The 223,789-nt window shown below is 40.8% G+C and overlaps 24 protein-coding genes across 36 annotated transcripts; 10 read left to right on the top strand and 14 right to left on the bottom strand.

Annotated features, from left to right (window-relative positions):
• Positions 1-15,426: 15,426 nt before the first annotated feature.
• On the bottom strand, positions 15,427-16,892 carry LOC9271209 (transcription factor HEC2). The gene has a single exon (XM_015794125.3). The coding sequence runs from the start codon at positions 16,608-16,610 to the stop codon at positions 15,690-15,692; it is 921 nt and encodes a 306-aa protein (XP_015649611.1). The 5' UTR covers positions 16,611-16,892; the 3' UTR covers positions 15,427-15,689.
• A 14,463-nt stretch (positions 16,893-31,355) lies between these two features.
• Positions 31,356-33,530, bottom strand: LOC4344466 (glycolipid transfer protein 2). Its single transcript, XM_015793330.3, has 6 exons — positions 33,202-33,530; positions 32,573-32,628; positions 32,301-32,431; positions 32,065-32,203; positions 31,710-31,853; positions 31,356-31,609 (listed from the first exon to the last, which is right to left on the bottom strand). The coding sequence occupies exons 1-6, from the start codon at positions 33,374-33,376 to the stop codon at positions 31,574-31,576; spliced, it is 681 nt and encodes a 226-aa protein (XP_015648816.1). The 5' UTR covers positions 33,377-33,530; the 3' UTR covers positions 31,356-31,573.
• An 8,334-nt stretch (positions 33,531-41,864) lies between these two features.
• LOC4344467 (TOM1-like protein 5) lies at positions 41,865-46,215 on the top strand. Its single transcript, XM_015795585.3, has 10 exons — positions 41,865-42,057; positions 42,261-42,429; positions 42,756-42,834; positions 43,275-43,373; positions 43,456-43,569; positions 43,907-44,070; positions 44,926-45,001; positions 45,191-45,276; positions 45,395-45,550; positions 45,623-46,215. The coding sequence occupies exons 2-10, from the start codon at positions 42,329-42,331 to the stop codon at positions 45,951-45,953; spliced, it is 1,206 nt and encodes a 401-aa protein (XP_015651071.1). The 5' UTR covers positions 41,865-42,057; positions 42,261-42,328; the 3' UTR covers positions 45,954-46,215.
• Positions 46,216-47,461: 1,246 nt separating this feature from the next.
• LOC4344468 (phosphatidylinositol-3-phosphatase SAC1) lies at positions 47,462-54,512 on the top strand. Of its 2 annotated transcripts, none has more exons than XM_015794402.2 (16): positions 47,462-47,648; positions 47,762-47,966; positions 48,425-48,590; positions 48,718-48,940; positions 49,671-49,747; positions 50,059-50,246; positions 50,534-50,631; positions 50,891-51,024; positions 51,110-51,244; positions 51,952-52,321; positions 52,586-52,707; positions 52,844-52,963; positions 53,085-53,315; positions 53,395-53,583; positions 53,667-53,778; positions 53,882-54,512. In XM_015794402.2, exons 1-16 carry the CDS (start codon positions 47,577-47,579, stop codon positions 54,125-54,127), a joined length of 2,688 nt encoding a protein of 895 aa, XP_015649888.1. In that variant the 5' UTR covers positions 47,462-47,576; the 3' UTR covers positions 54,128-54,512. The 2 variants fall into 2 exon arrangements, with proteins under 2 accessions (XP_015649888.1, XP_015649890.1); XM_015794404.2 differs by having other exon boundaries at positions 53,103-53,315.
• Positions 54,513-54,874: 362 nt separating this feature from the next.
• LOC4344469 (alcohol dehydrogenase) lies at positions 54,875-57,646 on the top strand. Its single transcript, NM_001422878.1, has 8 exons — positions 54,875-55,318; positions 55,422-55,557; positions 55,738-55,807; positions 55,926-56,019; positions 56,115-56,328; positions 56,445-56,586; positions 56,765-56,935; positions 57,275-57,646. Exons 1-8 carry the CDS (start codon positions 55,072-55,074, stop codon positions 57,467-57,469), a joined length of 1,269 nt encoding a protein of 422 aa, NP_001409807.1. The 5' UTR covers positions 54,875-55,071; the 3' UTR covers positions 57,470-57,646.
• Positions 57,647-57,780: 134 nt separating this feature from the next.
• LOC4344470 (probable adenylate kinase 2, chloroplastic) lies at positions 57,781-61,155 on the bottom strand. Its single transcript, NM_001422877.1, has 7 exons — positions 60,901-61,155; positions 60,408-60,503; positions 60,069-60,197; positions 59,847-59,981; positions 59,220-59,366; positions 58,591-58,665; positions 57,781-58,376 (listed from the first exon to the last, which is right to left on the bottom strand). Exons 1-7 carry the CDS (start codon positions 61,090-61,092, stop codon positions 58,278-58,280), a joined length of 873 nt encoding a protein of 290 aa, NP_001409806.1. The 5' UTR covers positions 61,093-61,155; the 3' UTR covers positions 57,781-58,277.
• A 3,236-nt stretch (positions 61,156-64,391) lies between these two features.
• LOC4344471 (auxin-responsive protein IAA25-like) lies at positions 64,392-69,856 on the top strand. 6 transcript variants are annotated; one of them, NM_001422884.1, is made up of 11 exons: positions 64,491-64,909; positions 65,020-65,221; positions 65,300-66,322; positions 66,432-66,523; positions 66,799-66,840; positions 67,004-67,113; positions 67,582-67,847; positions 68,585-68,886; positions 68,969-69,089; positions 69,211-69,288; positions 69,406-69,850. In NM_001422884.1, the coding sequence occupies exons 7-10, from the start codon at positions 67,600-67,602 to the stop codon at positions 69,278-69,280; spliced, it is 741 nt and encodes a 246-aa protein (NP_001409813.1). In that variant the 5' UTR covers positions 64,491-64,909; positions 65,020-65,221; positions 65,300-66,322; positions 66,432-66,523; positions 66,799-66,840; positions 67,004-67,113; positions 67,582-67,599; the 3' UTR covers positions 69,281-69,288; positions 69,406-69,850. The 6 variants fall into 6 exon arrangements, with proteins under 6 accessions (XP_066168930.1, NP_001409813.1, XP_015648257.1 ...); XM_066312833.1 differs by lacking the exon at positions 66,799-66,840 and having other exon boundaries at positions 64,392-64,909; positions 69,406-69,856; XM_015792771.3 differs by lacking the exon at positions 66,799-66,840 and having other exon boundaries at positions 64,558-64,909; positions 66,212-66,322; positions 69,406-69,856.
• A 1,885-nt stretch (positions 69,857-71,741) lies between these two features.
• Positions 71,742-79,237, top strand: LOC4344472 (bromodomain-containing factor 2). The gene is made up of 9 exons (NM_001422885.1): positions 71,742-72,015; positions 72,534-72,592; positions 74,362-75,147; positions 75,265-75,342; positions 75,957-76,194; positions 76,817-76,892; positions 77,507-77,648; positions 78,013-78,306; positions 78,724-79,237. Exons 3-9 carry the CDS (start codon positions 74,416-74,418, stop codon positions 78,934-78,936), a joined length of 1,773 nt encoding a protein of 590 aa, NP_001409814.1. The 5' UTR covers positions 71,742-72,015; positions 72,534-72,592; positions 74,362-74,415; the 3' UTR covers positions 78,937-79,237.
• Positions 79,238-86,259: 7,022 nt separating this feature from the next.
• On the bottom strand, positions 86,260-88,722 carry LOC107276093 (uncharacterized). The gene is made up of 7 exons (XM_015794137.3): positions 88,587-88,722; positions 88,342-88,451; positions 88,166-88,207; positions 87,502-87,672; positions 87,235-87,414; positions 86,800-87,012; positions 86,260-86,684 (listed from the first exon to the last, which is right to left on the bottom strand). Exons 2-7 carry the CDS (start codon positions 88,342-88,344, stop codon positions 86,388-86,390), a joined length of 906 nt encoding a protein of 301 aa, XP_015649623.1. The 5' UTR covers positions 88,345-88,451; positions 88,587-88,722; the 3' UTR covers positions 86,260-86,387.
• A 4,539-nt stretch (positions 88,723-93,261) lies between these two features.
• Positions 93,262-96,171, top strand: LOC4344473 (serine/threonine-protein kinase-like protein CCR4). Its single transcript, XM_015793063.3, has one exon. It carries the CDS (start codon positions 93,342-93,344, stop codon positions 95,850-95,852), a length of 2,511 nt encoding a protein of 836 aa, XP_015648549.1. The 5' UTR covers positions 93,262-93,341; the 3' UTR covers positions 95,853-96,171.
• Positions 96,172-110,275: 14,104 nt separating this feature from the next.
• On the bottom strand, positions 110,276-114,781 carry LOC4344474 (uncharacterized). Of its 3 annotated transcripts, XM_066303577.1 has the most exons (11): positions 114,615-114,781; positions 114,409-114,520; positions 113,273-113,350; positions 113,014-113,095; positions 112,874-112,887; positions 112,631-112,738; positions 112,330-112,412; positions 112,159-112,234; positions 111,420-111,605; positions 110,880-111,008; positions 110,276-110,615 (listed from the first exon to the last, which is right to left on the bottom strand). In XM_066303577.1, the coding sequence occupies exons 5-11, from the start codon at positions 112,874-112,876 to the stop codon at positions 110,448-110,450; spliced, it is 753 nt and encodes a 250-aa protein (XP_066159674.1). In that variant the 5' UTR covers positions 112,877-112,887; positions 113,014-113,095; positions 113,273-113,350; positions 114,409-114,520; positions 114,615-114,781; the 3' UTR covers positions 110,276-110,447. The 3 variants fall into 3 exon arrangements, with proteins under 3 accessions (XP_066159674.1, XP_066159673.1, XP_015650899.1); XM_066303576.1 differs by lacking the exons at positions 112,874-112,887; positions 113,014-113,095; XM_015795413.3 differs by lacking the exons at positions 112,874-112,887; positions 113,014-113,095; positions 114,409-114,520.
• Positions 114,782-116,166: 1,385 nt separating this feature from the next.
• Positions 116,167-120,058, bottom strand: LOC4344475 (putative methylesterase 14, chloroplastic). The gene is made up of 5 exons (XM_015795232.3): positions 119,178-120,058; positions 117,358-117,597; positions 117,127-117,270; positions 116,908-117,042; positions 116,167-116,779 (listed from the first exon to the last, which is right to left on the bottom strand). Exons 1-5 carry the CDS (start codon positions 119,487-119,489, stop codon positions 116,414-116,416), a joined length of 1,197 nt encoding a protein of 398 aa, XP_015650718.1. The 5' UTR covers positions 119,490-120,058; the 3' UTR covers positions 116,167-116,413.
• Positions 120,059-125,899: 5,841 nt separating this feature from the next.
• LOC4344476 (uncharacterized) lies at positions 125,900-128,217 on the top strand. The gene is made up of 2 exons (XM_015794903.3): positions 125,900-126,331; positions 128,013-128,217. Exon 1 carries the CDS (start codon positions 125,972-125,974, stop codon positions 126,320-126,322), a length of 351 nt encoding a protein of 116 aa, XP_015650389.1. The 5' UTR covers positions 125,900-125,971; the 3' UTR covers positions 126,323-126,331; positions 128,013-128,217.
• A 4,632-nt stretch (positions 128,218-132,849) lies between these two features.
• Positions 132,850-135,540, top strand: LOC4344477 (protein Rf1, mitochondrial). The gene has a single exon (XM_015794899.3). The coding sequence runs from the start codon at positions 133,060-133,062 to the stop codon at positions 135,454-135,456; it is 2,397 nt and encodes a 798-aa protein (XP_015650385.1). The 5' UTR covers positions 132,850-133,059; the 3' UTR covers positions 135,457-135,540.
• A 796-nt stretch (positions 135,541-136,336) lies between these two features.
• Positions 136,337-138,107, bottom strand: LOC4344478 (phytolongin Phyl1.1). 3 transcript variants are annotated; one of them, XM_015794902.3, is made up of 3 exons: positions 137,893-138,107; positions 137,595-137,715; positions 136,337-137,505 (listed from the first exon to the last, which is right to left on the bottom strand). In XM_015794902.3, the coding sequence occupies exon 3, from the start codon at positions 137,436-137,438 to the stop codon at positions 136,692-136,694; it is 747 nt and encodes a 248-aa protein (XP_015650388.1). In that variant the 5' UTR covers positions 137,439-137,505; positions 137,595-137,715; positions 137,893-138,107; the 3' UTR covers positions 136,337-136,691. The 3 variants fall into 3 exon arrangements, with proteins under 3 accessions (XP_015650388.1, XP_025883325.2, XP_015650386.1); XM_026027540.2 differs by lacking the exon at positions 137,595-137,715; XM_015794900.3 differs by having other exon boundaries at positions 136,337-137,715.
• A 5,236-nt stretch (positions 138,108-143,343) lies between these two features.
• On the bottom strand, positions 143,344-145,966 carry LOC4344479 (glycosyltransferase BC10-like). Its single transcript, XM_015795637.2, has 2 exons — positions 145,026-145,966; positions 143,344-144,380 (listed from the first exon to the last, which is right to left on the bottom strand). Exons 1-2 carry the CDS (start codon positions 145,605-145,607, stop codon positions 143,739-143,741), a joined length of 1,224 nt encoding a protein of 407 aa, XP_015651123.1. The 5' UTR covers positions 145,608-145,966; the 3' UTR covers positions 143,344-143,738.
• A 2,074-nt stretch (positions 145,967-148,040) lies between these two features.
• LOC4344480 (U-box domain-containing protein 4) lies at positions 148,041-153,418 on the top strand. The gene is made up of 5 exons (XM_015795011.3): positions 148,041-148,190; positions 149,592-149,866; positions 150,625-150,738; positions 150,855-152,885; positions 153,007-153,418. The coding sequence occupies exons 2-5, from the start codon at positions 149,597-149,599 to the stop codon at positions 153,064-153,066; spliced, it is 2,475 nt and encodes an 824-aa protein (XP_015650497.1). The 5' UTR covers positions 148,041-148,190; positions 149,592-149,596; the 3' UTR covers positions 153,067-153,418.
• Positions 153,419-153,863: 445 nt separating this feature from the next.
• On the bottom strand, positions 153,864-155,189 carry LOC4344481 (uncharacterized). The gene is made up of 2 exons (XM_015795012.3): positions 155,021-155,189; positions 153,864-154,750 (listed from the first exon to the last, which is right to left on the bottom strand). Exons 1-2 carry the CDS (start codon positions 155,090-155,092, stop codon positions 154,031-154,033), a joined length of 792 nt encoding a protein of 263 aa, XP_015650498.1. The 5' UTR covers positions 155,093-155,189; the 3' UTR covers positions 153,864-154,030.
• A 2,316-nt stretch (positions 155,190-157,505) lies between these two features.
• LOC4344482 (phospholipase SGR2) lies at positions 157,506-167,817 on the bottom strand. Of its 3 annotated transcripts, none has more exons than XM_015795342.3 (22): positions 167,430-167,817; positions 166,933-167,033; positions 166,534-166,692; positions 166,089-166,244; positions 165,676-165,747; positions 165,454-165,591; positions 164,612-164,662; positions 163,874-164,044; positions 163,009-163,158; positions 161,868-161,933; positions 161,239-161,766; positions 160,921-161,002; positions 160,725-160,837; positions 160,572-160,644; positions 159,675-159,777; positions 159,455-159,548; positions 159,285-159,347; positions 159,076-159,124; positions 158,892-158,992; positions 158,237-158,283; positions 157,905-158,150; positions 157,506-157,750 (listed from the first exon to the last, which is right to left on the bottom strand). In XM_015795342.3, the coding sequence occupies exons 1-21, from the start codon at positions 167,680-167,682 to the stop codon at positions 157,907-157,909; spliced, it is 2,814 nt and encodes a 937-aa protein (XP_015650828.1). In that variant the 5' UTR covers positions 167,683-167,817; the 3' UTR covers positions 157,506-157,750; positions 157,905-157,906. The 3 variants fall into 3 exon arrangements, with proteins under 3 accessions (XP_015650828.1, XP_015650829.1, XP_025883394.1); XM_015795343.3 differs by having other exon boundaries at positions 157,506-157,830; XM_026027609.2 differs by lacking the exon at positions 161,868-161,933.
• Positions 167,818-169,263: 1,446 nt separating this feature from the next.
• Positions 169,264-174,820, top strand: LOC9266838 (uncharacterized). The gene is made up of 7 exons (XM_015794473.3): positions 169,264-169,599; positions 169,757-170,004; positions 170,200-170,385; positions 170,492-170,587; positions 170,689-170,760; positions 170,843-170,959; positions 173,384-174,820. Exons 1-7 carry the CDS (start codon positions 169,362-169,364, stop codon positions 174,527-174,529), a joined length of 2,103 nt encoding a protein of 700 aa, XP_015649959.1. The 5' UTR covers positions 169,264-169,361; the 3' UTR covers positions 174,530-174,820.
• Positions 174,821-176,699: 1,879 nt separating this feature from the next.
• LOC4344485 (uncharacterized) lies at positions 176,700-182,962 on the bottom strand. The gene is made up of 19 exons (XM_015795311.3): positions 182,799-182,962; positions 182,506-182,571; positions 182,159-182,275; positions 181,765-181,821; positions 181,579-181,649; positions 181,318-181,417; positions 181,151-181,221; positions 180,970-181,070; positions 180,753-180,856; positions 180,598-180,651; positions 180,454-180,509; positions 180,318-180,356; positions 180,083-180,230; positions 179,814-180,001; positions 179,607-179,677; positions 179,434-179,506; positions 179,174-179,235; positions 178,647-179,044; positions 176,700-178,057 (listed from the first exon to the last, which is right to left on the bottom strand). Exons 2-19 carry the CDS (start codon positions 182,533-182,535, stop codon positions 176,972-176,974), a joined length of 2,826 nt encoding a protein of 941 aa, XP_015650797.1. The 5' UTR covers positions 182,536-182,571; positions 182,799-182,962; the 3' UTR covers positions 176,700-176,971.
• A 7,997-nt stretch (positions 182,963-190,959) lies between these two features.
• On the bottom strand, positions 190,960-194,655 carry LOC4344486 (uncharacterized acetyltransferase At3g50280). Its single transcript, XM_015793016.3, has 2 exons — positions 193,039-194,655; positions 190,960-191,287 (listed from the first exon to the last, which is right to left on the bottom strand). The coding sequence occupies exon 1, from the start codon at positions 194,504-194,506 to the stop codon at positions 193,067-193,069; it is 1,440 nt and encodes a 479-aa protein (XP_015648502.1). The 5' UTR covers positions 194,507-194,655; the 3' UTR covers positions 190,960-191,287; positions 193,039-193,066.
• Positions 194,656-206,564: 11,909 nt separating this feature from the next.
• On the bottom strand, positions 206,565-208,712 carry LOC107276488 (uncharacterized acetyltransferase At3g50280). Its single transcript, XM_015793015.3, has one exon. It carries the CDS (start codon positions 208,627-208,629, stop codon positions 207,028-207,030), a length of 1,602 nt encoding a protein of 533 aa, XP_015648501.1. The 5' UTR covers positions 208,630-208,712; the 3' UTR covers positions 206,565-207,027.
• A 564-nt stretch (positions 208,713-209,276) lies between these two features.
• LOC107281881 (uncharacterized acetyltransferase At3g50280-like) lies at positions 209,277-216,941 on the bottom strand. Its single transcript, XM_066303489.1, has 2 exons — positions 216,188-216,941; positions 209,277-209,426 (listed from the first exon to the last, which is right to left on the bottom strand). The coding sequence occupies exons 1-2, from the start codon at positions 216,836-216,838 to the stop codon at positions 209,277-209,279; spliced, it is 801 nt and encodes a 266-aa protein (XP_066159586.1). The 5' UTR covers positions 216,839-216,941.
• Positions 216,942-223,789: the final 6,848 nt, after the last annotated feature.

The following is a 223,789-nucleotide window of genomic DNA, read 5'->3' on the forward strand; positions in this document are numbered from 1 at the left end:
AACAAGAAGTAAACAGTGGTGGATCTACCATGGGGGCGGCGGGGTCTCGAGCCCCCACTACCAATTTTGTAACCATGGGAGTCTCCATTAAGCCTCTCCTGCTAATCCTTCCTAGATCCGCTTTTGGAAGTAAGGGAACCTAACTCTACTACGATCTGTTTGGCTTGAATTAAACTCCATCTCCACCTCTTCTGGAGCTAAAGGCTTGCCAAATGATCGATCATACAATTTCAGGTCCACCTAAAAAGGGAGCGAGGCAAGCTAAAGTGATATGAAAAAATAAATTAGAGGGTGGAACAGGTTCAAGTCGTTCCACAAATTATGTTATATTTATAAATTAGAGCCCTGTCAAACATGTCCTACTTCTCAAAATTATGTTCCATCTCCCCCAATCAGAGCCTAGTAAATGTAGCTAGCTAGGAGAGGTGTTGCGAGCACAACGAAATACATTGAAATGGAATGCTCGGCTGCTAGCGCTGCTGGCATGCAGTTTCAGGTGAGTGATGACTTCCGTTGAGACACAACATTTAGCTACTCCAGTTAGTCGTTTGCCGCCCTTTTTGCCCAAACCATGCATGCCACGCTAGCTAGCAACACCGGCCTTCTCTTTTGGGAGCACCCGGCCCTTTGCTTAATTTGCAGTTTGCACACCAGCAGCCAATGATCCTTTTTTCCTCCTAGCTATACTTAATATACTCTTCAAGTCTTCATTCTGATCGTTTGAGGACGATAAACCATGAAAAAGTGATAAAATAGTTTACAACTAAAACATACATATCTACTCCCTCCGTTTCACAATGTAAGTCATTCTAACATTTTCCATATTCATATTGATGTTAATTAATCTAGACATAAATATCTATATTAATTCATTAACACTAATATGAATGTGGAAAATGCTAAAATGACTTATATTGTGAAACGAAGAAAGTATGTTATAATTACCGGTTTAAAAGCTTATACTGAAAAATAAGCGATGATGAAATAACTCTAAAATTAAATTCTAAGATTTAAATTTTAGCTATATAGCTGATAAGCTAGCTAGCTAGTAGCTTCTTGCAGGATTTTTTTTTTCACTATGAATTTATACTAACAACAGCATTTAGATTATCATATATTTACCATATAGATCATGCAGAGACTGGATTAAATTCCATATTATCGATAATACTGAATAAGTGGCCAGTGCCAATGAATTAATATAACAACACGGTTTATGATCACCAATGCAAAGCTAGTGTACTTCAATTAATACTACTATTATATTACTACATATACTTTTTTAAAAAATATATATATTGATGAAAAAGTCAGAGCAGCATTTTGAGAATGTATGTATGTACATGAGTATATGCTTGGCGTGTAAACACACACTGCAGCCGAAAATGGAGGAGGCAGGCATGGCATGCCGAAATTTATGAGTTAGAGAGAGAGCTAGTAGCTAGAATCCAAGTGGTTGCTGAGACCTCCGGCAATCCATATGATCGATCAAGCTGAGCATGCAGCCGTATATATGTCTGCTTGATCGCCCCCATACATCTTACGTACATGACCGTTGCCGTATATATATATATATACATCGATAATATATATATATATTGTGTGGTACAATAATGCATGCATGCGTGACATGCCACCTCAACTCACTAACCGGGTAAAAACCTGGTAGCTTCACAAGGTGATGGACTAGAAGATCTGGGTTCGAAGCCTCACCCATTCTAATTATTTGATATTAGGTCTTTTCTAATATTTATAATTTTTTTTACTAACTGGATAAAAACGTAACATTATCTGGTTCTCGACATATCAGTGGAATTTTAGTCTTTTATATGAGATAGATCACTAGTAATGATTCAAGAATAGTACATTACGAGATGCACTTGATAGTACAATGGTAAGGAGTATGTGCAGTGGTAAGAGGTATGCAATTTCTATCCTAAGGTCTCGTGTTTAATTCTTAACATGCTCGTACGTTATTATCTATATGGTTATCCAGTTTTTGCTCGTATGATATTACATATATACGGTTATCCAAACATCGTCATCGCTGCCACGCTCATCGCAGCATAAGCATCATACAAAATCACATAAACCCTTCCAGTCACATTTTTCTCTAAATATCTCTGGGTACCATCTTAAAACCCATCATAAATTAAATAATCTTGTAGAATAAAGGGTGTACATACGTACACGCACCACAGTGGAGAAAATACGTAGTATATGTACGTGGTATTATATATGTATACATACGCTGCGCGTGACCCAGAGAGAGACAGGACCACATAATAACTACTTACGTTACGTACAAACAATCAACACATGTGGACGGTCGACGCCCATGCGCGTAACATTCAAAGTGAATTAATTTCTTTCCTTTTTTTACAACAAGTGAATTAATTTCTTACTTACTTGTTACGAAGTTATAGTAAAGGAAAAAGTCCAAATACTCCCTTAAACTTTGGATGGAAATCTATTTAGTACCCTGAATTAACTTTAAAACCTGACATCTAATCCCCTAAATTTTGTAAAACCGTTTATATTACCCCCTAAAGTGGTTTTGAATGGTGGTTTTGCATATTTTGGAAGCTTAAACGAACAACTTTGAATAACTATTATAACATATCTGTGTATCATCAGTTCTAAGTCATCAATTTATACTTATACAGTAATAGCATACAATATTTGTTTGAAGTGAGAGCTAACAAGTGATTAAAAAGAAAAAGATTTAAGTGGAGATTTATATATATATATATATATATATATATATATATATATATATATATATATATATATATATATATATATATATATATATATATATATATATATATATATATATATCTAATGTGTATGTCACGTGATCAAACTCATTCAAGTTATATACAAATTAGATAAAAACCACCTTAGGGGTAATATGAACAGTTGCAAAGTTTAGGGGGTTTGATGTCCCGTTTTAAAGTTTAGGGTGCTAGACAGACTTTTGTCCAAAGTTTATTTTTTTTGGGGGGGGGGGTGGTATTTGGACTTTTTCCTATAGTAAAGTACTCTATGATTTAAAATGTAAATGTTAATTACACCTTTTGTTATTAAAAAAAAGGTAGTAGTAACATTTATTTGATGGCACGAAATGGAAAGAAAATGCATGGAGTTCTGAAACAATTTACATTTATGAAAGACTTCGCCAAACTAAACAACTTCTACGCTTGCAAGGGATTCAAATTCTAGATTTGGTAATGGTAATTGCATTTACAATAAGTTTTCTTTAAGAGTAGGCGATATTTTATCGATATCGAGTGTGTGTGTGTGATGATTTTGTCAATCTTAATATGTAGCGACCAATCTTAAAAAGTGTTTATATAGGTAAGTGCACATGTGTATGTTTGCAGAGGTGGGTGTGCACTCATATATATTACCATCTACTCCTCCCTCTCATAAAAAATAAACCTAGTACGATATATAACACATCCTAGTATACTACGAATCTGGATAGAATGAATGTTTAGATTATTTGTAGTACTAGGATCGATATGTCACATTTCGTGCTAGGTTTTTGTTTGTTATGTACGGATGTCCATAATGTGTTTAATTAAAAAAACCTTCAGTGTAGAATCGTGCAGAATATACCTAATACACTCAAGACTACAAGAGTGAGCTAGTTTAGTGTTTTTGTTGTTCGATTTTTCTTGTGTGATTTGCGCTGGGTTGTATACTTGTAATTGTATACACTGGTAGAGAAATCGTTTTTACTCCCGGTTTGTAATCCTCTGTAGTCCCAGTTTTCCAATCGGGACTACGAATTTGGGACTAAATAAGATCGCTATCTTTAGTCCCGGTTCAAATACCCAGGACTAAAAATTGATATAATACCAACCGGGACTAAAGAGGGCAGCGGCAGTCCCGATTAGTTTCTTTTTTTTTCTTTCATTGTTTTTATTGCTACTTACTACTTAATCCCTAACTGATTTTCTCCCAAATCGAGTGGGATGCATATCCCCAAATCAAACGCCAAATCAAAGTAACATCCCAAACACCACAAATCAAATACATCACAGATTATACATCTCAGATCCATGCAATGAATCACGGATTCTCAAAAAAAGAAATTATACATCACAATCCATACAATGAATCACAAATTCTTCAAAAAAAAGGGACAAATATCCCCGCCGCCGCCCTCCCATCCGCCTGCCACCGCCATCCCATCTGCGCCGGCCGCCGCCGCACGGCCCTCCGCGCCGCCTCGCAGGCCGCTGCCCAGCCGGCCCACCCTCCTCATGCGCTCGCTTAGCCGTGAACTGTGAAGGAAGAAAGAGATAAGGCTGTGAACCGTGTGAAGGAAGGAAAGAGATAAGTTAGAGAGAAAATTAAGATAGAGGAGTTTGTGTGGACGGGAGAAGAGGATAAGTACTAGAGATTATATAGTGTGTTTTGATCTTTAGTCCCGGTTAGTAACACCAACTGAGACTAAAGTTATAATACAAACTGGAACTAACGATCCGAACTTTAATCCCGGTTAGAGTTACCAATCGGGACTAAAGATCCCGAAGGGCCCTGACAGCCCCTGACAGCATGTGAACCGGGACTAAAGATCACATAGTCCGTTCTGCTTATAAACCGGGACTAAAAATCATCTTTAGTCCCGGTTTTTATTGCAATCAGGAATATTGTAGTTTTTGTCGACCGGACAAAGATGATTTCTCCAGTACAGTGATATATATGGCTGGGTTGACACTCTCGGCTCGAAGTCGATCAATAATTTGTATATTCATGTATACATATATATACAAATATATAAAAAGAGAGATCGAGACAGAGACATGTATATATGACAGCGAACATGTAGGCTCGACAATATTAACAATAAACGAGGATCATATCAGATCTGACTAGCTAAGGGAAAGATACAAACATCCTAGTTCCATAGGGCCCCACCGTGCCAATGTGGGCCCATCTTGATCACACTGTAACACATACTCCATATACTAGTTTATGGCACTTTTTGCCAGATGCTGGGCTAGCTCCATCGTCTCGATCGTCCATGTTTGCAACTCCATATACTAATTTATATATGCAGGCATGCAGCTAAGTTCACCCTACCTAAAAATACCTTTTTCTCTTTTTTTTTTGACAAATTAGCCTTTTTTAAAAATTTATTTTGAAACTAGACCGTGCAAAAAAAAATTTTATCCAAAAATAAAATGAGCACAATACCATAGCAGTCAAGCGGTTGGTGCTGACCCCTACCATCGTGGCGGCCGAGCCGATCCCCACCGACGTTCGTGACAGGGGTCTCAGCACCATCTTGTTTGAACAAGCACAAACACAGTACCGTTAGGCTTCTCTTGCATGCACGACACATGTAGCTTGTCTCGATACCTTATCGTGCCTTCTTTTCTTATCCACCTCTTCTAAAATATTCCTCTATACTAATAAAATTAACTAGATAATTGACGTGCATTTAGACTATTACATTTATTACATTAATTGACCAGATGTACAGGGGTAATTAACCACAAGTGCTAATTTTCTTTACCAATTGAATATATATCATGATTAACTTTAAAGTATAGGTATATATGTTTCTAATTATTTTTTATTTAGTATATATAATACTTCGCAGAGACGATAAAACGGTGTACTTTCTTAGTCTTAAAATAAGTTCAAACACATAGTATAGGAGGTTAACTTATTTTGGAAAAGGGAGAGTATATATATGAATAATCCATGCGGATGCAGTTGAGCAAGATCTGTACCGTCAATTCGTACCTATGAAAATAATCTTAATTTATATATTTCTCGATCTATCGTTCCGGCCTGTGCGTTGTGTACAGATGCAAATAAACATGTCCGGCATTGGCACTGATGGTGACTGCTCAACGGTGCACGGCACCGCTCGTATATACACAGCTCGCTCCGTAAAAAAAAAGAAGACAATTTCTAAGGATTAATTAATCTGGATAAACATTCATTCAGGTTCGTTCTTAGAAGATGGTTTCTTTTTTTACCGAGGGTGTAGTTACTTGTGTGTATATGCATCACTACTGAAAAACCTTTATTGGTGCCAGTTAGAAACAGGCTATAGGTGTCGGTTTCCGAGCTGGAACTAATTTAGGAGAACCAATACCTAATATGATAGGTACCGGTTTAATAAAATTATACCGGTACATATAAGCGTGCTCCATAGTGATTGGATGAACTATATATAGGTGTCAGTTTTTTTAATAACGGAGACCTAAAATATTGGTGCTGGTTTTATCTCGTAACCGGTACTTGTAACTGATAATAGGTGCCGGTTTAATCTGAACCGATATCCTTATGCCAGTATCTATTTAATTTGGTTTCTGTAGTGGTGTATGTATATTATATAAGTATATTACATGAAAAGCGACATGCTTCGTCAATAATGGAATTAATGATGTGGACTATACTTGCATTGCATTGCTACTGCTTACTTGTATTCGGGGAACATATACATACAAAGCTTGGGCATTATTAGATAGCTATTGCATGCCGTACATTACACTGTTCTTAGATCGATCAATCGCCATCGGTATTGCTATTTGACAGTGCCGGATCAAACTCTAGCTAGCTGACAACGCCAATTAATTGACAGCTGATCACCAGCGTTAGCTTTAGAGATCCATGTTCCAAAACTATGAGTGAGGGTTAAATATAGGGGAATGGTAGTTGACCGAAAATCCAATCCCTAATTATATGAATTTTTAACTGTTGGATCTTCTTTGAGATTCGGCGCCACCACTTAACCCTAACTCCTCGTCCTTCTTCCTTACTCCTGCTTTCATGTGCCGCCACCTGTCAATTCAACACCGTCTCTGATCCACCGATTCCTCGTACTCCTTTGCTGCCACCATCCCATCACGTTGCTGTTCGACAGGGCTCAATGGCATCGGTAAGGCCCATCGTACCATCCCCCTGCCTCTCCCTCACCTCATCCTTAAGTCATTGGTAGCGAGGTGCCAACGCCCCCACCGTCTTTCCCATCACTGGTGGCTCCCCATCGTTGGATCCGCCACCACCATCCATCGCCTCCTAACCACTCCCTCCGCTTTGCCCCTGCCGATAACATTGGCCCACCGCCCCACTGGCGACCCTGCAGCTTTGCAGTGTTGTGGTTGTCTCGCTAATCACCAATTCCACTGACCAATGCCAGGACGCCGCCTACCATAGCCATCCCTCTAAGGTCAGTGAACTCCTCCCTCCTCCCCCTTCCCCTCACCCTCCCTCACCCCATCCACCTGGCCACCTCCTACTCCTATCTCAACCTAGGACCCTAACTGGTTGGGTCGTCGCTATCTCACCAGAGTGGCCGCCATCTTGCTGGAGCTAAAGGATTGAAGCATGAATCGTCACACTGATCCAACAGTGGAGGATTCAACAGAAATATATAACAAACATCTGTCAAATGAAGGTTAGCAACATAATCTACAAATATATATGCATCAGTGAAGCCACATTCTACAATATACCATCGACAAAAAAAACATCTATTATATTATTAAATGGATAGAAAAAGGAGTCTCCACGTTCGCTCTCATGGCATAGAAATTCTCATATTAATCGGAGAAAAAGAAAAAGCAGAGTCCATATAGAAATACAATTTAGAAATAGCTGAAATTCGGAATTAAAAAATAAGGAATATTAGAAGAGGAGACTAGAGTCCATATAGAAATATAATTTAGAAATAGTTGAAACTCGAATTAAAAAATAAGAAATATTAGAAGAGGAGACTAGAGTCCATATAGAAATACAATTTAGAAATAGTTGAAACTCAGAATTAAAAAAAAAGGAATATTAGAAGAGGAGACTAGAGTCCATATAGAGATACAATTAGGGAATAACTGAAATTCGGAATTAAAAATAAGGAATATTAGAAGTAGAGTATAGAGTCCATATACAAATACAATCATGAAATAACTGAAATTCGGAATTAAAAATAAGAAATATTAGAAGTAGAGTATAGAGTCCATATAGAAGTACAATTAAGAAAAAAAATAGAAATTCGGAATTAAAAAATAAGGAATATTAGAAGTAGAGTATAGAGTCCATATAGGAATTTAAAACTAACTAAAATTAAAATTAAAAGTAGAGTTTTGAGTTCGTATAAAAATACAATTTACAAATAACTAAAATTCGAAATTAAGAAAAATATGGGAAGAAGAGTTAAAGGTCAATATAGGAATACAATGAAGTAACTGTAATTCGAAATTAAAAATTAAAGAATATTGAGAGATGAGTTTAGAGTCCACATAGAAATACAATTAGAAATAATAAAAATTCAAAAATAAAAATAAATAATATTGGAAGAAGAGCCTAGAGTCTATATAGAAATACAATTTACAGAAAATTCGGAATTAAAAAAAGAAATATTAAAAGACGAGTCTAGAGTCCATATAGGAATATATATAATTTACAAATAACTAAAATTTGATATTAAAAATAATTAATAACTAACACGTATATAAAATGCAATATGAGTATTACACATTTGTAGTTTCGTAAAGTTATTGCAAAATTTAAAATTATGATGTCATTTTAATATATTTGAATAATATAATGAGAAAACATATCTTTACCTATTATAAAAGTTTAAGATGTTTTTGCCAATATTTTGGTACGTCATCTGTATTTGAGTAGGTTTTAATATTTTTTTCAGTTTTAATCTCTACTACTGAAAAAAGCTGAAAAAAACGGAAAAAACCGACTGTACAAAAATATAAAAGTCGTCGATCGTAAAAAAAATAAAGAAAGCCACGCGAAAAAAAAACTGTCGTCTAAAAAACGGTGTAGAAAAAAGACCGTAAAAATTACCAGAGAAAAAAAACATTATAAAACAGCAAAAAAAGTCCCTCTCTTTTATCCGCCTTTTTTTCTTTTTTTTTCCGCTTTTCTTTTTTTCCCATCCGCTTTTTTTGTCCTTATATTTTATTCGCAATTTTTGTCATGAGAAAGGGTCTGTGCACATTGTGAGGATTCTTTTTTTTATCTACCCGATTTTTTCGTCGTCAGGCCGAACTCTAGCACCACCGCCACATCGATTGGCTTTCTCATGCTTTCCCTCCTCCAATTGATTGAAAAATCAGTTCTCCACTACTCCATCATCATTTTCCCCATAATTTTTTCTTTTAGTTCTGCTTTAATTTACCAGATTCAATCTCTATATTTAGAAGTCACCATTTATATCCTAGAGTTTTATGGATTCGTTGTGGTTTTGATAAAAACGGAAAGAAAAGATCGAGTGAATAAGAGCACTCAACCAATTTTAGGAGATTGAGAAAGATTGGATCGTATTTGATGGGGAGTATTGGTTCTGGCATCATACTACACGGTACTGTCTTCGAGGTTGAAGACGGCAGTCGACTATACGAGCTAGGCCTATAGCTCTACTTGTGGTCTAGGTTTAAAAGAAGTAAGCCAAGTAGAGAGAAGTAGCGGGTTGGGCCAAGACTGAATAGGAAGGAAGAAAATAAGTTTTTATCCAAAACCAAAAGGTACAATGTATATCAATCCAAAAATGGTTTTACCCGTTGCAACGCACGGGCATTTTTTCTAGTATGCTATTATATGAAAGAAAATATAATGATGCTAGCTGCGCAATCTGTGCGGACCACCATGCTAGTTTCTATAATAATATGCCATTATGCACATATGCTTCAAATTGATTAATGAAGATTACAAAAGGATTACACGCTAATATATTAGTGAAGATTATTAAATAACTTGCATTTAACTACATGGCCTGCAGATTGTAAGGTGCAGTGGCGAAGATATAGCGGCGTCGTTGAGCCCAGTTGACGAAGAGATTGATAAATTTTACATGTGTTACTGAGAACAAGATAGTGGAAATGTCGACGACGATAGAGCTCGAGTGGCCACCTGACTGTTAAAGTGCATTTAGTCTGTTCCAACCACACGCATAAGGCCATATATATATGTATTCTCCCAAAAATAGAATTAAAGACTTGCAAACCGGGAGTAAAAGATGCAGGGATTGAAGTAGCATCATCGATGGATCGGATACGAAATGCAGTAGTGTCCAGCTGAAGGGCATGATTATATGATGGTGCATGCATGCATTCGTGTCAGTGCCCCCCAGCCCGGCCACCGGCCATAGAGATCCTGTCGATCGAGCTCATCGAGATAACCTTTTCTATTCGGATTCAGCTGCCTACAATAGAGATGCCTTTCCTTCCACCAGAATTCGAAATTTCCATGATCGCCAATCAATTATTCCTCATTTCTCTTAATTAATTTAATTTCTTCTCTTCGAAAATCCATATGATATATATATTTAGCTAGCTAGCTTAATTTGCATATATATGCAGGTACAATGGATCATAGTACATCTTAATTAATTTACTTTACGGTGTGTACATATATGGCCATCGCACATACTCTCTCCGTCCCTAAAAAACCAATCTAGAAATGGATGTGACACATCCTAGTACTATGAATATAGACATACCTCTATTCAGATTCGTTCTACTAGCTAGAATAGTTACATAGACTGGCCACCCTTTTCAAGTACCCAAAAATTAAAAGAGGCAAAAGCAAAAGCTAGATCGATCGATTTGCTCCTTTAATCTCTCTCTCTCTCTCTCATTTGAACACATGCATGCATGTACGGCACACCTGCGCGCATGGATCCAATATATTCACATTTTTTTCTTGGTCATCTACTGTAGATGCACAGTCTTCTTCTACTAAATAATTAATCACAATGTACAAGCATATATAGTACATATATCGATCGATCATGACACTGTCCTGGTGGCTAGCTAGTTTTGCTCAACAAATTAAATTTTAATGATTGAGCATGTACAAATATAGGGCAGAGCCTTTTGCTTTTGGCGTGCATCTGCTGCTAACCTAACAAATCTAATAGACAAGGACCTATACAAATCTTGTCCTGATCGATCACATGATCATGTGCACACTTTGCATGTGCCCAATATAATCATGTTAGCTATATATTACCAAGGTTTCGAATTAAACACATGTGCAATTAATCAGGCCAAATTAGCTAGCACATACATATTACCATTTCTTTATATTTAATAGCGATAATGGTTTACATCTCTTGCCTCTGTTGTGAGGCACACGACTAACCATGTATTTTACCACTTTGCTTTATGCAATTTTGCACCATAAAGTATCTAATATATGATCGATTAACTATTTTGCTGAAATCGCGCGCATATGCACATGTTTGGTTTATATGATTAAATGCTCTCTCTCTCTATATATACTTATGAAATGCATAAGTATATATGAAGTGAAATTATTGTTTGGATTCCTTTGGAAATACACTTATGAAATGCATGCGATAAGAAATTGAAGATCTGATGATATCGTCAAAGCATTAATTTTGTAGTATATATATTGCTTTGTGATGCGCACACATGTAACACAATATGCAGTACACACCTGCAGATCAATACGAAAACACATTATTCATATATTTTATTGTTGTGTGTATACTGCATGCAGTATGCATGCGTATATGTAGTATGTACATGATATGTGAGGAGACTGAAACACAGTGCGCGTAGTGCTCGAGGGATCAGAAAGAAAATTTCACCGAATCTTTGAGGATTATTGTATCAAAATGTCAGACGTGAGTTACTGTTCCTCACTCGATCGATTATATAGATGCATTTTGCGCTTTATGGCCAGCTGTTGTGCAACCAGGGGCACTGTACATGTACACAATGCAACATCATTTTTTTTCCTCTTGACTGCTGGAATGATACAATAATCCAAAGAAAAAGAACAATTCTAACTTCGAAAGAAAAATTAATAGGAAAGAGAAATTAAATAACATGAATTGCCGGCCTTAATATAAATGAAGGGTGATTTTAGGGGTAAGATAATAAGAAATTAATTCAAACTAGGGGTTGCAAGAAAAAGTTGTACTACTCTCTATATAATTATATTTTTCTAACAAAATTTAGATGCAAGTTTGCATTCTTTTTATGATGGAGAGAGTATATGACCAAAGTATTTACACATTTAATATTTTATCTCTCCGTCCTAAAAGGACTTCTAGTAATTTTAGAACAAATTAAATGAGTAGCAAGACAAAAGTTCACAATACTCATAATTAAATAGGTGGCTAGTCCCGATTCATTAATTGCCGGTTGGTTTTGGTCTAATCCATATTCGGGTGGTGATGGGCGAGTGGCTTGGGAGAGTACGCACTAGATAAGGTGAGATAAATTACTACTTTAGAAGTTCTTATATTTTGAGACAAATTTTAAAGTCACTTTAGGTGGGCGGAGTAGATATGTATGATGACGGTGAAAATTGCCGTGATATATATGGAGTTTTGCTAGATCTGATATGCTAATGTGATAGACTGGGTTCCAAATTTGGAAATGGAAAACATCATTTATATTATAGATTAATTAATAGCCAGTGATCCAAAATATAGAACTTTAATTTTTAGGTGATGTGCTTGTGTATATATACATATTTAACAAACCAGTTTAATTTGCAGCATGCGCAATTCACTACTGTACAAGTGTACATATGCCCTTAATTTATATAGCAAAGTGTGCCCTTAATTTATATTAAATTCATGTGAGTTAATTTATCATCGTAAAGCACATAATATAATTGATCAAACCTCTCTAGCTACAAAGTTGGCATGCATGTATATACTTAATTTCTTCTGACGACAAATATAGTTCTAATTTCGCTTGGTAAAAAAAGATTTAAATGAAAAGAGAGAACTAAATGCTGCGCGCCCCGTTTGGAACATGGAAATGACATAATTTTTAAAACAATTTCTGGAAGAATTAACATGGGAAAAATTCCTGCACTACTCCAAATGGCGCGCCTTATCGAATTTATTTCTCCTTGTTAGTGTAGTATTTGATGATTTCCTGAAGTTCAATCTAATGAATGGAAGTAATCAAATTAAACAAATTAAGATTCATTGGTTATAGTACTGTAGAGATATCTTTAATTTGAATTGAACTTTTCATATATATGGACAAGGGAAAGGAATATGCATGCTCTAACATATACTACTAGTTGATCTATTCGATCTGCATATATTACTAAATTTCTTTTACTTGATGAGGGCAGATGTAGCACGCACAACGATTTTGATTAATTCTAAATCACGGGAGTTTTAGGGAGAAAAAAAAATCTTTGGTAGAGATCGAGATTTTACATATATACTACCAATTTCGATCTCTAGCTAGTCGATTATCACTGCTGAGGATTGCCCATAACCTAGTGTGCTTTAAGGCATGACAAAGGACTGTATGGAATGAAAGCTGTTCATCACGAATGCAAAGGTACAGTAGATTAATGTGGCCAATTTCCACACATTCACGTATGTGTATGTTAACATTTCACAATGGTGGAATCAATATAATTAATCCTCTCTGGAGTTCTAACAATCCTACAACGAACAGTAATGTTCTTTGAACCATATGTCTGCAACATTAAAAAATGACCATGCAAACATATAATATTGTAACATTTTTTTCTTCAATTCCGAAGATAAAGGAGAAAGCTTGCTCCTTTAGCCATGATTAATACTGATACGATGACATGCATGTTGCATTAATTAAGTTTGAAGATCAAATTTATTATGTGATGTACTTAATTTTGGTGACCTCTTAGCTATTTTCATTCATAAAAATGGGATTGGCATACAACTACGGCATAAGGCAGCATTTTTTTATCTAGATGATCTTAAGTTAAAATTCAAGTAACATTATATATATGGCCCAAGATTCACTCAAAATATAATGTCTATAGCCCCAAATTAAGGCAGGGTTGCACATCACTTGGGATTTCGTCCTTGCTTTGCCAAAAGGTTTAAGTAAAAAAAAACTAAACATTTTGAGTCAGCAAGGTTCAAATACTACAATAAATCAATATAAATTAGCATACCTAAAAAGGCAAAATTGGCAGCCAAACATGCATTAATCTGAAACAAAGAATTACAAAATTCCCAATGAGCACTATAAAAAAAACCAAAGCTGAATTAGTTTGATTAAAATAATTTATTTACCAGCATGTTGAAGAAAACTAAAATGCTTCATTTATGCGTATACTTAAGCATTGGTTTAAACTATATAGCAGAAATTAATCAAAATTGGGGGAGAATATGGCAAGAATACTGAACTTCAGAATAGAGTAACAGCAACAAAAAGTGAACAAATCACTTACATTGCTTCTGTTTCGACAACAAAACATGCATCTAAATCTAATGAAAACTCTTTTAAAAAAGTACAAAGCAGTAATTCCATCAACAGTGATGCATCACCATTAATTTACATAAAATACCATTTGTTGCGGCTAATGGAATTTTTCGAGGAGGTCATGCACAACAAAAATTTAAGTTCTTAATTACCACCTCCAATTCACCCTAAAATATAAGAAATTGTAGCTATGTACTGGACAAATATTTTAGAACGGAGGTAGTATATCACATATGGCTTAATTAGCTTAGATAAACAAGAAATTTTGCCAGGAATGACAATTTGAGAAACCTCTGGCCCAATGTTCACAAAGAAGGAAACAAAACATAAGAAAATCCAGGAGCCGTACACCAGTGCTAAGCTAGAAATGCTACTACTAGCTAGGTAGAATACGTAAGCAATAGGTAAGGTAGAGAATACTACTACTCCTAGATCGATAGGAGTTGATGGTTACAGCTAAGCTTTTTCCAATGGTTGGGTTTGGCCGCATTGTCGTCCTCCCTGGGAACTCTCCAACTGAAATGAAATGAAAACCCTCACCTTTCTTAATTTACTGACGATGCATGGAATTCAGCACCTCACCACTCATCACTGATCATGGCACTGAATACCTTGCACCAATAATTCCCTCCTTTTCTAGCTACGTCTGCGCGCTGGAGTAGCTAGTATCTCATCAGGACAAAATTAAAGTGGTTTTTTTTTTCTTTCTGATCCGATATGATCCCCTTTGGGGGTCCAAACAAACAAACAAAAAGAAAGAGTAAAATTAATTAAGCGGTTTGTTAAGTGATCAAAGGTAGATAGCAAGAGCTCTGATCTTGTGTGTGACAAGCTGCAAACAATAAATAAATAAATGTATCCGGTCTGATCCTCTCTTGTGATCCCATGCTCTCAGCTCAACCAGTAGCTAGCCTAGCAGTCAACATATATGCATGCATGCTATGCTATGCTGCCACCACGACACAACACGCAACCTACCAGAACATCATTGACAATTATTCTATTGCATGCATCCAAGATTTAATTTGTTAAATTAAATTTCTACTACACTACATATGTGTTGTGTCCAGATTTTAATTTGTTGAATGATTTGGTCCCTTAATTGAAATTTCCCACAAAAGAAAATTCGACAAGAGAAAATTAACCAAACCCCTGAAGGGTAATTATCACATGCAGGGAAAAAAAATTGGCAAATAGAATGCAAACCCTAGCTAATCTTATTAATTAATTGTACTTTGAGAAACATCAAGGCAGCAGCTTAGCTACTCAGTGGGGAGTAGAGAGAGTAGCTAGTAGCCTGAGCCAACAACAAGAGCAAATTAATTAATAAAAACCAAGACCAAAACCAAATTACCAAAATTACCTCTCTAGTCCACCAATCCATGCATCCCTAGCTTAGTTAATCTCCTCTCTCTCAGCTATATTGCTCCATCCCAATTTCATCATCCATCAGTGCATCCCATGGCTGCTCTGCCCGCCGCCGCCGCAGCCGAACCCGAAACCCAAGGCGCCGCCCATCGACGACGAGGACGACGACGAGGTCGGCCCATGGATGTCCACCGGCCTGGTCAGGCCGACCCAGTCGATCATGGGCCCTCCTCCACCCAGCGGCAAGAATGGCCGGCCCGGTGGGCCCACGGCCGAGGTGCTGGGCCCGGCGGCCGGTGCAGCTCCGGCGGGATACGGCGGCGGCGGCGGTCCCGGCTGGTGCTGGAGCTCCTGGACCTGGCGCTTGAGGAACTTGATGTAGCGGATGGCCTCGTCGAGCATGGAGGCGGTGTCCATCTTGGTCCCCCCCGGGACGAGGCGCTGCAGGATGCGGATGCGCTCGCTGATCCGCTCCCGGCGGTGGCGGGCGGCGACGCTCTGCGGGTCGTCGCTGATGCGGACGTTGCGGCGGCGGGGCTTCTTGATGGTCGCCGGGTCGATGTCCACCGGCTGCATCGCGGCGATCCGGTACATCATCTCCTTCATGGCGCCGAGCTCCTCGTCGGCGTCCTGATCCCCACCGCCGCCGCCGTCCTGGCCACCACCACCACCACCTGCCGCCGCCTCCTGCTGAAGCCTCAGCTCCTCGTCGCCCCCCTGGTCACCGCCGCCATAGTCATGGTGACCACGCCGCTGGTCCAGGTCGAGAGGATGATGGAGGTGATGGGCATGGTGGTGATGATGGGGAGGAGGAGGAAACAAAGAAGAAGAAGGAGAGGGATCTAGAGGGTGGTGGTGGAGGTGGAAGGGTAATGGCGGCGGCGGCGGCGGGGGCGGCGGCGGCGGCGGCTGGTCGAAGAGGAGGGGATGGTGGTGGCTGCCGAGGCTCATGTCCAAATCCCATGAGCTGCTGCTGCTGGAGTTGTGGGTCATGTTGTCCATGGATCGATGAGCTGCAGCTCTGCTAGCTAATTGCTGTAGTAGCAGCAGATGAGATCACCACTCACAAGTGCATGCAGTAAGTGATGGCAGCAACCTAGCTAGCATGCAGCTTAGCATGGATCACAAGGTAAGGAGGTAGTACAGATTTGAGTACATATGCTTTAGCTCTGGTAGTATGTAGCTCAGTCACAGCAGGGAGATGGAGATGGAGGAAGGAGAGCCCATGAGTGGTCACATAAAAGATGGCTTTATAGGGGAATGGAGGGGGAGAAGAAGGGGGAGGATAGCTGCTTACCTTAGCTTGAGGTGTACTAATGTGTACTAGTGTGTGTCTAGATGCATTTTTATTCATTCATGTATTATGTTTGGTGTGTACAGTAAGTGTGAGGTAAGCAAATGGCTGGATGTCTTGCTTACTATGATTAAGCAAAAGGTTGGATGATGAATCTGTTAACTACTCCATTTTTTATGAGAATTTTTATGGTCCTTAAGATACCGATAGAGGTACCAAATTTTACGCTTAAGCTATTATTTGTTATTCTTCTGTATAGGAGTTTTTGTTCCGTTTGTCACCCCTCACCTACCTCTCTTATATCCGCCCCTCGTGCTCTCTGTTCCCTCGCAAACATGACATTTTTTTCTTGGACATTGACATGCATGTTCCCCAAAATTCAACTTTCACCCTTAGTTTCTATAAAGCTATATATTGTGCAAAAGTGACATTGAGACGTATTTTTTTAGAGAAAAACTTGCACGCATGATCGATGTTTCATTGAATCTAATACAGCTATCCATATAGGAGAGATGTTAGAAGAATTTTTAAAATATTGGACTTTCACAATCTTAAAACATCACATTTTTTTATGTAGCATAATAGTTTTATTTTTGAATTAATTAATGAAAAATTACTATCATGTGATATTGAAAGCTTTTATCCTTTGCTTAATTGTCTCTACTACTATAAAGGGAAGTCGTCTTTCTTCTCTTCTTCCACCATCATACACCCCATAAAAAGGAAAACCACCCTACCTAAAAAAAGACCTACTAAAAAAACTAGTGTTTTCATGATCCACTAGAAAAACCAGTCAAAGAAAATTGAACCTCATAAAACCATCCTTCTGTATTTCTTCATATCCCATTGTAACGCACAAGCATATATAGGACTAATTAATTACAAGGAAAATGCCAATTTTACTACTTAGGCTTTATCATAGTATCGATTAAGAATCGAATTATATACATATATTATATGTTTACATGATTGCATATTAAAAAGGCAAACTTAGATTGTAGTCAAATATCACTATTGCATATTTTTGAATTGACATTTTTTTTCATGTCTCACCCATCATAAATGCATCTCTTGCTATATATAGATAGTGGTACTGTAACAACTTACTCCCTCCGTCCCATAATATAAGGTATTTTCATCTGTAAATTGTTCTGAAAAGAGATTTTAGGTTTCCAAGATAGTATTTTATTCTCCACCTACCAACTTTTATACTATTTTATTATTTCATCTACCACTACTTTCTTAATTTTTACAAAAAAAATGGCATAATCCCTCATATTATGGATGGAGGGAGTAATTCATAATGATTACAGTAAAACAATATACTCCCTCCGTTTCGAAATGTTTGACGCCGTTGACTTTTTAGCACATGTTTGACCGTTCGTCTTATTCAAAAAATTTAAGTAATTATTAATTCTTTTCCTATCATTTGATTCATTGTTAAATATATTTTTATGTAGGCATATAATTTTACATATTTCACGAAAGTTTTTGAATAAGACGAACGGCCAAATATATGCTAAAAAAGTCAACGGTGTCAAACATTTCGAAACGGAGGGAGTATATATTAATCAATTGTGAAAAATATAATCCAATGTATATTCTTTATTGATGAAATGTACGATCACAAAAGAGTCTTTCTCACCCAAAAACTACGCAAGGTCACTTGCCCTTTCATAACCGCAATGAGACTATTCAACCTAGCTGCTTGTTGTTGTCCTGGTACTCGATGTGTTGTTGGGAGAAGGAAGAGAGAGAGAGAGATGTGGTGGAATTTATTGCAGAATCGGTAGATGATGCATGGGATCAGGTGGCAATAGGGAGTAAGTTGTAACTAGGGTGAGGTTGTGGGGTCATCTCATGATGGTCACCGGGGTTACTAAATCTGGCAACGGTGATCGATGGATGAGAGCAGCAGCAGCATGATGATGATGATGATCGAGCCTGCTCGGCCGGTAGAGATCGAAGAAGAAGCTATAGGCATGCATTATGCATATGATGCCTCTGATGCGTATGCAACAACAGATCAGAGGCCCCTCCATTGATGATCGATGTCCTATACTAGCTACTAGTGTATGTACATACTCTCTATCTCCTGCTTCTTCCTGCTCTGCTTCTCTCTGCTCTACTAGTGTCAAGGAGAAAGAAACGAGTAGAGAAGAGAGAAGTGAAGTAGCGAGAGAAGGAGATACTGCAGCTTGCTAGCTGTGCCACCCCTCGTGAAGGCCCTGCAGCCTTTAATTTCACACATCCCTAGGCTCAATCTATATATCCCTCTCACCTCTCTCTCATTCTCTCTTTCCTTTCATGCCCTTCTTTGTCATCTCTCTCATCCTTTGTCCTTTTCCGTGAGCATAGTTGCTCTTTCGCTAAATTAAATAACTAGCTTACAGGGTTTGTTGTTGGGTTTAGTCCAGTATCGCTAAATGTTAGTGAAGTTATCACGCATTCACACAGTATCCACCATTAATATTCGATATGGGGTCGTTCTGAAATATAATAGTATTTTGTTTGCAAAGCTTTGATCATAACATTTTGGTTTGACTTCATAGATAATCCTAAGAAGTCTATAGATTCCTTATTCTTAGGCCTTGTTCGGTTTGAAGGGGATTGAAGAGGATTGGAGGGAATTGAGGGGGAATAATTCCACACCACAATAGGTGTGGAATAAATCCCCTCCAATCCCTCCATCATGGGGATTAACCGAATAAGGCCTTAATGATTTTCCGTGGTGTCCTTAATCTGCGCGTTTATGATTTGTGACTTTTATTTATTGCTCTAGATCATTTTTTCCCCTTATGCACACTCTATTCATTTAATTAGAAAGCGTGCAACCAACCCTCAAAATCTTCACTCTATTACATACAAAATATTTAGTATATTAAAAATTCGTTACATAGTGTTGTTGATGCAAGAAGTAAAAAAGGAACTAAAGGAGTATATATACCATCACAAGTGTGCACTGAAACCTTAAATTGGTGTTCCAAATTCTTCCTTTTATTTCACCCCCTTCTTCTCACAAGTTGGACATGGCATGAATGCTAGCTATACATAGTGGCTGTTGGGCCATCTCCTGTGGCTAAGGATGCAAGTCGGCAATCCCGCTACCGGCATAAAAACATGCTTCATAATTTATTTCCTATTGGCTAGCTAGTACAAAATTTGGAAAAAGAGTTAACTAGAATTAGGGAGGGAAAGAATCATTGCCTGCCCCACTTGCATCGCTACCGATGGGTACTACTTGCTGGAAGCCAGTGATTGGGCGCGCACAGGAGCAAATTAAGAAGAAGAAAATCTTTGGGTATATAATAATTTTGGGGAGAACAAGGAAGGAGAATAAGCAAATAGGGGTAATATGGGACATATTAGCTCATGCTCCCTCCTCCATGACAACAAACACATGTTAACTTGATTAATTAATTACTAGTAGCTAATAATTATTACCAGCTAGTGAACTGCAGGTGCATATGCATCTACCTATTTTGACATGGAGACATGGAGTCCAACTTCTAGTACTATGTTAATTGCACTTGACTGATAACTATCTGCCAGAATTAAATGGGAGTTCTTGTGCTCAAGCTCCCATGCATGTTTCTTCTAGACATGCTAGATGAAATTCTAGACATCCTACATGAAGGTGATGCACCTCTCTCTCTCTCTCTCTCTCTCTCTCTCTCTCTCTCTCTCTCTCTCTCTCTCTCTCTCTCTCTCTCTCTCTGTGTGTTGTGTGTACATGTAGCACATGTGTGATGAGTGTGTGACGAATGCAAGCATTGATTTCCTAGGTTTCCTGCTGCAGCCAATGTGTACCTCCCCCCCCCCCCCCCCCCCCCCCGCGAGTGGACAAGGAGTTGTTGCCTATACATAGCCTACTTCCTGCTCCTCATGTCCATCGTCTCAACCATCGCATTATGGTACTCTATATATATGGTTGATGTATTTTGACATCGATTAATTAACATGCAACATCGTTTCTTGTGTCCCTGCACATGATCAAGGGCAATTTGGGCCAATGATATTGCTTGCATGCATGCATGCACCACAATTACAGTTAGTTGAATAGTGCAATGAACAATGCATGTAAATGACCATTTAATTATTCATCAATGTCTTCTTGTATGCATTGTTAACTACTCCTAATTAATGGTACTAGTAGATAATTAATTTCATTTTGTAGCTTGTGTTGATAGATTCTGTCGTTCTATGGACACTGTCATGTGTGAGCAGAGATTCTTACCCATTCCCTGTATCATGCATGCTGCCTCTGCATCTCGATCCAACACTAGCAGCTGCATATTGTCCGACAAGAACCTATATATGTATCTCTTCCTTACTTTGCTTTCTACTACATACATGTGTATATGCTGCTGTTTCCTCAGCTGAAAACAAGGATTAGATAAAAAAAATATAACAAGCTGCTAGATATATAGATACTCAATTAAGCTAGGCTTTGTTAAGGTGAAAAGAAATGTGTAAAGATTGATATGCTTTTGATCAACTGTATAATATCAACCTGCTGGGCTAGCTATCTACTTGGCCTTTTGAACCAAAGTATTAATTAAATTAGTTAAGAATATTATCCTGCAGAGATGCAGGTAGTACCTACAAAAATGTAATTTCAAAGTGTGGAGCAATTTGGAATCAAGACAAACGTGGCCATCACACCTCAGTTCTCTAAGCTCAGACAATGCATGCATATACTAGTATTATCGATCTTGGCATGCATATGCATATGCACATAGAAAATTACTGCCTCTCTGCTGCATCGATCGGTTCATTAATTTAATCTTCTTGAAACCTGTATACACTGATCTGTACGAAGGTGTAGTCAAGTCAACAGGACAGCTTCACTTGAACATAATAACTGATGCGTATCATGTCCTTGAATTCACAGCTGATCTTAACGATCGAGTAGCTTCAGTTCAGGAGCTAGCATTAATACACAAGGCTATTTACTGTGTTCTAGTAATTAATTAGTGGCTCGATCGATCTTGTATTAGTTTTGGTTATATAAATTAAGTACTCCATCTGCACTGTACGCAGGAAAAAGATATTTTTAGCATTCAAAAATAAATTATCCCCCCAAATTTTATTTGGAACTTGTTTCCTTTTGGCTAATAATGCATGCACAATTGATGAGTACTATACCCAATCAGCATGCATGTCTGGCAATCACTATATAGTCCAGAATTTTCTTGGCGGCCAGCTGATTTCTTTGACAGTAAAAAATAGCTGCCAAGTTTACTCCTTGTCTTGGTGGTTGAAACTAGTCGTCAAGCATACATATATTTTGTTGGCGGCTATTTAGAAACGCGAAGGTTAGAAAGCTTTAGGGACCGAGCTATCGGAGGGTACTTAATCAAGCATGCATGCTTTCGCATCAAGAGGCTCCCTATATGCTTTACTTTGACACTGCAAATGATCGAGCTTTCTCTAAAAGAGGGGGTTCCTAAAATATTCATATATATTTGCCTCTTTTAAGGCGAATAGTTCTTTTGAGCAAATTAAAGTAGTTCGGCCAGTGTGGAACCCTAGCTGCATGCATATGCCCTAGCCAAGACTTCCTTTTCTTTCGCTCTTCTTTTTTACTTTCTCAGCTTCAGCTTGTAGAAAGCTGGATCTGAATAGGTCCATTTATGGTCACATACTGAACTGCTTCATTCAATTTTTGTCAATGCAGATCGATCATGAATGAATGGTACACATAGCAAAAATGTTGCTACATGTCCATACCTAGATGGACAGAATAAAATTTGTATCCACATTGTGATTGTACATGTTACACCCAAACCCAAATGTGTGGTATATTCCTTTTTTTTCTATCTTTTTGTTGAGTAGTATGTATTGATTTTTTTTTTTAAAAAAAAAGCGGCCGCGTTGCATTGCAAGTTGGAATCTAGGAAACAATTCCAATCAAGTTAAGGGGCATCACATGGCACCCAGCATGTAGTATTATATGTGTATGTCCAGCTAGCTATAAGCTGCTAGATTGTGCATGCAAGACTGTATATACATGTCTATACATGGGCAGCTAGCTCAGATTTGTGTGGATATCTCTGCACATGCATGCATAAAATATAGAGTGAGGAAGCAGAAAGACAGTATATTGTTTACTAGGACAGAAGAAGATATTATTGATATATATTATTTCAGCTGGGAGGCAAAGTTTTAATTAAGAGGACATCATCGAGTTGGCTGCCATGCACTAACATTTGAAGCAAGCTTGTCTTTCCTCCTGACATGGATGCATCCTTGCCAACCAACTCACCCTACACATGCCACTTGCTATGCATTCCAGCTGATTCTTAATTAGTTTAGCAGATGCAGGGTAAAATAATTAAAAGAGCTAGCTTTACTGTAAGTACAATATTATTATTATACAGGCACTTTCCATAGGTCAAACATGCTGCTTGCAAAAGCTAATTAATTATGATATACAACTTAATTATTTAATCAATCCCAGAAAACTTTCTTATGAATCATTGCCTGAAGTGGAAGGTAGAATTAACCTATATAATAATACATAGAACGTCACACCAAAGCGTCACCTGATGATCATGAGTTATATATAAATTAGTACTCATAAACTTTTAAAATTCCAACCATCAATTTTATATTAATTTTTTTATAAAATCTAATAAGTTGACGATATTGTGATAGTACTTTTTAAGACAAGCCTACCTATATATATACCTTTTTTGCCCTAAGCATTTAAAGAATTATTGGTGGTTTTGAATTTAAAGTCTCAATCAATCTTTTGTTCTAAATATCAAATATTTATTATGATCAGAGAGAGTAAAATATATATAGCTTTATAATATCTATGTGTAGGTTTTTGATGAATCCAACTTTAAATTTATAGTTTTACGATAATGTGGGTTTTATCTAAATTTGTAGTACTAATAAATTTACTCATATATATGTACTTCATCTGTCTAAAAAGAAAAACAATTTATACATGGATGGGACATAACCTAAGACAACGAATATGTACATGCTGTCCAGATTCGTTGTCCTAGATTATGTCTAATCAATGTCTAGCTTGGTATTTTTTGGGGACGGAGGGAGTATGTATGTGTAGATGTAGAAGTTGCACATCATGTATACACATATTTTTGTATCAGCATGCAGTAACAGACTAACAGCTAGCTAGACGATCGAGTACATGAATACAAGAGAATGTTAATAAAGCTGCCGCAACCTACAGGGAAACCTCCAAAGTTTCTCATCACAAAGCTAACTCCACCATGCGTATATATGTGCATGCATCGCCGGCCGGACTGACTGACAGTAGTAGCAGCTACTACTCCCTCCGTCCCAAAAAAACAAACCCTGGTTTCTGTGTCCAACGTACGTCTGTCTTATTTGAAAAAATTATGAAAAAAATTAAAAAGATAAGTCACGCATAAAGTATTAATCATATTTTATCATCTAACAACAATAAAAATACTAATTATAAAAAAATTTCATATAAGACGAATAGTCAAACATTGGCACGACAATCCACGGTTTGCCTTTTTTTGGGACGGAGGGAGTCCCTTGCAATTAGGACGGACATATATATGAAACAACAAAGGATATATATATCGATAAAATTAAAATGCATGCCATGCATCTTTAATTCTTACTTCTGGCCTGTCAGCTTCTCTATCTCTTCCTCAGCTCCATGCATGCATGCAGATCCAAATTAATTAAGATACAACATTTTTATATACATATATATAGCTGCTATATATATGTATATATATATATATATATATATATATATATATATATATATATATATATATATATATATATATATATATATATATATATATATATATATATATATATATATATATATATATATATATATATATATATATATATATATAATGAAGATGCCGGGTAGAGAAGGCAAAGCCTGCAAGGATCAATATATGTGGACAAGTCACATTTATATATGTAGCAGCGATGAATTGATATGAAATAACTCGATCTATCGATCGGCATAAAGATGAGAAGATCAGATAAGGGGCGCCGGCCATCATGGACAGAGACTTGCCAAGAAAAATAGCATGTTCTCTCTAGCTACCCAAACACATACTACATATATATGGTCCATGCCTACCCTCCTCCCCTAGCTACCCGAAAGGCGCCTTTCGGCTTTTCAAATCATGTAAAAGGAGAAAAAGATGGTGTTAATTTCCCTGGTGTTTCAGTTAAAAAGGGAGTAAAAGTTGTTCTAATGTGATAAAACATAATGGGATTGCATTGTATATGTGTAAAGATGATTTGAATGTAATTTAGGGCTGCTAGGAAACTTTTGGAACATGAGCAAGCCACACAAATTATAGGAACAGTGAGGAGTCATGGCTTTTTCACCTTCAACAAAACCACCACTAATTATCCGTGACGGTTCATCATAAATTACCACTAATTATAATATCACTGGTGGCGAATTGCAACCAAGAGCAGGTACAATAGCAGGCTATAAGCCAACTGCAAACATATTTTAAAAAGATAAATAAGGAGAGAGAAGATGAGCGGGCTACAGATTTGTAGTCACCTGTAGCACAGATCCAAGATGCAGTGTATGTATAACAGGTGGGACCAGGTATTAATAGTGTAGTATGTAACTATTGTATGAATGAGCTATTAGATTGGCTATAGATGAAATGGAGCTAGTAGTGGGCTATGCTATTAAACTTACTATGATGCTGTCACAATAACGGATCAATTATTCCACGAATCATGGTACGCAATATCAGTGGCGGTTCCAATAACCAATCGCTAGGCCACTGATAGAGTTTTGTGGGTGTTTAAGTTATACCTACTAGCTAGACAAGTTTGCTGCTTTATTTAAATTTTTATTCTCCTCTTTTGAAAAATGTTCATGACTCGGGATGAAAGCAAATAAGTTACACAATACTACCTTTGTCCTCAAAAGACTTCATTTTCGGCTATGAACCTAGACACAGATACTTGTCTAGGCACATATATATTACTAACAAATAAGGGAAAAATTGTGAAGGATGGGTACGCTACAGCCAAAATTGATTGGCAAAGAAAAGCCAGAACCATATTTGTATACCATTTTTTTATCAGAATATCGACGCCAACTTTTATCTATCAATCGCTTGGCCTAGAACTAGCTAGCTAGCTAGAGCTAGATATGCGAGTTTAATCAAGCTCAAGTTGTGCCCTATCTTGTTGGTAACGCCGTTCATCGAGTTAAATTGTCGATTTTCAGCATATATGAGCAAAAGGATCTATCATACCTGCATATTCATGTGTAGCAACTAGCTTAGCTATATATCATCCAAGCATGTCTGGACAAAATCTCTTATTAGGAGGTATAGGGGCTCCCATATATGTTTAAATATATCAATTTCAGGTGCATATGACGATATTCTAGTTAGCTAGTATATTTATAGCCTTTTCCTCTCCATATATGCATCTAAAACACCCAAAAATCACTAAAAGTGCAAAATGAGAAAAACAAAGGGAGATGTGACAAATTACAGTTTTTCTTTGATCGATCCATGCATGGCTGCTGCTAGGTTAAGAACAATCGATCGAGTTTATTATTTGTACATATCGTAATTTTTTTAGCATTAATCTTTTAGCATTAATGAATTATATAGTTCATTTTTAGTTTAGGATCGACAGTATACACGCAACATGAAAAAGGAAGATATAACCATGAATTCATGCATATATAGTAACTTAAATATAAGAGGTTAATCAAATCCCGACCATTAATTTTATGCTAACATAAATTTATAAAATCTCTAACAAGTTTACGATATATGTTAATATTTTCTATGCAAACTATGTATACCATTTCTTTTGGTTTTAAATAAAGCATTCGAGTAATTATCGATGGTCGGGGCTTCTGTGACTGAGAGGGAGTAAAGTAGCTTAGATATTTTAGCGAGTGAATATATACTCCGTAAATTACCTCTGTCCCATAAAAAGTAAACCTAATTAATATGTAATGTGACACGTTCTACTACTATGTATGAATCTATGTAGACTAGAAGTATATACTGCTATATGTAGCTACTCCAGCTCCAAGTGGCCTGCCTGCAGAAGGCAGTGTACTTTGAGCAGGAGGAGGCTTTCCTGAATTTGTTCAGGGAAAGGAACAGGAGCAGCAGCGAGCCAAGCTAGTCCCAAGGCAATGTAGTACAGTACTATACTACTGCTTGTTGTGCAGTGCAGCAGAGAGATATATCGATCGATCGATCGATGACTCAAGCAACCAATTAACTCTCTCTCTCTCTCTCTCTCTCTCTCTCTCTCTCTCTCTCTCTCTCTCTCTCTCATGTATGAGTGAGAATTCAAAGCTGCATCTGCAATTCTGCATGGATGAGTGGAGAATGGGTAGCAGGAGTGGAAGAGAGAGAGAGCTGTAAACTGTAAAGATGAGCTTGCAGCAAGTGAAGAAACAGATACTACTAGTAGAGATTAATTGACTACTGGTACTGTCTGTAAAGAGAGAGTATAGTGTACTCGATCCTACTACTTAATTAGTATTACAGTACTCATACACACTCCTCTTGCAGTTGAGAAAGGAAAAGGCTGTGGCGTTTTCGAGCTGAGAAAGATCAATATATGGATCCAGGATTGCATCTGCATTCTGAAGCAGAGCAGGCAAAATAAGGTGAAGGAAGAGCTAGCAGTAGCAGCAGGGCACTGAATCGAATGCATCAGAATGCACAGCCTCCAAAGGAAACAACCAAAGGAAACAAAAGCGTGCGCTTTCTTTTCTTTCTTTCTTTCTTTGCATCTGCCCTGACCTGCACATCTCAGCATTTGCATGCATGCAATGCTATGCTAATCGATCCATCCATCGCTTTTCTTTTCTTTTTTTCTCGTCAGCTGCATGCACAGAGAGGCGCAGGGATTCAGTTCAGTGACCACCATTCAATTCTCCCAGTACTCTTGCATTGCAGGTCATTAATTCTGTCAAGAAATTGGGTAGTACTAGAACAACACTTTACTCCAGTTTAGTCTAATTAGTAATTAGAGCATGTACGCAGGAGTAACAAAACTACTACTACATGCAACAACAGAAATACAGGGCATGTTCACTTTAATGCAAAAAAAAAAACCTTACCAAATTTTGGTATTACAAAATTTTGACATAGTTGCCAAAATTTTGGCATGATTTCTTATATAGTTACCAAAATTTAGTAGCAAACTAAATATAACCATTTTTTTAACAACTTTAACAAAATTTGATAAAATTAAAAATAGCATCAAAATGAATAGGCCCGCAGTGTCCAGGGCACATGCTTCACGAGTTCAGGAGAGCATCACCATTCAGCATATGAAGCACAGTGAAACTGAAATGTCGAGCAGGACTAGGAAGTAGTAGCTATGTAGCCATGGCTAGGAGGTCAGAGAAAGAGAGAGGTTGAAGAAAGGTCGCAAACATTGCAGAGAAAACCAAAGGGGATATTGAGTTTCCCAAGGTTGAAGACCTAGTAGCTACAGTAGTGTGAGCGATGATGCAGTGAGATGGTGACGAGCCAGCCGGGGCCCTGAATCTCTCATCAAACTCAGACTCAGAGTGGACAAGTTGGTTAAGCAAGCAAATGCTTCTTCTTCTTGTTGCTGCTGCTGCTGCTGCCTGGAGGCTGGAGCTGGACGACTGCCTAACAACGAACTGCTTTTTGGACCCAAGAATCTATACACACTTTGAAACTGCAGGCCTACCATCTATCTACTACTCTGAAAATCTATCCTATGCTGCCTAGCTAGAGCATAGTACCATATCATTATGGCTTCTTTCTGCAGTCTGTGTGGGGGCAGCCAGCTTATCTAGGTTGTGTTTAGTTCACACTAAAATTGAAATTTTGGTTGAAATTGGAACGATGTGATGAAAAAGTTGAAAGTTTATGTGTGTAGAAAAGTTTTGATGTGATGAAAAAATTAAAAGTTTAAAGAATTATTTTGGAACTGAACACGGCCCTAGAGTTCCTCCTCCTATCCTATTCATTCTCATGTCATTGACTGCTCAAGAGCTAATCTCATGAGAGTTCAGAGTCTTCAGTGACATCCCAATGTCCATAATTCCATAGAGTGCACTACTGAAGTCAGGGTTTCCTTACCGTCTGAGGTCTGGGTTACTGCACCGGCGTAAAACGCGATTACCGTGGTTATCATGAGAAAATGTAAAAAAGTTATCAAAAATTTAGATTTTTTTAAAAATATTGATGGGGTTATAATGGTTTTGTCGTTACCATACCTCGGCAATAAGCCTTCGTTATGCTGATTATAAGTTGTAATGACTTATTAGCAACTAAAAGATAATTTGCTAGTAAAACGTTTATATACGTTCTTCGCGATGTAAAAGCAAATGCTAAACTACGATGAAAAAATCCTCAAATTAACTCCAAAATTAAGTTTCAGAATTAAAATTTTGGTTGCAGCTTATAATCTGAATGATAAACCTGGCTTCAATTATGCGCCGAGGATTGGACATGCTCGCTCTGTCCACAAATATAAACTACATCTCTAGCCTTTGATTTTTTTTCTTCACAAATATAAGTATTTTGAGAGTATTATGAGTACTTTAGAGCTGTGTGTGTGATCTTCTTTTCTCATGTCATGACTGCTAAGAGCTGATGGATGAAAACCTATCTCAACGACTCATCAGAGTTCAGACAACCCAATGTCCACAATTCCTTAGTGTAAACTACCGAAGGACTGAAGGTACAACAACAGCAGAAACATGTCAATTATGCGCCGAGGATTGGACATATCAAGCTAGCTAGGTGTGTAGCTCCATCCTCCGTTCTTCAGACTTCACAACACTCTCTCTAGGTATTGAAGTACTCCTACTTTTTTTTGAGAAAATTTTGTAAATATTTAAAAAGATTTCGTATTACCGAAGTGTGTTGCATCCTAAACATAGTTTAGCCTTTTCAAGATTTTACTGGTTAAGAAAGCAGTGACAAGTAAATGTAAATGGAGGTAATAGTAAGAGTTTCTTTTACCGTCCAATGATACCTCACGGTACCAAATCCTGGCCGTTGGATCTGGCCCGATCCAACGGCTGGTAGAGTTTGGTACCGCAAGGTACCAATTCTGTCCCTGATGCGGTACATCTCGTGGAGAATAGAGGTGGAAGGGTAAAAATGTAATTTCGCATGGGAGAAATAGACGGGCGGATAGGGTTGATAGGGTTCCCACCAACGCTGCCCCCGCCTGGAGTGCGTCAACCTCGTCCACACTGTGCCGTGAAGAACTCTTCCTCTTCCGCCCCTCACCGTCGGGAAGGACTCATCCTCCTCGGCCCCTCGGCCCCGGGAAAGAATCATCTTTCTCCGCCCGTCGGCGCCGGGAAGGACTCCTCCTCGTCGGCCCCTCGTCGCCGGGAAGGAATCGTCCTTCTCCGCCCGTCGGCGCTGGGAACGACGACTTCAACTCCGCCGTCCCTGCTCACACACCGTCGGTGCCGAGATTGAGTGCACCCCTGCTCATTTTCTCTCCCGATCCTACGCATCCTGGATTCAACGGTCGGATGAGTTTTGGTACCGACCGGTACCAGTACCGAGCCGTACAACTTGCTAGACGATAAACATGCTCTAATAGTAATATTGTTTTAACATGACAAATCTTAATATTTTTCTGTATATTAGCAGCAAAAACTGTAAAGGTTGGGCTGTACACATCAAAAAATGATGAATATAGACATTAGACTACTGCCTAACTGCTCAAGCAATTTAGCTGCTTGATGCCCAACAACTGGCCTGAAATTAACAACATCAGAAGAGAGGAGGATGCATGGGCCTTCACCAACAACCATCACAGCCCATTTCTCAAGCAGAACTATTTTATTTGGGCCTGAAAAGTTATTGGACCAACTAATTTCTTGGCTCTGATAGCTGATCTTATTTTTCTAGTATGATATTGTATATGGTCAGGTTTGTATCCTAGGAAAGTATACATGATATGAATCCCTTCTTCTTAAGCCTTCCTTCTCTTGCAAGTGCAAATAATTTACTCTTCTTTAATCAGTAGTAAACTTCAGCTTGTATTCCCTACTTTAATTTAAGAGTGACATGCCCTTTTGACTTTTATATACAGATGATGATGCTGGTTTTCGTCATCAAGGCAAACTGACAAAGATAGAGCAAACCAGGTTCAACCTCAACTTGTTATTTTGGTTTTTCCCCTTTTTTTTTAGTTGATCATCATCCATTCTGGTGGTTAGGAGCAGCATGAACTCATGCTTTCTTCAGTTTGTATCTATCTGTGTGACCAGAAATAGCAGGAGATAAGATACAATATGCAAGAAAGATTCTTCCATTGGTGCAGTGGTTGCAGGAGTTGCCAAGCTTAGCATGCATGCCACATTTCTATTTTATTCTCTGAGCAAATTATGGACAAGAAAAGGTTACACTCTTAATATACAATAACAAATTGGAGAAACAGAGGAAAGAACAGGAACAGTGATCAGATTGAGTAGATTCTTTCAGAACCACCTTTCTCTGAAAAGTGAAAAAATATCCACTAAAGCTACCAGGGCGATCGAGCACGCACAACACTTTTGTTCTACATTACATTTGCCACTTCAATCTACAGATTATTTTGCAAAAAGGCAAGGCTAACTAATGTGGTTATATACACTAATCATGATCAAGTAATGGTAGGCTATGATCGTCCTTCTGTTCTATGTGGATTTCAGCTTGTCCAAATTATGCTTTACCTGCAAAACAATTTGACAGATATGAGCAAATTATACATGAACTAAATTTCCTTGAAACTCAAATATTTACTGAAAGGTGTGCTATCATAGGAGCTCTGACCAAAACTGCATTGGCCTCTTCTATGAGGGGCTGGACAATGGAGAGCAAGACCTTCACATCTTTTGCGAAAACCTCAAATTCCTGACAGTTCCCCATCAGCAATGCTATGAAGATCTCCTTTTCCGGAATGAGCTTCTGTGCCACCTGACATTAATGCTCAGGAAATTAATGAACAAGAACTAATTTGTAGTTTTTTTACAAGAATAATGACTATTGATCAATAGTACTTTGGTGAACAGACAGACAATTGCAGAGAAAGAGCTCTGCAACTGTGATGACAAATGCTACTAGCCTACTACTGTACTTGGTGAGCAATCACTTTTCAGAAAAATTCTTCTTGTAAATTGTTCTATACCCTGTAAGCAGCTGATGAGATCCAACCATGCCATGGCTTCAATGTAGTAATATACGCCTTTTCGACGATCTCTCTGAGGCTCGACTGATCACAGGTGTTAAGCAACCCCTCCAGTAAATGTTTTGAGAAATTTATCGACCTAATTGGAAGAATCCGCAACACGGCACTATAAATATTTGCAACAGAATTGATGTTATAGACATGAATATGTGTCAGATGAGCAAAATTCAGTTCACCTAGCCAACCAAAGAATAGCTCTGGTGCAGCTATTGGCCTTCTTTGAGGTCCCTTCCTCCACTTCCTCTGTCACTATTGCTGTCAGGCTTGAATATTTGGAAGGGTCCCTTGCAAGCACATCCTGTAATCTCTGCAATTAGCTCACACAAATCCAGAAATTAGCATCGCTGATTAGTGAGATAACAAGCACAGGGCAGCATAGGAATTAGTCTGCAGTTTGCACACATGAAGTATACAGAGGGAATAGCAAAACGGCAACATGCAGACAAACCTGAACATTTTGCTGAATGTCTTGCCTCAGGACTAGTAAAGTCGGTCCAATCTCATCTTCATTCGCAACAAGGTATTGTGTCTCAATTCAGCATGATTTCTCACATGGGCAAGAAGGAAAATATAATATGTAGGATAGCAAATAAAATGGCATCAAGTTAATCATATTTCCTCTTTTTTTTCAGAGTATGAAAAATACATGAAAAGGCACTTCCATTTTTTTTCTCCTTTCCATTGATTGAGATGGCCACAAGACAGAGAAAGGATTAAGGCCTCTGGGCCACATGATGAGTTTATATGTCCACCCCCTCTAAGAAACAAACAAGGTATATGCATGCATGTTTTTTATTAACCAAATTCCCCAATCACATATGGCTACAGAACAAAGCCAATACTAGAATGACCCACTGCTAGTGCACATGCCATGCACAACATTGATACTGTAATTAAGAAAAAGAACTCTTCTCTTCCTATATATCCACAGGAGCATGAGCAATTGTTCTTCCCAATGACATGTATACAAAGAAAGCAAGTGCAAACAGCAGTACATCACAACACTAGAAACCTGCTAAATTTCCATCAGGGTATGATTTTCATATGAAAGAAAGAACATGATGAGCTATTACTAACCAAGGACATGGATGATGTGCTTGGAGACACAGAGAAGGTCCATGGTAGATGACCTTTTCTGCCTCTGCTGCTGCTCATCCTCATCATCTCCTGGACATGGCAAGGACAGCTCCTCCATGGCTATCCTCAGCTCAGACTTGCCCTTCTCCATCATCTCTTCCCTCCTCACCTCCATCTCTTAATTCTACTGCTAGCTTCTCCTGTCTACTACTAGCCCCCTACTTATACACATACACATTGCAAGAAAGCATCATTTCTTGGGACAAATGTTGAGGTCAACTTCATGCTGATGTTTTTAATACTAATTGATATCTCTTCTTGTTGTTCTTGATACAACTGTGTGAAGTCAGAAGAAACAAATGGCGAATTATTGGGAGTAAAATAAGATGAGTGGTTCTTGTCCTCGCCTTCTTTGGATGAATTTTCTTTTGTTGATGATGCAACTGTCCAGGAGTTGTTTAACAGGATTGAGGCATTGCCATGTACTTCCTGCAGTAGAAAATGGTTGGCATTGTGTATGACTGATCCGGTTTATGGAGCATTGCTGTTTCTTATTCCAAGAAAAATGTTGTAAACTAGTACTTCTGAATTTTCTAGACAGCAAGTTGAGAGCTACTAGTTCATTTTATCATTTGATTTTTCGGAGAGGATACAGAAGGAACAGAAATATTTTATACTTGGAAAAGCTAAGAACTTGTTCAATAGATTCAGCTACGATTTAGAAATGGAGGAGGCTTCTTGATTCTTATCCGATTCCCGGAGGAATAGGGCCAAAATTGGATGTCTAGAATTGTCACCAATCTTCCTCTAAAATAACTGTACAGGTCCATTGTGAACAAAATAAAATCTGAAATAAAAAAAAGTTCAACTGTAACAATAGCATATGATTTTATCAAGAAGCTGCAACTTTGTATCTCTAAATACTCATGTCGTTACAAGCTTTTTAATAAAATTTCAGATTTTTGATAGAACTATTTGCTACTGTTGCGGTTATGTGAAATACATAGTTAAAGCAGTAGCAAAGTGATAGTTTTGACCAAATAATTATGGTTTAAAAAGAAAAATGTTGTGATTGATCCAGTCCTTCTCGGATAACTCCTGCCATATTCTTGAGAAGCTGACTGCTGCAATCTGCTGATCCACGGACATCATCAAGACGTGACATTTATACATATACACAGCTAATTCTGATCAAATTAGCCATTCCAATCTGTGGGCAGCTGAAGGGTTCAGCTGGGAAATGACCTTGACTATTGTAGTGTGATAAGTAAGTCGCTGATGATTTGCCTGAATACCTACTCATGGTTATCGCAGCAAATTCTTGGGCGGTGGAATCCGTCTGAATATCCATCGGTATCAAGAAAACCACTGTCCATTTGTCCTAATGACCTGATGAATTACTTATCTGAACAAGCAGAAGAACATGAGAGTGTGAAATCGTTGTCAAAGAGTGACATTACTCTGAAACTGATAGCACTGAAACTTTTTGAACCCACAGATTCAATGCAAAAATTACAGTAGTCGATAAGATTTGTTAAGGAGTAAGGACATATACAAGGGCACAGTTTGATAAGCAGGAAGGCAGGCTTGATTGCTTGTTGGGACAACGGGTTTGACCTCAACATTTATTGATAAGTAATTGCGGGACCGATCGATTAGCAACATCTGCTACACTCCTATTGGTGGATGCATGCATCTATGAGGTCAAAATCCTAACTAAACAAGGTCGAAGCAATCTCTTCTCTTCCTATATAGTTAGTACCCACTAAATCATAATTGCTATAAAGCTTGCACCACAGCTCGCCACATCATCGATGCATATTAATTGCCAGGTCTTGATTGGATGGCCTTCAAACATCGCATGTATCCAGTTTGTTGTTGGCAAAAAAAACCAACAGAAGAATTTTTTTTCGTTCTCTCTTAGCAGCCAACAGACGAAAGCAGCCCACTTGATAAACACGTACTCCACAATTTTTTGGTTGGAAAAAAACACGCAACCATTGAGTAAAAAAAGAAAACACGCGAAAATTGATCAACAATGTTTGTCAGTAAGAATTCTCAAATCCCGCTGCAATGCGCGGGGCATCCACTAGTTACCTAGAATAATCTGTCCAGATACCAAAGTGGGAAGCGATGACTGCATTTTTTTTATAGAGAAGAATCGAAGGGAGAAATCAACCTGTGGTAACATCTGAAATAATTCTGAATTTCTGATCACCTTCGTCGTCGTTGCCAACGCCGTCGATCCTGAGACCTCACAGAAGAACTTGTAACTGACGATTAATCGAAGGAAAGCATTCAGATTTCAGATTTCAGATTTGAGAAAACAAAAGGAAAAAGTCCACTTTGACTCCCTTAATTGTATGCCGAATTTAATTCGTACCCCTCAACCAGAAAACCGGATAGAACGACTCCCCGAACTATTGAACCGGTGCAATTTGACTCCCTCAGCGGTATTGGAGGGCGGTTTTGCTGACGTGGCGCTAACGTGGCGGTGTTGACCCGGTCTTCGTCCCACATAGCGCTTAAGTGGCATTAGAATTAAAAAAAAATTATTGGACCCATCTGTCATTCACACAAAATATATATTGTGGGACCCACTGACATATGGGGCCCAAATGTCATCCTCTCTCTCCAATCCTTCTTCCTCCTCCCTTCCTCTCTCTCTCCCCTTTCTCTCCCCCTTCCCCATCTGCGGCCGAGGACGCTGGAGACGAGAGCGGCGGCGGCGGGCGGGCGAGGGCGTAGACGATGAGGAAGGCGAAGAGGAGGTTGGCGGCGACGCCTGCGGAGACGACGAGGAGGCGGTCGGGGACGGGGCAGTTGCAGAGGAGGTCCGGGTCGTCGGGCGCGAAGCCGGAGTCCAGGTCGTCATCGGGGAGGTGGCGGCAAGGAAGTGGCCCGACTCGTGACGAGGACGATGGTGGCGAGGACGGAGGCGGCGGTGGCGACGGACTCGACGCTGGCGAGGAGGTCGGACGGGGCGGCGGAGATGGAGATGGGCCTGGAGGAGGAGGAGGAAGGGTGGAAGGGGAGGTGTTGCCCGCGCCGCTCGCCGCCGTCTCCGCTTCCCCAACATGTCGTCCCCACCGCTGCAGTGGCCGGCAGCTACGGCCGCGCCCCTCGCCCGCACCGGCCACCGCCACCTCCCCCCAGCCGCTCCCTCGTGCCTTCCTCGTTGCCGCGGCCTCCTCGCCCCACCGCGTCCCCGTATCCCCGACATGTCGTCCCCACCGCTGATGCGGCCGGCAGACCGCGCCCCCCTTCCCCCCCCCCCCGGCGCGCGACATCCCCGCCCGCGCCGGTCGCTGCCGCCTACCCCCAGTCGCTCCCTCGTGCCTTCCTCGCCGCCGCGGCCTCCTCGCCCCACCGCGTCCCCGTGTCCCCGACGCCGGCACCGCCGCCCCTCGTCCTTCACCGGCACTACCGTCCGATGGGGAAGAGAAAAAAGGAGAGAAAAGATAGAGAAGGTAGAGAGAGAGAGGGAGGAGGAAGAAGGGTTAGAGAGAAAGGATGACATGTGGGCCCCCCACATGTCAATGGGTCCCACGATATGAATGACAGATGGGTCCCACTATTTTTTTTTAATTCTAATGCCACTTAAGCGCCACGTGGGACGAAAACCGGGTCAACACCGTCATGTCAGCGCCACGTCAGCAAAACCGCCCTCCAATACCGCTGAGGGAGTCAAATTGCACCGGTTTCAATAGTTCGGGGAGTCGTTCTATCCGGTTTTCTGGTTGAGGGGTACGAATTAGATTCGGTGTATAATTAAGGGAGTCAAACTGGACTTTTTCCAAAACAAAACAACGAGATGGATCTGTTGATGGGCCTTTTGTTGGGCTTTTGGGCCTCTGTTTTACTAATGGGCCCATTATTACTACTCTTCTACCTGTTGGCCCACCAATTTGGGATTTCACGTTGTCACACACACATAGGAATGAGTTCACTTTTGGTCCCTTATCTTGATGTCGAGTTTAGATCATGTTTTTGAACCACAATACCAGATATAAAGTATCCCTCGACTTGCAAAATTGAATTTCCTAATATCCCATGCAATATTATGCTCAGTTTTAGTTGACATGGTGAGTTGACTGTAGTCAACCCGGTTGAGGCATCGTGGGACCCACATGGCCCCCACATGTCAGCGGCAAGTCTTTCTTCCTTCTCTCTTCCTCATATTCTCTAGGATAGCGGCCGATGAGGAGAAGAGCGAAGGCCAATGTGAGAGGAGTTGGCGACTTCCCCACGTTCGTCCCCATCTTCTCCGGGGCTCCCACAGCCTTCGCGTGTTCATTCATAACCTTGATTCCACCATCGTTGACCTGCTCGCCTTCTTCCACTCTGTCAAAAGGAGCACGCACGAGCTGCCATGCTTCATGTTCAAGGAGTCCACGGGTGGGGCCATCTGCATCTTCATCCACCTCCACATGTCGTTAGAGGAGTAGGCCAGTGTTGTCATGGTTGCGCCCCTATGTAAAAGATCTCTGATCGAGTGCCCGCCATGGCCACTATCGCAGATCCACAACTTTGTCGCGCGGATGCTCCCCATCATGCCCACTATTGACCTCATTGAGAAGTCAATCAAGGTGCCAGCCAAGCACCTCATCGCCACGTGCAACCTCGTGCGCTACCATGGGCGGATCTAGCATCAAGCTAGAGGGGGTTCTTCTTCCTCCTCCTTCTACCCCTACTATTCTTCCTCTCCCTCTTCTCCCACCTCTCATATCTCCTTTTCTTCATGGGATCCAACGGGGGTAGGGGGACTCGAGATCCCACAGCACCCACATTGGATCCGTCCTTGTGCGCTACAAGGGCTGGCCATGGATTGGGTCGCTGGTGTGCACCGCCAGTCGCCATCATTGCCCGCGTCGCTCGAGAGAGAGGAGTCGAGGTGGTCGCCGCGTAACTCTTCTTCTGCCAGCCGGCCACCACCCTTCTCCTGCCGCATGTTGTCCTTCTCCCGCCGCCCTGGAGAAGAGAGGGGAGAGGGGGAGAGAGAGGATGATTTTGCTAAAGTAGTCGATTTGAACCATTGTGTCTAGAAATAGGGCTTAGGTTATTTGGAGTTACTATTAGAGCAAGTTTAATAGTAGTGTAGCCCAACTATTAGCTCTACAAGTGAACACATCATCTATAATATAATATACTCATACAATATTTATAAATAAATATATGCTATATTGTTAATACATAGCTAACCTCTCATACGCACATATGTAAATATGTAGCTATAGCTTAATTTTCTTCAACAACCTGTCCTCTCTCCTTCACTTAAGAATAAATATGATGCGGTAATTTTTATAGATCGTTTTTCTTTCTCTGTTCACTTAACTATAAGTATGATGTAATAATTTTTAGATCTCGATTATTCTACTCGCTCTTACATGGCATTCACGGTCACGGTTGCATCTGCATGAGACCTCTCGAATTTCACCACGCCACTTTTGTTACCCTTTCACTTGATATTTTTTACCCAAATGATCTTATCATAATCCCATATCACTCTCCCAACAAGCAAGCAGGCAGGCAATCCAAGAGATTAATGCAAAAGCAATCACAAAAACAAGCTATACTCAACTCAGTTACTAGTATGGTACTCTCTCCGTCCCAGAATATAGCAATCTAAGATGAGATGTGATCTATTTAAGACAATGAATCTGGACATTATCAACTGCATGACATACTGACATCCAGCAGGAGTGAGTAATTAAGCTGGCTGGCTGGCTGGCTGGCTGTCTTCCTCTACGTTACCCCGATACGGCAGCTGACCCTCGTATCAGTATCTGATACGCGTCCGGATACGGATACGTGCGGGATACGGCCGGATACGTATCCCGTACGTATCCCTCATTTTTCTCTTTTTCAGATAATTAAAAAAATACCGATACTCCTCCGATACGACGGGATACGTAACTGATACGGGGGAGCCCGAAACCACACAGAACAAAACGCATCTCCCGTTCTCCCCCTCCACACGCGCCGCCGCTCGCAAAAACCAATCCCCATCGCAGTGCCGCCCGGCTGCCCCGACCACGCCGTTGCTGCGTCGCTGCGCCGCCTCGTCGCCAGCCCACCGCCAGCGACCGGCACCGCGCCGCGCCGCCGCCTACAGCCTTCTCCGTGCCCCCTCCTCTGCACTCTCCTCCAGTAGCTCCAGGCTCCTCCACGAGGCATCGCGCCACTGCCTCTGATCAATCCTGCATCACGCCGCTGGCTCTGATCATTCCTGCATCACCTCCGACGAAGACGACGTTGAGGACTTGAGGTAAATCCTGCATCATCTACTATGTGAACAATGTTGTCTAATGTCTACCATCTATTTGAAGAACTATGTTATTTTCATGATTTCATTTACTGTGTAGTCTTGCACTTATTTATGCATGCCTCTTCAATAAATGGTGACTTGGTGAGATGCTGTGAGCCTGTGAATCTGTCGTACTGAGATATCATATATATGATGATTGATGCATTGGTGGTTTGATGCTGTTTGCTTCCTATTTTTTCAGTCCATATCCCACACTCAATTTTTTTTTGTATTTTTTAATTATTATATATATATATATTCGCGTATCCCCGTATCCATGTTTTTGGGAAGATGGTGTATCCCGGTATCGCCGTATCACGTATCCGTATCCGTATCAACGTATCGGGGTAACGTAGGTCTTCCTACGGACCAACTATCTGAAAGCGAATCCACACTGTACACTGATGATCGATGGTTCTTCTTCATCTTTTCCATCTCTTGTCGTGTCAAAACGCCATTAGCCAATCTAAATATCTATAATCATCTACTCTTTCCTCTTTTTTTCTACAGTAGTTATAAACTACGCCACGTCACCACCTCTATCACCCCTCTAAAATCACAGTCGCACAGACTGGTGAAGCGGGCCCACCTGTCAGTGAGAGTGCACGCGAGCTGTATCCAGGGTAGCGCGGGGGGTGGGGCCCACGAGGCCATGTGCAGGGGTGGGCCCCACACCCCGGCGCCGCCCTGCAAGGACAGGGGTCCCACGTGTCGGGCTCCCGTGCGCTTCGGTTCGGCGCGTTGGACGGCGTGGGACCCACCTGCACCCCCCCTGCGCATGGGCCCCACACCCCCCGCCGCGCCACACGCCAACCTAAGCTGTCGGCCCCTCTCCCTGCCTTTCTTCTTTTGCGAACAGGCCCCTCAGCTTTTGATGAATTTCATTCAATTTACACTGAATCACTGCCTATACCCTGCCCATCTCTCTCCAGATGGTCAAATTCTCTTCAAACTTTGGAACATGGGTGTTTAGTTTGTTTGTAAATTTTTTTTAAGTATACGGATACACATTTAAATTATTAAATATAGATTAATAACAAAATAAATTACAGATTCCGTCTGTGAACTGCGAGACGAATCTATTAAGCTTAATTAATCCGTCATTAGCAAATGTTTACTGTAGCATCATATTGTCAAATCATAGCATAATTAGGCTTAAAAGATTCGTCTCGCGATTTACATGCAAACTGTGCAATTGGTTTTTTTTTCATATTTAATGCTCCATGTATGTGTCCAAACATTTAATGTGACGGAAAAGTTAGAAATTTAAAGAAAAAAGTTAAAATCTGAACTGGTATTCTCAAGTGAAAAAGTGTTACTACTCCACTATCATATATTTGACCAGTTCCTGGTGGGAAAACACCCTACTACATGGTCTTGTTTATTTAATTACTATACTACATCGGAGGAAGAACAGATTAAAAATAAAATGAAATCTTAACTTTAAGATTCAAGGTAGGTGGATATGATTTTGTGTGAACCAGTCAATCATAAGCACCCATTTACCATACAATTACATCATTCTAATTTATAGTTCTCTAGAAATAATAGATACTATAATAGCTATCTAGGATTTGGAACGATGTATAATTGATTTATATTACTGAGCAACCAAATTGTGCACTGTAACCGGTTTTTAAGTAAGAAAAATGATTGTCTCCCTTCTAACTATTTCAAATATTGTCTTCTCAACTTATTTTTCTCAAATGGTTTTAACCGTTATGTACATATTTCTTCTCTGTTTGTGCTTAACGAAGCAAATGCTATTCTTCTAAGGGTGTGTTCGGAAATAAGGTTGCCTTTGGTTAATACCTCGTTCACCGTGAACATATTTTCAAAACCGATTTTCTTAAAACAATAAGTAAATCTATTTTTAAGTTTATAATAGTCAATATTTAACTAATCATACGCTAATTGCTCGTTTCATTTTCCATGACATTGACGAGCTCAGCTCCAATTCCTCTACCGAACTCAGCCTTACAAACAAATTACTCATGTACTACCACAAAATGAAGTGCATAAAACTATTTCATTTTTTATGTACAAATCTAAAATAACATAAGTTTTAATTATAAAAATTAAAGATAGTCTCCAACTACTACTACCCAATAAAAAACAGGAGAAATGTATCAACAATAAACGAATGATCCAAAGAAGGTGTACTCCAATTAAATATGGAACCCATGGACCACTCATCAGAGGAGAAAACAAGTGTAAAAACAAGAAGAAAACATTGTGGAAGTTTCTAGCCAGGCAGGCACCCAGGGCAAAGCTGCAGCAGAGGGTCTTTGGTGGTGATAAATGAAAAACACAGGGTGTAATCTGTAAAAATGGAGTCTCCATTCTTTAATTTCTCGTTGAAAAAATTCCGTAATCTTAGCTTCTTCTTCCTGCTTCCTCTCTCTCTCTTCTCTCCTCCTCCTCCCACTGAGATCCCTCTCCCCTCCCCGCCATCGCCATGGCTCCCCCACCGCCGCCGCCGCCGCCGTCGGAGGAAGAGACGAGACACTAGAAAAGACGGTTCTTGACCGAGTTTGCGGCCGATCCGGGTCCGTATTTCCCTCTGCCCTCTTTTTCTTTCCATCGATGTGATCCTCTCATACTTGTGGTTGTAGATTACTGATTCCTCTTCGTTTGTCCGGAAGGAATGTTCTTTTCGTGCTTGCCGGCTGCGGCGCCATGAGAGAAAGAGGAATTATTTTTGTTGTTGTTGTTGTTTACTCATCTTCTTCTTTGTGTGTGTGGATTATAGGCTTGGATTTGCCACGGGAAAGGAAGGAGTTTCGGGGGCTGATAGAGTGAAAGGCGACGAGGGAGAAGATGGCCTCGGAAATGGTTAAGGCGGCGACGAGTGAGAAGCTCAAGGAGATGGATTGGGCCAAGAACATCGAAATCTGCGAGCTCGTCGCTCAGGATCCTGGGTATTCTCGCGATTCCCCTCTTGCATAGTGCCTCTTGACTAGGTTTTCATCTCTAGATTTCTAGTTATCCCGTTTAGCATTGCAAGTTTGCTAGTTGAGGTTTTGGTTATCTAATCCCTAGTATGCAATAGTAGTTTTTTTTTCCTTTCCCATTGATATTTTAGTGTAAAGATGGATTTGTACTGAAGGAGCTATCAATCATTCATTGCCAGTTGGCCTCAATATTTCCTTTAGACAAGTTATGGCTCATGGTTTGCCATATGGAAAGGGTGCTTTTATGTCCTTGAATGGCCTATTTATGTTTATCAACCTGTTACTGTCACCAGGAAAGCGAAGGATGTGATCAAGCCGATAAAGAAGTATTTAGGTAGCAGGAGCAAGAACACTCAACTTTATGCTGTTATGGTAAGTTATATTTTGGGGAAGAAGCTTCCTTTATGCTCTGGCTCCCAGATTAGATTAGTTCACAGAGACATTCTCGTTAAAAACTTGTAAGAGATTAGATATGCCCCGTTTATGCACCAACCTACGCTTTCTGTTCCTAATACTCTGTTGCAAATCACCCTCCAATCCTTGCTTTTCTTTATAAGGGATCATAGAAGTAGTTAAAGATGTTTGCTTGGCTATGGAGTTAATTCTGCGTTTTATGCATCACACCTACATTTTTGATCTCTTAGTCTTAGGTCATATTTGGTATGTTGGTACAAACTATTATCATCCTTGTATCACTACAATTAATAACCTGTCTTCCATAGGGAAGCTTATTGAAGTCGTAATTGTGTGGATATCTATATCTTTTTTGTTACCATACCTTTAATCTTGATTTATTGTGCTATTTGTTGTAGCTGTTAGAAATGCTCATGAATAACTGCGGAGAACCTATCCACAAGCAGGTCATTGATAACGGTCTTCTCCCGATACTTGTGAAGATTGTGAAGAAAAAGGTGATTTGTTCTCTTTTCTTTTTCCCTGGAAGTTGGAGGAAGGTTGTTGAGATGTTGACTTAACATACTATCTGTATTTCAGACAGAATTACCAGTTCGTGAAAAAATATTTCTTTTGCTGGATGCGACCCAAACATCCCTTGGTGGAGTTAAAGGGAAATTCCCTCAGTACTATGGGGCATATTATGAGTTGGTGGTATGTATCATATTTTAATATTTTATCTTCATTAAATGCTGTGTTGAAAATTTGGACAGCACTAAGTGAATCTGTATAGTCTATGGTTTTTCTTTAATATATTTTTTGTCACAAAAAAGACCTCCATGTGCTCTTCTTAATCAATTGATCATTCCTGAGAATCGTGAGGTCTTGTGTACTGGTATTTATTGATCGCCGCATGATTTATGATTTGACCACCTCCACAACACTGATAGGTTTATCAATTCTTGACATATTGCTATAATGTTATCTTAAAACAGGAAATATCTATCTTTTTGTATACATCTGAAGTGATTTATTGTCTTCTCTTTCGTAGTCTGCTGGCGTTCAGTTTTCGAATCGCCCAAATGTTGTTGTTACACAAGCACAAGCTCCAGTCCCGGTCCCAGAACCAACAATCGAACCAAATAATAACAGTTTATCTAGGAGATTGGACGAAGGACAGAAGGAAGTGCATGCGCAGCCTGTTTCCGAGTCAAGGTATTTTCTGGTTTCTACTTTAATTATGATATCATGTTGTATGTATATGAAGCTTGCACTTTTGTTGTTCCAATCTCACAGTACTTACAATACTTGATCAAAATTTCCATGTTTTAGCAATTGAAATCGATTTTTCCTAGAGTAAGTTCTTTTCTACTGAATAGTGAAACTGATAGTTGCATTAAAATACTTTCATCAAATGTTCCATGGCCAGAGAAAATTGTTCCTAGAACATCCAGCATAATTATTCAACTCTTTACTCACAGCTGATGATGAACTGACAGCTGCGGCCCATGACTTGTTCTAATCGTCTCAATGTCATTTGAGCAACAATGCCACAAGTTTACTGTGTACAAACATTGATGCTTTTGACATAACACTGTGGGTAATCAAATGGTATACTCTGGTTTTAATATGTAAGACTCACATGTTGGTTTCTAGAATTGATGCGGCATTTTAGATTGAAATGTGTGCGTTTATAGCACTTATTAATTGCTATTATTTTTTTCTGTGTGCATCTTTGGTTGCTATGAACTATCCTTGTTGATGTACCATGGTAGGAGCAAATAGCATGGTGCTGATAGAAGAAATCGATGGTTCTCAAATGGAATATCCAGGATCTAAACACTTCTTTCTGCATGATAGTATTCCACATTTAGTAAATTAGTAGCATGCCTTATCCATAGGGTGTTATGTCTAGCATATATGCATTTTCTGTTGTTTATTAACACTATTAGAGAATATAATAGTTTGATGGTGTCACGATTGTGATGATTATTACCTCTTTGTGTTAACCATTCAACTGCCTTTTGGCTTTTCAATCGTTTTTACAGTGTACTTTGGTTTATATTGCAGTATAATTCGGAAAGCTTCTAGTGTCATGGAAGTTCTAAAGGACGTGCTTGATTCGATGGATCCTAGACACCCTGAGGTATAGATATGGTGGATTGTATCCTCATTTGCGTGATCAATAGTTTCTTTTTCATTTCTTGATTGTTGTTTATAGATTTACCTTTTTGCTTTCGTATGCCTCCTCCGGGGAAAATAACTTAAGAGGCAATTTATTTTTCTCAAGCACCGTGAACTCTTACATGGTTATATCTGCAACTGTATTTTGTAGGGAGCAACTGATGAGTTTGTGTTGGATCTTGTGGAGCAATGCACATTTCAAAAACAGCGAATAATGCATCTAGTTATGACATCAAGGTAAGTGTCCACTGTTTGGTGCTCTTCAATATCTTTTGACATTGCTCCTTCAGTCCGTGATATGTTTATAAGCAGCTATTTTTACATTGACATATGAGTTGCTATCCTTTGTTGCTAGGGATGAAGTGGTGGTATCACAAGCAATAGAACTGAACGAAGAGCTTCACAAGGTCCTTGTACGGCATGATGCGTTGCTTTCAGTTCAGCCAACTACAACAGTAGCTTCTACTCTCAAGGAGGAAGAGGAAGAAGATGCCGAAAGCCTTTACCGGAGGTATGTGTATTCGTTCTTTATTTCTTCAGTGGTGGAAGGTGGCCAATTACTAAATTTTCCTCACCAACACAGGCTTCGAAAGGGAAAAGCATTATCGGAAGATTATACAGATGACTCCATACCATCATTTCGATCTATACCTGAAGACAAGATGCGCCGCCCACTCACCATTGAGCCATCCAACACTGATAAGAAACTGGGGGCACTGAATATTCGCTCGCCATATCCTGAAGCGAGGCCTGACGTGCTGATTCCACCACCGCCTGCCAAGCACGCCGAGAGGGAGAGGTTCTTTCGGGAGAAGAGCATGGATGCCAACTTGCTGGGCCATCTTAGGGGCTTATCATTGCACAGCCGGGACGGCAGTAGCTCGTGTAGCGGCAGCACAGATTATGGAGACTGAGGTGTAGGTATATGCGGTACATAAAGGATTATTTTTTGTTCTTCAGGATGATATTCTGCTTGCCCGGCAATTGATGTTGAGAGAGGCAGCCTCAGCCTCATCGTCGTCATCTTCTCGCTGACCATTGTACACTTGGTTTTCTAATTCTTTTATAATTCTTCCCCCTTCCGCTTACCTGACATTATCGGAAAGTTGAACAATGCTGTGTTGTGAGCTTTCAGTTCTATAGAGATGCTTGTGTGGCAAGCTGTGTGAGTGACCATCTGCATTGGTTTTACTCTACTTTCATCTCCTTTTGGCTTTCTGATGTGTAGTAGTGGAGTAGTGCTGTGGGTTTTGCTTGTGTCAGAAGCGTGCCATTCAGCTTTTAGCCAGCAGATAATGGATCAGTTGAGCCCCATGATCATGGTGGTGTTGTGGGTCACTCTTCTCAATAGCATTGTAAAAGATTATGCCCATGACTATGAGACACCTTTCTGGCAAGACCAAAGATCCACTAGTATCCTGGAGTAAGTATCTTTGAGACAATCTTGAATGGTTAGGCTGGCTTGCCAAAGTATTTGACTCTACCTGCTAGTGGAGTAGAGATCTGGCAGATTACTGGTATTATTTTATGTTCAAGTGGGTATGCATTCTTTGGAAGGCATACATTTTTTTATTTTCTAGTTACATGGGGTAGCATATAGGAGCAAAGATTTGTGTTGAACTGTTTGTAGAATTTGTGTAGCAAGGGAAATGACCAATTGGACAATAGGAAAACGATCATCAATCATGACTATCACTGTTCATTACATCTAAAGCTATTCTTATCAAAGCGACAGGTTTTACATGATGTCAAGCATGTGAACGTTTGAATTGAGCAAATCCCTGTGTAAATTCCTTGTGAATTCTTGTGTAAAATTCTGATTCCTATCAAAACATAAACACATAGAAAAGCATGGCTCCGAATAATTTTATTTACATACACAGGAAACTAAAATTTTCTAGGTATTTATCTCTTGTTATACTACTCCCTCCGTCTCATTTTTAACTGCAACCATAAGTTTCTGCGCCTAACTTTGATCGTTCGTCTTATTTGATTTTTTTTATAATTAGCATTTTTATTATTATGAGATAATAAAACATGAATAATACTTTATATGTAACTTATGTTTTAAATTTTTTTCAAAATTTTTTCAAATAAAATGAATCCTGAGATTGACGAAGTCACCACTTGCATCGTCGACGGGCACGTCGCCTTCCACTGAGAAAAAAAAAATGTTACTGATGCTCTTATAACCACTAGGCTACATGCCCTTTCGCGGCATGTTATTACTGTATTAGTTAGTGAGACAAAAAAAAAAAGAGAGAGAGAGAAAAACCGAACGGCTTATATCATCCATCATATTCCAACAGGGCCTAATTGGAAGACGTAGTTTTGGACCGTAAACTAAAATTATAGGCCCGTAATCTATTTCCATTATGGGCCAAGAGAGGCTACTTAGATGGCCCGAATATCGTAGAAAAACAAAGAAAGAGGCCCACGAACGCCGCTTCAGTGCAGCCTGCGCCATCGTCGTCCTCCTCCTCCTTTCCTCTCTTCTCGCAACCCTTCCTCCTCCTCTCGCTCGCTCGCCGGAGGCGATGACGGCGGAGGCGGACGACCCGACGGCGGCGGAGACGCTGGAGAAGTTCCGCCTCTACGAGACGCGCGCGGTAAGCCCCCTCACTCTCTCACTGCCTCTATATCTCTCTCTATCTAAGATGAGGATGAGGAGGAGGAGGAATCACTTGATCGATTGGGGTTGGGGGGAACCCTGGATTTGCAGAGGTTCTACCTGATCGGGACGTCGCGGGAGAAGCGGTGGTTCCAGGTGCTCAAGATCGACCGCTCCGAGCGCTCCGAGCTCAACATCAGCGAGGACCCCGTCTGGTACTCCCAGCAGGAGGTCAAGAACCTCCTCCAGCGCATCTCCGAGGGCAACCGCTCCACTGGCGGCCTCACCTTCGTCACCAAGGCCTATGGCATCGCTGGTACTTGGATTTTCCCTCTATTTTGTCGGAAATTAAAATTCAATTTGGTCCTCCCATGCGGCAGTACATCATTCTATTCATCGTTATTCACTTCATGAAATTCTGGATAGTTTTCTTCCAATTAGATTATCCTAGCTAGGAACATTGCCTACTTAATATGCCATAGTGATTATTTTCGCTCCCGAAGAAAGAGGCGGAAAATTGCAAATGCCCTTATTGTCTCCTGTGTCAGTAATGTAATGGGTTCTTACTGTAAATCTGCAATGACAGTAGCTACCTATTCACCCAACCAGATGTCGGAAGTGGTTCCGAACAGAAATGAATTGGATAAAATTTGATTTAAATGGGAGATAATTTAGTAACACTAGATTTCTTATTCATCTTGTCGAATTCACAAGACCCGGTTCCTCTTTCCATTGTTCCTCAAGCTATTTCTTTTTGTTTCTTCTGTTATGTAGGTTGCATCAAGTTCTTGGAGTCATATTATCTGATTTTGGTCACCAAGCGCTGCCAAATTGGTTGCATTTGTGGGCATCCTATTTACTGTATAGATGAGAGCCAGATGATAACCATTCCACACTCATCTGTGCAGACAGATGTTGCAACCTCTAAGAATGAGCTAAGGTGATTCTTCCTGTGCCTTCTCTAACATTTCTTTTTTCATTCATTTCCTCATCTTTTCTATGCTCCTTTACAGTTTCAACTTGTGGGTACTCGTATATATTTATTTAACTTAAGGAAATATTAACAGGTACAAGAAACTTTTGGCTAGTGTTGATCTCACCAAGGATTTCTTCTATAGCTACACATACCCCATTATGCAGAGCCTGCAGCAGAATGTTACTTCTGCAGGGATGAAGGAAATGCCTTATGAAAATTTATTTGTCTGGAATACTTTCCTGACACAGCCGATTCGGTCAAGGTGCCGCAATACTCTCTGGACAGTAGCGCTGGTCCATGGGCATTTCAAGCAGGTTATGTCTAACAAACAATCCACAATTTGGTTTTGCCACTATTCTTGTTTCTGGTGTGTACTTCTGCAAAACAGATAACTCATTCTATTTAGAGCTTTACGTACTCCCTTGATCATTCCAAGAATGCGTTTGCTTCAAAATGCCTGGGAACTGGGAATTTATCTGTAGAGTCATTCTAGTTATAATGTGGATACCAGATACCGAATACCTACTTATTTACCAGAGTATATTGCATTCGAAATGAAGCGCTTGGAGCTTTATCCGCAAAGTCCTACTAACTTATATTCCTATTTCTCATTTGTTGGAGTAGAATGCTAGGTGAGTTGTGGTATAAGAAAAAAGGTACCACCACGATTTCAATTCCAAAGTTCATTTTCATCAGTATTTTTTTTAAAAAAAATCCAACCCATAATAAGAAAAAAGTGCAACTACTATGATGTTGTACCAAGTCTTTGTTGTCATCATCTGTCTGTTCCTTACTAACTGTAGCTATTATTACTTGAAAACTAAAGGCTTTGGGAGTTGGAAATTGTTGCTTGGTTGATGACTGATGACTGATGAGTGTTGATACTGTAGAGTACTTATTTAGCTTATCTATATTTCTGTCAAAATTATATCTCCCAACTTTCATCTGACCTGTGCAAATATTCATAAATAAATATGCTACAACTATTTTTGAAATTATGCGTACTACATACTAGCATAATATATTTTCCATTTGATTTTCCAGGTCAAGCTATCAATATTTGGCAGGGAGCTAAATGTTGTTCTCATTTCTAGAAGATCACGGCATTTTGCAGGGACACGGTAGGTTGTATGTGCTTTAAGATTTCTGGAAGCCCTTCTATTTGGCATGTGCTCAGCTCAGTCCATTATGCATACTTGCATCCTCACCCATTGACCCTTTTTATTTGATTGCTGTTGACTAATGACAACTTGTGTAAGATTTTGTTTTCATGAATTCATGCTTTACTTTTAAATCAACGCTTGGTGCTCCTCTACTATTTGTTTCCTCTACTTTGTGACTGAAACCAAGAAAAATATTGTCTATGCTTTGTTAGTAGTATCTTAGTTTTATTCAATTTGAAATTTTACTACCTTTCTGATGATACCTGTAGGTATTTGAAAAGAGGCGTGAATGACCATGGAAAAGTTGCTAACGATGTTGAAACTGAGCAAATAGTCTTTGAGGAGGAAGCTGGTTCCTGGAAGGGAAGAATGAGTGCAGTAGTACAGATGCGGGGATCGATCCCTCTCTTTTGGTCGCAGGAGGCTGGCCGACTTAGTCCTAAGCCTGATATTATTGGTAAATAGAGTGTTTTTTTAAAAAGAAATATCTTATGACATCTAACATGAAGCCAACTTACATGGTTTGATTGGAGAATATTCATAAATCAATTCTGTCAAAAAAATATTCATATATGAAAACCAAATTTCCTATCTGACCATGCTTCTATTAGACCTGCATGTCCAGCAAACACTCTGAATTTTAACTATTAGATGCTTGTTCAATCTCCTCTCTGATATGCTTCTAAAATATGGGAATACATAAAATTTCTTGAGAAATCTTAAATTTAATGTACATTTCTGCAGTGCAGAGATATGATCCTACATATGAAGCAACTAAGTTACATTTTGATGATGTCGCTCAGCGCTATGGGCATCCTATCATAATACTTAATTTAACAAAGGTATTTTCTTTCTTCTTGATTTTGGGATCTCAGCGTGAGTATTCTGTTGTCCTTCCATCTTAAATATGAGACTGATGAACTGAACTGAATAGTTGATCATTGTACATCTTAATTGTTCCATTTTTCCTGAATAAGTCTCATTTGGTCATGATCAATTTGTCGAGGTACAGTGTTGTTTAATCAGTTGTTTCTATATCCAACCTCTTGATTTTATGTTTCAATATATTGCTCATCAAGTTTCTTTGTGCTATTTGTGTAGACTTTTGAGAAAAGGCCCCGAGAGATGATGCTCAGGCGTGAATATTTTAACGCAGTTGGATATCTTAATCAAAATGTCCCAGAGGAGAAGAAATTGAGATTCATCCACTGGGATTTCCATAAATTTGCAAAAAGGTTTACATTGGTTCTTCATAAATTCCAAATTTGCTTGAGTTAGCGTGTGTTTCATATGCTAATGGTTCTCCATCTCTTTTTTCAGTAAGTCTGCAAATGTTCTGGGTGTTTTAGGAGGTGTTGCTAGTGAAGCACTGGATCTCACTGGATTTTACTACAGTGGAAAGCCAAAAGTTCAAAAGAAAAGGTCAACTCAGCTTAGTAGAACTACCACCGCAAGGTACCAATATTTCATTAAGTTTATGAGTTCATGTAAAATAAATCTCTCTCTCTCTCTCTCTCTCTACCTGGGTGATTTCGATGGCCAAATATAACAAAATTTGTTTTCTACCAAATTCCGGTCGGTTAATGTCCGGTCGGTCTGTTCTTTTGCCAATTGATAAAAATTGCAGTAAATTCAAATTTGAAATTTTACAGATTGAGATCACCCCTCACTCTGCCAGTGTTTTGGTTGCTGCTTGGATTTTATTCTGGCATTCACACACTGGTGTCATAGTTGTGGTAGTAAAAAGGCCAACATCAGTAGCTCACAACCAGTAGTGTTAGCTATGCACAGTGCACCTTACAAGTGTTACGAATCCAGCAATTTGATGGTATTGTTGCATGGTCCAACTGTAGGTGCGTGGTAAGTTAGATTTTACATTGCTTGTGTAAAGTGAGTTGTGCAGTGGTGCTAATGTATAATTCTTATTGAGCCAAACATTCTTTTAACTAAAAGGAGAATCCAAAAAATAGTAACTCAATGTAATCCTTTTACACAGTGAGAACTGAAGTGTAAGCCTGCCACATGAGCTTAGGGTGTCAGATAATGCCATACTTGCTGTGGCGTCCAACTGTCCAAATTATGTTCAAAATTAGAAGTGCACATTTTGTGTTCAAAATCAATATGTTATGAGCAGACGATATTTCCCATATTTCTTTTCACAGGGATGGTTCCATTGATATAAGAGCTAGTTCTGGAGACCTTTCAAGGCTTTCGAGTAATGCAGATTCACTTGGTCCCACTGCTTCTCAAGATATAAGAAAAGATGACAGCAAACAAGAACTTCTTGGTGATGGTCCTTGTTATCAAACTGGAGTTCTTCGTACAAATTGCATGGATTGCCTGGATCGTACAAACGTTGCTCAGTATGCTTACGGCCTTGCTGCTTTGGGAAGGCAGCTTCATGCAATGGGAGCGACTAATGTTTCAAAAATCCACCCAGATAGCAGCATTGCTTCAGCTTTAATGGATTTGTACCAGAGCATGGGTGATGCACTTGCTCATCAATATGGAGGCTCAGCAGCACATAACACAGTAAATAATTTTTGCCTCTTGTTTTTCTCTTATTTTGTTAACATCAAGAGGATTTCTGAATCATTTATAATGGTCATAAGGCCCTTATAGGAAACTCCCCTTTGGTAGTCCTGAGTTGATATAGTTAGTAAACATGTACCCCTATTTGTAACTTTGGGATGAAGCATTGGCCAATCTCACTGACATTTTTTCTCTTCTGTTTGTGTCTACTAGTGCTCATGACCTTCCAATGAACTTAAGTTTAGTCTACTTGTTTCTTTTCAGGTTTTCCCTGAGAGGCAAGGGAAGTGGAAGGCTACCACTCAGTCTCGGGAGTTCCTCAAATCAATTAGACGGTATTACAGCAATGCCTATACTGATGGTGAGAAACAAGATGCCATAAATCTGTAAGTCTCTCATTTTTACCTACAATCATAAAGATCTTAAGCCAGCAGGATGGTGGATTAGCTGTCAGGATGATTTACTTCTGGTAGGTGAAATTTATGTAGCTCAACTACTGTTTCTTTTTGGTGTTATTACCAGATTTTTGGGTTATTTCCAACCTCAAGATGGAAAGCCTGCTCTCTGGGAATTAGACTCTGATTACTATCTTCATGTGACAACATATGGCGATGATCTTATATCTGATAGCTACCATATGACGTAAGTTGAAATTTGGTTCTATGCTTCAATTTACATAATTATTTTTCGGTTCCTTGTGTGACCAGATGTAGCACTTGTTTTATGCCGTAAATTGTTATGTTTATTCATGTTAAACTGACAGCTCCTCAACTGGAAATAGTGCACCTGGGGAATCTGGAGCTGCATTGAGCCCTGGAGCCACATTGAGCCCTGTTCCAGCATGTAAGGAGGACTTCTCAAGGATGAAACTTACTTCATTTGACAAACTTATTGAAAGGACTTGCAGTTCAATAAGGAACGTGCGGCTTCACTGTGATGCTGATCTGAAACAGAGCGGAACTGTTGGAACTTCTGGAATGGCCCCAGATGCAGTGTATGTCTTTTTCTCATTCATGCGCTCTTATGTGGAATTATCTTATCAATGTTGTCCTTACAGTTTGCCTATTATTCAGGGAGATACAGCTTAGAACCCCAAACTGGTTGTTTGGTCAAAGAAAACACGCAGAGACTGTCCCAACAGTAAAAGTTATTCCAGTGGAAAATGCAAATGAGGGTAACGGGGAGGACACGAATGTTTCTCTATGTGGGGAATTGAATTGGCTTTCGTCAGCAGATACATGCGAGGAGGACAATTTCAGAAGGTTGTCCCAGTAGTAGTTCAAACAGGTCTCGTTTTAGTGTCCACCATGTCCAGCTATAGTTTAATTACTGTTAATTCATGCAGGTATCTTGCATTCACAACAGCGGACGTAGAGAATGGCTGGTATGGTGGAACACTGATATATGATCAAGATGAAAACAGCGGGGCTTATAAACATTACTCTGAATTTTGCCAGGTAAGAGGCTTACATGGTTCACAGATCATTGTGAAAGACTAGAATCTCATCTCATGCTTCCAAACTCATAACCTCACCTGTTTATGGACATGACAAAATGTAGGGCTCAGTCATGGATCCCCTCGAGCACGATCCCGAGAAAGAAATGCATTATGCGGAGGCCCTCAGCGTGGATATTGACATCACTGATGATGCAACGGTAGAAGCAGAAATGCAAGCTGCCCTGGACGATTACCAGATAATAGGTTCAGACCTCAGCATTATTCCATCTTGTGGATCGCTCGCTGAAGATCCAAGCCAGCTGACGAGGTGGATCATTGGTGATGATAAACTGCAAGTCGCACAGTAGCCCTTTTCTTTTTTTTGCCAAAGGGCTGTACAGATTTCTACAGCAGCCTTGTCATTCATAAACCAGTTGCGTAGATACGAAGCTCTTACCATACAAAAGAGCTACCCCAGCCGGTGTTTTTATCCATTTTGCTGGGAGCAACCATGCATGCAAATAAACATTGCTGGAGGCAAGGTTAGCTTTATTTGTACATATAGGATTGGAGAGCATAAACATGGAGGGATAGCACTACTTGGGAGTATTAAGTGTATGAAGCAGATCAAAGCTGTATTTTTTTTTGTTGAATAAACTGTATGTGTGTAGTCTTCATTTGTTAAGATTTCTGGCCTGTATTTTCTTGGGTTGGAAAAATGAAATGCATTCACAAGTGGAGTGGTTAGTTATAGTTAAGACTTAGTAAGAGCTTGTCTCCCTAAATGACGGGGGCATGAGTCGTTGTGCCATTGGTCGGAGCTTGTCCTTTATTTACCCTTAACCTTATCTTATCTTATTCAGCATGCACATGGTATTATTAATTTTTAGTACAATGTTCTGCCGGGGTTGTTGCTTACTGATGCAAAACTCTTTGCAAGAATAAACTATACCATCAGCCACCAATTAATCTCTGAGTCCTTATTAACGAATAACAGTAATAATACAATAAACAATGTATACGGCGGCTATGGCTATGATGTTATTCTATTGCAGGAGTTGTTGTGTCTGACGTAAGCACTGAAGTGGATATGATTTGGAGTACTATCCTTTACTGCCAAATTTCATCTGTTTTTTTTTTCAAGTTCTTTAAGAAGTCCAAATCAAACTCTCCAAGTCACAAGTAGAAGTATGAATCTTAAGAAAAAAAGAGTTTTAAGCATACAAATATAAGCATCAATCTGATCTGCATTCGACACTTTGGTCACTAGTTGAGTTGAGTTGAGAGTTGCTGACAAAGCAAGCGGCTTTCCATGTCTATCACCTCCGCTTCCCGCCGCGCCGGCGCCGCCGCGCTCCCCATCCTCCGACGAATCGGCGGCGCGTTCCGCCGCCCCTTCTCGTCGGAGCCGGACCCGGCATCCTCCCCGGGGTACCACGTCGCCGGCGGGCCCAGCTTCATGCGCGGCGCGGTGTTCTGGGAGCCCGGCCGCCCTCTCACCCTCGAGGACTTCCGCATGCCGCGCCCCAAGGCCGGCGAGCTCCTCATCAAGACCAAAGGTCGCATCATTGCAGCCATCTATCGTCTGCTGCTCCTGCGTTTCTTTGTTTCTTTGTTTGTTTCCTCGAATTATTGAGGCTGACGCTGGCCCAATCTGTGCAGCTTGTGGAGTTTGCCACTCCGATCTCCATGTTCTCAAGGGTGAGCTCCCATTCTCCAGCCCCTGCGTTGTTGGGCATGAGATCACTGGGGAGGTTGTTGACCATGGTACTCACACCCCTGCTGAGATCATCAACAGGTTAAGTATATTATACTGATGTGACTGACCCAGCTGGTATTATCAAGAAACAACCTATGCTTGCTTGTTTGTTTAGGCTGGTGAATGTATAGGCATGCGTGTTACTGTAAACTTGAGGTTGTGGATTGTGGATTGTGGACTTGGAATTGATTGATTCTTTCTCCCAAAAACATATTTTAGGTTCCCAGTTGGCAGTCATGTTGTGGGTGCCTTCATAATGCCCTGTGGGAATTGCTTCTACTGTGTTAAGGTAAGTAAATAATAATAGTACCTTCTCCTTCATGCCATTCTTTCCAAGAGAAAAAAAAAAGAAGAAGAGAGGTTGCTTTGCTTTCTTGATTGCACACATGTACATCAACTTGATATAGGGCCAAGAAGATCTGTGTGAGTCTTTCTTTGCATACAACCGTGCTAAAGGAACGCTATACGATGGTCAAACCCGATTATTCCTTCGTAGCAATGGTAATCTTAAATATACAACTCCTCACATGATATGTGGGTAATGATACAGGTATAACTGTGCCTTTGCTTACAGCATTCTTTTTATGCATTTCCAGGAAAGCCAGTGTACATGTATAGTATGGGTGGGCTTGCAGAATATTGCGTTGTGCCAGCCAACGCACTAGCAGTTCTTCCCAACTCTTTGCCATACACAGAGTCGGCGATTCTAGGATGTGCCGTGTTCACTGCATACGGCGCCCTGAGGCATGCTGCTGAAATGCGTGCTGGGGATTCAGTAGCTGTGATTGGAGTCGGAGGGGTTGGGTCAAGGTTAGCTGATATGAGATGTCTTCATCCATGCCTCTCTTTTTTTTTTTTTGACCTTTTGAAATAAGCTGAGTGAAATTTTTTACTTTTCGTATGTCCTCATAATTGGAACATTGCAGCTGTTTACAGATAGCCAAAGCCTTTGGAGCTTCCGAAGTCATTGCAGTGGATGTTCTTGATGAGAAACTCCAGAATGCTAGAACACTTGGAGCAACCCATACTGTAAATGCTGCAAAAGAAGATGCAGTTGAAAAGATTAAGGTATTTTTTAACTGTCAAGTTTTCTTAGCTACTTAACCACCAGCAGTTCAAAAACAACTCGAATTCTGTTTTTAATTTCCCGTTGCTGATCTTAATATGCTATTTCCCGTCTTCTTCAAGTGTCCATCTTGAAAATTTCCCATTGAATGTGATTATTTGAATATCTTACTGGCTGCAGGAAATTACTGATGGGAGGGGTGTGGATGTAGCTGTGGAAGCACTTGGTAAGGCATTGACATTTTCTCAGTGCGCCAAAAGTGTACGAGATGGAGGCAAAGCTGTTATGATTGGCCTTGCTGCCACAAATGTGATGGGGGAGGTGGATATAACCCGTCTTGTTCGCCGACAGGTACAGAAACTAGCTCCAATGAAGTACTATTGACTTGGTTTTCTAAGAAAGAGAAGAGAGATACTAATACCTTCTTGGTACAAACAGCAAAGCCATTTGAGCTACTCATTCAGTCTAGATGCAGATACTTTCTTCTTGTTCTGCTTGCAAAAGAGGACCATAACATCTTAAACATAGGAACTACTAAACTGCAACATTGTGATAACACATTGCATTTGTTGTTCTGTTGATTCACCATAAATTTGCAATAGCCCCACACAAAAAAACATAACATCAACTGAATTGCTTTCTTGAATTGTACTATTATGCTTGTTTATTTACATGTTCACATGGGACCAGGTGAAGATCATTGGGTCGTATGGTGCAAGGGCCAGGCAAGATCTTCCTCAGATAGTCAAGCTTGCAGAGAGTGGGGCCTTCAATCTTAAGAACACCATATCAAGGAAATGCAAGTTTGAAGAGGCGAACAGCGCCTACGAGGATCTTGACCGTGGCAAGATCGTTGGGCGAGCCGTAGTTGAGATCATGTCGTAGTGATGAGATAATTCTGTGGTTCATAGCCTGGGATCCCACTCTGGGTCAATGAAATAAGTAGGCTGTGACACTACATATTCCATGAACAACCTCACTCCCTGATTTGTGTTAAGATGTCTGAAATTGTTGATGTTGAACTGCAGGGAGATGATTAAATCAAGTGTGATTTCAGGTGTCATCTCATTCTGGATTTGCCTTTGTTCCTCCTAACAGGAAGGGTGAAGGAGCTAAACAAGCTGACATGTTCTTCACCCTTTTAGTTTTAATGCTCATTTCAGACTTCTCACATGCTTCTGCACTCCTTGATATGAGCTCAATGCTTCATACAAGATCATACATATTGTAGTTGCTTGATATAAGCATTGCCTGTTGTGTTTTAGAGCCAGATATCTAGTTTATAGTAGCACAGAATCATCACATAACATGTTTTGACTTAGCATCAGAAACATCTATAGGGTAGATACATATACAGATACTCCCAGAAGCAGTAGAAAGTAGAAACAAACAGCTGCTAGGGCTCCGCAAATACAATCAAATGAAGTCAACCCTTTCATTAGGGTTGTATATCAAATACATTCCTAACCATTTCTTCGGTAGAGGTGTTTACAGGACAGCAGCTATGCATGTACATCAAAGGTATGATAGAAAGATTTCTAACATTCATCCTGTCGATGCTTTGTCACTTCCATTTGTCTACAACAATAATGGGATTCTTCAAACCAAAATTCCCATACTTCCAATTTCCAACTACATGGAAAAGTATAAAATAAGTGAATCTGAGCACGTTCAATCGGCACAGATCTTTTGCTCATGCGCTAGCCACCATTTCTGTTTTCTTATCAAGGCTAGAAGTCAGCTGCTTGTCGATCTCAGCAAACACATCATCCACCAAAGCATCCCCTTTTACCTAAATTACAGGACATTGAAGGCAACATGTTGAATATTAGTGCACTAAGATGCTAGTATTTTTAACTGCAGAAACATAGGTAAAATACGGCATGGTTATTTGATTGTATGATTTTAGCATCATTTAAGTATCAGAAAGGAATGCTGATGTTCAGGCTCTCAGCCTTGGTCCAAGTAATGAGAGTTTTCAATTCAACAGGAGATAACATGCCTACCTCAACTATCACATCTTCGTAAATTGATAGCAAGGATTCTACATTTTGATAATGAGTCTGTAACCTCAGCTTAACCTGCAAAGAAAAAAAAAACAGATGTGAATTGGATCCTGATGACATCAAGCTCTTTTATTTTCAGAATAAACATAAATAGAAAAGCATTAAAGCAGGTTATGAGAAATATTGGAAAGAAAAAAGACAACCATATGGACACTGCAAAGTTCTACCATTGCAATGTGAGATTCAAGAAATGGCATCCTAAACTAGATAAATTCACAATTATCCTCCACCACCACAAGAACCAGTGAACTCACACCATCAGCTCAAATTCAGCTGCTGATCATCAGTGCAAGACCTTGGACACAAGTACACCACAGATTCTACGACTTTACATCGTAAATATTGAATGTTCTGTGGACATGAATATACATACAAACAAAATTACATGATAAGAACAGTCCACGGGCATATGACAAAGTATTTCAAGCTAGTTTGAATAATAAGAGAGCAAATAATTGGAATGTTCAGCACATCAAATAGCAAATGGGTCCATCATGTCAATTATAGATGCACTACTATATTGGCCTTTTTTTTTGTGTCAATAACCTCTAGAAACATCAAACATGTACCTTTTCTTCTGTATCATCAAATCTCTGTGTAAGCCTTGAAGCGATTTCTTCATTCTCCGGTGGGGAATACTTTAGATGGTATATTTTCCCAGTTACAGGATCAAGCCGTCTCCCAACTACCCTTTCAACAAGAAGTTCATCTGGAACCTATATCAGCAAACGATGAACTAAATTACATGTCCGTTCTCCCTCTGTGAAATATAGTTACTAAATTCCACCCCATTTCACTGAGAAATAGATAAAGCCTGCCCGGCAAACATGTTGAGAGCATGATAAAGTTCATTGTCCTTGCAGTTAATAGAAATAATGCCTCAAAATGAAATCGTGGATCTCTTTTATTTTTTTTCTTAAACTAGATAATCTGTCATTATTTTCAAAGAAAAATGATATATCAGTCACAACTGGCAGCTTTCTTCTGTTCAAGATATTCATTAGCCTAAGTGGCTAAGTGTATTGACCAACAGTGTTTCAAGGACTAGAAGGAGTTTGCAGAGAAATCTAATTGTTACTGCTAGTACTATAGGTTAATTAATGGTGAAAAAGAAATCCTTGTCTAAAAAGGTCAAATATGACAATTGTTTTGGATTATATGCCAGCAATTTGGTGATTCGGTCTTCTGGAACTTACATCCAAAAGAATGAAAATGTCAGGTCGGATATTAAGAGTTTCCAGCGCCATCGCTTGCGAATAGCTTCTTGGGTACCCATCCAACAACCAACCCTTTTCCTGAGCATCTGGTTGCAGAAGGCGTTCCTTCACCATCTGGCAGTAAACCAAAAATATTTCTTCAGCACCATTTATAACTTAACTTCTATGACATCAACACAAATAACAAAAGTAGAAACCCACATTAACAACAATCTCATCAGGAACCAGCTGACCCTTCTCCATAAATTCCTTAGCTCGCTTCCCATTCTCACTGCCTGCAGCAATTTCTGCCCTTAGCAAATCTCCAGCAGAAATGTGCACCAGACCATACTGCAAATTACACCACCCATTACTTAACACAATGAAGAAAACCAGTCTATGATTCTCAAAAGATGTTTACGGAACTATTAACAATTTAACTTCATTACCTCATTACATAATACATACATATGCCACATAGCACATGAGTATCATACATTTTTACCAAGCATTATGAAGAAAATAAAAACTGAGACATCATGCAATCCCCAACTCACTTACTTTGCTCTTGATGAGCTCACACTGCGTTCCCTTTCCAGATGCTGGAGCCCCTGCTATCATGACCTTCAAAGGATCAGCCTTCACAGCCACAACAACCTGAAATCAAGTTGGCATAGATGTGTAACTCCAAAGTGTTAATCCACAGGGCAGAGAAGGACAAGGGTTCTCACAGGATCAGGCTCAAATATCATCCTTACAATGCAATTTATAAATGTATAGACTACTAAACCTAAACTAATAAAAACTCCATCAAATATCTTCCATTTCAAGAACTAATAACCAGCACATCTAATCTATCATAGAAGGCAGCAAAAGCTTCAAAATCCCGTAGTTTCGTGGCCAAAATCACGAGACGCACAAAGTAGCCAGCAACCGTAAAAAATCCAAACTTCACGGAGCTTTCTTTTGATCTCCCCCTCTCATAAACTACTACAAGTAGCTAGCAATACTACATGAAGCAAAAATCCCCAAAAACAAAAATCGCAGGTAATACCTTGGCTGCTCGAGGCAAGGAGCGTGGCTTCCTGGTCGCCGGCGAGATGCCGCAGCGGCGGGCGGATTGGAGGCGGAGAGAGCGGGAGGTCGCCGGCGAAGGGGGCAAGAAGAGGCCGCCGCGGACAGTCGGCCTCTCGGCGGATAAAACCGGCGGCGAGAGGGTGGCGGTGGCGGCCATGGAAGAGGCCATGGGCGGCGGCGCCGGCGAAGAACAACACAAACGCACAACTTCTACTACTACTAGTCTACTACTACAAATAAATAAATGCTTCTCTTTCTTAAAAAAGAAGACATTTTTTCTGTTGACAATTCGTGGACGAAAAACATGAGGAGATATGTGTTTCTTTCCCTTTCGATTTGGGAACTCATTTTCTTGGGTTATTATTATTATTATTTCTAGGTAGGTGTGTGTTGGTTTGAGTACTGCAGATTGATTTTTGAGGCCCAAGATCCCTCCTTTCCTATGGGCATCCTGTCCATGTTTTTTTCCCTTTTTTTTTTCTAATTTTCGTTTCTGTGATGAGAGATGACTGATGGCTTGTGGCTTTGTTTTTGTTTTATGTGTGGTGAGGTTGAGTGGTAGCAAAGGGTAGTTTTCCTTAAAAAAAAAGAAGTTCCTTTTTTGCATAGAAAAGACATGATTTTGGATGAAACATGCTTGTAAGAAAAAGAATGATATTCATCGTTTATCAAGCTATTGAGTATCGATGCATTCTTTAGGGCATGTACAATGGTCTTTATTAGCGGTCTCTCTTTATTGTCATGCGAGCATATTTGGTGATATAGAAGAGAGAAGAAGAAGGAAAGAGAAAGATGGTTGCTACGCATGACAATGGCACAGAGTCGACTCTTAGCATTTATTAAGAAATTTTTTTGTTGCATTGAGTCTAATAAAGGAAAGATGACTAGTAAGAAAGTATTTTGGTGCATTAATGGTTAGAGACCATATTGTCTTAACTATTGTAACGTGATAGTCTCTAATTAACGTAGAGACCACACCGGTCTCTACCTTTGTACTTTCCCTTAATGCACATTAATCTCGATAAAGTTTCTTTTTGGGAATTTTTGGTGATAGAGAAATTTCGTTTCCACCCCTTTATTTAGGTAAAAATGAATTGTTTCATTCCCTAGTTTCTTTTCTCTATTAGTTGTAACCTCTTGAAAGTTGTTTCCAAAACTAAAATATCTCATCATCAGCTTGTTAGTTTAATAGTTGCACTAAAAACTTAAATTCCGAGGCTTACCTTTTATAGTTCAATTTGGGTTTATTTATCATAGTCTATTTTTCAACATAGTTTCAAACTGCTAATTACGGATATTATTCTTTTATTTCATTTATTTTTCACGGCTTTTCAGTTATAGATCCAGCAATCAGGCTAGTGCAATATGCTACCATGTCATATATTCAGCCATTGCATTGCCAAAGGGTTTAAATTCAAGATTTATTTATTTTGCAAGGATAATTGTTTTTCTTTAAATTTTGTTAAAAAAACAAACATATACCAGTTTGGCTCCAAACATCTCGTTTGCTTGTCAGCTCGTCAAAAACTCGTGTTCAGCGTTTGCAATGGACCAAAAATTGCATGGGTACACAAAAGTCACCGGTCTTTGTGCGTGCCAATAGATTTTTTCAAACGATGTACTTGAACACCCAAACCCCTCCAGGTTGGTTAGCCCCCACAATTGCTTTGGGTAATTGGGTTTGGTCAAACATCACCTTTTTTTTAAAAAAAAATCAGCACATATTACTTGCCAAAAAAAAAACTCAGTGATAAAAAAATATATATGGGCACATATAATGTATGGGGAAGCGGCCTTAAAGTATGGGTTAAGAACCGATTTATAGGGGGCAGCTTCCCGTGTAGGGGAACCGGTTTTCATGATACTTATTGGCCCTATTTCTAGTGTTTCCTGTTAGTTTTTTTTTTTCTGTTTTAAGCAACTTCTTGTTAGTCATAATATTTTGAGGAGGTAATTCCCTTTGGAGCATTTTTTTAATTACACGGTAGACGCACATGCGCACACACCACTACACACGTAACGCTACTCTCACACCCTTATGAATGTGTCCCCACACTTGCTCTAAGAGACAGAGACCAATGACATATACCTGATCTTAGTAAAGTTTTGTTGAAAGTCCGTCTGTATGTGTACGTAATATTCGTGGGTACCAGAGTTTATATCCTGGTGGGTGGATCTGGGTTTGTTTTAAACGAATAATGATGCTACCCTTGCTCACCCAATAAAAATGCTGCATCAGTGTCGTCTGCAACTTCTCCAAATCTAACCAATTCATTATGCGTTTCAAGGTTGTTTGTAGAAACACGCACACAATTTCTCGAGTTGATTTTACCTCTGTGACTATCACCGAATGATCTGAATCTGAAAAACTCTCTGACAGAATGTGGTAGCAGCAGCCACAGCAGATTCTTTCATGCCAGAGTTAGTGCAAAACAGTGCAATTAATACTGTCTGATAATCCCAAGTACAATGCCTTTCAGTTCTTACAGGTGTTCATGTTTGTGCCCTCTCCTATACATCTTCAGTGCCTAAGCAAGAAGCATCATGAAATCTGAAAGTCAACCCTTGCTGTACAATATATATATATATATATATATATATATATATATATATATATATATATATATATTGTCCTTTTCATTTTTCCTGTCCCCTTCTTGAGGGATGCTGCTTGCAAGTATTGCATCTGGTGGTTACACATGCTGGATGCATTGCATTGGACATAAGCAGTTGACACTTGCAAAAATGCAAAGTCACTAGTACCTTTAAGAAAAAAAAAAGGAGAAGCTAGCTGAGAAAGTTGGAGATCTTGGTTAGATTGTCCATCCATTGGCACTATCTCTGGTTGGCAACCACGTAATTCCCTCCCTTTTCAGTTACTCATCAATTACCTTTTAGTTTTTGTCACTTCAACATTTTGTGGTTACATTACAAAGCAATGTTGCTGAAACAGTTGAGATAATATATAAAAAAACGAAGCATATTAGGGGTAATTAGTCATAAGAATCAGGTGTCCCTTCACCATTGATGCAAAGCAAGCCACTGAGTAAATAAGTTGTTCTTTTTTTCTTTTAAAAAAAGAAAATGCTGGATTCATTGGATTTTATCTTTTCTTTGGTAATATCAGATATTTTTTAAAAAACTTAAGCAATGTGCAATTTTAGATGACAAAATAGTAAACTTCTTATGCGACCAAAATCTAGCGAATACGAAACAAAAATTCATTGGATTTTAGCTTCTTTAGCACTAGTAGTATCACATAAAAATCAAGTTTTTTCGCGGAGGCAAAAGCTTCGCAATGTACGATTTGAAGTACTAGAAAAAAAAATTCAATGCAACTGAAATCTAGCAAATACCAGATGGAAAAAAAAGAGAGAAGAGAATAGAATATGGTTGACATCTGAATTTGTGAAAGGGAACATGTGTATCTACCACTCACAAACTGGCACTGCAAACCAAAGTGTTGCAGCACTAGTAAAAAAAGAGCAAAGCCTGTCCTTTTCCAAGATTTTCATGCCCAAACTCAATCTGTTGATGAATGGATTGATTGATGGATGGATGGATGGTGGGTCTCTGGGTTCTCTGCTCCCTAACAGAAAAGAAAGAAAGAAAGAAGCTTTCACCACAAAAACCCAACCCACCGGTGGACAAGAGGAATTCGACTATTCCAGATAGGGCGACATGGACTGCGAGATGAGGCGACTCTAGTGCCAGTCACTCCGGTGGCCCATTTTTTCTTCCTTTTTCAGGGGAAAAAAAGGAAGGAATTTGGGTAGATCAATCAATGGAGCAGAGAAATTCGATGTTTGTTTGTTTGTTTGTTCAATAGAGGAGAGCAATTCTTGGTCATGTATGCATCTTGCCCACAGTGGAAGGAGTGAGTGTGATTTGGAAGACGCAGGTAGAGGGTGTGCCTTCCAGGTGTTCGATCATTTGCCTCAAAGAATCCATATCCTCTTTTGTGCTACTGTCCAGATGATGTTCAGGTGATGGTTTCGGATGCCAACATGACTTCCTTCTTGTGTATGTCGGAAGAGAAGTGAGGAACCTGAGTTCTTCTTACCACCTTTAATTGTTCGACTTGATCGGCATGCAGGAATAATAACAGAAAGAAAACTCCAAGAGTGCTGACAAGTGACAACCAGGAGATGCAGACATGCAGTTCCTCGATGAATGATTCCTGATGTCCTTGTACAGTTGTCCTCAGCCATTTGGAACAATGGGGATTCTTTGCCGGTATGCTCTATCATCAGGAAGGAACATTTCTGTGAGAAGAGCTGCTACAAGATATGTATGAGGTATGAGGTATCTATCTCCTGCCAATTACTCCAAGCTTTTCCATGTTCCAATAATTGCTTGTTTCTGCGTTCCTGCAGTTAGTTAAAAGAAAAAAAAAGATACTAGAAACCAAAGCTACAGAAGAAGCAATTAGAGGGGCCTAACTCATCATTGTGAGCCTGAACATAATGCAGTGTTAAAGATAAGTCAACAAAGCTTCTTGTCTGAGTCCACTTATGTTCTGAAAATGGCATGGCATGCAGATCAGACAGGACATATTGCTGCAGCACCTATTAATCTGCCTACTCCTTAAGCACTAAGAAAGAAATATATACTAAAGTGTTTATTCCAGTTATTTTTAGGTGGGACAAGATACTCCTGAGTAAACAACCCATCATTACTTTGTGATACAATTAGGCAGGCCAATCATGGAGCTAAATGGAATAGAACTTGCTTAGGGATAGCTTATAGGTTTTCTCTTTGCACCTTAATAGATCTTCACATCCTTGTTAAGAGACGTGCCTTTAAATGATTAAATTAAGGAAGTACATGCAAGTGGTAAAGCTTTTCGGGAATACGCAAGGAGCGCATTTTTTCCATTAAGAGAAATAAAAGTTATTTACATTTGAAAGAGAAAAACAGCACGGGACTGATACAGGACAATAACAGACAATCCTAGGTCTATCTCTCGCGCAAGTGGTAAAGCTGATAGGTGAAAAGATGAGTGTCTTTCTAATAAAGCTTCTCACCTTACATGTAAAGAACAGATACTAAATATTATGTTAACATGGAACGTAAGGAGCTGTCATTGTACAAAGAGGATCAACAGCAAAGTAATATTTCTTTTCTAGTATATAATAAAGTTTGTACAATCCAATAGATTCTTAGGAGCTATTTTTTCTTCAAGTGAGGATTTTGATGCATATATGTAGGCATCATGGAATCATATGCCTTGCTTCCACATTAACTTAAGAGCAGTCTGAATAAGCATAGGTCATCCAACTTGTCAGGTTTAATCGATTTTGGTTAGAAAAGCAAAGATTATCTGTACTAATGCAGAGGGACCAAATGGCCATCTTGAGTTACTTTACCAAGGTCTCATGTGGGCAGAAAAGGCAAAGGTACATTTGGTTTAGTGAAAAGCACTGATGTTGTGGACCTCAATAAAACTCTAATATTCTTTTACTAAGTTTATTTCTTCTTGTTTGAAACTTAACAATTTTTCCTCAGCTTATGGTAAAATGGGCAATGATGAGAAATGTGCTCTCCAGTGTGTCACCACAAGCACTAAGACACTATCTAATGGTTGGAAAACGTCACAGGTAAAATCTAACTCTTTCTTCTCTGAATCAGAACAATAACTTGCTTGACTAATACGCTGATAATAATTCAAAAATAGCTTGGTGAGTATGATATGTTAAGGACTAGTGCATGCTTCGTTTGCAGTCAGATAACCACTTAGTACATGGTAACATCAACGTCTATGTCAATACCTACCGTAACTCGGTAGCTGAAAGAATTACCATCTAATTTTAAGATTTTTTATTTCTGGTGGGAGTACATGCAGCACTATAAATCACTAAATTTTAATTGGCAGGAACCATAGAAGAAGATCCCAGGTTCATCATAATAGAAGCTGGTACATGTTTCATGGACCACATTTAAACTGGAAACACACAGCTCCTAAGTTTTTAGTCTCAGTATCTCCTTTTAAATTTTGCATGATGCAAGAGGGCATCTTGAGAAATATGTTCAAGTTCAGCATAACTGTTACCCAAAAGTGATCTGCCAATTTTCTGCAGAACAAAGAAAGCAGAGCAGGGGAGCATGCTTACTTTCAGGAAAAGATTGAAGTGGACTGAAGTTTCAACTGGAGCTCCAATAGACACCACATTCCCCACCAAGACACAAGGTCAGACAAAACCACACAGAAAATCTTGCAAACGACAAGACATTGCCATCCACATGTCCACTTGTATCTTGTTGATTTTGGTGCTCTTATACTCTTCAGAGTATAATTTTATCAAACTAGTAGACGCTGTAACACATTCATACTTCAAAACTTTTTACTGTTCCTCAACTTAATTCCACACATTTCAAATTTACATGGATTCAGTGTGATTCTGATTTTTTTTCACCAATATGTGTAGATCAAATTTTGCACTTTTACAGGCCTATCATTATTTCATACTTTTAGTTAGACCCCACTGGTGCACTTTAGTACTCACCAAAGGTCTCCCCACAAAGACACCTGCCTTTCTCATCATCTGCCTCCTCAGTTCCCTTTAATTATTCCCTTGCAACTACCTCAACACCATAAAGACCTACAAAGCCCTTCTCTCACACACTCTCACACAATTGCTACATACAAACACTACAGTTTGGGAGAAGAGAATCCATGAAGAGCTCTTCAGTTGCACCAAGGCTGAAACAGGAGAGACAAGATGACTGTAAGTTTCAGGAAGGTGATGTGAACAGCCTTGAGCTTCGGCTTGGCATATCTTCCGACAATGACCAGATCAGTGGTGGTGGTGCTGCTAGTCCATGGCTTGGTGTGGGAGTGCACCCTTGGAGCCTGGCTGCAAGGCAAGGGAAGGCAGCCTTGGAGCAAGCTCACCAGAGGCCTAATGAATGTGCTGTCCAAAGGTTTGGTTACCACTTACAATCTAATAGCTTTTTCCTAGAAATTTCTGCCATGAAAACATTGTGTTGAATTAGGTTGAGATGAAATCTACTCATTGTTCTGAAAATACAACACAACCTTCATATCTCTTTTGAATGTAAGAGATTGCTCTGGTTCAGTCAGGGGTATATTTAAGTTGCTCCTTGTTTTGATGTGATCACAACTTGTTCTGGGAGATCATAAAAACGCATGACAGCAAACAAGAGAACAAAATACTGCCTGAATGTTCAAAGACAGAATTCGCGCGTAAAGGGAGGAGAAGGAGAAAAAAAGTTAAACAGAAATATAAAAGGGAAGCACAAAGATGATCTTTATTTTTTAAAAAAAGAAAATAAAAGGAAAAAGAAACAGAAAGGAAGCAGAAGGGGCCATTAGAGCCATCATCATGCAGAAGTAAGAACCTCCATAACTTTAAAGGTGGATGGAGAAAATGACCTTCCCATTAGTTTCAGCCTGCAGAGTTGCTGTCATGAAATTCTCATCCATTATCTAAAAGATTGAAATTCTCATCAGTATGGAATCTTTGCAGTTAGGGAGGAACAATAACAAATGGTTCATGGTAGCACCTATCATGTATCAAAGTTTATTTCTTGTTTGCTACCATGAACAATTTACTTAATTTATTTACTATCAATGTTTCCAAAAAGGTTTAGCCTCATCATCTCACCAAATTTACTTTATTTACTAACAAAATGTTCAGAGAAAACCGCGCGGCTTCATCAGCTCAGCTGGTGGGATGGCCACCGGTGCGCGCATTCCGCAAGAACCTGTCCACCCCAAAACCTGCAGATGCAGATGACCTGATGAACAAGGTGAAGCTCTGCTCTGATGAGGGCCATGGCTCCAGATGTGCAGCCCAAGAGAGGAGGTCATCATCAACCATGTTTGTGAAGGTGAACCTGGAGGGCTATGCTGTCGGAAGGAAGATCGACCTGAAGGCGCACCGCAGCTATGACTCTCTGTCCCAGGCTCTGCAGAGCATGTTCCATGGCTTCTTGTCAGGTCAAGACCTTTGAGTGCTGGATTGGGAGTGAGCTCCATAGTATTTCTTGCTCAGGTGACTGATCTTGATGCTTGGTTTCAGATGGCATTGCAACTAGAGACAATGAGCTGCAGCAGATGGAGGAGGGCAGCAAGAAGAGGTATGTTCTTGTGTATGAGGATAATGAGGGAGACCGCATGCTCGTCGGCGACGTCCCATGGGAGTACGTTTGTTTGCTTTGAGAAACCTCTCATTTCTGACATTTTTTTCCTTTTATCCAACGAAGAAGATGACATGAAGAGCTGAAAACTGATTGATCGATCTTGCAAATTTTATATATGCAGGCTGTTCATTGCTTCAGTGAAGAGGCTCTACATTGCTCAGGATCCTAGAGTTCATGCGAAGCTACGATAATAGCAATGGTGTGTACCCAGGAATGAGCCACACCTCCACTGCAAGAACATGCAGTTAAATAGTTAATATGTTTGGAGCAGAACATGTACTAATAGGACACAAAAATTAACTGCTTGTTTTTGCAGTTGCAAGCTGATCCTGAAAGCCTGGACCGCAACCGAGGATGAGAAAGATCGATTGCTGCTTTTATCATGAGCAGATGCAAGGAAATATATATATGGCATAGGATGACAGGAGCATCATATTCAAAGAGACGAAGCAGCAATATGTGCTAGTGTTTAGCTGACATGCTGTCCCTGTTCGCTTAATTAGTAGAATGATTAAATTTGCCTTGGTTGTGCTTGAGGGAGCTAGTGCTCATACTAGACTATACTAATTCCCTAAAAAAAAACAACAAAAAAAGTAGACTTCTAGTGCGGTTAATGTAGAAAGTTTTGGTTGTGTATATATTTTTTGACCTGTTGTACTATAATTGAACTGATGGTGCATTAGCTAGTGCTTGTTAATTAGCTTGTACTATGTGTGTGGGTGGATGTAAATGACACTGGGTGCAATAAACTAGTCTTGGGTTCACTACATCTGTGAATTTTCGTTTTGAACCTGACATTATTTGCAAATTCGTTTGATCCTTGGACAATGTTTTATGATATATCAGTAAGTCTCAACGTGAAATGGTGAGCTTGCTCACTTTGTTGCTAATTTCAATCTCCAAATTGCCAAATTTTAATAGCGTTGGATGTATTTAGTTTGATATCTTTCGAAAAATTTGGTAGTGTTTTTTGAAGAAGTCCGTATTTCTACCGAAAAGTAGTTACAAAAGTAGTCTTGCATAAGTTGTTGACGTTGCTTCCGGAGAAGTAGTTAGTTTTCAGAACAGAGCGAGAAAGAGAGAAAGAGAGGTAGGCACCGTAAAAGAAGCCCATGTTCCCACTCTTCTTTCCCCCATACCTACCAACTAGTGGGTTGAGGGCCTCGGTATCTCTATTTGAAAAGAGAGATATCTACACCAAGAAATATGTGATCGTTCGAAACTAGGATGTTTACCCACCGAAAATTGGTATATACTCCTTCCGCTTCAACTTATAAGACGTTTTGACTTTGGTCAAAGTCAAATTACTTTAAATTTGACCAAGTCTATACCTACCTAATTAAAAAATAAATAAGGCTTCCGAAAATTCTTTTTATCCGTCGTTTTTTTCTTCTGCAACGTAGTTTTTTGTCTGGTTTTTTTCCTTCCGATCGGTTTTTTCTCCGCATGCGGTTTCTCTTTGGCCCCGGTTTTTTTCGTCCGATTTTTCTCTTAGTGGGTCGCAATTTTTTTTTGTTGCGGTATTTTTGTGGGCCTGGTTTTTTCCCACCGTGGTTTCCGATCATTTTTTCTTGGTGCACAAGGAAGGATTGAATCCCAAATAGAGGTACCTAATTTTTATCTTTACCTTTTATTAAAATTAAAGATGATTCCGTATTCATCTTAATTTTCATCCGTCATCTGTGTTAGACACGTATAAAACCAAATTGGACCGGAAAAAACAATCAACTAGCAACACGACCAAAAAAACCAAATCGAACCAAAAAAAAGGTCCACCAGCGACCCAGACAAAAACTACTAGATCGGACAGAAAAAAACTCAGCGACTTGGATCATAGCAGAAAAACCATGTGTATTATTAAAAAAAATCAACCATGTGTATTATTAGAAGAAAATCCAGATCAGACGGAAAAAAATGAGCGACCCGGATCAGACAAAAAAAACCATGTGTATTATTAAAAAACTAGATCGGGCCAAAAAACTCGGCAAAAACCATGTGTATTATTAGAAGAAAAACTACATTGGACCGGAAAAAAATGAGTGACCCAGATCAGACCCGGAGGTCGCCGTTGTCGTTTCTCTCTCTTACCATGTTGTCAGTCGCGTTTCTGCTTTTCTGGTTTTCTTCGATATCAATGTCCACCATCAATTGGTCAGTCCAATTGTAGGACACATCCTACCACAATCCTCATCGCCGTTTGATCGTCAGACCATCCACGCTCATCTTGAGTATTATGAGAACATGAGTACATCAATATTCAATACTGGTTTTTATCCATCATAATTATCATTAAAATTTCTAATCAATACTTAGCCTAAGAAAAAAAATTATCCGTAGCGAAGCACAGGTATTTTGCTAGTTTGTCGAAATAAGTAGTAATATTTTCAATCCAAGACAAAATTATTATGGAAATATATTCAATTATTGATTTGATGAAACTAATTTAATATTATAAATATTACTATATTTATTTACCTATAAACATAGTCAAAATGTCTTATAACCTACGTTGTTTCAGGTTATAAGACTTTGTAGCATTACTCATATTCATACAAAATGTTATTACTCCTTCGTCTTGATGGATCGGTCAGGATCGTCTCGCTTAGATCCAACGTCCCAGATTATCCCAACCTCCCTCCCACGGTCCCACCCAGATCCTCCACCTTCCCGCATCCATCTCCCTCATCACGCCGACGCCGCAGCCTCTCCCCAACCCTAACCCTAATCTCCTCCCTCGCCGCCCCCGATCAGCGCAGCGCCGCGCCGCGCCGCGGGAGGAAAAGGAGGAACGCCTTGCCGCAAGACCACCGACCGTCGATTCCACGCCGCTCTTCTCCGCTTTCTCCGCCACCCCCGCCAGGGAGAAGACTCCGCCCTCCGCCATCAGCAACAACGTCGTCTTGATCTTCATCCGATTGGATTGGAGGTCAGCTCTCACAGCAAGGCTCTCTATTGCTTTCCTTAGGCATCATGATATGTTGCTTGCTCTGTGCTGGTTATATACTAATTCATTGGATTCATAATTTTGATGAAGATTGGATTGAAGCCTTCAAAAGAACGGCAAATCCTGAAAAATATAATATAGGTTTGATGGTAGGCTCTTAATTTAAAGTTTTAGGGTTGTTTTTCTTACCATACATTGTTGGATGGATGTAATGCTTTATGCTTATGGTACAGTACAGTATACTTTATGAAATTTAATATGGCAGTGAAGTTACACATACAGTACACCAAATCTACCATAAAAAAGCAGATTGTGAAATTTAATATGGCAGTCAAGTTACTGATGGAAACATCCAAACTGAATGTTTTTTTTTTTGCTATAAAGTTATTTTTGTTTTTTTTTTGGCTACTCGGCATGTGTACGTAGCTAAATTTAGCATGCTGCATTTAGGAGGCAAGCAATTTTTTTAACTCTTCCTGATTTGGTTTCATTTCATTTAGGTGGGGCCTGCGTGGTCCTTCACCTCCCAGCGTGAGGGCACCAGGAGAGGAAGGAGAAGGTACCCTACTTTCAACCCTAGAAAATAATTTCGTTTTCGAAATCTCAGGAATTGGATCGATGAATAAATTTAGGAGCGGCGACCGGCGAGCGAGTGATGATGATTAGGGCTGGATATCGAGCCAACTCGGCTCGCTCCAGCTTGTTAGGATAACGAGCTGGCTCGGCTCGGCTCGTTATCCTAATGAGCTAAAAGGCTAGCTTGGCTCGTTTGAAAGCTCGAGCTAGCTCGTTTAGCTCGCGAGCCAGAGCAATAGAACAAGGGATGAGCTTGAGCATAGAAAAAACATAGCAAATCTTGGCATCATCAGCATCACTTCATCACATAGCAAGCACGCAAGCATCACCATCACTTCATCAAGCAAGAAGTCAAGAACATATAAAGTCAACTAGAAGCAAAAGGGGATGTTGCCGATGGAGTCGCGCAGCAGGGCCGACCAGTTTGCTTGACCCTGGCGAGGCTTGCTCGTCGTCGATGCCATCCATGCTAATTAACGCCCTCCTCCATCTGGTGACCTCTTGTTCGTTGCCTGCTGCGGCCCACCATCCTTCGGCGATGGTGGGTGACGGTGGCGGCACGCTGGGCTCTATGAGAAAGACGCCGGGGCCGCTCTGAGACGTCGGCGATGGGAGCGGCTGCTGCAAGCATCTTGGGTGGTGCTGCTGCGAGAGTTTCCAGCGAGAGTGGTGGCTCATTTGGACTGAACCGAACCCAACGAATCAATCCCCTTCTACAACAAGATGACGACCTGGCGTGGAGAAAGGATAAGGTTGGGGGAAAGGATAAGGTCGTGGACGATGAGTGGCGCTGCGGACGCACAGCGCTCGCTGCTGGCGGAGGTGGATTAGCAACTGGCAAGGGCGGGAAAGGATAAGGCCGTGGACGATGAGCGGCGCCGCGGACGCACAGCGCTCGCTGCTGGCGGAGGTGGATTAGCGACTGGCAAGGGGCGCACCGCGCGCGCGATGGTGGCGGTGGAGCGGTGGAGTGAAAAGGAGAGGTCGAGAGGCACCAGACAGCTAGGGTTACTGTGTTAGCAGCATTTCTTTATGTGCCTATCCGCCTATGGGCTTGGTGGCTTTGTGGGTTGGTCACGTGTGGTCTACTGCTGCTGGGTTATCAAAGCTCATTACGGCTCGCGAGCAGCTTGCGAGCCAGCTCGAGCTGGCTCGTTATCTCTAACGAGTTAAAAGGCTAGCTCGGCTCGTTAGGAAAATGAAACAAGCCAAGTCGAGCCGAGCTTGTCACGAGTCGAGCGAGCTAACGAGCCACGAGCTTTTCGTCCAATCCTAATGATGATGCTGTAGTCCAGTTCCAACCTCGAATTATCCTTTTTTTTTCTCCGTATTCTGTCCCAAAACACCAAAATCCATGGTTCAAATCACCTAACCAACCTTTGGTTTATCTGGTCGATCCCTCGAGGTTCCTCCACTTGCTCCCCGCTATCAAGGTTTCTGGAAATCCATTCTGACTTTGATTTTTTTTCTCTGTCTGATGATGCTGTTGGTGATTCCTTGGATTGGTTGAGAGTTATTCTGTTCCGGTCTGAATCCTAATCTCCCAGCAATCCAATCCGTACAGTTCGTTGCGGGTTAGTCCAATTCCTGCGTTACAGAGCATTAATTGGAGTTAATTTCTAAGAAAAAATTTGGGGGAAGTTAGATCCACCCCCCATCCTCTCCCCTTCTTGGTTTGCTTATACTACTCACCTAAGGTTTACTTACTTAGTATTACTCATGGAATCCACTCTACTTGTTAAAAAATTGCAGTGTGTACTTCTCTGCTGGCCTGTGTGGTGAGGTGATAGCTAAACTAATAGGAAGATGAAGCGCAAGCGTGGGCGTAAGATGGGCAAGAAGGGCAAGTTGAAAGCTTCCATCACAGCGGATGCTTCTCCAATGTCCCCGTCCAGCCCGAGCACCGTGGATGCTTCCTCAAAGTCCCCCTCCAGCCCAAGCACAGAGGAGAACGGCACCAGCCCAGCGCATCATCAGGCAGATAATGCGCCTGTTATTGCTCCGCCACCAGTGCCTGAACCAGCACCTCCTGAGCCGGAGAAGCCAGCCGTGTCTACTGACGTACAGAATGCTAAGCCAAAAGTCTATAGCCGAGTCAGGTTGAAGTTCAAATCTGCCAAAGTGTTGGAGACGCACCAGGGTCCTTCAGAAGCAAAAGCACCTGTTGATGGTGGTGGTGGTAAACCTGCAAGTGCTGCTCCTGAAGCGAGCAAAGAAGTTGCGGAGAAGGCTATTGTATCACCAGACGGACAGAAAGATGCGCAGGCAGCAGAATTGAGTGGTTCTGATAAGGATAAGATGGCAAGAAAAGTAGCAAGCATAAATATCAAGTCTGTAGGATTATCTTCGGTAGAAGATAAAAATCAGGACAGGAAAGCTGATTCAGTCAGTGAACCTCTTCCAAGCAAGCAGGAAACCGTATTGGAAAATGTAGAAAGCGAGACTGCATTGGAGCCGAGAAGCTCACAAGAGTTGGAGGTAAAGCAGGCTACGCCAGAACGTCAGCGAGATGACAGAGAGCTAACTGCTGCACTTGAAGTGAGTATAAATTTGGCACATCTTTATGTTTGGTCTTTTTATTGTGCAAACATGACATGGTAAAGATCTACAAATACATGGAAGTTACACAGTTAATTTCCTTGATCTTGCTGCCAGGCTATTAAGAAAGTCATGAAGATGGATGCAGCTGAGCCGTTCAACACACCGGTGGACCCTGTTGCTCTAGGAATACCTGTGAGTATTTTTATTTGGTATTGCTAGGTGTAATGGTTTTCTTCCTTTGAAATGATAACCTTTTGGTATCTTTATAAATTTTGATCTTGAAAACTTGCTTCTCGTAAATTTTGGTGTAGTATTCATTGCTTCCAACGAACAGGTTCATATAGATATATGTTAATGTCCGCTAGATATGTAATCATTACTGTTGTTCCGGGTAGGGAAAGAACCGATTCCATGGAGGGGGTAACTCTATAATCAGTGGCTTGCCTTCCTTATCTGATATCTCTAATTGTTATGTTTGAATAGCACATTCCATTTCTCCGTTCTGTAGCTAAATTTTACAACTCATAGGCTATACCTTGCCAGATGGGTCATCTTGCTTGCAAGATGAGTTCTGCACTCCAGTTCATTTTGTTGTTTCATGAACATAGTTGAGAGAGTATGAAACAATCATCACAAATAAAATTTGTTTGCAAGCTCTGTAGATTTTTGTAATAGCATGTCTCATGTTTGTTCTATTACCGTAGTAAATTTATATGCTCTTAAATCTACTGGTACTGGATTTTTTTTCACTTTATTAGTCTTCCAACTTTTGTTTATTTGCCATTTACAGTTAGCAAAATTTGCAGGATTATTTTGATATTATTGATACTCCTATGGATTTTGGCACAATATGTCAAAATCTAGAACGTGGTGATAAGTATATGAACTCGGAGGATGTGTATAAGGACGTGCAATTTATATGGGATAATTGTACCAAGTACAACAGTAAAGGTGATTACATTATAGAGCTTATGAAACGGGTGAAGAAGGGCTTCATGAAAAACTGGCTGGCAGCAGGCTTGTATTCTGATGCGCAGGAGAATGGTAAGTATTGCTCAATTGGCCATAGTTCATTCTTTTGTTCAATATCGTTTTCTTCTTTTTTTCCTTGATGTCCTATAATCTCCGCTGTCAAAACTTCCTAGCTCTTGGGTTTAAATTGCCACCAGTTAGCTATTAGATCACCAAAGATTCCTTTATATAATTCTAATTTTATTTGGACGTATTATTGTGAAGCTATGAAAAGTAATGGTCAACCTCTTATGATGGAGACCATAGAATAAAAAAGAGAGAGGGAGTAACTTGAATATGAGCTCTTGTCACTAGTACCTGTTTTAATTAGTAAGTTCTGTATTCTGTAAAATATAAATGATTTAATACTGCAATATTTATTTTATCATTGATTTATTCAGTCTGTATGGAAGAAATACAAATCTGGTTTTCTGTTCTACCATGGACTCATTTACTACATAACACAGTCAAATAAGAATAATCTTAAGGTATAATAATGCCATTGTGCCGCCAACTTTTCACATTTCGTGGTGGTGGGTGTTAAACAGTTCTGTACACATAACAGGATGTCCATTTTGGGCAACTATATAGTTCACTACCTGTATGAATGCATGCGTTCATGTTTATGATGTGTTTTATCCAAACAAAAATATAGGTGGCAATGATAACACAGGCGATGAGGATGTCAAAGGTTCAAAAGGCAAGTCTAAGCAAAAACGGCGGCGCCTAGGGTATGCAATTTATCTTCTGACAGCCGCATGTGCAAGTTTCTTTTGATTGCTTTATTCAAGAAGCTAAACCATCACGTGCTTTCAAATTTGACGGGGCATTCATTTCAGCAATCAAATCTATTAGTAGAAATTTAAAACATTGTGGAGTACTGTTTAGATTCGAAAGGGGTTAAATTCAACAAAACATGATAATGCGTTGGAACAAAAATGATAATACTAAGACATAGTTGTGTGCTATGCATACTAAGACTTACTTAAGTGCTGATATTGACCTTTTGTTTGTTTTTAATTTATTCTTGTTATCGGAGTTGCATGTTTCGTTTTTTGGAAAGCGTAAATCTACCTAGCAGAACCATGCCTCTTCCATTTTAATCTTTTACAGCTCTTAAGGGGCTATTGATGGTATTTCATTTGCAACTCAGAGTAAAGTGATATCACTGTAACTCTAGGAGCACATGTTTTTTCACTTAAATATTCCAGTCAGATTAAGGTTATTATAGCAAGATTATTTTCCACTGACTTCTAGTGAATACAAAAGACAGTAGCCTAATCTGTTGAAAAATCTGTGGTTGTCCTTGTTTTCTTACATGATAATATGATATGTTTAAATACAGGAATGATCGACACAAAAATGACTGTGCATGTGCTGTTTGTCAAGTTACACGCCGCAAAAAGGAAAAGGATGAAATCTTGGCTGTCATTGAAAACGATACAGCTGCAGTGAATAGTAACATTTCTGACCAGCAAATCATGGAGGTTAGAATTGTCATCCAAATCTTTGTTCTACTGTGCATTTCGTTTATGCACCTTGTCTATTTGAAACATTTAGTGTACACAGATTTTTTTTCTCCATCTTGATGTTACCTTTCAATTGGAGTGATATCTTGTCTATTTGAAGTATTTAATGTACATTGGCTTTATTTCTCCATCTTGATGTTCAATACCATGAAAGTTTTATCTCATTTGTCTGCATGTACATATTGAAGTATTGCTCATTACATTCAGCAGATGCCTGCTACACACTACATTTGTTTTAAGTTCTCCAGGTGTTATTGTAAAGTTGTTTTTCCAGCCATGCAGATCATCTTCACCTTGAACTAACTTATGCTTCACATAACAGGTAGACTCAGGCATTAATAACGCTGGTAGTCATGACACTACCTCTAGTCAGGAGCAACCACCACAAACTGATATGTACAGAAGAACAGTGGTAGCAGATGATTCAGGGACTCTGATAGAAAATCATGTGAAATTCTTCAACAACCAGCCACTGCCACATGATTATGAGGATGAAGGCTCCAGACCATACTTTGACGAAAAAGAAGAGGTAGACTATACGGATTTGATCAGTCAGGAGGAACATACATCCAGTCAGCCCAATGATGGCTCCGAAATTGCACAACACCAACATAAGGTAATTTTGGACAGAATATCAGTGCTGTTTCAATATTACCATGTATGGTATGACATTATTTGACAATTAGAATAGGATCAACAGTGGAAAAAAAAGGTTCCTAATAGCTCCTGTGATTCAGTGGCTGGTTTGTCCAGCATGCTCTTTAGGCTTTATATTTGTAATGAGTAATGTGTTGGAGTGTTGCACGGGTTGATGCATAATTTGAGTCCATTTCATCATCAAGCCATATTGATTGCTCTTCTGTTACCTGTGCACTCTGCTTTCAGTCACACTCACATGCGCTCCTGGTATGCCTGCACATCGTGTTCTTTTTGTTTGCTAATACCCATATATACCATCATAGTAGGCTGGAAAACCATGGTGCATAGCATACCTAGAAATTCTAAACATTGGTTTTATTTCATTTCGTCACAGGAGCCAACAGAAACAAGCCAGGAGATTGAAATGGAGGATTATCCCATACAGAAGGAGAACCAATCATTCTTGCAACTCTGCGCACGGCTTTTCCCCAGCAACCAGAGTTCTGTTTTCAGGGGACGCCATTCTCTGTTCCGACAGCAACAGCGGCAGGTTTCAATGAAGGGAAGCCCTCTGCATGCGGCCATAACAGCGATAATGAAACGGTAGGAGTTTTGTCCCTCCAATGGCTGCTTAGCAGCAGCCGTTTCGTGTAAAGGAAGCTCAAGGCAGCGTTGTGACTTTGGGAAAGAAAGCTGTACCCTGAAGTCACGGGAGCTGGTTGGAATAAAACAGGTTAGTTGAAACATATCTTTGAGCTCAGAGGCTATAGCTTGATTTAGGTACGAAATTAGTTGGGAGATACCTGTCTATTGTATGACAATTATCTATGTGTAAGGCTGTAAGCTTCATATTTGTATCAAGATAATTGTGATAGTCACATGTTGCCACATTGCTTACCGCGCTGGAGTAGGGTTGTACTTGAACCTTATAATTGTATTGTTGGTGTCAAAAGATTTAATTAGTATTTGGGCCGATTCTTCTTCTGTCCATCCAACCTGCCGCCTTACCTGAATTGACTGCTCAGACTCGAACAGAAATTCGATTGGGTTAGCATAATTGAGGATTGAATATTGTCAATGAGTATCTGTACATTCTCCCAATCAGTTGGTCCTAAAACTGTCGCCTGCTCCCCTGGATTTTGGATGTCTTCCTCAACATGGAAATGCATAGGAATAATTTTCATGGATGGGTCTACACGAACTGCAACGTTTCTTATTTTCATAGGTCAATAGCATCCTTTGAAGGTGCCAGCAATTGTTTGCAGCTTCAGCTACCGTTTTCCCAGGCAAGCAAGCCGTTGGGTTCTTGCTCATTGCCTTGGGGCCTAGGCAAAGTGCTTGTTTGGATTGTTTTGGCAAGATTGGATAGGTTTTGCTAGCTTTTGGTTTGCCACCAAAGGGATGTGCTAAATTTTTGGCAAGGTTTTGTTTGATTCGCTACCCATGGAGTATGCCAAACCAAATAATTTGGCATTAGCCAAAATTTCAAACCAAAACGGATTGTCATTTTGTGGTGATGCCGATTGTTTGGCACGGTCAAGTAAAGATTCCCTACAATCGTGAAAGCAGCAGTGCGCAGATGATGGTTTCTCAGATTAGATTTAACTAGAAACATTGCCCGTGCGTTGCAACGGGAAGAAAAGACGAGAAAATTGAGGAAAAGTTGAGAAATACTTATATTATGTAATTAATTGAAATATCAATTTTCTGGAATATTTAGGTATTTTTTAAGTAGGTAGGTGTATAATTAAATTAATTTATAAGTAAAGTAACGCACGGGAAGAAAAGACGAGAAAATTGAGGAAAAGTTGAGAAATACTTATATTATGTAATTAATTGAAATATCAATTTCCTGGAATATTTAGGTATTTTTAAGTAGGTAGGTGTATAATTAAATTAATTTATAAGTAAAGTGAGTGTGAGAAATAAAATGATATGGTGAATTTAATTTTTATTAAATTAAGCATGATTATTAATACTCTTTGAAATTTTGTGGAATTTTAAGAGCTTAATTGCTAATTTTGATCATACAAACATCATTTCAGTATCTATTTAAATAAAAATCCTCATTTCTCTCTGGGCTATTTTCAGTCTATTTTCTTTCTCAGACCGCAACTTAAGTCTAGTTAGCCTCCCCCAACTCCTCCTTTCACTACGTTGAGTTGGACCCGCCAGCCTACCAGCGGCCCATCAAGCGTGCGCGAGGCGGTCCGGCACGGACCGGTGGTGGCGAGGGTGGTGGAGGAGGGGAGAGGAAGGCGACGGCTCGGAGGTGGAGTGCGGCGGTGGCGCGCGAGGTCGCCGAGGGCACCACCTCGCCGAGGTCTAGGAGAGGAAAGAAGAGAGGGAGAGAGAAGAGAGGAGAGAAGATGAGGAAGAAGAGAGAAGAAGGGAGGTGAGACTGACATGTGGGGCCCACGTGGGCCCCGCTATTTTTAATTATTCTTTGTGTGTAGCTAACATGTGGGGCCACGGTTTTTTTTTGATATGAATTGCCACGTAAGCGCCACGTGGGATGAAGAACAAGTCAAACCAGCCACGTTGGCGCTACGTCAACCAAAACCGCCATTCAAACCGCCGAGGGACCTCGTTTGAACCGGTTTTGATATTTTAGGGACCGGTTGTATCTGGTTTTAGTGTTTAAGGACGAAAATAGGATTCGGTGTAAAGTTAAGGGACCACCAGTGAACTTATTCTGTTTTCAGCCCAACACCGCCCGGCCCAAGTCTCCTCTCTTTCCCTTCTAAATCCAGGCGGCCTAATTCTTTCCAGGCCAGCTCGGCCTGCTATCCTTCTCCACTTTCGGCACATTTGGTTCTCTCCTTCTCCCCTTGCTTTGGGGGCTGTTTAGATTGATGTCATTTTCAACCATACCATTTTTTTTTGGTAAAATTGTCAAAAAAAATATCTACGTTTAGTTTGTTGCCAAATTTGGTAAATACATAAGAAATCCTGCCAAAATTTTAGCAATATTGCCATCTTGCCAAGGTTTATTTTGGCTGCAATCTGAACAGGCCCTTGAACCAGCCAGGATGGCCCAACGTGCTTGGCCAGCTGATGCCTGCACGCCGCTATCGTTCAATCGGAGAAGCGTTTTGACCGAAATTTACGAATTTTTCGATTGGAAAAGCGTTTTGACGGACGACAAAATTTATGTGACATTGGAAAATTACGAATCATTTAATTAGTTAATATTTTACAACTGAAAGCAATTTTATGAGTCAAATTGTAAACGTACATGCCATTATTAATTATTAACTTAAGGTGCCTTAATACTTTGTTAGTAACTCGGCATATTCGGTTCTTTCCTGATTCTATGCCACCATTTGAACTTTATATTTCGTACGGTGCCTTCCCATTAGGGGTGAAAACGGGTCGATTGGGTTGGATCTCACCCTTCCCATATCCTAACCCACATTTTATAATCGGAATCGGGTCGGAAATAGATAGTGTCGAATACGGATACAAACTTGGATAATATTGGACAAAAATACAGAACGAATACGTACCAAAGCGGATACGTACACTATCGGTTACAAATATTTATTCTGATATCAAGTCAAAGCAACAATCACATATACCACATAGGCAATAACCATTCAACAATTTCATATATCTAATATGACTATTAGACCATTAGGACTGTAGGAAACAAATAGGTACAATACCTCACAATTGAAATCATTTCATATATGACGTACAACTGAATATTAGGTCATCAAGCTCAATATATCTCATAGTTGAGTCACAATATTAGTATATCACCCCATACAAGTTATCAATAAGCATCATTCATAGGACCACATAGGCACATACTAATAGACATCATTTAATTATCACCAATTCATCGTAACAGTAGTACCTCGTATTAGTACTAATACATATTACCAAAAAGTAGCTCAAAAAATCATATTCAGGGATACAATCAAGCCAAAAGATAAATTTATATGATGGTTTGTTGGGCCTGGTGGTGAATGGTTAGTGGACTGATGATGATTGGCCTTTTTGGCTAGGCTTGTAGCAAATAATACGGGTAATATCCATATATTTATCTGGGTAATACTCATATTTTTTACCGGATAATTCGTATCCGTCTGATACTACGTTTCTGAACCTGATCTCATATCCGCCAAAAAAGACCCATATTCGGACCTGATATATGTGAAAAGTCCTGGGTACCCCGAATTTGTTCCAAAATAATGTGGCCGGGCGAGCGGTCGGGAAATACCCACCCCTTTTTCGCCCCTACTTCCCATCCTAGCTGCACGCAGGGGTAATGCCTAGTTACTTATTTTTGTGCAGCTGGTTAATTAGATCAGGGAAAAATTGATTTACACAACTGAAAGAATTTTCTTCTGGTGGTGTTTTTTTGGTAAGCAGAGTAAAGAAAAAAAAACATTGACAGAAGAGTGAGTACCCATTCAGCAATGCACAATTTAATCTTAATAGAAATTAAATCTCTCAATTTACAATATAGCATATCCAAACATGTGCATAGCATAGCCGCTATATGCTCAACCAGGGGCTGAAGTGTGCAATCGTGCAACCCAAACAATCGGCCAGTAAAGTTGAGAGAAGTTGAAAAAAAAATTGAGAGACCGGCCCTGAGCGCGTAGGTGCAGGGATGCACATTTGATACCATAAATGTTATCTTGTTTTTCTATCAATTTGATCAAACTTGGGTGTTAACAACCAAATTTGATAAGTTAAGCAGATCTCTCAGGCCTCGTGTTTTCTGTCAACATTGGGATATTAATTTGACTTATGACAACATAATGCATGTGTGTGATTGCCCTATATATATATCAACATAATGCATGGGCATATATACTGATTATAGCAACTTGAAGCTAGCAATCAAAGTGGCCGAGAGTAAGAAAGTGCGAGGGTGGGATCGCGCTCCTCTGACGTTACGTCAGTGACAAAGTCCCACATGTCAGTGACAAAGTCCCTCTGACTTTACGTCAGAGGAGACTCATCCGCGAGGGTGATATGATCAGCTTGCGCCATGCATGTTTCACGTTTCTGTTTTTGTCCTTCCTCAAACCATTCTAATTAATTAATTAAGAAAATTAAGTTTGGAAAACGCTTTATACCGAACGCCTCATTTACCCCACGAACGAACCCTGTGTCTAGTTGTTTCTTTTCATTCTTTCCTCCTCTCTTTAAATATTTTTTTCTTCTAAATTCCTTATCTGATCTACGAACCGATCACATTGTTGCATTCATTGTAATTAAATCTTTACAACAAGATGTCATATGATTATATTATGTCAAAAGAAAAACATATGTTTCAAACCGTTAAAACTAAATGTTTCATACGTGATAGTGATATGTTTCAATATGCGTCTTCAGCGTGCATCATAAAATTCCTGAAACTACATGCTACCACTCTCTCTCCACCTCATCCATGCACACATGCATGTATTTTAGCAAGCTTCAAAATGATTTTTCTCTTAAATTATTTATTCAATCTATGATCCGATCACACCATTGTATTCGTTTTAATTAAATCTTTACAACAAGATATCACATGATTATATTTTGTTAAAATAAAAACACATGTTTCAATCCGTTAATACTTGTTGTTTCATACGTTACATCGACATGTTTCAACATGTATCTTCACCATGTTTCATAAAATATTTAAATGTTTCAGTTGCTTATTTTTCTGTTTCACCGTATATAACTTAATGTTTCACTTGTTGGTCAACTGCAACATTTGAGTGTTCGATTTTTTTTTCGGCATCGGACGTCCGATGGGTAGCTTCCTCCATTAAGTTTGATCAAGTTCATATATAGAAAAAATATTTATATATGGGATCAAATGAGCCTCATTAGATTCATTTCCAGCACATGCATATATAGTGGCAACCTTTGGTAGCAGTAGCATTACCATGTCAGGCTTCAATTTCCAGCCCGATTCTGACTGACATTTCGAATGGGTTTTTGAGAATTTAAATTTTGAAAAATCAAAATCTAACTGAATTTTGATTGAAATTTGTCGGAAAAAGGGTCACACTGTTAGGCATCCGACACTCGATCAGAACATTTGCCGCATGCCTCCGGTTTCTGGTTTCTTCTCCAACTTGCTAATTTTGATTAGAAGTTGGATTCCGAAAACGATATCGGAAATATCAGATTCGGTAAAGTCAGAAACGAAAACGAAATACGGAAACATTAAATTATAAAAATAGATACTCCCTCCATTTCATAATGTAAGTCATTTTAGCATTTCCCACATTTATATTGATATTAATGAATCTAGATATATATATTTATCTAGATTCATTATCATCAATATGAATGTGAGAAATACTAGAATGACTTACATTGTGAAACTGAGGAAGTATTTAACTTTACATAAATATGTTATATGTATAAATAAATTCAAGATTATACTATATAAACTATAAATTAACTCATTTTAGCCATGCGGTCAAATTAGGAATTTGATTGAAGAGTCAATCAATGTCTAAACTGTGGGTCAAGTAGCGACATTCCTTATAAATATCGATATATTTAGAAATACGGTAATTACCATATCATAAGAAACAAAAATTTCCACAAAATATGGTAAATACAGAAACGATCGGTATAATAACAAAACCATTTCCGTTTCCATTTCCATATTTTTACCATATCCATTTTTTTGTCGACTACTATTTCTATATGGCTCGGTCGGTCGGCCAGGAATTACCATTACCATTTTCACCCCTAGATGAAATGCTGGTTCGGGGAAACTCACCAGATGTTGGGACTTACAACTCGATTACCTCTGCCCTATCCAAGGCTCGAGCAATGGATAAGGCCGCTGAGATCCTTGCCAGTAGGGGCGTGCCTAGGTTATACTACCCGGTGTCACAGGACACCGGGTAGATTATTCAAATCCTATATAAATTACACTATATTAATTAATATATTAGTCAATAATTAGATAATTAGTATGTATTGGACCCCCGGTAACTTTTTTCTGGGTTCACCACTGCTTGCCAGGATGCTTAAGAACAGTGTTACATATGCCTGATTGCATCACGTATACTAGTCTTGTGCATGGATATTGCTAGCTCTTCAGGAAAGCCCAAAGAGGCTATTGAGATTTTCAAAAAGATGTGCAGAGATGGTGTTGAACCGGATGTCGTTACTTAGAGCAAGTATAATAGCAGACTATTAGCCAGCTATAAATATATTTAAATGAGATAAAAGATGAGAGAGAATAGTAGCGGGCTACATATCTGTAGCCAGCTGCAGTACAGACTCCAAAACGCAATGTGTGTATGATATGTGGGACCATATATTAATAGTATAGTAAGCAACTATTATATGAATTGGCTATTAGATTGGCTATATATGAATTGGAGCTAGTAGTGGGCTATACTATTATGCTCTTATACCACGCTGATGGACTATTTATGCAACAAGTTAAAATACATTCCAAGACCTCTTTTCAAAAAAAAGCATTCCAATAAAACCGAGGCACATTAAGCTAGGGAGGCTTACTAGTGGCTCGACTCTAAAAACGGAGAATTTGTTGCATGACATTCCGTCTAATGTCTGAATATGTTGTAGTGGCAAGGGAAAGAAACAACCCTACAGAGAAATTAATTCTGAATATGTTGAACCATGGAATATTTGAACTACGTACCTAATAATGCAGGACACTGAAAAGGGGCGAGGAGATCGATCAGTACTCTCCTACTTTGTAGGAATGGCAAAGTTCAGACAATTCAATTATGAAGACTGCAGTAGTAAATCACAAGGAGAGAGCCATGCATGCATGCTAGTCTCATTGATTCATCTCACTCTGAAATTGATCGATGCACTCATTAAGAGTACATATAAACAGTGATGGAATCACTAGTAAGGTGCCATAGTAAAAATACCAACCAAACACTCTTGTCCAATGCATATATATAAAGGAAGAACAAGGTAAACCACAGGGACAGAGCCATGCACGATATATAGTCTGATGATTCATCTAGCTCAGTCTGAAATGCAGTCATTGAGAGTACACAAGAGTACTAGAGTGATCAAATCACTAGTAAGGTGACATACCAATTACCAAACACTCTTAATGTCTGCATCAAACACCAGGGCATGCAGGTGCAGCCGAGCATAGTAAGAACAGTGGAGAGTTACTCTTGTTTGATCACTCCTGGCTGCGCTTGTTGAGCCTAGCTCGTCGTAGATGCGTTCAGCTGCCGTGACTAAAGAGTCCAAACGACGAGCCGCCTTAGACCTAATTCTACGGGACCGCACCATTTCTGCATAAGCCCTCAAGCAAGACAACTTCCGGAATATACCTTTATATTTAGGCGCATCATCCACCAACTTTGAATAGTCATCTCCAAAAAGCTGATCCATGTGGCACATTAATTCAATTGAATGACAAATTAATTTCATACCCAGCAACAAGCAGCTGGCAAAATAAATATTTGCAAACTATAAATAAATATTATTATGATTTTACCTCGGGAAGGTTCCCAACCAACTTGTATTCACCATTAGGGTAACATAACATCATGATAGCAGTTGCAAGTTTCAGCAGGTCCCAATCCTCAGCGTTGATACCAGATATCTTCTTCAGGTGCTTACCAGCATAGCGCATGCTCTCACCATGTTTCCTCACATGATAGTCAGTCTCGTACAAGAGGCCCGTCGCCTCAATGATACTTCTAGTAACCTGGATTATCGATGCAAGGAACATCTCAATTATATTGCTACACACATATATCGATCATTAATTCAAAAAAGAGCAGATTAATCAACCGTAAAATTCTGTAAAAAGTGTCCAAAATAAGTAGTAAAAATTTAAGGGCTAGTTCCCAAGTGCAGGTAGTTATCAAGAAAGCAGAAAAGCATGTTACGTTGGGAAACAAGCTAGGTAATGAGCTCGCTCACTCACCATCTCTGGTTTGAGATCACCGAAGCCATACTTATTCAGGGTAAATTTCATCCCTTCACACATCGGGAGGCAATCCTCTTTACTCAGCTCTGATTTTCCATCAGGTACTAAATGTTCCTTTAGATTATTCAGGCCCCACATCAACTCCATCACTTCAGCATTCCATAGGCACTTTATTCCCTGAAATAATCACAGGGGAAAAAAATCAGTTGTAAGAATTGTTCACATATGTAATTAAGCAGACAAGGAAACGCATGCAGCACTAACCAAGTTACTTTGAATGATAGTTACATATTCTTGCTTTCCAACTGCTAGTGTCTGGCCAGGACAGATAAACCTCCGGATCATGCCTGCAAGCTGTTCGCTAACACCAGTATCAAGGCTAAGGGCGCTGGCCTTGTCCTCGAAAGCTTGAAAGTCTTTCAGCCAAACAGGATGCTACAAAAACGAACAGCAACAAGCATGTTAATGGAAGAAGAAACGTACAGATCAATTATCATGCCATATGCCTCAATCTTGACTGCAAGGGGAGTAATTAAGTTGTAGCCTGTTCAAGTCGTCAATAATTGCAGTGCAGCTCAGTATAAGCTGATCGATGTGCTAAGCTAATGGGAAGTGGACTGTCCCTCGACTAAAAATTTTTTTGATCTTACAAATTCTTTGTATAAAAACTCTTGGGGAGGAAGAACAATCACTCTTTACTATTGTAATTAGTATCATGAGTTTTGTGCAAAAATATACTTGTATAAATATTTACTATAAACAAAACAGTAACATGTACATCGATCTAACATAGATGAAGGTTGAAATCGCGCAAATGCAAGACTTAAATAGGCTAGTATATAAAGAAATAACAATCATCAGAAGATTCAAATCATAATAAGAAAGAGAGAAAGTAGCTAGCTAGGGGGAAGGAATTGATCGAACTAACGTATTGAAGCATAAATTCCATGACAAATTCTCCCCATACATCCTGCACAGCATATATAGATCGAGAATGTAGGGAAGTTAGGTCATACTCAGGAGTATTCAAATTCAACACACAAGTAGCTAGCGAATTACTAACAAGAATAGAATTGAAGTAGGTGCGTGGGTAGCAATTAATACCATGAGGGCATGTGGGCGGAGGAGTTTGATTCCATCATAGCTGAAAAGTGCAAATCCAGTGGGCGTCTCAAACAGTACCAAGATCACTCCACCATTCCCCAGCTGGGCACCTAATTAGTAATTAAATTCGATCGATCCATCCATCAGGCAGCAGCAAAAACAACAAAATTCAAATGTACAGACTACAGTTGGTGGGTGGAACCCAGATCGCCTAATTAAAGTCGGCGTCGCCGGGGGGCGCTCACCTAGACCGAATAACCATCGTCGTCGTCTCGGTCCTCATACTCCTCCTCCTCCACGGCCACCTTCCCCTTTGCAATTGGCTTCTCCTCCATTGATATCACCCGCGACGTACGGCGACGCTGCTTCCCTTCCTTTTATACACTCCCTCATCAACTAGCTAGCTAGGTTTCCAAGACGGACCCAACAGTAGTAGAAGAAGCCCCACGCCACGAGGAAGTCTCGGCCCAAATCTACGGACCTTTACCCGACGTAAAGTTGAGGGATGACAGCTGAACTTATTCCTTTACCCGATAAATAAAAAGTCGGGCTTCAGGCCCAGCAACAGCAAGCGATAGTCTTTTCGACGGTTTCACTTCTCCATATGCATATCGTCACTGGATTATATTCGATGGAGTTTTCAACTTTTCATGCCTCACTCTCTCTCTATATTTTGTGGTATAATTAAGTTTGATTGTTTTCCTCCGATTTCTATGTCATCTTGAAAAATGACTGCATGTGCTGTTTATCAAGTTACACGCCGCAAAAAAGGAAAAGAAAAGAGGATGAAATCTTAGCTACCCTTGATAATGAAACACCTGTAGTGAATGGCAACATTTTTTTACCACCAAATCATGAAGATTAGAATTGTCATCCAAATCTTCTATTCTACTTGTGCATTGCATCCACGCATCTTGTCTATTTGAAACATTTAGTGTACATCAGACTTTATTTCTCCATCTTGATGTTCCCCGTGCACATGTTGAAGTTTTGCTCATTACATTGAGCAGAGATGACTGCTATAAACTACTTTTCCAGGTGTTACTTTTGTTACGTTTCCAGGTGTTACTTTTAAACTCAATAATCATAGTTTTTTTTTCTCACAATTCATTTAGTCGTGGTAGTGGTAGATGTATTTTGTACTTTTTAGGTAGTTTGGACACTTTTTATTCTCAGAATGAGAAGCTTTTTTCCAGCCATCCAGATCATCTTCACCTTCACCTTGAACTAATACCCTGTTTAGTTCGCGAAAAGAAAATTTTTGGTATCACATCGGATGTTTGACCAGATATCGGAATGGGTTTTCGGACACGAATGAAAAAACTAATTTCATAACTCGCCTGGAAACCGCGAGACGAATCTTTTGAGCCTAATTAAGCCATCATTAGCACATGTCCGAATGTCGGAAGGGGTTTTCGGACACGAATGAAAAAACTAATTTCATAACTCGCCTGGAAACCGCGAGACGAATCTTTTGAGCCTAATTAAGACATCATTAGCACATGTGGGTTACTGTAGCACTTATGGCTAATCATGGACTAATTAGGCTCAAAAGATTCGTCTCGCGATTTCCATGCAAACTGTGCAATTAGTTTTTGTTTTTATCTATATTTAATGCTCCATACATATATCCAAAGATTCGATGTGACGCTTTTGGGAAAAAGAATTGGGGAACTAAACCATGCCTAAATTATGCTTAGCTCAATATAGGATTATAGGTCAACTCAGTAGTCATGATATGTACAAAAGGACGGTGCTAGCAGATGATTCAGAGATTCAGATTGAAAAATCCGTAGGCTATACGGATTTGATCAGTCAGGAGTTGCACAACGCCAACATAAGGTAATTTTGGACAGACTATCAGGGCTGTTTCAAATTTTCCATGTATGATTTGACATTATTTGACAATGAGACTAGGATCAACAGTGGCAAGAAAGGTTTAAAAAAAAGGAGATTTGGAAGGAGAGATGTTCCTCCAAATATTTTTTAAGAAGAAATTGTGAGCATGTTGGGATTGAATACGGGATCTCGGGGTTGAAACCACGTACCCTTTGCTATTTTGCTACGGCACTTGCATCTCGCAAGAAAGGTTCCTCAAGAGCTCCTGTTATTCCGTGGTTGATTTATTCAGAATGGTCTTTATTCTTGAAAGCTCAAGAGCTCATGCATAAGCGTCTTATTTGTAACGAGTAATTGCGTTGGAGCGGTGCAAGAATTGATGCATAATTTGAGTCCATTTTATCATCAAGTCATGTTGATTGCTCTTCAGTTACCTGTGCACTCTGCTTCCAGTCACATTCACATGTACTCCTGCTATGCCTATCAGTGCACATCGTGCTGCTTTTGCTTGCTTATTAACAGTACTCATCATAGTAGGCTAAAAAAACCCTTGTTGCATATCTACGTATGTGTCGTTTTTTTAGTTTTCGGCCCGCTCTGTAAATACTTTTATTTTTTCTTAATACGAAGATGCGCCTCTCGCGTATTAAAAAAAAAGCATATCTATGTATCTGTAAAAAAACAAAATATCTGAACTTTGGTCTGATTTCATTTCATCACAGGACTACAGGAGGCAACAAAAAAACAAAGCCCAAGAGATTGAAATGGAAGATTATCCCATCCAAGCAGGAGAACCACTCATTCTTGCAGAGCAGAGTTCTGTTTTCAGGGAACACCATTCTTAATTTGTTCCGTCAACAACAGCAGCAGGTTTCGATGAAGGAAAGCTCATTCTTTTGCATGATAATGAAACAATCTGTATTTTTGTCAGTCCAGTGGCTGCTTATGCTTAGAAACAGTGGTTTCGTGTAGATGAAGCTCAAGGCAGGCAACAGATGTTGTGACTTTGGCAACGAAAGCTGTACCCTGAAGTCATGGGAGCTGGTTGGAATGAATCAGGGTTAGTTGAAAGAAACATTTCTCTGAGCTTCATCATCAGGCTCTCTGCCATGATTTTTAGGTACGAAATTAGTTGGGAGATACCTGTCCATTGTATGGGAATTCTCTTTGTGTACACTTCAATTTTTGTATCAGCCTTGTCTCTAATTTGTGATGATAATTAATCACATGTCGCCACGTTGCGTAGGGTTGTACTGAACCCTACCTTATGTATGATTGATTTTGTTGCTGGTGTCAAAGGATTTAATTAGTATTTGGGCTGATTCTTCTTCTGTCGTTCCAACTGCCACCTTACCTGAATCGCCTGCTCAAGCTCGAACAGAAATTCGATTGGGTAGCATAATTGAGGATTGAATATTGTCAGTGAGTATTTTGTACATTCTCCAATCAGTTGGTCCTAAAACTGTCACCTGCTCCCCTGAATTGTCTTGAAGATCATATAATAATAAGAATGAATGACATATGTTCATATGGACACACGGCAAGTACTTGCAAGCCGTGTCCTTATAATGTACTCCACAGTTTGTCAACTCCTCTGGTGAGGACTCTGCATTTTTTCTCTCAGCTAACGCTGATCATCTGATGCATACCGAGAAAGGTGTACGTTATGTAGACATCATCACGTACGCACTCATGGATCATATTTAGCACACGCTCAATAGATGAAAATTAGCCATAAATCCACCACCTCACTTAAGTATTGAAAGTCTGTCTGCATCCATGTAATTGTCAGTAACAATAGTTAAGGCTCGATTCGTTTCAGCGTTTAGGCTGAAATCTTTTCCAGCATAAAAAAACATTATCACATGATTAATTTAGTATTAATTATTATAAATTTGTAAAATAAATTTATTTGATTTTTAAGAAACTTTTATATAGAAATTTTTTTCATGAAATGTAATATTTATCGGTTTGAGAAACGTGCTAACAGGTTACGATGGAGTAGCTGTTTCAAAAGGATAAAACAAACTCAGCAATAGATGCTCTATCACATACGTGATTTTTTTCAAAAAGGAGAAAGTAGAAATAATACTTTTCCTCTATAGTTCTTGTGAAGTTTCTAATTTCCAAAAGAATCTAAGTTATGCTTAGTCATTCCTTAATCCCACTGAATCAGTTTGCATTCCCTTTTGTTAATCAATAGATATGTTTTATACTGTACATGTAACACGTGTACGGAATTACCGAGGTGATGCTGACGTGAGGATGAAAATGAAGGATAAAAGAGCAAAACTTCTCCAGAATTGCAGCAGCAATATCCAAAAAAGCTTGAAAATTACAGCCGCCCACCAAACCAAAGCAGAGCAAAGCAAAATCACAAATCCACGGAACCCTCTATTGACACTTGAATTTCAACGGACCTAGTCAAGTCTACCGAACCAAACCAAACCAAACCTCAACCTCACCTCATCATCATCTCATCATTATTATAAATTTAATTATTATTATTACTAAGTACTCCAACAACAAAGCATGACACCATATACCAGAGTTCAAATCATGTGCCCACGAATATTGTACGCACGGCACACCAGGGTATGTTTCACTATAATTCTAATCAAGTGTAAACATTTGACGTTGTTTTCCATCCCTTTACCGTGTGTTAGAAACATACTCAAGAATGTCAAGTGTTATGCGCGTTTATAGTTGGGTGTGGGCGTGTCTTCTGTGTAATTAAAAAAACATGAGAATATCACGAACATATAGGTGTACTTTTCAGTAGAATTTTAATGAGATTAGAGTGTAATGTTGGTTTTCATCACGTTTAATGCATGCTATATGGGGTATATTCACGGATGTGTGATCGAAATATTGCATTTGAATTTTGAAGTAGCTTATGTGTATGTGTGTCTACCGTGTAATAGTAAAAGAAAAGGAAAGAAGAAAAACATAAGAGAAGGGAAAAAAAGAATAAAGTAATTATAGTAGTAATAGACTAATAGCACTTACCAGTAAAGCCAACGCGTTCTCTTGGACTTCATCCTCTTAAACCTCCTCCTTTGCTTCCTTCCCTCCATTTTCATCTCCATTTCTTCCATTTCCAAAGCCAAGAAAGAAAGGGAGGAGTAAGTCTCCCCCATGTCGTCTTCTCCTCGCTCCCAATGCCAATGTCTCGCCATGGCGCCCTTGCTCTGACCACCTCCTTCCTCCTCGCGGCCGTCGCCGTCTTCCTTCCCGGGCACGCGGCGGCGCGGCAGTTCTCCACCGTCGCCATCTCCAACTCCCCCGACGCGACGGTCGTGTGCGCGCTCGTCCGCCCCAAGGACGTGCCCGATGATGTCCCCGGCGCCAAGCTGCGGTGCACCTCCATGCCCACCGGCGAGGTCATGTCCTACCCCTCCGCGGACGTCCCCTACAACGCCATCGCCGCCGGCACCGACTTCCTGTGCGGCCTCATGGCGCCCAACGGCGGCCACGCCGCCATGCGCTGGTGGTCCTTCTCCGACGAGGCCGCCGCCAACCGCTCCCGCCCCGTCGGCCGCCGCCTCTACTGGGGCCCTTCCCTCCGCGCCCTCTCCGCCGGTGGCCCTCACGTCTGCGGCCTCTCCGACGCCCACGACCCGACGTGCTGGGAGTGGCCGGGGTTGAGCTTGCCCAAGGGCCTCGACTTCTCCCGCATCGCCCTCGGCCGCGACTTCCTCTGCGGCGTCGTCAAGGGCAACGCCTCCGCCATGACCTGCTTCGGCGGCGGCATGGCGCCGCCCGCGTTCGCCGGGGCTGCTTCCATCGTGGCGGTCGCCGCCGGCCACCGCCACGCCTGCGCCGTCGACGACGACGGCGGCATGTCGTGCTGGGGCGAAGGGTACCCGGACATGCGCCCCGGCGACCTCCCCGCCGACATGAAGTCCATGGCGCTGGGGCGGAACACGACGTGCATCCTCGACGGCGACGACATGGTGCGGTGCTGGGGCGTGGAGGTGCCCGAGGAGTACAGGCGCGCGTCGTTCGTGTCCATCGAGGCCGACGGCGACACCGTCTGCGGCGTCCTCACCACCAACTTCTCCGTCGTGTGCTGGGGCAACGAGAGGTTCCATGGGAGGCACCTCATCTTCAACGACACCATGCCCGGCGCGTGCGCCACCGTCGGCAACTGCTCCTCCAGCTGCGGCTTCGTCCCCGGCTCCGCCGCGCTCTGCGGCAACGGCGGCGGCGAGGGCGGCGAGCAGCTCGTCGTGTGCCAGCCCTGCAAGCTGCCGCTCAACGCGTCCAGGCTCGTCGTCGGGAATGGGACCAGCAAGAATGCGGCGGCGCCGACTGATTCCGGGAAGAACAGGAAGGCCGTCAAGGTCGCGGTCACCGCGGCCTGCGTCGGCGTCGCGGCGCTCGTGGTGGCTGGGCTGGTGTTGTACCTCGCCGTCGTGAGGAAGCGTGGCGGGAAGAAGAACGCCACCGTGCAGCTCGGCGAGTCGTCGACGCTGACCCTCTGCCGCGACTTGGAGGGGGCCGTGATCATGCCGGCGCCGGAGGCATCGCCGCCGCCGCCGCCGCTCGGGTGCGAAGAGTTCACGGTGAAGGAGCTCTCGCGGCTGACGAACGGGTTCGCCGAGGAGAGGAAGATCGGGAGCGGCAGCTTCGGGTCGGTGTATCGCGCGAAGCTCCCCGACGGGCGCGAGGTCGCCATCAAGCGCGCGGAGCGTCCGCGCGCGGCGTCGGGCGGCGGGCGTCGCCGGCGCCGCCGGTACGACGCGGAGCGCGCGTTCCGGGCGGAGCTCCGGCTGCTGTCCCGCGTGAACCACCGCAACCTGGTGCAGCTGCTGGGCTTCTGCGAGGAGCGCGGCGAGCGCATCCTGGTGTTCGAGTTCATGCCGCACGGCGCGCTGCACGACCACCTCCACGGCCGCGTCGACGGCCACTCCCCGCTGTTCGCGTCGTGGGAGGCGCGGCTCCGGGTGGCGCTCGACGCGGCGCGCGGCGTCGAGTACCTGCATTGCTACGCCGTGCCGCCGATCATCCACCGCGACATCAAGCCGTCCAACATCCTCCTCGACGGCGAGTGGACCGCCAAGGTGTCGGACTTCGGGCTGTCGCTGGCATCATCATCGTCGTCGTCGGCGACCGCGACACCACCGGCGGCGTGCTCGACGTCGTCGACGGCGGGGACGGTGGGGTACATCGACCCGGAGTACTACCGGCTGCAGGAGCTGACGCAGCGGAGCGACGTGTACAGCTTCGGCGTGGTGCTCCTCGAGCTGGTGACCGGGAGGAAGGCGATCCACCGGCAGGAGGGCGGGAGCGGGTCGCCGCGGAACGTGATCGAGTTCGCCGTGCCGGCGGTGGAGGCGGGCGGCGTCGGGAGGATCATGGACGGGCGCGTGCCGGCGCCGCGCGGGAACGAGGCGGAGGCGGTGTCGCGCGTGGCGAGGATCGCGAGCGAGTGCGTGCGGCCGCGGGGGCGCGCGCGGCCGGTGATGTCGGAGGTGGTCGCCGAGCTGGAGTGGGCGGTCACGCTCTGCGAGGAGTCCGTAGACCGGAGCTCCGCCGCCGCCCAGCAGCAGAACAGCTCGCGGCACGGCGGCTCCGACGTGTCGCGGTCGGAGTCCGACGACCCCAGCCCCTTCCACACGAGGGAGTTCGCCGGCGTCGGACATGGCAGGTCAAACTCAGCAATGTAAAAAAAAAAAACAAACGAGTTTTATTTTTTTATCCTTTTTTTATTTATTTTCTTTGTTTTGTTTTAATTAGTTTCCACGGTTGCTGGAATAGGATGAATTAGTTGCTGTGCATAAACATTTTTCAAAGAGGAAAAAAAAGATACTGAGAGGGAGTATTCATTTTGATGTTGATTGTTACTTGAATTAGTCTAGGAGAGTTTTTGATTGCTTTTGCTCTGTGAACAAAATTCATAAGAGTTTGACAAAATCTAACATGTACGTTGTATATCAAGATTTATTGACACAACATAATAATATAATAATAATACTAGTTGGAGTAGTGGGTGGTTTGTAAGTACAATCTTGTTTTTTCTTCTGTTTTGATTTGTTAGCTTAGAAATTTTCGGAGGGTTGGTAGGTTAGATTAGACAAAATTATTAATTTGTGGCCTTGTGAGAGTGTGGAGATGCAACAACTGTACTTCTTCCAACAAACTGCTTTTATTATATAATGTAATACTTGGAGTGCAATCATGGGTCACCACAATGATTTGATTGTTTTCTTTTGTCTTGCATTACAGTTTATATATATTTATGATTTATCTAGCTCCCATGTTGTTCTTTCTCAATTTCTGCAAGAAGCCTATGATTCTTAAGTGCTTTCTTCATTGAAAAAGTTCTTGATTAATTAATGTCCCGATGAAGATGGACAACCTACAAATGGTAACATCTTTCAATATTCTTTTAGTTTCATTAATATTTAGTAAGAACCTTCTTTAATCACCCAAAATAGCAATACATGTCTCATCTAAATTTATTTTCTCTACTTTAAATGCGGAACACAGTAGATACCTATATAACTTATCAGTTTAAGGACAATTATCTTTTTTTTCTCCAAAACCAGATGAGATCAATTTATTATTGGCAAGCAGTTGTACTGTCAATATATAAGCATTTGATGAGGCTCCAACTGCTTACCAAACCAAGGGGAGAGAACTCATCAAACAAAACCATATTTTACCAAACCCCTTAAAATCAGTTTGTTGAAATGCCTATGTGAGAAATGGTCTCCCCCTGTAGACATATAGAACAAACAACTCTAATATTTTTCTCCGAATAAACCGAATGCCGTCAAACACACGTTTGCGAAGCAGTCTCCCCCAATTTAAGTATTGTGGTAAAACATAATATTATGAAAAAAAATCAATCGAACTAGTAAGGCATCCTTTTTCATGCATGATTATGATAATGGTCTATCCCTGTATACATCGTAAGTCATACAATTTCAGTATTATTTTAAAGAAAAACCAAATGCCGTCGAACACCCGTTTACGAAGCAGTCTTCCTCGATCGATTTATATATACTCGGTAAAAGAACAACATTATGGCTTCTTTTAGTGCATCTGGCAAAAAATATCTTATTATCATGCATGCTATATTTTTCTCCTTTTTAAAAAAAATAAAAGGAGAAGACAATTGCAGGATTTGATACTGGATGGATTCATGGTGTAGGATACCTGTATACACACAAGAGCTTAAATACCAACATTTCAATAACCATTCAAAAAATAGCTTAATTTAGTAATTTCTTAATTAATTACCATCCAAAAAGAGTTTAATTACCACAATGAAAAAATTAGTTCAGTACTCAATTTCTAAAACTGAAAAATGAGCTAGCTATGTGAGAATTAATTAGCCCCATCCATTTGGCAATTAGCTGGGGGACCTGACCTGTGTGTGGTTACAGTATGAATAGGGGTTGGGCAACAAGGGCAGGTGCTGGATTCCATCCATACTCTGACCAATTCCACCAAACAATTTTGTGAAGGGAAAGCATGGGAATCGAAGAGAACAAAAGGGATCAATATATAGAATACAAAATGTTGTCAGGGTCAACTCGATTTGCTCCAGAGAATTTGTGGGCTACCTTGTTGCTGATGAGGATTCTCATCATCGATCATCTTTTGTATTCTCATTCAATTCTTGAGCAAGTCAACTCCACACCAACACAGCTCAAGCAATACATACAACAAGTGCCAAAAACGCTAGCTGTACTACACCTAGATCAAATCGATTCTGAAGAATCAAAGAATATAATTGAACGACTCTTTCCAGGCTTCCAGCTGCTGATTGGTTTCAGTTTCAGTCCACGCGGTTATGTATGTATTTTAGTACTATAGTAGTATATTACCTGCAATCCGTCTGGGGTCTGGACACAGCCGTGCTAGCTATTGCTAATACGTACTACTAGCAGATGACTTGTACTATGCCCACAAATTATGACCAGATCACCATGCAATTTAATTTACTCGACAATTTATACTCCTCCGTACTCGTAAAGAAAATCATTTAGGACAATGTTTAAATCAAACATTGAGAATATAAATCATGAATAACTCTCAAGTTGTTGAGTTTGAAAATGTAAAAATTATATGAATAGATTTGTCTTAAAAAATACGTTCATAAAAGTATACATATATCACTTTTCAATAAATATTTTTATAGAAACAAGAAATCAAAGTTGTGTTTTGGAGATCGTGTCGCTGTCCCAAACGAGTTCCTTTATGAGTACGGAGGGAGTACATCACTGCTCTAGTGTACATGTTTAATTCATCGTTAGTTACTACTTACTCCGTCTAAGGTATAAGGTGTATTTTGTTTCCGTTAAGACAAGACTTTGATCAGTAATTATTCTATTATCATATAATTTTTGTGACATAAAATTAATGCCATGAGAGATTTGTATTGAAAAGTTCTTACCCCTTCGGGAGCACATACGAAGAACAAACGAAGAAGATGATTTATGAGATGGTTATTAGCTAGCTAGGCAAGAGGTTAAACTAATAAGTGTAGTGGGGAATTGATGTTGATGTCTTGTGCTGATTAATTAGTTCATGCCGAAAGTAGCTAGAGAAGAAGAATATCCATCGTTGCGTACATATATATATGTATGTGTTCTTGCAGATTAAGCAACTTACAAAGGTTGTTTGAAGATTCCTAGCTAATACCGAGTTAATACCGTTGAGACTACAATAGAACCTTCTGATCATTAGTAGCAAAAAGCATATGGGGGCCCTCGATTGATCCGTCTTTTAATTAATTTCTCTTCCTTTTCTCCATCTTGTTTCACACATTAAGAATAAATAAAGTACACACTCCTAGTAGTACAATCTTAACTTTTGTTTCACACGTAAATGAAGTACTATCTCCTCTATATAAACTCTACTGTTGGCCTGGACGTCGTCAGTTTCACATTTGAATTAATTAGTGGATACATACGGCAGATTTTTTTTTTTTACCTGCATACATATGCATGCGTGTAGATAGGCATTTTTCTGTTCAGACTTGAGGTTCAGTAGTTGCTGCTGCCAAGTTCATACAGATTTTTCTGAAAGGGAAAGTTTATAGTTCATACTGTTAGACGACGACATATATTTATGATCAGCTATTGTCTAAAAATTTATAATTATCACTTTATCAGCTCTACCCTTCTCTTTATTTATTTTCAGTAACCAGCCTTATCTAGGTATATTAACATGGTTTAATTTCTTTTTGAAGTTGGTAATTAATATGATCAACTTCCACTGTTGCTACATAAGTATGAGGAAATTAATAAATTGAATGCTAGCTTCTCTCTGCCATTGATAAATACAGAACTAGGATTCTTAAAAATAATCTTTAAAAATAGTTGTAAAATGTGGCTTTAAAAAAGAACTCAATTATTATCTGTAAAACACTCAATTACTAAAACCATATTAAAACTGAAAAGTACATATTAGTTACAAAAGAAACTTATTTCCCTGTTCAACCTTATTTATATATAATATATATGGTGTGTGTCCTCATCCATTGAATATATAGTCGCAGTTTTAGAAATATTATACAATATAATTTATTGTGTCACTTGTGCCTTCATATACTACTTGCAAAGGTCAAATTGCATCTACATATGGGAGAAGGAAAAAAATCTAAGTACGAATGTTTACCACATATATACTTTTCACAATCTGATTCAATATTTTCATTTGTTTGTGTACGTGTAGATCAAAATTTTGTCTTGAATTCTTGCGAACTTTTTGAGGCATACATATATAGTAAATTCATCTTATTTTATTATTTTTCTTGAAAAATCGTCTAACTATTTAAACAAATTAATTAACATGCACGAGGGAAGCATCTGTATTGCTTAAACATAAGTGGGTGTACGTTTGCCGTGTAATTAAAGAAAAAAGAGAGAGAAGAAACTAACGAGTGTTCCAAAAAGAGAAACGTTCAGGGGTCTTTTGGCTAACTCCTCTACAAGATGGTGGGCTAGATGACCTGGGTTCGAAACCTCATCATTTCTAATTATTTGATATTAGATTCTTCCCTAGTAATCATCGTAATCTCTTGTAATTTTGCCAGTGCTCATATGTTGTGCCGTACGTGTGCATGACGATTGAGAGAGATCGATCACTACTGCACGCATGCATGAAGAGATCAGCTGATGAACTCGTGATGCACGCAAGCATAGTAGTTACACTGGTGAACAAAGTTATTAGAGATCCTAACTAATCAGCTGTGGTATCAACTTAATGTATATAAATATGTCATCGACGACGATGAGCTAGCTAGTCAGCATGCACATATATATGGTCGGTCGTAATTTAGATAGCTAAGCTAGCTAGCTACTGACCTGATCTTTTTTTTACACCCCATGAAGAAAATGAGTAGATAAAAAAAGATGATAAATAAAAGATCGATGTTGATGCATAATAATTAATTAATTACTGAATAATGACAATGTACATGCATATGTAGCTAGCTAGATGGATGGATACATGTAGTCTTGTAGGTGAAGCAACCGATGGATGGATGGAAGAAAGACGAGCAAAATTCTTCGACGAAGAGACGAAGAACAAGGTGTATAAAAAAACACAACATATATGCATGTTGTAATCAGTCGTCGTAGCTTGGATTTGTATCTATCTATTCGTCGGTAGGTAGACAGTCGATCGATAACCCCAAATATTGACAGTACCGTACGCCCATGTCCATCGACCACAAATACAGGAATAGCTAGGAAATAAAGAACAATATAATTAACCTACACTGATACGGAAGATATATATATCAGTGCAGTTATTCGGTAACCCATTTGCATTTGTGTTTTTCGAATCATATAATCCCTCCGTATTTTAATGTATGACGCCGTTGACTTTTTGATAAACGTTTGACCTTTCGTCTTATTTAAAAAATTTATGTAATTATCATTTATTTTATTGTGACTTGATTTATCATCAAATGTTCTTTAAGCATGACATAAGTATTTTTATATTTACATAAAAAATTTGAATAAGACGAATGGTCAAACGTTGATTAAAAAGTCAACGGCGTCATACATTAAAATACGGAGGGAGTATAAAATAAGGCACCATATGTAGAAATTAAGAATTTGCACAGGCAAATTATTTCACAACTAGCTACTTTATAAAAATTAATTTTCACTTACGACTCTTAAGGAAATGTATACCCGTGGAAAATTAATTTTCAGCTTTCTAATTCTTTTAGTTGTATGAAGATTTAAAAATATTTTATAATTTAGTACGAAAACCGCCTATGACATGCATGCATGTATAATTGTCAGTGTGTACATCTATTATATACTAAAATTCCATTAAACTTCCTACAAACACTCCTAAACCGCCATGTGGCTTCTACAAACGTTCCTATACCGCCATGTGGCGCTCTAACAAATTATAGAAATTCTAAGGAAAAAATAAAAATCCGACTATCGATTTTCACTTAATACGGTGGACCCACCGTTTCACACCATTAGATATCTATCTTGTAACAAGGAAAAAAAATCACAAAACCCATCCGTATCCCCTCCATCATGTACATACCGTACGTACGTTCCCCACCTTCTCTCTCTTTCTTTCCATTTATTTATAGGTAGCAAATTTTATATTAAAATATTAATATTAAATAATTAGAATTTTTTATAATATATTTGATTTTAATTATTCCATGTGTTGGAGTGTGTGTATATATATATATAAGAAATATATCATTTGCATATAAACTCATATCCTTTATATAATAACTAAATATTAATACATATCATGCAATCGTAAATGATCTACCCTCTCTCCTTACTCACTTTATTATCCTTATTTCTGGCTAGCAGCTTAGTATATAAATAATTAATATATAATTCTTATTATATAATAAAGATTTGTTAAGCAGATCCCCATAAAATATCATGCAGATATATCCATTATACATCCTTTATAGTGTTTCTAGCTCATCACATGGCACATCTAATATATTATAAAAAGTACTATAAATGCTGCGAAAGAAACATTTAATCAATGATTTTCATTTAAATAGATAAACCTATTATTTTCAACCATAAAATCTATCTATATAAAAATTTTAAATAAAAAACGTCTCCTCCCCTTCCTCCTCCTTCCTCTCATCTTACATTATTCTGGAAACAAGCATATGTAAATTAAAACTACAATGTCAAACAAAAATTAGAAATTCAACTATTAAATAGTGTTTTGTCAAGAGATAGCATCCCTGCTTTTTTTTTTCCATGTCATCCGAATTGACATAATAAAATATGAAATAATTGAAAAAAAATCACATGCACTCATAATTTATATGAAATATGACTTTTACCATGGAATCATTATTTTTTTTACCATTAGATTTATCTTAATAGATAGACAAAAAGAGAAAAGGCCCAATCCCAACCCTCCTGTCCTATTACATTATGTCCGTACATATGCATGTCTGCGCCCTCCCCCCTCATGCACGAGCACAACCTCGCCTCCTATTTTCCTTCTCTCCCATTATCCTATTTTTATGCTTATTAATTAGATAGAAAACATATTTTGTGATAGCAATTTCTAAACAACTATACCACCTAAACTATTTTTTTATCTGTGCACCTCATTAGATTATTTCCAGTAAACTTTCATGAGTCGAATCCAAATTAACTACTACCTCTGTCCCAAAATGTAACTATTTTTAGCTATGAATCTGAACACATGTGTGTCCAGATTCATAGCTAAAAATGCTTACATTTTAGGACGGATGTAGTATATTTAACAAGTAAAAGAAATAAATTACTTTAGACCATATTTTGGAGGCTAGCTATTGGTCAGTCATAAATATTTAGGAAAAGCCACAAAGATTTTTAAACCATATGATTAACAAAATGTTGCTTACATTACAACAATGTGAAACACTTTTAAGTAGTTAGATAACACATTTGTGGAAAATAACAAATACCGACGAAGAATATTTATGGAGAAAACATACTTTGAAGTATGACAGTGCTATCTGGTTAATATTATGTTCTTATAAGTTTTTGAAACATGCAGACCACAATAGATGCCCGCGCATTCGCGCGGGCTACCTTCCTAGTTATATATATAATCATCATATTACAAGAGTATTCAAGATTAAGGAAATTTGATAACTCTCTCATACTACATTTACTCCGGTGATAAATTCGATGCATGCACCATCCCCACTATTCTCTAGCCAATTATAAACTAAGACATTGCATGTTGGTTGTAAAGAGTTATATGCACGAATGCATGCACCAATATCTCTATTTACTCATATGCACGGATAACAAATAGATTTTGAAATGATGATCATTTAGGAATAACCTAAGAGTTATATGATGATCAATGGAAATAGAGGAAGTATTAGAAAAAAAATTGAAAAATGAATTGATATATGATTCTTAAAGCAACTTTTTATAATTTTTTTTAGAAAACATATCGTTTATATCGTTTAGTAGTTTGAAAAATGTGTAAAAACGAGAAATTTGAAGTTGAGAAATTGGAGAAAACAACACACACGCCCATGTCAAAATTTGCTGCTGGCACTGCTCCATATAGTGTCATGTAAATTAATGAGTAATAGTAATTAATGTATTAATCCTAGCTACCTAGCTCTAGTTGTTATATTTGTCGATTTTTGGTCAACTGTTTGAAACTACATCGAGTTCTTTGATTACAACGTTTACCTGCAACAATACCGGCCTCTCTCCCACGCTGACAGTACTAGCTGTTTCATCATTGCCGGTATACATCACGCACGCACGTATATAAAAAATAAGGAATTGTGCGGGTTTTTTTTTTAAGGGCAGGAACTCAATTAAGTGAAGATTATAAGACCATATATTTGAACTTGGCTTATCGTAAGGGTATTTTTGCTATATATATATATATATATATATATATATATATATATATATATATATATATATATATATATATATATATATATATATATATATATATATATATATATATATATATATATATATATATATATATATATATATATATATATATATATATATATATATATATATATATATATATATATATATATATATATATATATATATATATATATATTTGATTCTTTACCCGACCTTCCAATTGATTTAGTTTCTCAACTATTATGTAAAACCATGCATAATTTTTTATTAATAGATGTTGTCCCGATTTTGAGGAAAGTTATATGTGGCTAGTGACTTGTTTATATAGGTGGAATAAAATCTTTACAATCTCATGGGAATGTACGAGGAATTGGACTCCTCCCCCATCAATCCGAAATACTGCTTCTATTTCTAAAATATAATTAATACCATTGTACACGACGGTTTAACTATTCGTAAGACACACAAATAGTGAGATAAGTGGAATAATATAAGTATGTCAAAAGAGAGGCATGAGCAGGTTTATAGGCTGGTAGTGCTAGTAGCTCTTTTAGAAAGAAATTTAAATAAAAAATTCTAAATCCAATTAAGGAGACAAAAGGATCTATATGTCGACGCTTCGTCTGATCCTAGCCCTTGGATACATACCTATCCAATGGTTAGGATGTCGCATTTTAGCTAAAGGAATAAGAAGGCGCATGGCTCTTTTCTCCCTTGACATATATATATATTGTCTCTCACTCTTAGCTTTTCTACGCCATTGATTCTAATCACTTGAGTGGATGTTCATCCGTTCTAGCTGGTTTTCTTCTCCTCCGCTTTCATCCTTTGGAAGCTTCTTGCATGCTAATGGTATGGCGAGAAATCAATGGAGGTCGGTTTCATAAAAAGCTGCCTTCTGAAAGCTTCACATATATGTGAGATCGATGGCGACAGCGATATATATCCATGTCTCCTCGTGTCTATGCTAAGCTTCTCATGATCGAATAACAAACGTACTAGCTAGCTACTAGTACACATCTTTATTTCTAAGCTTTTTCTTTGTGGAGATGAGAAAACATGCATGGTGGTACAATGTTAATGTTACTGCAGTACACCAAAAACTAGAATATTAGGGAAGGACCTAATATCAAATAATTAGAAGGGGTGAGGCTTTGAACCCAGGCCGTCTAGCCCACCACCTTGTGGAGCTAGCCGGAAGACCCCTGGGCATTTCTCGTTACTGCAGTACACCAGCAATTAATCGATCTCTTTTAAAGCATTAATGGTCCATGGTGTGTAATGCTGCTTCGTATAGATATATGTTGAGCATGTTTAATAGTAATATATTTGTCCTACAATATAATAATCTTTGCTATGAATATGAACAAATACATATCCAGATTCGTAGTTAAAAGTTATTATATATTTTGAATTGGGGGTAGTATGCTTTTCTTACTACTAGTTATATGATGCTGGTTTTTTTTCCATCATCATACTTTGAGATGTATCTATGCATAAAAGGAAGCAACAAATATGTAATATTATAGGTTAGAATAGAATTACAAACTTATTTTCAATATATTCTAAACGATTTCTTTCCTATAGGTGTTTGTATTATTCAAGGGGTATATACCTCCTTCTAACTATCACTATGGGGTATATCTTATGTATATACCTCTCTATATCTTCCAAAGACTACAAAATTCTCGTCAATATCAATGATAAACTTGTCTTTTAATCAGATCAACCGGTTTAATAATTGTTACCTCTCAATTAGCTAGATATACCTCTCCAAGGAGGATGGGACAAAACCTCTGGAATGATATTTATTCCCTAGCTCTTTGACAAAATCTTTCTGGAAATTAAATCTTAATTAAAGTAATAGCAAATGCGAAGGTTGAGTGAAAAACAAAACATTTTCTTGTTCATTTTTTTATGGTAGTACAGCAGTACTACAGATGTCCTAGCTAGCATATTAGCCAAGCTCTGCTCCTAATTGCTACTACTAGTTGCAATTAATCGTCTCTTTCAGGTTAGGAGAGGAGAGAGACCGTTTCTGTAACATTGATGGTGAACAAACATGTGATCCTATTTTTCCTAACCCAAAACCTAGCTAGCAAGCTACTTCAATTCTGCCTATATATTAATCTTAACTCTCAAGCTTAAGATCATCACACATATATCTAGCTTGATCGATTGCAGTACTTGTTAATTGCTTAACTATGTTTTGTTTAGTCAGAATGACAGCTACTTAGATGTGTTTTTCTCGATTGCTACTGCAGCTAGTTAGCCTACCGTCAGGGGTAATCTGTTCTTACATGTTTCCACGCCTTTAACATTATCTGTTGTTTTCGCCGTTGACGCATGAGATGCATATGAGCAGGAATGCATGCCTCTGAAACTCTGAAAATGGCCATATATATATGCTTGCAATCCATGGCGACAGCCTATCTTCTTGATTACATCTGCTGTATATGTTTGTCGTACGTCGTTTTCGATCGTTTCTGAAATTGGATCACATTTATACAGCGTCTTCTTCCATGAGAGATTGTCATGGCATTCACATTCATGTATTCATGGATTAACAGCAGACTAGCTGCATGTTAACAAGCCTGGTTTATGGGATCATTTGGTTGTTTGTTGTGACATGTCTACGCGTACGTCGAGTGATCAGGAGTGTTTTAACTAGGGATATGGGTGACGATTTAGTATTATGATTAATGGTACTTAATACTTACTGTATTTCCCATTTTATAAGTTGTGGGTATGCATGTATGTTTGGCTGTGTACATTCTAGTTACGCAGAGGTCAGAAATGTTCTTAGTACAATTAGTTTAATAAAGACTTCTATTATATATATATATATATATATATATATATATATGCTTGCAAAAAAAAGCTGCATGTTAACACCTGAATTATATTACTGTTGATCCTCTATGCTCCTGCTAATGTGGAAGGTAAGTTTTCAGATATCTGAATTTCTGTATGGTTCTGTTGGTGACAAGTCTTTGATTACTGCTTAGTGGAGATCAATCAAATTGGCAGGATTTTATATATAATTTTTGGACTAACCCTGACCAAGTCATATTTTTGTTCGAGATTAACTGGACTGAACATTGAATTGAATCAGTCACTCACTGCTACGCGCCAGCTGAAAATTCTGAAATGGAGTGAGCAGCTAGTAGAGACAGTCATGGCGAACACGTCCGTACGCACGACTTGGTCGATCGAAGTATGTGTGTGCCAATTATTAGGTGTAGGTAGCGTAGATTAGAGGTTTAATTAATTAATTGATTGATCGGTTTTGCAGCAGCATGTACATATGTATGTCTTAATTACTCTGTTGCACATCGCAATTAATCGCCAAGAAAGCAGCAATGAGAAAAGCTTAATTTAGTATAAAAAATGCAATTCATTTCTGTAAAAAGTGCATGCATCCGTTGCATTTTCTTCAAGCTGAGTAAGCATCCTAGGGAGTCTTCTTAGGCCTTAATTTTCTCCATTTTGATCTCTCTGAATTTATTGCAGAAAGGAGGTACCCCTGCATCTTAATTGAGAATTTTCATATTAATTTTTCTCAGCAGTTATTGAGCAGTAAAAGTCTCATCTTGATTCATAATTTGTACATGAAAAAGTAAAAAAAAGAAAAAAAACATCTGTTGCTTCAGATAAGAACTGTGAGATGGTATATTCGTATAGTAAACGGACAATTTTATTAGTTAGGTAGAACCAAGAGCAACTTGGTTGGTTGTCAGAACAGATGGCTGTAGCTGTCATTTCTCTGAAAAACAATCCTCACCAAACTGAAACCCATCCCAATCTCATCTCTCTTTCTGCATTTTCTGACAAGCAATAGTTCATCGCGACCGGCTAACAAATTTCAGCAGCAAACTGATCAGACCAAATTGCTCTCCAGGATCGGTTCATGGCTACAAATAAACCAGGCTAACTAGTTTTCCGGAACAGTTCTTGACAAATCAGTTCTCAGAAATCATCATAGATCATGCTCACAGAATCTACCAGTTTCTGACGTAAAGATCATGACAAGATTTGACGAAGAACAGGAGCGACATGATGAAAAAAAGGGGAAACTGAAGAAATGATTTGATGCTTTCTTGGATAAGTTTCTCTCCGAACGTGTCGATTCTGCAATCACAAATGTGATACTCACCAAACCAACACCTTGTTTAAGATTCATGGGCTCTCGAGTAGTCGAATGAATGAACGACTTTGTGTAGCTTACCAGCCAAGAAGAGCTAAATGAAATATTACTTCTCTGCTCTCTAGAAACAGCAGAAATCACTAGTGATTATGACGATTGACAAGTGATTAATATTGGTGTAAAATATATTGTTAGCTAGCTTTATCTGACTTACTTTCCATGAAAATAATTAGCAAAAATATGTCTATCTCAATTTCTCAACTAACACATCTAAAGAAGCACTAGCAAAGGGAAACACGAATCAAACAATAAATCTAAAAATATATACTTTTTTGGTCTTTCTCAAAACTAGTATTGAATCTTGGAGACAATATATCAATCACCAGAGATTAATCTACAAATAAAGAGGACAAAAAGACCAGCTGCTAATGACCTGCAAAAGGGGGCACTGGTGGCGTAATAAGATGGAGAGAAAAGAGAAGGTTTCAACATAATTTTCCAGGATATTAAAAGGGTCACATCTCAAGGGTAGGTATATAGTGATAACTCCAGCCTTACTTCAAAACACAGCTTGTGCATGCATAAGCTTTGCAGAGTCTTTGATTAATTTCTTGCATCTTTGACATGCAAACACAGTTAAATTAATTTTTATAATTACTATAGTGAAAATCAAGGATTTTTTTTAGAACAAATACACCTTTGACCACTTCAAGTTCAAAATTCAGTTTACCTTCAATTCCTTGCAAAACATGCATGGAAGAAAAACTAAGTTTATCATCTTATATTCTATGTATCCATCGTCATCGCAATCGGTTGTCAACTAACGTGTGGTCTTTGAGGATGAGATACTGTCCCAGAAGCTAAGTCAGAATGCTGAAGAAGTTTCTTTCAGGAACCCGTGTGATCTTGCAGTTTTTCAGGTCATAATGTGCAGTTAGTTTCGTTTCCTCTCCTTTTTTCTGCATCACATCTTGATCCCCACGGTGTCTAGAATTGACATGCCAACGTCTCAAGACTTTCACGGGGATCATGTGACCAATTTAGCCAAGAACAACCACAGCAAAAAAGAAACATCTTTTTCATTCTCTGAACAACAAGAGAAAAAAAAACATATTTTTCATTATTCTTTGTATTAAGATGTCACCGAGTTCAGTTTTTCACCAGCTTTTGGGAGAGAGCTGACCAAGCCGAAGTTCGGCAACGTGTGCCACATGTGGCAATTAGTAGGTTAATGTTAAGAGATTGAGATGATCATGAACAGCAAATTCTGTTTGATACAAGTAGTCTTCTCGATTAAAAAAAGGAGAAAGCAAAAATATAAAGTAGACAGATGCAGCAAATTCTGTTTGATACAAGTAGTCTTCTCGATTAAAGAAAAGGAGAAAGCAAAAATATAAAGTAGATAGATGCAGCTGGTTTCTGGTTACTATCTTCCAGATGCCAGAGGCATACTCAGAAGACTTCAAAGAATCCAGCAGAAGAAAACAAAAGACAGTAAAACTACACGTTTCCAGATTTGTGTAGCTGACGAATTGTAAAAATTAAAATGAAGAAAGAAAGAAAGAACAGTTCAGAAGCAGCAGCAAAAGTTCAAAGTTGACGAAACATCTAAACAAGTTGGATGAAAAAGGAGCCATCAGACATGCCTCTGTAAAAGGTTGTTTTCTGCTGAGGATATTAGTTGCAACTTGCAAGAAGATGATATGCCATGACAGAACTTTGGAAGCTGCTGCTACTGAATTGAATTCTTTGGGATGAGGAAATTTGGACAGGTTCCAGGTCCAGCAGCATGAATTTTCACAAGAAAGACATGTAATGTATTCAACTGCAACTCGGCAAGACGGCGTCTTGTTCAACATACGCGGCCATGACAGTTATGCAACAGCAGCTTATGATTTAGGCATCAGTAGGAAACTCGGAGGATTTTTGCAGGACTTTTGACTAGTTCCTGTAAAATTCCTACGTTCCAGAGAGGCCTTACTGAAACTCAAAACCAATGAAAAACATGACATAGAAAGGAAGAGGCACCGCCATCAGAATCAACATGAGAACTGTACCATAGGGGACAGATAAAACATGAATATCTCTATGTTATGTAATGTTATGTTGTTTCTAGTTTGGACAAGTGGAGCATACATTGGTACAAGAGTACAAACTCCACTCAGACCAGGTCCGGAAATAAGCGCCGGACATGGCGGTGTTTGTGATACGCCTCTCACAAGCTAAAAGCCTAAGCCGGTTTATTCCTCGTCCAATGCATCGGAAGAGCCATCCTTGAGATGGAGGTGCTTCTCCCTTCTCTGGAACTCGGTAAGGCCTTTCCCGCTCCCAGTGACACCGACCTTACCTCTGTGATCATCCGGTGACTTGAAGATGCTCTCCTTTTTGCGACCGGAAAAGAACCCAACCTGAAAGCAAACCACCAAAGTCAGGATAACAAAGGTAAAAGGGAGGAAAAAGTAATTCTAAACCAAGCAGTAAGGGTCTGCTGTGATAAACTAAAAAAGCAGGGATGACTCACAAATTCTGTTTGGATTTGGGGGCATTGCCCACCCTTAAAATAATAAGGAAGTTCTAGACAACATGCTAGATTTTGAGGTATATATAGCACCTTACATCCTTCTCAGAAAGAGGTGCCTGGCCAAGTTAGAGTGGGGTGGCAGAGACAGTACCTTTTTGGCTTTCCCTTTGGTCGTTTGGAACTGCTGCCATGCATTCTGCCTCTTATTTTGTGCAAATTCTAGCTGCTCAAAGCGGGCTTTTGACTTGAATGCATGGATCTTCTTACGCTTTGTGGCTTTCTGCAGATACAAAGGTCAGTCAGAACATATGGCCCCACAGGATGTAGCTTCAGAGAATGCAATGCTGAGGCTTGTACATGTTATCTTACCAGGTTCTCATTAAAACAAGACAGCATGAATACCAGATAAACATAATCTTAGAACTACATAAGGTTACTATACCTGAGGTTTTCATGAACATGAATATGCTCACTTGTATGTGTGGTACATGATTACAATTTACAAATATCAGTACCAAGGCAAACAGATCCAATCGTCAAATTGAGTCGTTTCATTATTAAGGGCACACAATAGGTGGATGTGAGAGTTTCTACCATAGTTGGAAAGGCACGTGCAGAATGGTAGCATATGAAAAGTAATATCCAACTCCCTCGCATTTTTAAATATAGAAGAAAAGAAGGATTAACTTACCACATCCTCCGGATCATTTGGATCGATACGGAGTTTGGTGGGTAAGCTACGCATCTGAAAGTCAGATGTTGCTGCCTGTTCAATTTTCCTCTTTATTGCCATTTTGGTAGCTTCAGCTTCCTTTTCAGCTTGACGCAAAGCATCAGCAGCTTCTTCCTCAAGCGATCTTACATTAGCAGGGTCAACCTATATGAGGCAGCAAATTAACTGTTTGCATGCAGCACCACGAAATAAGGAACCAAGCACAAGGTAATCTGCTTTCCTCTTTACACTGTTGAATAAAACTAATATTTGCATAAATTCTAGCAAATGTCCTATTTATTACATTATTTGCATTTTCAAGTTGGGACTTACAAAATTGTGAGTTGCGCTTTGGCCAAAACGGAAGACGTGGAATTTGTCAATGATGAAATGACTATTAAAAGCCAGGCAAACACAAAAAAAACCAACTAAATGGATCCTAAGCAGGATGAAATTACAGCAGGATGATGCAGCTACAAAAACACTTCATCAGCAGAAAAGGCCTGCAGATATAAACTGTATAGTATTTAATCCACAGAGTATCAGTATAAGTTTATGGAAACTTAACCACTTGCATGCTAGGGAAAAACATCATTGTGGAAGTTTATACTTAGTGTGATAATCATAAATTAAATGTCACATCTAGTACCATACAAAATTGTTCAAAATTTTGCTAGTGATGCAGTAAGGAAAATCCAATCGCCAAAGATGAGCATACCTCCTCTTTGTTTCCCCAGCCCTCAAAGCTTACATAATAGCCGTTTTCTGTCAGTTCTTCAATTGTTGCATTGTACCTGACAATTCAGCTAATCAAATATGTTGTAATAGAACCTAAACAGAAAAGGTTGAATGTTTGAAACAAGAAATAGGTGCATTAGAAGAAACCTACCACTCCCCATCTTCACTCCACACAGCTTGCACTTTAGTCCCAACTGCAAACTTCTCATGGGATTGCGAAGGGTCATCCAGTGCCTAAAACCAGAGAAGTATGTTAGCATAATGATACATCTCAGAAGATCCACGTGCATGAATATTTTCTATATGAGTAAAACAAATGTAAAACTTCCAAATCTCCTGCTGGTACATGGAATGGCTGACACATACTGATGATCAAGGCAACTAAATAATGCGGAAGTTCAACAATGATGTCTTCCAAAAATGAAAAAAAATATAACAATGAAGAGAGCTACCTCTGACTGCAGTCCGCTTGAATAATTTGGCGGTGATAGACCTACATCATTCTGGGTGTTCCCACTTTGATTTGCAGTTGCCAAAAGCTCTTCTGTTAATGTAATAACCTGCAGTTATTACAGAAAATCACATTAAGTACAACACAAGAACCAACCTCCCAATATCATTAAATCTGTCCATATTTAGCGATTCAAACTTAGAGAAGCAGCATCAACACCCAAAATCGGAAGGAGGTACTCTACCATGAGACACAGACCTGCAATCAATCAAGATAAAGGGTAATGGACAACTTTGAAGCCATGGAATTTTAGATTTAGTGGTCATTACTATTAACATGGTTGCTCAGATATTCCCTACCATTGACATATTCAACCTTTCTCACCTTTCAAGGTTACAATAAAACCTAAATGCCCCACAAAAATGTTGCAAGCTGCCTTTTCATGCTACCTTGTTGGGCATGGCTCCTTGTAAGAAAGAAGAAAAAGGGATCGATAGCAATAGAATGAAGAGCAAATATCCTTTTGTAGAAAATCATCAAGTCATATTAGCATTAGTGTACAAGATATGGCATCTGACAATTAGTTGATACCTAGCAACACAAAGTACACAGCAGCATAACATACAACATGCAGGATACTCACCTCTTGAAGTTCCTTTTCCATATCAAGGTATTCAGAAATTCCAGGATCATCGTTTTTCTCCTTGATAATCTTCCTAACCTGCAATAAGCAAAGAAAGATTACACAAGATGTACATGAACTAATTGCTCAGAAGCTTTTCATAACAAAAATGGATTTGGGGAGAAATAAGAATTGAATGGAACTCAGCTAGGAGGAGGAATACCCATAGCAGTCTGTCTAGCTCATTTACTACCACACATTTACTACCACAGGCTTTATGCAAATGAGTGATCAACTGATCAAAAAGTTATAGTTTTCAGTCAGACTGAAACAGAGCACCATGAGTTTATAGAAGATCATATGATCATTAGTCGATCTAAAATATCAAAGTCTAAGTGAGAAAAGAATCTGATAATAAATAGATTAAAAGGAGTGAGCATATTATAACATTAAACATTTATTATCACAACAACACAAGCTCAAGCCTGGAAGTTGGAACATACATCAAAAGGTTTCAAATTTTAAGCACCAGGTACATTCCGCAAAACCCCTAACTACATGAACATTGAGAGGTGCATCCTTTGTGCCCCAGTAGGTAGGTAATCTATTACATGAACACACAAAGTGGCAACCTTTGGATATGAGCATGTAATATATTACCAATATTTCCAGTAGCCGGTGCTTCTTTATTAACAAAAAAGGATCAATTCTTAAAGGAAAAACATGATACTGGCAGGCTATCCAGCAGCTTTCTGAATTTTTTTTGTCAGTTCTCAACGCCCTCCCAACTTAGCAGAATTTTCCCCCAAAGTATCTATTGGTGTTGGCCTATCCAAATCCTCAGAATAATAGCACTTTTTTATGCCTAACTGTTCTTCCATAAGATTGTCTGTGTTGTAAATAGTGAGAAATGTAGCCAATGCTACTTATGACTAGCATACCAACATTAACAGACGCTAACCACACAAAGGCATACAAGTAGACATTTGTAAGGTCAAATCACATACTACTTCAAGCTAACCTGCATCAAGTTCCTAGCAATCGACAGGTATGTACTAGAATTTAAAAAACAACTAACGTTTGAATAGATATGCACTCTGCGCCTAACCATGCGTGCAACAAAACCCTAGAATCTGAAACTCGAACGAAATCGAGACCTAATCCACGGAGAAAGAAACAGCATCTGTGACAGCTCGAAAGACCTAAAATCACGCGACTGCGCGTACTCCCTCTGCCGCAGAGCACAATCTCCACATCACGCTCGTGAAACTGTACGGGGAAAATTCGCAGGAAGAGTTTAAAGGAGAAGAAAAAAAACAGCTTCACCACATAGATAGGTAGGATAGGGGTTAGGGCGCGAGACCTCGCGGAGCTGCTCCTTGTAGGTGGAGAGATTGGAGGCGAGCTCCTCCACGCTCAGATCCTCCATGGCCGCCTCGCCTCGCCGCCGATGCCCTCGCCTCCGCCGCCGCCGCCGCCTCGATTTGATTCCTCAATTCAGACTCCTCTTTTTTTTTTCTGTAGGATTTTAATTTTTTTTCTTTCTTGGGAAGATAATAAAGAAGAGGGGAGAAGAATCAGAGGCCGACTCGTTTTTGCCTCTTCTTCCACTTGGGCTTAGTTTCCGGGCCCAATTAAACGAGACATCACATTCTCAAGCCCATCTGATATTGGCCCATGTAAGGAATACGAGCCCACCTAGTGGCCCTGCCCTTTACCCATATATTCGTCTCCTTTTAATCTTTTCTCAAGAAAATTTTTAAAAAATTATCGTGATCCAAGTAATAATTCTCATGCTGCAGATACACTATGAAATGATGATGATTTTGAATTTTTTAGCAAAACGTGTAAACAAGTTTAACAGTAGATTAGAGTAAATATTACCAAACCACAAGTATTATGGTCCAAGTTACCGAATCAAAAAGGTTTTGATATATGGCACGTGCCGCGGGTAATATGGTCCAAAAGTTTCACAAAATCACATAATTATCCAAGTTTACTTCTTATTGTTATAGCAAAGTAAAAATGCTTAAACTTAGGTAGCTACAAGCCTACAACTTGTACATGATAGATCGAAGTTACAAATTTGCGAGAATGCTAATCCGCGCATGCGCATTGCCGGCGCGCACTTCCGGCCCACAAGGCCCACGCACGCGCGCTTCTTCTCTCTTTTTTCTTTTTTTTTTGACACCGCCGTTTCTTCTTTTTTTTCGTTGTTCACTGTTCCTGCCGTACGGATATAAGAAAAAATCGTAATTAGTTTAGATTAGTTTCCTATTTTTTTACTAGTGATTAGTTTACTAGTAATTTTAAAACTTAACTTTAAAATTTTCAAATCTGGACTTGAAAGTTTTTGAATCTGAGTTGAAAGTTTTCAAATCTCGAGTTGAAAGTTTTCAAATCCGGGTTGAAAGTTTTCAAAATTTGACTTTAAAATTTAAATCTTAAATCGAAAGTTTTCAAATCTGAATAAAAAAATTTCAATATGTTAGTAAAATAATCTCCTGAAAAAAGAAAGAAAAATATTGAGAATCTTCCCTAATTACCCGTCATTAGTGTTAAGCGTAAACTAATAGAGTAGTTATAGGAGGGAAGTGTGCGCCGCTGGCGCGTGCGCGCCAGCTAGCCGCCCCCACAAATTTGATAGAGTATTACTATAGAACTCATAGTAATTGTGGATCAAATAATAATTAGTCAAATTATATGCCCCCCTGTGGTTTTACACAATTTGAACCATAATACTTGTGGTTTTGTAAAATTTATATCAGTTTAAGATCGATGGTATGTGCAATTCTGAAACCCCACAGTGGATGAAAAACCAGAGATTGTGAGATTTGCAAAGCAGGTAAGGAATCTCCACAGAGCTACTTGGACATGTGGACTGGGGCATTGGCACATTGCACCTGACAAGAGACTGCAAGATGAAAATGTTCAGACTGAAGAACCTGTAATTCACAAGGTTAAACATATATCTGACTGAAGATCTCTCATAGGCTCATTCTCTATACTTGATCACAAAAGAAGAAAAAAGAACAACATTTTTTCGTCTTCCTACTGGTACATTATTATTCTGGCAGCCGACTGGTTTCAATTGATCCTGGTATTTCCTCCTGTTTGCAACCTATGTGCTACTACCCTTACATGTACATACACAATACAAAGTCATGATAATTTCTCAGTTTTCTCTTCTTCTGTCTTAGCCTCTGTTGCCTCTATCGCCTCCGTCTTCGCCTTGCCTGGGAGCAGCGCCGTCGGAGCTTGAATCTGAGCGATCTCAAGCAAGATCTTGTTGAGGGATTGCGGCTTCGAGAAGAAGGGGCAATGGTCGCCACCCTTTATCTTGAAGATCCCGTCGGGCGGGTTCTCCCTGACCAGCTTCTCCTGGACATCAGGCGAGAGCATTCGATCATCGAGCGTCTGGATGAAGTAGCGTGGGACGGTGCCATAGTTTTCTGGGGTGAGGGAGAGCTTCTCCATGATTGGGGCTAGAGGGATGGGCCTCATGGACACTGCAGCCAGCACGGTATCCTACAGTTTAATGTGCATAAAATTATTAGCTAGCCCACTGAAAACATAAACTGGCAATATGTCAAGGAATGCGAAATTAGCTTTTTTTCCTCGGTTGGCAAGACAGCACAACAGTAGAAAACATGTACCTTGGAAGGACTGGTGTTGAAATATAGCCCCTTGATCTGCTGTTTGTCAAACATGAGCCCAGTAGGAGGCTTGTCCTTACCATTTCCGTAAATTAAAAGCTGTGATTCTTGCAAGAAAACATCTGCAGATGCGAGCTGCAAAAACATAGTGTCAGTTGCTATCCTGCAGAAGTGCACATGCATAAAAATGCACATGATGCACATGAAGAGAGTACATACTTCCTCAGAGAACACGTCAAAGGGCCTCTGGCCATCTTTTACCATTGTAGCGGTAAGAAATATAGCCTTTGATATCTTTTTGGGGCATTGTTCTAACGCATATGACACACTTGCACCTCCACAACTATGGCCGACCAAAATAACCTGCATGAGTGTTGACATGTACACAGAGATCAAACACAGAGTTTTTTTTCATAGTTTTCAACATAAGACACTAGATGTAATGCTCACCTTCTCATTCTCAGGAAGTTTATTGAGGTAGTCGATTAAGGGCTTGGAGTAATCTGCTAATGTAGCTATGCTGTTTGTGTCAGCATTGTCTATACCAGAACCTGTGAGATCTAAGGCAATAGGATCAAGACCAGCTTCCTCCAAGAGAGAAATGGTCTTGTACCAACACCAAGCACCAAACCCTTCTCCATGAACAAGAACAATTTTCTTGGTTTCTAAGTTCTCTAAAACGATTTGGACCTGAAAAAATCAATCCCAAGGGAAAAACAATGTGTGAGAACATGCAGTCCATGTAATAGAAATATAGCTACTAACATGCAAAATTATTTCAGAATTGCCCATGTGAAACATGAAACAAAGAATTGAAGCAGAATAAATTGTATATTAAGGGCAATTGGGGTTCCCTCCTCCTAGTGTACATCAGCTCCTAAATACTACGTTAAATCACCACAAGAAGCACCATGAGAAAGCCTATGTCATCTTTAGCATTGAAAAGTTTTTTTTTCTATAAGAGCCAAAGAACATTTTTCTTCTTAATTTGGATTAGACAAGGCTAAGGACAAAGGGACAAAAGAATATAGCCTGTTTCTTTGTTCCCATATAGTTGGGACCATAGTTTTGAGAAAGGACATACAGCTAAGTCTACTGACCAGTGATCACTGCTACTGGAATACAAGAAAACAGAGAAGAGAGTTATCAATTGAGGATCAATATAAAATGGGGAAAATGCTGTGAACTATGAGGCCACTGATGAGGTCCTAGCACTGTCTTGTAGTCCTAATAGCATACAAGTTTCTTCAAGATACTACATATCCTTGTCTTATGTGTCAATCACCAGCTGTACACAAAGATGCCTTTCCAACACAGAGTTGAAGATTTCAGAAAATTGGAGAGAGCTCAAAAGTATCAACAGGTAGTTGGGTAATGGAATTAATCATGAAGCAACAGAAATCATGGACTGAAACAGCAATACGCTTTGCTGTTGATATTCCCGTCAACAAATCTTATTTAGAAACCAACTTGTACTCACTGGGTATGAATGGTTACACCTGCAGACCTGCTTCAACATATCTCATACTCTCAGAACCTCGCAAAACCGCTTTTAACTTATTTCATAACATCAAGAGCGAATATTCAACTATATATAGAATTATAGATATGAAATGCCTACTGATTGTATATCAAAATCTATCTAAAGTCTAAACAAAGAGACTACGAAGAAATATCTCAGAAATTTCCGGTGTACAAAGGAAGACATTGTTCAATTAACATCAGAAAAAAATATAAATCAACCCAACTCATTGAATTATCCGCAGTCACAGACAATCCTACACTAACAACAAAATAAGCCCAACTAGTTAAACTAGAGCAGCCAGACATTAAAGAACAGAGCAAATCGGCTAATTTGAGGACAATGTTGCAGTCAAGGCATCGTCGAAATGCCAACTGAAAATGCAAGGAACTTCGAAACATAGCACTAACAAGATGATCATAAAAACAGGAAGCTTCCAAGTACCGACCAAACACCTTAAACAACAAAATGTATGACGACAAGACGAAAGATGCTACTAAATGACAATCATTAGGGCCAAATGATGAACTGGTCCTGCAAGAACTATTGACAGCCGCAAAATTAGGCAATATGCCCTTCAACTGGCCAAATACTAATGAATCACAAAAGTTTTGCATCAATATACTCAACACAAAATACAGTAATACACAGCACAACTGCACAATTCTACGGTACCATTTGGTATGAACTTGTAAAGACAGAAGCAGCAGAAAGGGGAAGGTGATGAGGTGAGGTGAGAGAATCTTACGGGCTTGGCACCGGTGACGGAGTCCGGGAGGTCGCCGCGGCGGCGTGAGCTGGTGGAGCCAGGGCCGATGCGGCGGGACATGGAGCCGCCGGCGTCGATGCGGCGCGACATGGAGCCGCCGGCGTCGAGGTGCTGGTGGATGGCCATGGCCAGCGCCTGCCGGTGCAGGAGCTCCTCCTCCGCGGGCGTCAGCTTCCCGCCGCCACCGCCGCGCCCCGACCGCGCGCTCCCCATCCGCTTGCTCCGCGACACCGCCGCGCCGCCGCCGCCGCGGTGCTCCTTGCGCGACATGCACCGGAACGCGTTCCCCATTTTGGGACGAGCAAATATCAAACAAGCTTGTGGAAATCAAGAGAGGGAGAATTTTTGTAGGCTCTCGAGAAGAAACAAATCGGCAAAGATGAGCAAGTGCCGACCTCAGCTGATGAAATCGAGACGGGAAAACGAGTGTGGGAAGCTGTGATGAACTCTAGTAAGATTTAAGCCAAAACAAAAAGAGAGAGAGGGAAAAGAACAGAAGAAAAGATGAAATTTGATGAGAAAAACTCGAGTTGTGCTTCAACAGTGTGGAATTCAACAGCAAGCTTCTGACCCTGGACTGGGAGTGGACTCGCAGAGGAAGAAATCAACACAAAGAACAACAAAAAAGAAGAAAAAAACTTTGGAAACGAAAAAAGAATGGGGAAATCAAGAAACTGTGAGCCCGGAGAGCGGCAAGATTGGATTGAGGAGACGAGCCATCTATCTATGACTACGAGACGAGTGATTTGAACCGAATCGACGAACTCGAAGCAGAGAGAGAGAGAGAGAGAGAGAGAGAAGACAGTGTCCTGGGTGGACAGAATTTTCTTTTCGTTTGGCGAAGCAAAAGCACGGAGCGCAGATCTGAAAAAGAACAGGCAGAATTTATGAGTGGTCCTAACACCTACTCCTAGTCATTTCCCACGCAAATCTCGCCAAAACCATTAACTTCTCTTGCTCATCTGGAGCAGAAAAATTCGCAGGAGGAAAAGAAAAACAAATGAGAAATCTTTGGAAAAGCTTTAGGGCGGTTTCTTGGGAAATGCTGTCTCTTTTGCTGGTGTGTGTTGTGTAGACTTGTAGTCTTGTAGTACACCTCTTTTTTCTTTTTCTCTCTTCAGTTTCAGAATTCAGAGTTTCTCTTTCTCTTGTTTGTCTGGTTTGGTCTGCCCTGTTGACCACCACCCTGTCCTCCTCCTTTCTTCAGATAAAGATAAAATGGCAGCTTCCTTTCCTTCCCTTTCCAATTCCTCCCTCTCCCTGCAATAATTATTTTTCTGTATATATAATTGCAACCATATTGTGGTAGGGACTTTAGACCCTATTGGATGAATCCATAAGATAATCTTATTTTTGTTATAGCTATTTAAGGGTGTAAAAGATAAACTATTATAATTATTACAAAGTTAAAACTTACTCCTACTTCAGAAAATATTCTAAGAAAATTTTATATAGAAAGTATTTTGCACGAAGTACATCGTCTAGAAGTTTGGGAAGCATGCAAACGAAAGCAAGGTTCTTCGATTCTTCTTCCTTTTTTTTTCCTTGCAATACTCTAATCTCTTTCTATATATATATACAATTGCAAGCATATTGTGGTAGGGACCTTAGGGTTCTTCAATTCTCTTTCACCTGGTTTTCTTTTCACCCATGTGGATATTCTGGTCTACCTTTTTCAGATCCAAAGGCCCTGCCTTTTTCTTGTTTTATAAGCATGCAGATTACTCCCAATTTGTTTTGATGAAAGATTAGGGGGGGTTTGGGAACTAGGGACTTAAATTTTAGTCCCTCTCACAAAAGTATAAGTCCCTCCCCTAGGGACTTATATTTTAGCCCCTCTCTCCCAAACAACCCCTAGGTGTTTGTCTAGCTTTTGAGGGCCAAAATTTCCTCTCCCTCCTATTAGGGCAAAGGAATTAATGATTGTCATCTTTTTTACCTATGAATTGCGAAAAATAGCATCAAACTGGTGATGAACGGAAAAGAAAGCACTGTTGGAGTAATTTCATTTGCCCCATGTCCTTTCTTGATTCTTTATTGCACCGTTTTGATATGATAGTGATATAACGAAAGTGAAGGCCTGAATATTACTGCTAGTACTAGCACACTAGTGTGCTTTTCCTCACGTGTTAGGGAGTACACCGTGCATGCTGAAAAAAAAATAAAAAGTGTGTGTTGACTTCGATGGGGTAAAATTATTTTCAAGCAAGTGGAGTGTCTTAAAAAGTAAGCAAGTGATTTCGGTTTTCTTATCGTTAATCGTTTTTAAAATCACTAATTCAGTATCCAAAACAAAATTATTGCCGCTTATAAGTCATAACCCCAAAAAGAAGTATTGTTTCAATGATGGAAAAACAAACCCAAATTAATAGTTGCATTGCCTGCCATGGTTTAGCCTATATTTTGTGCAAATTTAGCCTATGCGTAGTGTAAAATTATGCTTAGTGATAAGTAAGGGAATTTAGGAGTAAAACCGTTGTAGAAACCCACAAATTCAGAAAAACACACATGGAGTAGTTTTTAAAAAGATCACGGCAATTGCCAGTATTATATCAATATTTGAGAAGAAAGGTGCCTAAAAACACACATATTTTTTTTACAAGAGGGAGTAGTTAGCAGGTGATAAACTGATCATGAGATAGCAACACGGCATGGATGAAGCTTCATTTAGGATTGTATAGTACCATGCTATGGCAATGATGTTGAGAGGTAAGCTTAAACCACCAGGGACGGCAGTTGAATATATATCTGAATTGGTATTATTTGACAACGACGATATGAGCGCAGCTGTCACGGCACGTCTTACAGGCTTGTACATTAGCACAAAGCTAGCCTTAATTATTCTATCAGAGACAAAAGAAGAGCATAAATTTATTAAATCCTTAATCAGTTTGATAGGTGTACCATTGTACCAAACAGACAGAATGAAGTTAGGACAAATAAGAATGAAGTTAGGACAAGGAAAAAAACATTAGAACATAATTAATTGGGTTAATTATCATAAACTCAAAAAATAAAATTATCTAATATTTTAAAGTAACTTTTATATAAAAAGTTTTCACACGAAATATATCATTTAGCAGTTTGAAAAGCGTGTTAACGGAAAGATAAATTTTGTATGTTAATTATGAAAAGAACGGGACCTAATCTCTCTTAAGTTAACAGTTCTTGTCGCCTAATTTGTTCCAATCAATCTAATTCTGGGTCAATGGCATCATCACTTTGTAGTTTGTACTGAGCTGAGACGACCCAAATTATGTCAAAATTAACAGCTTACCTATTGATTATGAAAATGACAGGATTAGTAGGAGTGAAGTAGTAGTCCAGGAGTGATAGGGGAGCAGCTTGCACTAGCTCTACTTGCAGGTTGCAACGACGAACAACTAGAGCTCAACACATCGCCGCACCAGACGCTCCAACTACTAACAACCCACACTATTACACTAACCTTGTCATGACCTAATTCCATCGACTTGTAATGGCCTGATCGGTGGAGAAAACATGAGTTTGTGATGGTCAGTCAGGTGCTTAATTACCAATCAAATTAGTTAAGCTACGCAATTGTAATATTCAGTAATGTAAGCAACAATGCATGCATCATCTTGTGGTATGTTTACTGATCTGTGTAACATAATATATGGCATTCTACTATGGCTAGATACTTAGATATTGCCAAGAATATTTGATGTTTAGGACTAGATTTAGTTAAACATTTTTAAATTTTAGCATCAATTTTTATATAAAAATATGTTTAGAAAATTCAATAAGTTTATGGTATTATATATTATAGTACTTTTCAAGGCAAATTTGCCCATACCATTTGCTTTTAATTTCAAACTAAGCATTTGGGATGCTATTAATGGCTAAAGTTTCAAAAGTTTGACAAAAATCGTGCCATATACGTCAAATATTTTTGACATGTGAGAGTAGCAATTAAGTTGGTTATGTTTGCAATTACTTTCTGCCTTTTGCCTTTTTTTTCCTTTTATTCCTCTGAAATCCTGATGAGAGAGCATAAGAGAATGCATGTGTTCATCATCAAGAAGCAAACCACAAATCCCAGCTATCTGTGACAAAGACAAGGGATGATGATGAGAGGGCCAGCTCATCAAGATCCATGCACATGAAAACTGAAATCCTCAACTTCTTCCTGCTTAGGAGACAGAGTGATCCCTACTGGAGGGATTTGCCAGCCACTAAGCCCACCCATGAATCATTGATCACAGTTTAATCTGCAACAGAATCATTCTCTGCAACACGTTTCCCGTGTAATTTAAATTGCTGAAGTGCATGCTTGATTCAGCAGCTTTTAAATCCACTTTTATTAAATAGCCTTCCCTTTGTAATCTCCCTTTTGTTATTTCTGATTTTAATGAGAAAAAAGAATCAGTATCAAGATTAGTGCTGTATGCATCTTTATCTGTCATTATCATGTATTAATGCAGCTCCTTTCTAGCTTCCCATTCCTTTCCTGATAGTTGCCTGTCTGTTGCTTTCATCTGCTCATAAGATTCATTTAATAAATTCTGAAGTTAATGATCGGATGGGCTGAGATTATTAGTTGACTGTTTGCCTAATCAGCACTTCCTGTGCTAATCAGTCAGTCCGGTACCAAACTGCCATTTACATATGTTGCAACTGAAGATGGTAAACAACACACAAACCGTCCAATCCTATTGTAACTAGTATACTAAAATAATTCAGAATTTCAGTTCAAAATTTTCTTTCCCAGCCTATTATACTACCAAATGAAAATAAAACAATCCAACAACTAGCCATCTGAAATTGAGGACTCCAGATCTCAAGAATTCCAATCAATTAGAGTATAATTAATTAAAGAGGGAATTACTAGTACAAAGAATCTATAGATCACTGCCACTTGGTGCAGCTTTCATTCCCTGTCAAACAGGGAAGTGCATGTCATTTTCTGCCCTTTTTTTTCCTCTCTGCAAAAGAAGTGAGATGAATGAACAAGCAGGTAGCTAGAGACAAGAGAATTATGCTCTGCATATGCATCAAGCAGAAAGATGGATTGATCTTGATGATGATAATTTGTACCTGTCTGCACCGGAGAATATCTGCGTATTCTACTCCTGCAAACCCATGCAAAAAGGAGAAGCAGCTTTTAACCACTTTGTTTAATGCTTAATTGTCGTGGTTATGCATGCTAGTGATGCAACGGAGGCATGTTCCGCATGTGAATTAAGTAAAGTTTAAAATTAAGAGGGATGTACTAATCACACACACATGTGACGTTTATTTGACCTAAAGTACATCAGTGATTAATAATTACTCAATTAAATGCTTATATCTACAGAAAACTCCATGCCTGAATGGGGCATGTGTCCTGGCTGGCTAGCTTTACATGATTTATGCTGTTATCAGTAGGCAAATGTGTGTTGGAAGAAAATATCATACTAGCGATTTCATGCAAACTATGAAGCTATTTTTATAAAATAAAAATGATGAACATTCATTCCTGCTCCATGGTTCATCGGCGTCACCAAAGCAATGAATAGTACTGCTTGATTCCTCTGCCTTAAAATACAAAATATAGCAACTTTTGTCACCAACATTTTCTTCTCAACCAATCATAACCCTTCACCATTCAATTTTCTCATATCCGTTCACTTCTAATCATAAACTTCTTATATTTAATTCTATGTACTTTTCTTAATAATTATTTATAACTCTAAAAATCCTTATATTCTAGAACGAAGGTATAAGTATAGTTTAAAGAATGCTGCAATTTGAAAAGTTCAACCTTGTTATTGTCATAGAGTATACAAACTCTGCTAAAGTCTGAAATTAATCATGCAAGAATGATGATCTAATTGTCTCTCTCCAAACTTGTTCTTTCGAAACGAATTGAAATGACGTTCCTGCTGGACAAGCTGCAGCATGACAAGTAGGCAGTTGTATGTATGTATAGTACATTACTCTAGGTATAAATAATGCATTTGCCATTATATATGCATGTTCTTATGGATGTTATGTCCTTCAATTATAAGTATTGTGTAGTTAAAGTATGATTGCTTCCGATGGAAGTAGACTGAACTTAACTGTCAATATTATGGAGCAGGATACCCATTTTGTTCAAAGCGAGAAGTTATTTTTGTTTGTATACAACGAAGGAAGTGACTAGTAATGGTAGACCAATTTTCGGAGTTGCTTACAGTTCCCCTTATCGTTTTTGGCGCGGTTACCGTGAAAATCACGAGACATACTGCATTATAATATAATGACACTTCAATTATACTATATTTTCTTATGCGACGATCAATTTGGGAAGGAGGGATTAGTGATTATAATATAATAACACCCCAATTATACTATAGTTACATTTAAAAGTTTTCACCTAGAAAACTGTGAAATCCCAATGCTTGGTGTATTTATTTATTTTATTTACTCTAAGTCATGTCCTGGTATAGCCTGTCGACAAATCATCTATTATTTAATTTACTCTTAATATATTTATACCATATCTTCACAAACTTTGATGCAACAATTGCTGAAAAAATAAATTTATTTTAGGATAATAAATAGGAGATTAAAAGAGAAAACTACGGTGGGCTGCCTTGCAAATCTCAGTTTACATATGGGCCCATCGAATCGAAGGGCCTATTATAGGAGGCAGCCCAACCCACAAACCCAATTAGCGACCCTTCCTTTTTACCTCCAGCGAAGTCCTCTCCGGCGCTGGCTTTCTCCTCCACGGGTCTAGGGTTCCGGCCACCGCCGCCGCCGCCGCACGGGGGAGAGAGAGTGAGAGGATGAGCGGGAGCGCGTTCAACGCGTTCAAGTCGCGGGTGGCGGTGGCGTGGAGCCCCAAGCTGTACATCACGCTGGTGCGGGGCCTCCCGGGGACGCGCCGCCTCCACCGCCGCACGCTCGAGGCCATGCGCCTCCGCCGCTGCCACCGCACCGTCGAGCACCGCACCACCCCTTCCCTCCTCGGCATGCTCACCCAGGTCAAGCGCCTCGTCGTCGTCGAGACCCAGGAGATGTACGCCGCGCGGAGGCAGGCCGAGGACGACCGCCGCGCGCCCAGGCCACCCCTCGTCGTCTCCCACCGCCCGCCCGCCGCTGCCACGCCCACGCCCACGCCCACTGCGGGCCACTAGACTCACCAGGTAACTTCCTCAAGCCTTAGCTGTTTCTCCTTGCGCGTTAGCTGTTTGACGTAATGCCCCATAAGAGAGGCTCTTCTGTTTGTGCCTGCAAATGTTCATTGGATATAATGTATTGCATTCTTTCTTTTTGCCCATAAGAGAGGCTCTTCTGTTTGTGCCTGGAAATGTTCATTGGATATAATGTATTACATTCTTTCTTTGTTTTGATCTAATTCATGGTACATGTCTGGGCTTGTCAAACCTTTTTTTTTTTATATTGTGGAAATTTTTCATTAGAATCTTTTGATCTGTACAAAGAAATGGAATGATTAAAGGAGAAGACGCATTGGCCTAATCAGGCTAAAATCCATTTGCCTTGTAGAATACTAACTGTATTTAGATTCAATGTTTCTGTGCACAGCACTCTAAAGATCTCATATGAAATGTTTAGCTCACTGAAAATTTATAATTAACTAACATTTGTGTTGAAGTTATTTCAGTTTTACTCATCAGAATTTCTCAACTTAGTATGGTTTCATTTAGAAACAAGTGCCGTGACCCTAATATGTTCCTTATCTTATGGTGGATAAGATACACATAACTGCTAACTTAACATGGGCATTGCCAACTTCAAAATAAGCTATCGAAAATTCGAAATGAATATTCCCCTTAAAAAAATAAGAATGATAAGATACATATCACTCCAAATATGCTACTTAGAGAGATGTCATTGTGAGATTGTTAAAATTGTCCTACTCCAAAATTTCATATTTTAAAATATGTGATCTTGTAGACTGTTGAATTTACACAAAATTAGCATGCCTTATTCATCCCTATCTTTTTCCGACGAGTCCAATCAAACCTGAGCGACCCATCCATTGGATACTCCCTTTCTCACCTCAATTTTGAGAGAGGAGGGATGCAACGCAAGGCTCTACCATTTCCTGCACTGGTCCATGGTTTTACCACTTGGGCATCATGTTCCCCCCACATTAACTTAGACAGGTTGTGTCACCAGCCACCACTCCCTCTCTGACATCACTCTCCCTCACACACAGACTACACAGTGCTTATCTCTATATGCCACCACTCTCTCCGACATAGTCTCTTTTTCTTTATTTATTTCAAGAACTACTTTTGACTCTTTATACCGAATCTTTTAGTTCCTTCCAGACTACACAGTAATTCTTGTTATACTTGATTAGAGCATAAAAAACTTTGTGCTGTATGACTACCATGTTTTACAATGCTAAATAAAGTCACTGAAATATTTTGATGAAAAAATTGTCAGTTTCAAAGTGATTATCAATCGCTAGCGTATGCACCATTCCTTTATCTTCATCTCTGGTTACTAGTTTTCAGTGTGTTGAAAAGGAGAGAGGCCATTATTAAGCCAAAATAGAAGACAGGGTTTTCCTTTTGAGTTGTGTCTTTTTCCCTTGCAACTGCTGTTCATGAACTTTCATGACTTTCTTGTTAGCATTGATGTTTGCGCTGCCGATTTTACCAAAGTTTGTTAGCATTTCATTTGTTCATAATGGAAATATCCTTCTACCATTCTTGTGTATTTGTAATCGTAACAATCTGACTTGTATTGTTGAAGTATTGTGAATATACATAGCTAAGTGCACTTGATCGTTACAGTTAATCTGATTGCAAAATTGCCTCCTTATATTCACTTTTTTTTTACTATCTTGTACAGTGGGCACCAGAAGCCATTCTTCAATCAAGACTGGCTACTATATGCTTGAGACTATCTTTGCTCTCAATGATGATTTCATTGAACCTGTTCTGGTAACTCATTATTTACCAAAGTGGTCTCATCAAGCTTGTACCTTTGAAGACCGTAATGTCTTGGCCTTTGTAGTCAGTTAAATGAATAAAGCCTTTTTGATATGTTGGTGCCACTGTCCAATCTTGTCAGTTACTGCTTCCTCTATCATCGAAATTATTGCTGCAAAATTCACATTCCATTTATGGTTTATCACTTCATTTCAACTAGGTAGTGATGAAACAAAATGGACCCTATGCTATGCCATGCGGTAGAGAATTTATATGGCTGTGAGGCACATGTTAACGCCTTCATTAGACATGTATCTCTTATTTTCCCTGTTCTCCAACAATGTGCACTGTGTAGTGGAGCCAATCTTTTTCTTTTTCTTGTTCTCAACTGTGTACATTGGCGCCTTGCAAGGCTGCAAGTATTTTTGTGTTCATGTTTCTCAACACGTACGTCGAGTCCTTAGAAAAGGTTTCCAAATCTAGGCCCTCTTTTGTAATATCTAACTAATGAGCGTGCACGTGTAAAGCACGTCGATACTATTGAATGGAGTTAATTTGGAAAGAGTATTCAGTGTTGGTACTAACAAAAAAATATACGTACGTGATTATTCCATATAGCTCTAAAAAAAGTTGAGATTATTTTAAATTGATCAAACACGTTGGAGTCTTCGATTTGAACAGAACTATTTCTAAACTTGAACTCCAATCCATTTACGCGGAACCAATGTCAAACATCACTTTTCAAGTATCCATTCATTATTTCACAAATATTACAAGTTACAGGGGCTGAAAAAAATCGGAGACCATTTATCTATCATATGTTATTTTGTGAGAAAAAATCAAGCGATTTTCAATTGATAACAAACAGTCGCACACCGCTTCTGAGTTCTTACATGCATATCCTAATGGCATAGATTGGCCGATGGCAATATAAGCATACACAAGGACAAACTATAACTACACTAAATAAATGACATAACATGAACTGATTTTTTCATTTAATTAGATTAACAGTCTCATTTTTAGCCTGTGCTTGCTGCTGACGTTGTTGGTTGACTGATTCCTCATGCTGAAGTAGCCCTGGTAGCTCTGCAACGCCCTGCTCACTGAACACTCGACGTCCGTGTGTAAAGACCGGATTTTCTTGTGTTAGTTCCTGAGATCTTGTCAGGTTTCTAAATTAAGCATTTGCTAGTAAGTTCAGTTCACCAGCTTCTGAAGTTGCTAAATTCATCATCTTTAGCTCAATCTCACCTCTGATGAAACAAGACGTGGCTTCATAAGCTGCTTGCGCTTTGCATGCAACCGCTATGGAACCACGACAGTGTGTTCCGTTACCTGTTACCGTGTGCCATTCTGGAACTGAATGGGCAATACTTTGGTCAGATATTTGAACCTCAAACCTGCGGTGCACATATTATGAATTTTGATGCTGAAACTCCTTACCCAAGCAACAACTCATTGTAGGTCCCTTAGATGTTGCTTTGCAAAGTCCTCATGTAGAGATATATATAGAATTAAGTTGCAAAATGAAATTATTTAGATTAACAGTATATACACTACTGAAATAGTGATAGCGGAGCAGTATATGAATTGGCATTAAAAACACTCCAAATATTATGTAGTGAATCAGGCATCATGATCAACCAAAGGTAATTAGAAGGTTAACAAATAGTATATTCCTTATGAATTATGATGTGATTCAGATATTCTTTAAGAACTTAAGCGAAATTCCTCTTTTATGGTCAATATTGTTAACCTTACTGTGGTTGATCCAATAACTGAAGGACATGTAACGTTGTTATATGGGTCACTCAGTTAATTCCCTTTGTTGCCTATTATCTGTGAGAATCGACAATGATTTCTGACATCAATGCAATATATATATATATATATATATATATATATATATATATATATATATATATATATATATATATATATATATATATATATATATATATATATATAGTAAATTTGTTTGGTGCTCCATGGTGCCCGGGCACCATGATTGAAATTTACTATATACCTAATTCAAATGAGTATGAAACTTTTTCAAATATTTAGGTATTAACGTTAACTACTTTACTAACTAGTTCAAAGCAAGTTTGAACTGAATTCAAACTTGCTTTTGTTAGATTTTGATTCTAGGTATATAGCATCCAAACATATAATTAGTTAGGTATGTAATAATGGATTATAAAATAAAGTTAAATTTGAGTTGTTTTGTTGCTAGGTATAGGTATGAATCGAATACTTATAAGTAGGTATATACTCACAATTTGAAAATTTTGAAAAATTTGGGCGAATTTGTGTATTTCATACCATGGTGCCCGGGCACCATGGTGCCCCATATGAGTGTCGTATTATTACGGGGGCCTTTTAAGATCATATGCCACCAAAACCACTACTGAATACGGCACCGAATAGAAAAATTTAGACATGCATATTTGCTGCATTTTTTATCCAATGAGGATATATAATTCGATGTACAGCTCAAGTTATTTATTACCTGAGACTTTTAGACATCTGACATTTGACATTGCAAAGCACCTTGGTGACTTGATAATTCTTGTCAAACAACTGATTTAATCAGCATCCGAATATCATAGATAGGAAGCAGGAAACAAGAAATATTGTAAGTTGTTATATCATCCTTGTTGAATTGTTTCGATGTACCTCGCCAATCTGAGCCCCTGCAATATATTGATTCAATGTCACATGCAGAATATGGGCACCGTTTCACCAATAGAGTGTGGCAGCAGTTGAGAACTTGGATGAAAGTGGCGTTTCTTCTCCCTGATCAACTCGGCTTAGACCTTCCAGATTGGTGGCAGCAGGTGCGTGGATGTTTTCGGACGAGACACAGGACCGCTTTCGGCTCTTTTTTCATGCTGGTCTGCTGGAAAGTTTGGAAAGAGAGAATGCTAGGATATTTGAGGATTCATCGAGAGTGGTCGAACTTTTGGTGGCTGACATCAAAGAAGAAGTATCGATCTGGAGAGCGGCCGGTATTTTTGATAGTGAGGAGTAGCAGCTTGGTCTCTAGCTCCCTGTAAATATATAGTTTATTCTCCTTTTTCTTTTCGGTGTCTTCCCCGACTCGGTAGTTTAATGTCGTGTATAATTTTTTAACTCTCTTTTATCTTGATGAAATTTGGTCGGCGTCCTTCCGCCGATCCGGCAAAAAAAAAGAATATGGGCACCGTAAGAAAATTCAGCAAACATTATAGTGTCAGCATTCATCGATACCTTGAAGGCAATGGCACAATAATCGTGAAAGCAACAACTCTATTTGGCCAACCTCCAACCAAGCTGTAGTAAACAACTAAAGATAAGGCCAGCTGCAGGCCTGCCTTGTTGAGATAATCCAATTATAAAGTTAAGGATATATATCGCCTGCTTCAATACTAGCACTTAAAAAAAGGATAATATTTCCAGGGTCATTTCGATGATTAAAAGATTGTTGGATTACAATAAGCATAAGATTGAATTGATAAATAGCTTTGCAAGTACTTCATGAAACAATTCTGATGACATCACCTTATACCGAAAGAACCATCTTAATTTCTAAAAGCACTCAAAATAGGCTCTATATCACTTTTAGGACTGGGTAGTTTCAAACATAGATATAGAGCTTATTTTGAGTCTACATTCAGTACCAAATGTGCAAAATTTCAAGTACCTGATGACCAAATGATCAAGGACCAGATCATCCAGTGCCAAACCCAAGTTTAAACCATCAGAAGCAAATGCAGAGATAAAGAAGTTCAGATTTCAGATGAGATGACAAAGCTTAGGGCCCCTTTGAATCGCAGGGTTGAAAAAATAGAGGGATAGGAAAAACACATGATTCTGACAGGAATTGAAGTGTAAAACAGAGGATTACAAAACACAGGAAAAATATAGGAATTGTCGTTTGATTGGAGCGCAGGAAAAAACGTAGGAATCAAATGAGAAAGATAGACTCAAAGAAAATTTTCTAAGAGGTTGGAGTTCTTGCTAAATTTCCTCCAAAATTCACATGCAATGTGTCATTCCATAGGAATTTCATAGGATTTGGAAAGCTTCAATCCTTTGAATCAAAGAGCCAAATAGGAAAATTTCCTATAGAATTTAAATTCTATGAAATTCCTATATAAATCCTTTGATTCAAAGGGGCCCTTGACATGTTGGAAATCATGGCGGATCGAAGACACCATGGCCTCTGTGGACCATGTGATTGTCAATGACAATGACCCATCATTGATTTGAAGTCAAGATGTTAATCTTCATGCCTTAAATAGGTACATTTGTTTAGTGAAGTAACAACCAGGGTTTTCAAGTTTCTTTGAGATTGGATTCCAAAACTGGTGCATTAAAGTATAATTTTGCTCACCTGAACAATGAACATGCATGTTCAGGACATCATATCAAGCTCAAGAGAGTCAACTTAGGCATGCCACTCCTCATGATCTCATAGTTTACTGTAAAGAAACAAACAGAATAATTAAATTTTACATGAAGCACAGGAGAAAAAAAAACTATAATCGCTTGGCTGAAATGGAACTAATCCTCCCTAGCCATCGTCAAGGCATAGAAAAACCTCAAATGAATCTGATGGCAAACAAGATGAACCAACCAAAAAAATTCTGAACAATATATGTTGTCCCTGGAGAGCAATAGCCAATAGACTTATTTCCTTTTGGTCCAATAAACATGGGCCATTCTAGCCTCTGCGGAGGCCCATATAAAAAAGAAACAGTTTTTTTTTAATTATTCTTCTTCCTCCTAATGCGCTCACTGGTCACTGCCCACCCAGATTCCTCCGCCGGCGCCGGCGCCGGCAGCGGCAGCGGCGGCGGCAGCGGCGGCGGGGTACAAAGACGCTCCAACCTGACGAGCGGTCGCCTTCCTCCCAACCCCACCAAGCCCGCACGGGAGGGAGGGAGGGAGGGAGCCCTCTCTCAAGCAAGTCCAGGCCGGCCATGTCGTCACGCCGTGTCCGCGTCACCGGCCTTGGGCGACCCGACGCCGGCGTCTCGCGCACAAAGAAGCAGCAGCAGAATCAGGGTCTTCCTCGGCAACATCAACAGCAACAGGAAGCTGGTGGTGGTGGACGAGCTGGTAGGGAGCACGCTCACCACCTGTTCGACGAATTGCTTCGCCGAGACACCACCTCCATCTTCGACCTGAACAGCGCCCTCTCCGCCGTCGCCCGTGAAAGCCCCGCCGTCGCTCTCTCCCTCTTCAACCGCATGCCCCGAGCCGACTTATGCACGTACAGCATCGTCATTGGCTGCTGCAGCCGCGCCGGCCACTTGGACCTCGCTTTCGCCGCCCTCGGCCGTGTCATTAGGACTGGATGGACGGCGCAAGCAATCACCTTCAGTCCTCTGCTCAAGGGCCTCTGCCATGACAAGAGGACCAGCGATGCAATGGACATTGCGCTGCGACGAATGCCTGCCCTGGGTTGCACGCCGAATGCATTCTCCTACAACATCCTTCTCAAGGGCCTCTGCGATGAAAACAGGAGTCAACAAGCTCTCCACCTACTCCATACGATGATGGCTGATGATACTAGAGGAGGATGCCCACCCGACGTGGTTTCATACACCACAGTCATCAACGGCTTGCTTAGAGAGGGTCAGCTGGACAAAGCTTATTGCCTGTTTGATGAAATGTTGGATCAGGGGATGTCGCCTAATTGCATCACGTATAATTGTCTTTTGCATGGATATTGCTCATCAGGAAAGCCCAAAGAGGCCATTGGGATTTTCAGAAAGATGTGCAGAGATGGTGTTGAACCGGATGTCGTCACTTATAACACGCTCATGGTCTATCTCTGCAAGAATGGAAGATCCATGGAAGCTAGAAAAGTTTTTGATTCTATGGTCAAGAAGGGCCACAAGCCTGACAGTTCTATATACGGTACTCTGCTTCATGGGTATGCTACTGAAGGATATCTTGTTCAGATGCACCAACTCTTGGATGTGATGGTACGAAACGGTACGCAACCTGATCACTACATCTTTAACATATTAATAGGCGCATACGCTAAACATGGAATGGTAGATGAGGCCATGCTTGCATTTAGCAAAATGAGGCAGCAAGGATTGCACCCTAATATAGTCACCTATGGAACAGTAATGGACGCGCTTTGCAGGGTAGGCAAAGTGGATGATGCTATGTCCCAATTCGACAGGCTCATCTCTGAAGGACTAACTCCTAATGGTGTTGTTTTTAGAACCTTAATTCATGGCCTCTGTGCCTGTGATAAATGGGACAAGGCTGAGGAGTTGGCTGTTGAAATGATCGGTCGAGGCATCTGTCCCAACACCATTTTCTTCAACACATTGTTGAACCACCTATGCAAAGAAGGAATGGTTACAAGAGCCAAAAACATCTTTGATTTGATGGTACGCGTAGATGTGCAGTGTGATGTCATTACATACACCACACTCATAGATGGATATTGCTTAGATGGTAAGGTGGATGAAGCAACAAAGTTACTTGAAGGTATGGTGTTAGATGGGGTGAAACCTAATGAAGTTACCTATAATACCATTATTAATGGTTACTGTAAGAACGGTAGGATAGAGGATGCATGTTCTCTTTTCAGACAGATGGCAAGCAAGGGTGTTAATCCTGGCATTGTTATCTATAGCACAATCCTCCACGGGCTGTTTCAGACTAGAAGAATTGCAGCCGCAAAAGAACTCTATCTCTGGATGATTAAATGTGGGATTAAGCTTCCTATTGGAACGTACAACATAATCCTTCAAGGACTTTGCCAAAACAATTGCACTGATGATGCCCTCCGAATGTTTCACAACCTATGCTTGATTGATTTCCACCTTCAGAATAGGACTTTTAACATTATGATTGATGCGTTACTTAAAGGTGGCAGGCATGATGAAGCTAAGGATCTGTTTGCTTCTCTCTTGGCTAGAGGTTTAGTGCCGAATGTTGTGACCTACTGGTTAATGATGAAAAGTTTGATAGAACAAGGGTTGCTAGAAGAGTTGGATGATTTATTTCTTTCTTTGGAGAAGAATGGTTGTACAGCTGACTCCCGAATGCTAAATGCTTTAGTTGGAAAGTTACCACAGAAAGGGGAGGTACGCAAGGCTGGGGTTTATCTCTCCAAAATTGATGAAAATAACTTCTCCCTTGAAGCTTCCACGGCTGAGTCGCTGGTTTTTCTGGTTTCAAGTGGCAAATACGACCAACATATAAATTCTATCCCTGAAAAGTATCGTCCTACTGCGAAATCCAGGGCTGTTTTTAGTCAAAAAAAAAATCCAGGGCTGTTTGATGCTGCCGGTAGCTATGGAGTTGTAACTAGACTTTATTCTTCTTCTTATATCGAATTAGTTGTGTAAAGATGACATTCTGGAGCTACATGATGGGAGATTTCTCTCTCTCTCTCTCTAGCATGAGTTTTTCAGAAGCTCTTTTGCTTGCAACTGCTTATTGCCCACGAGTAATGCTTCAACAATCTCTCTGTAACATTGAGATCAACCCAGATTTAAGCTGGTAATTTCCAAGGGGTATCAATTCCTGCGATCTCTGCTACAATGGCTGGCAGCTCAGTTGTTTTGTACTAGGATGCAACCTATGTTTCAGAAATAGCCAGTTTCAGTCTACTCACTGATCAATCTCCACTGGATACTATCTACTAACCAGCACAATCACAAGCTACCTGGACGGTTTCTCAAGCAGAAGGTTCACTTACACACAAACTTCAGGAAAGTGACAGCTTCCGCTTCCTCCTTGCTATGCTATTTGTTTGTATCAGTTCTTGCATATTCTACTCAGCATAGAGCCCAAACACCATACATGACCACTTAAAGAACTTACCAACAGTATCAAACACATCAATATCTCATGGAAGAACATCAGAATGATTCCTCACCCCCCAAAAAAAATACAAGTTGCAGAGAAATTCATGAACATCTGTGCAGAACCTTTCTATTTTCACAGGGGTGCAGAACTAATCTTAACAGTGTAGTCTCATAAAAGAATATTATTTGCCCCGGGGAAAAAAAGAAACTTTCTTTCATTACGCTCTGAAATAAACTCCTTATTAAGCATTTCATTACAGTATTTTCATCACAACATATTGTTTTTTTCCTGGGAGCAGAAACATGCAGAAAGGCCATGGGAGGCAACAATAAGAAAGAGATATGCATAAAGACCAAGTGCAAAAAAACTGTCAGCAGTGGAACCATATATGACCACAAGACAAACTTAGTACAGGTGTATCACGAACAGATGAAATCTTTTAATAATCCTATCACATTATCATGTATTCATGTACAAGGGGTGAAGCGTATGTACATTCGAATTGCCATGTACAAGAGGAGAAGCATATCTATCTACATGTTTACAGCATTGAGCCTCCATTTTCACCATCTGATCATCAGCAACATATTGTATCTTGGTAATTGCAGCCTCCCTCCCCCCGCATTATTTTCGCTGGTACAACTCTCAATTCATCATTTTCTTGGCTGGTAGTATTTACCTTTCCGGAAAAGCAACAAATCAAAACTCACCACAAATTAAAGCTTTCTCATTTCTCCAATAGCTATACAACTCATGCCAGGATTTCTTTTCCTCAGCTAGACACACACTGGAAACCCTTACAAACGGCTAGCCAAGCAGCAAACAACAGTATGCAGATGATGGCATCGACGACGATGATGATCTTCACATGGCGCACCCACAATGACCGGGATGAGTGCTGTCGTCGCAGCCTGGACTGGCTTGCACTCCGCTCCAGCGACATGCCACCAACCTCCTCTGGTGGCACATCAATTCTCACTCCCCTAGTTCCATGCTGCTCATCCTCGCAAACCGCAGCTGACGCTGCCTTCTCCTTAGCCTTCTTCTTATCCTTCCTACTCCCACTTCTCCCTAGCAAAGGAACCTTCGATGAGGTGCAGCTAGAGCTGTCACTAGGCTCTCCCTTTTCCACACTTTCCTCAAGGTCAAATGTTGCATGGGGCATCTTCTCCAGCGAAGCCACCAGCCTCTGTACAGCCGGTACCAGCGAGTCATGGAAGCCGCTCCTATTTACAGTTCTGAACACTTCGCGCACACGCTCCAGGAACTGCAAGGCACCCACATTTCCGACACTCGGGTCAATGATCGCGAAGAAGGTGTGCCCATCGGCCATGAGATAGCCATAGCTCCTAGACCCCGCCGTGTGGATATAATGCCGGTGATACGAGGGCGCATTCTCGAGGCAGAGCGCGGCGGTGGTCTCCATATGGGGGTCACCATCCTTGCTGTTGTAGCAGTAGATGATCTTCCTCCCCTTTGCAATGCAGCAGTACACCGTGTTGTCGGCCGACGAGCTCATCCGCTCGTCCTCCTTGGCGATCTCGACCTCGAGGGGCTTGGCGCGCGTGGACACGAGCTTTACAGACCTGGATCGGCGAGAATTCATCAAAATTCTCAGAAGCAGCCACCCCCAACCCCCCCTTCACAGTTCACACACTGACAGCAACTCCCCTACCCCAAATTCAGCTACACAAGAAACCGCCCTTTTTGGGTCCCCAATTCAACTCTCCACAAGGATTAGATTCAGACTGGGTCTTCTTCTCCACAGACGGCTGCAGGATCCCGGATCAAAGAAACTGGAAATTGGCATAATACATACATACAGTGAGTATTCCTACTGACGCAAAATTACCATGCCTCTGAACTGATACAGCATTACCCCCCATATCAAAAACCTGAAATTTCGCATCAAGAAGCAACAAAACCCCCGTCTCCAGGGAAAGGAATGCGCCAAGAAACAAAAAATACAGTACCTTTGAATTAAATAAAAAGAAGTGACGACGCCCCGTACAGCAGCGGCGGCGGAGGAAGGGATCGGAGGAGGCAGGCAAAGGTGCGGAGTTGGAAGGATTGGGATTTCGACAGGAAGACGAAGAGGGGGGGCAGAGGAGGAGGAGGAAGGCGACGAAGAGAGAGAGAAGAGAGAGAAAGGCGAAATCTTTGAGGTTGAGAAGAAGGGGAATGGAATGGAAGGAGAAGACTTGGTCTTGGGTTGGGGGATTTGACTGGGTATAACAACAACGGCGACAACAGGAAGAAATATTATAATCGAAAATGATGGCGACGCGGTTTGAGCCATTTGAGCTTCACCATCCTGGAATCCTTTTTAATTAATTAGGCTGCCTTTTTTCAAAGGAGATTGGAGAGAGATTGGGAAGATTGTCACTCGTTTTCCGTGCGCACACTTTCTAAACTACTAAACGGTGTATTTTTTGCAAAAAATTTCTATATGAAAGTTACTTTAAAAATTCATATTAGTCCATTTTTAAAATTTAAAATAGTTAATACTCAATTAATCATGCGCTAATGGCTCACCTCGTTTTGCGTATCTTCCCAATCTTCTCAATCCCCTCACCCTCAAACTATTGTGTTATTATGGACTCCCTCCGTCCAAAAAAAAAAGATAAACCCTGATTTCTGTATCCAACGTTTGACCGTCCGTCTTATTTAAAAAAATTAAAAAAGACAAGTCACGCATAAAGTATTAATCGTGTTTTATCATCTAACATCAATGAAAATACTAATTATAAAAAATTTCATATAAGACGGACAGTCAAACGTTGGACACGGAAACCTAGGGCTTGTCTTTTTTTTTTGGGACGGAGGGAATAACTCCTAGGTACAATATATTATTTTAAAGATAATTACCGCTATACATAGGACCCACTTATACAATTCATATATAACTAGAGACATACTCCCTCTTTCCCCTAGTAAGCGCAGTTGTGGGTTTTACTTCCCAACGTTTAATCGTTCGTCTTATTTGAAATTTTTTTTATGACTACTATTTTTATTGTTATTGGATGATAAAATATGATTAGTAATTTATGCATAACTTAATTTTTAATTTTTTTTATATTTTTTCAAATAAGACGGACAGTCAAAACGTTGGGCATGGAAACTTATGGCTGCACTTAAAATGGGACGGAGAGAGTAACATATATAAATCAATCAAAGTAGAGCATGGTAATATGCATTGCAACCGTTTATAACCGTTACTCAAATTCAATCGTAAGTGAGTTGAACAATTGGACCATATGCATAGCAATTTCCTTTAAAGATAAACCTCTATTATATACTCCCTGTGTTCTTAAAAAAAATTATAGCTTTAGCTAATAATAAAGACTTAAAGTAGAAGGTCAAGAGATTGTTATGCCCTTCGATTGATATCTCTGAAAGTAGCTCCTCTAAAATAAAGTTAATCAGAGAGACATGGGTCCCTGATAGATGGGACCCACCGTCATGGACCTAAACATCGGTGGTACACATCCCTCTAACGTAGAGTATGTCAGAGGAGCTTCACCCGATATCTCTATTAGGGAGTCGTCCTCTTCGCTCTACACTTTGCCCACGTCTTTACAGAAAAATCAATGAAGAAAACTAATTGGGCGCCTCACCCACCTTAAGAAAAAACTTAATGGTTTCCTCGAAAAAACCAGCCAAGTAGAAAAAACCAAGAAAGTTAGGGGGAAAAAATAATCAAAACGCTCGGTGAAGAAAAAATTATGCTGACCCCACCCACCTCAAAAACCAAATGTTTTCTTCAGAAAACCAGTTAATTAGGAAAAAAACTAAAGCGCTGCCTACTAAAAAAATGTTTTCTTCAGAAAACCAGTTAATTAGACTCGGTTTGTTGTATAATTTATTAGTCATGTCTAGTGGGACAATATTGGGACATCAATAAAGGTAAATGTTGGATATAAAATATGAAGTTAATTTTGGAAACATTTTAATTTGTACTATTCAAGTAGTAAGATAAAGATTCCAAAAATACACAAATATTTTCTACCATATGTTACCCATCAACATAATTTTTTTCCCCTCCGTCTCAAAATGTAGTGACTTTTAGCTTCGAATTTGAACAAATTACTACTTTTAGCGAGTATTCAAGTAGCGAGACAAAGATTCAGAAAATGCACAAAATATACGTTCTACCATGTGTTACTCCTAAACATTTTTTTTTGTTAAAGGCCAATGATGAGCATCTTTCTTCTCAAGTATAAGAAACTAAGCAAATGATAAAAGTAATTCATTAACTCCAAATAACTTAAACCAAACCATTTGCAATATTTTCACTGTTAGTGTGCGTGTGGGCACATAGCCGACTTGGATGAGAGACCCTACCGTGCACACGGATATAGGAGTATAGCTTTCCAGCTAATCAAGATAAAGGAGGAAGCATTTTGAAGCGTTCAAAAGTTTGATTGCTGCTTGCTAATGTGCAAACAAAGATGCTTGCATTGTCAGAAGAGACCTGATTTGATGGGGGCAGCTACCTCTCCATAAAAAAAAAAAAGTCCAATCCTACTTATGTGTGTCTAGATTTATAGCTAGAGCTTATTTTTTTTAACAGATAAGTAGTAGCTTGGTTCATCTCTCCCTGTTTCCCATATACTTCTCACTCACCAAACGAATCGACAACGATCGATCGATCGATGTGGATGCATGCATAAATTGATTCTTTTATCCGTCCATTAGTTCGTGTTTGTTGATTCTTAATTTGACCTGATCATCGGTGGAGATTAGTTAATGTCACACGTGTTAAAGAAAAAAAAAACAACGGTGCTTTAGTTTCTGGTTATTCTGCAGTTTTTATGCTCGTATCATCAAGTTCATCCAGGGAACATTCAGATATTCAGTCACTTCTTGTACCATGGTCCCGTTTGATTTAAATTATTGATAGAATTATTACCATAGATTATCTGATTGATTATAGAGATAAATAAAATAGTTTAAATAAATGGTATAAACAATACATCAAAAGAAAATATTTTAAGAAAGCGTATTTTGTGAAGCGTGAAGCAAACACTCTGTTTTAATATTCTTTTAAAAGAAGATGATCCAAATGGCAACTCAATGACCAAACTTTTTGCCCCCAACAATTCAGAGAAGGGGATTGCATTAACATGCATCTGTACATAGGCTTTTGCTTTGCATCTAAATATGAAAAGGCAATTCAGGCAAAGGAAGAGTTGGAGAAGAAGAAGAAAAGATGTATATATATGCAGTTGCAATATGCAACTATGCAGGGATGACAGATACGCCACTTGGCACTTGGTATTAGGGAAAGACAAGACGTGTTCATCAGTGCAACTGAACGTCTGATGATGATGATGAGGCAACACCTGATTTGCAGAGATAAAAAGCATGGTTTGGCATACCAACACTAACAGTCGCATGAACTATAAATAAACAAAAACTGAAACATTTGCATTGGATCAGCAACTAAGCATGATATGTGCCAAATCATTAACAGCATTACTTGCTGCAATTGAAAACAAAATATTATGCCACTGAATCACTGAAACCAACCGGATTTTGACCAGGTAATTGTGCTCTCTGCAGTTTTGGAGATGTGAGATGTGCTAATGGGCTTTCGCTTATTTAGGCCTGGGTTGTGGGCCTAGCTGATGTTGGGCTGTCTCTGTGTGATCCAGTGCTATTGCTTCTGGGTGCTTTTTTGGTTCCTCTCTACATGCTGGTCCAGTTCACTATTTGTAGACTTGTAGTGGTAGTTGTTATGAGTTTATGACATAATTTACCAGCCAATTTATGAGACCTGTCTGAATCCTCTATTCTAGTGATAACTGTGAGCTAGTGATAACTGTGAAATTCCTGTGTTCAAAGGATTTCTTAGTATAGTAGTAGTAGCTATTGGTGGTGCAGTATAATCCTACCTATTACATGGTATCTTTGTATAGTAACAGCCATATATTACCTCCTCCGTTTCATATTATAAGATTTTACTCCCTCCGTTTCACAATGTAAGTCATTCTAGCACCCATATTATAAGATTTTCTAGCATTACCCACATTCATATATATCTAGATTCATTAACATCAATATGAATGTGGAAAATGCTAGAATGACTTACATTGTGAAACGGAGGAAGTATATGTTAATGAATCTAGACATATATTAACATCTATATGAATGTGGGCAATGCTAGAAAGTCTTATAATCTGAAACAGAGGTAGTACTGGTTACCGTTAGCTCTATCATATAATCTTTAGCTTCTGTTTTTTATTTATCAAACTAAAGTTTGTAAATATCAGAAGTATTCAATATTAGCAAAGTGTGCTGCATAATGAATTTAATGATATGACTTTCATTTATCATAACAAAGAAATGAAAATATTAGTGATCGAATTCAAATATTAAGGTCAACCTAAAATTGTGTATGCAAACAGATTGAGAAACTTATAGCAACAAAAATAAAAAAGAGCAAGCTCATTTCTCTTCACAACTTGCTACTGCTTATCCGTTCTCTGGTCCTCTGCTCAAAGGCTTGGCCATGCCTGCACCATCACTTGCCTCCATACAAAAGCACCATGCCTTTTTTTTAATCATCTTTTCTCTTCTTTTGGTAGAGAAAAGATAATATTCTGCAGTATCATCCGAGAATAAATACTTTCAGAAATTCGAAACCCAAGTAGTATGAAAATTGTAGCAGAGGACATCGTTTTCATGCCATCATCTTATTTTTCTAGTAGCCCAAAATGTGCCAGGTCACCAAACAAGTCACTTTCAGCCAATCTCAGAACAATTTCACTTCTTCCCAAATCATCAACACTACTACCAATGCCAGAGTTTTCACCCAAAAATATCTGAACAGAAGCATCCTGAATAAAACAACTCAGACAAGGCATACATTATTCTGTGTTAGATTAGATATACACTACTATAACTTACAGATATGTCAAGTACAAAATATTAAGATTCGTAGACCTGTGATGATAGCTAGCTCAAGGATGGATTACACTAATCACCATGGGCACGACAAGAGTGTGGGCTACACCACCAGCCTAAATCATGTCACCCATGTTCACCAACCAATCTTAGTTTAGGCAGCTGTCAAATGAAAGGCAGCATATTAAGCATGTCCCTCCCAAACAACATGCAATATTCACTTGCTAATAAGTACACCCAATGTCTGAACTAATTAAAGAATTTGATGCAGAACTGGCAAACTCCTGTGTGCACTTTCAAAAGGAACCAACTTTTGTTAGTTTCTTGCAGAGAAAATTCAGTCCAACAAATCTGCCACATGGAGAGGGCATATTCTGCATTCTGCCTTACATCCACAAACTTCTCTATCTAAGCTTTTCTGCACCAAAGCATCCAACAACAACCAATGACAAGGTGTTACTTCAAGGTTTAAAGACTGGCTGTTAAGTAAAGAGTGACATCTGGCAACCCAAGACTCAAGTAAAAGCAATGATTGATAGGTTATATTCACAGAAATTAGTATCCTGACCAAGTCATTACAATGGATGGGGAAAGAAGAAAAAGAAAAGCTCTAATATCATATAGCTATGATATAATAAAAAGAATGGGAGGTGAAACAAAAGTCCTCTCCGTATGCAGCTCCATTCATCCTATACTCAGGAATCAGCTTCAGGGCAGGTGAAGTAATCTTCACTGCCCGCACAGCATCATCCATCAGAGATGGGTGACGACTCATCGAAAGGCGTCTCCGATCCATCTGTCATGCGATACATGCCCCCAAACATGTATAGTGTACCGCTACTCCTCATGGAGTATGTGTGCCGATGGAGATAGTCCGGTAGCGTGATGCCAATGAAGAATGGTGAGTAACTCAAAAGTCCAATATGGTCGAAGTGAGGTTCATCAATGGCCCGAGAGCGCTAGGAGCAAACTTCCTAGCAAACAGATAGCAGACAGAAGTGGGCTTCGAGTTGTAAGTGCATCGTGTACCGTTATTCCTGATAGCCTGGATGAACTCTTCACTGATGTTTGAAGCACCATATCTTGCTGGGTGTGGACCTCCTCTTGACCAATCAACCCATGTGATGGTCCTGTTGGCATTCAGGGACCCATGAAACAAATGCAGATAGGTTGGTATGTAATGCTCATCCGGATAACAAGATGGTCTGCAATGCTTCCTGAAGATTGAGTAGTACTTGTTGTCTGCTATTATCCGCAAGGCCAGTTCACGGTTGAGCTCAAACCACTCTGACCCTTTTCTCCATTGACTCGGCAAGATGTGAGGAGCCATCCGCCGGTTGTAGCGGCCAGCACATTGAGGGGTGTCAATGTTATAGGACTCCACGAAGCTGTGTGCCGAGTTTATGAGATACTCATAGACGGTTGGGAAGTTGAACACGGGGATGCAGCTCTCCGAGAGAAGAACGAACCGCTCATTGGAGAAATCCAACAAGGCATTGGCCAGCAGCCGCTTCTCAGCATCAACAAGGGTGATCGATCCCCAGGACACTTCCTGCAGTAAACAAGAAAGAAATATATCAGAATGTGCACAAGAGAATTGCAGCAGAAACTAAATACACGCATTACATGATCACAGAGAGAAGTTTTCATTATTTTTATGTTGCTAGCTGTTTCTGAATAGGATGACAAGTTGTTTGCCAGAATGCCAGATGGCTGGAATTCCTTAGCCAAAAAGTAAACGGGAGAAAAGGCATATCAAGGCATCAGTCAAAACAGCTGCTTTAGGAGCAAAATCGAAACAGCCCAAAAAATGTATTGGCTGATGAAATTAAGCAAACAAACTGAGTGGAAATCGTTGAGCAAGCATCCGATATTCGTCTAAAATCAGAAAAAGCAACCGAGTAGATAACCAACCTAGCATGAAAGGCAGGCAAGCATATTCCCCTAGAGCAAATCCTCTCCCATTTGCAAACAAATCCCAATCAAGTTGAGCACGCACATGGCAGCCACCAACTAGACAACTAACACCTCGGATTCATCAATCCACCAAGGCACCAGCTAATTCATTGGAGTTGGACAATGCAAATGCTACTCGGCGGATTCATTGGATTGCAATGATTCAATGGTAATTTAACAAGAAAAGAAAAGAAAAGGAAGTAATAATAATAAAGTAGTAGTAGATGAAAGAAGAAGTGACCTCGCTGGGGATCTGGCGGGCGAAGAAGGCGGAGTTCTTGGAGACGTTGAGCTTGTAGTCGGGGAGGGTGTGGACGTAGACGGAGTAGAGGCCGTGGTGGCCGCGGAAGAAGCGGTCCCAGAGCGGCGCGAAGGGGAGCGGGCCGCGCGTCATGAAGAGGAAGGCGACCTTGGGGACGCGCTGGAAGGGGAAGTCGTCGGCGACGGGGACGAGGGAGGCGCGCCAGAAGAGCTCCGGGTCGGACATGGAGTGCGCGAGGTGCGGCGGGTGGACGAACGACTTGAAGGTCGGGGCGCAGTCGGCGCGCTCGCACGCGCCGAAGGTGTTCGACGGGAAGAAGAGCTCGGTGTGCGAGTTGTAGTAGTAGCGGGACACGTTGGCGCTCGCGGAGAGCCCGATGACCACGCCCGCCATGAAGATGACGGCCACGGTGACCAGCCTCACGAGGAGCCCCGTCGTCCACCACTCCTTCCGCGGCGTCGGCGGGCAGTAGTCCGCCTCCTCGTCCCCGGAGGCGCCACCCGCTCCCCCCGCCGCCCCCCCTCCCCGCGACTTCAGCATCGCCTTCCCGTCCCCCCACATCACCGCCGCCGACGCGACGCGACGCCACCCAAATCAAGATCGGGGTTTCTCCTCTCGCGCCCAGATCTCGCACCACAAGAACCGAACCCGCACACGGAGCAAGGAATCGAGAGAGCGAGATGGATCGGGGGAGGAAGGAAGGGAAGACACGGGATTTTCGCTTAGCGGCGAAGGATGGAGGTGGGGGGTGGGAAGCGCGTGGAAGAAGAAGAGGAGGGAGGAGGAGGTGGTCGGCGGCGAGGTCGGGCGGGCGGCGCAAGTGAGAGGGGCTTGGGCGCCGCGTGCTCCGATTTATGGGAGCTTCTCCTTCTCGACGACGAAGAAGAAGAGGAGGAGCGCCGCAAGGGGGAAGGGAGGATGGATTAATTAATTAACGTTAATTTATTTAAGGTGATTAATTTAATTAATAATTAATTAAATCGGATCGATCAGACGAGTTCGCGGCGGAGGGGAAACGGTCTAAATTGCAGGCGGGGTGGTAGGGACCCCACATGGCAGTGGAACAGAGGCAACGCCGCGTGGGGTGGGGCCCATGTGTCACTGTATGCGCACGCGCTTCAGGGTCGCAGGGCCCACCCACCCCCTCCGCTCTGTGGGATTTGGGTGCTTAGAAAAATGTTTTTTTTGAAAAAAAAATTGTAATGCATTTGTTTATATCATTTGTTATTTGTTAAATTAATAAGGTCTTCAAATATTTGATTTGTCATTACGGCTGTGTTTAGATTTAGGGGTGAAAAGTTTTGGCATATCATATCGGATATACGGACATAGATTTAAAGTATTAAACGTAGACTAGTAACAAAATAAATTACAGATTCCGCCTGTAAACTGCTAGACGAAATTATTAAGCCTAATTAATCTGTCATTAGTAAATGTTTACTGTAGCACCATATTATCAGATCATGGAACAATTAGGCTTAAAAGATTCATCTTGTAATTTAACTGTAATCTGTGTAATTATTTTTTTTACCTATATTTAATATTGTATGCATGTGACAGGATGAAAGATTTTGCCACTGGCCACGATGAAATCTATAGTCGCTGAAAAAAAAACTAAATCAAACAGGCCACCTCAGGAGGAGTTTAATCATTATTACAATATCCAACAAAAAGAATTGATTTTCAGAATATTTCTGCTGATAAGATTTCCCCGAATATTTGTCAATTTTGTGGTCCCTTTACGGTGGGCCGGGCCAGCAAGAGACAGTGTAGAAGCCCAAAGGAAATTAAGTTGAATGGGCCGGAGGAGGTGGATTGGTAGGAGTGACAGTTGGGCTGGCCCAATCTATATCCAGTTTCTCTCGACGACTAGTCAACGAGTCAACTTTGCTGACCAGGCCAGGAAAGGAAATGAAGCAGGAAAAGAAAAAAAAATCAAGTGCAAAATGGCAATGATACAAACAAGGACCAACTATTCTTTGTTTCTCTTTTATTTAGACAACTACTGGTAGTAGTAAGTTGATTAGAGTAATAAACGCGCAGTGTGTCAAAATGTATCAAGTGACCTTCGTTGCATCTACGTACTCCATTAATCAACACGCTGCGTATGCGTGTGAGACTGACAGAGATCAAGGTCCTCTTCTTATATACACTTCTCTTAGCACACATTTCAAACGGTTAAATAGTATATTTTATTAAAAAAAAACTTTCTATACACACGTTAGTTTAACATATCAAACAAATTTATTTTCCAAGTTTTAAAAAAATTAAAACATACTCTCTCCATCTTGAAATATATAGCTACTTCAATCACAGTAATTTATTACAAAATAAAGCTATTTTTTTCACCTACCCTCTCCTATCAATCAATTATAACCATTTTCTATTTAATTACCTCACGCACATTCTTTTCTCAGCAAATCACAAACTTCCTCAAATATCATTTTTACCAACTTTCTTAATACTCGTGTCCACCTAAAAAATATCTACATTTTGGAAGGAGTAGTATATACTAGTAATATCTACGGGCCTGTTCACTTTAATGAAAAAAAATCTTACCAAATTTTGGCAGGATTTCTTATATAGTTACCAAAATTTGGCAGCAAACTAAATGTAGATATTTTTTTGACAACTTTATTAAAACTCGGTAAGGTTGAAAATGACATCAAAGTGAACAGGCCCTATATTTTTGTTTTACGTGCCCTGAGCTAATCTCGAAGGCGACCTAAGTTATTGGGTTGATTAGCAAGGGAGGAGGTTGATGAGGAATTGACCGTGTCAAATGTCAAACACACGGACGAAATTAATCGAAGAAGGAAGCGACTAGTGTATTACTCCAGCACAAGTGGTCCGGTCGCCGTGACCGCGTCTGCAACCGCAACCGCAACATGACACGCGCTTTGCGCCGCACCACCTTTGCGACCCGGCCCAACATGACTCGTCCGGTCCGGTCTGGTCCAGTCCGACCCGAACCACCCCCCCCCCCCCCCCCCCGGGCGCGTCTCCTTCGCGGCGTCGCGACTCGCGAGAAACAGAAAGAGAAGAGAGAGAGATCCCCTCTCGCCTCGCCTCCTCCCTCCTGCCTCCTCGATCCCGATCTCTCCTCCTCCGCCGCCTCGCCGCCGCCGCCGTGGACGCCTCAAGGTCAGCAACGCACTCTCTATCTCGTATTCTCGTGGCCGCAATCCACGGCACCGGCCCGCCTTGCGCTCGAGTAGGTAGAGGTATACCTCGTCGTCGTCGTCCTCCTCCTCCTCCACCTAGGGTTTGACCATGCCGCGCCGCACCGCACCGCGGCGGGGCGCTTCGTATGCTGCTAGGCCTCTGCGCTGCGACGTGCGGGCTGCGAATTCCGCCCCCCGGATCTCCGCCCGGCGCTGCGACCACCAGCACCACCGCCATTTCTGCCCTCGATTCCTCATCGGCTGCTCACCTCGTCTCCTACCGCTAACCCCGACCGTGCAATCCATCCCCCTGTTTTGTATGCTGCCGCTGCCGTCGCAGGAATCTTCTTCTTATCAAGGGGGCGGCCTTCAAAGCTTCTTATGGCTTTCCTAATGCGTCCGTCTAACAGATTTATTTCAACTCGCTCTGCTTGCTCGTTTCTCATGCATTATTACCTTGCCATTTCTGTTCTATGTGAAGGATTACTAGTATTATTGCTTCCTTCGTTTTACACTTTTACTAGATGTTCCTGCTTCAAATGGCAAGCTATAATTGTTTGTACTCAGTCTGCTATTCTGCTGCGAGAATGTTTGTTTGATTTCTGTTCCTTCATCATGCACCACGGGAAGTCTTATTTCAGTATCCATTTTAGTTCAGTTCCATTGGGCATTTCCCCTTCGCCTTGGGCTCTCTTGCTGGGTTCTCTAATTCTATCGATTGAACTAGGTGCCTATCTCCACGCAAATTGAGCGGCACGCCTTGGCTTACTACTGATATTTTATGATTGAGTACAGCATGTACTGCAGGCGATTAAGGTAGTTGAGCTAAAATGGAAAGATGACAAAAAGCAGAAATCACAAAATATTCTTTTGTACTATTCCAATTTATTCGTCAATTTGCCGCGTTTCTTGCTGATTCTCTGTTGGCGCGCAAGCTATTCCAAAGCATTTCCTTTCTGGAACCAACTCACTACGTCATGCAAACCCATTTGTGCCAATCATGCAGATAACGCCTAGTATTGATGAGCGGTTGCACTGAACCCACATTGTGCCATCATTATTATACCACCAAACACATTAATTTAAATATATAGTATGCCAACCAAGATGTGCAGATGCACAGTGATAGTACATTAAAAGGAGACAAATATGCAGGTGAAAGAACACATCTTATGCTTCTTCCTTCTACCTTAGCTGTGTTGGAAACTTGGAATAGTATGTACGGTACCCATGTCAGGGATTGTAATTCTTCGCTAAATCACATACTAAGTACTAACGTACACAACTGCATATTGCGTCACTGACATATATCGATGACCTTGTATATTGAATGGTTTGAGCTCATGTATTCTTACCCTTGCACATGTGGATTCTTAAACAGGGCTGATGGAAAATTTCTCCCCGAGAACCCTGCTCAATAGTATCTTGCGTATCACTGTCTTAACCTCCGATGGCTCTACTGCAAGGCCCAAGCCCATTCAGAAGTACTGCCAAAATGTGTGTGATATCTCAAGCATTGTGAGCCCTCTCATAGAGGATCTATGTGAGTCTCCTGAAGAGCAACTCAATGAGGTGTTAAGGGAGCTTGGCACTGCTATTAACAGAGCTTCAGGGCTTATTGGGAACTGGCAACAGACAACCAGCAAAATATATTTTGTACGTACTCATGAGCTGAATTTGATATGTTCACTTTCACTTATTCACCCTACCTTAATAAGTTACTGAAGTATTGTCAATCACTATTTCCACCTCTCTATGCTTTATCTTTTAAAAGATTTTAGTTTCATGTTTATCAGTCCATTGTTGGGTTGGCATTTAGGTTAGCAGACAACCTATCACACAAGTTCCGTTAATTGATACTGTATTCAAAAGATGATGGACGTTGCCTTCATGAATTCAGAGGCCTTGAAATATAAAAACTATTGGAACTGCTGGGGGCAATGCACGCATTATTGATTGAAATGTTGCAAGGTTCTTGGGGTGTACCTGCCTAGTCCGTACCTGTGATGGTCCATTTCTTGCTTTGGATATAGCTCCCGTTCTTGTGCTAAAGTCATATGATGTTCGTTATACGGGAGCTTGCACAAGTTGTACTTTCCGTGATTTGTTTCGTGACTCTTCTACTTTATCCCCCTTTTTTGTTGGTGGTTCAATCTTACGTGTCGCACGTTATACACGTACTTTTGTCAGTGATATTGAGTTTAGTCTTGAGAGAGTGCATGTTGCTTTAAGCGAAATTTGATTATGATCACTGGCTCAAGCAATTACTTCGTTTAAATGTTACATTTTGTTTTCTTTGCCCATCATAATGTATAGCCCATTAGCTAACTTAAGCTTGACAAATGACATAGAAGCTAATGCTACTACTCAAATATTACCGTTCTGATCCAGTAATCTTTAACTACCTTGAACAGATATGGCAGATTGAATCAGTAATCTCAGATATCCAGGGATGTTCTCTACAGCTGTGCCAGCTTGTTAACTCTCTATTACCTTCTTTGACTGGCCGTGCATGCACATGTATTGAGGTAATGCTTCACTCAGTCATTTCTCTACTATGTTAGTTTTTAACTATTGTCAATTTCAGACCTTAGTTGCTGTTCTGGATCCAGCTCATCTTTATTTCTTTTTGTATTTCATGTAGAAACTCCAAGACATAAATTATGAAAACATGTTTGATCTGGTAAAGGAGTCTTCATTGGAGCTAGTTGAGACGGACACAACAAGTCCTGAGAATCTGTCGAGACTATCTAGTTCATTGAGTTTGTCAACTAACCTGGAATTTTACATGGAAGCTGTTTCCCTTGAGAATCTCAGAGCAAGGGCAATGCGGAGTGAGAACCGTGAAGAAATGGATCTGGCTGACAAGATGATCCCCCTGGTCAACTATATGCATGACCACCTTCTGAGGGAAACACAACTGCTTAGCATCAATGGGGTGCCCATTCCTGCAGATTTTTGCTGCCCGCTGTCCCTAGAGCTGATGTCAGATCCTGTTATTGTAGCATCTGGTCAGACATATGAGCGGGTTTATATCAAGTTATGGCTTGATGAGGGTTTTACTATCTGCCCGAAGACACGCCAAAGACTTGGTCACTCCAATTTAATTCCAAATTACACCGTGAAAGCTTTGATAGCTAATTGGTGCGAATCACACAACATTAGGCTTCCTGATCCTATGAAATCCTTGAAATTGAACTTCCCTTTGGCTGCGTCTGCTCTCCAGGATTCGAGCACCACAGGAAGCAGCCCTCTACATCCTACTGTCGCTGCTAAGGGTAATATTCCTGGGTCCCCGGAAGCTGACCTTTATATGAGAAGCTTGAATAGAGCATCTCCTCCACACAGTGTAGTCCATCAGAATTCTCATGCGCATGTGAACCGTGCTGGTCATGAAGCCTCCATTAAGCAATCTTCAGAAAATGCTAATGGTTCTGCATCAGATGTTTCAAGGTTATCTCTTGCAGGTTCTGAAACAAGAGAGTCTAGTCTGGAAGAAAGAAATGCTGGTTCTATCGGTCAAACTTCAGAACAGTCAATTGAGGAAGCATTTCAAGCATCTAATTTGGACAGGGATTCACATGACCATGTGGGTAGTTCTTCGGTGAATGGTAGCCTTCCAAATAGCGGTCAACTTGATGCAGAATGTGACAATGGGCCAAGCGAAAGGACAAATTACAGTAGTGATGCATCTGGAGAAGTTACAGATGGGCCTTCAGCATCTTCTGCTCCTCAGAGGGAGCATCTAATCCCTTCTAGATTGGCTGATGTTCGTAGTAGAGGCCAATTTGTTCGGCGACCATCTGAAAGGGGTTTCCCCAGAATAATATCTTCCTCATCCATGGATACACGGAGTGATCTTTCCGCCATCGAGAATCAGGTCCGCAAGTTAGTTGATGATTTAAGAAGTGATTCTGTAGATGTTCAAAGATCAGCGACATCAGATATCCGCCTTTTAGCTAAGCACAACATGGAGAACAGGATCATCATTGCAAACTGTGGAGCTATAAACTTGCTGGTTGGTCTTCTTCATTCGCCAGATTCCAAAACCCAAGAGCATGCCGTGACAGCCCTTCTGAATTTGTCAATCAATGATAATAATAAGATTGCCATTGCAAATGCTGATGCTGTTGACCCCCTCATCCATGTCCTTGAGACTGGGAACCCTGAAGCCAAGGAGAATTCAGCGGCTACATTATTCAGTCTCTCGGTTATTGAAGAAAACAAAGTGAGGATTGGAAGATCCGGTGCCATCAAACCTCTCGTCGACCTACTAGGAAATGGGACCCCTCGAGGAAAGAAAGATGCAGCTACTGCATTGTTTAATTTATCCATATTACATGAGAACAAGGCGCGTATTGTGCAGGCTGACGCTGTGAAGTACCTAGTTGAACTTATGGACCCTGCTGCTGGAATGGTTGACAAAGCTGTGGCTGTTTTGGCAAACCTTGCTACCATACCAGAAGGGAGGACAGCAATTGGTCAAGCGCGTGGTATTCCAGCCCTTGTTGAAGTTGTTGAACTCGGTTCAGCAAGGGGGAAGGAAAATGCGGCTGCAGCATTGCTTCAGCTATGTACAAACAGCAGCAGATTTTGCAGTATAGTTCTTCAAGAGGGTGCTGTGCCTCCTCTAGTTGCATTGTCACAGTCAGGCACGCCACGGGCAAGAGAGAAGGTTAGCCATTTCTCATCATTTCCTCTTTCAATTAGAAATGCAGCTAAGCACATCCTGAACATTTATGCGAAAGCCAGACATTTTAGTCACAATGTTTTGAACATGCTGCTTGGTCTTACAGGCACAGGCTCTTCTCAGCTACTTTCGCAGCCAAAGGCACGGGAATTCAGCAAGGAGATGACCTTCTCAGAATTTTTTGTAGGTATACATTAAGCATCTCCTCTGATTCCTTCAGGCATCGGCTTGGCTCCTCATATTGTTGTTGTTGGCTCTTGGGTGGCCCTATGTATTGTTTATAGTCAAATTGAGATTGTGCTCATGTCATACAAATGTTGTGAGCGATGGGTTGGGTGTTTGTTGTTGAGATGGTGTAACTTTTGGTTCTCTTTTCTTTTTTGAAGGATATCTTTGTTCTTGTATAGGTTGTCCATTGGTAGCAACTTACCTATTCAATGGGATTTTGCTTTGTATATGCTATTAACCCTGACATTATGATTGTTTTGAATGGTTGTAAAATTCGATATTGCCCTGCATGTTGTACCAGATAACAAAGCTTCATCTGCTCCGATGCTTTTCGTCATGGCGACCCTTGAAATCGGGATATGAGAATTTCATGGCAGTCCTGAGATAATTATAATTACAGTCTAACGCAATAAGGCCGTGTTTAGTTCCCCCAAATTTCTAACTTTCCATCACATCGAAAACTTTCCTACACACAAACTATCAACTTTTTCTTCAAACTACCAACTTTCTCCAACTTTTCAACTTTTTCATCATCTAAACACAAGCTTAACATCATTTTGCAACGTGCTCCTAGTATGTGGTATCCCCATAAAACCAGATTGATCAACTACACAGGAAAGTTTGTATTCCTGTTCCAACCAAAATATCTACTACTCTTCTGAACAACTACTACTTATCTAGACGTATAGCCAGAAATGGCTATGCCGATTTATCATTAACACATTCTGATCCCACTTTGTCATCATCTATTGCATGCCAATCATCTATTCTTTTTCGATTTACATACAAGTTTATAGTTTTGGCTACCATATTTCTGATGAATCTCTCCCAAGAAAGGGCAAAAAAAAAAAGAAGGTTAAACTAGAAATTAATTAATGAGATGAGCTAATTATCTCGAGAAGTCAAGATGATCCATCACAAACCAAGAAAGTCCTCTTGGGTGTGCTCACAAGCTTCTTCTTCTGCTGCCTCTGCCACTGCAAGTGGGCCCCAATCAACCCCCCTCCTCCTACCCTACGGCCTAGCCCTAGCTTCGTCACCTCCATGCCGCCATGGCCGATCGGCAACACCATCGACCTGCCCTTCCCTACCACCTGCCCATAGCTGCAAACCCTACTGCCATCGCCATGGCCAGACCTCGAGCTCCAGCTCGTCCTCTCTTCTTGGAAGACGTTGGTGACCACGACGATGGCACCCATGGGGTCCACGTCCACGGCCCCGAGCACCTCGCCGCAGCGCTCCACGCCGGCGTCCACGACGGCGAAGTCGACGCGGCGCAGCCGCCGGACGGCCGCCGACGGCGACGGCGCGAGCTGGAAGTCCACCGCGGAGGTCGCCAGGCCGAGGCGGCGGAGGTGGCGCCTGACGCCGTCGAGGCCTTGCTGGTCGTCGCGGACGCAGACCAGGCGGCCTCCCGTCCGCGCGGCGGCGATGGCGAGCGCGACAGCCGTGGCCGGGGATGACGACGACGACGACGAAGCGCCGCCCCCGCCGGCGGAGGAGGCGACGTCGAGGAGGTGGCGCGCCTGGTTGCCGGCGGCCAGCGCGGCGATGTACTCCATGCTCCTCGGCTCCATCACCATGCCACTGCCACGAGCATCATCTTGCTGCTGCTCCTTGCACTGAAATTATTAACAAAAATTCAATTAGTTTATTTACACATAAATAAATACTTCTTTTGTTTCATAATGTAAAAATTTCTATCGTTGCTCATATTAATATATATGTTAATAAAAACTATGTCTAAATTTATTAACATATATATAAATATGGATAATACTAAAAGACTTATATTATGAAACGGATAAAAAAACTTATATTATAAAACGGAGGAAGTATTGATCAAGCTAAATTGTCTTTGGTTGCATTTGCAAATGCTATGTAGTACGTACCAGTTGCAGGGTGTGCAGGTAGGCATCCATGGCGAGATCAGGAGACCAACCAGCTGAGACTAGCTTGGACATTATCACCGGGAGAAGATGAAGCTGGAGCTCAAGATCGATGCAGGGTCAAGATACTAGTAGTAGTAGTAGTAGATAATGTGACACAAGGCCAAGGCCTTTTATAAGCAACGGCGTAATTAAGCAGAGTAAATCATGGCAGTTTGGACACGTTTGCATCTAGCAGTCTCCATCAATCGCTCACACATATGTCCACGTACGACTTCTTTTGATACAGCTGACCGGAGTACTGTATATGTGTCCGACAGCAGGCCGTATCCTCCCTTTCAAAATAGATTTTTTTTAAAAAAAAAACACAAACATCGTCACGAATATTAAGCCTCACACCTTTTAATAACACTATTGAGCTAACAAAACAAAAGGACTCCAACACCTCACAACCAAACCATCGTTAATAAAAACCAACCAACAAAAAGACAATGAAAGAGGATAGTAGACCTCTAAAACGGTATCAGCTCTATTGTACTCCTTCTGTCCTATATTAATATTAGTTGTCTTCCTACCATTTAAATTTTGTCCCATAATACTTATCACTAGCAGTACTACTTATCCCATTAATCACATCTTATTCAAATTTCTCTCCATTCTCCCCCTCAACCACCCATCCATCCTCATCCATAAATTACTTTATAAGGGTATTATAGTCTTTTTGAACTTTTTTTCAAACCTTAGAATATAACAAACAATCTTAAAAGACAAGTAATTTATGATGAAGGAAGTAGGAACCTACTGCCCGCTTAAGGCAAAATAAATAGACACTAGTTAGGTCCCTTTTTTATCGAGATACAAATTTTATTCCGGTTTTCGTTAGTGTACTTTTTAAATTGCTAAATGATATATTTTTGAGTGAAAACATTTTATATAATCGTTACTTTAAAATGTCAATAAATTTGTTTTTTAATTTGTAATAATTAAAATTTAATTATGCTAATAAACATTTAATATCGAACGTGGCCTTAGTATTACGCCGTATGAATTCTCGTTAAATTAAGTGATGTCTAACGGGATGCCAATGGAGTAGCAGCAAAAACGACTCAAAGGAATCCCAACTAACCGAGGCTCTCGTGGCAGCTTGGCAATCAAGTGGATATCTCCATCGACTATTTGTGATGTGGTGGTCAATGTCGACACGCTACTCTCGTGGCGGCGACGCCGTCCAGGCCCGGCTCGCCGTCGCCGGCCGTATGCATGTAACGACATGTGAAGTTGTGATCAATCGATCATGTGATGCTGCTAAGCCGTCTTCGTCGCTCTCGATCTATTAGAGCAGTTAGAATAGGAGTCTATTAGCCAGCTATAAATATATTTTAATAAAATAAAAGATGAAAGAGAAGAGCAGCGGGCTACATATCTATAGCCAGCTACAGCATGGACTCTAAGACGCAGTGTGTGTATGACAGGTGGGATCATATATTAATAGTATAGTAAGCAACTATTATATAAATTGGTTATTAGATTGGCTATAGATGAATTGGAGGTTGTAGTGGGCTATACTATTGAACTTGCTCTTATCGGATCATGCAATTAATGAGGCTGCGAAATTATTGCGTCTGGCCGGCGCCTCCCTTCCTTCAAAGGGGGAAGAACGCGTTATGCGTGGGTGCCACTACTCACATGAATCCTGATCCCAACCCTTCTGCGATGAAAAGAGATGGTCAAATTTAGACTGCAAAATGCAAATTAATCGCGTCAAATAAACCCAGAATATTGTTAACTTGCGTCTTCTAGTTAAGACGAGGCAAAATCATGTACATATCTGTCTTCATAGATGCTGCTTTTAGATGCCAAGCAGTTGGGTTGTTTAGAAAATGGGTGTAAAGTTTTAATGTGTCACATCAGAAATTATATAGGGTGTTATATGGGGTGTTCGGTACTAATTAAAAAACTAATTACAGATCCGTCAGTAAACCGCGAAATAAATTTATTAAGCCTAATTAATTCATCATTAGCAAATGTTTACTGTAGCACCACATCGTCAAATCATGGAGAAATTAGGCTTAAAAGATTCGTATTGCAAATTAGTCGCAATTTGTATAACTAGTTATAACTAGTTATTTTTTTAGGCTATATTGCTTCATGTAGGTGTCAAACGTTCAATGTGACAGGATGTAAAATGTTAGTGTGGAATCTAAACAGAGCCTCAGCTTACTGTTGTTCATGAGGTAGTATTTGATACTCAAAAAAGCTCTTCTAACTTTTCCTACTTTTGCGTACAGTGACCAATGACCAGTATAAAGCATATCTTTTCAACAATTTTTAGTTAAAACTTACCAAATTAAACTTGCAACACATAAACTGATTTCCAGTTTGATGGGACATTGGGTTCCTTTCAGACATTGATGCAAAACTAATTAGCCCGTTTCCTGTGAAATTTCTATGCTAAAGCATTGTACGCTTGGGTGGACTCCCCTGCCAATTGGTCAAAACTAATCTCTTTTCTTTTTCCATTTCCTATATAGCCTTATTTGTACATGTACAACATTACATTTTCTTTAGTTTAGATACAAAAGTTGCACGGCAACCGGGCAGATTTTATGTACAACATTCACCCGGGTGCTCCGATTCTGTGGTCAAGTATGAACTATGAACCACGCATCTCTTTATCTAAGTGTTCCTCCATGTCTAGAATCTACCCTCTCAGTGAGATTATCATAGCATATCCTGCAGAAAAGAAAGAGATGTCGCATTGTGATTTAGTATCATTCATCAAGAGATGCAAAATTAAGCAGGTTCCAGCCAACCTGCCAAAAGATCAGCATGACCATATCAACACGCCTGAAAAGAGAATGAAAAGAATACAATTGCTCATCCATACCATCAGGAAGATTCACAGCTTGAATCGTTCTCAGATTTTCTTGAATAAGTTCTCACTTTTCTTGAGAATTCCTTAACTAATGAATTATCTGAAAACGTCAAGGGAGTCTCTTCAGCAATTGGATCCCTCACATAAAACAGTCGAATAGGCATCCTTTCAGGATCATCAGTTGGAGGTTCTTCAGGTATATCACGGTACAGATGTTTGAGAATGAAAAGAGCAGTATCATGATCTCGCCAATAATTGCTACAAGAATAAACCCACAGGCCAGTTAAATGGTGAACAGGCATGTTAAACAATTAGCAAACAACAGGATTGATTATGGAACTTACGTATGAGATCCCAGGGCAGATAAGTATGGGTGTTGAAATGTTTTCTCCTGAAATCAAATGATTCGGACTGTAAGCTACAACATATTTGTACTGACATAAATAATATACAATAAGCCAGAAAAAAAAAGGGGGGGGGGCGCAAGGGAATTGGTCATGTTGGCAAAAGGGTTCGCAGTCCTGACACAGTAACCACTAAACCAGCGGAGACAGGGGAACCAGCCAATTCAAAGCTTAGCCAGTGGTTATATGATTTCCACTGTCAGTTCTTTTAGGCCACAGTAGTTGGTTAAGATAGGTTAGCTAAAGGGTTACTGAACAAATTAGGCATATTTTAAATCATGTCCTCACTCATTTGGTATAGAAGTGCATTTAATAGTATTTAACATCTTGGATTTATGTGCTCTTTTATGAGCCAAAATTTAACCAACTTCAGAGTTTATGGGTTTAACTCTCTTGTGAAGATTAACCTTGAAGCTAATTTAGGGTGTTAAATTAATCACTTATATTGGTTAGAATGATTTAAGCTCTCACCATTCATGTCAAAAGCAATGTACAGTACTTTTCACATCCAAAGCAGAGTACACAATTTCAATGCCTATACATACACCAGCAGGGAGTGAAATTGAACTTGCTTTAATAGGAAAAGTTTAATAACCTGAAGTACATGGTCAATCCGACCATCTGGTGAACCTGTCAGCCTTTCCATCATCATGTAACCATATGACTTCTCTTTCTCATTATTGCTGTCAACGTCCTCTGAACAACCAAAAACATACTCAGAGCATTGTTTTTTGTGACTTGCAATGTGTAGAAGACAAAAAAATCTACTATATGCATACCGTCCGTGTCATTTCTGCTCAGTGATAGCAAAGCAGCTACTGCTTTAACCTAAACACAAAAAAGGAGATTAAAGTCCCAACTCATTAAGAAAGAGCTACGTGAGCAGCTATGTTTCTAGATCATTCACAGGTAACAAAGTGTCTATGTACCAAGGCCCGCCTAAATTCAGCCATGTCTCATATTACCATCACCAAAGAGCAAACCTTACCTTCAGTGACTTGAACTGGCGAGCAACAGCTTGAGACCTTGCAGCAATATCTTCAGTGAATTCCTGCATGACATGTCAACCTAAATCAGATAAATCAGATAAACAAGAGTAATTTACTATAACAGACACACTCGCCTAAAAGGTGTCCAAGAATATACTGAATCACTCACCTGCACTCCTACATGTATCCTCTTTCCCCCTCTATGGTAGGGTACAATTACAGGGCGCTTGCTTATGTAATCTTCACATACAAGTGGTTCAATCCTGTATAAAAGCCAACTTAGATTCATGAGACATGCTCCTCGCTTTGCAACAGATAAGGACAGTCTTCTCCAGTACATAAAGAGAAGTGATGAAAACATCATTAATATATGTACGAAAGCTGCAAACCTGTATGCTACAGGATCAAAGGGATGAAAAATGTTGAACATCTGACGGCAGCATGGCATCTCTTCAACTATGTTCTCATTTTGCCAATAATCTTGCCCCCTGCCTTTAGAAGAGATTACAAACTTCAGAAATAACATAGCAAATAATCAACTGTCAATTGCCAGGAATGATAACAGATCATGAATCCACTAGTCAAAGCACTGGCCAGTTGCCAGGGGAAAAAATGCTACATAGGGAAACTAAATGAACATGTGACAATCAAGTAGGAGCGGCAGGCCACTTTATCTATTTCAAAAGATAAAATCAGATTTTCATATTTCTTGTTCATCCAAAATGAAGAAGTTCTGAAACTACTAGGCATTGCAAATCCAAGACAGCTCAGTACATGATGAGAATGAGATAAAAGGTGTTAACGATTCTAGCAAGCCGATTTTCAGCCATTTTACTGGGCAGTTTTTATGCCTCCTGAACAGAGCACAGATGATCTTGTACTAACATTTAAATCTGCATCTCAATAATTTCTAAAAGCCTTGTATTAGTCGTAAAAGGAACAGGGTATGAGCACTAAGAAATATTATGTAGACTAGAGAAGGACTATAAAATGGTATCTGAGTTTGTGTAAATGTAAACCAAAGCTGAGTTTTTATGCCTCCTGAACAGAGCACAGATGATCTTGTACTAACATTTAAATCTGCATCTCAATAATTTCTAAAAGCCTTGTATTAGTCGTAAAAGGAACAGGGTATGAGCACTAAGAAATATTATGTAGACTAGAGAAGGACTATAAAATGGTATCTGAGTTTGTGTAAATGTAAACCAAAGCAGACATCACAAAAGGTTGGTTGCTAGTCCAGAAAAAACTGCATATAAGCAGAACTATTGTCAAAGTTAACATACCAATACCAATGCGAACATTCCGCAGGGACAAGAAAACTCCTAAGGGGGATCCAACAGCATAGAATGTGTCAACCTGAATAGCCAAAAATGGTGTAAGCAGCATAATGATGTACAAGTAAATAGATTATTGGATATTGATTTAGGACAGACTACCTTAAAATTTAGTTTAGTGTATCTGATGTGTGGTGTGTAGGACTCACTCGTGCTTCCTTGCCCTATGCGGTTTTTGCCTGATGATAGGTTCACTGCATGAGTGGCACTTTTACCTGATATAAACATGCAAATAAACCTTAAGGAAGTGCAGGTGTATTGAATATTCGAATATAACAGACCAAACACAAACAATCACCTTGATGAGACTCAGCACTGCTTTCAGTCACCAAATCATTATGTTGTTCAAGTTGTGCTAATCTAGCTTTAAGGCGTTCCACCTACAGTAAGGGCAGAAGTGCAGGGATCAATTTGATATGCAAGTTTATCTCTCGCTGTTACTTTGCTTCAAGATAACACTATCAGTTAGGGTGTTGCAATGAGTTCTTGCATTCTATTTTATACATTACTGTTGACCATTTCTCCCAAGGCAACCAACATTTAGCTTGCTTATCAAGATAGATGAATAGAAGATGGCAGGTACATTATAAGTTAGATAAATTTGATAATGCCACACCTCTTCTTTCAATGATGATATCAATGTATCTTTGTCAGGGACATCCGCATGGACTCCCTCAGCAGATCTTGAAATGATACAACTGTCAATGTCTTTTGCTCTTACAGATGAATTGTCCCCTTCTTCACTGCATGCAATTTTATGATTGTCGACCTGTTTTTCGACTTCAATTTGTTCTCCATCTACTGCTGTAGGTAGTGCATCTGTGGTAAGTTTCGGTGAATTTTCAAGTGCACATGTTGGGAGGGTGGTGTCCTCTGTACATGAAGTGCCAGTTCTGGTGCTCCCTTCATCAACTACATCATTTACATTATCAGCACAAGAATGCCCAGAAATGGAAGATGTATCTTGCTCCTTCATGACTGATTCATGTGCAGTAACTGTGTCAGGCGATTTTGCTATGTGACCTTCATCAGAAGAAACTTCCATATTCATATAATCTACTGGAAATGGTGCAGAAGAAGATTCTTGGTGGCAAAGTATGTCATAAGATAGAACACTTCCTAACGAGTGCCCATATATTGAAACCTGCAAAAACAAGAAAGGAACACATAAGTTTTTTTGTTTAACCATTAGCAGAAATGCAAGTGCACTCCTAAAGATATTTCCGAAGGGTGATGTGTGCAAACCTTTCCACTATAACCAGGATTTCTCTTGATAAACTTTGTGTACAACTGGTTCAACTGGTTTGAGACCTGTTGCAGACTTAAATCCTCAATTTTATATAACGAGTAAAAAATATGCTTCCAGTCATTACGATCAAAATTTTTGAACAGTACAGGAAATGGCACATAATTATTTAGCGTATTTTTCGGAAAGGGTGAATCTGAACCATCCAAGTCATTAGACTTTACTTTTTTCTTCAAATTTAAATTAAACCATAAAAATGCATAGAGAAATCCCACTATTACATACAGGCCCACAAGGCTCCTAACATAGTAATATGCACTTAAGGGAAAAGAAGGAAATTGGAACAGGCAGATGGGATGACTGAGTAGAACTGGATGTTGGCAATGTTCACTTCAGATCATATGGATAAACAGCAATGTCAACAGCAGGGGCATCAAACATTCAATTTAACATTCACATATTTATCAATTAATAAAGGATATGTGTCAAAAGCAGTAAATATTTCAGTAAGCTGATTTGTTTCCAATTAAGGAACGAACGATGATTGCTAACCTAACTGAGTTTTCCATCAAGCCAAATGCCCATGCCATGCAACATAATACGATATGTTTTACTATAGTGTATTAATGTGTACAGAATCATTGGACTACATATATTGGGAGGGTATATGCAGAGAAGTTCACCAGAAAATGCTTAATTGGTGGGAGGTAGGTGACAGGGGTAGTTATTCATTTCATTTTTTTCTGAGAAGTGGGGTTTGGAATGTGGATATTATTTAGGCAGAGAAGTAGCTGGACAACCTCCCTCTTTGTAATATTAGATAGAAAAGTAACAACTTTCCATATGAGAAAAGGAACACAGTGTTTGATTCATTTCTGAAATCTTACTAGAAAAATTCATCAGCAATCTATTAGTTCCACAACTCCATGACAGTGTACTCTAGTTCACCTATTATGTTCCCACCCAACATGTGGGCTTTAATGCATGTTTTTATGCAGCATTTATTTGAAGCCGGATGCTAGAACAGCAAATATACTCATAATGCTTGAAAAAGGACTACTAAGAAAACCTAAAACACCGAAATACTATCAACGAAACTACAGAAATGGCTAAAAGCAGTGTTACAATAAAGCAACATACCGAGTCAATTATGTGCTGACAGTATATAGGACTCATGTAATACAGAACATCATGAACTGTGGCACCTAATGCTACACGAAGACCTTTAACTCCATCCAAAGTGATTTTCTCAACCGATTGTTCACCACTGAGCTTTAGGCTCTTTCTCCACTGCAATAAAACATCAGGGTTAAAAACTCAAGTTGCCGGTAATTATGGAGATGCAGCTAGATGCCAGGTGCCATATGATGGTATTTTAATCTGAAAAACATGCTTTTATTATAACTAGATACATAAAAGAAATTTCTGGCTAACTTAACAACTGAGTTCAGATGCAATAAAGATCATGACATGTGTGCACAAGTGTACAAATAAATTGTGGTGCCCGTGAGCATTTGATAGTAAAATATATCTCACTTTTCTGATCAATGACCAAAATTCAAAACTACAATTTGCATCTCTCGCTTTTGTTCAATGGCCACCATTCAAAATAAAGACTGTCAAGTTATTGTGGTTATAGCGTATGGTAAAGTAGTTCAAAACGAGACCAAGCATATGTCAACTCACTTTTCTGATAGTAATAAATATATCTCACTTTCCTGATCAATGGCCAAAATTCAAAACTACCATTTGCATCTCTCGCTTTTGCTCAATGGTCACCATTCAAAAGTAAAGACTGTCAAGTTAATGTGGTTGTAACGTATGGTAAAGTAGTTCAAAACAAGACCAAGCATATGTCAACTCAGCATGCCTGAATATGGAGTTAAAGGCTTGCTTTATCATGCTAAAGCAAGAACAAGTATTTTTCTTATCTGAAATGAGGCACAAGAATGACATACATTTCAACCAAAATGAGTCTATGGCATGAGTAACTTTGAGTTCTTACCTGACAAGGAATAAACAGAACCCTCTGGGTACTTCTTTGATAAGGAGTTAAGTATCTTTCAGCTAAATTAGCAGTTACACGGCGGAAATCAACAACATCATCAACAAGATTAGCTTTCTCCAACCTCTGGCCAATGCCATGAACCATAAATACTAGATGACCAACTGGAACCTACCAAGAGACAACCACAACAAATAATCAATTTGCCAACCTTGTAGATTATGGATGAGAACTTTTATGTACATAAATGTTTATTTTGTGTGTGGGGATGAGGTGTGTGTGTTTGGGTTCATTGGTTTTGTTGCATTGATGCAAATGTTAAAATCATATTCATAGATGTAAGATGGGTTGATAAGGCCAGGCAATTCAAATAATCAGAATATAGTACTCTATTCAAGCACAGTTCTGTACAGCTGTGTATGCATCATGTCCAGTGCATAATGTTTGCATCCCTTTTGTTTGCCATGCATGTACTTCAACCACCTGTTAACATTCTTGATTGTATATTTAACTGGAACTTTGGTAACATGAAGGGCGCCAACAAATGCAATGTGAAATTCATATAACTGGAACAAAATACCAGGAATGCTTTCCTTTAATAGACATGTTTATCTGGATCTTTTGCTGGAAACATAATAATGCAAAGACTATAGCTTTCGAAGTATCTCAATGATTTCAGTCCCATTTCTAGCCACCGAGGAAGAGAGCAAATGCCATAATGCCTAAAACAACAAATACCTGAGAACAGTAATCATCCATTTCCTCTTCTTTTTGCTGACGCAACTCATCCTGACAAAAAAAAATCAGACAACAATTTGTACCAAGCAAAAAGTGAATGTAGAATAACATGGTTAAAGGCAGACAGCAGAAAGAACATAAAAGTTTACAAGTTCTCAATCTAGACTCGTAATAGCTGGCGGAGCCAGAACTTTTACCCTGTGGGGTCAAATACCGTTGCATCATATAATAGTGGGGTCATTTTTATAAATTTCAATGGACTTACATGTAAAAAGAGAGACTCACAAGGGTGTTTGCAAAAAAGCTGTGGGGTCAAGCTGATCCCACAGTTTTGTACATGGCTCCGCCACTCTATATTGCACTTCAAAATTAGAAGCAAAAACTATTGAGTACCAAGCAAGTTCAACTCCTAACTAATTCAATTATTTACCAAATGTTTCTCACAAAAAAAACAGCACGAGGGTACCATTTGATTTTTTTTTTAAATGCAAAAAAATAATGCAATAACGTGCTAGAATAGTTTGTCACATTGTTGGCCTTCAGCTGGTTGTAAAAAATGATGTTACATATTGACTTTGTACAGTTTACCTCAGGAGTAGCAAGATAGCACTATCAGATTAAATTCTCAATAGGATATGGCTGCAATTAGTTTTCAATCATGCCTCTATAGCTCTATTGCAGTCCACACAGAAGTTCCCATTTAGTGTTTGTAAAAGAATCAAGATCCAACCTCAATTTGTACATTCTCTCAGTCATTCATGCACAACAGATGAAAATAGTAGGTACAAAAAATAAAATACTGAAACATGGCAAAAGCATCAACATTCAACAGGGCAGCTGACCTGTGTAGGCTTCGCTGATCCAGAAGATGAAAACCCACGCCTTAATTTGATTGTGTTGCCACCTAGCTTAGGACCAGTATCAAAGACCAGCCAAGCTTCCCAGGTATCATCCTCTCCAGTAAAAAGAGCATGCAAGTCCTGCACAGATTATTCAGCCTTGTCCTAAGTTGCCATTCTCTCTTTTCTGAGCAAGTCATGCTGTTACAACAGTATATCACATACCGGGGTGCTTCCTTGGAGATCAACACGTGCTGCAAATAAGCCTGAAGGTTGAAATTTACGGCGATGCCATACCTATTTTTTTTTACAACAAAACAGGATGTTCAACTGCTTTATGGGCATGGAAATCAAAGAGGGGAGTATGATAGGAACCAAAACTAACTCAAGAACATGATAAAAGCAAAAGATGGTATATCCACACCGCAGATCATACCATGGCATACATAGCTAAATTCAAGTGATGATTATCTTCATCTCATTGAATGCATTTACAGTATTCGACTGGAGAAGAAAGTGTGGTATCTTTTTCTAGAACAAGTGTATTTGTAGTGATAGCAAATTGGCATTCCATGAAATGGCTTTCTAATAGTACAAGAAAGATGATAGCGAATAATATTCTCATGGCATCTTTTTACCTGACAATTATATGCTAGCTCAAGTTGTTCAGAAACATCTTCACGCAAGGGGATCCAATCAAGCCCTCCTTTGCGAGCAAACCAGTGGCCCCTCAAGACACGCCTGTTCTCCCCATTCCAGTACACAGGGAAGCAATGACGTCTCATTAAATCGACCTGCAACAGTGTATGTTCTTATAACAAAGACATATTCAATATCTAGCATGCTAGTAGTAAAAAAGAACAGAAAAGTTATACAGTATTACAGGTGTGTGACAGAGCTAAAAAAATTCACTTAGTCCACAATCTTACTTCTACTAGATCAACAATAACAAGTACAGTGTCCACTAAAAAATAACAAGAAGAATGTAAATATGTATAAATAGCTTTGCTTCGGCGAATAACTAACAAAACTCATGCGTCGTGAATCCAGTTGTGAACAAACTACAAGACAAAAAATACAAACCTCATAAAGTCCGCCTTTCACAGGAACCCCAACCCGTTCTTCCTCCACCTTATACAGACTTTTAGAATCCGAAGCATCAGCTGCAACTAAGGAACCTTTTGGCCCTTCGCTGCACTCGGCGTACTCTCTCCACCAGTATGCAAGCAGAGCTTCCTCCCTCTACAAACCAGTAAACCAGTATTGTGATCCTGAAGTTAAGTGGTTTAAAAAGAGTGAGAGAGGATATAATCCCCCTTATATTGTAGAGGGACTAGTACAGCTCTCTTGGAACTAGATTGTCTAGTAATATCGCTTTTCAAGCGGATTGTTTCTATTACTGTTACTACAGTCCAGTCTTACCATATAAATGACTAAAATGAGTAAACACTAAGCAATTGACAATGGTGTTAAAGAGAGAACCTCCAAGAAGGACGCCTCCAATGCAAGAGAGTCTCTCATGCTGAACCGGAAGTAGTCCCCTTTTCCCACTATCTCTGTCCGTGGAACTGAAGCAGAGAGCGCTGCATCAACAGCGAATTGCACAAAACATAAGATCAGTAAGACATTTATCACACGCTTCATAAGTTTAAAGTCCAAACCGATGATCAATTTAATTGAGCACAGCAGTTCTGAAGTATGAAGACATGCCACGGTCAAATATGAATCTAATGTAAATGAGCATTGCTTCGAATGGCGAGTTCAATCAGCGAATTCAATAGCGCATGCATGTGAACACTTGTCTAAACCACACTACCCTATCAATTAGTAGATTCAAATCAGCAACAGTCTCACACATCAAACCTACATTCTAGCTACCGCTGATTAACCACGAGTGACTGAATCGGACGGTTAAATTGGTGGCACTGGGTGTAGCATTCCGAAGCAGACGAGTCTGAGAGGTGAGCGGATGCACGCACCTTTGTCGGCGAGGGGCAGCTTGCAGAAGTACCAGCGGACATCCTCGCCGTCGGAGGGGCTCTTGGTGCGGGCGAGGTACTTGCGGCGAGCGGCGCAGTGCTCGATGGCGTCCTCCAGCCTCGCGATGTTGGAGGGCGTGTTCCGCAGCGAGTCCGGCGACGCGCCGCCATCCACGGCCCCGGGGGCCGCCTGGCTCGTGGACGCCCCCGACGCGTCGTCCCCGAGGGCGCCACGCGCCGCGGGGGACTCCATGTGCCGGGATCGCCGGCAACGGAGGAGGCGGCGAGGTGGGGCCCGCGCCTCGCCGTGGGTGGGAAGGGAAGGGAATGTGCCGTTCGCGAGGGGAATCCAGATGGTTCCTTCTTCTCCAAAACTCAACTCTGCTTCGTCTCGTGTCGTGTCGTGTCAGGCCACCCCAAGACCAGCGGTTGGAACACGCACTTGACGAGCAGGTGGACCGAATACGCTTTCCAGGTCGCGAAACGTATTTCTGGCTGCGTTCTATATGACTTAGGTTTTGTGATTGATTTTCGGCGCACGTAAAACGAAAAAGCTCATTATTATATGGTTAATTAATTATTAATAATTATAAACTTGAAAATGATTTTATTTAAATTTTTTAAACAACTTATATATAGAAACATTTTGAAAAAAACATATCATTTAATAGTTTGAAAAGCGTGTAAATAAAAACAAGATAGTTGTAGTTTGAAGTTGAAGAGAAGAACTAGGCCTAGTATATATGAACTGCTAAAATAAACTAGTATTCCTAGTACTATACAACACCGACTATGTCATAAAGTAAATTATCTTGCTTATAGCTATTATGCAACTACTAATTGGCCTAAAACTATGATTTTTTTTCCTCAAAGTGTCTTGTATATCGAGTTGTAAAACTAAATGCTGGATCTTACGTACACAAAAGAATTGTATGTTTTGAAATGTTTGAATAAGCTTGGAAGCCATTTACGTTTGTTTTGAATAGAGAGAAAAAGCCATCTCCAACAATGCTTACAGAGGAAAAAACAGCATGTTATCTATTTTTCGTGTTCAATATATAAAAGTATATGGAAAATAAAAGTTAAGAGGGCTAGAGAATATTATGCGGGCAAATAGGAGTATGCATTTATACTGATAATATATAAGTATTTTCATTTATTTTCTTATGGTTGCACGTTTATACGGCATCCAATTATGATGTTTCTTTCCATGTTGGTATTAAGATAAGTATATTTTGTGCGAGTTATTTTAATTGTTATTGAAATACTGTTTAGACAGCAACATAGCGTGTACGCCTCATTTATTAGGCTATCATGTATGCCAATTAGGTCAATGAACAATAAACCTATACATATTTGTGACTTCATAAGGAGTTTATTTTTTCAATTATCATTGAAAAAAACTCTCATTCATCTGTTTTTAACACTGGCTCGTGAATATAAATGCTCAATCGCACAAGGCTTCATGCTAACAATATCTCCACATGCATACAACTTTATATGTCCATTTTAGTTTTGCACCAACAATCTAACACGCCTCTCTTCTTAGTTCTTAGGAAATACTACTTGGAAAAAAGGCACGGGCTACAAATACAAAATAGGTGTATTCTAGCCATATGCATCAAGCAATCCTAGCAAACTCCATATTGCATCCAGTGTTACGTGTCCGTTCGTTCGTTTGCAGTTGGAGACAAAATACGCCTTCGAATTCACTTCGCGCAAGAAAACTGAAATACGCCTCTCTCCCTCATACACGTATTACAAACACCGCAACCGCAAAATACGCCTAGGTGTTCCCTCTATAAAGCGGAGAAGGCAAAGACACGAGCTCTCTCTTCCAACCCCACACAAAGCGGCGCCTCCGCACCCGTGTGTAAAGAAAAAAAAATCGGAGGCGAAAACCTCTCAAACCCTAATCCCCTCGTCCCCCCCATGGCGGAGTCGGACGCGGCGGCGCCGCCGCCGGAGGTAGTCGCCCCCGTGGAGGAGCAGACGGCCCCCGCGGTCGGCGCATCCACGCTGGAAGAGGCCGAGCCCGCCGCGGCCGCGGCCCCGGCCGCCGAGGGCGAGGGCGAGCACAAGAGGAAGCTCGAGGAGGTCGACGCCGCCCCCGACGCGAACGGCGGCGGCGAGGACGCCAAGCGGCCCCGCGTGGAAGGCGACGGCGAAGGTGGATCTTCTCCCTCCTTCCCCGCGTCTGTTTGCGCATAGGGTTTTGCATCTCAGAGGGGATGATGCTTGTGTGTTTTCTAATTCATTCGGTGCTTGAATAATCCTCGAAGGGTTTATGCTCCGTGTGATCTGATTGTGTTCTCTCTTTGAATCAGGTGTCGTGCAGAGCAACGAGTCCTCCGCGAAGGTCGATGAGCCGGTAGCTACAGAGAACAGTGACGCTGCCCCTGCTGAGGCATCTGTTGATGCTGTGAATGGCAAGGTTCCTCCTACCGAGGATTCGCAGATGGGCTCTGGGGAGAAGCCTGCAGCAGAAGCAGCAGTGACTGAAGCCCCGCCGCAAGAAGGTGGTGGCGCACCAGGACAGGAGACGTCTCGGATAATCAACGTGCCCAATAACAAGGTATAATTACTGGCATGGGGCAAATATGGCAACCTGTTTGGTTTCATGTAGAAATCTGCAGAACATTCTGTAACTATTTATACATGGCCTCTATGAAGCTGCGTAAAATTCAGGACGAAAACCACGGAAAGTTATTAATGAGTGCAGACATTCGGACTTGTGGTTTGCTAATGCTAGCCATGAAAATTCATGCAGGTCGGAGTCCTAATAGGAAAATCTGGGGAAACAATCAGAAACTTGCAAATGAACTCGGGCGCGAAGATCCAAATCACAAAGGATGCTGAGGCAGATGCAAATGCCCCAACTCGTTCTGTTGAACTAGTTGGAACCCTTGAGAGTATTGACAAGGCCGAGCGGCTGATTAAGAATGTTATAGCTGAGGTATTCCACGTGCTAAATTAATTAGCCGTGATTTCCATACTAGTTTGAGCTGTATTTTCATCCAAGCAACTTAAACTTGTGACATTCTTTATTACTTCCACTTCAGGCTGATGCTGGTGGTTCGCCTGCTCTGATCGCTAGAGGTTTTGGGTCTGGACAGTCAGGCTCTGAGCAGTTTGAGATGCTAGTCCCTGATAATAAGGTTGGCATTTCCTTTTCAATGTTGGCAACGAAGCAACCTTTCCTTTAAAATGCAAGGAGCCATAACATTTTATTTATTTAACCGTTTGCTTTGACCTATAGGTCGGTTTAATTATCGGAAAAGGCGGCGAGACCATTAAAACCCTCCAAACTAGGTCTGGTGCTCGTATTCAGGTAGAGAAGGTTACTTGTTACGCTGTAATGGCTGTTGCTTACATCAACTGAGATTTGAGTGTGATCATAAATGTTCATGTAGTTGATTCCCCAACATCCTCCGGAAGGTGTTACATTGACAGAAAGAACTGTACGTATTACTGGGAATAAGAAGCAGATAGAAGCGGCAAAAGATATGATTAAGCAAGCTATGAGTCAGGTAATGTGATTCTGTGTTTCGCTTTCAACTGTTCCTTCATGCTGTAAATAACTAGTGATATTAGATGATGCTGTGATCACCCAATGATTGTGCAATTCAATCATGCTGTGAAGAACTGGGCGATGCTATATGATGATGAGATGCTAAATTCCTACTTTATGCGTTTCCATTCTATTCATGCTGTGATTATTTTTTCATTGAAACTGAATTTCTGTTACCTGCTCTGGAATCATGGTGTGTATTATCGAACCTATTGTCTCTAGCATGACCTTACTATCTTCGTATTATATGATTGGTATAATCCAATATGTTTTCCTGTTCTCCCTGATAATAGAGGTCTTAGAAATATAGAAGGTGTTTTTTGGTTCTTGTTGAGTAAACCTGTGATTTCTTTCAATCAGCTTAATTAAATCTGTGCCCTCTTATGGTTTGTGTAGATGTTATTTTATTGATACCTTCTAGAACTGGTTCCAGCATTTGTTCATTTCATTTTTAATAGTTTTCATCTCCGCATCTTATAAACTTGAAGTAAATTTCTTTTACACAAAAACGCTTCAATGCAAATGTATTTTGTTGAATGAAACACAATTTTACTGCGTCAATGGGGTGCTGGATTTTTCCTCGCTTATTAAATCTTAAGTGTATAAACTAATGTCTTTTCTACAATGGGCCTTGTATGAAGTACCGATCTTGAAATATAGCAGTGCCTAATTGGACTGGAAGGTAAGTTCTTCTTAATTGGTGATAAGTTTTAGTGTCTTTGTTGCTAAGTCAATGAGATGCCACATCCTTGAGAGTATTATGTATGGTTATATTAATACTTAATTTATACAGAATAATTTGTCTATAATATTTCATGAGTTATAATCTCCTCGTGGTCAATTATTTTTTTGTGGGAATATTTGTCATCTTCCATATAATTCAGTATCTTGCCTTGCTGCCTTTTCAATGGCAAAATTTATTCCATGTCCATGAATTTTAAGGTTTTTGCATTGTCTTAAATTACAAATGATGCATATGTTTAGTTTCCCATGAAAATGTTGTTCATTCATGGATTAACAATATGGAACATGGTGTGCATGATCATCAATGTTAACTATGAATGAAGTTAGAATAAATGATTTGACTCTGCAATGGATAGCTTTTGAGGATTTGTGAGATATATTCACGTTGACATAAAAAGATAGTTTAGTCTCGGTGGCTTGATAGTTCTTCATAGTTCGTCTAGAAGCAGAACTTACCTTCGTGTATGATAGTGTGGTTGGACTTCAGTACTTGATCGTTAAAACCTTGGTGCTGTCACATGATCAATGAACAATTACTGTGGTACTAGTTTCAATCTTTAGTCGGCTAGTCTTTTGAGTTTTGGTAACTGCTTACTGCTAGATGAGATCTGATTATGTTTCCTACATAAGAAGTCAGAACTGACTCATCAAGGTTCCTCTCGCTTCCAGTTTCCATGATTTATTTTGTTTGAAGGTGCCAATTTGGAGTTGGTTGGGTATCCTAATGCAGATACAGCTAGGCTTTCATCATGGGCTCCACATCCTTCATCCATTACATGCACAGAAGAGGGATATTGACCATTATCCCTTGCCCTTGCATGGTTTGTGTAGTTGGTAACTGGTAAGGCTGCTTATTGCTGAAATGGAAAGAAAAAAAAACAATGTGGCATTGGGAGACTGCACCAAATGTTTCATTGCCATGACAAGGATACTGCATCACCATGTCTAGGTTTGCTGAACTAAATTGTTGCCACTAATTTGCAATAGCTGAAAAAGCAGCAAGTTTTCTCGCATCACATACGTCAGTTATTTGATGTGTTAGCTTTCCAACTAGAATATTCAAGTTGGCTGACAGCCTATATTGTTGGAGTTAAATCATATATGTGAGCTATGCATGCAATTTTGCTATGTTTCTTTTTTTTGAATTGCTGCATGTAATATCACCATGGTTATGTGATGATGTCATAACGTGCAACTGTAATCCCATTTACTTCTTACTTACCCATTGGCTCTGCTAAAGGTGATGGTTCTGTTGATATATGCATTCATCACATTGATATTTTGTGTTTGTCTATTGTTCAGATCCCCTGGTCCTTTTAAAAATTCTTGTTTAGATGTCTGAAGGAGGTTGTGAAATGCCAGTATTAATTAGAATCCTTTTATCTAACAATGTTTGTGAATGCTTAAGCATAAATTATGTTTTTAGTGAATCATGGTGCCATAGCTTATATGCAGGCTTATTTTGTTATTGTTGGTATGCTGCAAGTATGAAGTGAAACACTGGTCATCCTTTTTAATTATCTTACAAAAATGCCTTTATTCTTCTGTGTTATATTTGTAATTTGTAATTGTACTATTTAGTATTTTGTTTTTGTCATTTAGTGTTCTTGTTTTGTTTCTAACGTTCCTTCTTAAACAGACATTTTCAAGACATGGGGCTCAATCTGGTGGATATGGTCAGCAAAACTACCGCCCTCAGGGTCATGGTGCAGCTTCTCAGTGGGGCCCACGTTCTCAACCCCAGCCTGGATATGGATATCCACCAAGAGGGCCTCCACCTCAGAACATGCCATACTCCCAACCTTATGGTGGCTACCCGCAGCAGCCACCACCAAGAGGTGGCATGGGCTGGGATCAGAGGCAGGGCCCTCCACCCCATGCTTCCCACCATGGTGGCGGTTACGACTACTATAAACAGGGTTCTCAACCATATGAAGGCCAGCCACCAAATTACCCTCCTGGGCCTGGAAACTACAATAGTTATGGGCCATCACAGGGCCCAAATTATGGACAACCTCAGTATCCGCAGTCTGCACCTCCACAGAACTATGGGCCGGGTTATGGTGATCCTAGATACAATGCTCCAGCACCAAACCAGCAGTACTATGGACAGCCTCCAGCGGGTCCACAGCAAGGCTACCCTCCACAGCAAGATCCCTACGCTAGGCCTTATGGTGGACCTGGACAATGGGCACCCAGAGGTGCACCAGCCGGAGATGGCACTTACCAGGCGCCACCACCTACATCTTATGGCCCACCATCTCAGCAGCCTCCTGCTTATGGTCAGACATATGGGCCAACGACTGGACCTGATGGGTATTCTCAGCAGAGTTACCCACAGCAAGGTGCACAAGCGCCAGCAACATATGGTCAGAGTGCACCAGCAGGGCCAGGGTATGCTCAACAAGGCGCACAGCAAGGTGGCTATGCACAGTATCCTCAATCCCAACCAGCATATGGTGATCAAGCAGCTCAAAACAATGCAAACTACGGCTACCAGGGTGCTCCAGCAGATCCCAACTATGGAAATGCCTACCCACAGGCAGGATACGGTTCTACTCCGGCTAGTGGCCAGGCTGGATATGCTGCTGCACCGGCTGCTGGCCAGCCAGGGTACGGTCAGCCAGGATACACTCAGCCACCTACAAATCCACCAGCTTATGATCAGTCTGCCCAGCCACCAGCTCAGAGTGGCTATGCTGCACCTCCTGCAAACCCACAGCCTGCTGTTGCAAAGGGGGTGTCACCGCAGCCTGCTGGATATGGTGGACAATGGACCGCTTGAGGTTTGTACCTCATTATTGACAGCAATGATCTAGTTGAAGACTATGTTTTGCCTCATGATGCTGCCGCTTATATGAAGTAGGCGGTTGAATCCCCTTGGGATGTTCATTCAGTAAGCGGTAGACTTTTGATATGCCTATAAGGGATGTAACCCCTTGCCTCTCCAGTTGTTATACCGGATCTCTGTAGTAGTTAGTAGTTTGTTAAGATGACATAAAACCTCCTGTTTAGTTTAAAAGTGAACCGAATTATGTGTTATTCTGCAGCATGTCGACTGATGTTTGGATGCTTAGTCCTATCCCTTTGCTTCAAGTTGTTTGTGCTATGCTTGCCGCTGGTTGGTTGCAATGTGAAAAGATGTTTTGCCTGCTGCTACCAACACGCAGTTAGAGATCATACTTGTTTGCGCCATTGGCTGGCAACTGGTTGACAAACTTTCTCATGTTACTATGAATCGAACCGTGCAGTATATACATATGCTAGAAGTGGTATTGATGAACTATTCAAATCTTTACTATGAATCGAACTGTGCAGTTTATGCATGTAATAGAAGTGGTATTGATTAAATAGAGGTTTTTACCTGTATGCCATTAAAAAAGATGATGTCTGCCTCTGTGCCACTAAAAAATTCGAGCCTCCCTCTGTGCCATCGTTGAACTTTGTCGCGCCCTCCGCACCATTCCGTCGCTATTCTGTGTGGGTTTAACCGTTTGATAGGTCTGACATGTGGGTCCGGGTAGGAAAAATGTCGCTCTTACCCTTTCAGAGAGAGGACAGGCGGTGTGGCAGACAAGCGGCCAGGCGCGGCGGCAAGGCGGCCATGCGGCCAAGAGGGGCGGGGTGGCGCGGCGAGACCGGCGACCGGCGCGGCGGCATGGCCGCCGCCGCAGGGAGCGATGGCCACCGCCACCTCCATCCACGCCGCCCACCGCAACCAAATCGAGATCCCTCCCCGTCCTCCAAGCCGGCGACTCCTTCCTCGTCCGGCGGCGGCATCCGCCACCTACAACTCCCTCCGTGCCGCCATCAAGCGCCACTCCCGCAAGCTCGACACCATGAAGGCCGACTCCTCCTCCTCATCCTCCGGCGCCGGCGCCTTCGGATCATCCCAGCCCGCGGGCTCCTCCTCGTTGCGAACCAAGAAGATGGACGAGGAGCGGCGGCGTCCGGGGAGGGATCCCTCCTCCCGCCGATCCGGGTTTCGGAGTGGGCCGGCGGGGACGAGATGAGGAGGAGCGGCGGCGACGACATCTTCCCCACATGTACATCTTCCCCAGGGCATTCTCTGGCCGCTCCTTGAACACCCACATATACATGTACTCCATGTCGTGCTGCACTAGAAAAGCATCTAGTGTAGCATTATTACCGTTCCCACGGCGATGGGGGCCTTCGCCTTGCCGTTCTTGTCAGCCAACATGACCGGCTTGAAGTAGTGGGTGAAGAAGAACCACGCGCCCCATATGGTATCGTTCCTCTTCACACACTTGCAGGCAGCGCTAGAATTGGAGCCCTTGGCATGTGATACGACGATCGTGGTGGTCGCCGCCGCCGGGGCAGGGGACACGCCGGTGGCAGCAGGTGAGTCCGAGTCGTAGAGCTGCGGGCCGCTGAGGCCGACATCTAGCATGTCGACGTTGGGGTCGTGGAGGGCGTCGGCGGCCGCACGGTAGCTACCTCCTCCTCTCCTTCTCCGTGCTCGCCATCGTCGACCAACTCGTCAATTTCCCACTGCTCTTGTTCACTATCCGGCCGGATGCCCTCGAGCACGCCACCATGTACCTCCACCTCGCTGTGTACGCGTCCGTGGCGCTCACCGCCGACGGGTGTTGCGTCTTCCCACCACGGCGGCGCACAGGCGCAGCTCGGGGACGTAGTGGCCGCGCTCGCCGCGTCAGTGTTCGGCCAGGAGCTATTCCCCTCCTCCCCCTTCCTCGGCGCCTTGGGGACAAACAAACGAACACGTTGGCCCCAAGAACGAACGGCACCGGCAAGAACGCCTAAGGGCAACTAAGTAATTTGGCTGCGCCGTTACCCACCGTTAGGACAAAAACGGACGGAATGGTGTGGAGGGCGCGATAAAGTTCGACAATGGCATAGAGAGAGGCTCGAACTTTTCAATGGCACAGAGGCAGACATCATCTTTCTTAATGGCATACAGGTAAAAACCTCGATTAACTATTCAAATCTGGAACCAAAGCGTATCCCAGAAGTGGTATTGATTAACTATTCAAATCTGGAACCAAACCGTATCCCAGTGATAATCTTGTGAATACATGCTATTCAATCTCATGTACTATGAATCGAACTGTGCAGTTTATACATGTGTTTGAAGTGGTATGATGTAACTAATTAAATCTGGAACCAAAGCGTATTCCAGTTGTAATTCAATTGCAATGATAATCTTACATCAGTTGTTATGACTCATGATCATGATGACTCATGATCATGATGGGAGCAGCAATTGGCGAAGAGTATCATAGAGCGCCCGAAGGATCCCCTTGTGCTGCTGCTCCTCAGGCAGCCTCAGCATGCTCGCTACCTTGTCGAACTTCTCCTGCCCCAGTGCGGCGTCCTCCGGCGAGGCCGCCACCGCCGCCACCCTGTGCTCCTTGTGGAGCACCGGCGGCGACAGCGCCCACTGCATCGCCCAGACGCCGAGCGGGCGCATGTAGTGCAGCGCCCGGTAGCCGCCGTCGGCCGTCCACGACTCCGGCGTCTGGAACGCGTAGCCGAAGCCGTGCTTGCCCCAGCCGGCGTCGTGGATGCCCTTGGCCGTCTTGAACGCCGCCTCCGGCATCCCCTCGTGGATCATCGCGGCGGCGACGGCGTACGTCACCCCGGGCCACACCTCCTTGGACTGCGTCGACGACGCGTCCACGGCGCCGTCCGGCCGCATCCCGTTGACGGCGCCGATGGCGCCGCCCTTCACCCGCATGACGTTGTAGTCGAGCACCGTCGCCAGCGCTCGCCGCGCCTTGTCGCCGTCCACGATCGGCTCCAGCCCGCACGCCCGCGCGTACCACTGACCGGCGAGCTGGTCGGCCTGGATCGACGAGCTGGTGGCGCCGCCGCTGTTGTCGTAGTTGAAGTAGCCGCCGTTCCAGAGCTCGTCTGTGTACACGCGCCTGGCGCGGTGGTACCTCCCCCGGAAGTAGGCCTCGGCGGCGCCGTCGCCGACGATGCCCGCCATGGCCGCGGCGGCCTGGAGCGCCGCCACCCAGAGGCCGCCGGTGTAGGCGCTGACGCCGGACACCGACCACAGGTCGTAGGTCTGGTCGGGGCGGCCCTCGTTCTCGACCATCCCGTCGCCGTCGCGGTCGAACTGGTCCATGTACGCCATGGCCAGGTACACCGCCGGCCACGCCGCCTCCGCGAAGCCGGCGTTCCCCGTCGCCACCACGTCGCGGTACACCTGCAGCACGAACTTTGGGTTGAGGTCCTTCCACCTCACCGGGTCGTGCAGCATGTACGCGTTCACCTCGAACCACGGGTCGTTCAGCCCCATGTCATGTGGCACCGCTCCCAACACCTGCATTTTTGACACCCCAAACTAGTCAATGCATGCAACTCAATATAACGTACTCTTCACGCCTAACCGATAAACTCATATAACTCAATATACAACATACTCTTTACGTTTAATTGATCGACGTATGAAGCATAATACCGACGTATAACTTCATGTCTTATTAGTCGATACATAAAACCTTAAAATTACTGTATTTTTATATACTCCCTTCGTTTCATATTATAAAACTTTCTAACATAAAGTCTTAGAAATGGATGAAGTATATATTTTATTCATCGGTGTATGAAACTCAATACTACTAAATGGTAGAGGAAGTATGAACCTTTTATATTTTTACTAATCAGTGCATGAAACTTAATACTTGTCCCTCCGTCTCATTTTAAGTGTAATTGTGGTTTTTCGTGTTTAACATTTCACCATCTGTATTATTTGAAAAAAATATGTGATTAGTGTTTATGTTTTATTATCTAAAAACAATAAAAATATTATTCACATAATTTTTTCTAAGACTCAAACATTGAATACGGAAAACCACAGCTGCACTTAAAATGGGACGGAAGGAGTACTGAATGGTAGAGGATGTATGAACCTTGCGCGCCACGGTGGCGCCGTCAAGGGTGCGGCGGAGGCAGGGGTCGTGGAGGAGGACGCCGCGGACGAAGTCGCGCTGGAGGTTGAGCTCGAGCTCGGGGAAGAGGGAGAGGAGGGCGAAGGAGGCGTAGAAGTGGACGTCGTAGGTGTTCCACATGTTGTACTCCATCCCCTCCAGGTACAGCACCTGCCCCACGTTCTCCTCGCCGTCGCGCAGCAGCGCCGTGCCCATCGCCGCCGCCGCCGCCGCCGCCGTGTTCGACCGCGCCGCCGCCACCGCCACCGTGCTCAAAATGCCGTCGACCGCGCTGCCGCCGTTGGCGACTGTACTGAACGTGTCGAGGTTGAACGGCTCAGTCGCTGACGAAAGGCTGGTGTTCTTCGGAGGCTGCCCATCTGTGACAATTTTGTTTTCTTGGTCAGTTTCAAGTTTCTGAATCGTTTTGGGTTTCAGATCAGTGATCAAGTTATTTTGGACTTTCAGAATGGATGTTTAAGAATTTGGGTGCAGAAGATTATATTGACCTGTCCAAATGGTGCCTCCAGCGTTGAGGTAGTAGAGCTCGTTGAACAGTGTAATTGGATACCTGACAAAAACAACATTACCATCAACGACCACTAATCCAATTAGTCAATTACTTGCTCCGTAAAAAAAAACTCAACCTAGAAGTTTGTCTAGATTCGTTGTACTAGATTATGTCTCATCGAAATACTAGGTTGAGTTTTTTTGGACTGAGGGAGTAGTGATTAGTAATTGATATGCAAAATCTGAAAAATTCGATCACCATTCAGGTAGGCTCTTGTCCTGCAGAATAGGCCTCTGCCACTCCTCGATCTGGGACTCCCATTTCATGTGTTCTACATGCAGACAAGAACACCAAACATTCGTCGTCAGAATCTTCAGACAACAAACTCCTGACTCTTGCGTAAATTCAGAAATTAAATTTGTTATCTTCACCAAGAAGAGCATCGTGGGCCAGGCGCTCAGCAGCCGCGTCGCGATCGGTGCCATGGAACTTGGTGTACCTCCTGCTCCAGCCATGATCAGACGATCTCATCATGTCAGTGTTCGAGAATTTCAGAAACAGCAAAGAACCAACAAGAGAATCGCCATTGCTGGCTGCTGATGAGCATGAGCTGTGTCACTGTCACAGTGTCACTTCACCTGTGGTAGGTTCTCCCCGCCGGGAACTTCACCTCGGGGCACGACCACGACAGCGCGAACGACACCGCGCGCGCGCCACCCGCCGCCACCGTCGTCGTCGCCGCCACCGCCGCTCCGATGGACGACCCGGGCCTCGACGCTCCCGTCGCCGCCGCCGCCGCATTGCCGTCCCCGACGAACGAACCATTCTGTTCGCCGCGAACATGCAGTGTTCGTCAGCCTGTCAGAGACTGACAGTGAAGCGTATGCATGGTGTCCGTCCTCCGTACCTTGTTGATCTGATCCCACATGTCCTTCGCCGTGACATCGCCGGAGTTGGATGGTCCCATCGTGAAGCGCGGGCAGCCGGTGACGCGGACGCCGTCGGTCTCCCGCGACGCGATCGCGAACGTCACCGGAGGGCGCCCATCCGCCGTCCTGCATCCATCGATCGACGACATGTCATCATCTCATTTGCAAAAGAGTTTCCGACACGAGAGCATGATGAGGTGATGAACTACGCACCTGTGATGGAGGAGGACGCCATGGACGCCGTCGCGAGCTCTGCGCAAGAAAGATCAGCACAGTTGCAAGAAGCAACGAGTCCATGAATTAACTGATTAAAATTGGTGAGAGACATGATGGCAAGATCAGTAATTACGTCATTCTGGAGTTCTTATGATTCCCGGTCAGTTCAGATTTCCCTCCAACCGAATTCTGCATGATGAACAATGCCAGTGGTGAGGTTTTTACTGGAAAATGCTGTCTTTGTTTTATGAAGAACTAGGTGTTGGTTTGCACTTACTGCCCATGTGAAGAGCAGTGTTACATCTGCAGGTGTGCTTCCAGAATTGTGTAACTGCATGCACAGGAACAGAAGTTCAGAGAAAACAAAATGAACAGATCAATTGGAGTTATTTTCATCTGCAGCAGAAACAAAAAGGATTGTAAGAACTGTACCGTAAAAGTGAAAACTGCAACAGGGAAGCTGCTCTCCTTGTAGTTGTGAGGAATGAACGGTGATATCTGACGGCAAGTTATTTTAATTTCAGGGTCAGGTTCACCTGCATTGTTTGCAATTTTAGAGCTCAGATTAGTAAGGATTTGCACAATTGATGTTTTTCCAGGATTCGTGATCAATGGTCTAGTGATACTACTATAAGAAATCAGTGTGTACCATTGTATACTGTCCATGATCTTGGGAACAAGCCATGGTAAGTGCAATTCTTCTCTTTCAGCTTCCAGTCCCAGGATCCAATGCCAGCTTTATCGATTCCCCTGAAAATTTCACATTTCATGATATTCCTAGCATGCAAAGATGCATTCAAATAGGCTTTGATATAAATTTTGTTGTTTACTTGAGGACATCGGCATTCGGTGCCGACAACACTGTCGAGTATCTCTTTCCGTCAGGGCGCGAAATGAATGCCTATACAATTGAACCATGATCGTGATGATTAGAGGATTTCTAGGATTACCATCAATGTTCATTTTATATTAGAAATACAAAATGAAAAGCACTAACTGAAAATTGATTTGCTAGGATAGGCTTCTCTTCATATATACTGGGGAATATCTGAAACTGCTGAAAATATCCCCTGTAGCTTCTCCCTATGCTCCCTGCACTGATAAAACAGTGTGCTTTGAACAAAGTTGTCATCTATTGTTCAATGAATTCAAATTTAGCTATGACCAAAAGGTAATAGAATATCTTGATATAGTTCCTAATCGTAGATAGTAAGGAAACTTAGCTGAATTTTTAGTAGGAAAGGCTTAATTTGCTTACCCAATCCCACCGAGGGGTACACCGCGGTAGCAGTTGTCCATCCATTTCTTCAGTGGATCATACACTGAAGCCTTTGCAAAAGTGAAAAATTGTCAGTAAGTTTAGCAATTCCTGCTGATATTTCAACAGCCTGCAAAACAATTATTGATGGATTAGCTGGATCTTCAACAGGGTAAGAGTAATCACCAGGCCTTTTGCATTGTCTTTCAGGTTTAGTCCCAGCATTTTAATCATCAACGGCACCTACAATACCAAAAGCACCATGACTTCATTGCAAATGGAATGCTTCACTGCTAATACCTAATTTAGACTACTTTTCTTGAAAGCAACGAGTGTCGTTGCCCTTTTTGCTAAATATGCAAAAGAAACAAATAACAATATTAAACAAAGTTAGTGCTCATGTTATTAATTTAACAACTTTTCTTAGAATAATAACAGTGTTCTTGCTCTTCTCTGAAAAGAAAGGACTACTTTTCCTTGACAAACAGTATTGAATATTGAAATTTGAAGAACAACCAATTCATTTGGGCATCTTACAGAGCAGAAAACCAAGAGGTGCACTGTGTGCTCAAATGCTTACAATTGCCATCATGTCATTCAAGGTCATGCTAAACATTGCAACCTTCTTTCCTTCATCATCAAATGTCCTCTCCCAAGATATTGCTGGTGGCTTTTCACAATCCATGTGCAGGACTGCCTAAAGCAAGAACAGTACTTTCAGAGTGAGACTGGCTAACTTTCTCAACAAAGAACATAATGAAACACTGCTCAGATACAATCCATATAAATAGTGGCACAAATCAAGGAACCAAAGAACCAAGGTGAAGAAAACAGTTCTTCTAAACACAGGAGCACATCATTTGCGTGTTCCATTTTCCAAAAAAAAAAAAACTTTTTCCACAACTCTTTGTTAGGTTCAGAAGGTACCTTGGTTTCCTCCAATTCTGAACTTCCCATCTTGATATGAACTCCGGTTGGATTGCGGCTGGGCAGCTAATATGGGCACAAGGACAAGATGTAAATTTAAAGACTTGTCGAGATGTCAAGAACATGACTAAGCAAATATCAAGATTTCTGAATGTAAATCAGCAATAAAAAACACAGCACAACACAAATACTCAGGTATCTGAATGCAAAGCATGCATTTCAGGAATCTGCAGAAAACTAACCGAGAACTATCAAGTATCAACTAAGGAGGAGGAGGAGGAAGAGAGTAATACCTGAATCTGAACAGCACTAGACACTTAGACTGCTCTTCTCATTCAGCAGATGCTAAGATTTTTTTTCGAAAGCCGGCCGGAGTATATATTAAGAAGGAGAGAGTTTAAGCAAACTGTACAAGAAAACAATCAGAGCCAAAGCTCACATACAGAACAAACTGTACAAGAAAACAAGCAGATGCTAAGATTAGCTTTTATAAAACATTCGCAGGGAAACAACAAGTGGAAGCAATAGACAGCACGGGAAGCACATGTTAGCATCAGGTTTTCTCTTCTTTAATTTTTAGGTGGGTGGAAAACTACGCAGCTCACACATCAGCGTTAATTGATTAATTATTTCGATGGTCTCCAATCCCCATGGTGATGCCTCTTTTGTTCTCTTCTGTGTGGATATCGAGATGATGTCTCTAATTCATCTAGAGCAAGTTTAATAGTATAGCCAACTACCGGCTCCAAATCAATTATAGTCAATTTTATAGCCAATTCATACAATAGTTACCTATAAACATATACTACACAATTAATACTTGGGCCCACCTGTCATACACACATGCATCTTAGAGTTCGTGCTGTAGCTGGCTATAAATCTGTAGTTCGTTGCTCATCTCTATCCTATTTTATATCCTCGAAATGTGTTTATAGCTGGTTTATAGTCTGCTATTGTACCTGCTCCTATAGCCAATCTAATAGCTCATTCATACAATAGTTATATACTACACTATTAATATCTGGTCCCACCTATCATACACTCACTGCATCTTAGAGTTCGTGCTACAGCTGGCTACAAATTTGTAGTCCGCTACCATTCTTTCTCTTCATTTATCTCTTTAAAATATGTTTGCTGCTATTGTACCTGTTCTAACAAAAATGTTCTACCTTGTATAGTTTAAATTTTTTTTTGGAATAGAGCACATCATTATATTAAGAGAAATATCGAAATATCTTTTATGTACAAGCCGAAGGAAAAGAGAAAAGAGAAGGGGACAAGAAACAGGAGAGCCCAACGGTTTGATGTGAACTTTTTTGATCAGGACGTTTGGCTCAATCTGAACTAGAAAACCTATGATTTATATACGATCTGAATAATTTGACATGATTTTTTCGTTGGAACTCCCGCATTCGAAACTAGGGCCAGTCAATTTATTGTCGACGTGATGCAGAACGGGAAGGACCACGAGGATCTCGAATCCCAAATATCCACATATTCATTCAGAAGGTACAATTGAACAAACCACGAGTAAGTTTGCTGACGCTAATAAAAAAAAGTTTCTCTTTCTTTTTTGAAAAAAAGATGCTAATCAAGAAAGTAATTTTTTTAGAGAAAGGTATTTTGGTCTAATCAAGAAAGTAATTTTTTTTAGAGAAGAGTGTTTTGGTTTTTTTTTTTTACCTGGCCTCTACATCCAACCGATATATGCAGCATTTTTAAATTAGGAACTTAGCCTATCGAATTGGGAACTTAGGCGTCAAATAACCCAATCTAAAATTCGCTCATATAAAGATTTGAGCTCAGGACCTTGGGTGTTACTCAGGTCACTGTAACTATTAGGCTACATCCTTTCACATCAAGAAAGTAAATTAAAAGCGTAAACTATGTGATCTCTTCATATGTCAGACAAAACCAACGAAACTTATGTTTCTATTGTTCTTTCTATCTTGATTAGCAAGTTTGATGTTTTTTTTTTGAAGTTAGGGCTAAACCTGTGGCTACTGCTCTTAAAACCAGCAAATTAAGCTGCTTGTATTTATTACCTATGACGATATGCTTAGAGTCAATGGTAATTTTAATTTCAGCCATTACAAGCAGATAGACACCCATGGCCCATGGGAATTTGGGAAGTCCACTCAATTTGGTCAAATTGTCGTATAGTCATTGAGAAAACCAAAGCAGCCAGGCTGCTTGCAAGTCCATGGTCATATGTTTATGGAGTAGCAAGTAACCAAGTCACTCATGACATCGACATGCTATCTAGAAGGCAAAGGTCATCTTCTTTCAATCCATTTGCTGAATTGCAGTGCAGGCAATATCCGTGCATGTTTCCTCCTCAAATTCTTATTGGCTATTCAGTACAGTATTCAGATAAACAGCAGTACATCGTGTTCAGAACTCAGAAGTACTACCTCCGTCCCAAAATAAGTGCAGCCGTGTATATCCATGCCCAACGTTTGACCGTCCGTCTTATTTGAAAAATTTGTGAAAAAATTAAAAATATTTAGTCACACATAAAGTACTATTCATGTTTTATCATCTAATAGCAATAAAAATATTAATCATAAAAATTTTTTAAATAAGACGAACGGTCAAACGTTGAACATTAATAGTACAAAACTGCACTTATTTTGGGACGGAGGGAGTAGCAATTTGTCTTCCTCACTGGGTCCTCTGCTCTGAATTTTGTGAGAAAAGAAACAAAATGCTCTGTAGAAGAAAGATGGAGTGCACAGTTTGAAGTGATCGTAAGCACAACAAGCTGTCAGGTTTGAAGATATTGCCCATAATCTCGCGATCTTTTCACATGTGGTGGGTATCTGTCAATTATAATAGTTGAAAGCTAGTTCGAATTTTATAATATTAAATGTGTTGAAAGCTACTCTCTCCGTCCAAAAAAAAAACTCAATTTCTGAGTTTCCGTGTCTAACGTTTGACCGTTCGTCTTATTTAAAAAAAATATAAACAAATTTAAAAAGATAAGTCATGCATAAAGTATTATACATGTTTTTATCAACTAACAATAATAAAAATACTAATCATAAAAAAATTTCATATAAGACGGATGGTAAAACGTTGGACACGGAAACCGAAGATTTCTGTCTTTTTGGACGGAGTAAGTAATAATTCAGTGAAAAAATTTTGGTACATATAGCTTGAGTATGTGGAGTTCTGTACCATTTCTAGTCCCTTTCAGAAAAATCGTTCTCATTTCGGCCTTATCGAAAGGTAACATGTAAGATCACTTGCCCATCACCTGAACTGTTGAATTTTCGCCGGGACAATGAACAGTTGGATTCTTGCCTATGATTGTTTGAAAGGAATAGCATTTTTTTTTGAATTAGAGATGACAGAGAGGATAGATCATAACTACTGTAGGGGTACTGTATATAGATAAGCAGGGACATTAGAGGTTGAGAACACGTTCGGGGATTTGGAGGTGCATGTGCATGCAGCAGCTGCGAGATGATCTTCCTCTAAAAATAATTAGAATTTGGTTCCTAAATTTGTGACCTAAAAAGAATTAGAATTTGGTTTGATGCGCATGCTGTGCTCTAAAAAGAAGAAGATTTGTGAGGATTAGAATTTGGTTCCTTGGGCATGAATTTTCACATTCATCCAGTCCTGTCCAATCCAACAAGGCAAGAAGAACAAGATTCTACAGCTATCACATGTAGCTAGAAGTATATTTCTAGCTGTAGGCGAAGAGACTGAAGAGCAGTGAGTGGGGTGTAGAGACGGAAATTTTTTTTTAACACCTACTACTCCGTAAAAAAAAGATTTATAGGTAGGATTGATTTTTTTTTTGACGGAGAGGGTAGGTGCAATCGCATCTAGGGTGTGAATGTGATGTAAATAGTTGATAAAAAAATATGAAAAAAAGATATATTGTGATAATAACGCTTTGTACACAAACATGCAACTACAAATTCAATATACATTTGAAGAAATAAAAATAACAAATTTTGTCCGTATATATTCTGCCGTGTCAAATTCTGTTATTTTTATCTAACCATGTTGGTATACACTCCTAGCATCACAGTCAACACTATATATTTTTCTAAAAAGAATTGTAAGATTATTTAGATACCTAGCCCAGGCGTAGCAAATCCATATCCGGGAATAGACTGAAGAGCACCCTTGAATCCAAATCCATATCAGCAGCACAGTAACACAAGCGCTGTTTAGGTTCCTAATGTCGTCCAGCTATGTCTCCTGTCGCCGGCATCTGAACCTCTCTCTGCCCTTCATTGATGCCTTTGTTCTCGCCGGAATGTGGTGCTGTCTCCGGCGACAAGACAACGTGACGAGCCATGTAAACCGTACTTGGGCCCCCTTACGGCCCAACAAAAAAAAATGGGCCGCAAGCGGGGCGGTTATGTATCAAATATCTACATGAAAAATTGTTTTAAAAAAATCATATTAATCTATTATTTAAAATAAAATACTGTAGTTGATAATTAATTATATGCTAATAAGTTACTTCGTTTTACGTGCGTGAGAGATTAGTTTCCAACTCATTTGAGCCAAACACAGCCTTCCCTTTCAGACAAACCGTTCTCATTTCGGCCTTATCGAAAGATAACATGTACATGCCTCTTTATTACTTTCCCATCACCTTGAACAGTTAATTTTTTTTAATTAGAAATGTTGGACAGGATAAATCATACTACTACAGTAGGGAGTAATGTAGGAGTATACGTTAAGAGGTTGAGAAGACGTTTGGGAATTTGTAGGTGCATGCGCAGCAGCTGAGCTGCAAGATTATCTTACTTATATATAAAAAAGGAAGAAGAAGATTTTGAGTTGATGTTCATGCAATCCAAGAAGCAAGGCAAGAAGAACAAAAGATTTTTTTTCGAACGGCTAAACAAGGTTGCTCTGGCGTTATATTAATGGAAGGAATTTAAGTACTACTACACAGCAACCAGAAATGAGATAACTTATTAGCACATAATTAATTAAGCATTAATTATTATAAAATTAAAAAATATATTTATTTATTTATTTAAAAAACTTTTACATATAAACTTTTTATAAAAACATACCATTTGATAGTTTAAAAAACGTGCTAACGGAGAACGAGGAATTTAACGTTTAGAGTTGAGAAAAAGAACTAGGCCTTAGACATTGTTGATAAATTGTTTGAGAGCACCTTCAAATCCTTGTTTTTTCTTATTTTGCATTCTATTGTGCTAACTTACCCTATATAATTTTACATATATAAATTGCAGTTACAAATGTAGTACCAAAAGTAGATTGTTGTTTTTAATGTTCAGATGCTAGTATTTTCAGCAGCAGCAAAACAGTAGTAGGTTTTTTCAGAAGAACTTGTTGTGCGCATTCGTGAAAATCTTTCGCAACAAGAAGCACGGTATGATGTGGGCTGATGCTTTGGTGGTAGGAAATATCATAATCCTAACTTCCCTTAGTATTCTCTTATGAATTTGCTCTTCGCAGCTCTTAAATTGTTTCTTGCTAGCTATTACTCACTAATTTCCTCGGTTTCTACATATGATAAATTGAATGGGCAGAGCCATTGCCATTGTCTTATGATTTATAGTGTAGTCTCCTTAATCAAATGGACATGCCCACTAATGTTCTTAAAAGTATATTAGCATATTTGTGTAATGTTGTCAGGTGTATTTTTTAGCAGGTCCTCGTCATCCTCGTACAGTAGTGCAACCCATCGCTGGGACTCTGCCTGATGGTTCCCCAAATTTCAGTACGGTCTGAATGATACACATCCCGCAAACTTGTATTTATCTGATAATTCAAATTGTATTTACAGTTTTTTCTCCTTGCACCATCTCTTTCACCAAGCCTTGTCTTCTGTTGCATTTCCACCTGCTTTATATTTATCTGTGCGAGTAATTTATTATTCTTTGTTTTTGCAGTTCTTTGAGATTGGGATCCTACGGTGAGCACCTCTTTCCTCAGATAAGTCGTATTGTGAACCTCGATGTCTCTCGACCAACACCTGCTCTCCGACTCCGACCAATCTGCGCTCCACGGCTTCACCCTCCGTCCGATTCAAGGGGACATTATGTTTACTGCTCACACGGTGAGTTTTCTCTTTGGATTTCAAATCTCATTGCCATTGCTTCACTCCTAGTGCACCTAATGTCCTGTTTATTTGGACTTCAAATCCCATTACACTGCTTCACTCCTAGTACACCTAATGTTCGGTTTATTTGACATTGCCTTGCTTGACTACTATGTTTAGGAGATTGTTGAATTACTTGTTTGACAACACATTTTGAAAATCTGAAATTTTATGAACATTGTTAATTAATTTGTCTGACAAGACCTCTTAAAATCCAGAAAATATATTATAGAATTTGTTAATCAATTGTAACACATTTTGAGCCCAAACTTATGGAGATTGTTTATTATTTGTATGAGAAAACCTCTTAAAGTCCCAAATTTATAGAGATTGTTAATTATTTGTGTGAGAAAATATCTTGAAATCCCAAAATTATATGGAGACGATTAGTTGTCTGAGAGCACCTTGAAATCTTTCTTTAGACAAGGTTTAGGTCAAACTTTTATATTTTTTACTATAAATAATTTCAAAATATTTAATTTAAAAACACTATAAATTGACTATAAAAGCGTATTCAATTCACCAGGTTTACTACCTCTAATATCATAATTCTTGGCGTTTTGGACAATGTTGAGGTCAAAATTTTATATTTTTGACTATACACTATAAATTGATTATAAAAGTTTTGACCCAGTATTGCTATAAAAATATTTGATAGCAGTTCTTTTTTTAATGTAATTCTTTTGAATTGTAACATAAGTTTATTTCTGACCTTACTCAGGAAAACAATTAGATTTTATTACTCTATGAGATATCTTTAAGAGGGATTTTACCGCTTCTGCGCTTAAAAAAAATCTTTGTGCTGCAAAAGATTTTCTGTGGGATTGTAAACCTCCTAAGAGCGATATGGTGGTATGTTATTACGAATTAATTTAGAACCTTTTAATAATGGCTTAATTGATGAGGGTTTTTTTTTATATAAAATTTTATTTTTGTAATAAATTATATAAGTATAAATGAGCTTTAGTCTTGGTATATGGGTCGACACAAAATAAATCTAAGGAACAATTTCTTACTAATTAATCTAAGGAACAATTTCTTACTAAATAAACTAGGATGTGTAGTCATGAAAACTTACCAATTATTATTTGGGTGACTTTAATATATTACACAACAGAGGAAAAGAATAATGATAATTTTGATAATAGATGACCTTTTTTTAATGCTATTATTGATGGTCTGAGCCTTTCTGGTAGAAATTATGCCCGGGCAAATAATTTATCATTGCCAACTTATAAAAAAAATAGATAGAGTGCTAATGTCTAGTCCTTTACTCTTAAATACAAATTCATCTTCTGTTTATAATAGTCATAAGAATTTTAAGTTTAAGTTAGGTTGGCTATTAAGTCGGTCTGACTGGGCCCTCGGTCGGTCTTACCTTATAGTCGTAATGGCAGTATGACACTTCGAGTACGAGTCCAATTAAGACAGTTATTGTGTAAGTTTCTACAGTACTTCGTCTTGAGGTTTTCTTTTAAGTCCTATAGATCACTAAGTTCGAGTACGAATCCATTAAGACAGTTATTGTGTTTCTACACTTCGTCTTGAGGTTTTCTTTCAAGTCCTATAGATCACTAAGGGCGCTATGGCCCTGTTAAGGCAACTAATCCTTTTATAAGAGCTGTTGATTCGATTAAAACCCTGACATACACCAACAAATAATCAAATCATTCTTTTACATCACATTTAACCATGTTATTTTGTCTACCACGCTAGTCCACAGGCCAGAATTAAGTATTATTAATTAAAACTCATTAGCGTATGATTAATTAAGTATTATTTATAAAAAAACTTTAAAAAATGCATTAATATGATTTTTCAAGCAACTTCATATAATTTTTTTTAAAAAAACACATTATTTAACAATTCAGAAAGTGCGCACGAGAAAGTAGAAATTGAAACGGTAGTTCCAAACACTAGACATGTTAGAAAAAAAAGATGACATATTCAGGAAAAGCGTACGCCATATTATGTGTAGTCACATCACACTCACCATCCATGAATATAGGGCCCACGTAGATACTGGGATATAACTATATGAGTGGAATTGAGGTTGGAACAGTTAAGACTTAAGATGAAATAAGGTGAGAAGAATGAACATCTAGGGTTAAAAGTTATTTTTTGATGGATGGGAAATTATTTCTATTCAAATGAAACCTATGGGATAGTATATAAATTCTATCTTAAAATTATTTTCCATTGTTTGCATTAAGTTTCTTCGGTTCATAAGCTGCAACCTCTATTTTATTATAATGTTTATTTTTTTTGGTGTGTCAAGGAGTGAACGACGTTAGTTTTTACATATCTATATATATTCAAGTAATCTAAATATAAGAAGTAACATATAAATAAATTATCTATTGCTAGACAATAGATAAAATCTGTCCTTTCCTTCAACAGAAATTACAACCAATTAATTATCACAAAATTGTTTGCGCAAATCCAAATAAAATGTAACTAACATAGGATGGAAAATAAGACAAATATTAACTCCACCAACAAACAAATTATTCAGATAGTAATCCTATCAGTAAATATTCATCCAAAGTTAACGAAAATTGATATGACCATTGTATCCATGATTTTGCATGCAAGAGGAATGGATTACATCTTCTCGTCACATCTTTGTTGATTGGGCTAAAGCCGAAATTAATATATTTCCCTAAAGAGCACCTGCATATAAGATTTAGTTGGAATTTTATCAAACCATAGAGTCCAGCATAAAATAGAGGTTCATATTAATATAAGTTTTTTTTTGTTTTTGTCAATGCCAACAAGCCAACTTTCAAAAATATAGGAGAAACTACCTATGTATTGCTTTCATGCCAAAGGAAAAAAGGCAGTTCTGCCAAGAAATTCAGAAAAACAGTAATAAGTAAAGAATAGATGCTGCATAGTTTCCTCATGCATACAATTAACTATATACTCCCCCGTCTCAAAATATAAGTATTTTTGGACCTCGACCTAGTCTTCGAAATGCTACCTTGACCAACAGTATCTATAAGAATAAAATATTTTAAATAAAAAGAGTTGCATATTATAATAGTTTGATTAATGATAAATCTAGTAACATCAATTTTATATGATTGATTTTTTTATTTTTTTTGCTATTAATAGTTAAAATTACAAATGGTTGACTTGGCACTATGCTAAACATGCGTATATTTTGGGACGGAGGGGTATATGTTTAACAGCATATTAATGTGATATTATTGGAATAGGAACGGCCTGTCGGTACCAGAGTATTCCATTCCAATAGCTAAACCGGGATAATTGTCTAAAATAGAATTGATTGGTGTACATAGAGGACCAACAAATTTGACCATTTCGAGATAAGCCAGATGTGGTGGTGGCACTATATAAAGAGGCAATGACTAATGACCAAACAAATTCATGACGACATACGCGGTTAGACCTGATCCATGAGTTGACGCCATTACGAGCAGCATGGCCAGTCTCCCATATTTAGTGTTTTATTACTGTATTAATTATAATTTAATACTGCTCTATGGACCATCATCACTGTAGTACTGAAATTTCTGACGCTACCAGCCAACTGAAAAAAAAATCCAAACAGCTACTCCCTCCGTTTTATAATATAAGACTTTCTAGTATTGCTTATAGATACACATATATGTCTAGATTCATTAATATCTATATTAATATAAACAATGCTAAAAAGTCTTATATTGTAGAACGGATGAGGTACGTAGGAGTAGCAAATAAGACATGAGACGCAGTGCTATATATATATCAACTTGTCAAGTTGATGCATGCCCATTTAAAGTATTCACCCATGTAGAGAAGAATTAGAGGCACCTAGCTACTCACATCTAGACACATAAATACTCCAAATATATTGGAGGTCACATGTTATGTTTTTTGTTACATGGAAGACATATACATATACAAACTTAAGAAATGCGCGATAGCAGACGTTCAAATAAACGGAGATCATGGTAAATTCTAACCTCACTAAAATTCATATTGAAAAGTACGTCCTACTAAACACGCATGCTTGTGTATACGAAGCTAGACATTGATTATCTGATAAGTCGATCTCTAAGTTTTCAGGAGCCTAATACTCTACCCAAATGATCAAACCAACAAAAGTTCACTACCAAAATATACATTCAAAAGATTGAAAGCGTAGTAACTTCTATAACACCAAATTTATTTTATTAGATTCAATTGAATATATTTTACAGTAAATTTATTCAGTATTAAAAATGTTACTATATTTCTCTATAATCTAGTCAAACTTATGAAATTTTACTTCAAACAAAAGAAAACAAAACACCTTACACTATGAGTACTGAAGCAGAGAGTGACTCGGAGAGTACCAAAATTTTGTTAGTAATAAGGTGTTTTGACATGATATACGAGAGGTGGAATGGAAATGAGTGGACAAAATATAGAGTTACCATATTTTGGTAGAGCAATGAAGTTTAATCACGATGAGGGGAGGGTGACGGCGTCCATGAACTCCTCGTCGGCGACGAGCCTCCGGAGCGCGTCCGGCGCGATGCAAACCTCGAGCGACATGCTCCCGGCGCCGTCCGGGCCCTCGAACACCGTCGCCTTCCCGTCGATCTTGTTCCCGGCGCCGCTCCTCACCGCCACCGGCCTTCCCCACCCGAAGTCGTTGCCGAACACGTCGAACCGCGGCGAGCTCCCCGTGATCAGCGCCACGCCGCCGGCATCGCCGGATTGCAGCTTCGACATGTACGTGAACTCCGGCTCCCGCACCCACCGCTCCAGCGACTCCCTCATGCCGGCCTCGTCGAACGACGCCACGGCGCGGTTCAGCTGCCATGCCGTCCACCCGAGCCCCTTCTCCTCGATCTCGCCGGCCGTCGCCTCCGCCTTCCCGAACATCAGCGCGTTCCCGACGTACCCCGCCGGGATGCCGTTCACGCGCCCCCGGCATCCCACCATCACCGTGTAGAACGTCACCTGCTCCGGCGGGAGTCGCCGGGCGCGGCACACACCTCGCCACAGGTGGGCGAGCACGGCCTGGAGCGACGAGATGGTTGACGTGGCCGCGCCGGACATCTCGTCGTTCGCCTTCGCCTTGAGCTTCCGGGCGCTCGTTGCCGAGAAGGTGAAGAAGCATTCCTGCACTTCCGGCCGCTCGAGCCGTCGGACGATGTGCTGCAGCTTGCCGACCGGCATGGGGATCGGCACCGGGCTGGTCTCGACGAACCACCGCCGGAACACCGGCGCCGGCGTGGAGATCTCTCTGATCATCAGGTCGTCGCTCATGGCGCCGCCAGCGCGGCGGTTGATCTCCGACCATGCGTTCATGAACTTCCAGAAGGTGGTGCCGTCGCCGACGGAGTGGTTCAGCGACATGCCGACGAACACGCCGTCGGCGAGCTCGGTGACCTGCGTCGACAGCACGGGCCGCGACTCGGTGGCGGCGTCGGCGCCGAGCACCAGGTTGTACGAGTAGAACGACCATACCTCCGGCGGCGTGTAAAGCGACGAGACGACGTCGGACACGGCCACGCCGGGCGCCGCCGCGTGGACGAACTCGGCGCCCTCGCCGGTGCACCGCAGCGCGACGGTGACGGTCCCGTCGTCGGCGCGCTCCTCGGCGACGAGACGGCCGGCGAACGGGTAGAACAGCGCGAGGGCGCGCGCGAAGGAGGACGCGAGGGCGTCGGCGAGGCGGTCGCCGGAGAGCGGCGGCTTGGGCAGGAGGACGCCCTTCTGGATGTAGTCGATGCTGAGGAAGCGGAGGTCCCACGGCGTGAGGTGGATGTCGCACGGCGGCGCGTGACCGGACGACGACGACGACGACGACGACGACGGCCGGACGAGGCGTCGGGACAGGACCCGGACACGGTCAACGGCGAGAGCTACGTTCCGGTGGTCATTGCTTCCCATGTCACGCTGCTCTCTTCTCTTGTAATCCGTACGCCTCTACTGGACACACAACACCTTGAGCATATACATATAGTGGCGCTCTTGGGCATGGCTCCAGATCCAATTTGTTTTTCTTTTGCATGAAAATTTAAATTTTAGGCTCCGTTTGGCACAGCTCTAGCTCCCAACTCCAACTTACCTGTAGCAGGAGATATGCTAAACAGTCCAAATCCTCTGTTTTTGGGAGCGGAGTTGACAGAGCTGCTACACGAATTTGTACTACGGGGGTGGAGCTGGGTTTTTGTTGCTCCACAGCTCCACTCCAACCCAAAAGACCCACTACCCTTTAAATTTTTTACATATTTATAAAAAATACCACTCAACTACCTCTAACTCATCTCTCACCTCTCTCTCTCTCCCTCCCGTCACCCTCACTCTCCAATCCAACGGGCTCGACGGCAGCCGGCGGTCAGCACACGGTTGGCGGCGAGGTCGACGGTGGGCGGCGGGTGGTGCACGGCGGGTGGCGGGGTCAACGGCGCACGGCGGGCGGCACGTGATGGGCGGCGTGCGGCAGTGGTGCGCGGCCGGCGTGCGGACTATGGCAGGCGGCGGCCAGCGTTGGGGACAGCGCGCAGCCGGCGTGTGGACTGTGGCAGGCGGCGCGTGGCAGGCGGCGGCCAGCCGCACACGAGGACGATGACAACGCAGCTGCTGCGGACGTTGCGATTGAGGATTTTTTTTTCTTTTTTTTAAATTTTAGATCTGGAGCTTAAAACCTAACAAACACTTTTCAGCAGGTCTCCAACTCCCTTTTCAGCAGGTCTCCAACTCCCACAGAAGCCAGCTCCCTCTGGAGTGGAAGTTTAGAGCTCTGAGTTGGAGTTTGGAGCCCTACCAAACTACTATAATTTAACATATAAACATCAAATTTATCATAGATCTGAGATCTAGAGCTCTGCCAAATAGGACCAGTGTATTTTATGGTTGGGCTCCTATTTTGAGATTCTAGTATTTGAGGAGCTAAAGATCCCAGCAATCAGACCCTACTATAATATTTTTGAAATGCAGAATTAAAATTGTATGAAATCGAACATAGTTATAAGGACAATTCCAATCTAGAAAATATTAAAGTAGTTTCCATACTCACCATATCATATAGATACTATATATATAGAAATTATGTACCTATAGTTGGTTGTTTTTTTCAAAAAAAAAAATTCTTATCTAATCACCTCTCGTCTCTCTCATTTCATCCACCTATTCCATCGTTTCCATTCTTGGTTCCTACGTAGAGTCGGTTTTTATATGAGAAATGATTTTTTTTCATCTTTTTCTTTCTCTTCTTATTAACTCTTTTATCACATCGGTTTTTTTCCTACATGACATCATATTTAATGCTATAGAAACTAACTGAGGTGGATGGTTGGTACTGCTTTAAAAGTTAGATTTGATATGCTATCAATCACCCTAATTTGACTATATCTTTAGGATACTCCAATATCATATATAATTAATAGTTGAATATTAGTGTTGGATCTCAATCCAGAGGATCTCTTCCATCCCTTGACTATCTTCCTTCTCCCAAACCCTGTGTATTATATTGATGGTTCCACCTTGCCACTACGCTATATTTGTCCCTACAACTCTACCTACTTGCATACATCATTCTCTCCCATGCAACCGGAGATATATGAGGGTAAGAAACAGGCCATTTCGAGGCTTGATGCTACTCTTAGGAATATTATTGATACATCGCCCTTCAAGCATCTCGTAGTTGAGCGGTACTGCCATCAACAGTGCTGAACATGGATAGAACGGGAGTCGAACTCGCTAGTCACTCTTTTCATGTTAGTTAGGAAAGAAAGCCGATATAAACAGCTCCATGTTAGGGAATTGCCTCTGACTTTGCATAGGGTTGACATTAAGAGAAAAAAAAGTTAAATTAGAAGATAATATATGGTGGCGATTCTAACTTAGCACAGGGTTGACAATGAGTTGTTAGAAGGTAACATGGGGTGATAACACGATATTTTCACCAGAGACAAGGAAGACGCATGATAGCAGGAGGCTCATATCTAGGAGGCGGAACATAAACAATGAGCAAGAATTGAAGAAGCAATATGAAAGGTTGAAGAAATCAGCCATATTAACTGGCATAATCGTTGGACATGATAATACTACTAATGAGTAGAGATTACCTATTGGCTGGAGCACAAATCGGATCTCAGCTAATTAATGATGAGTATTCTCAACGTACTCTAGATGTTGACATTTTGCTTATTTGTGATCTGCGGCTGTTGATTTCCTGATGAGCCCTTAGGGCACCCACAATGGTTATCTATAGACTCTCTACAAGAGATCCATGTCAGCATATTTTCCTACTTGGAAGGTATTAAATGAAGAGAGAGAGTAAAGCTATCTACTAACTTAGAGATAGTCTATAGAGAAAAACGAGGCAATGCATAAGAGAGCTATAGATACCAATGTAGACATACTATTAAGGTGGTTTACTATTAATCGAGTCTATTGCTGAGATGTACATGTTTTATAGATAGCACCTTACTTTACCATTGCGGGTGCTCTTATAATATTGAAATTATAATTAGTATGTACTTGATTAACATATTTATCATTTGGACATTTGGTCTTGGTCTATTTAATGTGTTGACGATACATTCCTGGGTGTGTACATGTATGTGTTCCACTGTAATCAAAATAAGACAAAACGAAAAGGTGACACTGAAAATTTACACATACGCACTCGCGGGTGTATGCTGGTGTTTGGTTTTAAACGGCTGAGGCAACCCGGATTAAACAACCCTAATAATATGGAGGCTACTGTCAAACTGGATAATTTTCGCCAGGCCATCGTCAAACTAGATTGTGTTTTTAGGCCAACGGCCTGACGTCCTGATTTTATAGAATGCAACTAAATTCAAACATTAGACTCAAAACAATACTATCCAAGAAGAAAAGCATTAGACTCAAACTGCATTGTTGACATGAGGATTTCAAACTTTGTTGCAATATTTGACTCTTTTGGTCCCTTTGCAATGGAGCATAGTGCCGGTCAAATAGTAACTCTATGTATATGGAGACGCACTTGATAGTGCAGTGGTAAGGGGACGTGTGGTTTCAACACCGAGATTCCGTGTCAATCTCCAACATATTCATAAATTTCTTCTTTAAAAAGTATTCGAAGGGACGTCTTTTCCTTCAAATCTCGATTTTAATAATTATATGTATATGACAAAATAATTTTAACTAAAGAAAGAGGGTTCCTCCCATCCTTTAGAGGCATATACCTCCCTATATATTATTTAAGAGCAAAAAAAAACCGGTTGAACTGATAAACAATTTTATGATAGGAGAAAATCTCGTTCTGTGCATGGTTCTCTCACCCCGTCACCCGAGGTGTATACCTCCCAATATTTGAGAGAAAAAATATTAAACCGATTAAACTGATTATTAAAAAAATAAGTTTATAATTGGCAATGAGCTATAGACTTTTCTGGGATCCACAAGGTATATATAGGGATATATACCTTCTGGCTAATACAAATATCTATACCTCTTAAAAAATTATATACAAAAAGGGCTCTCAATACTATTCTAATTTAAGTTTAGTTTTGATATCTACTTTTTATAGCTATGTATATCTTGATTATGACGAAGTGTATACCTCTCCCAGATAAGAGAGAACGACTTGTAGTTGTTTGGCACAAATCCACCTTAGCAACTTCCCCATTTGCTAATTAAAAAGAGTATGACCTACATATGACGACAATTAATCGACGTAAGTTTAGGGGAATCATAAAAAGTAAAAAAGTAAAGTACAAATTCATACAGTAAACTAGGTTTTTTCAATGACGTAAAACATATTTTTCTCCCTATATGTTCCATATAGTCTATCATGGTTAGCATAGTCAACACACGCACTTGATTAACTTACAGTAAAGGTAAGCCGGCCGCCAAATGAATCTAGCTAGGCCTCAATAGCCAAATTTCCCAACACAATATATATCTTGTGTGGAGCTAGATTTTAAAAAACAAAATTAAATTTCACATACAACTATATAATTCTCTTTCTAAAATACAATTTTATTTTCTATATAATTGTGCTGAATTCGGAACCACCATGATTAAATAATGCTCATGTTTATCCGGTTCTCTGACAAACGTGGCCTTCTAAGCCTTCCGGACAAAATGTGGTTGCTCATTATATAAAAGGCATATCTTGAGAGGGCACCAAGGATTAAGAAGAGTATATAAACCAAGGCAAAATTGAGTTAAAATTAACATACTGTCCCTATTTGAATACATTGGAAATAGAGAAGAGTAGTTAGTGAGATGTGTTTTAGGAGGAGACTATACAATAAATAGGGACACAAGGAAAATGTCACGCCCCGAACTAGTACCGACCGGAACTAGCCCGTGACGCTCCAAATTAACCTGTTAGTCGATACCAGTCCCAGGAAACAGTGCTGGTATCACAGGAAGACGGATTATCACAGCAACAGAGGTCTCTTTATTATAGAGTAGAGGTACAGTCATGTTGGGCTGCGGACAGATCCCGAGCTCACAACTGCATTACAAAAGGGAAACGGAAGCCAGGACTAGGACCAAACAACACAGGCGCGACTTGGGAACTAGGCCGAAACCCTAAAACTCATCGTAGCCGGCTTGCTCCTGGAAGAACTCCTCATCAGCAGGATCCGCTTCATCTTCTTCAGCAACTGGGGGAGGATTATTTATATAGAGCAAGGGTGAGTACGGGAGTACTCAGCAAGCCAAGGGAAAATAAGTGTTTAATGCAGGCTTCAAGGAAAGGCTGTTGTTTTTGCAATTGATTTTATTTGAACTCCTTTCTGAAAACAACTAAGTGAGTGCTTCTCAAACGACACGGATGAGACAGTGCGTCTCGTCCGATCGGAGTATGTGCAATGTATCAGTCTTTAGAATTGAATCAAGGTTGGCACCCGGCCAACAGCTTTTCAAACGGCCACCCGGGCCAACAGCTTTTCAAACGGCCACCCGGGCCAACAACTTTCAAACAGCCACCCGTGCCTAGCTGATCCCGTCAGCTGCAGATTTTTCAAACATCGAACCCCTTTCCACAACAGCAATTTCACAAGCAGTAGTCAAACAAAACTACGCTAGGAATCACCTCACATCCGCCCATGACCGTGGGCACGGCTGTTCGAACAGTTTGTTAACCTCTGCAGAGGGGGTACACTTTACCCACACGACATTACTAACCCGGATCACCCAGCCCGTGGGGATCAGCCACATCGGGAGACCTCCAAGCTTTCATGACAAGGCATTTCCAAAGCCGACACAGGTTTACCATATACCGACGAGAGGGGTCCCAGATCAACAACAGGTTAGGTCCCAGACCATACTGTGCCAGGAAGCCCAGGGGTCCTCCCCGACACCACCCCGGCGAATCCACATGTCTCTCGGCATCAAGGCTCCCCTGATAAGCTAGTTACTCAGCCAGGGGTGTCCCATTCCACCCATGTGGTCGTATTTGTCTTATGTTTGGATGAAATTCCAAGGAAACGGTCCTTAAGTGCAAGAGCGGGAAACCGTACACCCGGTACGTTCCCCGGTCCGCGGTTTTGGAAATTCATTTAGTTCGCAAGCACCGACCCAGGTGTCGGGTTTTCCAAGTCTTTTGCAAAACCCAAGTTTTACCCAAGTTTTTTTTTCAGATTTTAAGTTTGAAGGCGTCCGTCGATACTCGCACAGGGTGCACGAATATCGAGACGCAACTAGATGGTTACAAGGGGACATGATATAACAATTAACAAAGAAAGGATCAAATGCAACAAATTAGGTAGGTCCGCCAATCTGCCTTGCAGACGGGACAAACAGATTAAGTGCGATCCTATCAATGCATAATATTTTTCAAGCAACATAATTAAATTTCAAATATAGGCTCAAGATGTTCAAAGGTGGCTTGCCTTGCTCGAGATCTGGAGCTTGATCCTCGAAATCCTCGCACTGCGGGTCTTCGGGCTCCGAAACTACACGCGAAACGGGATAACTCAACAAACGGCAAAAATAAAGCCCTATTAACGACCTCTAAGCGTGCCATTAGATAGATCTCGATATTTGAGGAATTTTGGAAGTTGAACGGAGTCAAACGGATTTACGGTTGGGAAGATATTGAATTTCTAAGATTATTGGATTTTTGGTCTAAATGAAAAAGGATTTATTTAAATCCTTTTTGAAAAAGAAAAAGAAAAGAAAAGAAGGAGAGAGGGAAATCAGACTTCCATCGGGCGGCTAGGGCGCGGCCCGAGAGAAAGGGGCGGCTCGGCCGAGCTAAATGGGCCGGCCGGCCCAAGAAGGCGGCCCAAAGCGCGCGCGCGGGCGGAGAGGAGAGAGGGAGCCGGTGGACCGAGTCCATCTCGCGTGGTCCCGGGTGGGACCCGCTTGTCAGCAGCTCGGCTCACCGTGCGGAGGGAGCACGCGGCGTGGCGCTAGGGTGTGGAGCGGGGCGCGATGCATGCGTGGTTCGCGGTGGACGCGGATGCGGCGGGCCCACGCGCAGCCTCACGGCTCGCGGTGGAACACGCGCACGGGGAGGGGCTGACCGGGGTCGGCTCGACCCGGTCTTGGCCGAGCTGGCGCCGACGTGGCGCCTACGTGGCTGCCACGCGGGCCGGCGGGAGGTAGACGACGATGTCGGCCGGAACGGACGGCGGACGGCGGCTGCGAAAGGCGGGGCGAACCACGGCGATTCAGGCGAAAGCGAGCACACTGGGTGGTTGCACAGGACAAGGGGAGACGAGCCAACGGCTCGGATTCGCCGGAGGGAGCTTGACGGCGGCGAATCGCGGCGGCGGCAACCGGCGGCGGGAGAAGGGGGAAATGGCGACGAGGTCACGAGGGGCCGATTCCCGGCGGCGAGAGCATCTACGCGGCTACGGGAATCCGATGCTAGCGTTGGATTAGGAGGAAACGCATCGAGGGAGGCCGGCGACGAGAGGCGCTTCCGAGCTCGGGCGGCGACGGCGGCGAGCACATGGCGAGCGGCGGCAACGGTCGGGGCGGCGCCGGCTAGCTACGAGGAGGCTACTCGTGCTACTACCCGAGTCTAAGGGGAGGAGATGGAACGAGGAGGAAGAACGGGGGAAGGCACTCCCGTGCGGGCGGGCGCAGTGACGAGAGGCCGACGGCGCGGGAGTGATCTCTCCGGCCTCGGGCCGAGGAAGAGGAAGGAGAGGGCGCGCCCGAAGTCCCCTTCCGTGTCCTTGCTCGTGCCGGCTCCTCCGACATGCGCAACGACGAACGGCGACGGCGAACAGAGCACGGGAGGCGGCGGCAATGGCGTGGAGGCGAATGGGAGAGGAAAGGAAAGGGGGAGGCTTGGGTTTATAGGGGCGGCAATGTCGGTTTGGGAACCGACTTAGGGTGGTCAAAGGAGAGGGCTAGCGCTCGGCGGTCGCGGCCAAAGCGGCGACAGGGAGGAGGGAGGAGGATGACGCCGGCGGGAGGGAAAAAGGGAGAAAAAAGGGGGGGGGAAAGGGGGCTTGTCCCTTGCCTCTTTGGGAAAAGGAGGAGGGAGCGGGTGCGACGCGGCAGAGGGAGGAGGAGCTCTGCCTCCGTCCCTTGGCAGCTTGCGCGCGAAGTGGCGGGGGCCGGGCGATGACGACGGCGATGACGGCGGGGCGGTGTGGCGCGGAGCGGCGACACGGGCGACAGGCGCGGGCAGGCGTTGACGACGGCGGCGACCAGGCGGTCGGCCACCACGGCACGCGCGCGCGGCTTGCAACGGAAGGCGCGGCGGATTGAGTGGCGCGGCTCGGGCACGCGCGCTGGCTGCGGGGCCGAGCGGCTGCGCGGCTGCAGGCGGCAGGGCAGCGGGACCGGGTGACGCGGACGGCGCAGACGGCGCGGCACGGGCGGCAACCACGCGGGCGCGCGCGCGAACAACGGCGCGCGGGGGCCGACTTCGCGGGCGGGAAGCTCGCCAGGGATGGGGGCGGGGAGAGGGAGAGCGAGGGGGAGGCGCTCGGCGCGGCGCGGCTCACGCGCACGCGCGCGCGGCGCGCGGGCGGAGCGGAGGGGAGGAGGGAGAGAGAGCGAGAGAGAGAGAGGGCGCCGGGGAAGGAGGGGGAGATGGGCCGAGAGTGATTCGGCCCATCGAACCCGGGGGAGGCAAAATAGACTTTTGCGGAGGAATTTGATTTGGAAGGATTTGGATTCGGGATTGAACTCGACGGGAGATAATTTTCCCGCTAGGCGCCACGACGGAACGGGCGCTACAGAAAACAAGCAAGAAATTGTTATGCATGCCTTACATTTTAAAACAAGATGAAAAAAACCATATGCTTTATTAAAACACGGATTAAAGAATAAAACCATAATGATATAGCCGCACTTGGAACATTGCAAACCAAACGCTATGTTGGCTGTCAAGATGCTCCATGTCCTGGAGTTGTGTAGAACTAGTATAAAATATATAGACCAGAACATGAGACTTTGCCATCTCTCAGTCTTTTACTACTTCCTCCGTTACATAATATAAGATTTTCTAGCATTATCCACATTCATTTAGATATTAATAAATCTAGACATATGTATGTGTTTAAATTCATAATATCTATGTGTATGTGGGCAATGCTAGAAAGTCTTACATTGTGAAACGGAGGGAGTAGTATTTTAAATCATTGCATTTACGGCTTAGAGCAAGTATAATAGTAGGCTATAAGCCGACTAAATGCTGAGGTGGAGGAGAGAATAGAGGAGAGAGGAGAAGCGGACTGTAAACTTACAGCTGGCTTGGACATAAGAAAGAAACTCTATGAGAGTGACACGTGGACCATATATTAATTGTAAAGAACTAACTATTGTATAGGTAGGCTGAGAGAATGGTGCAAAGAACCTTATAACCAGCAGATCGACTGTATTATTAGCCTTGCTATTAATTATACATGTGAGCCACCACTGGGAGACTAGTAACTCCGCATCTGACCTGTCTTGGTTATCTCTTTGGTTTTGTCTTAATCATCTCTTTAGTTTAGCCGATGTGGTTGCCAAAGGCGTGATAAAGGAAAACCTACAATGAGCCTAAAAAAATACAATTAATGCCCCAAATGGAACCCAAAAATTGACACGAACGGCGTGTGAGTTAGCAAGACTTAAGACTTGCACTCAGCAGTCAATAAATAAAATTAAGAAGATTGATATAGTGGAGCAAAAGACAAACATAGTCGTTGCTGACACGATCTGTCAACACTTTGGTGACGATATCTGCTGATCTAAGAGAAAATTCCTTATATATCTATGAAAGTTTAGCCAATCCTTTTAGGCTCCCGAGTATTGTCCACTTCCTGGTATGCCCCTGAATTTTGGTTTTCATCATTTTCATACATATTCCGTTAGTTGACCGTTAGTTGAATGTTTAAATTCCTATGAAAATGACCATTTTGCCCTTATGCATGAAGGAAATCTGGAAATTGTAGACTAGCTATATTGTTGGACTAGCTATATTGTTGGAAGTGTATAATTTTGTTATATAAAACTATTATATTCATGATTTTATTGAACAAGGTATTATTCATGTCAAAGTTTATTTTTACATAATGACATAAAAACTAATATTTATTTACTTATTACAAAAGTATATGTAGCATTTTTTTATGGTACTAGCAAAAATGCCTGTGCGTTGCAACGGGTAAAAAATTTCTAATAATAATATACTTTTTCATGCATAATCATGTCAATGACAATATTTCTATTTTAATGAGCTGCTAGTTTTTTTATAAACAATGTTTTTTTCTTGCACGATTTTCTCAAGCCATTTTTCAGAAATGGCGCATTTCTTTATAACAGTTTTTTCCTAGCATTTTTTTTGCTTTTTTTACTGACGAAGAAAACCATATTATTTCTCCTTTTTTTTGCTTTTCTTTTCTCTTGTGTTTTTTTCATGTTTTCTCGCACGTTTTTTTGCTTGTTTTTTTCGAATGTTCTTTTTTGCCTTTTTTCGATACAGGAGAATATATGACGAAATAAAACCATGTAGTAGATGGCAAAAAAATCGATGGATCCTATCCAACTCAAGCGTCCATTAATTTAGCTTTTTTCTGACAGTTTTTTCAGAGCGATTTGTTTTTCAATAGATGGTGTTTTTTTTCTTGCGCGATTTTGCCATTTATATGAATCAGATTTTTTTTCCGTTCGGATCTACAGTTTTTTTCGCCACTTAGGGGAAAAAGACTTTTGTTGTTGCTGTTTTTCTTTATTTTCTTTTTTGTACGGCTTTTCTTTTTCTTTTTATGCCCCTTTCTAATTTTGTTCTCTCTCTTTTATTATTTTTTTAACAAAAACGACCTCAAGTATCTTATTGCAAGATTATAGGGACTCAAATGTAAATATAAAAATTACAGGGACTTAAATGCAAAAGTACAGACCCAAAAATTAAAATCAAATAAAAATGGAATGCTCTCGACTTGTATGTTCCGTTTTTGCAAACAGATCTCCAATCCGACACATCAATTTTTTTTCACCAATTAGAGTCGGACTTTTTTTTCCCTTCTAAGAGGGAATCGGATATAGGAGTTGGACTTTTTAATTTTTTCGCTATTTTTTTACGGACGAAGGAAGCATCTCTTATTTTTTAAGTAGTAGAGATATCAACATTTTTTTCCTGTCCTATATATTATATAGGAATGTTTTCCGAAACTATGTTTATCATTTAAAGAAAATGCTATACATACTTTTAAATATTTATTAAAATGTCTATGTACAACAAACTTACGAATATTATAATCACACAACAAATTTCTATACTTCCAACAATATAGTTTACGAATTTCTACATATCCCTCATGTATTGAAGGGTAAAACTGACTTTTCTATACCTATTAAACGGTCAACTAACAGACAATTGATGGCAAGGGTATGGAAGGGATCCAAATCAAAATTCAGAGGTATACAAGGGAGTGAAGAAAATTCAGGGGCATAGAAGAGATCAGCTAAAATTTCAAGGGTATGGAAGGAATTTTCTCGCTGATATAACTATATGGAGTATATGGAGTAGTTTGTAGCCACTAGCAATTATTAAAATCTAAAACTCAACACGTAAACATATCAACTCACCATTCACTAGCAATTTCTAGGACATTATAAATCTCATACAAGTATGACACATATCTTCCCCACATCATTTCACAACATTTCAATATTCATTATTTATATAATAATTCACATATATTTATCTCTGAATTTCACGGGAAAGCCTGGAGTATCATGTGGTATATATGTACTTACTTACTACCTCCGTCCCAAAATATAGCAACTTTAATTTATAGATAAGAATACTTATATTTTAGGACGGATGGAGTATTTGTTTGCAGCGACCCAAGGCCAGAGACTTGGTGGTACGTATGCCTGTTGACTAGACTTAAGGGAGTGTTTGAGGAGAAGGGGATTGAGGAGATTAGGAAGATACGTAAAACGAGGTGAGCCATTAGCTCATGATTAATTGAGTATTAACTATTTTAAATTTTAAAAATGGATTAATATGATTTTTTAAAGCAACTTTCATATAGAAATTTTTTGCAAAAAAACGCACCGTTTAGTAGTTTGAAAAGCGTGCGCGTGGAAAACGAGAGCCAATCTCCCCTATCACCCCTAAATGAACGATGCCTTAGCATCTTGGCCCGAATGCCCAATCAGTCCCAGAATAATGCTATCAAAGCACTGAGATGCTTCAAGCTCTTTTTTCTAAAAAAGATAACGAGATGCTCCAAACTCTTGGAGACTTTCTTAGAGGATGGTACCTAGCTAGTTGGGAATGAGATGGAAAGAACGTTTCGGTTAAAACCGGAGCTTCCAATCACATACTGGAAATTCCGATTTGAACCGAACATTTTCATCATTCTAATATAATATGAAGTTGTGATAATTTTTAGGAGCGCCTATTCACCCCCTCTTGACGACATCGAGATCCTTTTAGTCTCATAAGCTGCAACCTCTCTTTTATTATAATGTGTAATTTTTGGGGGGCAAGTAATATAAATATAAGACATAGCATATAAATAAATTATCTAATTCTAGACAATAGATAAAATCTGATATTTCTTTCAACAGAAACTACAATCACTTATTACAAAATTATTGGCGCAAAGCCAATAGGATGGAAAAGAAGAGAAATATTAACTGCACCAACAAAAAGAAGATATACAAATTATTCAGATAGTAATCCTATCAGTAATTTTTCATCCAAAGCTGGTCATATATATTACTAACCTAATCGATCTGAAGCTTGACATTTGGCCCGGTAATTTTAAAAATGAAGAGGGGCAGTATAAGAAGCGCCGGTTTGAACCACGGTTGCCTGGCTACGCCATGCAGGAAGGCCCGTAGTGATGGCGAGAGGTAGTTGAGCGCTAGCATTGCACGTTCAACAACGGGTTGGAGTAAGTTGAGTAGAAACTCGCGGATGTGCTGCTCGTATGTTTCCATTAACCATTTCAGCACGAAACAGGCCATGGCGCCATAAACTCCTCCGTTGAGCTCGATCGCTAACTGCCAGCCGTCCGGACTGTGAAGATGTATCGCGGTCCTCCGGCGCCATCTGCTACAAAGGATACCCCATAACGCAGCATGTTTCTCCTCGCTCCCTCTTGCCAGTCACCGGTGCTATCGCTCTCAGAGGTGTGGCTTCCCATGTCGCTCTGCTCTCTGTTGGTTTCGACTTGTCCGCTGACGGCCTCCATGAACTCCTCGTCGGCGATGAGCTTCGCCAGCACGGCCGGAGCCAGGCAAACCTCCAGCGACATGCTCCCGGCGCCGTCCGGCCCCTCGTACACCGTCACCTTCCCGTCGAACTTGTTCGCGCCGCCGCTCCGCACGCTCACCGGCCTCCCCCACCCGAAGTCGTTGCCCAACACGTCGAACCGCGGCGAGCTCCCCGTGATCAGCGCCACGCCGCCGCCGCCGCCGGACTGCAGCTTCGACATGTACGTGAACTCCGGCTCCCGCACCCACCGCTCCAGCGACTCCCTCGTGCCCGCCTCGTCGAACGACGCCACGGCGCGGTTCAGCTGCCATGCCGTCCACCCGAGCCCCTTCTCCTCGATCTCGCCGGCCGTCGCCTCCGCCTTGCTCAGCGACAGCGCGTTCCCGACGTACCCCACCGGGATGCCGTTCACGCGCCCCCGGCATTCGACCATCACCGTGTAGAACGTCACCTGCTCCGGCGGGAGTCGCCGGGCGCGGCACACAGCTCGCCACAGGTGCGCGAGCACGGCCTGGAGCGACGAGATGGTGGCCGTGCCCGTGGCCGTGCCGGCCATCTCCTCGTTCGCCCTCGCCTTGAGTTTCCGGGCTTTTGTTGCCGAGAAGGTGAAGAAGCATTCCTGCACTTCCGGCCGCTCGAGCCGCCGGACGATGTGCTGCAGTTTGCCGACCGGCATGGGGATCGGCACCGGGCTGGTCTCGACGAACCACCGCCGGAACACCGGCGCCGGCGTGGAGATCTCCCTGATCAGGCCGTCGCTCACGGCGCCGCCAGCGCGGCGGTTGATCTCCGACCATGCGTTCATGAACTCCCAGAAGGTGGTGCCGTCGCCGACGGAGTGGTTCAACGACATGCCGACGAACAAGCCGTCGGCGAGCTCGGTGACCTGCACCGACAGCACTGGCCGCGACTCGACGGCGGCGTCGGCGCCGAGCACCAGGTTGTACGAGTAGAACGACCATACCTCGGGCGGCGTGTAGAGCGACGAGACGACGTCGGACACGGCCACGCCGGGCGCCGCCGCGTGGACGAACTCGGCGCCCTCGCCGGTGCACCGCAGCGTGACGGTGACGGTCAAGTCGTCGGTGCGCTCCTCGGCGACGAGACGGCCGGTGAACGGGTGGAACAAAGCGAGGGCGCGCGCGAAGGAGGACGCGAGGGCGTCGGCGAGGCGGTCGCCGGAGAGCGGCGGCTTGGGCAGGAGGACGCCCTTCTGGATGTAGTCGATGCTGAGGAGGCGGAGGTCCCACGGCGTGAGGTGGATGTCGCACGGCGGCGCGTGACCGGACGACGACAACGACGACGACGGCCGGACGAGGCGTCGGGACAGGACCCGGACACGGTCAACGGCGAGTGCTACGTTTCGGTGGTCATTGCTTCCCATGTCACGCTGCTCTCTTGGAGTCCGTACGCCTTCTTTTTTTTTTTTTTGAATCCGTGCTACTGGGGACACCAGTCACACCACGTCTTGTGCGTGTGCATAATAGTGTATTTTATGGGCAATAATATATAGAGGTCCAACTAAAGTATTACTCCACCAGTAGACCCTACCATATTTTAGAAAGGTGACATGGGATTTCTTTCTCTTCATTTTTTTTTATCTCTTCTCGTTAACTCTAGATGTTGACATTTTAATTTAGAAACTATTAAAGTAATTTCTATACTCATATATATATATATATATAAATTATATACCTAGTGGGTTGTTTTTTTGGAAACAAATTATTATCCAATAGCCTCTCGTCTCTCTCTTTTCATCCAACTATTCAATTGTTTCCATTGTTGGTACCTAAAAAGAGTTGGGTTTTTTTTATGAGAAATGATTTTTTTCAGCTTTGTTTTGCTCTCTTTATTAACTCTTTTATCGCATCAGTTTTTTTTCTTACACGACAACATATTTAATGCTATAGAAACTAGCTAAGGTGAATGATTGGTACTGCTTTAAAAGCTAGATCTAAAATGTTATCAACCACCCTAATTTGACCATATCTTTAGGATACTCCAATATCATATATAATTAACAATTCAATTTTAGTGTTGGATCTCAATCCAGAGGATCTCTTCCATCCCTTGAAACTGCATTGTTGACATGAGGTTTTCAAGAAGAAAAGCATTAGACTCAAACTGCATTGTTGACATGAGGATTTCAAACTTTGTTGCAATATTTGTCTCTTTCGGTCCCTGTGCAGTGGAGCATAGTGTCGGTCAAATAATAACTCTATGTACTACCTCCATCCCAAAATGTTTGACGCCGTTGACTTTTTTAAAAATGTTTGACCGTTCGTCTTATTCAAAAAATTTAAGTAATTGTTAATTCTTTTTCTATCATTTGATTTATTGTTAAATATACTTTTATGTATACATATAGTTTTACACATATCACAAAAGTTTTTGAATAAAACGAACGGTCAAACATGTTTAAAAAAGTTAACGGTGTCAAACATTTAGGGAATGATGGAGTATATTTTCTATATAATTGTGCCAAATTTGGAACCACCATGATTAAATAATGCACATGCTTATCTGGTTCTCTGACAAACGTGGTCTTCTAAGCCTTCCGGACTAAATGTGGTTGCTCATTATATAAAGGGCATATCTTGAGTGGGCACAAAGGATTAAGAAGAGTATATAAACCAAGGCAAAGTTGAGTTAAAATTAACATATCCTATTTGGATACATTGGAAATAGAGAAGAGTAGTTAGGTCATTTACAACCTAATGACTAAGATGGTGTCCATAGTATTAAATAAGTTGTCACTTGGGATGAAAAATGATATGGCAAGTGAATAAATGAGGAAAGAGAAGGAAACCATGTCTTGCATGAGACATGGTTTCTACACAACATCCAAGACATCATGTGAGATAAGTAGCATTAAATTGAAGTATGGAATAGTGGTGTTTGCATTGGAAAAGTAGTGTCTAGTACTAGTTTCTTGATGATATGGAGTTTATGAAAACTATGTCTAGTGTCATAGGTTGGGAATGGCTTTAGTGAGATGTGTTTTAGGAGGAAACTATATAATAAGTAGGGACACAAGGAAAACAAGCAAGAAATTGTTATGCATGCCTTACATTTTAAAACAAGATAAGAAAAACCATATGCTTTATTAAAACACGGATTAAAATATAATGGATATATTAAAGAATAAAACCATAATGATATGGCTGCACTTGGAACATTGCAAACCAAACTTGGCTGTCAAGATGCTCCATGTCTTTGGAGATGTGTATAACTAGTATAAAATATATAGCCCAGAACACGAGACTGCCATCTCTCAGTCTTTTACTAGTATTTTAAATCATTGCATTTACGACTTAATTATACACGTGAGCCACCATTGGGAGACTAGCAACTTTCTATCTGACCTGTCTTGGTTTTCTCTTCGGTTTTGTCTTGATCATCTCTTTAGTTTAGCCGATGTGGTTGCCAATGGCGTGATAAAAGAAAACCTACAATTAATAAGCCTAAAAAATTACAATTAATGCCCCTAATGAAACCCAAAAATTGACACGAACGGCGTGTGAGTTAGCAAGACTTAAGACTTGCACTCAGTAGTCAATATATCAATAAATAAAATTAAGGGTGAGTTTGAGGAGAGAGGGATTAAGAAGATTGAAAAGATACGTAAAACGAGGTGAGCCATTAGTATATGATTAATTGAGTATTAACTATTTTAAATTTCAAAAATGGATTAATATGATTTTTTAAAACAACTTTCCTATAGAAATTTTTTGCAAAAAATACACCGTTTAGTAGTTTGGGAAGCGTGCGCGCAGAATACGATGTCCTTTTGTCACCCAATCCCCCAGAACTCATCACAACGAACGCAGCCTAAGAGCAGGTACAATAGCAGGGTATAAACTAACTGCAAACATATTTTAAGAAGATAAATGAGGAGAGAGAAGAGCAGCGGGCTACAGATTTGTAGCCAGCTGTAGCACGGACTTAAAGACGCAGTGTGTGTATGACAGGTGGGACCATGTATTAATAGTGTAGTATGTAACTATTATATGATTGAGCTATTAGATTGGCTATAGATGAATTGGAGCTAGTAGTTAGGCATACTATTAAACTTGCTATAAGAAGATTGGTACAGTGGAGCAAAAGACAAACATAGTCTGGCACGATATGTCAACACTTTGGTGACGGTATCTGGTGATCTACTATGTGTGTTCGTGACTCCCTTTTTCTAACCCCTCTCCCTTATTTTTCACGCGCAAGTTTTTCAAACTGCTAAACGATATATTTTTTACAAAAATTTCTATACAAAAGTTATTTTAAAAAAATCAAATTAATCTTTTTTTTAAAATTAACTAATATTTAATTAATCATGCGCTAATAGATCACTCCGTTTTCCGTAAATACTATTCGGTTGGAAAAGTCTACTGGCGAACACAGCATAGGACCGCAGCGCGTGACCGGACGACGACGGCCGGACGAGGCGTCGGGACAGGACCCGGACACGGTCAACGGCGAGCGCTACGTTCCGGTGGTCATTGCTTACCATGTCACGCTGCTCTCTTGGATTCCGTACGCCTCTACTAGACACACAACACCTTCAGCATATGCTTCGGCACATAAAACCATGTAATCCCTCGATCAAAAAAAAAACCTTAACCGGATATGACCTTCTTAGTATTACGAACCATCTCCAGATTCGTTATACTAGAAAGGGTCCCATCTTCTAGTAGATTAAGTTTTTTTTAACAGATAAAGTATACACTAACACATACTCCTAATTATTTAATTTTTTTAAAACACACCAATTAGTTTGATAAGCATGACGTACGGAAAACAAGATAAATGAGTTGAGAAACTGAACAAAATAACTCACAGCCACTGTTGTGTTGGAAAAGTGTATTTTATAGTTGGGCTCTTACTCTGAGATTCTGATATTCAAGGAGTTAAGGCTGTGTTCTTATCTTTTTTTTCCCAACTCACATTCTTTTTTCGTGGGTTAAACTACTAAATGATACACTTTTTATAAAAAAGTTTTCTATAGGAATTTTTTTTTTAAAAAAACCAAATTAATCTATTATTTTTTTAAAAAATAGCTAATACTTAATTAATCATATGCTAATAAGTCGCTCCATTTTACGTGCATGAAGGATAAGTTTCCAACCGCCACTGTTGAGCACAGTATAAATGTGTCCAACCAAACAATAGACCCTACTATATATTTTTAAAAGTGATGAAGCAAAATTGTCAAAAGTCGAATATGGTTTATAAGGGCAATCCCAATCAAAAACTATTAAAATAGTTTCCATACTTACCATGTCACGTAATGGGTTGTTTTCTTAAAAACAAATTAATTCTCATCTAGTCACCTCTCCTCTCTCTCCTTTCATCGACCTATCCCTATCATTTGTATTTTGGTTCCTACTTGGAGTTGGTTTCTTTGTGAGAAATTGTTTCTTCATCTTTTTCTTTCTCTTCTCGTTAACTCTCTTGCCATATCAATTTTTTTTCTTACTCTCTTACCATATCAATTTTTTTCTTACATGACAACATATTTAATTTAATGCTATGAAAACTAGTTGAGGTGGATGGTTGGTACTGCTCTAAAAGCTAGTTCTGATATGCTATCAAACACCCTAATTCAAACCCAGGGTTTGATTTTTTTTTGATAGAGTAGTATATCTTTAGAATACTCCATTATTAGATATAATTAATATTGGATCTCAATCCAGAGGATCTCTTCCATCCTTTTGACTATATTCCTTCTCCAAAACCCTGTGTATTATATTTTGGTGCTACCACCTTGCCACCACACTATATTTGTTTCCACAACGCTACCTACTTGCAAGACATCATCACCGTCTTCTCTCCCATGCGATCGGAGATGAGGGTAAGAAACCTCCAACTTTGCATAGGGTTGACAATGAGGGAGAAAAACAAGTTATTATAATATAATATAATATATAGTGGCAATTCTAACTTAATGCAGGATTGACAATGAGAAAAAGAATGAGTTTGTTAGAAGGTAACATGGGGTACGGTGGTAGCAGGCTCATATATATCTAGGAGGCGAAACATAAACAATGGGCAAGAACTGAAGAAGCAATGGTTGGCCGCCGATATGAAAGGTTGAAGAAATCAGCCATATTAACTGACATAATCGTTGGACATGATAATACTAATGACTAGAGATTACCTATTGGCTGGCGCACAAATCGGATCTCAGCTAATGATGCGTATTCTCAACTCGAGATGTTGACATTTTGCTCATTTGTGATCTGCGGCTGTTGATTTCCTGATGAGCCCTTATCATATTGAAATTTATAATTAGGTATGTACTTGATTAACATATTCATCATTTGGACATTTGGTCTTGGTCTATTTAAAAGTGTGTTAGAGGATATATTAATTCATGGGTATGTGTACTTGTAGATCGAGTAATGTGTGTATGTGTTTCACTGTAATCAAAATAAGACAAAACGAAAAGGTGTCATCGAAAATTTACACGCATTCCCATATCTATAAAGTTATAACCCACTAATTTTAAAACTCAACATATATACAAACATGCTACCTCATCATCCACTAGCAATAATTACATACAAAAATTATGCAAGCATGCAACATCATCTATAATTCATTGAATTCTACAAATCAACATCCAATCATCTTCCTTTACATTATTTTTCATTATATATATATATATATCCATCATTTTTATAGTAATTAACATATATTCATCCATATAACCAAAGTGAGGGATATCATATTTCATCTATAATCTCATACAGAGTTTACTAAATTTATTTCTCTCTTAACATAGTTTGATAAACCAGATTTATTTGTTGTTAATAACTAATATAATTTATACTTTTAGCTTGATTATTAAAAAATATTAAAAGTTACTCAGTAATTTCCACAGCAAAGCGTGGGGAATCACATAGTATTATAAGCATACTGGTGTTTGGTTTTAAACGGTTGAGGAAACCCGGATTAAACAACCTTAATTATATGGAAGCTATTGTCAAACTGGATAATTTTCGCGGGGCCATCGTCAAACTAGATTGTGTTTTTAGGCCAACGGCCTAGCGTCGTGATTTTATATATAGAATGCAAATAAATTTAAACATTAGACTCAAAACATTTTTTTTGACTGAAAGTATCCTAGCAGTGTGATTTTCATTTATTGAAGGAATATTTACATGGAATAATTACAGGGAAAAACAAGAGAAAATGAAAAAGCTCTATAAAGATTGTAACCAATTAATAACAGCTTGCTTGAGGGGATCCTTCATTCTGCAGAGATGCAGAAGAATTTCATTTATAAAGAGAGACTTTCAAGATTGGAAGGTTGGCTACAAATTCCTGAAGATGAGGCCATTTCTTTATTTCCAGATGTGCCAAGCAACCACGAAGAAGATTTCTAGAAAACCGGGCTGATTGAACTGCCATCTTGTGAGAGCTATCCTTTGGTAAAATTCAAGATTGGCATTCTATTTAATTCCCAGAAACTGCCAACAAGCATTAGACTCAAAACATTACTATCTAAGAAGAAAAGCTTAGCTTTAGACTCAAATTGCATTGTTGACATGGGGATTTCAAACTTCGTTGCAATATTTGACTCTTTCGGTCCCTGTGCAGTGGAGCATAATGCCGGTCAAATAATAATTCCACGTATACGACGGAAATTTTTTTAAAAAAATATCAAATACTCCCTCTGTTTTGAAATGTTTGACACCGTTGACTTTTTAGCACGTGTTTGACCGTTCATCTTATTCAAAAAATTTAAGTAATTATTTATTCTTTTCATATCATTTGATTTATCGTTAAATAAACTTTCATGTACACATATAGTTTTACATATTTCATAAATTATTTTGAATAAGACGAACGGTCAAACATGTGCTAAAAAGTCAACGGTGTCAAATATTTTGAAACGGAGGGAGTATGAGCAAGAAAAGTTACGGAAAGAGGGTTCCTCCCATATATATCCTTTAGATCCTTTAGAGACATATACCTCCCTATTATTTAAGAGAAAACAAATAAACCGGTTGAACTGATATACAATTTTGTGATAGGAGGAAACCTCATTCCGAGGTTCTCTCATCCGAGGTATACACCTCCCATTATTTGAGACAAAAATATTAAACCGATTAAACTGATTATTAGAAAATAAGTTTGTTATTTGCAAGGAGCTAGCTAGACTTTTCTGGTCCACAAGCTGTATAAATAAGGATATATACCTTCTGGCTAATACAAATATCTATACCTCGTAAAAAAAATTATATACAAAGACGGGCTTTCAAAACTATTCTAATTTTATTTAGATAATGGAATATAAGATTAGTTCAATACTATTCTAATTTATAAGATTGGTTTTGATATCTACTTTTTATAGGTATGTATACGAAGTGTCCCAGATAAGAGAGAACGACTTGCAGTTGTTTGGCACAAATCCACCTTACACTACTAGAAAAATGGTCTTTAGCGACGTTGGCCATTTATTTTTTCAGGCGGGTAGACACCTAAAACACGCAACACCGCCTAGGAAGCCAGCTACCGGGGCCATGGTTGCTTTCCGCCTGCGAAGATAGTTCTTTGCAGACGGACCACCTAAGCTAGCCGCCTGCGAAGACTAAGCTTCGCAGGCGGACCACATAAGGGGCCGCCTGCGATTATTCCAGGCGGTCTTGTTATGTGGTTCGCCTGGGAAGCTCAATCTTCGTAGGCGCCCATTTTATGCCGCCTGGGAAATTTATCGCAGGCGACATATTTTACCGCCTGTAAAAATCTGGCCGACTATATAGTCTTATTCCTCCCCGAGCTCCTGTTCATACCCGACGATTTTCTCTCTCTTAAAGGCACCAAAATATAGGGGGGAGGTTTTAAACTTTAAATTTTCAAGGGATTTTTCTACGGTGGTTAGATATATGCCTTTGTACTCTATATACATAATTTTTTTGTAATTTAAACTCCCTTTTTACCATGGATCTATGCATCAGGTCGTCGCTCATGGCGCCGCCAGCGCGGCGGTTGATCTCCGACCATGCGTTCATGAACTTCCAGAAGGTGGTGCCATCGCCGACGGAGTGGTTCAACGACATGCCGACGAACACGCCGTCGGCGAGCTCGGTGACCTGCACCGACAGCACGGGCCGCGACTCGGTGGCGGCGTCGGCGCCGAGCACCAGGTTGTACGAGTAGAACGACCATACCTCCGGCGGCGTGTAGAGCGACGAGACGACGTCGGACACGGCCACGCCGGGCGCCGCCGCGTGGACGAACTCGGCGCCCTCGCCGGTGCACCGCAGCGCGACGGTGACGGTCCCGTCGTCGGCGCGCTCCTCGGCGACGAGACGGCCGGCGAACGGGTAGAACAGCGCGAGGGCGCGCGCGAAGGAGGACGCGAGGGCGTCAGCGAGGCGGTCGCCGGAGAGCGGTGGCTTGGGCAGGAGGACGCCCTTCTGGATGTAGTCGATGCTGAGGAAGCGGAGGTCCCACGGCGTGAGGTGGATGTCGCGCGGCGGCGCGTGACCGGACGACGACGACGACGACGACGGCCGGACGAGGCGTCGGGACAGGACCCGGACACGGTCAACGGCGAGTGCTACGTTCCGGTGGTCATTGCTTCCCATGTCACGCTGCTCTCTTGGAATCCGTACGCCTCGATCTACTGGACAAACCACACCTTGAAGATGTATATAGTGTATTTTATGGTTGGGCTCTTACTCTGAGATTCTAGTATTCGAGGAGCTAACGATCCAATAAACAGAACCTACTATATGGAGTATTTTAGAAGTGCAGAATTAAAATTGTATGAAATTGAATATTGTTAGAGTGAAGTGCATGGGTGGTCCTTAAACTTGTACGGATGTATCATTTAGATCCCTAAACTCTCAAAATGTATTTTTGAGTCCCCGAACTTGTCATGAGTGTCATGTAGGTCTAAACGGACTCTAACCCGCTTCGTGAGATGATGTGGCATGCCACGGTGACGCTTACGTGCCAGTGGGATCCACATGTCATTCGCATAAAAAATAAAATTTAAAAAGAGAGGGGAGAGAGAGAGAGAGAGGAGAAAATGATGTTTTTAATTTTGAAAAAAAATAAATGAAAAAAAGAGAGGAGAAAAAATGTTCTTAATTTTTCTATATATGACTGACATATGGGTTCTACTGACACATAGGCGCCACCATGGCATGCCACATCAGCACACGAAGTGAGTTGGAGCCCATTTGAACCTATATGACACTCGAGACAAATTGAGAGGCCTAAAAATACATTTTGAGAGTTCAGGGATATAGGTGGCACACCCGCACAAGTTTAGAGACCGCTCATATACTTTACTCATATTGTTATATAAGGACAATTCTAATTCAGAAACTACTAAAGTAATTTCCATACTCACCATGTCATACATACATACATATATATATATATATATATATATATATATATATATATATATATATATATATATATATATATATATATATATATATATATATATATATATATATATATATATATATATATATATATATATATATATTTATATATATTTATATATTTATATTATACCTAGTGGTTTGTTTTTTCGAAAAAAAATTCTTGTCTAATAACATCTCATCTCTCTCCTTTCATCCAACTATTCCATTGTTCCCATTGTTGGTTCCTAAAAAGAGTTGGTTTTTTCAAGATAAATGATTTTTTTCAGCTTTATTTTGCTCTCTTTATTAACTCTCTTATCGCATCAGTATTTTTTTCCTATATGACAACATATTTAATGCTATAGAAACTAGCTGAGGTGGATGGTTGGTACTGCTTTAAAAGCCAGATATGAAATGCTATCAACCACCCTAATTTAACTATATCTTGTCACGACCGGAATTAACCCAACGGGCGTTCCTTTCGTGCGTGTATTATTCCTTGTCCCAGGAGGCAAGGTACACCAAGAGTTGATACAATTCAGAGTTTAACAAGCGGAAGCGTAAATAGATAATTTATTACATGGGCGACGAAGGCCCAGCACACACAAAGACAAACGAGAAACAGCGGAAGACAAGGGCGACGACCACAGGCGCTTGACGGCAGGCACGAGCTAGACACCAAAGCCTTCATCAACCAGGGGCTCCTCTTCTGGGTTGGAAAAAATTAAGCAAGACTGAGTACAACCACCGTACTCAACAAGACACACCCACAAGTGCATAATAAATGCAAGGGAGTACAAGGGAGTTATAATATAAAGGGTTAGGGTTGCAGTAAACAGCATTTAAAGATGCTTAGTTGCTCAAAGCTATTTTGTAAACACGATTCTAGAACTATGCAATATTATTTATCAAGGCCGTGAACCCACACGAACCTGCCTTAACCCAAGGCCTACGATGATTCAAACCGAACCGGCAACCCGACCCTGGGTCCTAGCTCGTCCCAAGCCAACCCAGGCCAACCATTCCACATTTTAGTTGTTAAGCAGGTTTTAAGAATTAAAACACTAACTTGGGTACATTGCTCGGCTTGCCCATAACCGAGGGCGCGGCTATTCGAATAGATTATACTCTGATCAGAGGTGTACATCTTTACCCACAAGACACATCTTCCTCACGTGCAACCACGTGCCACATACCACCACGGTATACAGACGGAAGACGTGACATAGTTTCCAACCCATCCTAGCCATAGACAAGAGTACCGACCCAATCCCACCTACGGCCGGAACCCCCGGGACAGGCAGGCAGGACTGAGCCCCTAGCAGCAGGACACCGGCCCTGTGCCACGACATCTCGACTACCGGGCCGCAGCTCGTGTAGCCTTCATTTGCCCTGGAGATGTCCATCGACCCCCGACTTCGTCCATCTCCATCCGTGTACTTTTGTTTATAACCAGACTGAGCCACAAACTAAGCCTTACCCACTAGACATGTGGAAGTACGGTAGTGCTTTGCAACAGAGGCCCGAAGACCGGTCCTTATATGGCCGAGGTGCTACTATCAAAACCATGCACCCCGAGCCCAGCCTAAAACCATTTTGGGGATTTTGAATAGAGGGGGCGATGTGAATTCAATTCCACAATACTCCAACAATTCCAAAGTGTCCAGGTGATATGAATATCCCAAAGTCTAGAGTTGTAAAACCGCCTAATGTTACCTAATTAAATAGCGAAGCATCTACCTAACATCATACTAGTGGTACCATGAGTAGAGTGTCCACTAGTTGGGGTTTTGTTTAATCTAGGGTGAACAAGGAAATAATAACAATAACAATAATAAGGTCATAACAAAGGTAAATAGGCATGGCTAAATAAAACAGTGATAACGCGGGAATTTAAATAAAGCGATAATGCAATAATTTAAATCAACATAATTTTATAAACTGGGATTCAATATGTTCAAAGATGATGTGACTTGCCTTGCTCGCTTTCCCAAACGTCGGCTTCAACCTCCACGAAGAGCGGATCTTCCGAAGTTGCAGCGTCTACACGACCAACGGAAAAGAAAAGGCTTTTACTCTAATAAACTCCATATAACAAGCAGAAACAAAGCACAAAAATGGGTTCTTGACTTCTTAAGGAAAAATTAGAGACTTGAACGGTCCAATTCCGAGTTCAAATGGCCAAGTTATGGCCATTTGAAGGTTATATGCTCTTTAAATGAATATTTGCGAATTTCTTCATTTAAATTTTAATTTAAAATGGATTTATTGCGTCAGCCGAGGGGAGGGGCGCGCAGACCGGGTCCACGGGAGTGGGGCCCACGCGGCAGCCTCACGGTCCACGGTGGACCGGGTGCACCTGGCTCACACCGGCCGGCGCCGTGGGTCCCACGCGTCAGCCGCACCCGAGGGCGCGGGCGGCTGACGGCCGGGCCCCACATGGCAGCCGCGGGGCGCGCCCGAAGGCGGCCACGCCGGCACAGCCGACGGGAGGCGGCGCACCCGCGCCCCGATGGTCGCCGCCGGCGACCACCGGCGCGGTGGAGCGGCGCCCGAGAGAGGGGAGGGAAGGGGGAAACAAATCGGCGGTCCACAGCTCACCCCGGGTCGACGGCGACGACGGGAACGGCGACCGGAGCGGAGGAAGGCGGCGGCGCGGCTCGGGTAGACGGGGACGGCGGCGTTCCGGCGGTCGGCGGGCGAAACGGAGGGGTGGACGAGGTCGGCGAGGTTGCGGCGAAACCGAAGGAGGCGGCGCCGAAGCGGGAGAAGGTCCGGGGCGACGACGGCGGCAGACCGGAGCTCGGCGGTGACGGCGGAGAGAGAGAGCGACGGCGCGAGCTCGATTCCGGCGGAGAGAGGGAGCGGCGAGTGGCGGAAACGGTGGAGGGAGGCACGGGGAGTGTTTATATAGGGTTGGGAGTGAGAGAGGGTGGCCGGATGAGGGGGAAACGGGCGCGGAAGATCCGGCCGCCATTGATGCGCCGGCGAGGTTTAGGGGGAAAGTTTCCGAACGAATCCGAGGGAGAGAGGGAGGGAAAAATGGGGGGAAAGCGGGAGGGAATCACGGGGAATATTTCCCCCCTCTTGATTGCACGCGGGGCGGACGGGAGCGGCGGGATTTGCAGCGGCGGCGGCGCTAGGGCACGGGCGAGGCGGCGGGAGCGGCGGGAGGAAGGGGATGACGGGTGGGCCCCACCCGTCAGCGAGGGTGGCGGGCGGGCCCGCCCGTCAGCGGCGCGCGCGCGGGGGGGAGACCGAATGGGCCGCGGGGAGGAGGAGAGAGAGGGAAGGAGATGGGCCGAGCCGGCCCAAGAGGGGGAGGGGGGAAAAGACTTTTTAGGATTTTTCTTTTTATAAAATCATTTTAACTTTGTTTATTTCTTAATAATTATTATTTGTGCTCTGAAAATTCCACTAAAATTTATTTACGCATTTTAGGCTTTTAGGAAATATACAAAAATCCTCCAAGCCTTATTTGACTTTTAACTTTGCACATTTTAATTGTGGGAGGCTTTCACAAGGATTTTAATTATTCTAGGCATAATTTCGAGGATGTATTTTAGAGTCGTTTTGGGACGCGACATATCTTTAGGATACTCCAATATCAGATATAATTAATAATTGAATTTTAGTGTTGGATCTCAATCTAGAGGATCTCTTCCATCTTTTGACTATCTTCCTTCTCCCAAACCTTGTGTATTATATTGGTGCTACCACCTTACCACCAAGCTATATTTGTTCCTACAAGTCTACCTACTTGCAAGACATCATCACCGTCTTCTCTCCCATGCAATTGGAGATAGATGAGGGTAAGAAACCTACCGTTTCGCAGAGGAGCGGCGGCGCAGCTGTACGGCGACGATGGCAGCGCGCGCCGTGAGGATGGAGGGGCGCCGTCAGCGGCCGGCGCCACTAGCCGGAGCCGTCGCCGCGGCCGCTCCGCCCTCGCCCTCCCGTTGCCTCCGCCGGCCAGACCTCGCCTGCCCACCATCGTCGCTAACATGTGGGATAGAGAGAGAAGAGATTAGAGAGAGAAGTGAAGAAAGGGATGGAGAGAGAAGTGGAGGGGATAGAGAGAGAAGAGATTAGAGAGAGAAGTGAAGAAAGGGATGGAGAGAGAAGTGAAGGGGGGGATACAGAGAGAAGAGAGATAGGAGAGCTGACATGTGGGCCCAAGGGCATTTTTGACATTTCACATGATTTCTCTCTACTCTTCAACCAAAAATTATTACTTTAATGCGTGCGGTGTCCACTAGCAAAAATCCAACTTTTGGGAGTGTTTTCCTCCAAAAGTCACTTCGTGCGATGTCCTACAGCTAAAACTGCGAAGTCACGGTGTCCTGTAGCAAAATTTGCCTATCTAATAACCTCTCGTCTCTCTCCTTTCATCCAACTATTTCATTGTTTCCATTGTTGGTTCCTAAAAAGAGTTGGTTTTTGTCAGGTTATGGATACTGCATAACTAATGGTAATCGACTAAGTTCAGCGGGGCCCACCATATACCAAGTCTTATATGGAATCATACCACGTATATAGAAGTAGTTCCGGATAAAGAAGGACGAATAGAGTTCTATATGGAAACAACAATGACTACTTGGATTGTATCTATATTGGTCTCCCTAGTTCTACTTGGACAAGGGGACATCTATGGGTATAAATACAATACCCCCTAGGAAGAAAGGGGACACGCCACAAAGCAACAAGACACACAAGCCATAACAAACCAATATGCTGCCAGATATCGACATCAAAGATAAGCCTAGACAAACCCAATATGGTGTCTACGGAGGCCAACAAGAGGGATCTAGCACTATCTCTGATCTCGCCGAGTTTATATTCGAGGAGGAAGACTATCCTGTCATTGATTACGAGTTGGTTATCCATGCTACCAAGTCGACGGCGGTTAGATAGGTTATCCCAAACATTGTACTTGTGTGATTTAGATGAATAAGAGCAATACCGGCTTTGGCCAACAGGAGTAGGGCTATTACCTATAAGATAAGGGGCCCGAACCTGTATAAAAATCCTTGTCTCCATCTCTTTTACCTCAATCTCGCATATACCCTGGTACTAACGATCCCCATACTATCCAAACACCAAATGTCGACAGTTTTTTCATGAGAAATGATTTTTTTCAGCTTTGTTTTGCTCTCTTTATTAACTCTCTTATCGCATCAGTTTTTTTCTTACATGACAACATATTTAATGCTATAGAAACTAGCTGAGGTGGATGGTTGGTACTGCTTTAAAAGCTAGATCTGAAATGCTATCAACCACCCTAATTTGACTATATCTTTAGGATACTCCAATATCAGATATAATTAATAATTGAATTTTAGTGTTGGATCTCAATCCAGAGGATCTCTTTCATCTTTTAACTATCTTCCTTCTCCCAAACCCTGTGTTTTATATTGGTGCTACCACCTTACCACCATGCTATATTTGTTCCTACAACTTTGCCTACTTGCAAGACATCATCACCGTCTTCTCTCCCATGCAATTGAAGATAGATGAGGGTAAGAAACCTGTCGTTTCGAGGCTCGATGCTACTCTTGGGAACATTATTGATACATCGACTTTCAAGCATCTCGTAGTTGAGCGGTACTGCCATCAACAGTACCAAGATGGAAAAGGACTGCTGAACATGGATAGAACGAGAGTCGAACTCGCATGTCTCTCTTTTCCTGTTAGTTAGGAAAGAAAGCCGATATAAACAGCTCCATATTAGCGAATTGCCTCTGACTTTGCATAGGGTTGACACTAAGAGAAAATAAAAGTTATTAGAAGATAATATATGGTGGCGATTCTAACTTAGCATAGGGTTGACAATGAGTTGTTAGAAGGTAACATGGGGCGATCGATAACACGATATTTCCACCAGAGACAAAAGAAGAGAGATGATAGCAGGAGGCTCATATGAGGCCGGAACATAAACAATGAGCAAGAACTCAATAAGCAATAGTTGGCCTTGCCGATATGAAAGGTTGAAGAAATCAGCCATGTTGTTGGATACACATCAAACTGACATAATCGTTGGACATAATAATACTAATGAGTAGAGATTACCTATTGGCTGGCGCACAAATCGGATCTCAGTTAAAAAAATGATGCGTATTCTCACTTGGCTGAGATGTGATGATATTTATAGTAGCT

Source organism: Oryza sativa, chromosome 8 (genome assembly GCF_034140825.1).
Source record: "Oryza sativa Japonica Group chromosome 8, ASM3414082v1".
In the NCBI taxonomy this organism is placed as follows: domain Eukaryota; kingdom Viridiplantae; phylum Streptophyta; class Magnoliopsida; order Poales; family Poaceae; genus Oryza; species Oryza sativa.

What these genes read in the sequence shown, in the direction of transcription:
- LOC9271209 (XM_015794125.3), bottom strand. Translation starts at nt 16,610, where the DNA reads ATGGACAACATGACCCACAACTCCAGCAGCAGCAGCTCATGGGATTTG.
- LOC4344466 (XM_015793330.3), bottom strand. Translation starts at nt 33,376, where the DNA reads ATGGAGGTGAGGAGGGAAGAGATGATGGAGAAGGGCAAGTCTGAGCTG. An exon ending in GCTATTCTTTGGTTGGCTAG is followed by an intron (nt 32,204 to 32,300) that starts GTGAACTGAATT and finishes TCTTCCAATTAG; the next exon opens with GTCGATAAATTTCTCAAAAC. An exon ending in TCTCATCAGCTGCTTACAGG is followed by an intron (nt 31,854 to 32,064) that starts GTATAGAACAAT and finishes CATTAATGTCAG; the next exon opens with GTGGCACAGAAGCTCATTCC.
- LOC4344467 (XM_015795585.3), top strand. Translation starts at nt 42,329, where the DNA reads ATGGCCTCGGAAATGGTTAAGGCGGCGACGAGTGAGAAGCTCAAGGAG. An exon ending in CTCAACTTTATGCTGTTATG is followed by an intron (nt 42,835 to 43,274) that starts GTAAGTTATATT and finishes TATTTGTTGTAG; the next exon opens with CTGTTAGAAATGCTCATGAA. An exon ending in TGGATCCTAGACACCCTGAG is followed by an intron (nt 45,002 to 45,190) that starts GTATAGATATGG and finishes TGTATTTTGTAG; the next exon opens with GGAGCAACTGATGAGTTTGT.
- LOC4344468 (XM_015794402.2), top strand. Translation starts at nt 47,577, where the DNA reads ATGACGGCGGAGGCGGACGACCCGACGGCGGCGGAGACGCTGGAGAAG. An exon ending in TAATACTTAATTTAACAAAG is followed by an intron (nt 50,632 to 50,890) that starts GTATTTTCTTTC and finishes CTATTTGTGTAG; the next exon opens with ACTTTTGAGAAAAGGCCCCG. An exon ending in TTCCATAAATTTGCAAAAAG is followed by an intron (nt 51,025 to 51,109) that starts GTTTACATTGGT and finishes CTCTTTTTTCAG; the next exon opens with TAAGTCTGCAAATGTTCTGG.
- LOC4344469 (NM_001422878.1), top strand. Translation starts at nt 55,072, where the DNA reads ATGTCTATCACCTCCGCTTCCCGCCGCGCCGGCGCCGCCGCGCTCCCC. An exon ending in CCTGCTGAGATCATCAACAG is followed by an intron (nt 55,558 to 55,737) that starts GTTAAGTATATT and finishes AACATATTTTAG; the next exon opens with GTTCCCAGTTGGCAGTCATG. An exon ending in ATTATTCCTTCGTAGCAATG is followed by an intron (nt 56,020 to 56,114) that starts GTAATCTTAAAT and finishes ATGCATTTCCAG; the next exon opens with GAAAGCCAGTGTACATGTAT.
- LOC4344470 (NM_001422877.1), bottom strand. Translation starts at nt 61,092, where the DNA reads ATGGCCTCTTCCATGGCCGCCACCGCCACCCTCTCGCCGCCGGTTTTA. An exon ending in ACATTTTCATTCTTTTGGAT is followed by an intron (nt 59,367 to 59,846) that starts GTAAGTTCCAGA and finishes TTGCTGATATAG; the next exon opens with GTTCCAGATGAACTTCTTGT. An exon ending in TTGATGATACAGAAGAAAAG is followed by an intron (nt 58,666 to 59,219) that starts GTACATGTTTGA and finishes TTTTCTTTGCAG; the next exon opens with GTTAAGCTGAGGTTACAGAC.
- LOC4344471 (XM_066312833.1), top strand. Translation starts at nt 67,600, where the DNA reads ATGAAGAGCTCTTCAGTTGCACCAAGGCTGAAACAGGAGAGACAAGAT. An exon ending in GTTCCATGGCTTCTTGTCAG is followed by an intron (nt 68,887 to 68,968) that starts GTCAAGACCTTT and finishes GCTTGGTTTCAG; the next exon opens with ATGGCATTGCAACTAGAGAC. An exon ending in GTCGGCGACGTCCCATGGGA is followed by an intron (nt 69,090 to 69,210) that starts GTACGTTTGTTT and finishes TTATATATGCAG; the next exon opens with GCTGTTCATTGCTTCAGTGA.
- LOC4344472 (NM_001422885.1), top strand. Translation starts at nt 74,416, where the DNA reads ATGAAGCGCAAGCGTGGGCGTAAGATGGGCAAGAAGGGCAAGTTGAAA. An exon ending in CAAAAACGGCGGCGCCTAGG is followed by an intron (nt 76,893 to 77,506) that starts GTATGCAATTTA and finishes GTTTAAATACAG; the next exon opens with GAATGATCGACACAAAAATG. An exon ending in CTGACCAGCAAATCATGGAG is followed by an intron (nt 77,649 to 78,012) that starts GTTAGAATTGTC and finishes TTCACATAACAG; the next exon opens with GTAGACTCAGGCATTAATAA.
- LOC107276093 (XM_015794137.3), bottom strand. An exon ending in CTATCATTCAAAGTAACTTG is followed by an intron (nt 87,415 to 87,501) that starts GTTAGTGCTGCA and finishes TGATTATTTCAG; the next exon opens with GGAATAAAGTGCCTATGGAA. An exon ending in TGGTTGGGAACCTTCCCGAG is followed by an intron (nt 86,685 to 86,799) that starts GTAAAATCATAA and finishes CACATGGATCAG; the next exon opens with CTTTTTGGAGATGACTATTC.
- LOC4344473 (XM_015793063.3), top strand. Translation starts at nt 93,342, where the DNA reads ATGCCAATGTCTCGCCATGGCGCCCTTGCTCTGACCACCTCCTTCCTC.
- LOC4344474 (XM_015795413.3), bottom strand. Translation starts at nt 114,680, where the DNA reads ATGGAGGATCTGAGCGTGGAGGAGCTCGCCTCCAATCTCTCCACCTAC. An exon ending in TGGAGTGAAGATGGGGAGTG is followed by an intron (nt 112,235 to 112,329) that starts GTAGGTTTCTTC and finishes CTGAATTGTCAG; the next exon opens with GTACAATGCAACAATTGAAG. An exon ending in CAAATGATCCGGAGGATGTG is followed by an intron (nt 111,009 to 111,419) that starts GTAAGTTAATCC and finishes TTGTATCTGCAG; the next exon opens with AAAGCCACAAAGCGTAAGAA.
- LOC4344475 (XM_015795232.3), bottom strand. Translation starts at nt 119,489, where the DNA reads ATGGGGAACGCGTTCCGGTGCATGTCGCGCAAGGAGCACCGCGGCGGC. An exon ending in CCGTCACCGGTGCCAAGCCC is followed by an intron (nt 117,598 to 119,177) that starts GTAAGATTCTCT and finishes TGATTTTTTCAG; the next exon opens with GTCCAAATCGTTTTAGAGAA. An exon ending in TCAACACCAGTCCTTCCAAG is followed by an intron (nt 116,780 to 116,907) that starts GTACATGTTTTC and finishes ATTAAACTGTAG; the next exon opens with GATACCGTGCTGGCTGCAGT.
- LOC4344476 (XM_015794903.3), top strand. Translation starts at nt 125,972, where the DNA reads ATGAGCGGGAGCGCGTTCAACGCGTTCAAGTCGCGGGTGGCGGTGGCG.
- LOC4344477 (XM_015794899.3), top strand. Translation starts at nt 133,060, where the DNA reads ATGTCGTCACGCCGTGTCCGCGTCACCGGCCTTGGGCGACCCGACGCC.
- LOC4344478 (XM_015794900.3), bottom strand. Translation starts at nt 137,525, where the DNA reads ATGAATTCTCGCCGATCCAGGTCTGTAAAGCTCGTGTCCACGCGCGCC.
- LOC4344479 (XM_015795637.2), bottom strand. Translation starts at nt 145,607, where the DNA reads ATGTGGGGGGACGGGAAGGCGATGCTGAAGTCGCGGGGAGGGGGGGCG. An exon ending in CCCGCCAGATCCCCAGCGAG is followed by an intron (nt 144,381 to 145,025) that starts GTCACTTCTTCT and finishes TGTTTACTGCAG; the next exon opens with GAAGTGTCCTGGGGATCGAT.
- LOC4344480 (XM_015795011.3), top strand. Translation starts at nt 149,597, where the DNA reads ATGGAAAATTTCTCCCCGAGAACCCTGCTCAATAGTATCTTGCGTATC. An exon ending in CAACCAGCAAAATATATTTT is followed by an intron (nt 149,867 to 150,624) that starts GTACGTACTCAT and finishes TACCTTGAACAG; the next exon opens with ATATGGCAGATTGAATCAGT. An exon ending in GTGCATGCACATGTATTGAG is followed by an intron (nt 150,739 to 150,854) that starts GTAATGCTTCAC and finishes TATTTCATGTAG; the next exon opens with AAACTCCAAGACATAAATTA.
- LOC4344481 (XM_015795012.3), bottom strand. Translation starts at nt 155,092, where the DNA reads ATGTCCAAGCTAGTCTCAGCTGGTTGGTCTCCTGATCTCGCCATGGAT. An exon ending in ACCTGCACACCCTGCAACTG is followed by an intron (nt 154,751 to 155,020) that starts GTACGTACTACA and finishes TAATAATTTCAG; the next exon opens with TGCAAGGAGCAGCAGCAAGA.
- LOC4344482 (XM_015795342.3), bottom strand. Translation starts at nt 167,682, where the DNA reads ATGGAGTCCCCCGCGGCGCGTGGCGCCCTCGGGGACGACGCGTCGGGG. An exon ending in TTTGATCCTGTAGCATACAG is followed by an intron (nt 159,549 to 159,674) that starts GTTTGCAGCTTT and finishes GCTTTTATACAG; the next exon opens with GATTGAACCACTTGTATGTG. An exon ending in GGATACATGTAGGAGTGCAG is followed by an intron (nt 159,348 to 159,454) that starts GTGAGTGATTCA and finishes CATGTCATGCAG; the next exon opens with GAATTCACTGAAGATATTGC.
- LOC9266838 (XM_015794473.3), top strand. Translation starts at nt 169,362, where the DNA reads ATGGCGGAGTCGGACGCGGCGGCGCCGCCGCCGGAGGTAGTCGCCCCC. An exon ending in CGTGGAAGGCGACGGCGAAG is followed by an intron (nt 169,600 to 169,756) that starts GTGGATCTTCTC and finishes TCTTTGAATCAG; the next exon opens with GTGTCGTGCAGAGCAACGAG. An exon ending in TCAACGTGCCCAATAACAAG is followed by an intron (nt 170,005 to 170,199) that starts GTATAATTACTG and finishes AAATTCATGCAG; the next exon opens with GTCGGAGTCCTAATAGGAAA.
- LOC4344485 (XM_015795311.3), bottom strand. Translation starts at nt 182,535, where the DNA reads ATGGGAAGTTCAGAATTGGAGGAAACCAAG. An exon ending in GACAAGAGCCTACCTGAATG is followed by an intron (nt 179,236 to 179,433) that starts GTGATCGAATTT and finishes TGTTTTTGTCAG; the next exon opens with GTATCCAATTACACTGTTCA. An exon ending in TGGAGGCACCATTTGGACAG is followed by an intron (nt 179,045 to 179,173) that starts GTCAATATAATC and finishes AAATTGTCACAG; the next exon opens with ATGGGCAGCCTCCGAAGAAC.
- LOC4344486 (XM_015793016.3), bottom strand. Translation starts at nt 194,506, where the DNA reads ATGGGAAGCAATGACCACCGGAACGTAGCTCTCGCCGTTGACCGTGTC.
- LOC107276488 (XM_015793015.3), bottom strand. Translation starts at nt 208,629, where the DNA reads ATGGGAAGCAATGACCACCGAAACGTAGCACTCGCCGTTGACCGTGTC.
- LOC107281881 (XM_066303489.1), bottom strand. Translation starts at nt 216,838, where the DNA reads ATGGGAAGCAATGACCACCGGAACGTAGCACTCGCCGTTGACCGTGTC. An exon ending in ACCTGATGCATAGATCCATG is followed by an intron (nt 209,427 to 216,187) that starts GTAAAAAGGGAG and finishes TCCACTGCACAG; the next exon opens with GGACCGAAAGAGACAAATAT.